This window comes from Pan troglodytes, chromosome 13 (assembly GCF_028858775.2).
Source record: "Pan troglodytes isolate AG18354 chromosome 13, NHGRI_mPanTro3-v2.0_pri, whole genome shotgun sequence".
Classification (NCBI taxonomy): Eukaryota; Metazoa; Chordata; class Mammalia; order Primates; family Hominidae; genus Pan; species Pan troglodytes.
The window spans coordinates 101660575-101891591 of NC_072411.2; the positions used below are offsets into that span (position 1 = coordinate 101660575).

Consider the following 231017-nt stretch of genomic DNA (forward strand, 5'->3'; position numbering starts at 1 on the left):
CTTAGGATTCTTTCCTCTGTCTTAACTTTAGATAACCTGAGGACAATGTGCCTAGGTGATGATCTTTTTGCGATGGATTTCCCAGGTATTTTTGTGCTTCTTGTATTTGGCTATCTAGGTCTCTAGCAAGGCTGGGGAAGTTTTCCTCAATTATTCCTCCAAATATGTTTTCCAAACTTTTAGATTTCTATTCTTCCTCAGGAACACAAATTATTCTTAGGTTTGGTTGTTTAACATAATCCCGTACTTCTTGGAAGCTTTGTTCATATTTTCTTATTCTTTTCTCTTTCTCTTTGTTAGATTGGGTTAATTTGAAGACCTTGTCTTCAACCTCTGAATTTCTTTATTCTACTTATTCAATTCTATTGCTGAGACTTTCCGGAGCATTTTGCATTTTTATAAGTGTGTCCATTATTTTCTGAAGTTTTGAATGTTTTTTATTTATTCCATCTATTTCCTTGAATATTTCTCCCTTCACTTCTTGTATCATTTTTTGGATTTCCTTGCATTGGGCTTAGCCTTTCTCTGGTCCCTCCCTGATTAGCTTAATAACTAACCTCCTAAATTCTTTTTCAGGTAAATCAGGGATTTCTTCGTGGTTTGGGTCCATTGCTGGTGAACTAGTGTGATTTTGGGGGAATGTTAAAGAACCTCATTTGTCGTATTACCAGAGTCGGTTTTCTGGTTTCTTCCCATTTGGGTGGTTTCTGTCAGATGAAAGGTCTAAGGCTAAAGGCTGTTGTTCAGATTATTTTGTCCCACAGGGTGTTCCCTTGATGTAGTAGTCTCCCCCTTTTCCTATGGATGTGTCTTTCTGAGAGCCAAGCTGTAGTGATTGTTTTCTTGCTTTTGGATCTAGCCACCCAGCAAGCTTACCAGACTCTAGGCTGGTACTGGGGGTTGTCTGCACAGAGTCCTGTGATGTGAACTGTCTGTGGGCCTCTCAGCCATGGATAACAGCACCTGTTCTGATGGAAGTGGCAGGGGGGTGAAATGGACTCTGTGAGGGTCCTTAGCTTTGGTTGTTTAATGCACTATTTTTGTGCTGGCTGGCCTCCTGCCAAGAGATGGCACTTTCCAGAGAGCATCAGCTGTGGTAGTAAGGGGAGGAACAGGTGTTGGGCAGGGCCTTAGAACTCCCAAGAGTATATGCCCTTTGTCTTTGGTGGGTAGGGAAGGACCACCGGGTGGGGGTGGGGCTAGGCATGTCTGAGCTCAGACTCTCCTTGGGTGGGTCTTGCTGCGGCTGCTCTTGGGGATGGGGGTGAGGTTCCCAGGTCAATGCAGTTATAGCCCTCGGAGGATTACGACTGTCTTTACTGTGTCATGAAGGTTGTTAGGGAAGTGGGGGAAAGCCAGCAGTCACGGGCCTCACCCAGCTCCCACACAATCTGAAAGGCCAGTCTCACTCCCACCATGCTCCCCCTAACAACATCAAGTCTGTTTCCAGGCAGTGGGTGAGCAGGGCCACATCCCCAGCTGCAGAAGCAAATATGGCTTTCCTTCTTCCTCTGCCTGTGGAATCTGCACACCGGATTCACGCCCTCCCCAAGTTCTGGCCAGGAGGCCTCTCAATCAGTTCAAAGTGTTACAAAGTTCTGCTGGAGATTTCCTTCTCCCTGTGGCCTTTTCCCATCACCTCTGGCCACCCTCCCAAAGGACCCCTGTGAGGCCAGGCAAAAACGGCTTGCTAGGGAACTCACAGAGCTGCCATGGCTTTTCCTGTTGTTTCCTCTACCCCTGTATTTCTCTCGACTCTCTAAATTGACTCAACTCCAGGTAAGGTCAAAATCTTCTGTAACCTAGGACTTCCATTTCCCCAGTGGGGGTGTGTGTTCAGAGGTGGATGATCTCCCTTTTCCAGTTCTACAGTTTGGACACTCACAGTATATGGGGTGTCTCCTGGGTCCTTCAGGAGTATTCTGATTCCTTCAGGGTGGGTCCTCTCAGGTTTTCTGATTTGTTCCTGCAGTTGTTTTGGAGCAAAAATTCAGTGTGAACCTCCAAACACTGCTCTGTCTGTCCAAGTGGGAGCTGTAATCTAGTCCTGCCTCCCATCTGCCATGATCCCCCCCTCCTATTCATCTATTTTATTAAGTATTGATCAAATATGTAACACTAAATTGGAGTTGAGAGAAAGCAAAAGAATGCTATATAGACTTTGACAGTTGTTGCAAGGGCTCAGTGGTTGACAGAAAGGTACTAGAAGGCACAAAGAACAAAGTTCCTTTAATATCGGTAAAAGCTACAAGAACATAACTATATTAAGATGACCAATCACTGCCAAATGAAATCAGCTAACAAGGGTATGAATCATTTTGGGTCCTTCTAGAAGCTCCTTTTGCCATGTTCAGGAAGGTTTTAACCTCCAGCGCCACCCAGTTGTTCTGTAGTCTCTGACTGTTGGACTGTCTGACTTACTAGGTGCAAGTGACTGACTGGTGAGCACTTAAGCACTTTGCCACTGAAAGTATGTTGTGATCCACAATCTGCATTTTAACATCTCCAGATTTATTTGCACATGAAAGTCTGAGAAGCATTTCCCTGATACACTTCTAAGTGCTTACCTGGGAAATGAGTGAATTTAAGGTCAGTTCTCATAGAGTCATTTCCCCAGGTGACCTCCACCTCCTCCCCAAGCAGGACTAGGCTGTAAAGTCTGCTGAGTGTCATCTTGGCAGTCCTTGTTCTTGAAGAGCACGAAATCTTTTTAAGGAGAAGAAACTTGCCTAAAATAACCCAGTGTCAAAGTTACTGATTTGGTAACAAACATATGATTATTAACATGAGAAATACAGAAAATAGTACCCTAGAAGTTCAAATAAAAGGTACAAGTTTATAGGTAAAAGCTGACACAGATTTTGTTTTTTAAAGTCCTTTCTGAAGAATAGAAACTCAATTCAGGCTCTAAAGCAGTGGTTCTAACTTGAGCATGCATCAGAATTATCTGGTGCCCCACCCCAGAGTTTTCTATGCAGTTAAGTCTGAGATGGGGGCTGAGAATTTGCGTTTCTAACAACTTCTCAACCTCACCTCCACCTGCTCTGCTGATGCTGCCAGTGCAGGGACCACACTCTGAGAACCCCTGTTCCAAAGCAGTGGTTTTCAAACGGGTGGGGCAAGCAACATTGCTCCCAGGGGACATTTGGCAGTGTCTGCAGATATTTTCGGTGGTCACAAAGTGTGGGTGGGGGAACTACTGGCATCTGGTGGATGAAAGACACATTCTACAATGTGCAGGACATCCCTCCACAACAAAAGATTATCTGGCCCAAAATGTCAGTCTGCTGAGATTGAGAAACACTGCTCTAAAGCTCAACCTTGGCTGCCCATCAGAAACACCTGGGAAGACTTTAGACATCCTGATATCCAAACTGTACACCAGATCATTTAAACCAGAATCTCCAGGATTAGAACCTAGGTGATAAAAGTTTTTAAAGCTCCCCAGATAATTCTAACATGTAGCTGAAGCTGATGAGAATTCTTCTAAAGAATGGAAAATGTGTAAACAGACAAAACAGCTGAAAATCGTGCTGGTTAAAATATTTGCTTCCAGATTCACTCTCCATTTTTCTTTATTCTCTTCCAGTCTCCACGAGGCTGTCCAGAAACCAGATTACCCAGGGGCTGGCTCCCTTGCCCTCTGGCTTCTGGTTGGACTCAGCCAATAATTGGTACCACCTGGACATTGAAGGTGGAAAGGGAGAGATAACAGGTTATTATTTTTCCCACTTCCTCTGTGTGTTGCCATAATTCTGGCAGTAGTTTTGTTTCTCTATAGCTACATCTATTTGGGGGTGGCTGTTTATTTATTGCTTTAGCTCTCAGTGAGGTTCTGGCCACTCCTTATTCTCCTGTGTCCCTTCAGGCCTAGGGTGGCAAAAGTTTGCTGCTGCTGCTAGCTAATGTCTTGGTACTTCAATATGCATTATTGATTTCTCAGCTCTGCACACATCTCTGCAAATTATCCCTTAACTTAAAAGTCACCTCAAAATTCCAGGTGAATGTGCTGTCTGTTTCCTGTGCAGTCACATGGGGCTCCATGCTCAGAAAGGTCCCGTGCTTGGTTTAATGCTCTTCTGCAACAGTCTTGGAATTCTTAATATATTTGAACAAGAGGCCCTGCATTTTCTTCTTTCAGTGGGCCCTGAAAATTATGTAGTGACCCTGTTGCCAGGATTCTGACTGATATAAAGCTATTCTTGATAGAGAGGAAATGGCATGAATGAGACTTGAAGCTAAAAATGCACTTGCTGTATTTGAAGAACATTAAGTGTGGCTGTTTGTGACCTGGCTGGAAAGGACAACCCATCATCACATCTACTGGTAAACTTATGGTATCCAGAAAAAGCCAAAGGACTCTATTGCAAGAGAGCATCACATCTACTGGTAAACTTATGGTATCCAGAAAAAGCCAAAGGACTCTATTGCAAGACAGCATCACCTGGCTGCAGAGGTACCTAATTTGCCCTAGATGAGGTCATGATGCTTGCTGGTTCACAAGTAATCCGTTTTTTTGGTTTTTGTTTTTTTTAACCTAGTTTATTGAGGTGTAATTGACAAATAAAATTGTATATGTTTAAGGTGTATAATGTGATGATTTGACATACACATACGATGTGAGATAATTACCACAATCAGGTTAATTAACACATCTATCACTTCACAGAATTATGATTTTGTGTAGTGACAACACTTGAAATCTACAACACTCAGAAATTTTCAAATATACAATACACTATTGTTAACTATAGTCACCTGTTGTAGATCAGATCTCCAAAATTTATTCATCTTATAACTGAACATTTGTATGCTTTGACCAACATCTTCTCATTTCCCCCAAATGATAGGATTTTATTCCTTTTTATGACTAAATAATATTTCATCATGTATGTATAAAATTCACTCATCTCTCAACAGACACTTCGGTTGTTTCCCTGTCTTGACTGTTGTGAATAATTCTGCAATGAACATGGGAGTGCAGATATCTATATTTGACATACAAATTTCATTTTCTTTGGATATATTTCCATGAGTGGGATTGCTTGATCAATGACAGTTCTATTATTAATTTTTTGAGAAACCTCTATACTGTTTTCATAATGGCTATACCAATTTACATTCCCACCAACAGTGCACAAGGTTCTCTTCTCTCCACATCTTCATCAACACTTGTATCTCTTGTCTTTTTTAATAGTAGCCATATTAATAGATGTGAGGTAGTACCTCATACCTCTATGTGGTTTTGATTTGCATTTCTCTGTTGATCAGTGATATTGAGCACCTTTTCATATACCTATTGGCCATTTGTATTGTTGTTATTTTGTTTTGTTTTGTTTTTTTTACTGAGTTGTATGAGTTCTTTATGTATCTTAGATATTAACCCCTTACTGGATATATGGTTTGCAGATATTTTCTTTTATTTTATAGGTGGCCTTTTACTTGTTTCCTTTGCTGTGCAGAAACTTTTAGTTTGATGTATTTCCACTTGTTTATTTTTACTTTTGTTGCCTATGCTTTTTGTATCATATCCAAAAAAATCACTGCCAAGATCATTTTCAAGAAGCTTTTCTGCTATGTTTTTGTCTATGAGTTTTATAGATGCAGGTCTTATGTTTAAGTCTTTAATCTATCTTGAGTTAATTTTTGTGAGTGTTATTAGATAGGGGTCCAATTTCATTTTTTTACATGTGGACATTACAGTTTTCTCAACACAACACCATTTGTTGAAAAGACCATCCTTTCCCCTTGTTATTCTTGATACCCTTATCAAATATTATTTGACCATATATGCATAAGTTTATTTCTGGGCTATTATTCCATTGGCATATGAACAGGATTTATTCCAGGATAAATATGGAGTAACTTTATTTTTGATTATTTTGAGTGTCTGATTTTATGCCAGTAAGATATTGCTTTTATTACTACAGCTTTGTAATACAGTTTGAAAGCAAGAAGTGTGATGATGCCTCCAGTTTTATTCCTTCTCGAGATTTCTTTGGCTATTCAGGGTCTTTCTTGATTCCATATGAACTTTAAAATTGTTTGTTCTATTTCTGCAAAAAAAATGCCATTGAAATTTTGATAGGGATTCTATTGAATCTATAGAAAACTTGGGATGGTATGGGCATTTTAACAGTACTAATTCTTCCAACCCATGAACATGGGATATCTTTCCATTTAATTGTGCCTTCATCAATTTCTTCCATCAATATATTATAGTTTTCAGTGCATATATCTCTCATTTCCTTAAATTTTTTCTTAAGTATTTTATGTTTTGATGCTATTATAAATGGAATTCTTTTCTTTATATCTTTTTCAGATATTTTTGTCATTAATGTGTAGAAATTCAACGATTTTGTATATTGATTTTGTATCCTGCAACTTTACTGAATTCATTTATTAATTTTAGTTTAGTTTTAGATACTAAAGTTGTTTGGTATGGTCTTTAGGATTTCCTATATATAAAATCATGTTATCTGTAAACAGAATAATTTTACTTCTTCCTTTCTGATTTGGATGCCTTTTATTTCTTTTCCTTGCCTAATTTCTCTGGCTAGGACTTCCAGTACTATGTTGAATAGAATTGATGAGAGTGAGCACTCTTGTCCTATTCCTGATCTTAAAGGAAAAGCTTTTAGTTTTTCATAGTTGAGTATATAATATTATCTGTGAGTTTTACACGTATGGCCTTTTTATGTTAAGGTGCATTATTTTTATATCAATTTGTCGAGAGGTTTTATCATAAAAAGATGTTGAATATTGTCAATGCTTTTTATGCATGTATTGAGATAATCATGCTTTTTATCCATCATTTTGTTAATATGGTGTATCACATTTATTGATTTGTGCATGTTGAAGCATCCTTGCTTATGGGGATAAATCTCACTTGATCATGGTGTATGATTCTTCTAATGTGCTGTTGAATTTGGTTGCTAGTATTTTGTCAAAATTTTTTGCATCTATGTTCATCAGGGATATTGACCTGTACTTTTCTTTTCTTGTAATGTCTTTATCTAGCTTTATTATGGGGATAATACTGGCCTCATAAAATGAGGTTGGAACTGTTTCTTCCTCTTCAATTTTTTAAGAGAAGTGAAGAACACTTAGCATCAACTATTCTTTAAATTTTGGTAGAAATCACCAGTGAAGACTTATGCTCCTGGGCTTTGGCCTGTTGGGAGGTTTTTGATTACCAATTCAATCTTATTTGTTACTGGTCTGTTCAGGCTTTCTATTTTTTTCATGATTCTGATTCAGTATCCATAGATCATATGTTTCTAATAATTTATCCATTTCTTCTAGGTTATACAATTCATTGGTATATAGTTGTCCATAGTGGTCTTTTTTGTATTTCTGTGGTATCATTTGTAATGTCTCCTCTTTGTTCTTTTTATTTATTTGAGTCATCCCTTTTTTTGGTTAGTCTAGCTAAAGGTGTATCAATTTTGTTTATTTTTGTTAAAACTAACTCTTCGTTTTATTCTTTTTCATTGTTTCTCTGTTTTTGTGTTATTTATTTTAGCACTAATCTTTATTATTTTCTTTCTTCTGCTAACTTTGGGCTTGGTTTGTTCTTGTTTTTCTAGTTCCTTAAAGTGTAAAGTTAGATTATTTATTTGATATCTTTCTTTTTAAATATAGGCATTTATAGCTATAAACTTTCCTTTTATTTTTTATTTATTAATTTTTTTGAGACAGAGTTTCACTCTTGTTGCCCAGGCTGGGATGCAATGGCATAATCTCGGCTCATCACCACCTCTTCCTCCCGGGTTCAAACAATTCTCCAGCCTCAGCCTCCCGAGTAGCTGGGATTACAGGCATGTGCCACCATGCCTGGCTAATTTTGTATTTTTAGTAGAGATGGGGTTTCACCATATTGGTCAGGCTGGTCTCAAACTCCCGACCTCAGGTGATCCACCCGCCTTGGTCTCCCAAAGTGCTGAGATTACAGGTGTGAGCTATCACGCCCAGCCTAAATTTTCCTTTTAGAACTGCTTTTGGTGCATCCATATCTTTTAGTTTGTTGTGTTTTCAATTTTGTTTATCTCATAATAGCTTTAATTTCCCTTTTGATTTCTTTTTGACCTGTTGGTCATTCAGGAGCATGTTGCTTCATTTCCATGGATTTGTGAATTTTCTAATTTTCCTCTTGTTACTGATTTCTAGTTTCCTACCTTTGTGGTCAGAAAAGATACTTGATATGATTTCAGTCTTCTTGAAACACATAATTTATCCTGGAGACTGTCCCATATGCACTTGAGAAAAAGGTATACTCTGTTGCTGTTGGATAAAATGTCCTATATGTGTCTGTTAGGTCCATTGATTATACAATGGTGTTCAAATCCACTGCTTGCTTATTGATTTTCCTATGTGGTTGATCTATCCATTGTTGAGAGTGGGGTATTAAAGTATTCTGCTGTTACTATATTGCTGTTTATTTCTCCTTTCCGTTATTTTAATATTTGTTTTATATAGTTAAGTGCTCTTACATTTAGTGCATATATAGTTATAATTGTTATATATTCTTGACGAGTTGACCCATTTAACATTCTGTGATGATCTATTGTCTCTGTTGACAGTTTTTTATTGAAAGGCTATTTTTTTCTAATGTAAGTATAGCCACCCTGCTTTCTTTTGGTTACCATTTGCATGGAATTTTTTTTCTATTTTTTTCACCTTTCAGCCTATGCATGTTCTTAAAGCTAAAGTGAGTCTCTTGCGGGCAGCATGTACTTGGATCTTGTTTTTTTTGTTGTTTTTTTCAATCCATCTAGCTACTCTATGTCTTTTGATTGAAGAATTTAATTCATTTATATTTAAAGTAATTATTGATAGGTAAGGATTTGCTATTGACATTTTGTTAATTGTTTTCTGACTCTTTTGTATTTCCTTTGTTCCTTTCATTCTCTCTTGCTGTCTTCCCTTACAATTTGATTACTTTCTGTGGTGACAGGCTCTGATTTCTTTCTCCGAATCTTTTGTGTATCTACTACAGGTTTTTTTATTGTGGTTACCATGAGGCTGCATAAAACATTATAGTTATAACAACCAATTTTAAGGTCATACAACTTCATTTGCATATACAAATTGTATACTTTACTTCCCCTCCACACACATTTCAACTTATTGATGTTACAATGTAAATTTTTAAATATTATGTATCCAATAACAAATTACTGTGGCTTCAAAAATACATTTGTCTTTCACTCTTTTACTAGAGTTGAAAGCAGTTTATGCACAATTACAATATTACAGAATTCTGAATTTAACTATACTTTTTTTGCTAATGAGCTTTGTACAGTCATGTTTTTACATTTTTAATTAGCATCCTTTTCTTTTCAGCTGGAAGAACTTCCTTTATTATTTTTTTCCTTTTTTTTTTTTTTTTTTTTTGAGACAGAGTCTCACTCTGTTGCCCAGACTGGGATGCAGTGGCATGATCTCGGCTCACTGCAATCTCCGCCTCCCAGGTTCAAGCAATTCTCTTGCCTCAATCTCCTGAGTAGCTGGAATTATAGACATCTGCCACCACCCCTGGCTAAAGTTTTTTGTATTTGTAGTAGAGACGGGGTTTCGCTATGTTGGCCAGGTTGGTCTCAAACTCCTGACCTCAAGTGATTCACCCACCTCAGCATCCCAAAGTGCTGAGATTACAGGCATGAGCCACCAAACCTGGTTGATTTTTTTCCTATTATTTTTGAGACAAAGTCTTTCTCTGTTGCCCATGTGAAGTGCAATGGCACAATCACAGCTCATCGTAGCCTCGACCTCCCAAGCTCAAGTGATCCTCCCACCTCAGACTCCCAATGTGCTGGGGCTACAGGCATGAACCACCGTACCTGGCATCTTTATTATTTCTTGTAAGTCAAGTCTAGTGGTATTGAATGCCTCTAGTTTTTGTTTGTTTGGTAAAGTCTTTATCTCTCTTTCATTTCTGAAGAACAACTTTGCCAGATAAAGCATTCTTGGTTGACAGTTTTCCCCCCTTTCAGCACTTTGAATATATCATCCCACTCTGTCCTGGCCTGCAAAGTTTCTGCTCAGAAATTGTCTGATAGTCTTATGGTACTTTACTTGTATGTGATGTGAGTCAATTTTTTCTTCCTGATTTCAAAATTTTCTCTCCCTTTGTCTTTTTGACAACTTAATTATACTGTGTCTCAGTGTATTCCTTTTCTGGTTCAAACTATTTGGGGATTTTTGCACCTTATAAATCTAGATGTCCATTTCTCTCCCCAAATTTGGGGAGTTTTCAGCCATTTCTGGACTCTCTGTTCTTGCCTATTGGTCTGTTTATCTGTTTTTTCAACACCACCACACTATCTGGAATACTATAGCTGTATAGTAAGTCTTGAAATTGGGTAGTGTCAGTCCTTTAACTTTGTTCTTCTCCTGCAATATTGAGTTGACTGGGTCTTTTGCCTCTGCATATAAACTTTAGAATTGGTTTGCTGATATTCATAAAATAACTTGCCGAGATTTTTATTGGGATTGCATTAAACCTATAGATCAAGTTGAAAAGAATTGATATATGTTTTTAATTTCAAATTCCTCTTGCTCATTGCTGGTATATAAGAAAGCAATTGACTTTTGTATATTAATTTTGTATTTTGCAAGCTTTCTATAATCATTTATAAGTTCCAGGAGTTTTTGTTGTTGACTCTCAGATTTTTTATGTAAAAAATCATGTTATCTTCAAACAAAGAAAATTTTACTTGTTTAATCTCAATCTCTATAACATTTATTTATTTCATTTTCTTGTTTAATTGCATTAGCAAGGACTACCAGTACAATGTTGAAAAGCACTGATGAAAGAGGACATGCTTGCCTTATTCCCAATCTTAGTCACCATTAAGTATAATGTTAGGTATAGGTTTTTGTAGCTATTCTTTACCAAGCTGAGGAAATTCCCACTCTTTTCCTAGTTTGCTGAGAATTTTTATAATGAATGGGGGTTAGATTTTTATCAAATGCTTTTTCTGCATCTATTAATATGATTATGTGATTTTTTTCTTTTGCTTTTTGATGTGATAAATTACATTAATTGGTTTTCAAATGTTAAATCAGCCTTGCATACATGGGATAAATTCCACTTGGTCATGTTGTATATTTCTTTTTTTAAATTATTGGATTCAATTTGCTAATATTTTGTTGAGGAGTTTTGCATTTATAAATTCATGAGAGGTATTGGTCTGCAGTTTTCCTTTCTTGTAATGTCTGTGTGATTTTTGTCTTAGGGTAATGCTGGTCTCATGGAAAGAGTATTCCCTCTGTTTCTCTCCTTAGGAAGAGATTGCAGAAAATTGATGTAATTTCCTTCTTAAATATTTGGTAGAATTCACCAGTGAACCCATCTGTCATGGTAGGTTCATGACAGATGAGTCATTTCTTTTTTAGAATATTATTATTGATTTAACTTCTTTAATAGCTATAGACTATTTAGATTGTCTATTTCTTCATGTTTGGGTTTTGAAAACTTGTGTCTTCCAAAAAATGGGTCTATTTCATCTAGGTTATCAATTTAGTGAGTATAGAGTTGATCATAATATTTATTTATTATCATTTTAATGTGTATGGGGTCTGTACTGATGTTTCGTCTTTCATTTTTGATACTATTTGTGTCTTCCTTCTTTTTTTCTTAGCCTGGCTAGAGGCTTATCAATTGTATTCATCTTTTTAAAAAAACCAGCTTCTGGCCTTTTGCTTCTGGTTTTGCTGGTTTTTCTCTGTTGATTTCCTGGTTTTAAATTTCACTGATTTCTGCACTTATTTTTTACTATTTCTGCTTACTTTGGATTTAATTTTTTATTCTTTTCCTAGTTTCCTAAGGTGGAGACTTAGATTATTGAATCTTTCCTTTTTCTAATATATGCTTTCAATGCTATAAATTTCCTTCTAAGCACTGCTTTCACTTCATTCCCCAAATTTTGATAAGTTGTATTTTCATTTCCATTTAGTTCAAAATATCTTTAAACTTCTCTTGAAATTTCTTCTTTGACCACGTGTTATTTAGAAACATCTTGTTTAATCTCCAAGTATTTGGGGATTTCCCAGCTACCTTTTTGTTATCAATTTCTAGTTTAATTCCACTGTGGTCTGAGGGCAGACATTTTTTAATTTCTGTAATTTTAAATTTCTAAAGGTGTGTTTTCAGCAGCCCAGAATTTGATCTATCTTCATAAATGTTCCGTGTGAATTTAAGAAAAATGTGTAAACTGTTGTTGTTGGATGTAGTAGTCTATAGATGTCAATTATATACAGTTGACTGATGGGGCTGTTGAGTTAAATTATGTCCTTATTGATTTTCTGCCTGCTGGATCTGTTCATTTCTGACAGAGTGTTAAAGTCTGTAAGTACAAGAGTGAATTCATCTATTTTTCCTTGCAGTTCTATCAGTTTTTGTCTCACATATTTTGACAATCTGTTGTCATATATGTTAAAGTTTTTATATCTCCTTGGAGAACTGACCTCTTCATCATTATATAATGCTCCTCTTTATCCCTGATAACTTTCCTTGCTCTGAAGTCTGCTCTGTCTGAAATTAATATAGCTACTTTTACTTTTTAAATTAGTATTAGCATGGTATATCTATCTTCCTTCTTTTACTTTTAATCTATATATGTCTTTGTATTTAAAGTGGAATTCTTGCAGACAACATGTAGTTGGGTCTTTTTTTTAATCTACTCGTCAATCTCTGCCATTCAATTGGTTTATTTAGACTATTGACACTTAAAGTGATTATTAATATAGTTGGATTAATATCTACTACATTTTTACTGTTTTCTATCTGTTGCCATTTTTCTTTGTTTTTATTTTTGTCTTCCATAGTTTTTCTGCCTTTTGTTGTTTTAATTTAGTATTTTATATAACTCCATCTTCTCTCCTTTCTTAGCGTATTAGTCACGCTTCATCATGCTTCTTTTTTTTCTCTTTTAGTGGTTGTCTTAAAGTGTGCAATATACATTCACAACAAATCCAAGCCCACTTTAAAAAAACACTACACAACTTCACCATAGTGCAATTTCTTTTTTTTCTTTTTGTTTTTTGAAACAGGGTCTTGCTCTGTCACAATTTATTGTCTGTTGTTCTTTGTAATAACAGGATATTTCCAATTCTTCCCTTCCCTCCCTTGCCTCATTGCTGTCATTCATTTTACTTATATGTAAACGTATCTATATTTATATCTATAAAATTGAATACATTGTTATTATTTTGAACAAATTGTTGTGTTAGATTAATTAAGAATAAGTAAAATAAGTTTTTATTTTACTTTCACTTACACATTCCCCCATGCTGTTCCTTTATGTTGATTTGAATTTCTGACCTATATAATTTTTCTTCTCTCTAAAGAACTTTTCTTAACATTTTTTGCAAGGCAGGTATATTTGCAGCAAATGTCCTCATTTTTGTTTTGCTGAGAAATTATTGATTTTTCTTTCAGTTTTGGGAATAATTTCATAGGGTACAAAATTCAGGGTTGATGGGTTTTTTTCTTTAACTCTTTAAATGTTTCACTCCACTCTCTTCTTGCTTGTATAGTTTTCGGGGAGATGGATACAATTCTTACCTTTGCTCCTCTCTAGGTAAGGTGTTTTTACTCTGGCTTCTTTCAAAAATTTTAAAAAATCTTTGATTCTCTGAAATTTGAATATAAAATGCCCAGATTTTGTTTGGCAATTATCCTGCTTAGTGTTCTCTGAGATTCCTGGATCTATGGTTTGGCATCTGACATTAATTTAAGGAAATTCTCAGTCATTATTGCTTCCAGTATTTCTTCTGTTCCTTTTCCCTTTCTTCTCCATCTGGTATTTGCATTAAACAAATGGTATACCTTTTTTTAGTTGTCCTACAGTCCTTGGATATTCTGTTCTGTTTTTTCAGTCTCTTTTCTCTTTGCTTTTCTGTTTTGGGAGTTTCTGTTGTCATATATCTTCAAGCTCACAGATTATTTCCTCAGGAATGTCCAGTCTACTGATAAGCCCATGAAAGGCATTTTTCATTTCTGCTACAGTATTTTTTATCTCTAGTACATCTGTTTACTCTTTTTTAGAATCTCCATCTCTCTGCTTACATTATTTACCTGTTCTTGCATGTTGTCTCCTTTATCCATTAAAGCTCTTAGCATACTAGTAATTATTTGTTTTAATTCCTGGTTAAATATCAACCTTTCTGATGTATCTAACTCTGGTTGTGATGCTTGTCAGTCTCTTCAAACCATACTTGTTGCTTTTTTGGATACCTTATAATTTTTCTGTTAAAAGGTAGACATGATCTGTGGGGTAAAATGATGTACAGGGTAAATAGGCCTTTAATAATATGGTAGTAAGGCAAAGTGGTTTTCTATATTCCCGTGATTAGTTCTCAGTCTTTTAGGGAGCCTGTGCCCCTGAACTATAAGCTTTACCAGTGCTTCTCAGTTTTCTGCCCTCTCCCTGTGAGACAGGATGGGTGGAAAAAGTTGGAGTTGGGTATTTCTCCTTTTCCATGTGGAAAACTGGAGTTGTGCATTTCTCTTCCCCTTGGTGGGTAAGGCTCTGTTTAAACCCCAGCAGATTCGGGTCTGATAAAATAGTTTCTCCTGAGGACAGGCCTTGTTAAGAAGAACAGAATATGGAGGTTTCTGTTTGTGGGTGTCTATTCTAGTAAATTGTGATTCTCTGTGTTCCCCTGCTGGTCTTTCCAATTTTGAAGTTTTCCCTGTGTCCTCACTCCTCTTACAGATACAAGAAGAGTTGTTGGTTTTTTAGATTCTTCAGCTTTTTACTTCTTTTGCTTATTTTAACAAGAGTAATAATACCAAGTGTCAGCAAGTGTCAGTGAGAGTAAAAAATGATGCAACCACTTTAGACAAACAATCTGACAGTTTCTTATAAAGTTGAATATATACTTATCATAGAACCCATCAATTTCACTTTTAGGTACTTACCCAAGAAAAATGAAACCTATGTTCTCACAAAGACCAGTACATAAATGTTCATAGTAGCTTTATTCATAATAACCAAAAGTTGTGAACAGCCTAAATGTAACCTACTGATACAGGCAATGCAAATCAATCTGAAAACATGATGTTGTGTGAAAGAAGTCAGACACAAAAGAGTACATATTTTGTCATTGAATTTATATCAAATTCTACAACAGACAAAACTAATCTATTGTGGCGTAAAGTACATCAGTGTTTTCCTAGGGTCTGTAGGGGAGGGGATTGAATGCAAAGGAACATGAAGAAACTTTCTGGGTGATGTAGATGTTTTTATATCCTGATTGTGGTGATGGTAGTTCCACAGATGTACAGATTTGTAAAACTCATCTAAATGTACGCTTAAAATGGGTGCATTTTATTCATGTAAATCATACCTTGATAAAGTTGATTTTTTAAAAAAAGTAAGTTCTCATGGTAACTGAGAAACTATGACGATAATCTAATTCTCCAAACCACTGTGATATACTCAAGTCTAACTTACCAATGATAAATTAACCCCTTACACTTGAAGGCATTTAAGTAACTAGCTTCCTTTATTAATGAACTGAAATAACTTCCTATAATACCATCAGTAAAATAATTACATTCATTTCTCTTTCAGACTTACTAAATAAATGCTACTACTTTCAAATAACCAAGGAATAAAAGAATTTATATTTAAAGGGTTTGGAGAGTAAACATTTTACAGTATTTATAACATTCCCTAAGTAAATAAAATAAAGCATTTAAAAATTACTTCCTTTATGTTTTAAATATGCTGTATTATGTTGAATGGCCTTTAAACACAAAACCCAGCACATGAGAAGTTCCAAGGTGTCATCTAGGTCTTCACTTCTGTGTCTGCTCTGAGTTGTTACAGAAAATTGCCTACACTTGGGGAGCGCGGCGCCCCGGCTGCCGCAGAACCGAGCCGAGCCAGACGAGCCCCCGCGGCGCCCAAGCGCGGGCCCGGGCCCCAGCCGCCGCCGGGCGCGGCATTTTTATTCAAGCGACGATAACGGAGCCCGGCCGCGCCCGGTGCATTGTGGGAACGGCCCGCGACCCGTTTTCGGGAGGAGGCGGAGGGCGCGAAGCGAGCTGGTGGATCCGTAAAGAACCCAGCCAACCCCCAGAGGGAGGGGAGCGGCTGAGCTGTGAGGAGAGCGGGGCACAAGAACCATGTGTACGCGGGAGTCCTTTTAACCCAGAAAGTTACGAATTGGACAGGAGCTTCTGGCTAACCAGATTCACTGAACTGAAGGGCACAGGTTGCAAAGTGCCCCAAGATGTCCTGCAAAAATTTCTGGAATCTTTACAGAAGAACCACTTCCAAGAAGATGAGCAGTTTCTGGGAGCCGTTATGCCAAGGCTTGGCACTGGAATGTATAATTGTGTCATTCCTTTGAGGCACGGTGGGCTTTCCTTGGTTCAAACCATAGATTACGTTTACCCGATCGTAGACGACCCTTACATGATGGGCAGGATAGCATGTGTCAGTCAATGTCCTCAGTGACCTCTACGCAACGAGGGTCATGGAATGCAACAATATGCTGATGCTCCTTGGAGTCAGTAATAAAATGACTGACAGGGAAAGGGATAAAGTGATGCCTCTGATTATCCAAGGTTTTAAAGACGCAGCTGAAGAAGCAGGAACGTCTGTAACAGGCGGCCAAACAGTTCTAAACCCCTGGATTGTCCTGGGAGGAGTTGCTACCACTGTCTGCCAGCCCAATGAATTTATCATGCAGACAATGCAGTGCCAGGAGACATGCTGGTGTAGACAAAACCCCTGGGGACACAGGTGGCAGTGGCTGTGCACCAGTGGCTGGATATTCCTGAGAAATGGAATAAGATTAAACTAGTGGTCACCCAAGAAGATGTAGAGCTGGCCTACCAGGAGGCGATGATGAACATGGCAAGGCTCAACGGGACAGCTGCCGGACTCATGCACACGTTCAATGCCCACGCGGCCACTGACATCAAGGGCTTTGGGATTTGGAGCCATGTGCAGAACCTGGCCAAGCAGCAGAGGAACGAGGTGTCATTTGTAATTCACAGCCTCCCGGCGCTGGCCAAGATGGCTGCAGCGAGCAAGGCGTGCGGAAACATGTTCGGCCTCATGCACAGGACCTGCCCAGAGACCTCAGGCGGCCTTCTGATCTGTTTACCACATCAGCAAGCAGCTCGGTTCTGTGCAGAGATAAAGTCCCCCAAATATGGTGAAGGCCACCAAGCATGGATTATTGGGATTGTAGAGAAGGGCAACTGCACAGCCAGAATCATAGACAAACCCTGGATCATCGAGGTCGCACCACAAGTGGCCACCCAAAATATGAATCCCACACCCGGGCCACCTCTTTTTTTTTTTTTTTTTTGAGACGGAGTCTCGCTCTGTCGCTTAGGCTGGAGTGCAGTGGCGCCATCTCGGCCCACTGCAAGCTCCGCCTCCCAGGTTCACGCCATTCTCCTGCCTCAGCCTCCGGAGTAGCTGGGACTACAGGCGTGCACCACCACGCCCGGCTAATATTTTTTTGTATTTTTAGTAGAGACGGGTTTTCACCGTGTTAGCCAGGATGGTCCCGATCTCCTGACCTTGTGACCCGCCCCCCTAGGCCTCCCAAAGTGCTGGGATTACATGCTTGACGGGGCCACCTCTTAATCTAGACAGAAATAGCTGTTTGGTTTTGTTTTTAAATAGATCTATTTCCTTTATCATCACTTCAATTAAAGACTATAAACAACAGAAATCTCATTGTGTCTACACATCGGGTGACCTTAGGTCGGTTTGTAAGTGGACACAATTAATAAAATAAAATCCGTCACCTTTTTTTCCTGTTACATTAACTGAGGATGCACCCAATCTTGAGGCAGCTTCTGAGTTGAGAATTATATTGTTATCCAATACTGTTGATTCATTTTGAATCTTTAGACACTTATCTCTTGCTGCATAGGCTCTTTTTAAAGGTGCTTTCACATAGCACAGACATTACCAGTAGTCTTGTCAAATAGCAGTTGGTGTCTTCATTTTATGTATATTTATCATAAGTCTGATTTTTTTTAAGCGTCTTGAATGGTTTTCTGGAGAGACAGCATTGATAAGTGGCACATGACGGTATCTCAGTCATAAGAGGGTTGCATGATTCCTTTGAATGTTTGATTTGGAAAAGCCTAGTCTTGTCTCTCAAGAGCATCTCGGACCCAGAACATTCTCTAGTAGTGCACTCAGTTAAACAGGGCAAGTGCTTCACTGCATGGAAAACACTTTGAAGAGACAAAAAAGAAATCTTATTTCTTTTTTTGTAGCCTTTCTGATATTTACAATAACACCACTAACTGTTTTCTTTATCGATAGCAAAGAAGGATACTTTTTGCAATGTAATTAGATGTTCTATAGTGCTACAAGGAAATGCCTTCCGAAAGGAGGCTCATGTATAATACTCATTTACAAAATATATAATTACGCAAATAATTTTTAAATATAATCAATAATAAAGACTGTTCTGTGGATGTTAGTGTTTAATACATTTTTTATTTTGTACAGTGATTTCAGGCCTTTTGTTTTCTTGAAATCAGCAGATATTTAGCCTAATTCTTAGCATTATTTTGTCCTTTGCACCAGTACTTTTTTGTGCATGCTTTTTGTGATCTGTGTTAAAAACCTGCATTGCCAACATTGCAGCTCCAACTTAAACTTGTTATTCAAATAAATATTTAATTTTTTAAATTGCTCTTGTATAATCAGTTGCCCCTTTTAGTATTATTTTAGAAGCATTGGGAGGGTTTTGCCTAAAGTACAATTTATCGGGAAAAACTAGATTTTAGTTTTATAAAACTTTTAAGTCTTTCATGGGACCTATATTTTCTTGAATTAAACTTTGTAGTTCTAGAATAAATAGGCAATCTCGAAAGGTGTTATCTGTGTTGCATAAAGTGGAGGCTTCCTTATATTTTAACCTACTAAGCAATTGAGGGATTCCTGTCATTAAGCACAAGAGCACTGGATCCTCAAGTGCCCATCTTCATCAGAGAAAAAATAGCACATCCTGCACGTTTTTGGTGCTTCCTGCTCACAGGCACCAAAGCCGCACACATAAACTGACTTACTGCCAAAGGAAATGACCCCCTGCGAAGATGGAGCTCCTGGAAGAGGCTTTAACTTGGATGCGCCCTCGTCCAGGAACCAGCGGGAAGGGCAGCCTTTACGCATGTGTAACTAGACCTTCAGCCATAAGCATGGTGCGCAGCATGGAAGAGCCTGCTATGGAACTGAAATTCATTGGACATTTTATAGGAATTGATACAGATGTTGGTCCTAAAAACCTACAAACCAGTGGTCTGCAAAATAAAATGTGTTGGAAACCTCTGAGTAAGAAAAAAGAAAAAAAAAGAAAAAGAAAATTGCCTACATTTTTTATTTCAGAGTTCATGAAACTGTACAAATTCTATTCACAATTTTGTGGGGGTAAAACATATGAGCCCAATAAGAATGATTTTTATTTAAATCATAAAGAATTCATTGAAAATTATTAACAATAACATATAATATTTTGATGCTATAGAAGAAAAAGGACAACCCAACAATTAACACATACTCTTGGGTTTTAAAGATTAGCCTCAAAAGATAAGATATTGTTACCATCTTATGCAAACAAATCTTATCATTTCCTTGGACATATCCTGAGTAGAATACAAACCCTTATGGTACCATCTAATAGGGTTTAAGATTTTAACACCAAAATAAATTCTTCATTTATTAAAATTTTATAACAAAACAACATTCTTTTCAAAAGGATTCAATCATAAAAAGGAAAGGAGACAGGCTGGGAAACATGGCGAAAACCCATCTCTACAAAAAATACAAAAATTAGCTGGGTGTAGTGGCACACACCTGTATTCCCAGCGACTTGGGAGGGAGGTGGGAGGATCACCTGAGCCCAGGAGGTCAAGACTGCAGTGAGTCGTGATTGTGCAACTACACTCCAGCCTGGGTGACAGAGAGAAACCCTGTCTCAAAAAAAAAAAAAAAAAGGAGAACCGAAGGAGGAGAAAAATCTCACAGAGAATGTCAGTTTCAGGATTATGTTCTAGTGACCTGAATCTGTACATTCATCGACAGAGACGTGACTCCCACAGTTTGTTTTGCAGATAGCTGTAAAGTAATTACACAAATTACACCAAGTTCTTTCCAGATGAACTGAACACTTAGAACTAGAGAGTGTTGCCAATTTGATCAGAAATTAGATGTGATTCTGAGATTGAGAAAATTGCAGAAATATGATTTTTGAGATTTTGAGAAAATAATTCTTCTCTTCTTCAAGTTGTACAATGGGATCTATAGACAAAGCAAACTCTTCTATCTATACGGAAGGATGTTATCTCTGAGACTTTTGAATATCTATGTTTGAATTATACATAATCAGGAAACTCAGGGCTTATCTTCCTTCAAAACTCCTCCACTAAAATAGAATGATTTACTGGAAAGTTACTTGCCATATTCTGCATCTTCAAAGACGAGATCTCCTTTATTTCTCTACCACGAAGTGTTCTTTAGAATTTTTCATTGTATCGATATAAATTGATGCCAGTCATTACTACACGAAAGATCAAACTGCAACCTCTACACAAGTCCAAGTAACAGGATTCACACAGGGAGAGATGGATACACTGACGTGCTCTTCAGTGACTGATGGACTGTGTTTTCTGTTTAAAAAAAAAAAAGTACTATAATTGAACAAGCCCCCAGAACATTAAAAAAAACTGTAAAAATAAATATAAGGCGAGTAACTAACAAATTTAAAAATATATAATCAATAAAGATCGGTGAATATGGTAGCATTTCAAGATAAAACTACATTTTCAACTATTTTTAAAATGTTTTCCATTTGGCAGAACCCCAAATGGGCTTTGCCAAGCACTTTTTCTTCTTAATTTTTAAATGCGTATGTATTTCAAGGAAAATTTAATCCATATGTTCTTCTCTCATTTACACAATTTATCAAAATGTTGCTTTGAATGAGCCATTTAATGTCTAAGAAAACTGAAGAACACTTCTTTTTCCCCCAATACAAGATTTTAGCTTTTTTCTTCCTGAATTAAATATGTGTTCAGTACTACCTACAGAGCTAATTGAAAAATATTCAATTCTGCTTTAATATCCAGAACCAAAAGTCTAATAAAATTCAAAATAACAGAAAAGCATAAAATCCATTATAATACTATACTTTTAAGCTTCAAAAGCCTCCATTATTCACACGGTTCCTATAAATCACAGAATACTGGAACTTAAAGATATCTTAGAAATGACAAGTTTTTTTCTCTCACTTTAAAAACTAGGAAACTGAGTCCCCAAAAAGCTAAAGAATATGCCAAAAATCACAAAACTAATTAATGGTGGAGCCAAGGCATGTGTCTTCCCATTGGAATTACTTCTTTGGTTTTTTTAAATTTTAATTATGATTTTATTCTATAGCATATAACAGTGTCAGCATAATACTAGATTATGAAAAAACAGTGGAGCTCATTTCTGCATAAAATTTACTCGCCTGCTTCCAATAGCCTGGACAACCAGTAGGCTAGGAATCAATGGTCCAATTCGCCATATAATCCTAGTCATATCTATCTTTACTATGCCCATAAAGGGAAGTGATGAATCTGTTTAAAAGAAAAATTAAGTCCAAGTACACTCTCAACCTTTACCAGCAAGATGCTACAGGAAAACACGCTGATTATGTGTTAACTGATAAGAATATTTCTTCTTCCCTTCCTTATCCTCTCCTTCCTTCTACTTCTCTTTCCAGAGGGGATCATTTTGGGATACACAGAAACCTGGGGATGGGCATACCATGGAGTCTGGAGGGGCTCAGTAATGACATGAGCCCATGGGATGGGATCAAGATACACCTTTGCTTCAGCCTCCGTCACCAGTGTCTTTAGACACCCCAGTTTCTTCAGGTAGGCAAAAAGGCACACAGGAATAAAAGACTGCTATCCCCAGGGAAATGAAAGTAGAGAACAAGCCAGGCATGGTGGCTCATGCTTGTAATACCAGCATTTTGACAGGCCGAGGCAGGCAGATTACCTGAGGTCAGGAGTTCGAGACCAGCCTGGCCAATGTGGTGAAACCCCGTCTCTACTAAAAATACAAAAAAATTAGCTGGGGTGATGGTGCACACTTGTAATCCCAACTATTCAGGAGGCTGAGGGAGGAGAATCACTTGAACCAGGGAGGCAGAAGTTGCAATGAGCCGAGATCGTGCCATTTGCATATCAGCCTGGGCAACAAGAGCAAAACTTCATCTTAAAAAAAAAAAAAAAGAATAAAGAAAGAAAGAAGAGAACAGAGAGGATTATGGCTTCTTTTTGTCAGGTCAGGAGGCAGTCAGTCATAAACTACAGACCACAAATCACAATCAAAAGAACTTTGTAAGGTCCTGTTACCTCATAACTAACTAATGTTTAGATTGTGTTACTCTGTTTTGTAGCAGTAATTACCAGCAAAACCCTATTTTTTTCTAATGTGATGGGAAAGGGCATATAGTATGTGCCTGCCTTTTAGGAGTAACAAAGGAGAAATCTGGGAGAAACCAAAATGACATAGTGCAGAGCAGCTCAGTCACTTCCTTGTGATTTAACCTGCTAAAGTTACTTAACCTGTATCTCAGTTTCCTCATCTATAAATATGGAATAATATAGGACCTACTTCACAAGGATTAGCAAAATAATGCATGTAAAGCACTAAAGACAGTGTTTGCATATAACAAGTGTTCAATAAAAATAATTGTGGTTGCTCCATCATCTTTTTAAACTAAAATAGGAAAACAAGCTGAATTTCTAGGACTTGTGGCAAATAAAGAAAAAACGCACACACAGGAAGATAATTTAGGACTGATAAGGAAGGACCCCTGAGTCTAAGCAATCAAAGAGCTATTACAGATTTGCTGAATTCTAGACCCAACTGTATACTCTAAACAAAAAACAAGGACTCAATTAATGGTACTATAGCACATGCCCATGTTACGCATACATGCGGCATTTGAAAAATGGTCACACTGCCTTTTTCTCTCTTGACATCCAACTGTCAAAAAGAACTTCATATATTCAATGATTGGACAGCCATTAGAATCCAATGCAAAACACTCACAACTCTCCTCAGAACTCTTGGTTTTAGAAATGGTAGCTTTGGCAATAACCTTAATGATGTGATACCTTGGTCCAGGGTGGTGGCTCACACCTGTCATCCCAGCACTTTGGGAGGCCGAGGTGGGCAGATCACGAGGTCAGGAGTTCGAGACCAGCCTGACCAACATGGTGAAGCCCCGTCTCTACTAAAAATACAAAAATTAGCCAGGCGTGGTGGTGCATGCCTGTAATCCCAGCTACTCAGGAGGCTGAGGCAGAATTTCTTGACCCCAGGAGGCGAGGTTGCAGTGAGTGGAGATTGCGCCACTGCACTCCAGGCTGGGCAACAGAGCAAGAGTCCATCTCAAAAAAAAAAAAAAAAAGTGATACCTTTGGGGATCTAGTGAAGTGGAGTTGCTTTTCCTTGGTGGAGTTTTTCTCTTTTGTCTATACTATGATTCGTCAGACCAGGTGTAAATACATCGGAAAGCACACTGGCTTGAGGAGTGGAGACTGTGATTGCAACCTAAGTGCCACTCTGAAGATGACATTCTATTCCTAGGAGGCTTTTTTCCATGTAAAAATGAGGTTAAATTTGGTGATCATAAATGCCCCTACCACTCTAACATTTTATGGACTTATAATGATACAGTTATAAAATAGTGAGTTGGTTTTCCTGTCCATTATTACTCTAACTTCAGAACTGGTTTTTATATAGCACCTTTCTTTGAAAGTTCTAGGCATTGTGTACAGACGACCAAGAAAATGGAGAGGAATGTTGAGATAAAATATACCTTAGAGTTGGATCTGGGGCTGGACATGGTAGCTCATCCCTGTAATCCCAGGACTTTGGGAGGCCAAGATGGGAGGCTCGCGAGACAGCAAGAATTAGAGACTAGCCAGGGCAACATAGTGAGACCTCGTCTCTACAAAAAACAAACAAACAAACAAAAAACAACAAAACATTAGCTGGGTGTGGTGGCATGCACGTAGTGGGAGGACTGCTTGAGCCTGGGAGGTCGAGGCTTCAGTAAGCTGAGATTGCACCACTGCACTCCAGCCTTGGCAACAGAGTGAGACCCTGTCTCAAGAAAACAAAACAAAATAAAAATAAATAAATCAATCAAAGAAAATAGAATTGGATCTGGGTTCAGATGTGGGCTCTTCCACTTTATTAGTGGCTTGGTATTGAGCCAATTAATGTGTCTGAGTCTAAATTTGTTCTGTCATGAAATATGATTATTTCACTTCTTCACAGGGTTGCTCAAGGATTAAATGAGGCATAAGCCTCATAGTAAGTGCTCTATAGAAGGGAGCTATGAGAGTGGCAAGAGACGAAACAATGAACTCAAGCATCTGAAAAGGTCTTGCATCACAAGAGAAAGACAATATGCACAAAAAATAGTAGTCACCGAACCCAAAATATTATTTTTATTTTACATCATGGGCTAAAATACTATTAGTAGAGATCCAGAGGAAGCAGTGTGATGGTGCTTGCTGACAGCATTAATGAAGAACTCCCCTTAGAACTCTTAGGCTTTGCTGAATGCTTTCACAGTTGTTGTTTTAAATTACACCACACGCTTGACCACATTGTATTCACAGTGCCAGACATTTTGGACCTACTGGAAACAAATATATATTATATTGATGACTAAGTGAAACATCTCATATTTAAGTGATAAAAATATTATTTTTAACTTTAAAGTTTAAAAATTGATGAGTCTGAAATACCTTAAAAATAGTTTTTCATAAATAGGAGGGAGTACATGAGAATATGCCCAAAGAGGTTGATTTTATACCGCACATAGCACTAGTGAACAAATGTCCTATAATCAGAAGGTCTTCAGAAATGGAAACTTCTCCCTTAATACAAGTAGACTTTAATGATGCAATCTGCATAGTGTCTCCAGGCATGGCCAATGAAGGACCCTCAGATGAGCAGGTCTGGGAGCTGAGATCTACCCTCAGAGATAAGAGGTAAGGCAGGACTGCTGTATTCAAGTTTTCAGTTGACAGAGGAAGTAAGGAACCAACAGATCAGGGATTACTCTGCCACTACTCTGAGACCTCCCCTTGGTTGTTATGTTTGTCGCCCCAGTCAGTTTCCTATTATTATTACTAATAAAATACCTAAAATAATATTTTTAAAAATATATGCTTTCTGAAGTAGTCGTGAGTAACTGCTTCACACTGCAGCCAGACTCAGATTTGGAGACAAAAATTGCAAAGAGTAGAGAGAAACAACTGTGGAAGAATTAAGGAAGCAGGCTGAGTTCCCAGGGGAACTCGGGAAGAAAGGAGAAAGAATCAGATCTGGGCCAGAGAAGAAATTCTGGGAATCCCAGATACAGTGTAGGATGAAGCAAAGAAACTGTTGTATCTCAGACTGTAATAATTCAAGCTTTTCTTTTTTTTTCCTCTAGGCTTACAATCTATTTTAAAATCTGTAGTCTAGTACGTAATAATTCTTTCTTACAACTTTTTCACAGTGCTTTCTGAAAGAATTTATTTCGTGGGTTTGGGGAATGCTGAGAAGTCCAACTCACTAGGAAATAAATTCAACTTAACTGAACTTCCTGGATAACCAATATATGAATTTATCTTTCAATTCAAGAATGAACAGAGCATTGTTTAACTAAATATCATGGTTTTCTGCCTTTGAGAAGAGACTAGAAAGACTTCAGCTGAACCAATTCAGAATATTTTAGATAGGTCTTCAGCTGAAATCTGGAAATCAAAGCAAAAGAGAAAAAAATAAGTAAATAAAAGCAAAGTTTGTGAGCTTTGGGAAACAAACAGCTTGGAGGAAAAGCTAATTTTCAAAGGTTTCCATCTGCCCCATGACCACTCCCTTCTCTTCTAGGACCCTCCCGCCTCTCCTCATTTTAGTTTTGAGTTAGAAATACTGGAACTGATCATTTTTCAGCCTCAATAAGTCCTTGCTAATTATTTTAACATTTCAGGTTCAGGAAACCCAAACCCAGTGTTTGTTAAGTGCTCTTTGCCTTGATTTGTGCGTCCTCTTATATTTCAAGGGAAGTCGAGTCCATGTGTTTCTGATTCGTTTTTATTTAACTCATCAAGACATTGTTTCATAAAGGCCATTTGATGTCCAAAGATTCTGCCGAACCTTTTGTTTGTGAAACCATAAAGCCAGTAAAATAATACACAGTTTATAACAAAAGAACAGAATTAGGAAATCCAGGAATGAACTATTCTTACCTCCGTCCTTGATTTGCTTTTATGCAATGCTGGGTCACTTTTCCAGATGTTATCTACATAAAGATAATATTTTATACAAGATTTGGGGAATTTTATAATAAAATATAATTTTTGGGAGTCTTAAGAGAAAGGCATGTTATAAACCAATACCAAAATAGCTCTCAAGTTGAAACAATGAGTTTTTTCCTAGTTTTGAGACTGATGTAGTGGCTCTCCTGGGCAAGTACCACAATTCAAAATTAAAATTTCAAATGGTGATTACATGAAACATAATGTTTCTACCTGCAAGCATAATCCTTACATGGATTTATACCCTGGGAAAGTTACTATATTCCTACTGTTTTCCTTTTTTGAGCCATCAATCCTTTTAATAATTTGCAGAAAGATAATGGGTAGATATTTGTGATAGAGAGAACTTTCTGTTTCTGGCTTAAAAGCAGAGATTCTCCTAATATTTAATTTTGGAATGCCAAATACTGGAAGTCACCTCTAAATGAAGTGGCAGCAAATTTAGCAGGTATCAACAATGAGATTTTTAAACTTAAATTTATTTCAGCTTTCCAGTAGGTGCATTTACCTGCTGTCACTTTCCAGTCTCTGGGTTTTTAAGTAGAAACCCTGATTATTTACCAAGGCAAAATAGGACTCAAGAATCAGTTTTGTCTAGGATCAATGGCAGAAATCAAGAGACTTTTCAATCAAAATAACAAGGAAGTTGCAGAAAACACGTTCAGGCAAAGTAATAAGGTCTTTCTTTCTTTTTTGTATCAGTAGAAGAGAAGAGAGTGACTGATGGGGGTTGATGGAGACCTTTAAACCTTAGCTTTTCCGCAAACCACTTGTTCCCCAAAACTCACAGACTCTGTATGTATGTATATATGTATGTATGTGTGTGTGTATACATCTTCTCTTGATCACTTTATCTCCAAGCAGTGGCCTAGTATCAGGCAAAGGGCGCAGTTGAACATGGCACAAGAGACACTAGAGCAGGCTGAGATGCACAGGCAGAGTCAGTAGACTCATAGCTCCCCTTTCATACTAAGAGGTTGGTTAGATAGGCCAGATACGGTACACAAGAGGGGCCCAGTCCCCTCTTCTTCTGTCCTTCTATAAGGCTCACATGACAGTAGCCTTGTGAAAAGAGGGCTAAATAACCTAAGTTTTACTACCAGCTTCTCGGAAGAAGTACACGCCAGTGTTGAGCATACAAGCTGCCCGGATGGCTCTTGCCAGGCAACCTAGAGAAGCTCAGTGGAAAACCCTGTCTGTGTTTCCATAAATGGCAAGTGTCAAGACCCATTAGGAGAGTACCTACTGCTTGGCTTGCCCGGGAAGTGGGAAGAGGAAACCAGGAAAGGCATAATATCTGTATTAAATCCATGGCAAAAAAAAAAAAAAGGTAGCCTTCTAGGAGCTCACAGCCTAGTGAATGAAGTCAGAAAATAAATAATGACCACACAACATGGAAAAGGGTCTTGTAGAGGCCTAAGCACCATCAGTGATATCACAAATGAGGTGGTGATCAACTCTGGTGGCAAAAGGGAGAGTTCTTGGAAGCCACCCCAAGAAGCATATGCTTATGATGGGAGGGCAGCCTATGGGAGTTCAGGTTGGGAGAAGGGCATTCCAGGCAGAGGGAACCACATGTAGGCAAGAGCCCTAATTACAAACAAGTCAAAGAAAGTTTGAAAGGAAAAAAAAACCTCCCAAACTCTCTTACATATCCTGGATGAGTCAAGTCATAAGAACCTGAAGTTTGACAATATGCAAAAGTTTTTCGAAATTCCACAGGCAACTAACAAATGCCAGGTTCTTTTCAAAATTGAAGATTCTTTTAGGAGCTCCTAAAATCATGCACTGATCCTCAAAGGTCTACTGTCCCCTGCTAGCTGAGTGGTCAATGTTCTCGTCCAGATTGACTGAGCTGGGACAATATTAGCCCAGCTGCCCTGCCAGCTGGCTTTCCTGACAATCTTTTGGCCAGGAATTGTTTTTGTCTCGCCCAGAGTACCTAAAGACCTGAGCACCATATATATCTTAAGAGGAACATAGACTTCTCTTCCTGTCAGATCAAAGAACACACTTCTTACAACAAAACTCAAAGCTCTAAAAATAAGAAATTCCTTCTTTTTAAGTTTTATTGTATCTGTTTATAATTGTTCCTGCTTCAGAACCTCAGATCTTAACATGGGGTGGGATCACAGTGTCATCGTCCAGATTCAGACTCTCCCATGTTCTGGGTCACAGAAAAGATGACATGCTATCTTCCTTTAAGAGTTACATGTTTTTTGCCCTAGAAGACTACACTCTGTTTGTACTGGGGATACCAGTGTGTGCCAATCACCTGCTGATTGACTTCCATAGCTACCTGGTACCCTTGCTCCTTCTCTATCCGTCTTCCTCCCAGGCAGCCCTAAATGTATTACATTCTTGGTAGCTCTGAAAGGCTGCAAGTTCTGAAGTTTCATATTCATAACTCTCAAACTGACATGAGAGGGTCTTTGCTTTAGCTAATCAGGGATATACACAAAAAAAATGGGAATAAAATTTAGAAGCATATAAATAGATTTACTACATGTAAGTTTTAACATGTTTTGAAAAGCATGATGCACTTAAATAGATGAATTTGGCTGATTTTAGAGATGATAATTTAGTGAGAGTGTGTATCTATGGCTGTATGGAAAATCACCCCAAAACTTAGCAGTGTAAAATAATAAAAATCGTTTATTACCTTTTAGATTTCTGTGGCTTAGGAATTTGGGAGCAGGGTAGCTGGGTGGTTTGGGGTCTATTGAGGTTACAGGAAGACAGTGGCTGGGATTGAGGTCATCTTGAAGACTTCTTCACTCACATACCTGACACCTGGTGCTCTGGCTGGAAAGATTCAGACAGCTGGCAACTGGAATAACTGGACCTTCTCTAAGTGGTCTCTCTGCTTATTCTCTGCATCAGGGCAGCTCTAGGATATCTGGACTTCTAACACAGCAGCCTGAGCCCCAAAAGGCACATCTCCTAAGAGATAGAGTCAGGCAGAAGCTGCATCTCTGCTCCTAACCCAGCCTCAGAACTGTTAGGAGGTTGCCTCCCCCTCATTCTGTTTGGTAGAATTGAGTCACAAAACCTGACCCATGTTCAAAGGAAGGGTAATTAGACTCAATCTTTTATTGCAGGAGTATCAAAGAATTTGCAGATTCTTTTTAGACAATCACAGAGAAAGTCAGGGAGACGTGAGTGTCAACTGCAAATGAAAGTCACAAAATTGGCTGGGCACAGTGGCTCACACCTGTAATCCCAGCCCTTTGGGAGGCCGAGGTGGGAAGATCACTTGAGGCCAGGAGTTTGAAATCAGCCTGGTCAACATGGTGAAACCCCGTCTCTACTAAAAATACAAAAATTATCTGGGTGTGGTGGCACGTGCCTGTAATCCCAGCTACTTGGGAGCCTGAGGCAGGAGAACTGCTTAGACCTGGGAGGTGGAGGTTGCAATGAGCTGAGATCACTCCATTGCACTCCAGCTTGGTTGATAGAGCAAGACTCTGTCTCAAAAAAAAAAAAAAAAAAAAAAAAGTCACAAAGAATAAAAGCTAAAAGTAATTTCCATTGACATTTCCTTAAAATTCATCATGAATAAGATTCAGACCTTCCAAATCTTCTCAACATAATTTCTACTCTTATTTAGCTTCTAATTTTTGCTATATAATTATATTTTTTCGTAATGACATCATTTTTTGTTTTAATTTAATTGGCAAATTTTGTTTTGCACCTACTATATGCTAGGCATGTACTAAAACAATTGGAATACAGAAACAAACTCATACAGTCCATGCGTTCACAGGAAATTCACAGTTGAATTTATAATTCCATGTGACAACTGCAAAATTAGACGCATAAACAAGACATGGAGATGAAATAGATATAAGAAAGAAAAATAACCTGATAAAATCATATCATAGAGTGTCATTCTTTTTTTCAGACTTGCAAAATGAGACTTTTGATTATGTCTAATTTAAATGTGCCATAAACCATATTGTTAATATTAATATGGAAAGTATTCCTTAATATAGTCCTTCAGGGTTAAAGTCAGACAAAGATTTTCCAAGTTAAAACACAAAAACATAAGCTTAGGATCCCAGTCTAGAAATAAATTACTGAGATGTCATTTGATTCACCCCCATGCATCCAGGTAGATTTCTCAGCCCAGCCCAAGTCTATGGAAATGTATCTGCTATTTTCAAGATAGTGCTAATAGAAACGGCTCTTACATTTTATATGGTGAAAGATATTTACTATGCTGCAGGAAGTCCCGATGTACCATCAGGTATGAAAACCCTAAGAGGGAGCAGGCGTCAGAGGAGGAGGTCACAGGGCAGCCACTGAGGGAAAGCTGCATTCTGAGGCTGGAAGAAGGAAGAATGTCACTGAGTAGACAAAATAATGGTCATCAGGGAATTGGTAAAGTAAAGAGGAAAAGAAGAATCAAGACAGTACAATGCCATGACAGCTCAAGTGAGAAGACTTTTCATAAGGAGAGGGGAGAGAACCCCATGAATGAGCTATGTAGGTCAAGAAGAATGAAGGCTGAGATCAGTGCTGCAGAAATCACAGGTAGCACAAGGTGGGTATTGGTGAACTTCACATAGCAGTTTCTGTTGAATAATAGTGAAGCAGCTCAGATCCTCCTGGATTACCCAGCACGCTATTTCCAAATAAGTAGCCCTACAATATTATCTGGATTGCATCACTCTTCAATGCAATTTAACAACTATGCATTTCAGTATTTTCTGTGTTTCTGGCCACTTTCAGTGGCTCCATACTCCCAACCAGAGATTAGATTCCTTAGCCCAGTATGCATTGCTTTCCAGTATCATTTAGCCTGTCTTAGCAACTATGTCCTCATATGCACACTTTATTTTGTCAAAATGTAATCAGGCCAATAAAAAAACCTTTTCTACAAATTTATTTACAAAGACATATCTAAGTTTTTCTTTCTCATGCTGCCGGGGAAGAAATCCAATGAAGCTAATTCAAAGATTCACTTTTAGTAGGGAGGTATTATGGAAAAGGAGAATATTTAGATAAAAATTTTAGACAAAATTCAGAAAAATAATCTGTCTGGTTAAAGAACATCAATAGAGGAGGTAAGGGGCTGACTTCCCAGAAAAGCTTTTAATTGCATTAAAGTTTCTCAGAAAATTGCTTAAGCATGTATCAGGAATGCTAATTTCGTTGCAGAAGAAAGTTGGTTGTGAAGTGTCTCACACACAAAGAGTTTTATTCCAGACCAAATTTGGAACAATTTTCCATCTATTGACCCCTTTTTGTCGACATTTCGTGCTTTCTCAATGTCATCAGAATGTACTTTGTGTCTGCATGATCATCCCTATCTACCAGTTTCTTCCACATTCCCTCCTCCTGATAATATTCTCTTCTCTTCTACAGTTCCTTTATTGTCCCACTCTTGCTTTTAATTGTTGTAGTTTGTGTCTACATCTCCTATTTTAACTATAAGTAATCACTATCTTTTCCTCTCTGTATATGCATTAGTGTTCAATAAAGGTTGGAATAAGTGTATATAATTAAATCATAGTATATAAGATATTATGATGCAATATTCAATATGCTGTACTTTTAAAATATTTCACAATTAAAATTAATAAATTTAATTTAATCTTGTTAATAAATTAATTAAAATTAATAACTACATTAGCCATATAAGATTCAGTAGTGAACAACAGAAAACTCAAAATTACAGTGCTTTAACAAGATAGAAATTGATTTTTTTTTTCTCTCATAAAGGCAATCTGGAGCTCAGCAGTCCAGAGCTGGTATAATGACTCCATCGTCCTTCTGTCTTGGTCCTTCTGAGTGTGGCTCCATCATCCTCAGTGAGTGGCTTCTTCCTCATGGTTCAAGATAGATGTCTGATGTTTAGTCTTATTCCTGCCAGCAGGAAGGAAGAGCAGAAGAATGGCATACTCACCCCCAACCTCCTTTTTTGAGACAGGGTCTCACTTTATTGTCCATGCTAGAGTATAGTGATCATAGCTCACTGCAGCTTCAACTTCCTGGGCTTGAGGGATCCTCCCACCTTAGCCTCCCAAGTAACTGTGTCTACAGAAGCACACCACCAAGTCCAGCTAATTTTTGTATTTTTTGTAGAGACAGGGGTCTCACTGTGTTGCCCAGACTTGTCTCCAGTTACTGAGCTCAAGTGATCCTCCTGCCTTAGCATCCCAACATGCTGGGACTACAGGAATGAGCCACCACAAGTGGCTTCCTTTCCTTTTAAGGACACATCTCAGAAGTTGCATACATCTGATTACATCCCATTAGCTATAACTCAGTCACATATAGCACCCAGTAGTAATAGAAACTGAGGAATGTGCATGGTTTAAAAATCATGGGTTCTGCTACTAAGGAGGAAGAGAGAACAGATATTGAGAGACAACCGGAAGTCTCCATTTCTATGGCCCATTCTAATGTTTGCCAGACCTTGCTGGTCAGTGAATTTCTATTTTCATTTGAATTGGTTTTTCATACTCCAGCATATTTGTTCCTATTGAGTTCTCAATAAATATCAATAGATTCCATTTTTAATGTAGCAAAATATAAGTTCCAAGCTCTGGGAGGTTTCATATATATTATATATAATCAAAAATGTTGGGGGCCATTTTTATATAAAACATAATGGTCTCCAACTTTTTTGATCATGAACCACAATCAATAAATTTTAATCCCCCAGTATATTTACACTTATTTATCAATATGCTTTATAAAATGTACCCCTATATTAATATATTATAACAAAACATGCACAAAAAATAAAATTGATGAGATAAGAAGTAAAAATCAAAGTTCAAATATTTTCTTCCTTCACACCAGTTGATGTTCTTAAGCAAATGCTGATCTAACAGATGGTGGATATCCTGACTTATGTTCTTTAGTGATCACATATATCATTATTGCAATTGAGAATTCAACCAAAACCTAACAAAGAAGGCTAGGACAAAATGCTAACAATATAAGTTGTTATGTTGTTATGTCCCACATGGAAAAGAAATAATGATTGTTGCAACTCCCACATTTTGGGTCCGACAAACAAAATTAAGCGTCTCGACAAAATGTCTGCATTGAAAAACCCATTTGGGTTTTTTCACAACATACTTGACTTTGCTAAAGAGTTCAATATCTTCTTGTTTATGAAGCTTTAATTTTACTACTATTGGGTTACGCAGATGGAATAAACAAGGAACACCGCTGCTCTGCTCATTGTGGTCATGAGTTACAGGGCCCTGGAGAAGCGTGTTGAGGTACTACGGAGTCTTGATTTCAATGTGCCATGTGTGTACTATGTGTGCTTCTATATAACATGTATGTAGACTTGGAAGCTTTTCAAACGAAGCTACAGCTGGACTAGTCATGTTGCATTTCCCTAAGGCCAAAACCTAAAATTGACAGCTTTCACTTTGTGTTACAGAATAAAACCAAGCAATCAGGACTAGGCAGACCCCTGCCACACAGCTACTTGCTGATATCAATTACTTAGCCTGATTATCTTGACAAAGTATACTATTCATTTAAATCTTTCATTTTCTGAGACCATAATAACAACAGAGACTACAGAAAAAAGTGATCATGCCATCTAGGAATAACTAATATATAAGATGTTGAGTTTTGGTCAGAGTCCAGCATATATCCAAGGCCTTAAGACTAAGAAGATTTGAAAAGTAGTTTAGAGGAAGTTGAAAATATAGCTTTATGAAGAGAGAGCATTGCCTAAGAGAGATGGTGGGCTCTAAAAATGAAATTCTGACCATGTTATGATAAATAAATGTGGAAATAAGGACATGAGTAAGACTGCCCAGAAATCCTCTGATGAGTTTAGATTTTGAAAGAATACATATATAAAGCAAGGAAGGTCATATAACCAAGGTCACAAATTGTGAAATGTCTAAGAAAATTGTCAGAATCGTTAATGTGTTCATAAGCCAAAGCTTACAACAGTGACAAAAGCAATAAAACCAATCGTTTCAACTCTGTTTATATCACTGATGTGAACAAGAAAGTAAAATGTACAATACTGGAGATGACAGTACAATGCTAATAGATGAGAGAAACAGTTCCATTGAGGAAAATTATTTTCAAAACTTAAACGTCAAGTATGGGTTAAAGGGGACACAAATTTCTAGAAAAGGGAGGGCTGCTTAAATGAATCCTACCCTCATTTCCAGAGGAATCTAAAGGAACTCCTAGGCATGATTGTGAGGTAACCATTGAATCGAGGACAAACAGAAATATGTCGAAAGACAAACAAAACAGAGTCGCTTTGGGTTTACAAAAGGTTGGAGATTGGGGGTTTGGAAGCAAATTCTAGAAACAGTAAATAAATAAGTAGACATGATGTTATTATATTGCAAAATTCCAGAGAGGACAATAAAAGAGGTGGCTTGTGGACCTCACAAAACAAAATGATGATCAGTAGGATCTAGTGAGTATTCATAATGAAAATCCATTCCAAATGGGCTTTCAGTAAAATAGATAGATTATCTTTTTAGTAAGGTAAATAGATGAGCAGATGTGGGCACATGCCATAACCATGGCACAGAAGAACTGTAAGATAGCCCCCTTAGAAACTTGAAATGCAGTTGTTAAAGGTATGCCATGCAGGACTTTCTTTCCTTTTTAAAGAATAATTTAATTTTTTATTATATAAGCCATATTTTTTAAGTACGTGGACACAGTATTTCCTTGACCGTAAGATGTAATTTATTGTAAGATAATCTATTAATTTAAATATAGCTTTTTGGGTTGTAAAAAATATTTATGTTAAGTGTATGATTTATCCTAATTTTGGAATCACTGAAATATAAAAAAAAAAACCTTAGAATTGAGGAAATACATACACATATACAAGAACACATTTACAGAGTTGAAATCATACATTTTGTTCAGTTGGCATTTTATTGTAGTTCTTGATCCCCATGTCATAAAAAACTCTATAAACATAATTTCTAGTAAATCAGTTACATATTATAACTCATTTAATTACTACTTTATTCTGAAATTTTTTATTGTTTTTCTTATAAAATTGCAATTTACTTTTCAAAAATATTTATCAGCATTTCTGATTATTTCCTTGGGGTACATTTCCAGAAGTGGAATTTTTGAATGAAACAATACATTATGTTTTAAAGATTCTTGATACACACAGTACCAAACTACTTCTCAGAAAGCTTGTACCAATTCACACTGCCGCTAGCACTTGCTTGAATGAGGACCCATCTTACTGGCATTCAAAATGTTCTTTCCTTTTCAAATTCTTTGTTGATTTAGCAGGGGGAAAAAAATCTAATTTTAATTTGGTTTGAATTTCATTAACTACATATTTAATATTGAATATTTTTATATGAACATTATTGTTTATGGTTCTTCTGTGAATTGTCTGTTCTTGCCTTTTATTCATTTTTCTAATGAAAATTTATTTTCCTTATCCATTGTTATGTCATCTTTATAATATAAAAGACAGTAACCATTTCTGCCTTATTTGTGGCAATTTTGGGGTTTTTAAAAATTAAACTTTTGTTATTTTGTTTTAATTCTGTCTGCCCTCTTATTTATCTTTTATTAAAAACTCATCCTAAGGAGTACATGCCTTTTCATTGGAAAGTTTACAAAATTTACTTCAATTCTTATATCTGATATTTGACCTTACCACTAGCATTTTGCTTTTTTCCTCGTTTTTGAGTAATGTCTTGCTGTTTATTTTGTGGGTGCCTGTGTTTTTCTCTATGATTGGTGTTTTGATTGCTTTTATCTCCCATGGTGATTTGGAACATAGACATCTTTTTTTTATTTTATTTTTCTGGTGGTTGCTGCTAAGTTTTTCAAATCATACGTGAACCTACATTTCATAAAATATCAAACTCATGGATGAAACAAAACCTTTGATTTTCATTGTGTGAGATTAGGAATTTGGTATGTTTTCATTCCCCTATCCTTTCCTGCATTTGATTTGTGGTCTTCATTGATATCATCTGGGATTTCAATCTAGATCATTACTACTAAATTATTACTTTTCTATTTATAACTTTTAGAGTAATTTGACATTAACTTTCAAAGAAATTATTTATTTTATATATGCATTCAGCTTTGTATGAATGTAACACCAATTATTTTAATTTAAATATATGTTAGTGTGGTTTTGTTCCTCACAGTCGCTAGCAGTCCTTTTATATTAGAGCTTTTCTTTCCTGGGTCCTTGAGTTTTTAATGTGATTCTCAGGCAGCTAGATTGTAAAAAGGCCAGAACAATAGATTGACCAGATGACATTTAACAATGAAGCTGGAAAAGTAATGCGCTTAGGTTAAAAGATTAAATAAATACAGGTTGGAGGAGTCTGTTGGCAATAATTGCAATGAAAATGACCAGGAGATTGGAGTTTGTAACCTCAATATAAGCAAACCATTGTAATGTGATAGTTTAAAAAGCAAATGCAAATACGGTGGTCATGTTAAAAAGCACAAATCATAGAAGAAAATGATAACAATTCCACTTGAGTAGGCACAAGCCATGGAATCTTTGGCTAGAATGTTCAAGTCAGTTTGAGCAACATTTAAAAACTAGCAAACATCAAAAAGGGCAACTAAGACAGAGAAGACTCTGAAAATCATATCATATACATTTTGACTGAGGGAACTGGGGGCTTGAAACCAGGAAAAAATTAGATTTAGGAGCTCTGACAGTATTTGTGTATTTGAAGAGCTATCACAGAGAATAAATTTAGACTCATTGCTCCTGGAGGCAGATGTAGGGGGATAAATAAAGTTTCAGAGTAAAAGACTGTGATGCAACAGGAGGAAATTTGTCATAGTTAGAGCAGTCCAAGATTGCCATGGGCCGCATCAGACACTCGCATGGTTTCCATCCTCAGAGAGTAGTTGGTATCTTTTGAAGATGACACATAGCCTATATGATATTGGCAAATAAATGGTTAATTAGAAATGTGTTTGGGACAAATATACTACTGTGTGTGATTTCCTAGACTTCTCCTTGCTACACAATGTTCCCCCTTGCCGCCATCCCTAATACCTCTAGTAAAGAGCATCTTGTTCTCACCTGCTCACTCTCTTTCCTACTTCATTTTTGAGGAGAGTTCTGCTTTTGCCGGGCAGGGTTCTGGGCTTCTTATATAGAGGTACAAGATCTGGAGAAGTGGAAGAAAAGTGGGAAATGCTCTCACCTGCTGGCTTAGCGTCCAGAATTGCTTTGTCATTGAGAATACAGGGAAAATGTGAATAGTATTATTTAAAGGGTTACTTGATAAGTTTAAAAAGTTAAAAGGATGGCATGGTGTGGGAAAAGAGAGATAGAAAAGCCAGGCTTTCGGCCAGGCATGGTGGCTCACACCTGTAATCCCAGCATTTTGGGAGGCTGAGGCGGGTGGATCACCTGAGGTCAGGAGTTGGAGACCAGCCTGGCCAACATTGTGAAACCCCATCTCTACTAATAATACAAAAAAATTACCCAGGTGTGGTGGCACACGCCTGTAATCCCAGCTACTCGGGAGGCTGAGGCAGGAGAATTACTTGAACTCGGGAGGCGGAGGTTGCAGTGAGCCAAGATTGCGCCATTGCACTCCAGCCTGGGCAACAAGAGTGAAACCCCATCTCCAAAAGAAAGAAAAGCCAGGCTTTCTGTCTGAATGTTTGCAGGCTTTGGAGGGTTGGGAGGCTCTGAAGCCTCTGCATAATATGGAAGAGCAAGAGAGACAAGAAAAGGGGATGAGAGCAAGTTCAGAAACAAAGTCAGTCTATTGTCCTGAAATAAAGAAGTATGCTCCCTGCAGTATGTTTCTCCCGTCGGAGAAACAAAAGAGGATCATGAGAACCTAGAAGAGTCTCTGGATATATTTCCACGGGCAAAAGTCACAAGACTCTTAGTGATGAGGAATCAGAATTTTACATCAGGTCTCTTTTCCCACTTTAAATAACATACAAATTGTTATATATACGGGTGCTAATATTAATCATGTAGCGTCGTCATTCCAAAGTGTGGATTCACTCCTTCTCTATTAACCATTCTCTGCTTTCATAAAGTCTAACTATGGACTGCTCCAAGGAGTGTGTGTGTGTGTGTGTGTGTGTGTTTGTGTGTGTGTGTGTGTGTTACTTTCCTATTACAATCAAAATATGGTTGCCCAAAGAGGACAGAAAGGGAAAAGCAACACTCTTTCCAAATGCTGTCTCATTTTTGTTGTTGTTGTTGGGTGTTGGGATGGTTAATTTTATGTGTCAATTTTGCTGGGCCACATTACCCAGAAATGTGGCCAAACACTATTCTGGATGTTTCTGTGAGGTTATTTTTAGATGAGATTAACATGTACATCAGTGGACTTAGAGCAAAGCAGATTGCCTCCATAATGTGGGTGGGCCTCATCCAACCAGTTGAAGGGCTGACAGAACAGCAGACTATACTCCTTGAGCAGGAGAGAATGCTGCCAGCAGGTAGCCTTTGGACATGAACTGCAATGTTGGCTCTTCTCTGGGTCTCCGGCCTGCCCACCCAGCCTGCAGGTTTTGGACTTTACAGCTGCCACAATCATGTCAGCCAATTCCTTAAATTAAATCTCTTTCTATGTTTATATACATCCTACCAGTTTTGTTTCCCTGGAGAACCCTGACTAATACAACTGTACTATATATTGTGGGAATAAAAAGACAGCCTGCATTTGAAAGGAAATCAGGCTATATGAACCCAAAAATATGACCCCACTCTCATATTTTACATACTGTTCTATCAGTCTCCAGATTCCATACAGAACCATAATATATTGTTTAACATACACAGTGTTTGTATGAGCAGGGTTGTAACTCACCAAAACTTTCAAAATATCTTAATCTCTTCAGAAATTTTGCAATTAGCAACAATATGCAGGAAGGTATTGTTTAATTGAGTGATGATAATAAAGACATATGTATTAAGTGCATTAGCAAAGAGTATGAATAAATGGATACAGAAAAATGTTTGGTAACATATAATAGATTTCTCATTATCCTGTGCAGATCTTTCATTAAGGGAATATCCACCTAAAATGGATTATTCATCATCGAATGATTAACAGTGAGAATTCTTCTGTAGGAAATATTTTGGAAGTTCTTTTTAGAATATAGAGAAGATGATCTGTCCCCAAGAATTCATATTCAAGACAGATTACTCAATGAATGTCATCATTTGGAGACCCCATTCTATAATTGTGAGGAGAGAACACAGTTTTTCAAAGACTGAAGTCCCTTTCTTCTCTTTCCCACTGTACAACTCCATTCAGGTCTAAAGTTTTGCACCCAAAATTGAATGAGCTTTTAAGCCTTAGATATGATTCATCATCATCTTTTACAAGAAGAATGATCTTCCAGTGTCTTCCAAATTAAATCAGCAATAGCGAGCCATTCCATGAAAAACCCAATTATATTATATAAATTGGGATTAATATATTAAAACGGAGTTTGTATTTGAATGAAATTGCCAAAATAAAGAGCAGAGAGGACAAATGACTATTATAAGCCATGATGCATATGAAAGGACCTACACTTACTGCTTACACATGCTACAAAGTGAATTAATGTTGAAGTTCTTTCTTGCTACTCAGTATTCATATTTCCAAGTAAATCCAATTTCAAATCCAGTGTATCATGTACAGGCACATTAAAATTTAAATTCCCTACAACTTTAATAGGCTTATTTTTAACACTACCAGTGATAATCCCAGCTGACTGAGATTTCCATATAGGTGGGAAGTTGGCTAAGTAGCCTACGAGATCTCTGCCAAATCTGATATTCTTGAGCTTTCTTCTAGGAGCCCATAGTTGGCTGCTGTAAAGATGGAGCAGCCCGTGCACATTCCTGACAGTATTTTCTTTTGATCCTAAATGTATTTTGCATTTACGAACTAATAAGATAATACCTGCGATGAGGCATTCAGGTGTTACCTTATGGGTTTGTGAATGCAAAATACCTTTAATTCCCTGTGGAAATCCTAATCCTACATCTTCTGTCCTAAAGCTCACCTTGTCTACGTCAGTTTAGCTAAAGGTATGTGGCAGCCAGCAAAGTCATGATGTTTGAAAACCAGGAGAATTAAGACATGCTCAGTTTGTGCATTCACTAATCGGCTGTCTGTTCTCTCTTGTAGGTGCCCAGAGGGCAAGGTCTGGGCCCACTTTAATTGTGGGTGCAATCCATAATATAGAGCCAGTGGCCTATGTGTGCTTAACAAATACCATCAGGTAATTAGGATGATGATGGGTAACTGTCTGTTGTTACCACTTGCCAAAGAATTAAACTACATTTACACTTTCAGTAATTATCTCCATGCCAAATTGTTCCCATGTGAACCCAAACGTTGCAATTTTAGATGGATTCACACTATAGCAGCAATTACTTAATTATTGTACTGTGAGGAGAGCCCAGTTTTCAAAAGAAACAACTTTCACAACTCATTAGACAAATCGTCTGTCTGCTGTAGGTATTATTACCCAAGTAAGTTGAGGATGGAGCTGGGAGTGGAATTCAAAAATTTTTACTGAAGACAGATGGCGCTATAAATACCCTACTTTCCAGAGTCATGGCACTTAAATTCCACTTTCTTTTAAATAAAGCAGTTAGATTGCTAATTTACCCCCAAGTATGTAAATAAATTATACACACATATGTATTACATCAATAACATTTTGGACTGAATTCTGTGCAATTTCAAAGAAAGGATCTATGGCATTGATTGGGATAAGACATACAACTGTATGGACTCAGGCAATGGGGTGGGCCACAGAAAACCCTACTTACTTCTCTTCACTTAACACTGGCCATCTCCAAATCCCCTGGATCAATTACACACAATATTGCATAAGAACATTTTTATTAATTCTCAGATTAAGTGTCAAATTAGATGGCAGAGGGGAATGTGTTACGGAAGGGCCGTTCTCATAGTATATCAAAGTCACCTATAATCTTCAAGGAGCACTTCACTTTTAAGCATGAGGATACATAAAGTCTCTTTCTAGAAATTATTAATTCAGTAAGGAATAACTTTTGATAAATGTATATTCTCAAAAAGTGTGGCAAGAAGACAGGTGGCCTAGAAATAGATCTAAACTGTACAGGATGGTTATACATAAACTTCTTCACAAACAGACTAAAGTGTCTGTGGTTTTCTTTTTTCCCTGAGTCTGTAATCTTTTATGATGATCATTTCGTTAAAATTTACCACTTGCTAATTTGCATTTTCTCTGTGGAGCTCGTACTTCCTCCATGTTAATGTAACTTTCCCTTTCTCTGGGCTAATCTTGGTTTGATTGAAACAATGTGGAGTCAAAATGGTGGCCTGAACATAGAAAACCTTTTATTCCAGAATGTGATATAATTGGCTTCAGGAATCTGCAACGGAACCTCTGAGACCAGGGGAAACAGCACCTAAGAGACCTGCAGGCGAAGGAAATACCCAGCCCACATGGATCACCCTTCTTGTGCCTTTGGCAAGAATATGACCCAGTGATAGGATTTTGGAAATAGAGCCTTAGAGTGGGCCTTAGAGTGGATAAAAGTGCCTTTACCAAAATACTGCACTACCTCCAGAGCCACCTAAGACCCTCCTCTCCACACGCATCCTCTTTCCATCTTTACTTCGGACCCCATGTTCATTTAACTGCACAGTTTTGTTTTTGTTTTTTTTCTAAACCAAGAGCCTCCCAGAATTGATAGGTAGCTCCATTCTTACTGTGTGACTGATCACGGTTAGAGTCTTGCTGTAACTGCAATGTGTTTTTATATGCAAATATAAGAAGAAAAATTAAGGAAGTTCTCTTAAGTTACCCAGACAAGTTGCAATCAATTCAAATCCATTAATAAGAGTTTTTAAAATCCTATGTTCCTAATCCAACACTATGGAAACACAGAATCTGGTTTATAAATCCAGGAGTTTTAAATAAACCAGGTGAAGAATATAACCCCACAAATGTGAAAGTGACAACAAAACAACTTACATTAGAATATGGTGTCACAGAAGTTCAGAGAAAGGAGATCTAGTACATGAGAGATCAAACCAATTGAAGAAACCACAGACTCCTTTTAACCTGATGTGTTCCTAGAAAGCCCTAGACTTCTGTTTACTTCATGTGTGAGAAATCTCTGACCTAGTCTGGAACATGAATAGTTACAGAACATAAATTCTACATTTTATTATTGAGAAATGAGTATACTCTTTGGGAAAATTTCATTTAATAACTGGAATCTAATGTGGGGCATGGAGGAATAGCTGGGAAAGTATTCCAAACTTACTTCAGACCCCAGAATGAAGCCAGTGGGCTATCTCTGCTGTTCAGCGTGGGTGTGAACAGAGATATGATCATAGTGGTAAAAACCAATTGGTTTTCTAAAAAGAAACCTTTGGTAGTCAAATTTATTTTTCTTTGTTATGCACTATGATTAAAATGATACTTACACCACTGCATAGTTTAAATTATTTCCTGGAGTGCAGTTGGGCTTTGGAACTTAGTGATCTCAATTTTAAACTAACTCTTGGGGGTGGGAAGGAATTGGCACTTCATAGTGAAGCATTTCATCACCTAAACTCCCTTGCCCAAAAATAACTCTTTGTATTTTAGATATAAAAATTCCATTACTTTAGCCTGAGATTGAGTTTCATCATTCCATAGGTTCAGTTAACACACTCCAAATGAAAGAATCCAAACAGACATTTGATAAGCTATCTACCATGTATCAAATTCATGCCAGTTGATTAGAAGAATATATTATGAAATGATTGACAGTTCTTTGAAAATAACAATTTATTACCTGTCACACTGCTAAAGTATGCTTTTGATATACAGAAGTGAAATAATATTGAAATGAAACTAACTCTAAGCTGAAACAGGAGTTACACTATTCCAAATAGATCCCAGATGACTATGAAAAACATATTTGTCTGGGTAATAACTAAATAAGCGATAGATGGTTATTACATAGATAACAAATTTCAATGCAATATACTATGCAAGTGCTCCTATCCTATTAACATAAAAACAACACTGAGCTCAGCAACTCAAATGGAATAGATATTTGGAATTCTAAATTTGGAGAGCAATATATGGCAAAAGTTTGGTAATTAGTATTAAGAATCTGACTTATTTCCTGTGAAGTCAGTGGATTTACCTCTAAGTTTTAGGCCCATCCATTACAGGAAATTTGTTATAATTGGTTCACTTTGGGTTAAATGGTTGATATTTTTAGCCTCTAAAACCTGTTATTTTGTAGCCGAGGTTTATCCTACTTTCCTGTGTCTTCACAAACTTTCCATTTTAAATTACAGAACCTCCATGCTAATTATAAACGTTTATCTTTAAAAGTGGTGCTGCCTTTTAATCATTTGCTGTAGTTGGAGGTTTTTCCTAAAACCTTAAAGAAGATGGCACTGTTCTTAATTTTGATCAGGGAAGTTTGTAGAATATAGCAAAAGTTCAAGGTCTTATTAATACTCTGGTAAGCCTTGGTCAAAGGCAGAATTTAATGCACAGCTAAATGTTTAGACATGAGAACCTACACTTGCAACATACCAATGTTTCTCTACAGTAGCAAAGGAAATGAAAGTTCCGATTTTGAACTTACCATGGAACATATTGAGTGCTATCTCTCCCTGTATTAAAATTAGTCACAGTCAGGTTGGCTCTGGCAATGAATAAAGCTATGGTTCAGCTCACAGGTGAGCCAGTTAATGTTATTCTTTTTGCCTCTTTGGTCATTGGCTGTGCTCTAAACTTGAAAGTCTTTGCACCTGGAGGTAGAAGTTGTAAGTGCAAACCCATCACTGGGAGGGGGCCAAACTGCTAAATATATATGGCCCAGGGATAGTTTTTCAGTAACCTTAACTCTGAGTGATTAAAAAAACACAGAAATGGGACTGACCATGGGAAATTACATTAACTCTGGTCATTAAAGTACCAGTAAGCATAAATAAGAATAATAGTAACAACTATAATTTAGTTAGTGCTTCTTAGAACCAGACATTGTCTATGTACTTCCTCCTTCTTTGTAATATATGTGTTTTTATCTCCATTTTACAGATGAGAAAACTGAGGCTCAAAGAGTTTATATCACTTGCCCAGTGTTACATAGTAACTAGTAATGGAACCACGATTTAAAGTGAGCATGTCTCTGGGTCGCGTATGGTGGCTCACGCCTGTAATCCCAGCACTTTGGGAGGCCAAAGTAGGTGGATCACTTGAGGCCAGAAGTTTGAGACCAGCCTGGGCAACATAGCAAAACCCCGTCTCTACTAAAAAATACAAAAATTAGCCAGGCATAATCTCAGCTACTCAGGAGGGTAAGGCAGGAGAATCGCTTCAACCTTGGATCAGAGTTTGCAGTGAACCAAGATCATGCCACTGCACTCCAGCCTGGATGACAGAGCAAGACTCTGTCTCAAAAAAAAAAAAATTAGAATTAGAAAATAAAAATAAATAAAAAATAAAAAATAAAATGGGTGTGCCTCATCCTAAAGCCCATACTGTAATCCAGGGGCTTTGGGAACTTGATCTGTAAACCAAGAACATCAGAATCACCTAAGAAGCTTCTTAGGCCCCAGGAGCCAAGATTTGATTCTGTAAACTTAGGGCAAGTCTAGGAATCTGGTGCCCTTTTTTGTTGTTTTTAAACAACTCCCCAAGTAATTCTGACCCTGATTCAGGCTTGGAAACTACTGCTTGAAGTGGTTTCCCAACCTCACTCACACCGATAATGGTACTATCTGTACAGTTCACAGGGAAAAGTGGACAAGGCTGTTCCCAGGCAGTGGAGACAGGCCTGGAGTCTCTGGTCATTCTGGTCTTCCCCTGGCCTTAGGGCTCAACATCCCAGCACATTCCTTGCTTTGAGAAAGACTCAGTTTTTTATTTATAAAACAGGAAGCTTTGGACAGGAAGACCTTTTCTAGCTCTAAAATTCTGTGGACTATCAGAAAAAGTGCATTCCAGACTTGGAGGCAATCTCAGTACAGTTCTGCCTCGGGTTGATAGTGAATTCCTTCATTTAAGGGCATTATGATAAGATGCCTGCTCTAGGCTTTCCTACATCCTCCATTATTTCTGTAGCACTTCTTCTGCCCTGCCTAGAAGGGCAGCTACTCAGCTACTCAGGAGGCTAAGGCAGGAGAATCACTTCAACCTTGGAGGCAGAGTTTGCAGTGAACCAAGATCATGCCACTGCACAATGATGTTTAATGGAGCATTATTTATAATACCAAAACATATGGAAATAATATAAATGTTCAACAATTGTTTCTCAATTGGTATATTTCCATATGATGAAATACTGCATAGTTATTAAAAATCATCTTGCAGAAAAGAATTGACATGACAATGTTCAAAACACCACATAAAGAGAAACTACTCAGTAAATGTTCTCTTATGAATAAAGCAAGGTCATTTTTATGTAGTTACCCTTAATGAAAGAGAATTTTTCTAATGGTTTGGGTCTAGGTATTTGGATCAAGAAAGTTAAAAAGTTGTTGATATGAGGAAGAGGGAATTAGCCAGAATACACATTCCTAACTAAGAGTCCATAATGACGGCCTTGAAAGGAATTGAGTTATTCCTTCTGCATGCTCTTTTTCTCTTAGGTATATCCATGGGTCTTATCACCCAACACAGGAAGCTGGGCATCATCCCAGATGCCTACCTGTTTTTGATCTACCACCTTTAGTGAGTCACCAATTATTCTCCATTGAACTACAGAAACAGCCTTCTCATGTGTCTCCTGGCCCATAACCTCACCCCTGTTCAGTACAATGCTCAGTTTTTTGGGGGGTAATTTGGCAATATGTTATCAAATTCATGATAAATTGCTTCTACTCCCTCAACCAACAATTAGGTTTTTAGGAATATTTGTAAGCTACTCAGGAGGCTGAGGCAGGAGAATCGCTTGAACCCAGGAGGCAGAGATTGCAGTGAGCCAAGATGGCACCACTGTACTCCAGCCTGGGCAACAAGAGAGAAACTCCGTCTAAAAAAAAAAAAAAAAAAAAGAATATAATTAGATATGGGCACAAAGATGTATGTGCACAATGATGTTTAATGGAGCATTATTTATAATACCAAAACATATGGAAATAATATAAATGTCCAACAATTGTTTCTCAACTGGTATATTTCCACATGATGAAATACTGCATAGTTATTAAAAATCATCTTGCAGAAAAGAATTGATATGACAATGTTCAAAACACACCTACTGCTAAGTAAAACAGCAGGTTATTGAGTAGCAAGTATGATATGTAACTATTTCTAAATACATATATGTGCATATAGATATTTACATATATCAGACACATAAATAGAAAAGTGATCAGAAGGATCTACATCAAAACGTTAACAGTACTTTTCTCTGAGTTGTTGGAGCGTAAGTACATTGGGGTTTCCACTGTATGCATCCAGTGTATTTTATCTTATAAAAGAAAGTGTATTATTAAAATACACCCACACAAATCTGATTTTGTAAGTTCCTCAGGAGATCCCCACTACATTAAAATCGAAGTCCTGAACATGACACCTGAGAGTAGAGCTTAGCTTCTGCCTAGCCCCTGCATCCTCAAGGCCTAGGCCCGTTCCATTCACTCCCCTCTATTGTACTCTCAGACCTGCTTCCTCTCTCACCGGCTGTCACTTTGCAATTGCTGAGCCCTCTCCTTGTAATGTCCTCTGCCTTTCTGTGATTAGCAAACTCTATCTGGCCTTTCAAAGACCACCTCAGAGAGGCTCCCCTGCCCCATTCCTCAGAGGTGGTCACTAGCTCCTTTGGGCTACCTACAAGTATCTCCATGTTTGCATGCACCCCACTCAACTATAGTTTTAGGTTGACTTTTCTGTTTTTACTCCAATTCCCTAAGAAATTGAGCCCCGAGAAAGCTAGGACCAGGTCTTGATCTCTCCTGCATCAAACACTGAAGCAGGAACATTGTAGAGGCTCAAAAAATATGTGTTGGAATGAAGCAAATGACAGAAATCTAAAGAAGGAATTTCTGTTTCCTATGCATTTTTGAGCTATGCTTCAGGTTCATAGACCACTTTGTCCACTTTTATTTACTCCATGGTCTAAACTTTTGGATCCAATGTAATTTGCATGCCCAAACTACAAGCTTAAGCACTTTGAATAACTAATTTTCATCAATCAGCTTATTAAAAATAGTAAAATGACCCACATATACAAATATAGGCCAAAAGCTAAGAAATAAAAAATAAAGAAGTTATTTCTATGAGTAAAATAGTTTTGAGGCCTAAATAAAAGTGTGGAATTTGCTATAGTGCATTTGTTTTTGGTTAAATATTTTGATAAGAAATAAAGGTGGCCAATTTTTACTTATTTATTTATTTTGATTTTGATTTTTTGAGACAGAGTTTTGCTCTTGTTGGTCAGGCTGGAGTGCAATGGCACAATCTTGGCTCACTGCAACCTCTGCCTCCCAGGTTCAAGTGATTCTCCTGCCTCAGCCTCCCAAGTAGCTGGGATTACAGGCATGCGCCACCACGCCCGGCTAATTTTTGTATTTTTAGTAGAGACAGGGTTTCTCCATGTTGGTCAGGCTGGTCTCGAACTACCGACCTCAGGTAATCTGCCCGAAAGGTGGCCAATTTTATCAGCACTAAATAATTACAGTTGACATAATAGCCACACATTTTAAGATTATATTTTTCTAGGTAAATATTTTCCTCCTAAATAATGAAAAATCACTTTAACCATGTCAATATTACAATGGTAAAGTAGGTCCAAGAATATCACAAAACTGGAAATAAAAATTGCTTGTAGTTTGCTCCCTTTCCCAGAATTTCTCAAAATTGGAATTGAAATATCATAAGCACTTACAAAACTGTTGTATACTCTACTTTTATCATAACAATGTGGGTAACTCTTCCTTATAACTACGGTCAATCATTATCATGGTAGCAAATATAGCTCTGTGCATTCTCAATGCTCTTCCTCTACACTACAGATGTGCATAACTTGATGAGATTGATATTTAATGAGCAATTGTCTAATAACTTAAAAAAACAAATTATTAACCAATCAGCAGCAGAGCAAGAGACACAAAAGATTTCACTAATAGGATTCATTTAAATGGAATACTGGGCTGACTCTCAAAAAAATTCTCAACTCATGTATTTGCATTATTAAAATAGCTTCTATTAAAATATAGCAACACTCATAAGGTACATTTTATACTGTTATCTTAAAATGCGGAACACACTAGGGAAAGTAGCAGAGGAGAACATACAAGACCAAGAATGGCAAAAGATGAAATCATCCAGATTTTTTTTCTTTTTTGAGGTATCATAGGTCAGACCGGCTTCATTCTTTTAAGGCCTCAATGATATTCTACCAGGCATTAATTTAAAGCCTCAAGCCACCTTGAGTCACTCAATAGAAACAAAAATCTAAGCAGGGGGCAGAGAAGACTAGTAATTTTTCAAGAAAGAGAGAAATGCAACTGGAGAGAATAAGATGTGTTTTGTTCCACTAGAAATATGACTCCACTCTCCCAATCTAACCAGGGCTCTTTTTTTGTAATATGAATAATATCACTATAACTCATTAGAATTGTCTACATTTTAATTTGAAAAATAGTTGGTATGTTAATCTTAAATAGCCTGTCTTCTGGACCAACAGAAGGAGTTACAAAAGAAGTCATTTACAGTGGCGTAATTAAGGCTTGTGAGAAGCATATTTAGTAATGCGTTGCTGTTCTCCTTTCCATCCAATGGCCTTGTTGGTATATAGATCTACCATTTGATCAGTGCTTCTGCCCCAGGGGCTTCACGGTCTGCAAGCCACAACCTACTAATAAGCACCCTCCAGCTTGTTTGCTAAACAGATCAGTCCTGGCAGGCACCCAAAAACTCCAGTCCTTGAAACTTGGAGCTCTTTAACTTGCATGGCCCATTGTGTGGCAAGCAAGAGAATAAACTATGTACCTCATAAATGCAGAGCAATTATAGATGAGTTAGTAATACAGCTGTGGCTCAAAAGATTGCTTACCTAAACCAAATCGAGGCTTAATTTATTTTTGTATTGTCTTTGTTAAAAACCAAACAAACAGCTCTGCAGTGCTTGTATACACAATAAAGAAAATGGCTGTGTTTTCCTTACAAACAAGATGGCAACTCTGGCTACAAGAAATCATCCTCAGTAGCTGGAGGTTTTTGTATTAGGGTCTGAACCAAGCCATTTCTTGCTGTATTTATTAGGTTGTTTGAGGAAATAGGATAGAATACTTTCTCTGGTAGAAGTGCAATGTGTTGGGGGCTGGGCATTGTACAGTACATTCTGTTTTCTGTTATAGATACCAGATTAGATACTGTCAACTTCAAGTACAAGAATGTAAAAATGAAGTAGACTGAAATGACAAAGTAGCTTGCATTTGTGTACATTAATCTGCCAATGATTATGACGTATAGAAGTAGGCTTCTTTTAGAAAACACTGTTATATGCATATTAATACTTGCCAATTTGTAAATTCTCACAATACAAAAATGAAACAAAACAAAAAAGCAAAATCATTAGGTTTGTGGCAGTATCAGTTACCTGGAAGTGGCTTAGTAAAGCAATAGCGTATACTTTTTACTCCATGACTAAGGTTTTTCATACTCTTTTAGCATCTATCCTGTGATAAGTGCATTGAGTGACAAATCTTATATTCTTGAGAAAGTGCTGTGAGAGACTTGGTATCTTAATTTTAGGAAGTCTATAATAATTTTGAAAATGTCTACACGGATAATTATAGGTAATAAAAACATTACAAGATTGGTTCAAAGGAGATAGCACCTAGACCTGGTTCTATTGTTTATTAACCATATGACCTTACTGAACCTCAGTATCCTCATCTGTAAAATGGAGTAATTTCTGCCTATCTCAGAGGGATGCTGAGCAGAGGAAATAAATTATCAGAGCATTAGTACTTAGTAATGTGCAGACATCTACACATGCAAACTCTTGTTGCTAAACAGAACAAACTTAGAGAATGATCAGGTACATATTTGTATGGCTGTGAACCACTGGACAGATTTCTTTGAAACCAACCGTTAATAATCCTAATCGGCTTCATCTGGGGATTGGAATATGGGTTTAGGATGTGTAGAGAATTTGTATCATCTCCTCTTAGCTTCTGATGTGGGAAATGACCCCAACAACTGGTGCTTTGTAGATTGGCCTGACAGCAGAGAGAGGTAAGGATTGGGTATTTAATTCCAAAGTCTGTGGCCACCTCTGGGACTGCAGCCAAAAGGAAAGAAATGTGAGAAAAAAGGTTTAAAATTACACTAAGAATGCAAGTTGCCCTTGCCCCCTGAGCAGTCTTAGGAAAGCTCAGCCTGGGACACTGCACTGGAGCTGGAAGGATGTGAGACTCCTGCCTTGGCCTGTTCAGGGCAGCTGTTCTACTTATATTCAGACCTACCAGGTGTTTTGTCGTTGCAGTTATTTTGTTTTATTTTTCAAATCCCTGATTTTGTTCTACAAGTGCAGATATTTCAGATGAAGAGATGACTAGATGCTCCAGTTATTAGCTACAATTTTTGAGGTACCCAATCTGATGTGCACAACCAGGTTTCAAGTGGATGAATACTTTGGGCTTTTCCCTGACATGTGGTCAGTGTTTGCCTTCCTGCTTCTAATCTTAGGTAGTACATTAATCAGCTATTGCTTCAATAATGCTACATAATAAACCTGTCCCAAAATTCATTGACTAGCCATGCACAGAGACTCACACCTGTAATCCAAGCACTTTGGAAGGCTGAGGCAAGAGGATTGCATGAGTCCAGGAGTCTGAGATCAGCCTGGGCAACATAGTGAGACCCCATCTCTGCAAAAAAATAAAAAATTAAAAAACTAGCTGGGCATTGTGGCATGTGCTTGTAGTCCCAGTTACTCAGGAGGTTGAGGCAGGAGGATTGCTTGAACCCAGGAGGTTGAGGCTGCAGTGAGCTGTGATTGCACCACTACACTCCAGCCTGGGTGACAGAGTAAGACTCTGTCTCAAAAAAAATTAATTAATTAAAAAATATTCATTGACTTAAAACAGCAAGCATTTATTTCTCAGTAAGGTCTACAGCCAGCTGCAACTTGGCCAGACGAGGCTGAACTTCAGTCTCTGGGATCTAGCTGCAGGTTTGGTATAGATCTGTTTCACATATCTTCTATCTTGCTTGGATTTGTGACTACCCAGGAAATGCCCTTTTCATATAAAATGGCAGAGGCTTACGGCACTGGCCCAGAATGCACACACTAACATTTCCACCCATATTCCATTGGCCAAAGCAAGTCAAGCGACTAATCCCAACATCCATCAAGCAATAAAATATGTTTCATTTCTAGTAGAAAGAACTTCAAAATCACAAGACAAAGGGAGTTGGTGAATAATTCTAATAGAGGGAAGGCATGACAAATTGGAACAATAATATAATCTACCACACATGTTTTATCAAAGGGAGCTTTTATTTTATATATCTAATTTTTAAACATCACTAATAACTTTTACTTACACTCTGAAATCACCATAATTTAAATAATCCATGTGGCTATTGGGCACTTGGAACATGGCTAGCCCAAACTGAGATGTATTATAAGTTTAAAATGCACACCAGATTTTGATGACTTTGTATGTAAGAAAATATTGTAAAATATCTCTTAATAATAAAAATAGGGGAGAAAGTCATTGAAAGTGGATGGAGAGAGGACAGAGACCCTGGGCTGAAGGGAGAGGAAGCTGGGAACCCTGCATGGGGTTGCCGAGCACCAGGACTCATTCCTGGCCCCAAGCAGCTCCTGGGGAAGGGGTGACTTGAATGAGTGTAGAGTGACCCACTATCACCACAGACATCCAGAATCCTAGCTCCAGGAGACCCCACGACCACCACAGACATTTGAGCTGGCAGGGAGAGCTGCTTGGAGAGTTGACAGGAACAGGACTCCAGCCTGTGCAGAGTGCAGAAGGTTTGGTGCAGGAACGGCTGTATTGGAGCAAGGGCAGGGATGCCCATCCCCAAGGATCACCATACTCCTCTAGGTTGCTTTTGCCTTTGTTGACTGTCAGAACTGGACAGAACAGGGCTATCTTGCCCATGGGACCGAGGCAGTCTAATCTGAGCACCCTCCTGTCTGCTGGCCTGTCCTGGGGTTCTGCCTGGCTGCACCTGCTTACAACACAGCCTCAGGTGCCTAACTGGGGCACTTCCCAGCAGCCATTGCCACAGCTCCTTCACCAGCAGACCCTGCCTAGCCATTGGAGAGTTTCCACAGATAGGCCCCCCTCAGTAGGCACTCTCCCGCAGCTTCCCACACCACTTTTCCAGGGCACACACATGCACATGCCGCCACCCTGCCACTAGGGCAAGCGTGCATGGGCAGCCCCCACCACCCTGCCATTGTTGGCTCAAGCACGCATACATGGACCCCACAGCACCACCACCCTGCTGCCACTGGCACACATGCATGCAGACCCTGCTGCACTGTTGCTCTGCTGCAGCCAGTGCACATGAACATGGACCCTGCTGCCACCACCTCGATGAAGAGTTTTTGCCAGCAACCTCCCTCCCCCTGCCATTGAAGTGTTGTTGCCGGCAGACTGGGGACACCTAGGCCTCTTCAACACAGCAGGGCCTTAACCTTCAGGGGCCAGAGAAGAATGCCATGAGCCTGGTCCCAGTGCCCCAGGATGACAGCACACTTCCCAGGAGTGCTGAGCTGAGCCTTGGCCACCTGAAATTGTGCAGAAACAAAGCCAGTCAACTGAATCCAACTTATAACACCAACCCTCAAGGGCATCAAAGAATATAAAAGCAAAAAAAAAAAAAAATCCATCCAAAGGACAGCAACTTCAAAGATTAAAAGAACATCAGTTTACACAGATGAGAATGAACTAGTGCAAAAACTCTGGCAACTCAAAAAGCCAGAGTGCCTTCTTCCCTCCAAATGACTGCACTAGCTCCCCAGCAATGGTTTTTGGCCAGGCTGAAAAGGATGAAATGTTAGATGTAGAATTCAGAATCTGGATAGCAATGAAGATTATTGAGATTCAGGAGAAAGTTGAAACCCAATCCAAGAAACCTAAAGAATCCAGTAAAATAATTCCAGAGCTGAAAGCCAAAATAGCCATTTGAAGAAAGAACCAAACTAATCTGATACAGCTGAAAAATTCACTACAAGAATTTCATAATACACTTGTAATCCCAGCACTTTGGGAGGCCAAGGGGGGTGGATCATGAGGCCAAGAGATCGAGACCATCCTGGCTAACACGGTGAAACCCCGTCTCTACTAAAAATACAAAAAATTAGCCGGGCATGGTGGTGGGTGCCTGTAGTCCCAGCTACTCGGGAGGCTGAGACAGGAGAATGGCGTGAACCTGGGAGGCAGAGCTTGCAATGAGCAGAGATCACGCCACTGCGCTCCAGCCTGGGCGACAGAGAGGGACTCCGTCTCAAAAAATAAATAAATAAAAAAAGATTCTATATGACTATCCCCAAGACACATAGTGATCAGATTTTCCAAGGTCAGTGCAAAAGAAAAAATATTAAAGGCAGCTAGAGGGAAAGAGTAGGTCACCTAAAAAGGGAACCCCATGAGGCTAATAGTGAACCTTTAGGCACAAGCCAGAAGAGGTTGGGGGTCCACATTCAACATTCTTAAAGAAAAGAAATTCCAGCCAAGAATTTCATATCCAGCCAAACTAAGTTTCATAAGCAAAGAAAAAGCAAAATCCTTTCCAGACAAGCAAATGCTAAGGGAATTCATTACCACCAGACCTGCTTTAAAAGAGATCCTTAAGGGAGTGCTAAACATAAAAATAAAAGACTGTTACCAACCACCATAAAAACACACTTAAGTACATAGAACATTGACACTATAAAGTAATTACACAATCAACTCTACATAACAACCAGCTAACAACATGATGACAGGATCAAATAAGCACATATCAATATTAACCTTAAATGTACCTGGCCTAAATGCCCCCACTTAAAAGGCAAAGAGTGTCAAGTTGGATAAGAAGCAAGACCCAACTGTATGCTGTCTTCATTAGGTTAATCTCACATTCAATGACACCCAAAGGCTCACGGTAAAGAGATGAAGAAAAATCTATCAAGCAAATGGAAAACAAACAAACAAAAGCAGGGGTTGCTATTCTTATTTTAGACAAAATAGACTTTAAATCAACAATGATCAAAAAGGACAAAGAAGGGCATTACATAGTGATAAAGGGTTCAATTCAACCAGAAGACTCAACTGTCCTAAATATATATGCATCCAACACTGCAGCACACAGATTCATAAAACAACTTCTTAGAGACCTACAAAGAGACTTAGATGACCACACAACAATAATGAGAGACTTCAACACCCTACTGACAGTATTGGACATATCATTGAAGCAGAATACTAACAGAGCTATTCAGGACCTAAACTTGACACTTGACCAAATGGATCTAACAGACATCTACAGAACACTTCACCCAACAACAACAGAATATAAATTCTTCTCAGCTGCACATGGCACATACTCTAAAATCGACCACACAGTTGGCCATAAAGCAATTCTTGAAAATTTTTAAAAAATGAAATCATACGAAGTACACTCTCAGACCACAGCACAACAAAAATATGTCAAGAGGATCTCTCAAAACCATACAATTACATGGACATTAAACAACCTGCTCCTGAACGACTTTTGGGTAAGCAGTAAAATTAAGGTAGAAATCAAGAAATTCTTTGTAACTAGTAAAAACAAAGATGCAACATACCAGAATCTCTGGGACACAGCTAAAGCAGTGTTGAGAAGGAAATTTATAGTGCTAAATGCCCACATCAAAAAGTTAGAAAGATCTTAAATTAACAACCTAACATCATACCCAGAGGAATTAGAACAAGAACAACCAGTCCCAAAGCTAGCGGAAGAAAAAAATAACCAAAATGAGAGCTGAACTGAATAAAATGGGGCAAGAAAAACCCATACAAAAGAGAGCAAAGGCAAAAATTGGTTCTTTGAAAGAATAAATGAGATTGATAGACTGCTAGCTAGACAAAGAAAGAAAGAAAGATGATCCAAATAAACACAATGAGAAATGGCAAAGGGGATATTACCACCGACCTCACAGAAATAGAAAAAATCCTCGGAGACTATTAAGAACAATTCTATGTACACAAACTAGAATACCTAGAAGACATGGATATATTTCTGAAAACATACAACTTTTCAAGATTGAATCAGGAAGAAATTGAAACTCTGAACAAACCAATAACAAGTTCCAAAATTAAATCTGTAATAACTCAACCAACCAGAAAGAGCCCAGGACCCAGTGGATCCACAGATGTATAAAGAAGAGCTGGGCCAGGTGTGGTGGCTCACACCTATAATCCCAAAACTTTGGGAGGTCAAGGCAAGCAGATCACTTGAGCTCAGGAGTTTGAGACCAGCCTGGGCAACATGATGAAACTCCCTCTCTACAAAAAATACTAAAATTATCCAGGTGTAGTGGTGTATACCTATAGTCCCAGCTACCTGGGGGGCTCACCTATGCCTGGGAGTTTGAGGCTGAAGTGAGCTGTGATTGCACCACTGCACTCCAGCGTGGGTGATAGAGTGAGACCCTGTCTCAAAAAAAAAAGAAGAAGAAGAAGAGTTTGTACCAATACTACTGAAACTATTCCAAAACATCAAGGAGGAGGGACTCCTCCCTAACTCATTCTATGAGGCAGCATCATTCTGATACCAAAACCTGGAAGACATAATAAACAAAGAAAATTTCAGGCCAATATCCCTGATGAACATAGACACCAAAATCCTCAACAAAATACTAACAAACCAAATCCAGTAGCACACCAAAAAGCTAGTCCACCATGATCAAGCAGGCTTTATTTTTGGGATGCAAGGTTGGTTCAACATATTCAAATCAATAAATGTGATTCATCACAGAAACAGAATTAAAAACAAAAATCAAATGATCATCTCAATAGATGCAGAAAATGTTTTCACTAAAATTCCATATCGCTTCATGTTAAAAAACCTCAGCAAACTAGGCACTGAAGAAATGTACCTCAAAATAATGAGAGCCACATATGATAAACCCACAGCCAACACCATACTGAATGAGCAAAAGCTGAAAGCATTCCTCTTGAGAACTGGGACAAGACAAGGATGCCCTCTCTCACCACTCCTATTCAACATAGTACTGGAAGTCCTGGCCAGAGAAGTCAGGCAAGAGAAACAAATAAAAGGCATACAAATAGGAAGAGAGAAAGTCAAATTATCTCTCTTCATAGACAATATGATTCTATACCTAGAAACCCCCATAGTCTCTGCCCAAAGGCTCCTAGATCTGATAAACAATTTCAGCAAAGTTTCAGGATACAAAATCAATGTACTAAAATCAGTAGCATCGCTATATACCAATAATGTCCAAACTGAGAGCTAAATCAAGAATATAATCCCATTTACAATGCTACAAAAAGAATAAAACACTTAGGAATACACCTAACAGGGAGGTGAAAGATCTCTACAAAGAGAATTACAAAACACTGCTCAAAGAAATCAGAGACAACACAAACAAACAAACAAACAAACAAAAAGCACTCCATGTTCATGGATAGGAAGAATGAGTAGTGTAAAAATGGCCATACTGCCAAAGCAATTTACAGATTCAATGCTATTCAATGCTATCAAACTGCCAACAACATTTTTCACAGAATTAGAAAAAACTATTCTAAAATTAATATGGAATCAAAAAAGAGCCCAAATAGACAAAGTGATTCTAAGCAAAAAGAACAAAACCAGAGGCATAACACTATTCAACTTCAACCTATACTACAAGGCTACAGTAACCAAAACAGCATGGTATTGATACAAAAACAGACACATAGAACAAGTTAAAGGACTCAGAAATAAAGCCGCACACCTGCAACTATCTGATCTTTGACAAATTGACAATAAACAAGCAATGGGCAAAGGACTCCCTATTCAGTAAGTGGTGCTGGGATAACTGGCTAGCCAAATGCAGAAGACTGAAACTGGAACCCTTCCTTTCACCATATACAAAAATCAACTCAAGATGGATTAAAGACTTAACCCTTTCTCAACTAGAAAAAAAAAAAGGTCAGTTCGCTGCCAGTGCTCATTTAATTTTACATAAACACACTCTTTGAGGCTGAAGCAAATCTGACTGATTTTCAATGTGAAAATAAAATATAAAAACTGTCCTTGGAGTTATTTCTAAACAGAACTAACATCAGAATCATGTGAATCATCAGAATTATCTATTTCAGAAAAATCAGATTCATCAAATGAAACTTTGGCCAACAATTATTTAAGAACAATGTTAAACTCATGTATAGGAATGCTACGTTTTCTAGCATTCCATCTAAAAATGCTCAACGTCGCTAATCATTAAAGAAATGCAAATCAAAACTACAATGAGATACCATCTTACACCAGTCAGAATGGCTGTTACTTGAAAGTTTAAAAAAAAAAAAACCACCGCATGCTGGCAAGGTTGCAGAGAAAATGGAATGCTTATAAACTGCTGGTGGGAATGTAAATTAGTTCAGCCACTAACTACCATTAGACCCAGCAATCCCATTATTGGAATTAAAGGAATATAAATTGCTCTACCATAAAGACATATGCACGCATATGTTCATCACAGCACTGTTCACAATAGCAAAGATATGGAATCAACCTAGATGTCCATCAGTGGTGGACTGGATAAAGGAAATGTTGTATATATACACCATGGAATACTATGCAGCCATAAAAATATAAAATCACATCCTTCACAGCAACATGGTTGCAGCTGGAAGTCATTATCCTAAGTGAATTACTGCAGAAACAGAAAACCAAATACTGCATGTTCTCACTTATAAGCGGGAGCTAGGCTGAGCTAGGCTGAGCTCATGCCTGTAATCCCAACACTTTGGGAGGCCAAGGTAGGCAGATCACTCGAGGCCAGGAATTTGAGACCAGCCTGACCAACATGGCGAAACCCAGACTCTACTAAAAATACAAAAGTTAGCCTGGCGTGGTGGTGCACACTGGTAATCCCAGCTACTCAGGAGGCTGAGGCATGAGAATCACTTGAATCTGGAGGGTGGAGGTTGCAATGAGCTGAGATTGCACCACTGCACTCCAGACTGGGTGACAGAGTAAGACTGTCTCAAAAAAATTAAAATAAAATCATATAATATTAAAAAATAAGTGGGAGCTAAACATTGAGTACATATGGATACAGAGAAGGGAACAACAGACACTGGGGCCTGCTCGAAGGTGGCGGTGAGAAGAGGGTGAGGATTGAACACTACTGAGTACTATGTTTATTACCTTGGAGATGAAATAATCTGTACATCAAACCCCCGTGACATTCAATTTACCCATGTAACAAACCTGCACATGTACCCTTGAACCTAAAATAAAAGTTGGAAAGAAAACAATAATAATATTTCCACCAAAGTCTTAAACCAGAATTTGAGTCATCACATGGTAACAAAGGTGGGAAAAAAGAAACCCCAGAAGACCCTCGCCTCCCTATGCAACTCTTGCGACCTTTGTAGGAATAATTCAACTTTATTCCAAACCAGTGCCTAAGAATAAAAAATACCAGAGTGGCAGACCCTCAGCATACTCAATAAATAGTCTCCCAAATGTGCATCTCAGTTTTTGGTAAATGAATATTAGCAGATCAATACAATCCTAATCTAAAAATACAGTTCCTTCTTCCATTCAACAAATATTTATCAAGCTGCCTCTATGCATCAGTTATTATTCTAGGTTCCAGAGATAGAATGGTAAATAGCACAGATCTGTGCCCTTGTGGAGTTTACAATAAACAAATGCATAAAAACATGTATAATATAGTGGCAAATAGTGATAAAACACTGTAAAGAAAAATAAAACAGGCAATAGAACATAGCCAGGGAAGGCCTTTCTGAGGTGGTGACATTTAAGGAGAAAGTAAAACGAAGTGAGGACGGGAGCCCTGAAAAGGCATCAGCCATCGAAGAAATAGCAGATGGAACGACCCCGAGGTGAGAACAACAAGAAAGTCAGTGTCAAATCCAGAAATTAAGGAGGGTGATTGAGTGGGAGGTGGAAAGAAGCCAGATTATGTAAGGCCCTAGAGGCCTGGCAAGGACTCTGGGTTTGTTTGTTTGTTTGTTTGTTTTTTATTTTATTTTATTTTATTATTATTATACTGTAAGTTTTAGGGTACATGTGCACAATGTGCAGGTTAGTTACATATGTATACATGTGCCATGCTGGTGTGCTGCACCCATTAACTCATCATTTAGCATTAGGTATATCTCCTAATGCTATCCCTCCCCCCTCCCCCCACCCCACAACAGTCCCCAGAGTGTGATGTTCCGACTCTGGGTTTTATTCTAAGAGTAATAGGAAGGTATTAGGACTGTGCTGTCCAGTAAGGTAGGCACCAGCTCATGTGGCTGTTGAGCACCTGAAAAATGGCTAAACTGAGATGTGCTGCAAGTAACAAATACATCCAAGATTTTGATGAGTCAGCATGAAAAGAGGAATGTTAGATACTTCAGTGATAATTTTGTTATATTGATTGACATTGAAATCGCATTTTAGATATATTTATTAGGTAAACTATATTGATCAAATTGGTTTCCCTTGTTTCTCTTTACTTTTTAAAGCCATATGTCTTGTAGGAAGTTTAAAATTATGTTTGTGGCTCACATTATATTTCTACTGGACAGCACTGCATTAGAGGGTTTGAGCAAGAGGTGTGAAGGTTAAAAAATTGCCTACAGGGTACTATGCTCATTACCTGGGTGGCAAAATAATTTGTACATTCAACCTGTGCAACTGGTAACTTACCCATGTAACAAACCTGCACATGTACCCCCTTAAAAGTTATTATTGGGTGCATGGAGCTTATTAAATTATTTTCTTATTATTGTATGTATTTAAATTTTTCTATAACACAAAGTTAAATTTTTCTATAGAATAAACCTTTTAAAAACATATAAAAATGAGCTAAAATGATAGAATTACCCTCCCCTTCCCATACCCATTTTTAGGTATGGGTGAAGGTCTACGGAGTAGGCTTTACTCTTCCCTTCTCCTAAGAACACTGCAGCCTGGATTCAGAAATTGTCCTGAATCAGTCTTGATTTCAGAGGACTGTTTTTCTGACAGCCCCTCAGAGGACAATTGAATCTTGCCTCTAGAAATATAGCTCTTCCTGGAAATAACCTTTTATATCCAGTGTTGCCCAAATCCTAAGAGGTCAGGAACTAAGGAATTCCGTAACTGGGGTAATAGTTGCTGCGTCAGTTTGTATTTTCCAACACATTCTCCAAAAAACAACTCAATAAAGAACAGCAATAACAAAGAAAGCAACATAAAAATCTGTCCTTGGCATGAATAAAAGACAGAGAAAATCCAAATTCCCAATTACTGTAAGTTAAAAAGACAAAAACAAAAACCAAGGAGCATGAGATCCTAGCATACTACCCTACATGGTCCTGCTGCCCCAAGCCTTGGGGTTGGGGGTCGAGGGGCAAGTACTGTCCAGGGAACACTGGGGGGAAGAGGGAAGAGAAGCAAAGGCCATAGAGTGATCTAAAATCACAGAAGGAGAAAGTCCTTCCTACATGCAAAATGCTGAAAAGTGTGGTGGTTGATCAGAGTGAAATGAGAAGAGACTTGTAAGTGTGTGCAGGACTCAAGGTGGCACCTTGGAAAAGTAACTCTTCCAAGAAGAGCTGGGTAAATGGGAAGGGAGAAGCACCTTTAGAAAACTGTACAGTGCAGAAAGAAAAGGCAAGAATGGGAAAGTTAGGACCCTTAAAAACAAAAGAATGCACAACTCTTCCTCCTATCAGTGCCCCCACCCCTCACACACAGCCAATCAGCAAAGAAAGCAGCCACACTTTGCTACACTGACAGCAGAGGGAGCTCTTGAACTAGGAATCTTGTAAACCACCCCAAATTGTAAACCAGCCCTATCCACAGACATAGAGATCCAAGCAATCTTTAGGCAAAATGTGCTATAAAACAAGGATTGAAACAATTCTGCAGATGAAAATTTCTCCCCACTAAGAGGACTGAAGTTCTGTGGAAGCCTTCATTCAGGAGTCAGGACCATTCTGCTAGGACATCCTGCTCAGATACATGTTTGCCTGTGAGCTCATGGGGCCACAGAAACAACAAATGACAGCCCAGAGGCCAGTCAGAAGGTCGCACAAGGGAGATGGACATGGATTGCTCTAGGAAAGGTGGTGAAAATAGGATTCAAGATATATTTTAAAGATGCACTAGACTTGTTGATAGACTAGATATGTGGTAAGAGGGGGAAAGTAAGGAATATATCCTACAGTTTTGGTCTGGACAACTAAAAGAACATAAGTACTATGGGCTGAGATAGTACTGGAACCTTAACCCCAGGAGGTGGTGAGAATCCAGAATTTGGTTATGTTCAGTTTCAGATAGCTTCTAAATGTATCCCTATAAATTTCATCATTTTTATCCTATTGTAAATTATATTTTTCTTCAATTTCAATTTCTAATGTTTTAGTTCTGATGTTTTGAATTACACTTTATTTTTGTATGCTGATTTTGTATACTGCAACCTTACTACACTTAGTTCTAGTAAGTTTTTTATAAACACCTTAGGATTTTCTTTATAATCATCTGTAAATAAATTATATTTTGTCCTACCTAATCCATATGCTTTTTATTTCTTTTTCTTGCCTTACTGCTCTCACTACAATATTGAATTGGAGTACTGACAGTGTACTTACTGCCTTGTTTCCTACCTTAAAGAGAAAACAGTCATCGTAATGCTAGCTGTAGATTGTGTGTAGATGCACTTTATCAAGTTGAGCAAGTTTCATTCTGTGTCATTTTGGCTCCTCAAAGAAGCAGATGCCAAGATGAGATTAGATGCACAAAAGATGTACTTGGGGAAATACCTGTGAAGGATAAAGGAGGAGGCAGTGGAGTAGCCAGCAGAGACTTCATATCTGTTGCAGGTTGGACAGCTATGAAAGGAGGGCAGGAAGTCTCACTGGCTAACCAGGTGGTATGAACCAAGCCTTCATTCTTGAGGGCTCTGGGCCCTTGCTAACAATCCCTGTCTTGGGCTAGGATTGCTAACCATGTCTATTCACAGTTATAACAGGGGAAAGTGCATCATCTGATCTCCATGTTTTCTGTCCTGTCCCCATTTTATAAAGGCAGCCTTAAGTCTTCCTGCTGATTAGTGTCCATTATCCCTGCCAAAAGAGTGATACCTCCTTTTTGCTGCTATTCCCTGAATACAGGAAGTCTAGAGTGTCCTGGGGACAACTGTTAAGACTTAGTTTGATGTGACCTTTGCTATGTCATCTGGTAAAAATGCACCCTCTTTAGGTGTTAGAATCCTGAGGAACCCAGAGGGATGGAAACCACAACATCCCAGTAGGTAAATTGGGTTCAACATTCAAATATAGGAATAATTGGACTGGCCTTGGAAGTAGGAGGTTATGCTCATGAGACCATGCATAACCTCTATCTCTGTCACCTTGGGCACTCTGTTAATGCTCCAATTATGCTGGTTCAAGGTAGGCCAATAGTAAAAACTGCTTAATGCCAACCGGTTAAACCATTTTAACTACAGATGGAGGCTTTTTATTAATGTACAATACAAAAACCTTCACACTTCATGTCCACTCCCATATGTTCATCCACATGCCTTTATCCTAGACGTCTTATCTTCCAAACTTTCCTTTTCAGGCCCCTGACCAGATGGCAAGGCCATTGGTTACTGTTTATGAATATGGATATATTATCACTTTGGGCCATGTCTCCTTCCATAAAGTGAATGGCCAGCTGCACGACTCACAGCTCTGTCCGCTGAAGTTTCTTCTTTTCATTGACCTTCAAGGCCACCCCTGAATGTGGCTACAATGCAGCTTTCAACCATGTTTAGTTGTTCCCCATAATTAGCTGACCCATCTGTAATCCAAGCTCAGGCTTTTCCCTCCTTCAGCCGATTATATGGGACATCCCCCATAGGGCTATAGTTGCAAGCTGGGGAAGGGGCTGTGTGCGGGTTGACATAGGGATCTGGGCTATCTGCTCCTGGTCAGCTTATTTAGGCCCTCTGGCCATATTTGAGCTTTCTCAGATATACTATTTTCATCTTATGATGAACTACTGCTAGGCATGTCAGACATTATCACTTATATATATCCCAGATGATAATGGACGCTTAGTTACTTAATGCCCCATGGTAAAGTGTTTCTGGCATGTTATTCGACTCCTAGATTTAGAGACAAAACACTTGGCCATGGGGCATAGAGTTGGAATGTCCTCCCCACTCTTCAATTTTCTGAAAGAATTTGTATGTTATTAGTAGTTCTTCCTTGAATATTTGAGAAAATTCACCAGTGAAGCCAACTGGGCCTGAAGATTACATTGTTACAAATTTTTTCTTATAAATTCAATATCTTATATACATATAAATATTACTATTAATATTTTCTATTACTTCTTGAATAAGTCTTTACAATTTGTGTCTTTCAAGAAATTTGCCCATTTCATCCAAGGCATTGGATTTATTATCATAAAGTTGGGCATAATATTTCATTATTTTCTTTTTAATGAATGTTGGTTCTGTAATGATGCTTCCTCTTTCATTCCTTATATTGATAATTTGGTTTTTCTCTCTTTTCCTTTAGCATATATGTATGTCTCCATTTGGTAAAGTTTTCTTTCCTCTTTAACATATCTTGTAGAGCAGGTCTACTGATAACAAACCATCTCAGCTTTTGTTTAATTCAAACTTGTTTTTTCTCCATTAAAAAAATGCCCAAAAATAAGTATAGAATTCTAAGTTGACAAGTTCTTTCAGGACTTTAAAGATAGTATCCCATTGTCTTTTGACTTACATAATTTGTGAACAGAAGTCTGCAGTAATTTATGTCTTTGTTCATCTATACGCAATGCACTATTTTTTTCTCCTCAATGCTTTAAAATTTTCTGTGTTTTGGCTTTATAGGAGTTTGATTCTGATGTGTCTTGATGTGTTTTTCTTTACATTTGTACTGTATCCTGGATCTATAGATTGATAATTTTTATCAAATTTTAGAAATATTTGACTGTAATTTCTACAAATATTATTTTCTGTGCTTCTCTCCTTTTCCTCTTAGATTCAACTACATTTATGTTAGATTGTTTAATATTGTCATATCACTGAGATTCTGAGTTTTTTTCCTGAATTTTTTTTTAAATGTCTGCATGTCATTTTGGATAAGTCTACTGCTATGTCTTCAAATGTACCACTTTTTTATTCTACATTGTCTAATCTGCCAATAATGCCATCCAGAGAATTTTTCATTTCAGATATTGTGATTTTTTCATGACTAGAAGTTCCACATGATTACTCTTATATCATCAATTCCTTTCCTCACCATGTATATTTTTTAAATAGCTGTTTTAATGTTCATGTCTGCTAATATCATCCCCACTATCATTTCTGAGTCAGTTTCTATTGACAGTTTTTTGTCCTGGTTATGAATCAGATTTTCCTGCTTCTTGAAATATGTAATATTTTTATTAATACTAGACATTGTGGATTTTATCTTGTTTAGTACCTGAATTTCATTATCTATCTTTAAAAAGTATTGGGCTGTGTTTGTGTTAGACAGTTAAGTTACCTATGAATAAAGCAAATTATTTCAAGGTTTGTTCTCAGTCTTTGATATGCAGGCCTATAGCAGCCTTTTCTCCAGGGAAAATTTCACCTTCACTATGAAGACATAACCTTCTGGTATCTCAATTACTACATTCTTGGTGCCTTCAACAAGGGTTTTCCACTCTGACTGCTGAAAGCATGACTATTTCTTGGAAGATTCTATGAGCTTAGAAACCATTCAGTTCCCTGTTTGGTCTTTGACCAAATGAGTTTAACCTTATTTGTGCATGCCTTAGTATTTAGTAAAAACTCAATGGTATCCATAAGTACATTTCTGGAGCTCTTTTTCTTTGTAGCTCCTTTCTTTCTGAAACTCTGCTTTATAAATTCTAGATCCCTCAGATACCCTGAACACTGGTTTCTGTTTGCCAAAACTCAGAGAAATCAAAGCCATCACACTCTACTTGGGATCTCCTCCCTGTTCCCCAAGTGAAAATCTAGGGCAATTAGAGGGTAGATGCAATTATTTCTCTTCTCTTTGGAATCCCGATACTATACTCCCTGTTTTCAAAAACTTAAAAAACATCTGTTCCATATCTTTCTCCAGTTCTCCTGTTGTTTAAGGTAGAAAGTAAATTTATGCATGTTACTCCATCATGACCAGATGCAAAAATCTATTGGCTGGGCAGTTGAATATTTCAGTCTGACTCTGACTCTGAGCTCAGAGAAGCCTAATCTGAAGCTATAAATTTGAAAGTCATATAGTACAAGTGTTTCTCCCGAACTTATTACATTGTATGGGGATAATGCTCCTTTTAACCCAGGGCAGCCAGTCCTAGCCAATAACAGCCCCCCTCATTTTCCACAGTATGAATTGTTTAAATCTATTTCCATCCATGCTACTAGAAAGAGAGGATAGAGAATAAAGCAAAAAACTGAGCCTTGAGGAATTTTAATATTTAGAGATAGATTGCAGGGAGGGGAAACTGACAAAGGAGACTGAGAATTGCGTATGGAGTAGGAGAAAACTAGGAGAGCATATTGTATTGAAAACCAAGTGAGGAAGATGTTTCAGAGGGCTGGGGTGATTAAATGGTTTTAGAGGTTAAGTAAGATGAAAAATGAAAATCTGCCACTGGTTTAGGCAAGACAGATCTAGCAAGAATATTTTCAGTGAAATGGAGAGGAAAGGGAGGTGAGAAAGCAGAGACAAGTTCAAGTTTTGCTGACGAGGGAGCAAAGAAGATACCTGGAGAAGAATATAAGAAGTAGAAAAGGTTTTTGTAAAAATAGGCATTCTTTAGAGAAAAATCTTATTTATTTCTCTAGTAAGAGGTGCCAATATTGTCACAATACCTCTTTTGTAGCCATAATTTGTCCCATTCATATATTTGTTAATCTCTTTTTCTATATTCAGTTGATCATCATTATTCTCAGCTTCCATATTTGCACATTTGCCTATTTGCTAAAATTTATTTGAAACCCCAAAATTAAACCTCATGAAACTTTTGCCATCATTCATAGACATATACAGAGTGGCAAAAAAATTGAGTTGCCCGAAGTGCATGTTCCTAGCTGAGGTGAACAAGGCTACACTCTGCCTTCTTGTTTCAGCTCTGATACCATAAAGAAGTGTCTTTTTCACAATCTACTTAGTGCCACATTTTTGTGCTTTTTTGATGATTTCACTAGTTAAAATGTGCTTCAAGTAACGCTGAAGTGCTATCTAATGTTCCTAAGAACAAGAAAGCTAGGAAACACCTTATGGAGAGAATATATGAGTTCAAGAAGTTTTTTTCAGGTGTGAGTTATGGTGCTGTTGGTCATGAGTTCAGTGTTAATGAATCAACAATATATGTTAAATAAATGTCTTTAAACAGAAACACACATATAACAAGGTAATGTGTCAACTGGTTGACAAAAATATTTTGACTGGAGGGCTCGCAAGACTCTAAGCTTGGGAGCAATAAGTCAGTAGTTTGGTAACTCAGTGTTCCCAGCGACTTTATAGAACATAATTATCACAAATTAATGAGATTCAACTGTATAATATTTTTCTTTAAAAGAATGTATGGTGCAGTAGAAAAGCCACTAGACCAACAATTTTGAGATCTTGGTTTTAGTTCTAACTCCTTCACTATCTAGCTGTGCATCTTTCAGCAAGTCTTTGGGCCTCACTTGGCTTCTTTATCTATGACTGTAGCTCTTTAAATTAGATTATTGCAAAGGCCCCTGAAGTCGTAGCATTCTATGAACTTGAATCATCAGTAAGGAAAATTCTCAAAAATAGTCTCTTCCCGAGAAAGTCTTCTCTTTGCTTTAGTGCAAACCCTCCTGCTCCATATGAGGAATTAGGGTGGCAATAATGACCTTACAATAAGACAAGAAGTGAGTGCTATGTTCTACAGAGTGCCACAGAGATTAAATAAAATGCACTGATTTTTTTTTAATCTGGGAATTTTTCCCAGGAAAAGAGTTGCTCATGACTTTGAAAGTGATATCAAAATAACAGTACATGTCACATTAAGAAATAGATATTAATAAGGAATTTTACAAGAAAACAGCCACAGTAGGCTTCAATAGGGTGCAGCCTTCTGATGACAGCTCTGAATACAGAGTGCCAAAATGCAGCCAGACTGAGCGAGGTATGGGCACATTACTAAAAATACAGGAAGAGTACAGTCAGGTGGCAACCTGAATTCACACCCACAGTTTTTCATATAAGAAGCAAAAGTAACTTACAACTCTTTGCTAAAGGATGAGGCTCTGCTAAGTGTAAAGAATACAGACCCATATGTGTAATGACAGAAGGTGACTATCTAATGGGGGTTGTGAGGGGGCGGGGGGGGATTGAAAAATGAAATGAATTCTCTGCATAATTTGGCTTTTCTGCTTTATTAGAAAAACATGTATTAATACTCCCTTGAAAATGAGAAGTAAAATTTTTTCAATCGTTTTTCCCTCAGGAGTCTTTGTTATGGGCTTTGATATTGGGTTGTTATGGACCTACCTTATTCTATTATGGTATTTGGTTCTACAGGGCTATACCATTTTGCAACACTGAGAGTGTGATTTACCAACTGGTCTGTATCAGTCATAGTCCTAACAGGAATAGATGGAAAAATGAAATTAAGATTACTCCAGAAGGGCTTTTAAAGGGACTGTTGAAAAAAGGCTATAGAAAACTAGAAGGGACATTGCAGTCCTCTAGGACAAGTAGCAATGGAGCTGTCACCACACCTGGCTGGAAGCAACCAAAGGGATGGGCTTCCAATTCCCGGGTTTCCACATCCTGGAATTAGAGAGTCATGATGAGAAGGTCACATTGAGAGGAGCAGTGATGTTTAGTCAATCCTCAGCCAGCCCAAGAAAAGTCTAGGAAGAGAACTAAAGGAAAATACCTCAACCATCTGATGGCTTGCCTGTGTTCCCCACTGCCCAACCAGAAGCCAGACAGTAAGATGCCCAATGATGTAGACCAGATAGGAGAATCCAAAAAGCTTCTATGCAGATTTAGAGGTAAAAGTACCCCTACCTTCAAGGTAGAGGTACTCTGAATGCACATATTGGTCAAAAAAACAAATGGCCAAGAGTAAAAATCAATACCCAGCCAAAGCTAAAAATCATCCTCATGGAATAAACTTCAGGGATATAAGAACAAATATAAAATTTTATTCAAAATTGATTAATTTTCAAATTCAGTGTTAGTCAAATTTTAATAGGGCAAGACAGACAATTTTTTCAGAACTGTCAGCTGCTAACTTGCTCCTGCTGTCACTGCACCATTTGGGATATTAAATAGACATTAACTTCAACTGGCACTTTTAATAATATCACTAATCTTTTGATGTGCAAAAATATATAGTTCAGAAAAATATTTTGAGTAGCATGTTTGCTAGAAGAAGCCTTCTACCTAGAATGTACTGTTCAATTCTCCAGCTTTGAAAACCAAAAATGGCTAGCAAACTATAAGAATCATTTTAATAACTTTAAAAAAGGTGTAATCTCTGAATGAGACTCCCAGGGCTACCATAACAAAGTACCATAAACTAGGTGGCTTCAGTCAACACAAATGTAATCTCTCCTGGCTCTGGCAGCCAGAAGCCTTACATCAAGGGGGCAAGAGGGCCCTGCTCTCTCTGATTCTCTCAGGAGGATCCATCCTTACCTCTTCCCAGCTGCTGGTGGCCACTGCCAAGCCTTGGCATTTCTTGGCTTGCAGCTGTGTCACTCCAACCCCTGCCCCTGTCATCACATGGCATTCTCCCCTCCATGTCTCTGTGTGTTCACATTGTCTTCTTATAAGGACAACAAGTCATACCATATAAAGAGCTCACCCTACTGCAGTATGACCTCACCTTCACTTCTTCCAACTGCCAAGACATGACATCCAAATAAGGTCACATTCTGAGGCACTGAGGGTTAGGACTTCAAAGTATCTTTTATGGGGGCACAATTCAACCTACAACAGTTTCCATAGATTCAAAATAATAGAAAACTGCTTCTGAAATAATTCTGTAATGTAGTTTTGCAGTATAGTGAGAACAAATGTGTTTAGAATTCTTCATTTTTCTTCTTTTCATCACATTCTTTTTTCTTCTGTATTAGGTCTGGGTCTTAAAGTTAATTTGTCATGAGTGCTATTCTACTTTATTTAGGAAATTTTCCTTCATATAAATGTTTAAATTTATAAGACTGTCACCGCTAGTCAAGATGGAATAATAGAGACCATATTTATCCTACTGCATGAAAACCTAAAACACCAGACAAAACAAATGAAACATTTTTTTTTGAAGACATTGGACATCAAGGAACAAAGGACAATGATCCTTGAGAAATTGGAAACGAATAAGGTGAGCCTGCAACCAAGCCCCACAGCTTACAACTTGGGAGAGCTTCCCAGACATTGCACAGGGAATGAGAAGCCAGGCAGGGCAAACCAAAGAGTTGCCTGAGTTGAGGAGAAAGACCTGGGGATTTCCCAGCTGAAACACCATTTCTAATAGTCATATTAACTCTCAACTTAGTTTCTTGTTTGTGTATTTTAAAGTTCTTAATAATTATTTTTAATCCATAAAACTGATATTCTGACAATCATTGTCAATTGTTAGTGTGCCGTGTTAGTCTTATAATATTTGCACAGTTTTACTATGATAGAATTTCAGAATGTAAAGAATTTTTTTCTTGCTAAAAGTTATACCTAAGGTACTTAGCTATATTTGAAAGTAAGGATCTAAATAGTAACAATAATCTGAACAATATGCCTTTCTTCTAATTCCATTATTGGACTAATTTTATATTAAGAAACTTATTCAAGAACATAATTGATCATGCACAAGTTCAGTGATGCCAGAAATGACATCAAAGTCTCACTTATTTTGACTTACAGTGGCTGAAACCAAAACCTAATGGCAAAACTGGGTCAAATACCAAGATAAAAGCCAAAGTATAGTGTGTCCTGTAAAAAGAGAATGCAAATCAGATTGGCTTTGGACATCAGAATAACTTGATTCTAGAAGTCAATAGAGCCACGCTTTCAAAAGTCTGAAGGAAAACTATTTTGAATTTAGAATTCTATGAAATTCAGACTAGTGATTTTGAGGACAAAATACTGATATGTTTATGTATGCAATGATGCAGACGATTTATGTCTCATGCCTACTTTCTGAAAACAATGAGCATAGGCTCCAGCAATGCAGAAAGAATCCAAAAAAGGTAAAGACATGAGAGTCAAAAGACAGTGAAAAACTCAAGGGATCAATAGAAAAATCATTCCAAGATGACAGCTGAGAATCTGACTAAAAAAAAAAATATGTCCAAAATTAACCATCAATAATGTTTATCTCTTATTAACATCAGTCATGAATAAAATATTAAAGATACATGTGGTGACAGAATAAGATGTAAATGTTACAAATTACAACAGGGTAAAAGTAATGGCATAACTAAGAGAAGTTGGGGGAAGAAAGCAGAGGTGGCAGAGGAGAGATGAAGGCAAGTATGGGAGGTTAATTTCTTAAAGATGGTCTAGCCACCATCATTGCCTACGTGTAAATTATATTCTCCTTCTTTCCAAATGGATGTTCCCAAGTTGACAGTGAAAAGAAACTCCCCAGGTGAAACAAAGCTTGGCTGAGGAGCACTGAGCAGCCAGCTGTGGCACAGGAATGCTGGGGGGTTTCAGAGGATGTGACCACCAGAGGAAAGGGAGGGTCACAGGTATGGGATGGGCAGGCTTTGCTTGTACAGGGACGGCAGAGGAGAAACACAGACACTGCAGTCCTGTTAAAGCTGCCAGCAAACTACCGCAAGGAAAAAAACCAAACACCGCATGTTCTCACTCATAGGTGGGAAATGAACAATGAGAACACATGGACACAGGAAAGGGAACATCACACACCGGGGCCTGTTGTGGGGTGGGGGGAGGGGAGAGGGATAGCTTTAGGAGATATACCTAATGTTAAATGACGAGTTACTGGATGCAGCACACCAACATGGCACATGTATACATATGTAACTAACCTGCACATTGTGCACATGTACCCTAAAACTTAAAGTATAATAAAAAATAATAATAATTAAAAAACAAAAAAAAGCTGCCACAGCAGCCCTGGGTGGCTGCCTTCAAACTTTTTGTAATTCAAGCAAGAAATACATTTCTACTTTGTTTGAGCCACTGTTATTTTGTCTTATATATATATGCTATATATATGCAACCAAATCTAATTCCATATGTGATATGGTTTGGCTGTGTCCCCACCCAAATCTCATCTTGAACTGTAGCTCCCATAATCCCCATGTGTCATGGGAGGGACCCAGTGGGAGGTAATTCAATCATGGGGGTGGGTTTTTCCCGTGCTGTTCTAGTGATAGTGAATACGTCTCATGAGATTTGATGGTTCTATAAAAGGGCAGTTCCCCTGCACATGCTCTCTTGCCTGCCACCACGTAAGATGTGCCTTTGGTCCTCCTTTACTTTCTGCCATGATTGTGAGGCCTTCCCAGCCATGGGGAACTGTAAGTCCATTAAACTTCTTTTTCTTTATAAATTACCCAGTCTCGGGTATTTCTTTACAGCAGTATGAAAATGGACTAATACAGCATAACACACAATAAATTATCCATTTAAACATCCCTACAAGGGATAGCAACCCTATGAGGTGCAGAGCATCATTACCTTTACAGATGAGGAAACTGAGACACAGAGAGGTTAAGTTACTTGTCCAAGAAAACATAGCTTGTAAGAGGGAGAGCCAATGGGGCAAGAATAATGGAGGAGAGGAGAAAAGGGTTGGTAAAATGGCTATTAGAATAAGGGCACAGGAACAGGCCCCTAGAGCAGCAGATTAATCCTCAGATTAATCCTGCTCTGAAAAATGTGCCGTCTTTACATTTTCTTTACATTTCATCCAATGAGAATATTAGTCCTGAATTACCCGGTAAGTTCTTTAGAAATATATCCCGCATGTGAAAACAGGATCCTGAACTCTACTGCCTCTAGTTTAAAAAAAAAAAAAAAAAAAAGGAACACAAATAGCAGATTTTAGAGAGCAAAAAAGTAGCAGCTTTAGCATATTCTGAATAATTGGCAGTTCTCTTTAAGATTGAGCAGCACTCTCTCTGTTTTCACTGTCCTTTCAAAAATGTATTAATTTTCTTGCTTTACTAAGTATAAGGAAGTGAAAATTTTATTTGGCAAATGATAATCTAGAAACTGCTTCAGGCCATTACACCAAATAAAACAGTCAGCTTGGGAATGAAGAGGTCTGTGTTCTAGGTCCAGCTCAGCCCTGATGAGCCCGAAGCTTTAGACATTACAATTTATATCCAGCTCCCTGTATCCTCATTTATTTAAAAAGATGGTTGGACTTTAGGTAATGTTTGGATGACATTTTCCAAAGCCTTTTTTTAGCCCCAGTTCTCAATGACTCTGAGAGTAATTATATCGTCTACACATGAAGAAAACGTGGAAGGCATATCCTGAAAGGTGTTTTACGCCTTTTTAACTCCCTGTGATGAAGTTGTTTAATTGATTCTGTTACCCTGCCCCACTCCCCCACAAAACAATGGAGCATAGTAAAAACACTGCAGATTAATGGAGGCTTCTGATTATTTAGGAGCTGCTTAAATAGGACCTTACTATAACGCTATTTACAATGAGGCCTGGGAAAATTGGTGGGCTTACGGTTACAGCCTTAATAATTTGCCTTAATAGATTTAACCTAAAATAACAGGCTGAAAGGACAAATAAAATTAGCAGTTTCCTGGATAATTCCTGGATAAATGTAAGTGTTAAATCCTTTTGAAAAAAGATACAAGTTAGTAGCTATGGTTCAAAAGAGACATAGATGGGAAATGGCTAAGGTTACTCTGCCCCTAATTAAGGGCTTGGCAAAGTTCTGACTCCTGTAGCCTGCCTCACTCTGGGCTGTTCTGCTTCATTTCTCGGAGTGTTAGGTGTCAGAGTGACTAATGTCTTTCTTTGTGGGCAATCTCTCCCAGATGGAACTTTGCCAAGAATCCAGAAATAGGCAAAAAGGGGAAAAAAAATTCTCTCAGGAGCCCAAAGAGCAATAGAGAATATGAACATGGCTTGTGTCCTTAATACAATCTCATTCATTCATGCAAGTGCCTCCTTTTTTGCTGACTGTGGAACACAAAAAGAATTAGAAGCTACAGAAGATATTGCCATGTCGGGCATCAGAGAAATGACTGTCCGTGTAGTCTGTATTGCTGACACTTCAGCTTCCCATCAACACAAGGGTGTCTTTTTATAAAGTTGTCTTTACTTTGTACATTGGTTCAGTACTTATTTCAGTAATTTTCATGTTCATCCTTATTCTGTACCTTTGCCTCCAAAACTTCCCTCCTTATGTTTCTTTGTTGTTAACTTCCCACAATGTTTGTTTAGAATTGCTCAGCAGCAGGAGACACTCCCAGCAGCAAATGCCCACATTACAAGGCAGAGATTTTTTTTTTTTTTTTTTTTTTTTTTTGCTTCCTCACATCTGGCAAGGAAGGCCTCTGCTGCTTTCATTTCACAGAATAATGTACAACCAACAAGGACTATTTCCAACTCTTCATAAAAGCCCCTCTCCATCAAGAGGGAACTTAAGGCTTAGTGGTCATGGAGGCCACAACTGGTCAGCATTGGCTCCTTCCTATGAGACAATGAGGGAGAGTAGGGCAAGGCTTGACTTAGTGCTATTCCAGGAGGCATGTTCACTTCCAGGGCTTGACAGATTAAACTCATATTACTACTTCAAGCACTTGTCATCAACCTTGCATAAACATCCTTGCCCAGTTATTTTCAAAGAACAAGATCCCAATTGCAAAGGCAGCCAGAAGATCCACAATGGACTCTCCAACATGCTACTTATGGAATAACAAAGGCAGGAGCAATGCCATCATCTCTGGATTCACTGCTTAAAAAAAAAACAAAAAAAAACAAAAAAAAAAACAAATCACTTAATTCTCCCGCAAAATGGCCCAAAAATGTTTCCAATGAGTTTAAAAAATTTTTTTATTTGTATAGATTTAGGGGTACAAGTGCAGATTTCTTACATGCATATATTGTGTAGTGGTAAAGTCTGGGTTTCTAGTGTGCCCATTGCCCAAATAGTGTACATTGTACCAAACAGGCAATTTTTCAACCTCATCCCCCTCCCCACCTTCCCATCTTTTGTAGTGTCCAATGTCCAACATTCCGCTCTGAATGTCCCTGTGTTCCCACTGTTTACCTTCTACTATTTGACTTTCTGTTTCTGAGTTATTTCACTTAGAATAGTGGCCTCCAGTTCCATCCATGTTGCTGCAAAAGACATGACTTTATTCTTTTTAAAGGCTGAGTAGTAGTCCATGGTATAAATACACCACATATTAAATTTGTCCTATTCCTCACTGATGGACACGTAGGTTGATTCCATGTCTTCACTCTTGTAAATAGTGATGCAATTAACATAGAAGTGGAGATATCTTTTTAGTATAATGATTTTTTTCCCTTTGTGTAGATACTCAGTAGTAGGATTGCTGAATCTAATGGTAGTTTTATTTTTAGTTATTTAAGGAATCTCCATATTGTTTGCTGTAAAGGTTATACTCATTTACAATCCCCACTAACAGTGTATAAGCATTCCCTTTACTCTGCATCGTTACCAACATCTGTTATTTTTTGACCTTTTAACAATAGCCATCCAGACTGGTGTAAGACGCTATCTCGTTGTGATTTCAATTAGCATTTCTCTGAAGATTACTGATGTTAAGCATTTTTTTCATGTTTCTTGGCCAAGTGGATGTCTTGTTTTCAAAAATGTCTGTTCATGTACTTTGCCTTTTTAATGTTTTTTTTTATTATTTTTTTCTTCTTCTTGAGTTGTTTAAGTTCTTTGTAGGTTCTGGACATTAGCCCTTTGTCAGATGCATAGTTTGCAAATATTTTTTTCCCATTCTGTAGGTTGTTTACTCTGTTGACTATTTCTTTCACTGTGCAGAAACATTTTAGTTTAATTAAGTCCCATTTGTCTATTTTTGTTTTTGTTGCATTTGTCTTTGAAGACTTAGTCATAAATTGTCTAGATCAGTGTGCAGAAGAGTTTTTCCTAGGTTTTCTTCTAGTGTTTTAAGAGTTTCAGGTCTTATGTTTAAGTCTTTACTCCATCTTGAGTAAATCATTGTATATGGTAAGAGGTATGGGTCCAGTTTCATTCTTCTGCATATGGCAATCCAATTTTCCCAGCACCACTTATTGAATAAAGTGTTCTTTCCCCAGTGTATATGCTTGTTGACTTTGTGAAAGATAAGTTGGTTGTAGGTATGTGGCCTTATTTTTGGGTTCCTATTTATCTGTCTATTTTTATATCAGTACCATGCTGTTTTGGTTACTATAGCATTGTAGTATAATTTGAAGTCAGGTAAATGCGATACCTTAAACTTTGTTCTTTTTGCTTAGAATTGCCTTGGCTATTCAGGCTATTTTTTATTTTATATGAATTTTAGGGTTGTTTTTTCTAATTCTGTGAAAAATGATGGTAATTTGATAGGGGCTGCATCGAGTCTGTAGATTATTTCAGGTAGTATGTTTGTTTTTTTGTTTTGTTTGTTGTTGTTGTTGTTTTTAGACAGGGTCTTACTCTGTTACCCAGGCTGGAGTGCTGTGGCACGATCTCAGCTCACTGCAACCTCTGCCTCCTGGGCTCAAGCGATTCTCCCACCTTAACCTCCCAAGTAGCTGGGACTACAGCTATGCACCACCACACCTGGCTAATTTTTTAATATTTTTTGTAGATAGGGGGGTCGCCATCTTGCCCAGGCTGGAGTATGTTTATTTTAATAACATTGATTCTTCCAATCCATGAGCATGAAATGTTTTTCTATTTGTTCGTGTCATCTATGATTTCTTTCATCAGTATTTTGTGGTTCTCCTTGTAGAGATTTTTCACCTCCTAGGTTAAACTTATTTTTATGTATTTCATTTTCTGGTAGCTATTATAAATGCAATTGCCTTCTTGATTTGATCCTCAGCTAGACTGTTATTGGTGTATAGAAATGCTATTGATTTCTGTACAAATCTAAGAGGTTTTTGGTGAAGTCTTTAGGGTTTTCTAGGCATAAGATCATACCATCCACAAACAGGGATAATGCGATTTCCTCTTCTCCAATTTGGATGCCTCTTATGTTTTTCTCTTGCCAGGTTGCTCTGGTGAGGACTTCCCTCAAAGAATTTTGAATTGTATGACCCTATTGAAGCTGTTCTTTAGTTCTTGACTCCCTACAAAAATTAAGCAAGATTGATAAAGAGAGAGCACCACAGATTAATATTAACTTGGATTTGGCTAGTGGGTTACTATCTGTATTAGTTTCCTAGGGCTGCCATAGCAAATTACCACAAACTAGGCAGCTTAAAACATCAGAAATGTATACTCTTCTTGTCTGGAGACCTTGAAATCAAGGTGTTGGCAAGGTCACGATCCCTCTAAAGCAATAAGAGATCATCCTTCCTTGCCTCTGCCAGTTTCTGTGGCTCCAGGTAACCCTGGCCTGTGACAGCATAACTCCAATCACTGCTTTTATCTTCACATGGTCTTTTTCTCTGTGTACTCTACCCTTCTCTTTTTATATAAGGACACTTGCCATTGGATTTAGGGCCCAACATAATCCAGGATGATCTCATCTCAAGATGCCTAACTTAATTACATCTGCAAAGACCTTTTTTCAAGTAAGGTCACATTCACAGGTTCCAAGTAGACATATCTTTTTTTTTTCAAGGAGAAATGGGGGTAAGCCCCATTCAATCCACTACATTATGTAATTTCTCGAATTAGATTGCATCCATTTCAGAAAGCTTTGTACTACACGGTATAACAGCAGTAACCTGGATGTCAGTTGAGGTCTTCCTTCTCTTTAAGATACAAATGTGATTTTCTAGAATCCTGATTCTATGCCTAGAAAAGTCTAATCTATCTCCAGGTTTTCTGCAAATTTCAGAGTGGGGCAAGAGAAAAGGAGAACAAACTCTACTGAATAAATACAGTTTATAAATTATCTGCCGCTTGTCTCTTTCTTTTGTCTTATGTTTTAAATTTTATTTTATTTAAGTTCCAGGGTACATATGCAGGATGTGCAGCTCTGTTACACAGGTAAACATGTGCCATAGTGGTTTGCTGCACCTATCAACCCATTACCTAAATATTAAGCCCAGTATGCCTTAGCTATTTTTCCTGATGCTCTCCCTTCCCCCTACTCCCAACAGGCTCCAGTATGTGTTGTTCCCTCCCTGTGTCCATGTATTCTCATTATTCAGCTCCTACTTATGGTTGAGAACATGCAGTGTTTGGTTTTCTGTTCCTGTGTTAGTTTGTTGAGGATAATGGCTTCCAGGTCCATCCATGTCCCTTCAAAGGACATAATCTCATTCCTTTTTATGGCTGAATAGTATTCCATGGTACACAGTATACGTGCCACATTTTCTTCATCCAGTCTATCATTAATGGGCATTTGGGTCAATTTCATGTCTTTGCGATTGTGAATAGTACTACAGTGAATATACCCATGTATGTATCTTTATAATAGAATGATTTATATTCCTGTAGGTATATACCCAATAATGGGATTGCTGGGTCAAATGGTATTTCCAGTTCTAGCTCTTTAAAGAATCACCACACTGTCTGCCACAATAGTTGAGCTAATTTACATTCCCACCAACAGTGTAAAAGCATTCCTATCTCTCTGCAGCCTCACCAGCATCTGTTGTTTCTTGACTATTTAATAATTGTCATTCTGACTGGTGTGAGATGGTATCTCATTGTGGTTTTGATTTGCATTTCTCTAGTGATCAGTGATATTGAGCTTTTTTATATGTTTGTTGGCTGCATAAATGTCTTCTTTTGAGAAGTGTCTGTTCATGTCCTTTGCCCACTTTTTAATGGAGTCATTTGTCTTTTTCTTATAAATATGTTTAAGTTCCTTGTAGATTCTGGATATTAGACCTTTGTCAGATGGATAGACTGCAAGAATTTTCTCCCATTCTGTAGGTTGCCTGTTCACTTTGATGACAGTTTATTTTGCTGTGCAGAAGCTCTTTAGCTTAATTAGATCTCATTTGTCAATTTTTGCTTTTGTTGCAATTGCTTTTGGTGTTTTCATCATGAAATCTTTGCCTGTGCCTATGTCCTGAATGGTATTGCCTAGATTTTCCTCTAGGGTTTTTATAGTTTTGGGTTTTACATTTAAGTCTTTGGTGCATCTTGAGTTAATTTTTGTATAAGGTGTAAAGAAGGGCTCCAGTGTCAGTTTTCTGCATATGGCTGGCCAGTTCTCCCAGCACCATTTATTAAATAGGCAATCCTTTCCCCATTGCTTGTTTTTGTCAGGTTTGTTGAAGATCAGATGGTTGTAGATGTGCGGTCTAATCTCTGAGTTCTCTATTATGTTCCATTGGTCTGTTTTTGTACCAGTACCATGCTGTTTTGTTTACTGTAGCCTTGTAGTATAGTTTGAAGTTGGGTAGCATGATGCCTCCAGCTTTGTTCTTTTTGCTTAGGATTGTCTTGGTTATAGGGGCTCTTTTTTGGTTCCACATGAATTTTAAAATAGTTTTTTCTAATTCTGAGAAGAATGTCAATGGTAGCTTGATGGGACTAGCATTGAATCTATAAATTACTTTGGGGAGTATGGCCATTTTCACAATATTGAGTCTTCCTATCCATGAGCATGGAATGTTTTTCCATTTGTTAGTGTCCTCTCTGATTTCCTCGAGCAGTGTTTTGTAGTTCTCCTTGAAGAGGTCCTTCACTTCCCTTGTTAGTTGTATTCCTGGGTATTTTATTCCCTTTGTAGCAATTGTGAATGGGAGTTCATTCATGATTTGGCTCTCTGCTTGTCTATTGTTGGTGTATAGGAATACTTGTGATTTTTTTTTCAATTTTAGTTCTGGGGTGCATGTGCAGAATGTGCAGGTTTGTTACATAGGTAAATGTGTGTCATGGTGGTTTGCTGCACCTATAAACCCATCACCTAAATATTAAGCCCAGCATGCATTAGCTATTTTTTCTGATACTCTCCCTCCCCCTGCCCCCACCAATAGGCCCCAATGTTTGTTAATCCCCTCTCTGTGTCCATGTGTTCTCATTGTTCAGCTCCCACTTATGAGTGAGAACATAATGCTTGTGATTTTTGCACATAGATTTTGTATCCTGAGACTTTGCTAAAGTTGCTTATCAGCTTAAGAAGTTTTTGGGCTGAGATGATGGGGTTTTCTAGTTACAGGATCATGTCATCTGCAAACAGAGACAATTTGACTTCCTCTCTTCCTATTTGAATACCCTTTATTTCTTTCTCTTGCCTAATTGCCCTGGCCAGAACTTCCAATACTATGTTGAATAGGCGTGGCAAGAGAGGGCCACCTTATCTAGTGCCAGTTTTCAAGAGGAATGCTTCCAGCTTTTGCCCATTCAGTATGATATTGGCTGTGGGTTTGTCAAAAATGGCTCTTATTGTTTTGAAATATGTTCCTTCAATACCTAGTTTATTGAGAGTTTTTAACATGAGGGGACGTTCATTTTTACTGAAGGCCTTTTCTGTATCTATTAAGATAATCAAGTGATTTTTGTCTTCAGTTCTATTTATATGATGAATTACATTTGTTAGTGTGTATATGTTGAATCAGCCTTGCATCCCAGGGATAAAGCCAACTTGATTGCTGTGGATAAGCTTTTTGATGTGCTGCTGGATTCAGTTTGCCAGTATTTTACTAAGGATTTTTGCATCAATGTTCATCAGGGATATTGACGTGAAGTTTTCTTTTTTTTGTTTATCTCTGCCAGGTTTTGGTATCAGGATGATGCTGGCCCCATAAAATGAGTTAGGGAGGAGTCCCTCCTTTTCAATTGTTTGGAATAGTTTCAGAAGAAATGGTACCAGCTCCTCTTTGCACCTCTGGCGGAATTTAGCTGTGAGTCCATCTGGTCCTGGGCTTTTTTTGGTTGGTAGGCTATTTATTATTGCCTCAATTTCAGAACTCGTTATTGGTCTATTCAGGGATTCAACTTCTTCCTGGTTCAGTCTTGGGAGGGTGTATGTGTCCAGGAATATATCCATTTCTTTTAGATTTTCTAATGCATTTGCATAGAGGTGTTTATAGTATTCTCTGATGGTTGTATGTATTTCTGTGGGGTCAGTGGTGATATCCCCTTTATCATTTTTTTTTGTGTCCATTTGATTCTTCTCTCTTTTCTTTTTTATTAATCTAGTTAGTGGTCTATATATTTTATTAATGTTTTCAAAAAACCCAGCTCCTGGATTCATTGATTTTTTTAAGGGTTTTTCATGTCTATCTCCTTCAGTTTCACTCTGATCTTAGTTATTTCTTGTTTTCTGCTAGCTTTGGGGTTTGTTTGCTCTTGGTTCTCTAGTTCTTTTAGTTGTGACATTAGGATGTTGATTTGAGATCTTTCTAGTTTTTTGATGTGGTCATTTAGCGCTCTAAATTTCCCTCTTAACACTGCTTTAGCTACGTCCCAGAGATTCTGGTATGTTGTCTCCTTGTTCTCACTAGTTTCAAAGAACTTCTTGTTTTATGCCTTAATTTCATTATTTACCCAGGAGTCATTCAGGAGCAGTTTGTTCAATTTCCATGTAGTTGTGTGGTTTTGTGTGAGTTTTTAAATCTTGAGTTCTAATTTAATTGCGCTGTTTTCTGAGAGATAGTTTGTTATGATTTCAGTTCTTTTGCATTTGCTGAGGAGTGTTTTACTTCCAATTATGTGATCAAGTTTAGAGTAAGTGCCATGTAGCACCAAGAAGAATGTATATTCTGTTGTTTTTGGGTACAGAGTTCTGCAGATTTCCATCAGATTCACTTGATCCACAGCTGAGTTCAAGTCCTGAATATCTTTAAAAAATTTTTTTTCTTGATGATCTAATATTGACAACAAGGTGTTAAAGTCTTTCACTATTATTATGCGGGTGTCTAAGTCTCTTTGTAGGTCTCTAAGAACTTGTTTTAACGAACCTGGGTCTCCTGTATTGGATGCATATATATATAGGATAGTTAGCTCTTCTTGTTGAATTGAATCCTTTACCACTAATGTAACGCCCTTCTTTGTCTTTTTTGATCTTTGTTGGTTTAAAGTCTGTTTTGTCAGAAACTAGGATTGCAACCCCTGGTTTTTTCTGCTTTCCATTTGCTTGATAAATTTTCCTTCATCCTTTTCTTTTGAGCCTATGTGTGTCTTTGCAAGTGAGATGGGTCTCTTGAATACAGTTCACCAATGGGTCTTGACTCTAATTTATCCAGCTTGCCATTCTGTGTCTTTTAATTGGGACATTTAGCCCATTTACATTGAAGGTTAATATTGCTATGTGTGAATTTAATACTGTCATCATGATGCTGGCTAGTTATTTTTCAGACTTGTTAATGTAGTTTTTTCATAGGGTCATTGGTCTGTGTACTTCAGTGTGTTTTTGTAGAGGCTGGTAACAGTTTTTTCTTTCCATATTCAATGCTTCCTGAGGAGCTCTTGCAAGGCAGGCCTGGTGGTGATGAATTCCCTCAGCATTTGCTTGTCTGAAAATGATTTTGTTTATCTTTTGCTTATGAAGCTTAGTTTGGCCAGATATGAAATTCTGGGTTGGAAATTCTTTTCTTTAAGAATGTTGAATATTGTCCTCCAATCTCTTCTGGTTTGTAGGGTTTCTGCTGAGAGGTCCACTGTTAGTTTGATGGGATTCCCTTTGTAGGTGACCTGGCCTTTCTCTCTGGCTGCTCTTGACATTTTTTCCTTCATTCTGACCTTGGAAAATCTGATGATTATGTGTCTTTGGGTTGATCTTCTCATAGAGTATCTTACTGGGGTTCTCTGGATTTCCTGAATTTGAATGTTGGCCTGTCTTGCTAGGCTGGGGAAGTGCTCCTGGATGATATCCTGAAGTATGTTTTCCAACTTGGTTCCATTCTCCCAATCTCTTTTAGGTACCCCAATCATTCATAGGTTAGGTCTTTTTATATAATCCCATAATTCTCGGAGGTTTTGTTTGTTCCTTTTTATTCATTGTTGTCTAATTTTGTCTGCCTGTCGTATTTCAGCAAGATAATCTTCAAGCTCTGAGATTCTCTCCTCTGCTTGGTCTATTCAGCTATTGATACTTGTGGTTGCATTGTGACGTTCTCGTGTTGTGCTTTTTAGCTCCATCAGGTCATTTATGTTCCTCTCTAAAATGGTTATTCTGGTTAACAGCTCATGTAATGTTTTATCATCATTCTTAGCTTCTTTGCATTGGGTTAGAATATACCCCTTTAACTCAGTGAAGTTCACTATTACCCACCTTGTGAAGTCTACTTCTGTCAATTTATCCATCTCAGCCTCAGCCCAGTTCTGTGCCCTTGCTGGAGAGGTGTTGCAATCATTTGGAGGAAAAGAGGCAGTCTGACTTTTTTATTTGTCCGTGTTTTTGCGCTGATTTTTTCTCATCTTCATAGGTTTATCTACCTTTGATCTTTGAGGCTGCTGACATTTTGTTGGGATTTTTGTGGGTTCTTTTTTGTTGATATTGTTGTTGTTGTTGTTGCTTTCTGTTTGTTTGTTTTTCTTTTAAAAGTCAGGCTCCTCTTCCATAGGGCTGCTGTGGTCTGCTGGTGGTCCACTGCAGACCCTATTCACCTGGGCCCCTCCTGCACCTGGAGGTATCACCAATGGAGGCTTCAGAACAGCAAAGATGGCTTCCTTGTCCTTCCTCTGGGATCTCTGTCCCAGAGGGGCACCAAGCTGATGCTGGTGGGAACACTCCTGTATAAGGTGTTTGACAACCTCTATTGGGAGGTCTCACCCAGTAAGGAGGCATGGGATCCAGAACCCACTTAATGAAGCATTCTGGCTGCCCCTTGACAGATGGGATGCACTGTGCTGGGGGAATCCCACTTGTCCAGACTGCCTGGATTCCTCAGAGCCAGCAGAGGAAAAGACTAAGTCTTCTGAACCAGAAACCATGGCCACCCCTCCCCACAGGGGCTCTGTCCAAGGGAAATCAGAGTTCTGTCTGTAAACCCCTGGTTGGAGTGGCTGAAATTCCCAAAGGAAAGCCCCACTGGTGAGGAGGAATGGATCCAGGTCCCACCTAAAGAAGCAGTCTGGTCACAATCTGCCACAGCCGCTGTGCTGCACTGTAGGGAATTCCCCCCAGCACCAGCAGGGGAAAATAGCCCACTGGAGCTGCAGTGATGGCAGCCTCCCCTCCCTCAGAGAACTTGATCATCTTAGGCAGTCTCCAGCATATGTGAGAGGCCACCAAGAGTCTGCACAGCTCTGTGCTTGGGACCCAAGGCCCTGGTGGTGTGGACTCACAAGGGGATCTCCTGATCCATGGGTTGCACAGATCTGTGGCAAAAGTGTGGCTTCCCTAACAGGGTAGCACAGTCACCCACCACCTCCTTTAGCTGGGGATGGGAGTTCCCCTTACCCTGTGAGGCTCCCAGCTGGGTAGTTGTTCACCCTACTTTTCCTCACTCTCCGTGGGTTGTGCTAACTGCCTAGTCAGTCCCAGTGAGAGAACCTGGATACATCAGCTGAAGGTGTAGGATTCACTTGCCGTTTTTGTTCTCAGTGGGAGCCACAGACTGGAGCTGCTTCTAATCAGCCATCTCAGATCCTTCCCATCCCTTGCCTTATCAATCCAGAAACAGAATTTGGCCTCAATTAAAAATAATCACTCTTAAAGGGCTTTTACATAAATAATAGATTTTATTGAATTATCAATAATGAAGGGGTTGAACATATAAAGGCAACCCATTTAAATCAAATATAAGAAATTCCTGTTCTTAAATTCTTCACCCACATACCCATGTGACTTGGCCGTCATCTCTCTCATTTCCCTTTAACTGCCACACTCCCATTCCTATTTATTTCTTGGCAGAACAAGTTCATTGTCTATTTTCTTCCCTCCTTCAGCAAGCCCTGCCCTCAGGGGCTCACTTTTTATCCTGGGATCTTATTAACTGATTTAAACTGACTTCCTTTTAGGGACAGTTCTCAGTTGAAGAAGAATTCTAGTATCAGCTATCAAGATTCTAATTCTGCCTTCCCCCATGCTCTACTATAAATCACTTACAATCTATTAGAAAGAGTTTTTAAGGTGATTTTTTAAAGTTGTGCATCAACTACAAATCAAAACTTCCATGGTAACTTTTTTTTTTTTTTTTTTTGAGACGGGGTCTTGCTCTGTCGCCCAGACTGGAGTGCAGTGGTGCAATCTTGGCTCACTGCAACCTCTGCTCCCGGGTTCACACCATTCTCCTGCCTCAGCCTCCTGAGTAGCTGGGACTATAGGCTCCCACCACCATGCCTGGCTAATTTTTTTTGTATTTTTGGTAGAGACGGGGTTTCACCGTGTTGGTCAGGATGGTCTCGATCTCCTGACCTTGTGACCCGCCCACCTCAGCCTCCCAAAGTGCTGGGATTACAGGCGTGAGCCACCATGCCCAGCCTGGTAACATTGTTTCTAAGGGAAAACTCAGAATGAAATTTACCACTTTTACTTTATAAAACTTATACCAGGGTTGCTCTTTAGACAATGCAAAGTGGGAGAGAGGGAAATGAGCGCAAGGAAGAGTGGGTATTATAGATAGGAGGAGTTGCTACCATGAATGCAATGGAACTTGAGCTATCATTTGATCACATTGAGCATGTACTGATTCCTCCTCGGAGCCACAAGTCATTTGCTTCCTTAAAAGAATATTTGAGCCTAAATCAAAGCCTATGAGCTGCAAATACAGAATGACAATAAATGAACATCAGGGCATGATTGATTAATATGTGCTAATTTCCCAGGTTTCCAACAGCTTTAGGCTAAGGGCTAAAAGTGCCAACCCCAGGATGAAGTTTGTCCTGCCAGATAATCAGGGAAGGACTCAGAGGAAAAAGCATGAAGCAGCAGCTGTTGTCAAAAATATGGGTCGACTATACAATACTAAGTGCTGAGGCAAAGAGCCAGGGCCACTGAGGGAATGAGCTTCACTTCCTCCTGGTAAGCTACTCTGCGATGAGATGATGGAATACATGACATTTGGAAAATAAAACGTTGAATATATAGAGAACATAACATGTACAATCTTTTAAAAGACATGGGTTCGACATGTGAGTATGTATTTCTAAAGTCCATTCCTTACTCAAGCCACTGATGCTGATGGCATTGTAGCTTAAATAAAGATGGAAGAATAAATGGCAAACTTCCAACAAGGATGCCCTCTCTCACCACTCCTATTCAACATAGTATTGGAAGTTCTGGCCAGGGCAATCAGGCAAGAGAAAGAAATAAAAGGTATTCAAATAGGAAGAGGAAGTCAAATTGTCTCTGTTTGCAGATGACATGATTGCATATTTAGAAAACCCCAACATCTCAGCCCAAAAATTCTTCAAGCTGATAAGCAACTTCAGCAAAGTCTCAGGATTCAAAATCAATGTGCAATAATCACAAGCATTTCTATACACCAATAACAGACAAACAGAGAGCCAAATCATGAGTGACCTCCCATTCACAATTGCTACAGAGAGAATAAAATACCTAGGAATACAACTTACAAGCGATGTGAAGGACCTCTTCAAGGAGAACTACAAACCACTGCTCAAGGAAATATTATAGGATGCAAACAAACGGAAAAAAAATTCCACGCTCATGGATAGGAAGAATCAAGAGTGAAAATGGCCATACTGCCCAAAGTAATTTATAGATTCAATGCTAGTCCCATCAAGCTACCTTTGACTTTCTTCACAGAATTGGAAAAAACTACTTTAAATTTTATACAGAACCAAAAGAGAGCCCGTATAGCCAAGACAATCCTAAGCAAAAAGAACAAAGCTAGAGACATCATGCTACCTGACCTCAAACTATACTACCAGGCTACAGTAACCAAAGCAGCATGGTACTGGTACCAAAACAGATATATAGACCAATGGAACAGAACAGAGGCCTCAGAAATAACACCACACATCTACAACCATCTGATCTTCAACAAACCTGACAAGAACAACAATGGGGAAAGGATTCCCTATTTAATAAATGGTGCTGGGAAAACTGGCTAGACATATGCAGAAAACTGAAACTGGACCCCTTCCTTATACCTTATACAAAAATTAACTTAAGATGCACTAAAGACTTAAATGTAAAACAAAAAACCATAAAAACCCTAGAAGAAAACCTGGGTAATACATTGGAATGGGCAAAGATTTCATGATGAAAACACCAAAAGCAACTGCAACGAAAGCAAAAATTGACAAATGAGATCTAATTAAACTATAGAGCTTCTGCACAGCAAAAGAAATTATAATCAGGGTTAATAGGCAATCTACAGAATAGGAGAAAATTTTTGCAATCTATCCACCTGACAAAGGTCTAATATCCAGAATCTACAAGGAACTTAAACAAATTTACAAGAAAAAAACAAACAACCCCATCAAACAGTGGGCAAAGGATATGAACAGACATTTCTCAAAAGAAGACATTTATGCAGCCAACAAACATGTGGGAAAAAAAGCTCATCTTCACTGGTCATTAGAGAAATGCAAATCAAAACCACAATGAGATGCCATCTCACGCCAGTTAGAATGGCAATCATTAAAAAGTCAGGAAACAACAGATGCTGGCAAGGATGTGGAGAAATAGGAACACTTTTACACTGTTGGTGGGTGTGTAAATTAGCTCAACCATTGTGGAAGACAGAGTGGAGATTCCTCAAGAATCTAGAACCAGGAATACCATTTGACCCAGCAATCCCATTACTGGGTATATACCCAAAGGATTATAAATCATTCTGCTATAAAGACACATGCACATATATGTTTATTGCAGCACTATTTATAATAGCAAAGACTTGGAACTAACCTAAATGCCCATCAGTGACAGACTGGATAAAGAAAATGTGGCACATATACACCATGGAATACTATGCAGCCATAACAAAGAATGAGTTCATATCCTTTGCAGGGACATGGATGAAGCTGGATACTATCATTCTCAGCAAACTAACACAAGAACAGAAAACCAAACACTGCATGTTCTCACTCACAAGTGGGAGTTGAACAATGAGATCACATGGACACACGGAGGGGAACATCACACACCAGGGCCTGTCGAGGGGTTGGGGTAAAGGGAAGAAAGAGCATTAGGACAAACACCTAACCCATGTGGGGCTTAAAACCTAGATGATGGGTTGATAGGCGTAGCAAACCACCATGGCACATGTATACCAATGTAACAAACCTGTACATTCTACACATGTATCCCAGAACTTAAAGGAAAATAATTTTTTTTAAAATGGCATACTTCAATGACCAACCTAATTGAGAGAATTTATTTCCAAGGAAAGACAGTTAAAAGGTGAAGAAATTGAGGTTAGGAACAATGTAATTAGACAGATGACTTGCACCCTCACATTTCACTCATCATTAACAGTTGTGCCCCCTAGGAATTTTGAGTTCACTGAAAAGATTACAATAGGTAAGGGTTTAAAGAGAGAATTAAGAGCTAATAAATTATCCACCAGGAAAAATCCCCTAGGAGAAGTCACCTATTCCAGCTCTGTGCTATCAGATAAGACTACTGTTACACTGTTTCTTAAAGAGGAGAAACAATTTTTGTTTTTTCAAAGTCTCCAGGAGGGAAATCCACAATTATCCTAGGTCTAATAATCCTCACACCAAATCCAATTTAACAAGTTCACTGTTCTCTCCTGCTTCTGTCTCTGTACAGAGAGAACATTGATCTTCATATGGAAAGAATATTATCAAGTTCACTCTCAGCCTCCTTTTGGCCTTTTTTCCTAGACCTTCTTTTCTACTTCTCCAATCTTCATTCACCTCCTTGAAACTCTCTTTCATGTTCTTCACATTTTACTCTAACTGTGAAGTCCAAATATGAGTTGTCCTCCAGGAAATTTCTATAGACCACCTCAAGGGACTATCACTCCTAATCCCTTAAACAAAAAGTTAACAAGTCTTGGGAACTCCCCGGTTTGTTCAATTCCACAAGTATTTATCAAGCATTCATATGGGTGAGGCATTGTACTAAATTCTAGAAAAGACAGACATTGGCATAAAAAAGTAGGAATAATTCTGATATTGTAATAACAAAAAAGTAGAAATGATTTTGATGTCCATCAATAGGCAAAATGAACTCAGTTACATCTCTTCCTGGAATGTTACGGGGCAGTCATAAAATGAGGTAGATCTATGGGTATTGACATAAAAAGATCTCCAGGACATATCACTGAATGAAAAAAAAAAAAGTTGCAGAATAAAAGTGCTAAAAGCCAACACATAGACTTCCTGACATGTATACACAAAATAAACATATTTCAGTAGTTACATGTGAAAATATATGAAAAAAGGAAAAGGTCTCAAATAATGCACCCTAACCCATCAAACCCATGGTCATTGGTTACCCAAGAGATTGAAATTAGAATAAGTGATCAAGGGACAATTAACTCTCTCCATACTACTTGAACATTCTTTTTATGGCAAAGGGAATGTATGTTCTATTCCATAACTAATAATAACTCTTTTTTTATTTAAAAGACTAGCATGACTCCTAACTTCAATTTGTTCACAATTGAGTTGGGGTGGGGTGGAGAAGAAGACAGGGAAATTATTAATTCTAACCTACAAAGCACCATAGAGCTGGACAGAAGAGCATCTGTGTCAGCTGACAGGTACAGACTATTAGAGGGAAGAACAGAATATATCCCCCAAAGAGGCTTCATGGAGAAGGTGGTGTTTGGCATAAGCACAGAATGATGGAAAGGATGCAAATGCCAGGATACTGAGGCTGGGAGATAGTTTAAGCTGGGAGGATAGCGTGAGAAGAGGCCAATCAGCAGGAAAGCGTAAGGCAGGCACTGCTCATTTGCTACGCCATAGAAGATTTGTGAGAAAAGGAATTATATATTTAGGCATGTAGCTAAAGAATGTCAATTCAACCACAGTATGAAGAGTACCATAGACTGGACAGAGGCTGGTAATGGTGCAAGCAAGAAGACCTGCCCAGAAGGGTAGAAATAGGAATAGAGAGAAGAGAGATGCCTGAGAAGTTAAGTTATGGTTATTAGGTAAGGGAGCTGGCAGAATCAAATATTGCCAAGGCGTAAGGCCCAAAAGAGCATCACTGGAAATCTAAATGTCAAGTATTCAGAAAGATGTCTCATCAGTGGAGCTACTTTATCTAGGAAAGCAGGAAGAGAGATGGCAGTTCAAACCACATGACATGGAATTAGAAAACATCAATGTCAGGTGCTGAAAGAATGCCCTTAGGACAGTAACAACAGGCAAGTTCTTCCTGCTCCGTATGCAGAAGCACAGCAACGCACAATGTGGTCCGCAGATCTGTGCCAGTCCACAAGCTTTATGTTACACATACATGACGAGATGGAAATTAAATTTAAGCAAAGCATTTAGAAATCTTTATATAAAAATTTCCTCCCTCTCCCGTCTCCCTCTCCCGTCTCCCTCTCCCTCTCCCTCTCCCTCTCCCGTCTCCCTCTCCCTCTCCTTTCCACGGTCTCCCTCTCATGCCGGGCCAAAGGTGGACTGTACTGCTGCCATCTCGGCTCGCTGCAGCCTCCCTGCCTGATTCTCCTGCCTCAGCCTGCCGAGTGCCTGCGATTGCAGGCGCGTGCCGCCACGCCTGACTGGTTTTCGTGTTTTTTTGGTGGGGACGGGGTTTCGCTGTGTTGGCCGGACTGGTCTCCAGCTCCTAGCCGTGAGTGATCCGCCAGCCTCAGCCTCCCGAGGTGCCGGGATTGCAGACGGAGTCTCATTCACTCAGTGCTCAATGGTGCCCAGGCTGGAGTGCAGTGGCGTGATCTCGGCTCGCTACGGCCTCCACCTCCCAGCCACCTGCCTTGGCCTCCCAAAGTGCCGAGATTGCAGCCTCTGCCCGGCTGCCACCCCGTCTGGGAAGTGAGGAGTGTCTCTGCCTGGCTGCCCATCGTCTGGGATGTGAGGAGCCCCTCTGCCTGGCTGCCCAGTCTGGAAAGTGAGGAGCGTCTCTGCCCCGCCGCCATCCCACCTGGGAAGTGAGGAGCGCCTCATCCCGGCCGCCATCCCATCTAGGAAGTGAGGAGCGTCTCTGCCCGGCCGCCCATCATCTGAGATGTGGGGAGCGCCTCTGCCCCGCCACCCCGTCTGGGATGTGAGGAGCGCCTCGGCCCGGCCGCGACCCCATCTGGGAGGTGAGGAGCGTCTCTGCCCGGCCGCCCCGTCTGAGAAGTGAGGAGGCCCTCCGCCTGGCAACCGCCCCGTCTGAGAAGTGAGGAGCCCCTCCGCCTGGCTGCCACCCCGTCTGGGAAGTGAGGAGTGTCTCCGCCCGGCAGCCACCCCGTCCGGGAGGGAGGTGGGGGTCAGCCCCCCACCCGGCCAGCCGCCCCATCTGGGAGGGAGGTGGGGGGCTCAGCCCCCCACCCGGCCAGCCGTCCCGTCCGGGAGGGAGGTGGGGGGATCAGCCCCCCACCCGGCCAGCCGGCCCGTCCGGGAGGGAGGTGGGGGGATCAGCCCCCCACCCGGCCAGCCGGCCCGTCCGGGAGGGAGGTGGGGGGGTCAGCCCCCCACCCGGCCAGCCGGCCCGTCCGGGAGGGAGGTGGGGGGGTCAGCCCCCCGCCCGGCCAGCCGTCCCGTCCGGGAGGGAGGTGGGGGGGTCAGCCCCCCGCCCGGCCAGCCGCCCCGTCCGGGAGGGAGGTGGGGGCTCAGCCCCCCGCCCGGCCAGCCGCCCCGTCCGGGAGGGAGGTGGGGGGCTCAGTCCCCCGCCCGGCCAGCCGCCCCGTCCGGGAGGTGGGGGCGCCTCTGCCCGGCCGCCCCTACTGTGAAGTGAGGAGCCCCTCTGCCCGGCCAGCCGCCCCATCCGGGAGGGAGGCGGGGGGCTCAGCCCCCCGCCCGGCCAGCCGCTCCGTCCGGGAGGGAGGTGGGGGGGGTCAGCGCCCCCTCCCGGCCAGCCGCCCCGTCCGGGAGGGAGGTGGGGGGGTCAGCCCCCCGCCCGGCCAGCCATCCCGTCCGGGAGGGAGGTGGGGGGGTCAGCCCCCCGCCCGGCCAGCCGCCCCGTCCGGGAGGGAGGTGGGGGACTGAGCCCCCCGCCCGGCCAGCCGCCCCGTCCGGGAGGTGAGGGGCTCCTCTGCCCGGCCGCCCCTACTGGGAAGTGAGGAGCCCCTCTGCCCGGCCAGCCGCCCCGTCCGGGAGGGAGGTGGGGGGCTCAGCCCCCCGCCCGGCCAGCCGCCCCGTCCGGGAGGGAGGTGGGGGGCTCAGTCCCCCGCCCGGCCAGCCGCCCCGTCCGGGAGGTGGGGGCGCCTCTGCCCGGCCGCCCCTACTGTGAAGTGAGGAGCCCCTCTGCCTGGCCAGCCGCCCCGTCCGGGAGGGAGGCGGGGGGCTCAGCCCCCCGCCCGGCCAGCCGCTCCGTCCGGGAGGGAGGTGGGGGGGGTCAGCGCCCCCTCCCGGCCAGCCGCCCCGTCCGGGAGGGAGGTGGGGGGGTCAGCCCCCCGCCCGGCCAGCCGTCCCGTCCGGGAGGGAGGTGGGGGGGTCAGCCCCCCGCCCGGCCAGCCGTCCCGTCCGGGAGGGAGGTGGGGGGGTCAGCCCCCCGCCCGGCCAGCCGCCCCGTCCGGGAGGGAGGTGGGGGGGTCAGTCCCCCGCCCGGCCAGCCGCCCCGTCTGGGAGGGAGGTGGGGGGCTCAGCCCCCCGCGCGGCCAGCCGCCCCGTCCGGGAGGGAGGTGGGGGGCTCAGCCCCCCGCCTGGCCAGCCACCCCGTCCGGGAGGTGAGGGGCTCCTCTGCCCGGCCGCCCCTACTGGGAAGTGAGGAGCCCCTCTGCCCGGCCAGCTGCCCCGTCTGGGAGGGAGGTGGGGGGCTCAGCCCCCCGCCCGGCCAGCCGCTCCGTCTGGGAGGGAGGTGGGGGGGGTCAGCACCCCCTCCCGGCCAGCCGCCCCGTCCGGGAGGGAGGTGGGGGGGTCAGCCCCCCGCCCAGCCAGCTGCCCCGTCAGGGAAGTGAGGGGCGCCTCTGCCCGGCCGCCCCTACTGGGAAGTGAGGAGCCCCTCTGCCCGGCCAGCCGCCCCGTCCGGGAGGGAGGTGGGGGGGGTCAGCGCCCCCTCCCGGCCAGCCGCCCCGTCCGGGAGGGAGGTGGGGGGGTCAGCCCCCCGCCCGGCCAGCCGCCCCGTCCGGCAGGGAGATGGGGGTGTCAGCCCCCTGCCTGGCCAGCCACCCGGTCCGGGAGCTGAGGGGCGCCTCTGCCCGGCCGCCCCTACTGGGAAGTGAGGAGCCCCTCTGCCCAGCCAGGAGCCCCTCTGCCCAGCCAGCCGCCCCGTCCGGGAGGGAGGTGGGGGGGTCAGCCCCCCACCCAGCCAGCCGTCCTGTCCGGGAAGGAGGTGGGGGGATCAGCCCCCCGCCCGGCCAGCCACTCCGTCCGGGAGGGAGGTGGGGGGGGTCAGCCCCCCCGCCCGGCCAGCTGCCCCGTCTGGGAGGGAGGTGGGGGGCTCAGCCCCCCGCCTGGCCAGCCGCCCCGTCCGGGAGGGAGGTGGGGGGCTCAGCCCCCCGCCCGGCCAGCCGCCCCATCCAGGAGGGAGGTGAGGGGGTCAGCCGCCCGCCCGGCCAGCCACCCGGTCCGGGAGCTGAGGGGCGCCTCTGCCCGGCCGCCCCTACTGGGAAGTGAGGAGCCCCTCTGCCCGGCCACCACCCCGTCTGGGAGGTGTACCCAACAGCTCATTGAGAATGGGCCACGATGACGATGGCGGTTTTCTGGAGTAGAAAGGGGGGCAAGGTGGGGAAAAGATTGAGAAATCGGATGGTTGCCGTGTCTGTGTAGAAAGAAGTAGACATGGGAGACTTTTCATTTTGTTCTGTACTAAGAAAAATTCTTCTGCCTTGGGATCCTGTTGATCTATGACCTTACCCCCAACCCTGTGCTCTCTGAAACATGTGCTGTGTCCACTCAGGGTTAAATGGATTAAGGGCGGTGCAAGATGTGCTTTGTTAAACAGATGCTTGAAGGCAGCATGCTCGTTAAGAGTCATCACCACTCCCTAATCTCAAGTACCCAGGGACACAAACACTCTGCCTAAGAAAACCAGAGACCTTTGTTCACTTGTTTATCTGCTGACCTTCCCTCCACTAGTGTCCTATGACCCTGCCAAATCCCCCTCTGTGAGAAACACCCAAGAATGATCAATAAAAATAAAATTAAATTAAAAAAAAAAAATTTAACATTTTATGTTTATTGGGTCTAATTTTTTTCATTGCACTTATATTTTTGTCTTTTTAATTTCTTTTCTTGGCAATTCATTTTTATTGCATTTTATAAAGATTTCAACCCACAATGGATTGAAGGGGAAAAAAAAATTGTCTTCCACCAAAAATACTTTGAGAGGTGCCATTGGGAAGTATGCTTCAAACATAAAGATTATAAAGTTCTGTTAATTTATTATTTCATTTTATCCTGAAAAAATCTTCGAATAAGTAGGGCAAGCCTGGTTTCCTGAATTTTACATGAGGTAAGATCTAGAGGGTGTTTACAAATGATCTTCCATTCACACAAAAACGTAGGCAGTGGAAGGCAGGTCTGGAAAGCAGAATTTCTGACTCTGAGCCAAAGAGTCTCTAGCAGCTCATACAGCATTGCGGGTGGATGCTGAAACTGCTTTTTAAGAGACAGATTAACCATTTTGCTTTATAAAACATACAATGTGTACTGCAGTGATTCTTAGAAGCAAATTTAAGGTACCATTAGACAGAGAAGAAAAGCTTCCAACTTTTTTACTTTCTTTAACTCTAGGATTTCAAATGAATCAATTTCAAGTGGATTCAAACAATATTTTGAATCAATTACTAATGATTTTATTGTAGGCAGGATATTTGGAGATTATCAAAATTATCTAAATATCCCATTTTTCAGAAACTTTTCCTTTAGAGTCAATAAGTTATCTTTAAATATCTTTAAATCAATAAGTCTCAAAAGTTATCTTTAAATCAAATTTTTAAATTATTATTATTCTGGACCCAACAAATTTAAATGACACATGATCACCAAAGGCAGTGAACATGCTGGTATTTCAAATAGCACCCAGAATGACTGGTTCCTGAGAATACAGAATTATAAAGTTCAGATTTTGCTTATACTCAGAAATTGTGAAAGAAAAAGGATAGAGTTTGCTAAGGGGATTCACTGATCTCCCAGACAATGAAAGAACTCCAGCAAAATAACATTCTGATGAGCTAAGTGTAAATGAATCAGAGACATGTAGATTAAATTTCTCTTGAAACATACATGGGTTTAAAAAATTATGGGGAAAGTGCCTGGCAAAATGTGCTAAAGGGATTTGCCAAACCCCACATGTCTGACAGAGCTGGAGAAAAGAGACCAAGACAAAAACTCTGTTTGGTCATTTATTCTTCCAGGTACTAACCACAAAGGTGTCTTAAAACGCATATCAAGGCTTCAGAAGACGAGAATGTTCTTAAGCCCCCCTGATAGTCAAACAAACAAAGCCACTACCTTTAGAAAAAAAAAAAAAAACCACATTATTTCTCAGGGAAATCAGTCCTAAATATGAGATTATCCTAGTGGCTACCAACACAGAACTCTATGAAAGGCTCAATTTGTAAAAGATAATCAGCTCTAGGGTTGAAGAACATGGTCCTGACTTTGACCATTCAATTTCCCACATGTTGGAGAAGGAAGAAGAAACTCTTTCCGTGCCACATCATTTATGCTGTGCTTTGGTACAAGCGCAGCAACCTTAGTGAAATAGACTCTGTGTTCTGCTTTATGAGATCCATTGTGCATAAAAATATTTTACAGGGTAAACGGTTGGTTTGATTTATACAATAGTGAATATTACCCTGCTTTTTTTTAACATGTGTATAACAAATTAAAGTTTACAGCTTAAATTAATACGGGGTCCTATTCCATGCTTCCTTGGTTTTTCCCTAGACATATCTTTAGTGGTGGGCAAGAAGAATTTCCATCTGTCCTCAGGTGAAAAAACTTCTTTTATAGAAATGGGCAAAGAAATCAGAAAATGCCCAAGTGGAAGAGTTCTTGCTCGTCTTTTCATGTTTGGTGGTGAGCAAGCACACGGTATGCAGACGCCATAGCTGTGTTCTTCTCGCACTAAGGCTGTGTCTTAGTGAAGGCAGTGCTCTTGTCTGCCATATTCACAGCTCTATCATAATTTCCAGCATGACACCAGGCAACAAGGCACTTGATAAATATCTGTTGCATATTTGTGAATGAATACAGCAGAGCCAGAATAACTACCATCTATTTTTCCCTCAATCAAAGACTCACATACGACAGCAGACAAATCTATCATTTGTCTATGTACACTACCCTCTAATAGCCTTTCCTTTTATAGCTATGAATTCTTTGAAAATGTTTCAAGATTTTCTTCCCAGCAAAGTCAGAATAGCCTATGCCAACCCCAATTAGCTTTGTGACTATTGGGAAGTAAATGGGACAGAGGGCATTTTCACCAGCCCACCAACTCCGGCATTAAGTGCCTTTTAAAACTGGCTTTCTGATAAGCAAAGCTCTCCAAGCTTCCAGGCACTTAAACATTTATCTGTAAATATTTGACAGTGATAAAAAGATGGGTGCAGGTTAAGTGGACGCATCTTCAGATCTTTACAGAGCAAAGAGGCTATCAACCTGACTCTTAAAAACATGCCTCAGGTTTTCAATTGTCTGCCCTTCAATGTTTCCATGAGCTTCCTTGGATCATTTACCTGCCTTAGTCAACCTTAAACAAATACCAGTTTGCACTCTGGCCTCCAACCTGTACTTCCAGAGTTATGGGGGATGCCTGACTTGCTTGTTAGAACTCACAATGTGGATGCTAACCTTGACTTTCTAGATAGAAGAAAATCTTCTCAAACGCTACCTGCAGCATTCTCCCTTAAAGGTAGAAATAACAGTATGCCTTCTGTCTCATATTTTGTCTTTACCTCTGTATTGCTAATTCAATCCATTAAGCTGCCTTCACTGAGGAAAAACAATATTTTAACATGCTTAGATTCAATTAGAGAAGAAGCAAATCCCCTTCCCACAGAGTCAAGCCTGGTGATGTTGGTTTTTACAGGAAGAACTTGACTAGTGTCATTCGGCATCACAGTAGTGATATCACTTCAATCTACAACTGTGAGTGTCTACACAGCCTCAAAAGACGCAGCTACCCATACACTGAGTTCAGGCACCAACCAACCCAGTCAAAGCAATAGTCAGTTGAACTGGTAATTTGACTGGGTTGAAGGGTTGTTTGATTGAACTGATTAATTCAGTTCAAAGCAGTTATCCTGGGGACCCCCTGTTGCCCAGACTGTCCCATTGTGGAATGAATGTGGACCACAGTGGACACAGGGAAACAGGAGAGATTGGCAGAAAGCCATTGGCTGCCAGACTGCTGAGCCACAGTGCCTGAAGTATCATGGAATAAATTTCCAAAACAGCAACTTTACTTTCTGTGTTCTCCACCTTGTCTGAGAGCTGTGATGTTGTTAAGAGCAAGAACTCTGGAAACAATTACCTTGGACCAAATCTCATGTCTGTCACTTACCATCTTTGTGACTTTGAGTGACTTAACTAATCACTCTCTGCCTCCAGTCTATAATTTGGGCATAATACTACCCAACTTACCGGGTTGTTTAGTGAATCAACAGATTAATACATATAAAGCACTTAATAAACAATGAATGTTAGCCATTATTTTTGTTATTATCTATCAAAAGGAAATTTCAGATAGGAGCCTTCATAGTATGAATAGAATTTCCCAGATTGCCTTGGATACTTTTGAATTTGAAATAATATATTTCCTAGTAAAGACATTTTCATTTGTCAATAAATATTTTATTTTTCCAGAGTTCTCCAAATACTCATAGGTATACTAAATATATCAACAGAAAGGTTACCTGGAATTATGCTTTTGAAAACTTTCATAGTGGTGCTAAAATGACCAGAACTCTTCCTGTGTTGACTAAAACAATCTTTTAGAGAGATGAAATGTGTAGAAAAAAATTAATTTTGTGTGTCAGGCCTGGGGCCACTGTGTCTCCTGGGCACAGAGCTGGCTGGCTTCATAGGCTCATAGGCCCCACACTTAGAAGGCCCGACACTTGGTTTAATGCTCTGCTGTCATCATTTTGAAAGGCTGAATAACGTGAATAAAGAACTCCGCATTTCATTTTGCAGTGGTCCCTGCGTGTCACATAGCTGGTCCTGCCTGGGTGTGACCTATTACTGAGAGCTAGAGTAATGCAAATTCCACAATTAGGAGCGTTTCAGTTAGAAGATATTTGTACGATACTTGGAGCTGAGACATAAGGTTCCCTGCTTCTTCCTGTCTGTTGGGGAAGCTGCCTCAATGACCACAGCTGCCTCACGGCACAGGCTCACGGAGCCTCTCCATTAACTGCTTCACTGGGTTCTCACAGGTTGGGGGAGTTGATAAGAAACGGGATTCTCAGTCATTTCCCTCACCTGCAATTCCATAGATGTCTGCTCATTATTCAAAAACATATTTTGAATCATTTTAAGAGCCTAAAAGGTTCTCGATACCATACACTGAAAGAAAGATTTGGGTTTCTCTCCCCCATCCCAGCCTTCTCTAGTTCATGGCTCATTCAGAAGCTCTTGACGTGGTCTCTGTATTGCATGAGATAAAAACTACTGTTTTAGTTGTTTGATTTTTACTGTGTGATTAGTCTAGGCATGATAGACAGGAAAGCACATAAAGCATTATTTTATTTGAAAGCCAGAAGCACATCATGTTTATTAATAAAGAGCCTGGTTTACATAGATTTTATTATTATTGAGCATAAAATGGTTTATATTACAAGCAAGGGTGAAATTACTAACTAATTAGCCTGTGAAGATCACGTTTAATGGAATATATAAATCTAGGCCATTGCTTTTTTTTTTTCCCTTGCAAACCTTAAGGGTCTTTTTCATTAAACATGTACATATGCAGTCTTCATGCTGAAACAGAGGATTGTGATACACAATTCAAGGTCAAATGATTCACTTTGTGTTTCCCAAAGTCTAAAATCTCAGTGCTTTAAATTCCTTAACTCTTAAGAAAGCTCGTTTCAATACACAGCTGCTTTGGTGTGAATGCTGAATTCAACTATCAATGATGGTAAAGAGAAAAGCAAATAATGATGGAGTGAAGCAAAGGTGAAGACTGTAAGGGCTAAATTTCCTCCTCTCTCTCTGTATCCCTCTCTCAGTACTATAGCTTAAGACCCACTTAACTCTTCCAAAGGAACTTTGTTTCTATTAACTCAGAGGATTGCACAACCTTTGTAAACACACCATTCTCATGTATTTCAGTTAAATTTCGTAATAGCACCATAAAATGTGACAGGCGTTGCAATAAATTCTCAGTCACAGGAAGCCCAAATTGTATGGGGAAATTACTAGAAACCATGTCTCAGAAGGAAGGAAGAAATGCAAAATTCTTCAAGAACCTGGAAAAATAATGTTAAATGTTTCCTTAAAGTGTGTGTCTCTCATTGAAATAAAATGAAGACTGTGTTTTAAGTAAGATTTCAAAGTTTGAAGCAGTGTGGCTATTTTAATCATCCGACTTCACTCACATTCTTGAATGCTGGTTCCTGCCTCAAGGCCACTGGAAAGGAGATAGCCCTTCCTCTTTCCCTACCCTCTACCACTTCGGAATCGGGGTGCTTTTATCAACAGGGGGCTAAAACTGCAAGGATGCACACAAATGTGTGCTGCGAATTTTTTATTTTCAGAAGGAGCTTTACGGGTAAAACTTAGAGTATATTGGGCTTATCATCTATTCATTGGTTAAAAGTTGACTTGCAACATAGTGTGATTCTAGTTTTTACATTCAAAATCCAAGTCACCACACTGTGGACAACACACTTCTGTTTTGGAAAGCTAGAGTATGCTTATGTGAAAGAACAGAGGCCTCCGTACAGGAGTTTGGCTAATTGGGAGAAAGTTGTTTCATTCCTCCCTTGCTTATTCGAACAGCCTCAGGGTGACTACAACAATCAAAACCAAACCAAAACAAAAAACCCAGTTTAGCAGCTATGATAATACTAGAGTGATTTTCAGTTACTCTGTGACCATCCCAACACCCCGAAATGCTTAAAACATTATTCACAATGAAAATAACGCTGCATGCTGCCATAAAGTCCCCGTCATTCCGTTTTATGGAAGTGCTTTTGTTTAATGTCAGAACTCAGAGCAAATCTAGACTTACCAGTCCATAAGATTTGCATTCAGGAGTCGTTGTGTGTAGAAGAACTTCAGTATGGGCTCTGGAGAGGGCCTAGGATCCTGGGACACGGGGGGTTTGCGAGCTCTGGGAGCCGGGCCTGCCAGGCTCACGTCATTTAAAGATGAACACTGCCCCCTCCTGGCGAGAGTACGCATTGCCGCCAGAAGAACTTCGAGGGTGGAAAACAACCACTGTTTAAAGGGGAAATTAATTTCAATTACCGCACCTTTTTTCAGTTCTTAGCTGTCAGTTCAGAAGAATTATAACTGCAAAGAATCACTATTGCATGGAAAAACAACTCGGTTCATTTTATGACTGTTAGTCATCTTTATGAGCTACCATCACTGGCAAAGAGCCACCTAAATGAAAGGACAAGAGAAACAAAGGCAGCCACGGTGGTGACGGAAACTTGAGATGGAGCAGGGCCTGGAGAAGAGAAAACTCTGCAGGTGTTAATAGTTCAGAGTTTGACGTAGCCAGTCGCACCACCAAAAGGTAGAGTGAGAACTCAAGCCAAGCTGTAGTTCTGAGAGCTCTCCAGAGCCTCTGAATCGCCTTATTTTCTGCCCCATTCCCTCTTGCCCCCTAATCTGAGCATCATGGGAGCTGCCCGGAGGAGTGGAGCATAGGGCTGGAGCCCCATTCTAAGGACGTGTTAGAACACCACAAGGACATTCCATAGGTGCCCTCCCTTCCCCAGCTTCGTGGGGTGAGCTGAGATCAAGGTGATCTCCAAGAGCAAGGCTGCAGGGGAGAAAGGCCCATCCAATGGATTCATTAGAAACAAAGAGTTGCCTGCTCTGGCAACCTCAAAGGCAATTGTCATTGCATCTCCTGTAGCCTCTTTGAGTTAGGAAAACTCGGAGGGAGGTTGTTGAGGGGAGTCTGGAAACGCAACTCACATTCACACGAAAGGGAGGTGGCAGTCCTGGGGAGAGCTAACAGGTAGCAACTCTCGATTTGAAAATTTGGATTACACAAATTGAGCACATGCCCCTTTTCATGCTGTTAGAAGACAGGGCTAGGATCTACTTTCATGAAATGGTTCGGCAAATGTTATAGAGGGTCCACTGTGTGCCAGCTTCCTGCAGTGTCTCACAAGTCTTCATTCAGGCAGTCCTTCACAGATCACAAAGAACGGTCATGCCACCCTATCAACACAACTCCCTGAGGCAGGAATTATGACCTCCCCTCGATATGTTAGAAAATTTGCAATTAGAAAGATTAAATAACTTGCTCATGTTCGTGCAGTTAATAAGTAGAAGACAGCCTGTGTTCATCCTGCCTTGGGTATTTTAGAGTTGGCATTAGCAGGAGGATCGCTTGAGGCCAGGAGTTCGACGCTGCCGTGAGCTATGATCGCGCCACTGCACGCTAGCCTGGGCGATAGAGTGAGACCCTGTCTCTCAAATAAAACAAAAGAAAAAACAAAACTCAAAGTCTCCATATCAACCTATGAAAATACAAATGCAAAACTGGGTAACCAAAGAAGTCTATTAAATATGTACCTAATAAATTGATGAACTCCTTGTAGGAAGTAGCACTGGCCCACAAAGCACCACCATGCTTTTTAAATAAGAACTAATTCAACATTTTATTTTTTAATTAGCAGTCCCTTTCGATTAGGTGACATATTTATATTACTCATTTCAGAATAATTATTATACTTACGGAACAAATAATATATTCCTTCAAAAACACCTCTCCCTCATTAACATTCTCTAGCTCATCTCCACTTTGCTTCCAGAATTGTCTTTGTAATCCTAAATAAAATATTTTCAAATGTTACTTCCCTCCTCAAAATTCTTTATTGTCCTCTGGAACTAGATGTTAACAAGCGCACTATAAGAAGTATTTCAAAACCAAATCAAAGGTTTTAAGAAAGCTTCATTTTATATCTTCCTCTTGACATATTAATGCTCTGAAAATCCTACAGTAAAAAAAAAATTAACTTTTTTGTACTAAACATTTCTCAAATATATTGGACCACAGAATGTTTTTAAATTAATGGAACAGCTATTAACATATCGAGGAATCTGGGGAATACAGTTTATGTAATATTGGCTGCCTTGATAAAATCTGGACTCTTTAGCATGGCACATGGGCTTTTCATAAACCAGTACTTGCCTACCGTCTCCAGCTTCACTTCCTACCCTCCGCCCTCATGTGCCCCACAGCAGACCCAACTATTTGCTATTTCCAGAATGTATCTTGTTCTCTCTTTCTCAATTTTTTTTTAAATACACTGGTCCTTCTGCCTAGAGCATCCTGGGGCTTCTGTGTTCATCTGATCCCCTCCTAACCATTCTTTCAAATTCAAGTCAAGTCTTCCTTCTCTGTGAAGACTCCCCCACTACCCCCAACACTTCCCTAAGCCTCCCACGAAGACTTACACCCTGCTCCTTCTTTCCCCTGGCCCTGTGGGTACCTCCCTCCATTTACTATACCAATGTGGGGGGGGGGGTTCCTCTGTTTCCCCATTAACTGCTCAAAGGCTCCAAAGTAACTCTGTTTCTTAGGATTTATCATAATGCCTAGAACGTTCGGGGATCAACGCCTGGAGAATTTTGCACTGAGATTCTCTTCCTTATTTTAATTTCTTCTTTATTCAAAGTAGTCCTACACAAAGCAATTTTACCTCTTCTTAAAAGTCTTGATGATACTACTACTAATAGCTCATGGTTATTGTGTGTTAACTATGTGCCAGGCTCCATACTAAGTGTTTTTTATGGAATACATCGTTTAATGATCTCAACCGCCATATGATATGAATATATGATTATCTCCATCTTACAGATGAGGAAATCAGGCACATAGAAATGAAGTCATTTGCTCAAGGTTACACAACAGGTGGAAGCAGAGTTGGGATTTGTACCCAAAGAGTCTCTCGGTTTCTAGTCAAACAAGGAAAAAGTTCCCTACAATAGAAGTAGAAAAATAAGGTATGAGTTTTCCTCCAATTCACAAAGGAGGAGGAAGAATTATGCTTGGATATTTATGGTGCAGTGTAGGAGGACCACAAAGGAACTACAAATGGGTCTCGCAAAAACCCACCTGTTAGGTTCTTGGGGAAAATAAGCGAGCATTATAAAGAAGACTGGAAATGTTATTTATCTGTAAGAATGAAGCAGCCTTCAGGGGTTACCTGGAGGGCCAGCTGGAGGCTAATCTCCAACTAAGCTCCTGCTGTTTTATCCCTAGGGCAACGGGAATATCAGTGGCAGCTGTTTTAACAGCAGCTGGGGCTACAGTGGTGTGGTTACCATAACCACCATGATCACCTCAACAGCCCATGTGGATCTGTCCCCAGCCCTGTAGTCTCCTCTCTACAGATGGGGAAACTGAGGCTCAGTGGGCCCAGTGACTGCTTAAGGTCACTCAGTTAACAACAAAGTTGAGCTCAAATCCAGATCTGACTTCAAAGCCCCTCGAAAGACTCTCAGGAAACCAAGCAGTCTTTAGAAGCCCACTAGGATTTTAGCTGCTTATGTGAAATTGTATATTCCCTTGTACTCTTTTCTTGAATGTTAGCCTGAACATCCAAAACCAGACTGTTTACCTCTTGAGACAGAATGTTATGCTTTTGTCTATCACTGTTGAGTGGAGAGTACATATTCATTGAACGTTTCTGCACTGATTAAATGAGGACCAAAAGCAAAGGTGTAGATGGAGTGGTGGAGACTCTCCCTGACTTGCAGGCAAAGACAGCCTGTCAGAGGCTCTGGGCGTTTCTCCTGAGACTACATGCTGTGTGGAACCTATGCACGTCCCTTGCCTCTGCCTCTGACTGGCTGCAAGATGGTAATTAAGCCTCTTAGTGTCTCAGGGTCTGCAGGCCATCGTTAATAAAATGAGGTTATAGGTTCCTCTGAGGGTTCTTCTAACACTACATTTCCAGAGTGATATTTTCAGAATTGAAGGGAATAGAAATTTCCCCCAGGAATTCCAACATGACTGGTAAACAATTTGCATTTTCAGTGGTTTGCATAAGAATCTGAAAACCTAAGTATTATATTTCCAGTATATAGCTTGCTTTTAAAAATAAATGAATAAAGAAATAGGCTGGCTCTCTTCCTACTGAACATGCCTATTGCCTAAGCTTCTCAACCATAAAGAAGGCCTTAGGCTTTATATGTATCTTGTATCATGATTAATGTCACAATCCAATAGTAATAATGGTGCTCTAAATAGGAGCCAGAGATCACAGAGCATGCTACCCCCTTAATACCTGAGAAAGTCTTTCATTTTTAATGACTATGACTGCTTTAGGAAAAGGGCTGGCGAGGCCTCAGAGATGCCCCCTCCGTGCTGACACCTCCAACCTGAGATGGACTCTTTAAGCCCCTGCTATGGACTGAATTGTGTCTCTGTCAAAAGTTACATGTTGAAACCTGAACCCTCAATGTGACTATATTTAAAGATACGGCCTTTAGGCAGGTAATTAAGATTAAATAAAGTCAGAAGAGTGGGGCCCTAATCTGATAGGACTAGTGTTGTTATAAGAAGAGGAAGAGACACGTGCTCTCGTGTGCTCTCTCTCTCTCTCTCTCTGTTTCTCTCTCTCTCTCTCTACACAAACACACACACACACCGAGAGAGAGAGAGAGAGAGAGAGAGAGAGAGAGAGAGAGAAAAGGCCATGTGAGGATACAGCAAGAAGGTAGCTGTCTGCAAGCCAGGAAGAGAGGCCTCAGGAGAAACCAAACCTGCCAACACCTTGATCTCAGGCTTCCAGCCTCCAGAACTGTAAGAAAATAAATTTCTGTCGTTGAAGCCACCCAGTCTGTGGTATTCTGTTATGGCAGCCAGAGCCGGCTAACACACTCCCTAGGGCTGACATTGTGATATCCTCAAAGTAACTTTCATATTTTTTCAGTGACTTAATCACGACTACTTGTTTTCCTTACGTCGGAGTTTAAGAATTGAAGCAGGATTTCTAATTTCTCCTCATGTTAGCTCATTTCTTTATCTCCCAACCTTCGTAGGTGTAAAAGGCTGATTTCCTAGAGCTAAGCCTGCTCTCCCAGCCTCTGGAATTTGGCCACAGGCAAGAGACAGGAAAACGCCCGTTCCTCGCAAAGGCCTCTCCATTTTTCCTAAGAGAACTCCTGGAGACTTTGTGCACGCCTCTCAGCTGGCAGCCCTCCCAGACGCATCATCCTGTGTCCACCGGGGAAACCAGGCCCTACAGCTCTGTACTGTCCAGTGGGTGCCCGCCTGCCTACCTGCCATTTTCCCCACATGTCAGTCTATGGCTTTGCCTGAGGAGGAAAGACAAATGCAGATTGCCACTTCACTGCAGTGTCCAGTTTTACTGATATTTATCGATTCACCCTTATATTCAACAAATGGTTACTAATGCCTATTACTTGCTGGACTCTGTTCCAGGAACTTGGGATATTGCAGTGAACAAAACAAGCAAAAATCCCTATCTTCATGGAGTTTACATTTTATTGTAAGCCCTAATTAAATAACCTTTAATCAAGTAAGATTCTGTTTTATTTTATCTTATTCTAACGTGGCTCTCTATTTGTCACAAGATGCCTTTTCCTACTCTATGACAGGTTTCTGTTTTTAACCATTTTTTTAATCTGCTTTCCCATTTCTTGGAAAGTGAATAACATTATCATTAGTCCATTTTCCCAATAGAGATGTTGAAGGACAAAGGATAATTGAATCTGTCTTTTCCCATAGCACTCGTACACATCATCTCAATGCCAGGGAGAAGAACTAGGATTTCTAAAGTCTGGAGTACAGATTAACCATCAGAAAGCAAAGCACAGTGCTTCACATTCTTACTTTCCACTTAAGCTCTGCACTGGCAGTAAAAATACAAACAAAATTTCCTATAACTTCTCCACAAGGACCCTTCTTGGCTGATTTCTTATAACTCCATTGTACTGGTTCAGACAAAAGCAACCAGGGTCGTGACAGTGAAATGCATATTGCACGCAGATCAGAGACCTTGGGTAGGAGTTACAAGCATGAACTCCTATCCAAGTAACACTGAGTTTACCCCGTAATTATTTTATTTTTGACTATAGCAAGTCTCAATCAAATTGCTATCCTGGGTTCAAAGCATTGCTTTTTGAAAAGACCTAAAAGCCAACTTATACTTAAGTGTAAAATGTACATATTAAATATAAATGATTCCACAACATGGATCAGATTTTACGTGACATTAAAATTGCTTCTTCAAGGTCAACCAACCCAGAAATGACCTTTATCATATTCATAAATGTGTTTGAAGATAATTTATTTTTTTACTCTACCAAAATCAGTAATCATCAGTGTCCCAAGGTTTTATGTTAAAGCAGGAGAATTTCTCAAGGCTGTGGTTAATCATCCCTTTGCATCTTGCATTCTTTCTTAATTCCTCTGACAGTTGTGTCGTACTAGAAACTCACCCTCTCCAAATCTCTAACAGTGGCAACAGGGCTAGTGGGGGATGGGTCAAATGTGTTTGGGTCAAAATAGAATAGGATTTAATTCCAAGAAACTCATCTTAGTGAAGTTGTGTCGACTTAGCCTTCTGTCATGGAGTGACAAGTTAGAATCCACTCTTAGACTTGTTGTATAGAGTCAAACCAATCTGATCATCAAGGCAAAGCTTAATGTCTATGCCATGGTGCCAGCTAGGCAGAGAGGTCCAAGCCCTTGCCCTTGAGCCCTATGAGGAGGTCGGCATCTAGTATATAGACGGAGCCAGACTGAGAGGCATTAAAAGCAATAGGCTTTGTTAAAAATCACTGATGTTTGGCCACCAAATGTCAAGCTGGTTTTGAAAATCGATGATAATATTTCTGCTCAGGGCTCAGGTCTATTGAAGACTAGCAAGAGGCCCTGAACCCTCATGAATGAGACAATGGAAAACCACCTCCACCGAGAATCACAAGCAGATGGCTAAGACCACTCATGGTCAGGGTGCCCTTTGCATTTATTTTTCTTTGAAAAATTAAACGAAAAGCCTCCATCCCCAGCATTATAATTAAAGATGAGAGAATGTTCCTTGTGTTCTGCCAAACAATGATCCTTCTTAACTCCTCTTCCCTCCCTCACGCCTCCCACTACCTTAAACGTCTTGGGTTGCGAGTTCAGATTCAGAGTGAGGTTCTCGTGAATTTTGTTCAGCCAGCGTTGACATGAACAATATCCTGTTTCAGAGAAGAGGGTTTATTTAAAACACACACACACACACACACACACACATACACACACAAAACAAAATCCCTCATAAAGATCCTTGAACATCAGATGACTCTTACAAAACAATTTGATGAATTAAGTGTAAATGAATCAGGAACATGTGGATTAAATTTCCCTCAAAATACACTTGGGTTTGAATATTCAGAGAGAAAGTGCTTGGGAAATATATTCTGGATTTTCCTGAGCTCAAATGTTCGAAAATTCATCTCAAACTTTACTTGACAGCTTCCCCACCCCAGGTCAGATCGCATTATAAATACATGGATATACGTCTATCGCATGGTCGTAGGGGTGCACACATTTTTGCGGCCTGGAGTAATAACTATGGTATATGGAGTGTGCTGTGAAGAAGGGCTGCAAGGCCTCGAGCCTGTCTGTGTTCACACTCACAGAGGGTTTGTTTTTGTTTGGTTTTTCATATGAGAGAAGAACGTTGTAATGATTTCCACTACCACTCACCCACCCCCCTCCCAATCATTTTATTCCCATCGCTAAAACCCTCGGGGAGAATCTACTGTGTGTGACAAAGAAATATGTCTTTTCTCTGTGTTACAGACCTTGGATCACATCCAGGACCCCTTTTCCCCGGAGGCCAGCTCGCATCGTTTATGATTTGCATTTCATTGCCGTACACTGAACCCAGTGAGAAGTCGTCTGAACCAGCAGAATGGTGAGAGCTAAAAGTAGCAAGCAAGAAGTCTCCATTTTCCAGCTCATTCTGCACAGTCTGCATTGCCAGAAACCCTAAGCCAAATTTGATTTAAAATTTATACAAGAAAAGAACATCAACATGAGTACACTCAGTCTCTTCTCTTCCCCTTTCCCAAGACCCTTCTTGGCCTGGGAACCACTGTTTTAGGTTTCATTTGATGTTGGATGGCTAATTATTAGATTTTTCTCTTTTCCCTCCCTATTTAATCCTGCCACTTACTTTTACAATGTCCTTATTTTCCTCAGTCCTCTTTATCCCTCAATCTTTAACCTGCAAAACAGAACAAAGTCAACTTTTGAAATGTAAACAAGAATTTTAAAGAAGAAAAAGTAGGGTCAACGAGAGCAGTGTAATAGTTGAAAAAATATAATAATTCAATGAAAGTATGAAAGTATATAGAATATACTCCATATAAGAAAAGGAAACTCATTCGTCCTGTCCTGCACATGATCATCCTTATACATACTATGGAAAGAATTTGAGAAAAAAATTCTGATGAAGTCATCTCCCGTATTCATATAGATCAGCTAGGACTTTTAAACAAAGCTACTGATTTTAAGACAAATCTCTCTCCTAAACTACATAGCTATTTTTTTTGAAAACTATGTTACCAAAGTATGTCCATGGGGAAGTCTTACCAGTCCCTCAAATAAAAGGTAAACTGCTTCTTCTCCTGTATTCCTGCCTTAGTTAATGATACCAGATGAAGCCGCCTCTTTCCTTATCTTTGTGTTCAAGGTGCCACAAAGACAGGTCGCTTTCTAAATGGTTCCTACTTAGTTTACACCTGAGCCCCTCTGCCTGAGTTTGCACCATCAATCCCATCCTAATCAGCCCCTGATCTGTGAGACAGTCCATTATCTATACTATTAGCGATAGTTCTAACATGCACCTCTGAGTGTGTCCTGCCCTGCCTAAATCCTTCCATGACTTCCATTACCAAGGAAGGTAGTCAAAAGGATCAAGGAGTGGAGGGAAGGGAATTTACTAGAATCTCTCCAGGGAAGTTTTATACTTTGCACCAATTCTACAGGAACTGCCCTTCATCCCTCTGGATTCTGACATGATGTGAGAGAGGGGAGCTGGAAAGTTCTCTGGTTCATTCTGAGGAGTTCCCCTGCCCCCTTCCTGCTCACCTCTCCTGCTCCCCATTGCCTCCCAAACCCTCTGGCCCACAAGGTGCAGTCCAAACTCCCCAGGGCACAGGAGGCCTTGCAGAAGTTGGACTCTCTCAGCCCCTCCACCCAAACACCTGCCAATCCAGACTCACCTGTTCTATATGGGGAGCGCCTGCTTTTCCTCCGTCTGAAGGGCTCTTTCTTTCCTGGCTAACTCCCACTTCTCTATCAAGCCTCACCTTAGACATTGTCTCCTAACGGAAGGGGCCTCTTCCTCACCTGGGGCACATACCTGGCCCTTCTCACAATGACAACATGTGTGACCTGCCTGTCTCTTCTCTCCAGCCTAGGACTTCCTGAGGGGGGAGACAGCAGATGCTTAATGGTTTTTGAATGAATAGATGTGTGGGAATAAATACATGGCTAAAGGAAATCATGGTAGTGAGGTCTCTATGAACTGACTAAATTGACTGTTTTGCAAAAAGTTGGTAGCAATATCTTTTTACCATACAATCAACTCAATTGGACCACTGACCCACCAGCCAATAACCAGAGTATGACACAACTGAAATCACTGTTTTGATCATCTTTGCAAATGAGACTAGTCATTTGTTAATTAAATCACATATGAAATAAATTCTCCATCTCCCCCTAAAAAAAAAAAAAAAGAGTATTTGCCAGCTATTATGAATGGAAAGTATTAACATTTATTTGAGTGTTTAGTATGTACCAGGCACTATCTTATTCATTTTGCATGGACTGATTCATTGAGTCCTCACAAAAACTCTAGAAGGTGCATGTTTTCGTAGTACTCACTTTACAGATGAGAGAGCTGCCTACGGGCACCCAGCAGGCACGGCTGAGGTGGGCTCACAATACAGCCACGCAGCCCAAGTTCTCCCTCACTAGGTTCTACTGTCTCTGAGGACATGAATGAGCATTGTGTGGTTTCCACCAGAAACAGCACATGATATTTTCCAGTGTAGATCCATAATTCAGTTATCTACAGCTTCCATCTTACATTCACATCAAAAAGACATCACAGCAATGGACACCCCATTTACCCTGATGTGATTATTACCCATTGCAGGCCTGTATCAAAATATTTCAGGCAACCGACATACACACCTAGTATGTACCCCCCAAAATTAAAAATTTAAAAATTTAAATTTAAATTAAAAAATAGGCTGAGTGCAGTGGCTCACATCTGTGATCCCAACACTTTGGGAGGCCGAGGCAGGTGGAACTCTTGAGCCCAGGAGTTCGAGACCAGCCTGGGCAACATGGCAAGATCCCCTCTCTATAAAAAATACAAAAATTAGCCAAGCTTGGTGGTATGTGCCTTGTAGTCCCAGCTACTCAGGAGGCTGAGGTGGGAGGATTGCTAGAGCCTGAGAGGTGGAGGGTGCAATGAGCTATTATCTCACCACTATGCTCCAGCCTGGGTGACAGAAAGAAACCTTGTCTAAATAAATAAATATAAAAAGAAATTGCAAATCTCAGTTGCTCTATAGGTCAATCCTATAATTCTCATTGGTCAATTTATTCCTAATATCCAACACACCAAGTCAGGGGGGAAAAGGTTGTTTCCAACTTGACTGAACTTATTTTTGCCCCCTTCCCGCACCTAACTGGTTCTGAGAAGACCTTAACTTAATCATTGCCTGAAGAGAAAGAAATATGGATGCTCTGCAGCTTTGAGGACACCAGGTTCTAGAAAACACCAAGAAAATGAAAATCTGGGGAGGAAGCGTAGAAGCCAAAGTGAATCAGAGAGCCAGGTAGGGGCCCTGAAGACTCCGCCATGGATGGCTTTCCACCGGGCGGACTCTGTCCACACATCCTGCTCTCCCCTCAAATTCTGAACTTTTGAATAAAAGTAGCTACCTTACTTGTCTGTTGATATTCTGTTTATCTAAGATGGGAAGCCAGGCTTAAAGGAGATGAAAAACATAATTTTGCCATGCCATCCTTTGCTTTTTCCTTTTATAATCCTGTGTCATATTATAATTGCTACAGCTAAGAATGAATCTTAAAGCAATAATTGTTCCTTTTTCATAAGAGCGGGGGCTTTGACTTGCCATCCTTATCTTCGCAGCTCCTACCTGCTTTCCAAAGACCCTCAGTTGGACCTCCCCCATCTATCGAGAGACCCTATAACCTTGCGGACCTGAGACTGGATTATATTCCCAGCTCATCAGTGGAAAGTGGACGTAACACTTAACCTCCCTTCGCCTCTGTCTCTCCATCTGCAAAATAGCAAAATAATGCAGGCCACCTGCTTCCCTCACAGGAGTGTGGTGATAATTAATGATATTAGGCTAATGCTGTCAGCTTTCTGAAGAGCTCAATGAATTTGGAATGAGAGACCTTGTATGGATATCAAATATGGTTCCCTAATCAAAGGACTTTGAGGCTGTCCATATATCTTCAGAACCAGGGACACGGGAACACCAGCTTTTCTATTTGTTATTTGAAATGATGCCCAAAAGAGAAGAGGACAAGACATGACTGAAGGCTATGATCGAGTCAACCCTTCTGGTGACTGTCCATTCAACATCTGTACGAGGGGAGGTGATTACAGAGCCTCAGATTGCCTGAGTCTATTATCATTAGTGCATTATTTGGTGGGGAATGGATTGGAAGGACAGGTCAGGCACAGCCGTCTTTGTTAAAGTCAGAGCACCCCCACTCCTCAAAAGCCCATTCCAGAACATTGTAAAGTGAGCTGTAGGGCGCCTTTCTCCCCTTCTCTCTGCCCGACTGTATGCTAACATCCCCCCACCCCCACCCTTCATTTAAGAGTTCACAAAATGTTCCTGCCAGTTTAAGCAAAAAATGTTCCGCGAGGTAACAGGGCCATGCTAATTAATTTTGCTCCTTGACTAGAAGGTGAAAAGCTTTTTATTATGTAAATTATAAATGTCCTGAAGGGAAACTTTATCTCCCTCTCACCAATGAGCCCATCAGGCTGCCTGAATCAGGATTTTTTTTTATGTTTATTAGTCTTGGGGGGCCAGTTAGGACATTTCATAGCTTCTAAGTGCTGACATTTATCTACTGCTTCCAAATAAACCTAGTGGCAGGGAGCCACGGGTGGATCACTAAATACGGAGGAAGGGAGGGGGCAGACGGACTGTCCACAGACAGTCAGAGAATGATGCACCCAAAGGCAGTATGGAAACCCAGAGAGCTTCTCTCTCTCCTTCTTATTTCCCCCAGCTTCCTCCCCTGTGATTCCTTCTCACCTGTCTCCTTCTGCCTTCTTCAATGCTGCCTCGACTTCCAGGCACAGCCAACCCTCCCTGGATCTGAGGCTGCCTCCCCTTTCCCTCCCCACCCCACAGCATTCCCAGATACTACTTAGGTTCTTTGTGTGGGGACCATCCTTGTTTTCAAAAGAACATTGAAACTTTTTCTTCCCTGAGTGGACAAATTTACACCCTGTGGTGGTCAATTTTATGAGTCCACTTGGCTTGGCTGCAGTGCCCAGATATGTGGTCAAACATTAGTTGGGATGTTTCTATGAGGGTGTTTTTGGATGGGATTTACATTTAAATCAGTGGACTTTGAGTAAAGCAGATTGCATCCATAATGTAGGTGAGCCTCAGCCAATCAGTCAAAGGCCTGAATAGAACACTAGACTGTCTTCCTCAAAGCAGGAGGGAATTTGGCCAGCAGATGGCCTTGGACTTGAACTGAAGCATCGGCTCTCCCCCAACCTGCAGAATTTGGACTTGCCAGCCCCCATAATCACATAAGCCAATTCCTTAAAATTAATGTCTCTGTCTCTGTGTCTCTCTCTTGCTTTCAGTATATACATATATACTATCTCTCTCTCTGTGTGTGTGTGTGTGTGTGTGTGTGTGTGTGTGTGTGTATTCAGGTCTTCAACTAAATTGGAGATATATAGATAGAGAGAGAGAGAGAGACAGAGAATGAGAGAGAGAGAGAGAGAAGTATATGAGATATGAAAGTGATTGGGGCTTAGCAAGCCTTGAGAAAGGGTGAGCTTAGTTTTTCTCATCTGACACAGCAGTGTATCTAATTGGTCTGTCTCATTGACGATAAGTGCCACAAGTAAATAAGAAGCTTATAGGGAGACTTTCATCCTCCAGCAGTGCTTAAGCCATGGGCACATGGTGGGGAGTGAAACGGGGCCTTGCCTTCTTGAAGCTTCCACTGTAGTGACATAATTCAGCAATTAAATAAAGACACATATATAAAGGTATGTGGTGATAGCTGCTGTGTCCCATTAGAGGAAATAACCCTGTATAAGATTATAAGAGGTATAAGAGGTGGTATAAGAGGTCATGAAAGGCATCTCCAAAAAGCCAACATTTTAGAGAAACTGAAAAACAAATAGGAGTTTCCCAAGCTGCAGGACAGCATTTCAGGTGAGGCAGCAGCAGGTGTGAGGCTGGAGGCAGGAAGATCGAGAGGTGGTGCAGCAGGGGAGAGCGGGCGGGCACAGGACAGGGCCACGCTGTACAGGAGCCTGGCTGCCCTGCCGAGGATGGTGCTGAGGACAGTGCATCTTCCCCAGTTATAGTGAGAAGCCAACGAAGAACTTTAAGCAGAGAAATGACATTATCCTGATTTATATATATTTTTAATTATGTTGGCTACCTCCATGTGGGACACGATCGGAGAATACACATGGGGAGCCCAATCTGATGGAACAAGTGTGGTCACTGTCACTGGGAATTCATGGCAGCATTCGCTTCTACTCCCATCCCCAGCTGGAAAAGGGACACCTGCATTTACCCTCTCCCCTTCGGTTTGTTGCCTCTCAAGAGGAGAGATGCTTCCTTACAGGGAGAGAGCTTTAGTTAAAATACATAACTGAAAAATGAAGAGGTAGGTCAGAGAGAAAGCCATTTGAGGGTGAATATTCAGAGATTATTTGTGGGGAGAGGAGTAGCTGGTGAGAAGCTCCTCCAAGGATCTGAGGATACAAAACCAGGGAGAATGGAAAAGGGAATTTAACACTCTTACTGTGGATTATGATTGGATCTTTCTACAGTTAACAAGAAAACTACATTAATGAGTTATTTATTAATGAATATTGTGTTTCCTTGGAGATATTGCCCCTCCAAGACTCCCTGGGCCTTTATCTAGAGGCAAACGTGCCAGTGACTTGGGCGGGCTATGATAGAGCAGGGCCTCAGGGCCTTCTCATGCAAGTGGAGAGAGAACGCAGCAGAGAGAGCAGAAGTGTGGCACAGCCTGAAAATTGTCCCCCACAATTCATTCTTCCCTTCCTCTCTAAATAATACAATTCGTAGCTGGGCACTCGGACACCCAGAACACAGCCTCTATTTTCCAGCCTCTTTTGGAGCTGAGTGTGGTCATGGGGCCAAGTTGTGGGTCATGGAAGGAGCGGAAGGAATGTGTGAAGCTTCCAGATCATGCCCCAGAGGGAAGTGGCATGCCCCCTCCTAGTGCCTTTTTCCACGTCCATGGGCTGAACTGTGGAAGTGATGGTAAAGACTTTGGAGGATGGGTTAGAGGCAGCATATCAGGGCTGGTGGCCCTGCAGATGGGAGGAGTCTAGTCTTTAACACCAGGAGGCCACCACACCAGACCAGGAACACTGATGCCTGGACTAGCACACAAGAAAGGGAGAACTTCCATCTTATTTAAGTCGTTATTTTAAGCCATATCCTAACTGATACAAGTTGTTTCCTAGAGAGTCTCCAGGGCTTTAAACTTTTTCTACCCACTCCCATCCTAGAGGTGTGGGGGTCAAAACAAGGGCAGACTCTTCCCACAAGAGTGAATCCTGTGAACGTTGTTCACAGATTGGGGGCTTCGGAACCTCATGACTGCGCCTTGCAGTTTAGTTATGCAGTGATTTACCAAGTGAGTCCTTATCCTTCTGTAGCTGCTTCCTTAGTTGCCGTTAATTAAAAAGTAAAACACACACATAATTTTAAACTATATATATGTTTCTAACATTTCTTTTGAATAACAGTTTAAACACTTTTAGCGGTAGAAAATTCCAGTCAAGCTTTGGAAATCTCTGCAAACGACTTTAGCAGATGGTCAAAACTGTGAAATCCATCATATAGAGTGTAATCTCTGAGTTAAAGGACCCAAGTTTTACTACAAGCCCCACAACTAACTTCAGAGTTAAGCAGCCTGAAGCGCTCTGCTGCTCTGAACCTCAATTTCACATCTCCAAAAGAGGAGAAATGATTGCAACTCTTCCAGAGAAAGGCAGTAAGGATTGTAGCCTTAAGGCAAGAGTGGACATTACTGGGTACTTGGTTCATATGCCCATCTGATGCCTGTATCCCCTTCATCACTGGCTTGATAAGTAGGTATCTATCTGTTCTGTTTAGAGTCTACATTTCCATTGACAGGGACCTCACTATTAAGCTACCCAGTGTATTTGATACATAAAGCAATACAAATTTGCTCAGCTAAAAGCAGCTCCTTCAGTCTGTCTCACTGCATTCTTGTGGAGAAGACATGAAAGGCAGAATGGCAAGGTGAGGGAAGGCCAGACTTGGAGAGCAGATGCATCTAGCCTTGAACTCTAGGTTCACCATTTATGTGATCTTGGGCAAGTCATTTTATGTCTTTAAGCCTCAGTTTTCTAAATTAATAAAACACATAGTTTAGGGATTACAAATGATGAACACAAAATGGTACACATTCCCTATACACAGCAGTATCTTAATACGTGCATGGTGGTTGCTGCTGCTATTGTTACTTTTATTATTATCATCGTTACGGTCATTCCAGGAGCAGTATACCTATGCTGCCCAGGTTCAAATCCCAGCTTTGCCACTCCCTAATGGTGTGAACTTGGGTAAATTACTGAACTTTTCTGTGCCACCATTTCCTCATCTATAAATAAGGGATGATAATACATGTTTGCTGCGAGGATTAAGCATTTAAAGAGATGTAAAGCATTTGAACAGCACTTTGCTAATGGTAAGTATGATATAAATATTAGCTTCTGTTATTATGAAGCAGTAATAATATACAGAATAAGAGGGCTCTCTGGGAAGTGACCTGACCACTTTACATGTTCTAAAATAAAATTAGGCTTAACTGATTTGGAAAAATAATTACATAGAGTCAACTCTCAACTGTGTGGTAAAATGAAGAGGATTATGAATATGGGTATGTTGGAACAGTGACTAAAAGAAAAGTCTTATACTTGTCTTTTATAGTAAATTTACTTCTCTAAATATGCATTTCATTGGGGTAATATGAGGTGTCCTCAACATGAACAGTAGTGCAGGTAATGAGAGACAATCTGGATTTTAAAGTGGATAGGTGAAAATATTATTAAGCTTGTGAGACATACTTTAAATAAAGTGATAGAACAATTTTATTTAAGAATCTTCTCAATTTATTTATGAATCTTTTCTTCAACGCTAACTAAGCTAACACTTCAGGAGAAGGTGTGGGTGAAAGGGCGTGGGGGTGGGAGCCTGGCATCCTCCTCTCTGGGCCATTTTCTTCCACCAGCCAGCGGGCTGACTGAAGAGTTTCACTTCACATTTTGAGCCTCAATTTCCTCAACTGCAAAACACAGTGACTTAATTAGAAGAGCTCAAAGATCCCTATAATTTTTCACACTCTAAAGTCCTATGTTAACCTGGCCAAATACACATTAGCAGGCAAGCAGCACTGCCTAGTTTTCAGGATAACTTTCCTAAATCTCCCATTTCATGTTCTACTATGTAGTCTCAATATGTTGATTAGAATATTTTATGTAGATGTACAAAGGAAAGGAGGTTGTATCAGTCACAATAGGTTAGGTTATGCTACAGTAACAAATACTTCCAAATATCCCCCTGGCTTTCAACAACTCAGTTTTATTTTTATCCATGTTGCACATGCATCCAGGTTCAGCTGCAGCCCTGTCCCATGTCCTCTTCATTCCAGAGCCCAGACTGATGGAGCAGTCTCCATCTGGACATGGCTGTTCTTCTGGCACAGGGAAAGAGGAATTTCAAACCATAAGCTGGCTCTCAAAGCTACTGCATGAAAGTCACACACATCACTTCTGCCCACATTATATTGGCCAAAGTGAATCACATGGTTTCTCCTGACTTCAACAAGCAGGGCATGAATAATCTAACCTCCCACAAAGAACATGACTAGGAAAGAAAATAGAATAATTGGCAAACACTAATGCAATCTACTATAGAAGTCAATGGAGAATTTATCTCCTAAACAGGAAAATGATTTGTGCCTAAAAGGAAGGAAGAAGAACCTCCTCTTTGTTGAGGGGAAAAGTCCATAACACAGGAATGCTTGGACCCAAGTACACAAATATAAGAACCCTTCTAGGAAAACACGAGCTGGGGAAGCAGTTTCTCTTTGCTATTTTGTGAGAAAATAAATGCCAAACAAATAGGAAAAAAAATCCAAGGAAAGGGGTGCCACTAGAGATGGGGAGAGAGATTAGGAGCTGGGGAAACCCAGTCTTGGAGAGATGACACCATTTTCTGCAGCTCCAGGCGGTTCCAGCTAATGATGGCGTGTAAGCAGAATGTGAATGCAAAGGATGCCAGAAAGTACATAAAAGGCAGAGGAAGAAGGATCAACATGTTTTGCTGCCATTTCCAGGAAAGGGATGGTGTCCCCAGCAGCCTCCCACAGTAGATGACCAGAAAAAAAAGCAAACACAAATAACACTCATTGAAAATCCTAGTCCTGACTACTGTGTTTCACTGCACATCCTCCCTCAAATCCTGGCTGCAAACCAGCCCAGCCACTTGAAGCAGTGTTGGCAGCTTGCTCTCTCTTGGCATGGAGTATGCATGGCAGCTGGATGGCTTGTAGTCAGTGTAGTTTTGCAGCTGGTGGTGGTAGCAATTGGCAAAAACTAACTGTCCAGATGGGCGTTAAATTTTCTTTAATGTTTATAATATGTCAAAAGAGAATAATCCTATGTCAAAGTGGCTTAGAAGAACTTTTACTCAGGAGCTTACAGAAATTCCTTTTTGACAAAATGGAGGTTGCTTTATTTCAATTCCATATGTGAGTCTTATTCCTTAATTCATTTGGGGTGCTCCTCCACAGTGGAATATCCTTGGCTAAAGGGGGCTGGGGAAGTCTCCAACCTATTCCCTTTCTTGAGTTCCTCACAATTCGTTGATCACTAGCCAACATTCAGCAAAACAGGCACAGGTTGTGAGCTGAGGGTCCAAAAGGAAAATAATGTTTTATTCTGGAATTTTTATGATCCTCAGAGGGACCAGTACCATTCAGGTAACATTATAAAATTAGGAGGGAAGTAATAACTACGTTGTATAGAGGAAAGAGAACTGGAAAAAAAAACATTTTCAGACATATAAAACAGGCAAGGGTTTAACATATGAAATATTTATTTTAAAATTGCTATAAATAAATGAGAAAACAAACAAACAAATAACTTATTTTTAAAACACACTCAGGGTATGAATATGCAATTCACAGAATTGGAGATTCAGGTGTCCTGTATAGTTAAGAAATTATGATAAAACTCATTAGTGGTCAGGGAAAAGCAAGAGGCCATTCCCACCAAAAAAAAAAAAAAAAAAGAACCAGGGAAACAAAGACCCTCATACTTCATACACTGCTGGGGTGATTGTAATCAGTATAGCCACTTTGGAGGATAATTTCTTAGTATCCATAAATTTAAAATGCACACACCCCATCTCCCAGCAAATCCTTCCCTCCCACTGGCTCCCATGCAAAACCATTCACAAGTATACAAGAAGTCTATGCACTGATACCCATAACAGCTGCACAACTCAAAGTAAGGTTCTTGGACCACTAGCATACGCATCCCCTGAAAGCTTGTAGGAAATGGGGTAGGGGTTTCATCTCAGAACAAATTAATCAGAGTATGTGGAGATGGGCCCCAAAAATCTATTTTAACAAGCCCCTCAGGGGATTCTGATGCTCACAAAATTTTGAGAAGCACTGTGTCAAAACATTGTTTGTACTGGAGGGAAAATGAAAACAAGCTAACTGTCCATCATCTACCATGGCTTACCATATTACAAAAAATTAACCTAGAGTTTAAAAGAATGGGGTAGATATGTGTGGATCCAGAAAAACACTGAAGAACAAAATGTACAGTGTAATATTTGTTTTTAAAAAAGAAACTACAAAACAAAGCCATACATTTCTAAACGTACATTTCTACATGTAAATCTGTGTATGTGTGTAATATATATGTATTATATGTGTATATATATTTGTGTGTATATATATATACACATATGTATGTGTGTGTGCAGCACTCATCAAAAAGTCCAGAGTAGATACACCAATTAATAAATGTGCTTAATTCTGGTGAAAATACTGGGATTAGGATGGTGGTCAAGGAAAACTATGGCTTTTTCCTTATCATTTGTTGTTTTTTTTTTTGTAACAAAAATTCATATAGGTATTATTTGTGAAAACATTTGTCTTCCTTTTTTTTAATTTTAAGAAAGAGCACTCCCTGCGAGTTAGGAGATTTGGATTCTAGACCACCTAGCTGTGTTACCTTGGGAGTCCCAGCCTCCATGACTTCAGATTCCTAGCCTGCCAAACAGAGGAATTAGGCCAGTTAACCCCGAAGTCCTTTTATTCAGCTGTATCATACTATGATTCTTCCAAGAGTCTTGGTGTGAAAATCAGGTCACTTAAACCTAACCAAAGCAATAAACAGAAACATATATGTGTATATCTAAATCTATGTCTGTATTTGTCCTTTGAAGAAACAGTTAATAATGATAATACTTCCACATGTCATCATAGGACAAATGACTTGCATGAGATACCCTGCCTTTAAATATTGCTGTGGCTGTGAGAAGCTCATTTTTAAAATAAACATTAGAAACCTGATAAAACCAATTGTTTCTCAAAGTTTTCTAGGGATCTGAATTTAAATGGATCTTTAGGTCCCTAGTTTCAGTAGCATCAGTATGTGAACATAAACAACATGGCCACCCCATCCTAGCAGAATGCACTGGTCCAGACAATAATCATGCATGTGGACAGCTCGTAATTGTATTGGGCATATAGATGGTGTCAGGCCAAAGCGCTATAATGATCGTATCATGTTTTGATTCTAACAGGAAAAGTGGGGATTTAAGTCAATCACTCTGTATATCTTCAATATCGTATATCACCTTTGAACATTAAAAAAGATTAGGAACTTGTTTCATGTGTGAATCTGGATTTGTTTTGACCAAGATATAGAGAAATCTGAATAAACCAGAATTCTGGGGGTGGAGCGGGGGAGTTGTAAGGAAGAATCTTGATTAAATCAGAACTAAAAAAAAAAAAAAAAAACTCTACTAAAAACCAAACAGTAAGGCAAAGCTAATTACAAAGTTCAGCCAACCCAACTTTCCCATAACAGAGAGAAAGTTCTGCTTTCTTGATCATATGCAGTATTCAAACATAGCAGTTAACTGGAAAGAGGTTCAGAGATTATTGACAACCCTGTCATTTACAACCAGTTAATGACAAATTTGGGACTGGAATCTACTTTTCCTGTCCCTTAGGCCAGGGCTCCTTCCTGAGTGTAAACCAAACAAACACAAATGCTTTTAACACCTTGTATATAAGAGGGTGAGTCAGTCCAATTTTATAAACAAATTATTTTTGAAAAACAGAGTTAAACACTTTTTATTGTATATCTTTAAAATGAATTTTTAAAAGATACATGGGGAAACATTCTTTTACAAATGTAAATGCAATATACCCTCTATTTAGAATTTAGTAATTCTGGGTATGGTATAATTTTCCATCTTTTTAAAAAGAATTAAATGGTACTGTGTGTTGGTTTTCCTCCATGAGTCACCCCAGATCCATTCTGTGGATTGCTCTGCCCTGCTCTGGTTCCTGGATGTCGACCTCGCAACAGCACTTGCCTTTAGGCTTGGTTGCGTTTGTCCACTGGGAATAAGGGAAGGAGAGATTAGTATTTGGAAGAGAAAGAGTGGTTGAGGCCTTACCCCTCTCCACTCAACCCCCATTCCTTTCCTTGCTTCACTGTCTGGCTGACAGTAGCTACCTGGCAGCTGTATTCCAAGGCTTCACGTTCTCCGGGTTCTGGTGACAGTGATCCCTAAGTCACTTGCTCTCACTTATTGGTGCTTTTGACCCAGCCCACGCCTCTGTAAGTAGTCCCTTCACTACTCTTTCAGTTAATCATTTGAATGTTCCATCAGTTTCTTGCCAGGATCCTGACTGCTCCCTGCACAGAGTAAGAAGCCTGCAGGTATCCATGAATATTCTGGTGTAATGACAGCAACTGGTAAATGAAGGCTCATGCCACTCCTGAATAAATCCCAGCCAGGGCCACATCAGGTCCTGCACAACCCACATCTGCCTCTCTGCATGCTCTGTCCCTGTTGGCAGAGGCGATCTGCCATGGACCTGAGCATGCTGCCTGTTCTCACTGTGTACGTCGAAAATGCAAGACTCTGGCCACCCTTGACCCAGGCTGGTTGGATGAGATTACGTCTCTCTCCAAGACAAAAAGAACAATCTTGCTTACCACTTGCCATAAATAGAGCAGTAGATTCCTGATCTCGATGTTTCTCAGCTGGACACATCTCACTGAGTACATGCCTCCCACCTGGCCCATCTGTTGCCCTCCTGGCACTTTGGAGACAAAGGAAACTGAGGAAAACCTGATGCTCAATATTGCTGGCTGTGCTATGAGCCTAACCCAGGAGTCTCATGTCATCTTCTGGTATCTATGAAATAGTAACAGGCTAATTTATGAGCTTGTAAGTAGGGTAAAATCCCAAACCCCAACATCTTCATCCACTACACCCCAGCCATGCTGTCTTCCTGGGTCCTGTCTTCAGGATTTTGCACTTTCTGTGACTTTCGTGTGGGGTGCTCAGTCCCAAGTCTTCACATGTCTGTTCTGACTTTTCTCAAGCCTCAGGTCACTTACCTCCTCAGAAGCCGCCCTCAGAACCTGATCAAAAGTTGTTCTATTTTATTTTCTTCTTAACATTGTTTACTATCTCATATTATCTTTCAGTTATTTGTTTAATGCAGGGGTGTCCAATCTTTTGGCTTCCCTAGGCCACATTGGAAGAAGAAGAATTGTCTTGGGCCACACATAAAATACACTAACACTAACGATTGCCAATGAGAAAAAAAAAAAATCTTGTAATGTTTTAAGAAAGTTTACAAATTTATGGCTGGGTGTGGTGGCTCACGCCTATAATCCCAGCACTTTGGGAGGCCGAGGTGGGTGGATCATGAGGTCAGGAGTTCGAGACCAGCCTGCCCAATATAGTGAAACCCCATCTCTACTAAAAATACAAAAATTAGCCGAGCATGGTGGTGGGCACCTGTAGTCCCAGCTACTCAGGAGGCTGAGGCAGGAGAATCACTTGAACCTGGGAGGTAGAGGTTGCGGTGAGCCAAGATCTCACCATTGCACTCCAGCCTGGGCAACAAGAGTGAAACTCTGTCTCAAAAAAAAAACAGAAAGAAAGTTTACAAATTTGTATTGGGCCGCATTCAAAGCAATTTTGGAACACATGCATCCCACAGGCCACGGGTTGGACAAGCTTGGTTTAATGCTTATCTTTCCTCTACTGAAAAATAAGTTCCAGGAAAACTGGGGTCTCTTCTGTCTTGTTCTCTGCTGTCTCTCCAGAACTTAGATAGTGTTGGCCCAGTAAAATAGCACAAATGGATATTTAACAAGTAAATGAATAATTCATTTATGAATAAATGAATAATTCATTTATGAATAAATGAATGAGTTTTTGCAATGTTACCCTTTATTGTGTGATAGTATACACTCTGACTTTCAGGTGCCTTATCTGTACGACGGCAATAAGAAACTAATCTGCCTATGTCATATATATTATATCACATATACAGTTATATCTATCATATAATTGTACCTTTATATATAGTAGCATATTTCACCTTATAGGTTATATATAACAATCAAGTGAGATAAGGTAATAGCATCCTGAAAACTGCAAGGACAACATCATTCCTGTAAAATGCAAGGTTCAGTGTTAACATAAAAGCACACATTTGGGGTCAATCTTAACATTTTCTGCTTTGTAATATCACTTAGAGAAATCACATACTTGTCATGAGATGCATGTTCAATGCAGTCAATTAAACAGGGAGTTATAAAAAAGTGAAGGAGTGAAAGAGACATTTCTCAATACATCTAGTTCTAAGTAACAACACATTACTATCTTCTGACCAAAAAGCACTGCTCAGGGCCCATCCGGTTCTAAGTCACTATAATTATAGAGACGTCATGCAGAGATGACAATGCTCCAGTGGTTTCCAGGGCTTCACCCTTACTAATGAGGTAGATTCCACAGACCATGCAGGAAAACCAGGCTCCTTGCTGGATGCCCCAGGGGCTCTGAGCGTTCACACTGTCCTCTCCCCCAGCATGACTTGTAGTGTGCACCAAGTTTTGCAGAGCCTTTTACAATGTGGGTGATTTGCATTCTCCCAAAACACATCTGATATAGTATTACAAGGGTGGGAGGGGACAGGGGATTCCCTGCCTTAAATATTTTTATGTAGCCCCCACCACCTGGAGGTTCACTGGGGATCTTCATAGAAGAAATAATGAAGCCTTCCTCAGCCTCCTCCCAGCTCCCAACTCACCTTTCCCCAAGCTCCCACTTACCCACCTGTGTTTCCTGCCTGGATCTGCCAGAGCTCTTACTTGTTTCTGGTAGTCCTGTCCAGGGATGAGACAACTTGGGGATTTGAATGCCGAGACCATTTCATAGGAAAGAACCTCTACCCCTATTCAATGCCAAGAAGAAAAATCTCAAAATTTCTGGCATCAGAGACTTTATAAACTTTAAGGATTTACAGTTAGACTGGTGAAATCCCTGTGAAAATTTGAAGTAAATTATGTCTAAGAGAAGTTTCCTCATCTGTCAAATGACAATGTTGGAATATTTATTTTTTATTTTTATTTTATTTATTTGAGATGGAGTCTTGCTCCGTCACACAGGCTGGAGTGAAATGGCACGATCTTGGCTCACTGCAACTTCCACCTCCCGGGTTCAATCAATTCTCCTGCCTCAGCCACCTGAGTTGCTGGGATTACAGATGCCTGCCACGACACCTGGCTAATTTTTATATTTTTAGTAGATACGGGGTTTCACCATGTTGGCCAGGCTGGTCTCGAACTCCTGACCTCAAGTGATCCATCCGCTTCAGCCTCCCAAAGTGTTGGGATAACAGGCATGAGCCACTGCACCTGGCCTGGAATATTTATTTAACAAATATTGTCATGGCACGTACTGTGCACTAGACAATCTCCAAAGGGATACACATTACTAAAACATGGCTAAGTTACTAAAACACTACCAAATTACTAAAACATTACTTTGTTTAATACTCACAAGGCAAGCACTATTATTACCCCCATTCTGCCTATGAAAAAAACTTGAGGCAGAGAAAAGTGAAGTAACCTGCCCAAAATCATGCAGATGACAAAGCAGCAGACCTGGACTCTAGACCCAGGAAGCCCGGCTCTGGGGCCTTCTGTTAGCGTTTGTACCATGCTGCCACTTAGACTATCACCAAAGTCATATGCTGTGCTAATATTCATGATTCAGCTCCCCCAAAGCCTTCATTTTTGTCACATTGGAACATGAATACTCATAAAGTACAGTGGTTATTTGGCCAGATTCTCTCTACTTCCTACCTTATAAGTTGCTTTCTGAGTAAGTGCAGGAGTCAGGACTCTTCTGTGAAATGCCTGGAGAGGTATTAAAAGCTGCCTCTTCCCCGAGTCCAGCGAAATCGGAGGACTCTGGCCTTTTACCGGAGCAGAATTACTAGAATGCTGTAAAGAAAATGTCCACAGTGCCCCTAGGCATGTGAAACCTGGAATCCAGATGAGCTTTCTGTTGTGACTACTCTGCACAAATAGGACCTTCCAAGACCCTGTGTCATGTGCCCCAGCTCTCCTCCTGCACCCTCTTCCCTACTCCCCCTGACCCAGGCATTCAGACCTGCCTAGGCCCAGCCCCAAAGACTTCTCTGACCTTCGCACACAGCCATTGTGAAGCTTTCTCAAGTCATCTAAGTACAGACTTAGTGGTCTGAGTGCCTCATAGTAAACCTCAGTGCCACTCATGGGTAAACAGCCCACAACTAGGACCTGAGCATGTGGGCCTTCTTTCTCCCATCTCAAGATCAGCAAGGGGGAATTCAATCCCAAAATATTCAACATCAAAAAATAACATGAGGAGGAATGAATAGGCAGTGCACAGATGATTTTTAGGTCAGTAAAACTATTATGTAAGATACTATATTGGTGGCTGCATACCATTATGCATTTGTCAAAACCCATGGACTGTACAACACCAAGAGTGGACCCGAATGTTAACGATGAACTTGACATGATAATGTGTCAATGTAGGTTCATCAATTGTAACAAATGTACCACTCTGTGGGGGGAATGTTGATAATGGGGTAGGCTGGGAGCAGGGGAGCAAGAAGTATATGGGAACTCTGTACTTAGTGCTCAATTTTGCTGCAAACCTACAACTGCTCTAAAAATAAAGTCTATTACAAAATAGTAGTAATAATATGGACCTTTACTTCAGCCTCGTAAAAGGAGGCAAACAGGAAATCCTAGCCTGAAACTACTACCACGTGGCATCTCTTTTTTGTCATATATATATATATATATATATATATATATATATATATTTTTTTTTTTTTTTTTTTTTTTTTTTTTTTTTTTGGAGACGTCGTCTCACTAGGTTGGAGTGCAGGGGCGTGATCTCAGCTCACAGCAACCTATCAGGTTCAAGCGATCCTCCCACCTCAATCTCCTGAGTAGCTGGGACCACAGGCGTACACTACCATGCCTGGCTTATTTTTTGTATTTTTGGTAGAGACTGGGTTTCACCGTGTTGCCCAGGCTGGTCTCAAATTCCTGAGCTCAGGCAATCCACCTGCTTCACTTTCCCAAAGTACTGGGATTACAGGTGTGAGCCACTGTGTCTGGCCTTCATTCTTTTTTGACTCCAGCCCACCTGCTGTGGTTGTGGTTCTCCTGCCTTGACACCCTGCTTTCTCTCTGGGTCTCTTTCTCCTTCTCTGTCCCTCTGTCACTGTTTGTTCTAACTACAGGTCCACACACATAGGCACACCTCACTCTTAGTGGCAATAAGTCTTTTCTTAAATAAGTCAATCAAGCTTCACTATCTTTGCTGCTTTCCTCATTCCCCTCACCCCCATCAGTTCAACAGTGTACAGACAACCTGGGCAGGCCAGTGTGAAACCCTCCTTAAAATGTCAAGCTGGAAGTGCTGTCAATGCAATAAAGTGGCATTATAAGTGCAAATATAAATTTGAATTGCACACAGTATTAAATTGTGTGGTTTGAGAACAGTGCAATTTTAATAATATTAACACAGCTTCCCATTAAGCACAAATTTTGAAATAATGTAGCCACCACAAATAAACACTTGTAAAGATTATCTAACTTAAAGCTGACAGGATATATAAATTGTAAACTGAACTGAGACATCATCATAGCCTTCCCATATTGGCCTTTGAACAGACACCCACTGTCCTTCAGCATGGTTTCCCTTAAGCTATGGCAGATTTGAATTCCATAAGGAACACATTTTTAGGCCTATATCTTCTGATTAAATGAGCAGAGTAGTTATACTTTGATAATTTTGTTTCTACCATATAATTTAGGAATCAGAAATATGTAGATAATCACAACATACTATATTAATTGTGGCTTTAATATAGAATGTAATATTTCATTTTCTAAGTAAAGGGTCAAGTATTTTCCAAAGACAGATCAGGTAGCTATGTACAAAACAGTGCTTTTTTGGTTTATGTGGCCTTGAACTTAAACATCAGCTTGATGGTTAATGATGTGACTGCTACGTATGCAGATAGTAAAGAAAGTACTCTCTATTGATCAATAATATGTCCGATTTAATTGCCCTAGTATTGAATGAAAATCCCTAAAGAATTTTCACTTCCAGCAATGTTTTCTGACTTCCTCTTGGTGTCTAGACAATAATGATTTACTGAAATGTGTGGGGAGCAACATACAAAAAGGCCTTAAAAATATACAATATTTCTGATTATTGAGGTAGGGGAAGTAAGAAAAAACAAAGCAATATTTTGGATTAGTACTAAATATCGAGATCAAGCCATTCTGATGCAAATAGGATTTAATAATAAAAAGACCCCAATATAAAAAAGTTATATTTGATCAAGATGACAATGCCAGGGTGAGAAGTAAGAAGTTTATAAAATCAAAATGATTTTCTATAAAAATTTCTAAGTAAAGTGCCAAATAATCTTTTAGAAAACAAAAAGATTCTTGAAAAAACATTCTTTTCCATACCAGGTACCATGTTTCTCTGAGTATTTGTGAGTGAGCTTATCAGTTTCAGTTTTCAGGTAGTCTGAGAACTCAGGGCTTAGGAGCCCTTGAAGCCAGATCTTTTCATAAATAGCTGAATCCTCTCATTTCACAACAGCCAAGAACAGTCAGCTTCTACTTGAATCCCTCCAGTTATCATCTTACTTTATTTGAGACAGCTTCATTTGAATTAACTTTCATCTATTGGTATTAACTCAATCTTTTAGGACAATAAAAGAACTGCATTAATTAATGCCGTGGTTTAAATGTATGCGTCCCCTCCAAGGTTCATATGTTGGAATGTAAACCCCAAGGTGCTGGTATTAAGAGGTAGGGACTTCAGGAGGTGATTAGGCCATGGGGGATCTGCATTCGTGAATGGGATAAATATCCTTATAAAACAGGCTTCAGAGAGCTGCTTGGTCCTTGCACCTCTTCCTTCTCTTCTACCACGTGAGAACATAGCATCTGTCACCTCCAGAAGAAGCAGGAACAGACATGGTCTTGGAAGCAGAGAGCAAGTCCTCACCAGACACCAAATCTGTCAGAACCTTAATCTTGGACTTCCCAGCCTCAAAAACTGTGAGAAGTAGGTTTCTGTTATTTATATATCACCCAGTCTCAAGTATTTTGCAATAGCAACAAGAATAGATTAAGACAATGAGTTTTGCACAATCTAACTTTTAAAACCTCCAGATAAGCACAGCATGAGTTTTATTTCAATGAATTAAAAGGACAAAGTAAGAAATTTCTCAATTAACTGACATTATTGAGTTCTGTATAACCTGAAACATACATATTTAACATTTAGCCCATTTTCTAGGCTTGATAAGTAGAGTACGATACAGACAGTGAAGAGTATTGTGCCTCATTATACATATTCTCAAGAAAGTATAGACTTTTAGAAATATGAAAAGAGATGTAAGACATGGGAATTAATTATACTGATTCCAAAATATATTCTGGAAGTTGTAAATTCTTAACAAAAACCAAAATCAATCCTGTGTAAAAGATTGCATTGGGTTCTTATATTTGCATGCAGAAAAATTCTTAATATGAGGTTCTTATGCTTAAGACGAGGTTCTTATATTCATAAGAACACCACATATTCCACCATGAGTTATTACTAGATTAAAGGGGCAACAAGGAGTAAAGAAGTCTTCTACATCACTTTATGTTTTTATATACTACTACATTTACTACTTTCCAGACAAATGAGCCATTTTACAGTCATCTCAATGCCTTTCTGAAGAAAGGATCTACAACCCCACTTAGTTTTAATGGCCCAGAGCAAAATCATGAAGAAGGTAAACTTTGTATTTGACATTTCCCCTTTTCCCATAGTTGAGATTAGTTTTTTTTTTAATTAGGAAATCAGAAAGAAGAATAAGGAAGGAAAGGCAGACCAATTAAAGAGTAATGGCAGGTACCTAGTGTGCCAGGACAAGCCAAGAGAAGGCAAGTTCTAGATGGATGACAGCAAGGTGTGAAATGGAGCATTGGAGGCCTACCAGGGTGAGTTCTCATGTGAAAAGCAAGAGTTCTACTTGTATCATTATTTGCTGAGGCTCCAGTATTCCCTCCCTCTTTAACACGTACTTGGCTGCTGAGATTGGAGGTAAGAATGAGAAGAGAGGAGCTATTTAAGTTTGTCTCTCCACAAAGGAAAAGTTTGGATGGGTGGGCATCGTGGGCACCCTCACCATGGCCAGGAATGTTAGGGGGTGTTCTGCAAGCTCTTTCACACACACCCACACTCCTGCAGCAATCTAATACGGTGCTGCAATCAAGGGGACACTGCTCAGGGGCGGAACATGTGTGATTCCTCTTCCCAACTTGCAAGACTCTACCAAGAGACTTCCACCATTCATGCTGGTCTCTAGCTGTATCTCTGTGAGCATTCACATCTCCTGCTCTGCTGAGTTCTTCCATTTGCTTCTTCAGACCCATTTTTCATCCTTTCCCACAGGTGCTGACCTTCACTATCCACCAGAAAAAAATTGAAGGAGTGATGTGGTTTGGCTGTGTTCCCACCCAAATCTCACCTTGAACTGTAATTATCCCCACATGTCAGGGGTGAGGCCAGGCAGAGATAATTGAATCATGGAGGCAGTTTCCCCCTTACTGTTCTACTAGTCAATAAGTCTCATGAGCTCTGATAGTTTGATAAAATGGGAGTTCCCCTGCACAAGTCCTCTTGCCTGCCACCATGTAAGACATGACTTTGCTCCTCCTCTGCCTTCCACCATGATTTTGAGGCCCCCCCAGCCATGTGGAATTGTGAGTCAATTAAATCTCTTTCCTTGATAAATTACTCAGTCTCAAGTATGTCTTTAGTAGCAGTGTGAGAACAGACTAATACAAGGAGAGGGAAGAAAGAGATTTGGGTATTTTTTTCCCCGATTCCTGCTTGCCAGTGTGCAATCTGTTGGTCTCCAACAATCCTTCTACTGAAGGCTTCTCCTCCCTTCAGACAGTCAGGTCTGGTTGTGGTCCCCACGCCTACCCCTTGCTATTTCAGGGTGGTCATGGCTCACCACTGTCACTAACCCAGGGTACAGCACCATCTGTGTTGGTTTCCCTCAGCCCTGGCAACACCTGTGTAAATGATCTCTTTACTAAACTCTTCTCAGTACCCAGTTTGATTGAATCATCTGTTTCCTACAAGGAACCTGACTGATTCAGCCTCCAACCAGGAATGATCTATTCTTTTTTTTTTTTTAACCTACCCAAATCCTATCTATCCTCTAAAGCTCAGCTCACATTTTCGTTCAAATCTCATCCTCATGCTTGTGCAACTACACTGACGTCTCCCATCTGATGTTCTCTAAGCTCGTACTCTACAGCTCCCAATTTGTCCTCTGTTTCAGGCCTCTTCTTCATCTCAGCACCACCAGTACAGTTGATAACTTTTTTTGCTTATACCCTTACTGCTTGATCCTGTGTTGGCTCAATATTAGGCACTCAACAAAAGTCTTTCTTGAGCTGTAGCAGTCACTCCTTAGCGATCACACCTTGAAAAGAGGTGTGAGTGCACATTTATCTTAAGAGAGCATGTCACAGGATCACAGATAAGTCGACTAAGAAGAAACTAGGGAGATAATCTGGCCTAATCTCCCTATTGTGGTGATGAGAAAACTGAGGCTTGGAGAGATGACCTAAAGTCCAACATCGCATAGTCAGTGAGTGGCACATCTGGGGCTCAAAGCCAGAATATTTTTATTACATTCCTTGCTGCCTCTGATACCAGTTTTATGTATCTCAATATCTTCTTATCAAAAATCTACTTCTTCATATCTGAATCCTTAGTATAGCCCTTCCATTTCATAAACAGCATATATTTGTTCCTCCTGGTGAAATACAATTTTCCTGAGCCCCCCAGGGCTGTTAGTTATTCATGCATTATCCTTCACATATCATTTTAAAAATTAACCACCCAGACAAAGACTGCATTCTGTTCTTCCCTGCGTATCTGGGAAGGGGAGAACAGAGCCCTTTGGCTCTTTACTTCAGTATTCTCAGATAAATTCAGGCAAACACAAAGAGTATTCTGGCCATTGTCTGCCGCTTCACTCACAGCTACATGCTGAATAGAAAAGGGATCAACTACCCACATTTAAAATATTCATAATTACATACTCTGTCCTACAAGGAGCACCTGGCTGCCAGCAGATGCACAGAGAGAGCAGCACAGAGCCGTAAGCTCTTACTCTGCTAAGGAATCCAGCCCTGTTAGAGGCTGAGCCCTGGTGTCCTGAATACTCAGACCAAATGCAAGCTCACAGTACATGTATACAGCACTGAAGGCAAGTTCCTTGTAATGCTTTTACTGGCTTATGTTAGGGATTCTGAGCATGCAATAATGAATTTTATTTCCTATTCTGATAGAGAATGACAGGCATGTGCATTCATGGATTAGCCACCTTAGTTTTGCAACATATGAATGTAAAAATTAGCAACTGATGACACCATTCCATTGTCACTACGAGTCAACTGTAAGACAATAGAGAACATGAAGCCAACGGAGTGCTACCTATGGCTCACGACATGACCCAGAACATCGCCATGTGGGTTTCAGACAATAAGTATTCTACCCCTTCCCATATCAGACACCATTTAGTGCCATACTTTTTATTACATTAAAGGAGGCTCCATATAAAAATGTCAGCAGTATCCAGTTGACTCATGGAATTGAGAACTGTGCATTAGCTGCTGATTTAAATTAATTTTGCTTCTTGAACCATAAAAAATAGTTCTTTGAACAAGAATTCATGATAAATACACTTGTGTAAAAGACCCTTAATCATAATTATTTTAAATACATAAAACACAGTTTAAGACTCTCAGCCTCATTAATTTCTTATGGTATAAAAGAACAAAAGCAAATGGTAAATGGGAAAAGTATGTCATAATTTAAATGTATTATTCATGGTCATTTAGCTCATTAAGTAAAAGATTCTTTATAAATTCTAGGCAAAAGATCATTTCCATACCACCCAATGACAGCAAGCAATGTTATGATTTTCTTGTAGAGAACTGGTGTTGTATATCATTTAGATTTTAAGAGAATACTACCTACAATTAAAGCAGTAGAATTAGAATATACTAGTTCCCCCCTTATCCATGGGAGATATGTTCCAAGACTCCAGTGGATGCCTGAATCTTCTAATAGTACCAAGCTCTGTATACACTATGTTTTATCCTATATATACATACCCATGATAAAGTTTAATTTATAAATTAGATACAGTGAGAGATCAACAGCACTGGCTAATAATAAAACTGGACAATTATAACAATATGCCAGCATCACTACTCTTACACTTTGGGGCCATTATTAAGCAGAATAAGGGTTTCTTAAACACAAACACTGCGATACTGTGAGAGTCAATCTGATAACCAAGGTGTCTTCTAAGTGACTAATGAGCATGTGGCATAGACAGTGTGGATATGCTAGACAAAGGGATGATTCACATCTGGAGCAGGACAAAGCAGGATGGCAGTAGATTTTATCACACTACTTAGAGTAGCATACAACTTAAAACTTATAAATTGTTTATCTCTGGAACTTTCCATCTAATGTTTTTGTGCCACCATTGACTAACAGTAACCAAAACTTCGGAAAGCGAAATTGCAGATAAGGGAGACAACTGCTGTAATTGAAATCATCTTGTGACACGTTGGGCTTCCTCTTTCTGGGCACTTAACTCTAGTTTTCTCTGTCAGGGTCCCAAAGAGCAGGGGACACATTTCCAAGGTATGACATATAGTAGGGGTTAAGTAAATGTCAGTATGCTCTATATCTACACAGGAGCCCTAATCCTCCCCATGACCCCACACTCTGAATCATCGTGGGGTTTATCTCTCACCCTCTGAAGCACATGTGTCTTACTTACCAAGGCCTCCAATACATCTGCCCCTTCTTGGTCATCCAGTCTAATGAACACAATGCCATCAATATAGTGGATCAATGTGATGATGTTCAGGACATTCAGATGATTTGGGTCCCTTCAGATTATATTATCACAGAAAAGGAAGAGTTAACATAGCCTCAAGATAAGACCTTAAATGTATTCTGTCGTCTGTTCCATGTGAACGTAAACCACTTCCGCTCCTCCTTTCTGAGAAAGATGGGAAAGAGCACATTTGCCAGATCTGTAGCCACATGCCCTGTATTAATAATTAGCTGTGTTCATTGGCTGGGTAAGATACTACTCTGGCGCAGTAATTGCAAGTGGAGCTACTACCTGGTTGAGTTGGCAGAAGTCAACTGTTAACCTGTTTTGTTTGTTTGTGGTTTTCTTGTCCTTTTTGTTTGGCCAGAAACTGATTAATTTAATGGGGATATGATGAGGCTCACTACCCCTGTAAGGCTGGTATTAATTGCTGCCATTTCCCCTAGACAAAACATTGCCTTTTATTTATTATCTTGTTGTAATAGGGGTGGGGACAGTTTCAAATTCTTCCCCACTATGACAACTCTTCACTCTCAAGCCAAAGGATCAATGTGGAGGGTTTCACTAGCTATCAGCATATATATCCCAACTATACATATATGCATATACACAAACATACACTAAGAGTCTGGCCTAGGCTTGGACTCCATTTTATTACCAGTCCCCATCTACCCCCATTCTTAGGAGAGGGCCACAATAACCCTTTACCTCCCTAGGTATCAGTGCTACCTTGACCCTGTATCCAGAAGTACTCACAAGTGTCTGAGTACTACTCTTTCCCCATTGTAAGGCTACCTGAATAAATGGCCATAGGTCCCTTTGGGGAAAATCTGTAGGAGTCATTGTCATATATATTTGCCATGATTTTGCAGGTCCTTCCTCCTGGAGATCTGGCCTCTCCCTCAGTCAGTGGCATCCAGTCTGAGAAGTGGCTCATGTCCAGACACTGATAAGCGACTGTGACTCTTTAGAGGGACGCCTGCACTTAGCCTCCTTGATTTCTTTTAATTGTATAGACTGAGTGATTCCCTTGATGACTGTCCATCTATCTTGCTATGTCCAATAAACCATCTCCATGGCTCTGTGTGGGTCACATCCCCCCCAACTACTATTATGACATTGCTGTTCATTATGATAATTGCATTGCATCTCGCTTCTGATATTAAGCACCACCACCTGGCCTTTATGATTTCAGGATCCCATCATCCCTGTTGTAGTGAGGGAGCCCAGTTCTCTAGCAGCAGGTCCCTGGCTTACAGAGAAAGCCTCCACTGAACTTCTCAGTGATGCTGGTCCCTGTCTGAGTGATGCATTACATATCACTTTAGTCAATAGAGTGTCCTCTGTCCTGTCCCTGGAATGTAGTCAGCTGGGAGTATTTGCAATGTTTTGTAATACATCCATTCTTGAATGTACTCATCCTTGGGGCCTTTTGGTCCTTTTCTACCATCTTCCACACAAAAGTTCTGGCTTTTCTATTTGTTGTGGGTCATAACCTTCTCCAGTCTTCCAAGAGCCATCCTAGCCGTGTGTTAGAAGGTGCAAATGCAACCAGCATTTTTGTCAGGGCATTAAATACTGTAGACTAGGACAGTGGTCCACTATCAATATGCTCTCCCTTACCCAACCTCATGCTCTGCCCTACAAATTCAGCATCTTCAGGATCCAGTCCCATATGCATTATGTGGCCAGGTGTCACAGCTGATTTATTACATTGTCCCTTTCCTCCCTTAGCAGGCTCCATCTTTCCCGGACAGATTATGTTGGAATTGACTCTATTTGTCTCATACTAGGCCAGGACGGGTGGTGGAGGTAATTCCTGAGGGGTACATGTTGTCTTACAAAGCACGGGCCTCTGCAGTTTTTAATGGTGGGGGCTTTAGGGGGTGGGCATGCTAGCCTTGAACATTTACCAGCTCAGAGAGTTCCAGGCAAAACGGGTTTTAAGGGGTTTTTTTTAGTGCACCCACCCAGGTATCCCCTTTCTAAGACTCCCAACCAGGGCATGGCCTTGACATGATAGACTTTCTGCATCTGAGACTTCAACCTTCTATGGAGCTTTGCCATCCTGAAAATTATGGCCTAGAACTGACCCTCAGGTTTTTCTGTCCTTGATCACAGAGATAAGAATCTCTTTATATGTTCCTAAAGAGTTCCTCTGACATTCACAGTATCTCTCAAATTACTGATTACTGACTCAAAGTCATTCACTGTCTTTCTCCAGGGCATGAGATTGCAGTCCACAACAGCCATTCAATTCCATCATCCTCATAAGTACCAGTCCTCTCAGAATCTAACAAACCCTGAGATATTTAAGTGCATTCCTTCTACTGCTATCCCATCCCTGTTCACCACTGATCAAGTCATAATAGTTTCAGTGCTATAGAATGCCAGGGATCTTCCATGTTTCACCTGACACCAGCAATAGTTTCCATATTGCCAGCTGGCCAGCAAGTAATGCAGCTCCAAAATCACATTCATTGTCTGCATTCTCCAACCACTCCTGACACCAAACGCTTTGGTGATTAGATTCTAAGCCTGCAACCCCTGTTTTGGAGAACGTTTATTAGAGAATGCTCAGGAGTGATACATGTGAGGGAGTGAAGCCAGTAATATTAAGCAGAAGGAAAAGTTGAAAACAACGTTGTTGTAGCAGACTCAGCCAATCCCCCACAGACTTCTTGAGATGTCTTCAGATGTAACGGCCCATCAGAGTTGGCCCAAATTGAGGCAAGGAGGCTGGCCTTTGTTTCCTTACACTGACCAGTCATTTCCCTGGGAACTGATGAAAACTTGAGGGAAGCAACTCCGTTAAGGCCAGGAGCAATTTCCTGTGGGGACTCAGCTGCACAGTTTCAGTCTCCAACATTCCTGCAGCTTGGGAAATCAGTGGCTTAGATCTGAGTCAGTGACTCCAGTCTTCCTTTTTCTGCTCCAGATATCCACGCTCATGTGCCTAGCTGCTGCTAATAATGGCAGCACTGAGTAATATCTACTCATTCTCCACTGTTCCCCCTCTTCCCACAACCTAGTTTAGAACATAAAGAAAGGAACTTAAGAAGGAAAAAAGAAAGAGAAAGCCAATGAAATGAGTACCTCTTGAGGACCTTATAGGTACCAGGCTCGGTACTAATCTCTTACATATGTTTCTTCATTTGTCCCTCACAACCACTCAATGAAATAAGGATCATGTCTAGTTTATAAAGAAACTGGGGCTCAGAGCAGGCTGGTACAGTAGCAGGATCTCCTTTTTTTTTTTGAGACAGAGTCTCGCTCTGTTGCCCAGGCTGGAGTGCAGTGGTGCAATCTCAGCTCACTGCAAGCTCCACCTCCCAGGTTCACGCCATTCTCCTGCCTCAGCCTCCTGAGTAGCTGGGACTACAGGCGCCCGCCACCATGCCTGGCTAATTTTTGTATTTTTAGTAGAGATGGGGTTTCACCTTGTTAGCCAGGATGGTCTCACTCTCCTGACTTCGTAATCCACCCACCTTGGCCAGGATCTCCTTTAAAGTGGCCATGGCCTCTTGGAATCCTGAGATAAGATACGAAAGCCAGAAACTGATATTGCCCAAAGAACCTTAGGTTTCAGGGCCATATCTGTCATATAATGAGAACAAGGGAACAGATGTCTGACATCTAGCTCCAACAAGAACAATTCAGCTAAGGCTTACATACATCCCCAAAACAACACCTCACAACATCCATCTCAGTTTTAATCGCACTACTTTAATGCACTCATGTTGCCAATTAATCATTCTAACAGCTTATGTCCCATGAAAAATGGCAGAGATGCTGCCTTTTATCCAATGGCATATCCAGTCCAGCACTGAAAGTGGCCTGCACAAGTATGGGATTTAACTAAACATCTTGGCATTAAAGGTACCACTCGGGTCCTCCTCTGCATCTCACATTACCAAAACTGCACACAACCCCTAAGTCAACTGTGCAAGGGAAGGTTGGCAGATGAAAGCAAAATATGCTAAAACTAAAGGTGTGGTAGACACTCTGTAGATAGAGGGTGGACCCCACCCAAACTGGGGTTCAGATATTAAGACTGATGATTCCACACACAACACTAAAAAGGTACAGGAAAGTTTGTTAATCACTGTATTAGTATACTCCAGAGAAACAGAATGAATAGGATGTGTGTGTATGATTACATATTCCCTATATATACACACACACATATATGTGTCTATGTATACGTATGTATAGACACATATACATGTGTAATATATGTGTACGTATATATATATACATACACACACACACAGATGTGTGTATATGTGTGTGTGTGTGTGTGTGTGTGTGTATTGAGGCCAGGTACAGTGGCTCACCCCTGTAATCCCAGCACTTTGGGAGGCCGAGGCAGGTGGATCACCAGAGGTCAGGAGTTCGAGACTAGCCTGGCCAACATGGTGAAACCCCGTCTCCACTAAAAATACAAAAATTAGCCAGGTGCAGTGGCATGCCCCTGTAATCCCAGCTATGTGGGAGGCTGAGGCAGGAGAATCTCTTGAACCTGGGAGGCGGAGATTGTAGCAAGCCGAGATCGCGTTGCTGTACTCCAGCCTGGGTGACAGAGCAAGACTCTGTCTCCAAAAAAAAAAAAAAAGAAAGAAAGAAAGAAAAGAAATTAGCTTGCAGAATTGTGGAAGCTAGAAAATCCAAACTCTGCAGGGTCAACCAGTAGGCTGGAGACCCAGTGAAGAGTTGATGCTGCAGCTCAAATCTGAAAGTGGTTTGTTAGCAGAATTTTCTTTTCTCTAAGGGAAGTCAGTCTTTTTCTATTAAAGTCTTCAACTGACTGGATGAGGCCCACGCAAACTATGGAGGGTCCTCTGCTTTACTTAAAGTTGGCCGATGTAAATATTAATCTCATCATAAGAATACCTTCACAGAAACAATTAGAAGAATGTTTGACCAAATATCTGGATATTATGGCCAAGCCGACACATAAAATTAACCATCACATTCACATAATGAGGCTTTCTGTGGGGAAAAGGGTGACTCTAAAGCACGCCCAAAAATGGTTTGAGAGAGCTTGGGAAAGAGGCTGCTTAGGGATTTTTGGCTGACAAGGGGGTGGAACGTTCCCACTCAGGGCAGAGGTTCATGTGGCCTGAACCTCCCTCCAGCGCCAAAGGAGGGAGCATGCAGGCTTTCTTATCCTGCATGTCTAAATGTGGGGCACAAGGGCAAGAAGAAGGGGTGCAGCTTAAAAGATATCAAAAAATAGAATCAGGCTCTGTTTCAAAAGAAAATGTAGATTTCACTCCATTTAATGAATTAAAAAATATAATGATAGAAGTAGAGAACCAAGAGGAAGAAACATTAACCAAAGTAGGTTTGACCACAGACACCTGCCACTTAAACAGGCGGTCCAAAACATTCAATCTGTAATCCAAAACAGGAAGTCTGGTCCCAGTTGAAGCTATCACCATACACAAAGAATAATAATTTAGGAGATCACAACCAGCAAGCAAAATGTGGCCAGCTGATACATATTTAGGTCTGGAGAGGAACTAGGCATTATCTCACTAACACCTCAATGATTCTTGTTCTCTCCCTCCTGAAAGCACGTTTGAAGGAGCAAACACCTAAAAGCCAGTATATTTCTAGGTACTGAGGAATAAAAAACTGGGAACATGGTAGAAACACAGAAAAATGGTGACAATCTCTACTCAGTGGGATTACGCAGAAATCCCTGAAGTCATCTATTTTGCAGAGAACACATTCCTTAAGGTAAAATACAAATGCTGAAATTCAGTGCCCACCATTCCAAGGGTCTAAGGGCACCTGCGAGCACTTTCGGCCCCTTTAAGCCATTAGGAGACTTTAATTCCTCCTTCTAGGGAGCCAGCAGGGTGGTGAGCTCAACAAGTCTATAAATTAAGCCATGAGTCCTATTTTCCCAGCAAAGCAAGTTTAGAATGTACCATATAATTCTGCAGACTTGACATACCTCCATTAAAGGGTATGCCCACTGAGTGTGGGATTACAAAAAGAAATTACAGATTTTCTAATAAATGCCTCAAACTGCCAAGAGAATGTGGTTCTCAGGATATTTTTTCCCTTTGTGGCTGAAAATAAACATGTTCATTGCTTTATAGTTTCCTGAAATGATGACATTCTAGTATAATTGCAAATTCTTGTGACAGGCAAAGGATATTTACTGACTGTAATGCTCTATAAAGCGCATGAGTAATAAATAGCTCAGGGAAGCCTTTCTCAGTAGACATGAGTACCAAATAAGTAATCACAAGAACTTTCTTGGTAAGGAGGAACACTCAGTCGTATCTTTTTCCATCAGATTATAATTGATAGATTTGCTCGGTCTTAAAATGTACCTCTCCAAGTTCTGAAATGCAAAAATTGGAGGTAAAATAAAGGCTTAAAAGTCCTGTTTTCCTTATTATGTAAGTAAAGAGAAATCCAAATGAAATATCCACTACTATATTCAAACTATACACAGACAATATTTCCTATAAATTGGCTCTATCAGCTGGGCAAAAGACTATTGATATTTGCTCAAGTAAAATTTTAATTAGAACTATAAAGTTGAAGTGAAACATATTCTAGAAGAGTTATTCACTGTACCAAGGAAGCTAAACTTCCCAAATTTACTGGACCAATTGTGTAAGTGTCCTTGCCAGTTACCTAGACCTGACAATTATTTCATACAGAAGATCAGCACACAAACTAATCAGGACACAAACAAGTTATCTCAAGAGCAAATGGGGAAACAGAAAGCAAAATGGAAGACTGAAAATAGGAGAGGATTCTGGGAACACAGTGACCTGAATGCAGCTCCCCCTCCACCTTCCACATGTGCACTCATGATTTCAATCCATCTGCCTCTCTTGAACCAAAGGGCTCCCCTACACTCTTAGAGGAGAGAACCCCTGCAAAAAAGCGATGTGCCTCCAGGGATTGCACCAATCTTGGAGAGCAATGTCAGGGGTTCTGGAGCAAGGACATAAGGACAATCAAACCTGGAAAACCATGGCCCAGTGTGGTTTGTGTACCCCAGGTAGGGGCAGGGAACTGTGGTGATAAGGGTGACATCAGCCTCCAGCAAATGTGCTTGAGATGGAGATGGTGACGTCAGTCCTAAGTGTATGGGGTTGTCCTCACTCCTAGGAGGAGCTCAACAGCCAGACTGTATCCTCCTTGACTCTGAAAGAACAAACATGCAAGACAACTGAGGGCTTCTTCCAGGGGGCTCAGCAGAGGACCACAGCCTGCAAAATGAGACACTTTGCTTTCACTACCTGCAAAAGTACCACCTCTTATCACGTGCCGACAGCTAGCCCTGATGAAATAAAAAGCAAGAAACATAGCAATCCATGGAGTTCCCTGGAGAATAGACTGGTTAAGATTGGTGTGCAGGAGGTGCTCTCCGGAGTGCCTGTCAAGTGAAGGAAGCGGGACTGGACAGAGAAACTGAACTAGGATGCAGCCACAGCAAAGACCTTATCCAGCTCTACAGGGACCTCTGGAGCCTGGATGGCCCACCTCGCTAGGATAGGGCAGGGGGCTGCTGGGCCCTTATATCCCTGAGTCCACCATTAGATGCTGCCTTCCTCACAGAAGAAATTGACCAAGGGCAAATCCTGAGGAGGGACTCTGTTAAGAGCTGTGTTCTGCCAGCACTCCCAGCAGACTGTGGAATGACTCCTGCTGATGGGAATCTGGCAGCACCCCACACCTCAGTCCACTCTTAGGCCATTCACCCCCATGTGCTTCATGTAACAAGTTCTGGGATCAGTTTCTTCAGGATTCTCACTGGTCTCTTCCTGAAAAAAAATTAAAGATGAAAACTAGAGGGATGAATTGCCACGCTTCTCTTCCTGCTTCTGCAGCTGGTCTCAAAACCAGCCCATCTCTTCCTCTATTACCTAATCCAGGTTCCCTTTGTCCCTAGGTAGCACTTCCGCTGATCTAGACAGCTTGGCAAAGTAGCGCACACCCTCATTTTTGGGGTTCTGAGCCCTAGCTTAGGGCATGGCTGCTGCACTTGTCTATTTGATATCACAAGCGGGCAGGGGAATACCAAGAGATGCCACAGCAAATTGTCTTGTTGCCAAATACATTCTCCACTGTCACCATTAAGTACCAGCTCCTCTGCCCTTTCCTGGTGTGACCAGGATCAAATGTGCCTGCCAGAAGAGTCACTTCTTTCTGTGCCTGCTGTTCTCTTGTGTCCCCTCATGGAAGTGCTCTTCCTCTAGGGAACCAAGGTGTCTAACCCATACTGCCTAGAATTATAGAGACAGGAAGCACACAATCTCTGCCACAATGTACTCTATTCACATGCCCATTGTGCCAGCACCGAGTGACTGATGTCAGAGGCTGGTTGATGACTTTCTCCTTCCACACAGATGTTCATATGATATTCAAGGCTCTCTTACTTCACGTCCGCTCCCACAGGTCCATCATGTCTCTTACTCAGACCTCCTTGTCTTTGGTTATCCAGTATTTCTCCCTCCAGGCATTTGACCAAACAGCCAGGATATAAACCATTACCTATATGTACATATTTATTCTTCTCTAAGGCGAAATTCTCAAGCATGGAATATGCTACCACCAAAATATGAAGCAGCTCCTCAGGCTCTGTGCTTCCTTCCTACTGACAGGAGGTATATGATGTAATAACATTTCCTTTACCTTGGAGGTCATCTTCCAGACCACAGAAGCCCTATAAAACTTACTAATTTAATGGGCTCCTGAATCATCTATAGGCATTATTTCCACTTTCTGGAGCCTTGAACCTACTTGGTGCTTCTCTTTCATCCAATCCAATTAGCACAATGTCATAATAGACTGACACAATAGACCAGTAAGACATTCTGTAGAATATCTAGGCAGTTCATATCTCTTTAGAACTACAGAATGGCAGGGGGTGGGAAAGTTAATATAGCCCTAGGGAAAAACCATACATTCTCTTGTTCACTCCAGAGCATGTGAGCTATGTCTGATTCTCTTTCCTGTGGAAGGAGATAGAATAGAATACATATTTGGCAGACAAAATGTCACATACCATGTTTGTGAGGTATTGTTTTTTTTTCTTGTTTTTTGTTTGTTTGTTTGTTTTGAGAAGGAGTCTCACTCTGTCGCCCAGGCTAGCATGCAGTGGCACCATCTCAGCTCACTGCAAGCTCCGCCTCCCAGGTTCACACCATTCTCCTGCCTCAGCCTCCCGAGTAGCTGGGACTACAGGTGCCCGCCACTACACCCGGCTAATTTCTTTTTTGTATTTTTAGTAGAGACGGGGTTCCACCATGTTAGCCAGGATGGTCTCGATCTCCTGACCTCATGATCCTGCTGCCTCAGCCTCCCAAAGTGCTGGAATTACAGGCATGAGCCACTGTGCCAGGCCTTTGTGAGGTGTCATTAATTTGCTCTACCAAAGACAGCACAACTGGCACAAGAGCTACAACTGGGGCCACTATTTGTGAATTTGTGATAGTTCACTCTCATGCTCCAGGATCCATTTGGATTTTTCAGGAGGCTGACTACTGAATTAGAGATATGATTTCCTTACTTCTTCAATGTCTGTCACACTTGGGCAAAATGGTATTTTTAATCTACTTTACTGAGGAATAATTTACATACAATAAAATGCACTCATTTTGAGTGCATAGTTTGATGACTTTTTGACAAACGTATGAATCAATGTAATCAGTACCACCGCAATCAAAATATAGAACATTTCCATCACCCCACTATGTTCTTTTGTGACCCTTTTCAATTTACTATTTTGATTGAGGGGGAAAGTTTCAAAGGATTCCACATAGCTTCTCTACTGGGAAGGTTCTTAACCTACAGTCCTGAGATTCAATGTGGGAGTTCTACTAACTGGCAGTTATGTCCACTGCAATAATATACTGAGGGACTAGAGAGATGCTCACCCAGTGGGTTTGTGGGACTGGTGGACCTGAACCAGAACTCTTCCATTTCTCACCTGGTCTCCACGTATCCTCCTAAGAGGGGGCCATGTTAAAACAGCAAGTTTCAATCTCAGTTTCTAGCTCATTACTTCTATTCAATAGTCTTCAAAATGTCTGGGACTTCCTCTTCCATCATTGTTTCATAACTGTATACTATAGTCATTCACGATTTTGCAGGGTCCTTCATCCTTCAGATCCAGCCACTCCTTCAGTTAGTGGCTTCCATGTCTAAAAACTTGGTTCTATAAATTAAACAAAGGACTATGATTTTTTGGGGGTGGTCATCCTTAACATATTGTCAACCATTCTTGACTTCTTTTGATTGTATAAAATAAGCAACCCTCTTGCTGACTGCCCATCTCTACAGATTTCTGTAGGTTTGGCACTCTTGGATATCACTTTGACTTGCTACTCATGATGATAATGGTGCCTGCTCTGCATTCTATCATACAGGGCCATCGGGGAGCCTGGTTCTGAAGCAGCATTGCCTACTGTCAGCCCTAGACAATAGAAGACGCCACTAAGCTTTACTGCAAGGCCATGGCCTGTTACCAGTACTTTTCTCATTATACAATAAACAAGTATTCTTCAAGCCCACATAACATAGTTGGCTGGTGAGTTTTCTGGCCCTATGTAGAATATCTACTTTAGTATGCCTACATCTCTGAGTCTTTTTTGTTGTTGTTAAAGCCAGTCAAATTTAGCAGTGGGGGGTTGTATACCTACTCTAATGACACCAATGTTAATAAGTTCTCGTATACATCTTTGGGTCTTTTGATCCACCCTTCAATTATTGGCCATCATAATTCTAATATTTCAATGTTACATGGTATGGGCCATCATTATCTCCAAGCTTCCTAGAGCTTAGGTATTAGCACCATCTTCTGGGACCCTGTCAGGGTTTTAAATCCTTTATATCAGAACAGTGCTCATATCAATAAATTCTCCCTTATCCAGATTTATGTTCCACCTTCATCACACCAGCACTTTCAGGCTCCTGTCCCATACAGCCTCTCCTGGCTCCTGCCTACCCATGTTAGGTGGGTCCAGCAGCACCTTCAGGACACAATTCTCCTCCTCCCTCAGCAAGCCCAGCACTTCTCTAGACACATTACATTGTTCATCATGTGAGTTACTGGTCTAAAGCCATGCAGCCAGGTGTGGTACCTTCTGAGTGGGGTCTTTCTGTGCTGAAAAAAAAAAAACAAAAAGGATTTTGTATCATGTTCAACCATGCTACAATGCTAGCTTTTGATGGGGAGGAGTGATCCCAGAGACTTCAGAGGAATTTGGGGATTCAAGATTCAAGATGATAAGTGCATCATTCCACATGTCCCTACTTCAAGTCTCAGGTTCCCATTCCCAAATGAGGCCCTAACCTCAGGGTAGCCAACCTCTTAGGGTTGAAAATTTAATCTTCCTTCATGGCTCACTACCCTTATAATTAAGTTTGGGACCTGAACCTCAGCTTTTTCTACCCTCCATTTACAGGAGATGAAAGAGTCTTTATATGCTACCAAGTAGGACTTCTTGGTGATTATCCCCAAACTTGTCTCGCTCCAATGTATTAAAGACTCCCAGCAACAGCAATCTGATTCCAAAGTCCTTGTAATTACTACACTCAAATGCCTGAGATACTCCTCCAGCAGGGCATTCTGGTCTACCTATGTGTAATCCCTCCTCAGCACCAGGTAAAGATTAGGAATTGCACCAAGACTGTATGACAGGGGCTCTCAGTGCTCTATCTCACACCAATGATGGGGGTCCTTGCTGCCAACCTGTGCCATGGGATTCAGCTCTAAAATCCCTGTTGTAGATCGTGTTCCTTGGAAAACAGACTCTGAGGCTCTGAGATTTGCATGCCAGAGGTTTATTGGGGAGGACTCTCAAAAACAATACCTGTCGGGGTGAGGGAAGCAGGATTGGGCAGAGGGAGAACTTTCAGTGCCATGTATTTGCTATGAAGGCCTCAGTCATCTCACTGGGAGCTGTTGGAGCTGGGACTCTCCCTCAGACTTGCCCCAATTGAGGCGGGACTTTGTACCATACATCAGCCAGTCATTGATGTGGGCTCTCCCCAGGGAGGAAGTGTGGCCTGGGTAAGGCAACTCTCCGGCTGGCGACAGTTCCTGGGGAGAAACTCATCTGTGAGTTATCAGCAACTAACTCTTCCAGGAGTTGGGGAAACAGGGGCTTCTAGAAAAGTGGCCTAAGGATAGCCTACAGCATTCAAGACTCCATCAAAGTGGGATTTGTAGACTGAGAACACTTAAAACACACAGAACACATGCCCAGTTAACTCAAATTGCTGGGGAAGTTTGAGATTCATTTGAACAAAAATAGTAAGAGTATTTAATTCTATTCCCCTGAAACTAAAAATTAGGATTTCCCAACTATATAATGAAGTTAACAAGGTTTGTTGCTCACCCCGTTTGCTCTTTCATCTTCCCTAACTTGAGTTATCTGTTCTGCTTTATTGACTGTTTGGTTAGACATATTCTTGAGTGTTTTCATGATCTCATACATGGGGGATATGAAATGTCATATATCATCATATACCTTTCTTTCTGTCAGGGTCTCTAAACTCTTCCAAATTCCTTTTTTTTTTTTTTTTTTTTGAGACAGAATCTCACTCTGTCGCCCAGGCCAGAGTGCAGTGGTGCGATCTCAGCTCACTGTGAGCTCCACCTCCCAGGTTCACGCCATTCTCCTGCCTCAGCCTCTCCGAGTAGCTGGGACTACAGGTGCCCGCCACCACTCCCAGCTAATTTTTTGTATTTTTTGTAGAGACGGGGTTTCACCATGGTCTCGATCTCCTGACCTCATGATCCTCCTGCCTCGGCCTCCCAAAGTTCTGGGATTACAAGCGTGAGCCACCGCGCCCGGCCAACTCTTCCAAATTCTTAAGTTGTAGTCCTTTTTACTTGTAACCTGTAGATATTATTTCAAAATACATTTTTATTAAGTTTTAGTTATTATTGGCAGCAATTCACATGATTGAATTTTTTTGTCTTTTAGAGACAGGGTCTCTGTTGCCCAGGTTAGTCTCAAACTCCAGAGCTCAAGTGATCCTCTCACCTCAGCCTCCCAAGTACAGGTCCTCCCTGAGGCTACAGGTGTGCACCACCATGCCTGGCTCACTTGACTGAGTTTAATGTTGTTTAGTCACCAACAGAACAATGATGTCCTAAACCAGTGGTCCCCAAATTTTTGGCACCAGGGACCAGTTTCGTGGAAGACAATTTTTCCATGGATGGCAGATGGCAGGGGGGATGGTTTCAGGATGAAACTGTTAGTTAGATTCTCATAGGAGCACACAGCCTATATCCCCTACATGTGCAGTTCACAATAGAGTTCGTGCTCCTATTAGAACCTAATGCTGCCGCTGCTCTAACAGAAAGTGGAGCTCAGGCGGTAATGCTCGGCTTGCCCTCCTGCTGCTCACCTCCTGCTGTGCGGCCCAGTTCCTAACAGGCCACGGACCAGTACCTGTCTGTGGTCTGGCAATTGAGGACCCCCGTCCTAAACAACTTTGTGTTCACCCTGATTGTGGAGTTGTGTAGTGACCACAGGCATGAACACTGTCTGGGCTACCTCCAGCCCTGTTTATATATATATATATATATATACATACATACACACACATAATGGGGACTTCAGAACTTTAAAAAGGGGTGTCACTTAGCCCAGGTTGCCACATCACTTGACTGAGGTTTACATTTCTTTGGCTTTTAAGGTATTTGCATGTTTTTCCTGCCTAGCCCTTACTAAAAACCTTTGAACTTGATCGAATTCCACTTTCTTTTCATATTTTTTCTTATTTAGGAGTGACACAATTACTTCAGATATTAAAATGATGTCTAACTGGATTCTGAGTATCACACAAGACTGAGTCCACTGTTACAATTTCTAAATGGTCCTTCCTATGACACCTATTTAACATACATTTACCATATTTCATCAAATTTACAGTACATATTTTTTCATATTTTAGTGTCTTGAGATCAGGGTGAGTCTTCAAATTGCTGTTAGCCGGCGGTCAGTGTTGAAACACTAGCACTGCCTGCACATTGTATTAATTTTCTATGGCAACTTGCTGTGACAAGTTGCTACCAACATAATGCCTGGAACCACACAAATTTGTTATCTTACAATTCTGGGATTCAAAAGTCTGAAGTGGGTATCACTGGGTGAAAATCAAGGTGTCACCTGGGCTCCATTCCTCTATGGTTCTAGGGGAGTTCTAGGGAAGAATCTGTTTCCTTGCCTTTTTCAGCTTTTAGAGGCTGCCCTCTTTCCCTGGCTTATGGCCTCTGCTAGCTTCAAAGTCGGCAGCAGCATCTGGATTCTTCTCACATTGCATCACTCTGACCTCCTTTACTGTCTCCCTCTTCTGCATTTAAGGACCTTGTGATTCCTTTGGCCCACTCAGATATCAAGGATAATCTTAATATTTTAAGGTTGGCCGATTGGCAACCTTAATTTTCTTTCCTTTTTTTTTTTTTTTGAGATAGAATCTCGCTCTGTCACCCAGGCTGGAGTGCAAATGGCATGATCTTGGCTCACTGCAACCTTCACCTTCCAGGTTCAAGCGATTCTCCTGACTCAGCTTCCTGAGTAGCTGGGATAACAGGCGCACACCACCATGCCCAGCTAATTTCTTGTATTTTTAGTAGAGATGGGGTTTCACCATGATGGCCAGGCTGGTCTCGAACTCCTGGGCTCAAGTTATCCACTTGCCTTGACCTCCCAAAATGCTGGGATTACAGGCATGAGCCACCACTCCAAGCCTTGGCAACCTTAATTTTCTATCCCACGTAGCCTAATATATTCACAGGTTCTCGGGATTAAGACATTGAGACTTTTTGGGGAGGGACAATATTCTACCTACCACATACATGCAATATAAAAACTTGCAGAACTCGTGTCAGAGGTTTGAAAGAAAATCTCAGAGACAAGAGAGAAGCATTCTTTGAAAATATTCTACATTGCCACAGCTCTTTGTGTCACAGACGATGACATTATATGGGGGAAAAAAATACAAATGTCAACTATATGACTTGCAATATTTTGACTGTAATTCTAGAGTCCATGGCATCTTAGATTGAAGGAAACAGAGTATAAATTCACAGATAGTCAATTTTAATATTTTATATTTAAGTAAAAATATAAAATACATAAATGTATATGAACACGTACTTTTCCGAGGACATAATTTTGTTCTGCATCCCTGTGGTGATGGTGTCATTAGCACTAAATGCAAAATTGGAATTGTAAGCACTGCAGATTTGTATTCCATGCAGAAACTGGATTTCTGCATTTAAAATAATAACCAAAACATGAAAAGGCAATGTGAATATGAGCTTGCAGATAAGGCTTATAAGAGTAGAATTAAGGGCTAAGATGCTATAAGAAAAAGAACATAAACAATATTAGAAGATGAAAGCTTATTTTTCTTTCACAAAGTAGTGCTTAAGTGAGCAGTCCTGATAAAGATGCCGTTTTTTCCATATGGCTATTCAGGGACCAGGTCCTTTCTATCTTGTTGGTCTGCCCTCCCCAAAGGCATCTGTGCCCTTGGCATGAAGCAGGGGCTGGCATATCTGCATTCTAGCTGAAAGAGAGGGAAGAAGACAAATTCTAGGGGAATATTTTTTAGTAGATATTTTAGCACAGCATATTCTATGATCACAGCAGAATAAAATTACAAGTAAATAATAAAAGGGTCGCCAAAATGATCTCAACAACTTGGAAATTTAAAAGCACTCTCTTAAATAAGCCTGAAGTAAATCCTGAGAATAAAATAGAAAGAGAAATTAGGAACTGTTTGGATAATAAATCCTATAAGATATAGCAAGATCTTTGCAGAGAAAAATTTATTGTTTGCTATTACAAAAAAAGGGCTAAAAATTAAAGAATTAAATATTCCCTCTTTAAAATTAGGATAATAAACACAAAATAAACTTAAAGAAACTAGGAAGAATTAATAATAATAAAAGGTGAAATTAATAAAATAGACCCCCAAGTCTGAAAGAATAAACAAATTATAAACAGTTCCTCCTTTGAAAAGATTATAAAATGATGTTTAAAAAAAAAAGACTCACAAGCCTGATTAAAGATAAAGGAGAGATCCTAAAAATAAGAGCAATAGGATGTATAACAGATACAGACAGAGAAGAGATTAAAAATTATGAGAATTCTCTGTGTAACTCTATGGAAAACAAATTTGAAAATCTAGAATAAATGGATAATTTCATAGCTGAATATAAGTCACCAAAATTACCCAAATGAAAACTTGAATATGGAAATTACCATAGAAGAAAGCTATCATTACGAAAAAAAAAAAGAAGTCACTAGGGCAATTTTATCCAATCTTCAAACTGTTATGGTTGTAAACTTACTTAAATTATTCCAGACTCTAGAAAAAAAGTGAAAGTTCTTGAATTTATTTTATATTACAGCAATTACACCAAAACCTATGAAAGATGGTAACACAAAAATGAAAAAACAAGCCACAGATTAATCTTACAGTGAATATACTACAAATACTAAGCAAAACATCAGCAAAATCCCAAAGGAGTAATATGATATAACCAAGAGTAGTTTATTTCGGGAATGCAAGACGGTTTAATGGTAACAAATACCTCAACATAATCCCTTACATCAATACATTAAGGGAGAAGAATTATTGAAAATGTTAATAAATGCCAAGATGTTATTTGATATAATTCAGTAGTCATCTCTATTTTAAAAACTTTAAAAATAATAGTAACAGAAGAACACAACTTATAACACAGAATATTTATGAAAAAGCAAGCACATGTATTTTCCTAAATGGTAAACCATCACAACCATCTTAATTAAAATTAGGAACTTAGCAAGTAGGCCCAGTATCTTCATTACTATTTAATATTATCTCTGATTTTTGGAGAAAATTAAATAGCTTGCATAAGAATTGGAAATGAAGATACAAAATTACTTCTTTTCATTGGTAACATGAATCCATGCCCAGGAAGCCCACAAGAAATTCAAGTTTAAAAAATAAAAACCTTTAGAATAAATAAAATTGACAAGGTAGCTGGATATAAGATAAATATCTAAATATCAATATATTTTCTGCACAGAAGTACTTAGAGATAGAAAACAGGAAAATATTATATTTACAGTAGCAACAAATAAAATACTTGGAATAAAGTTTCCAAGAAAGATACAGGACCTACATAAAGAGGATGGTAACTCTACTGAAGACATAAAATAAGGTCTGGCAAGTGGAAGGATATACCAGGTTGTTGGCTGGAATACTTAATTTTATTTAAAAATATCAGTTATATAAATGTAATGTCATTTTGATTAGAATTTTGACAAGGTTTCTGCTTTTATGAAAGCAACGAGGGTGGGAAGAGAAAGAATTAGATAATTTTATACTAAAACACTTTTGAAAGACTATGTAAAAAATTAAAATTTCTATATAGCATAAGACACTTGAAAGGCGAAAGAGACACAGTGGCTATAAGAAAAAAAAATGCGGCTGGGCGTGGTGACTCATGCCTGTAATCCCAGCACTTTGGAAGGTCAAGGTGGGCAGATCACCTGAGGTCGGGAGTTCGAGAACAGCCTGGCCAACATGGTGAAACCCTGTGTCTACTGAAAATACAAAAATTAGCTGGGCATAGTGGTGTGTGCCTATAGTCCCAGCTACTCGGGAGGCTGAGGCAGGAGAATCGCTTGAACCTGGGAGGCGGAGGTTGCAGTGAGCCAAGATCGTGCCACTGCACTCCAGCTTGGGTGACAGAGCGAGACTCTGTCTCAAAAAAAAAAAAAAAGTGTCAGAGTTGATATACAAAGGGGTATCTTTGTAATATACAAACAGATCTCACAATTTGATAAGAAAAGGATAAAAATCAAATAAAAATCAAATAAATGCCTATTCAAATATATGAATAGGCAATTCTTAAATAAATACATTTTTTTTGACAAACATATTCTTTAAACATATCCACATTGTCAACCAGCAAATTCACTAATAGTTAGGAAACTGCAAATTAAAGTAACAATGAAATTTTACTTTACACTTAATTGAGTGGCAAAAATTAGAGAATCATATTTAATTACTACTGCTGGCAGACACATGGGATAAAGATACAAATACTGCTAGGTATAAATTTGATGTGTTACAGCTCTTTCAAAAGGTAATTTCAATTTCTGTGAAAATTTAAAATATATAATATACTCTTTAACGCTGCAATCTCAACTTCTTAAAACCTATCCCAGAGACATAAAAACACCACTGGCAAGTGTGGGCATAGGTATTGTGATATTTATTAAAGCATTATTCATAGAACAAAAAATGGAAGCAAAGTGATTAAATTATGACGCATTTACAACATGAAACATTAAGAAGCCATTAAAAGGAATAAACAGGAACTATTACGTATCAGTTAATTCAGAACTATTTCCATGAAATCCTGCTTATAAAAATTCTGCTTTATTTTTGTACATGCATATATAGGTCTGTATATAATTGTATGAAAATAGAGGAAAAAATTTAAAAGATATCATTTGTCAACATGGGTCACTGAGAGGGGGAAGAAAAGGGAGAAAAAAGAGATCTGGGAACCCAGCAAAAAGAGAAAGGAAAAAGTAACATTTTACTTGAAGAATGTGTAATATAATCAAATTATACATTTAAGTAAAGTTATAAACCTGTATGTGTGTATACAGTTTTTTAAAAATAGAAAAATTTTAACGTCAACTATTAGATTATGATTTAAAAAGCACGCAACTGAATTAAGACCCAGGGGAAAGACAACATCATAAAGCACTACAATTTAGTCACTATGGTAACTTGCAAAGTATTTTTGCAGAGCTGTTCTCACAGCTCCCACATGTACAATCAAAACAAATATGCTAAACACTAAAATTTAAAGAGAATTGGTCATTTTATGTGTTGTATTAACACATTTAATAGTGTCATTGTACATAATATAAAATTTATGTTAAATCCATATAATGTTATGCAGTCAAGGCCATCTATTTTTGTTTACTTTGATAACTGTGTTTCCAAAGGACTAATAGTATAAAGAAAAATTTTTGATGGTGCAGTACAAAGTGATGAGAGAGACTACAAGCAAATATAATGTGCCCCATTCAAATATATATATATGCATATGTGTATATACCTATTTGTATATACTACCGCTATAGTATATACATTTGTATATAGTATCACCTTTTATAAATTATTTACATGAGCTAATTTCCATAACAGTACTAAAAGAATTAGCTACGTTACCCCCTTCAGAAGAAAATAATATGTAAATAAATAATATAGCATATTTACCACTATGAATTTTGCCTTTTCCTCCGTTTTGCCTTATCCATTCAATTTTACGTGTAAAAAAAAAAAATCACAGTAAATTTTGCTGAAAAGAAAAAGCAAATGGTGGGAGATGAAATTTTGAAAAAATTATTTTTCTATCACTCTTAATGATTCAAATTTCACAAATATTTGAAATACGAAGCCCCAAAGCAATTGTGCAATCAAGTCTCCTAAAGTAGTAGGTGTTTTGGTAAATTTAGAAATAATTGATACTAGATTTTAAAGTACATTGAACGTTACTTCTCACCAGAGATCTCACTTCTATCCAACCAAATCTGCTATACCCTTCCAAAGTCCCTGCCTCATCCTGCTAATATTACATCCTCCTTTGAGGATCCTTCCCTGACTCTGTCCAGCAGAGGACTTTTTGGCTCTTCCCTTCTGTCCTTACCACTGGTACTATACTTAGGGGGTTGTATATTCTTCTCCCTGCTTGGTTGTGAGCAAACAGGGCAAAACCAAAGTCCAGTCATTTCTGTACCTTTCGTGCCTGACTACATACATGCCTACCAACTACCCACTCACACATCACTTATTTCCCATTCTGTGCTCTTGCCCATGTTACCTCAATCTTTAATATTCTCACCCGTCTCGCTAATCTGTGTTTCCTGCAAACCTGACAGTATTTCCCTCTGATGACTTCTTATCTCTACAGTCCACTTATTCCCAGCATAGAGATTTATCTCCTCGTGTCTCTGCACTGCTTCCAATTGCTTTCTAATGACTCCATATGTGCAACCTTTGTATCCAAAGCAAGATCCTAAACAGAAACCGTGGGTGCTATTTTTTTAATTTCCAAATATGCTAGTACCAAACATAAGTAATTTAACCATCAATACTGGTTAAATTAAGGAACATATTTTTCCCCTCTAGATTCTCATTGTATTGTCAAATATGTTATTAATGTATAATTTTCTGATTTCTATTTAATGGATAGATTAGGGAGCATACACACAAAAACAATGACCTCAAAATACTTCTGGGAAAGTGGTGAAATGAGTCTCTCTTCATCTCCCCACAAGGACCCAAGTTCCTTCCTCCTACTAGAAACAGCTCTTGATGCTAATTGCTGCTCTTATACATATGGAATTAACATCTCTAACTGCCTGCAAGTATCTTTATACCCAAAGTTCCCTTAGAAACATAATGAGATGAGTGGAAATGGAAATAATACATGAGATCAGAAAAATAATAAAGTAGGTGAGCTGTGAATAAAGGATAAATAATCCAAGGCATAATTCTTGTCTAGTCCTCAACAGAAACCCTCTGAGAGTTAGTTTCATATTTCCTGAGAATAGATGGAGGAGGGGGGGCATTACTTGAGAAGCAAGTGAAAGAAACATAAAATATATATGACTACCCATCATCAATAAAGAGTCATAATAAGGCTACCAAAACCAAACTGGAGAAAAACAAAGGAATAAAAGCATTTTGAAGTTTGGTGCAGTCCATTTATATAGACATTTTTCCCTTATGAATTTTCACCACAAAATCATCCATTCTTCAAAGCTAACCATGATTTGATCAAGACAATGAAAAATCTAAGATTATTTTTTGACATAGACATTTACATTTTTAAAAAAAGCTGAGTCCCAGTGTAACAATAAATGCATAGCACACATGAGTAAAGAAAATGGCTATCGGATTGATATTCCCCCTTAAACATATGGCATTGACATCAAGAACTCACAACCACCCAGGCCACGACCTAAGACCAGCTGTAATGTGAATCCGCTAAAAAGTAGGGAAAATTCCTGCGTTGCATTAAACTTTAGTTTCTTTCCAGAGCTATTATTTTAACAGATACTCATTATATGTGTACTTCACTTCATTATCATTTTTTTCTCCGCAAGGTTAGTTCAAAGTGTAGGACCAAAACGTTATAGAAAGAGGTGGCATAAAGAGTAAAAGCTGCATTTCTAATTATCCCAGCTGAAGATCACTTTTCCATATGTTGATGTTCAAATGAGTCAGCACCCTAGTGGACTCTGATGTGTCTTAGATGGATAGAAATACTCTAAATTTCATCATTGAAAATACAGATACCTTGAAATTTTATAATTCTGGATGAATAGTAATGGATATTAATCTTATTAATCCTATCTATTTGAGTATAGACTGGTGGAAAATTTAAGAGCCAGAAAATTTTTAATATATTTCCAATGCTCCTGAAAGGAACTGGGTGGTTTTTATTCAAAATAGTAGGCTGGCAATATTTGCATAGAAGAACCAGCATTCCTACACAAAAGTTTAAAAATATAAAAGCATTGTGGCCAAAGCAAATATTTCTCACTTGAAGGAATAATGGAGTGATGGATTATGCGGATCAGTGGCCCAAAGATTCCAAATGTACTAGCTAATAACCACGTTTCTACTTCTCTATGGTACAAAACCTTGCATCTTTCAGTGAATCCAATCAGAGGCTGGTAGCCATTTGTTATTCTGACTTTTCCTGGAGAACAACTCAGCCATTCTCATTAAATTAAGAACATTAACATTTGTCACATTCTGAGGATATTTTAATAATAATGCATCCATGGCCAGGTGCAGTGGCTCATGCCTGTAATCCCAACACTTTGGGAGGCTAAGGCAAGTGGATCACTTGAGTCCAGGAGTTTGAGACCAGCCTGAGCAACATAGTGAAACCTCATGTCTACAAAAAATACAAAAAATTAGCTGGGCATGGTGGCACGCAACTATAGTCCCAGCTACTTGGGAGGGTGAGATGGGAGAATTGCTTGAGCCAGTGAGGCAGAGGTTGCAGTGACCCAAGATCATGCCACTGCACTCCAGTCCAGCCTGGGTGACAGAGTGAGACCCTGTCTCAAGTACTACTATTACTACTACTACTAATAACAATGCATTCACGTTGTTGTCCTCCCAGGCACCTTACCCTCTTGAAGAGGCAACAACATGTAGGGACTTTGGAGTCACACTGACCCAAGGTCAGATTCTGGCTCCATCATTCAAAGCCATGTGGGCCTGAGAAAGTCACTTAACTTCAGTTAAGCATTCGTTTCCCTATTAGAGAAAAGGAAATAATAAAAATTCGACTTGGACTGCTGCAAAATGCCCAACCCAATGCCTGACATACAAGGCACTCAATAAGTGGTAGCTGATAAAATTACTTTTCCAGTATGGCACTGACTGGAGAATAAGAGACCCTTTGACCTGAGTAATCTTGTAATTTGTCTTTTACCCACTTGTTAGGCTAGATCAGACGTGATGGCTGAATACGGGGTGGCTAGAGAGAGGAGTTATTGCAGGTTTCTTCCAGCTGAGCCTCGATATCTCACTTTCCTCCCAATACAAACATGTGGTTCTTTCTTTCTCTCTGCTCAGAGGGCATCTTATTAACGAGGGCTTTCCTGAACACCTTACAAAAACGTCCTCCTTATTCTTCTTTATATTTCTACATGGTACTTACATCATATGAACATTTTTCCATTTCTTTTTATTTGTAAACTGCCTGTCTCCTGCCACTAGAAAGCAAGCTCCCTAAGGGCAGGGGACTTCGTCTTATTCACAGCTCTGTTTCTTATAACCTGAGTGGCACACAGTAGATCAACAAATATTTATTAAATAAGTAATTTTCTCAAAATAATAAACTGTTTCCTGCCAGGCAGTGATCTGGAAACACCAGAAGGCTGGCACTTCTTCCAAAACTCCTAGTGGATCTCATTCAAGGAGCAGGGGGCCCTCTGTGCTGACCTCCAAGCTGAAAATGACAATGGAGATTTTGAGAAATGTTTGTCTTTCTGATCTGTCAATGTACTGTTTATAGCTCATTATCATCCATATTTCCTTTTCTTGTCTCGGTAAATGCTATTATCTCTCTTAATTTCAAGCTCTTAGGTAAAAGCACTATGTCTATAACATTTTCTGCCACCACCAAGTTTTAGATACTTAGTACATGCTGAGGGGTGATGATTTTTGCTATGTGGAAAGGATAGCATGCTCTTAATTTTGGCCTCAGAGACAATCTTTACATTCTATAAATGATATAAAACAGATTGGGAGATACCAACTATGTCTTCTAGAGATATATGTTATTGAAAAAAATACAATAGAACATGCAGAAGTGATTCTGATTTTAAAATTTTAAACAGAATTAAAAACAAGGTTTTACTTTTTTGTTACTGTTGCTTAAAAATTTTGTGCAAGTTTATCACGGTGACAATAAAACAATGAATAATGCCAGAATAGTTCAAGAAAAAGCAGAATTTTACCTGAGTTATTTAGAATAGTTGCTCCAAATTGTTATCTTCCTATGTATCATATTAAGTAATGAACTTTAAAATATTGATAGCCATCAAAATACACACATCCAATGGACTTATCCTCAACTGAAGCATATTTCTCTAGCAAACAGTACCGTCACTGAAGTCAAAAATATGTGAACTGTAATTATAACACTCACAAATTGTATACCACTTTAAATTAACTTTATTGAATTACAATTAAGAGACTATTGACCTTTCAGATGTTGAGTGCACTTGGTTTTAACTTTAAACAATCAACTGTAGGCCAGTCATTTCTTCAAGTCGATGTCCAGATTTTAAAGGATAATTAAAGATTCTGAATCACATACTCATAAGCTGATTAATTGTGACTGACACAGTCCCTGCTGCTAAAGTCTGGATCAATGGCAAATTTACTCATATTACAAAATTTGCTCATGCAGTGGTTTCCTTTTGTTAAGTAGTATCCTTAAAAAAAAAATTCCCATACAATCTACACCAAAATGTCCTTTCTGGCTCAGAAAACAAGTAGTAAATATTCAATAGTCTTTTAAATATGTGTAACCCTTTACAAAGTAAACTGTATTAAGTTGTAGGACTATATGCCTTAAGCCCTCATTGACCAACTCTAAACTGTGAGATCCAAATGTTGGCAGTCAAAAATCTCTCCTTTGCAGCTTCTCAAGGAACTGACCACTAAATAACCCAGAAAAAAAGTAAAACATAAAAGAATCCCACCTTTTATATGATCAAATAGTAGAAACACCACCATAATTACAGCAATAGAGCATTATTGACATGTAGTATGGATGCTTATAAGCGATAGCAATCATTTCTAATGAGAAATACAGTATAATATTGAATAGTTATAAAGATACACTTTCAATTTCATTTTCAATCTATGTTCATTAGCAACAGTGGAGGCTAAATCTTATTTAAGTAGAAATGAATTTCAATATGCAGAATGAATGAATCCATTTATGCAGCAGGTGAAATTCCACGAGATAAACATATATTTATTCTAAGTAAGCAGAAAGCTACATATTACACTGTCTGGGTAGAAATACCTGAAATTTCATGCGTTTGAGTGCCTTAATTCTTTTTTTATTTACAAAAAAGTCACACACCCAAAATGCTATTTTAAAATCAAAGAAATCTGTTCTGAATCTCATTTTACTATTTAATAGAGCAGCTGAAAAATGACTTAAAGATGTGGCCATATGGTGTGAAAATCCAGAATCAAGGAAAGAATGAGATACTGTAAACATGTAAAAAGCAATAAAAGGAGGCAACTCTAAGCTCGGTTAATGAAAAGCTGATGATGGAGACTGTCTTTTATTGATTACATTTGAGGACACTGACTCACTGGTGTTTTCCAAAACATAAATTCTGCATTTCAAGTGTTTGAGAGATTCAGCTAAGTCTCTTTCCCTCAGCCTGGAATTGTTTGCACAGAAAGACTCCATAGAATAAATTACTGAACCTTCCAGCACAGCTCAATTAACTGAATGAAGCTGGGAGAGAAAAGCTCCAATCTGGTAGCCACAGAACAGAACCTGGCATCGTTTTTGCTTAAAGAGTTTACAAGTAGATCATGGGGCATTTAAAAGACAGCCTGAATTTAAGAGTAAAGACAACAGGAAGAGGCATGAGGAGCTCCAACTCACACTTTTTCCCACTGGCGTTTCTGCAGGAAGTAAGTCAGGTGTTTGCATTCTCGAGTCATTTGATGTCTGTCTTTATGAGGAATTCTGGTGTCTCTACCCTCTTTCCCCAGCCTCACACATAAGTTGAGCCAGACTTTCTGTTCCCTAGAAGTTCAGAACAGCATTTTCCTTTAACTGTCCCTTATACATGTAACTCAACTTGATGCAACAGAACCTGAAGTCACTTGATAAATGATTAAACCATCTATACCTAGAGAGTTATCTAGTTCTGACTCAACACCAGGGCTTGGAATTCAGCTATTGGTACATTAATTTATTTAGCAAAGGTATTCTGAGACCAGGTATTGGAATTACCAAGTGGAATAAAACAGCCCTGTTCTCAAAGATCTCAGTCTAGTGAGAAAAACACCCTGGCAAACAAAAGTTATAATAAATGAGTTAAATACCCCAGCCAAAGTGCATAAAGTTTTCAGAAGGAGCTTCCAAATTGGGAAAGTGCTACAGGTTCTGTGGAGGTACAGTTCACCTACGTCCTCAGAGCAATTTTAGATTTCACTTCATGGGACACATGAGGATGAGCTCAAGGCATCTGAGACATTTCCCTCACTTCCTTGAAAGAGTAGCATGACCCTTCTTCTCATCCATCCCTTCCTCTTCATTCCACCACATGAGCGGCAGAGAGAGATCAGAAGGGCCCTGAGGTTGACTTTCAGAACAAGAAAGTTAGACTCTCTCTCCCCTTGGTTCTCCCAAACCACTTGGTGACAAGACAACAATGAGCAGGAATCATGCTAACAATCTTACGGATTGCTTACACATCAACTACTGACTGTTGCCCTCAACCATACATGATCCCACAGCCAAATAAGTCAATAGCTGTGGAAGTCGGGAAAACCACAATGTAAATGCTGAAAGCCCCACATTGTACCAATGGCGTTTTCTTACAAATAGATGACATCCTCATCAGTAGCAAGTGTTGAAAACACAAGGAATGCCTGAAGAATGGGAGGGGGGTGAGTCTGTGAGGAAATCTTGTGGAAAGAAGAGAGATATTTGTAACAGCTGAGAGGAAATCCTGACACACCAGCCTCCAAAATCACTAGGCCGCCTTTCAGCCCAGGGTTCCCTCCTGCCTGGGGAATTTGGCCCCTTTCCAATGGCAGTGCCCTCATGTGCTATGCTGAAAATAAAACAAAGGATGCCATTCATCATATTTTTCAACAACTGGTTTCTTTTCTTAGTTTGAAAGAAAAACTTGGCAATCGTAAAGCTGAGTTTTTTATTTTTATATATTTTCTTCTTCGTGTCAAAATAAACTGGAAAAGAAAAAAAATAGCCCAATGGTAAGAAAAGGAAAATACACAAAATCCTTCAGAGCTTAGTTGGCCACACACTGCCACTCGACTGACACCAAACCGTGGAACGCATCTCTCTCAAGTTCTCCCAGCCCAAAGAGCCGGCTGCCTTCTGCTTCTGTAGATGTGGCTACTTAGAGAAATTCAAATAGGCTCCCAGTGTTAACTATGCTGCATATTTACTTTAATCAAAGTGACATTTCCCAGATGGTGTCATCCAGAAAACCTCATCCGAAGTGAAGAGTACAAGAGAATTTAGCAGCTCATTCCAGGGAAAATTGAACACAGGTGCTCTCCCATTTTAAGATGACTCAGTTTACAAAAATATAAAACTATGTAACAGATACCCTTTTGGCATGAATATCCCACCCCCATAGATATCTGGTACCTGAAATTGGTACCAGGCAATCCATATGAAGGTGTGAATGTATAAATGATAACATCTCTACATTATCAGCTGCACAACCCTAATACTCTTGGGTGTTAATTCTGAGCCTGAATGTTTTGCCATTCCCAGACCCTTCCTTTGCTGAGCAGAAGGAAAGGTGAGAAAGAAAGTACTTGAGGCAAGAAGCTGCTCTAAGGTGCCTCTGAAAATTAGTAGATCTAAATGCATTATTCACTGAATACCCAGAGTTTCCACGCTGTAGGTAAAACAGACAGCTTCCTCCACGGAGGTTACAGGATAATCACTTTCTAATCACAGTATAATAAAACACTGTGATTATATAATAATCACAGTATAATCACTTTAGTAATTAGTTAATTGTGACGTGAGCTAGGAAAGAAAGGACAGGCATAACGGAGCATGTAACCTACCCTGATGATCTCAGGAGAGTTTTCTGAGGAAATGACATTGTCACTCTAGGAACTGGAGAGCAAAGAGTAAAAGAATAGACTTCAGAAAGGACAAACCTATACAGAAACCTGGTCCTGCAACTTACAAGATATATGACCTCAAGGAAGTTACTTAACTTCTCTGAGCCTCCGTTTCTGTACCTGTAGAGTGGGGATAATATTGCTCTCAGAGGGCTGTTGTGAGAATTAAATAAAGTAATAGATGTGCCAAATGCTTGGCATGTATTCAGCACACGGCCAGGTCCAGGTCCTGTGAAGCCGGAAGCTTACACCATTTTGAGTACCATCATTAAAAAATAACCCAAAAATAGGTTTGTAAGTGAATTTAGAATGAGAAAATAAATTACAACAAACTATACATTTTTAAACTATAATTATTGTGAATTCCAGAAAAATAACATATTCTTATTATCTGTATAGTGCTATACATGTTTTCCACATTTTTAAACTATAATTATTGTGAATTCCAGAAAAATAACATATTCTTATTATCTGTATAGTGCTATACATGTTTTCCACATTTTTATGGCTACTCTTTTGTCACCTATGCAAATGATAGTAATCTGTCATTTTATATAAACAGAATATAAAATAACTCATTCCTTTATTTAGAATGGTTGACAGAAATGTGTTTTTAATCATTAAAGTTTGGGATACAACTTTCCCAACAGGCAAATTCCCATGGGACATACTTGTTCTTGATAGCTATATCACAGATTTGTTCCTCTAGAAACAGAAATTCTGATCAATTCTGTTTCGTATGATTATCACAAAAAATGAAATAATCTGGTGTCCTTATAATTGTATATACTACATCAACATATACATAAGTGCAGCTACAGCTTCTGTATTGGATGGACATTATTAAAAACCACATCCTTCGCTTACAACCTTGTGCTGCCAATAACTAGAAAGATTTTGCACAGATTAGCTTCTGACTCCATAGCTTTTGATCCTCGTTTTCCCTCCACTTCTTACATACTTCTGATGCTGGGCACCAGAGGACACACTCACCTGTGATGGTCCTCTGGCCCTGCTTTGTGAGTCACAGCACTGAGTGAGCCATCACAGAGGGCAAGAGGAGTACTCCTGGGAGCCATTCCTACACTGGAAGAGCTGGTAATGACTTCACTACACACGGATGTGACTATGAACCACATAAATATTCACAACTCAACTTCTCCTTTATCTGAGTCCAAAAATGTCCAGAGCCACTCCCAGAACCAGCCATATAACTCACGGGGCCCAGTGCAAAATGAAAATATGGGTCCCTGCTGGGGGCAGTGGCTCACGCCTCTAATCTCAGCACTTTGGGAGGCCCAAGCAGGTAGATTTCTTGAGCTCAGGACTTCGAGACCAGCCTGGGCAACATGGTGAGACTCCGTCTCTATCAAAAATAAAAAGTAAAAAAAATGGCCAGGTGTGTGGTGGTACTTGCCTGTGGTCCCACCTACTCTGGAGGCTGAGGTGGGAGGATCACTTGAGCCTGGGGATGGAGGTTGCAGTGAGCCAAGATCACGCCACTGCACTCCAGCCTGGGTAACAGAGTGACAATGTGTCTCAAAAAAAAGGAATAGGCCGGGCACAGTGGCTCATGCCTGCAATCCCAGCACTTTGGGAGGCTGAGGCGGGCGGATCACAAGGTCAGGAGACTGAGACCACCGTGAAACCCCGTCTGTATTAAAAATACAAAATATTAGCCAGGCGTGGTGGCGGGTGCCTGTAGTCCCAGCTATTCGGGAGGCTGAGGCAGGAGAATGGCATGAACCCGGAAGGCGGAGCTTGCAGTGAGCCGAGATCGCGCCACTGCACTCCAGCCTGGGCGACACAGCGAGACTCCATCTCAAAAAAAAAAAAAAAAAAGGAATAAGAAAAAAATTATTCAGAATTTCCTGACAGTAACAGCAGAACATTGAACCAAGCATAGGACCCTGTGCTACTGCACAGGTTGCAAGCTCATGAAGCCAATACTAGCTGCTCTGCTGCCACTCATCATGAAAGGACATATAACAAAGAAATAGAGGTGGGAAGAGACAGCAGTTTCAACAGATTGTGCCTAAAATATCTAACTTGTGTACATTTTTCAAAATCATACAACCATGTAAGCATATTACTAGGGCCTGTGAACATATTACCCAGGCCTTACTAGGTCTCCATACAAGTGAGGGCACCTACATCTTATGTATCACTAGGATAATGATAAATCTGCTCCTGCTGAAATGCAGTAGGAGCTCAATAAATATTTATGAATGAAGCTTCATCCTCAGGGACTTTACAGTCTAGCCAGCAAAACAAACAACATCAATAAAACCCTGTAACAAGTCAATGTGTCAAGTCCATAAACTAAAATTGCATAAAATGTAGGGATGTGAATTAAAAGTAAAAGAAATGACCAGGTGACTCTGCATGGTTAGCCAGCCAGGAGTTCTGGAGCACTGGCTGCAAGATCCACATCCATCCTGGTTCTAGCAGCAGTGTTGGCCTCGCCTGGTGGCAATTTTCCTCCCTGATTTAAATACTGATGGGGACTACTCTGGGTCCTATGGCTGACTTGGCTATTTCAAGATAGTGGGAGTGATTTCAGGCATCTTCCAATGAGTTGGAGCAAGTTTGTGGCCCAACTCAGAGAAATTCATCTGGGAGAAATCTGGCGATGTGCAGTTCATCCTCCACTTCCCCACCTAATGAGAGAGGGTTGTGCCTAGCAGCACAAAATGCACAGTCCTACAGAGGAGGCGCTGACAGTCCAGGGGAGGAAGTCACAAAACTAGAAGCTAATAGTTCTTTCAGGTACAAAAAGGAATAAATGGGCAAGAACTCAGAATATGATAATAGAGTAAAAGACAGAGTTTGGGAGGCTGAGGTAGGAAGATCACTTGAGCTCAGGAATTCAAGACCAGCCTGGGCAACAGAGTGAGAATTCATCCCTACTAAAAATAAAAAGAAATTAAAAAATTAGCCAGCTGTGGTGGTATGCACCTGTAACCCCAGCTACTCGGGAGGCTGAGGTGCAAGGATTATTTGAGCCTGGGAGATTGAGGCTGCAGTGAGCCATGATCATGCCACTGCACTCCAGCCTGGGTGATGGAGGAAGACCGTCTCAAAAAAAAAAGATCTAGAAGAAATTTTAAATGAAGAAAGAGTACAGAAGTATTGGAGAGAGGCCTAAGATCTGGAAGAAGTCTCAGGATCCTGAGTGGACCATCCTATAAAACTGCCATAGAGGGGTGAGTCAACTAACTGGATGTACAATTTCGAACTGGAACACAACAAACTAGAGGTGAAGGCCCATCAGGCCTAGGAAGAGAGGCCTGGAGATCTGAGAATGTAGGTCCAAGGTTATTGTTGTTTTGTTTTGTTTTGGTTTGGTTTGGTTTGTTGAGACAGGGTCTCACTCTGTCACCGAGGATAGAATGGCAAAATTACGTCTCACTGCAGCCTTGATCTCTCAGGCTCAAACCATCCTCGCTTCTCAGCCTCCTGAGTAGCTGGGACTACAAGCGTGTATCACCACGCCTGGCTAATTTTTTATTTTTAGTAGAGACAAAGGCTCACTATGTTGCCCAGGCTGGTCTTGAACTCCTGAGCTCAAGTGATCTTCCTGCCTGGGCCTCCTGAATTGCTGGGATTACAGGCATGAGCCACCATGCCCAGCCCAAGGGGTACTGTTTAGGGTTAGGGCAGTGGTATAAACCTACAGGTATGGGATACGGTAGGAGGAGGTTCCTGGTTGACCCAATAGGCTAAGAGCACTTAGGGAATTGTATTACTTTAGTCACCTGCTCCAGAGGGTTGTTGTGAAAATCATGTAATAACTAATACTTAGTTGGTACTCAGTAAAAGATAGCTACAAATAATGATGCCAAAAGGGTTCACTCAAGACTTCTTTTCCCATATCTTGCTATTTTATCTTCCTTTTATCTTTGTGAAATAACAAAGTGGATATCATGAAGATGAACGACTAAAAAGAATTTTGGGATAGACACAGATTAATATTAATCAGTTACCGAAAATCCTTTATACGTACTAGAAACAATATAGTTTTGTAACAATGGATCCTAGCTAAACTACATCCATATAATTACTTTTTTCAAAGCAGTTAGTCTTCATGGAGATACAGGTACCTAAGAAGTTAGGAAACTGACTGGCTTCAGACGGGGCTTCCTGAGAAAAAGTTGATAGCGTGGTACCCAGAGGTTTGGGAAAGGCGTTTGGCTGGGGGCCTACCACCAGATAAAAAGCATTATCTACATGGCAGGTAAAGATGGCTATACAAGGAAAGACAAGTAACTATTATAAGATTCAAAAGACTTTACTTTTTTAAATTATATAATTACATTAGTTTACATTTTAAATGATGGAATATGCTACTACGCAAAAGACATCCTTTGGAAAACCTGGCCCAATGCTTTCCATGGCATTTCCCACCCTCACCTCAAGTCAACACTCAGACTCCCTACTGGTGGAAAAAATAGCACGAATTCCAAAAGGAAACCGCGAATTTGACAAGAAGAAGACAGTGAGATAAGAGAATAATGTGCGAATGAGAAGAAAAGGAGAGTAACCATGCGTGGGCTGTTTGTGTTAGGAGCTATGTTCACAAAGAATATTTTCTGCCTTCTCCTTTCCCTCTCCATTTCCCCCAGTCCCACTGGGTCTGCTGATGTTTGTTTCTGACAGAAGCCAGTCCGAACCCAATCAGGAAAACAGAAACTACACTAAGCATTTCAAAAGAGATCACAAAAAAAAATTGTCAACAGTTGTTGAACTTAAAAAGCAAAACAGAGAACAAGGGATCACAGAGCTGTAACTGCAGGCAGCACCACTCACTACGGCAGGGGTCCTCAGAGCCTAGAAGCTGAAAGGAGAGGCCCTGCAGAGCTGGGGCTCAGACGTCTGAGGAAGGTGGCACTGCCCAGCTGATGCTGGGGCTTCTGAGGAGTGCAACAAGGCAAGCTCTGAAAAGTGTTGGGGGGTGGGGAGAAAGAACAGCTGGAGCCTGGAACTAAGAGCCACTGTCAAGGTGAGGAGTCACTGCTGAAGTGGGGCTTCTAGAAACAGGAGGTCAAAAGGAAGGAGCAATCCCTCACCATCCTCCACCCCTGCAGCCTCCCCAGTCCAGGACCCCATATTGGCAGAGCCTAATAGGGAACTGGCTGGCAAAGAAGAAATGTGGTTTGCAGAGTCCCAGGATCAGAAAGTAGAGTATGGGGCCAGGTGCAGTGACTCATGACTGTAATCCCAGAACTTTGGGAGGCCAAGGCGGGAGGACTGCTTGAGCTCAGTTTAAGACCAGCCTGGGCAACATAGCAAGGTCCTGTGTCTACTAAACATAAAAATGAAACAAACTGGCTGGGCGCAGTAGCTCATACCTGTAATCCCAGTACTTTGGGAGGCCGGGGCAGGCGGATCACTTGAGGTCAGGAGTTCGAGACCAGCCTGACCAACATAGTGAAACCCCGTCTCTACCAAAAATACAAAAAATTAGCTGGGTGTGGCAGTGTGCACCTGTAATCCCAGCTACTCCAGAGGCTGAGGCAGCAGAATCGCTTGAACCCAAGAGACGAAGGTTGCAGTGAGCTGAGATCATGCCACTGCACTCCATCCTGGGCAACAGAGTAAGACTCTGTCTCAAAAAATAAAATAAAATAAAATAAAATAAAAAGTTATTAGCCAGGTGTAGTGGTGTGCACCTGTAGTCCCAGCTACTTGGGTGGCTGAGGTGGGAGGATCACTTCAGCCTGGGATGTCAAGGCTGCAGAGAGCCATGATCATGCCACTGCACTCCAGCCTGGGTAACAAAGCAAGACCTTGTCTTGAAAAAAAAAAAAAGTATATGGAAGGATGAATGCGGAGCTGAGAGATAATAGGTTAACACCCACACTAAAAATGTAGAAAGAAATTAGTCCCATGTTTAGGTCTGTATCTCACATCTTAATTCACAATACGCTAATTTGCCTCACAATACTGCAAATAGGAACAAAAGAAGTGGCACAGTAATCCAAAGGCAGTCTGAGTTCATCCAGAGCCCTGCTCACCAGGACATTTTATTACACATTGGAGAAGCATTCTAAGAGATTGCTGAGGGTGTTCTAATTGTTTTATCTATGAAAAATGGGCTCCTTGGAGGCCATGTGCAGGCTCGCTTAAAACAATAAGCTTTCCTAACCCCCCAAGCACAACATACTTCGGGAGCATGGTCTGGATGCTTATCAAACAAGTTCCTGGGCTGTTCTCTGAAGTTTCTGGGCAAGTACAAACAACAGAGTCAAATAAATGCCTTTAAAAGCAAGGCAGTGGAGCACGTACCCTGTCAGTGAGATCCTCATATTCCCACAGAATAAACAGTAACATGAGAATATTTATACGAAACAAAACTGTATATCAAGCCTGCTTTGGCTCAGCCAGGGGGAATGATAAATTCCTTGCAGATCTCTCACAGAGTGGTCCTTTGTTGACCACGGACGCCACTTCCAAGACAGTACAAACCAATTACAGAGCAAGGCTTTTCATTATGTCAAGAAATGAAAATATTACCTCCCTTTTGTTTTATTTCAGTTATATTTTACTTACTCCCCTCTCCCAATGTTTAAATACTTTTAATTTATCGTGAGTCAAGCCCCAATTTAGGCTGGAAACCAATGACAACTCCCCCTCTGCCCCGCACCCCACACACAAAACCTTATCACCTCATAGCCTAGCTTATTGCTTTCCTTATCCCTCTTTTAAGAAACTAAAAGTTAAAGTTTAAAGTTGGGTAGAATAAAAACACAAAGGGGCTGATAGAAAGTAAAGTCTATTTGTTCACATCAATTTTGGCCTCTTCACAGTTGGTGAAAGGAGGGAGGGTAAATATGAACTATGAAGCACATATTCCATACATTGTCCACCTTGTAGTAAGATTTAAAAAACAAATACTGATGAAACATTGGCACAAACTGTGGGGCTGCTTCTAAGAGGCCAATCTGAGAAAAGGTGCGTATGAGTCGGGGTATTTGCTTGCTCATTTTGTCAGGTTTTCTCAAGCCAATGGGATCGTCCTTCTTAGTTATTATAGATGCATCCCAGTGACTTATGCCAGTTCCTGCAGAGGAAGAGCTGGTGATAGTGTACCCATCCACCAGAACACCTTCCACAATTTACAGCTGGTTCAGATTTTCTAAAAGGCAGAAGGGGAACAGAGAAAGAAAAGACAAATTCAAATATGAACGAGAAGTAAGAGGTGTGTCTGTGCTTGTTTTAAAAATTATTTATTGGCCAGGCATGGTGGCTTACACCTGTAATCCCAGTACTTTGGGAGCCCGAGGTGGGCAGATCACCTGAACTCAGGAGTTCAAGACCAGCCTGGGCAAGATGGCGAAACCCTGTTTCTACTGGAAAAAAAAAAAAAATAGCTGAGTGTGATGATGTGCACCTGTAATCCCAGCTACTCAGGAGGCTGAGGTAGGAGAGTCCCTTGAACCTGGGAGGTGGAGGTTGAAGTGAGCCAAGATTGTGCCACTGCACTCCAACCTGGGTAACAGAATGAGACTCTATCTCAGAAAAAGAAAATTATTTATTTATAATAAAAATGTAAATTTTTGCTTTTTAATGGATAGCTGGATCAAAGGCCACATTTAATCAACTTTATTTTAAACCATTAACTAAACCTCATCTGGAGCATTACAGTCCATCATAATAGATTTTAAAAGGGAAAAATAGGTCATACATATTTGTGTCTATTAGTAGATAACAGAAGTTTCCCAACATTTTATTTAGAACATATGGATGATCTGGTTTGGATCAATGTCTCCACCCAAATCTCATGTTCAATCGTAATACCCAGTGTTGGAGGTGGGGCCTGGTGAAAGGTGACTGAATCATCGGGGGTGCATTTCTCATGAATGGTTTAGTACCATCCTCTTGGTACTCTTCTCATGACAGTGAGTGAGTTCTTGTGAGATCTGGTCATTTAGAAGTAGGTAGCACCTCCCCACCAGCTCTCTTGCTCCTTTTCTGGCCATGTGACATAACTGCTCCCCCTTCCCCTTCCACCATGACTGTAAGTTTCCTGAGGCATCCCCAGAAGCCAAGCAGATGTCAGCATCATGCTTCTTGTACAGCCTGCAGAACCATGAGCCAATTACATCTCTTTTCTTTATAAATTGCCTAGTCTCAGGTATTTCTTTATAGCAATACAAGAATGGACTAAGACAATGGACTTAGTAAAGTTATCTTATTCAGATATGAGGGGATTTTTGTATTTTTTTCTAAACTTTTGTGGGATAAATACATACTTTTTGTTCTTTTTAAATTATAAAACACAATGTGCATAACATACAATTTACCACTTTAGCCATTTTTAAGTATATAGTTCAGTGGAATTAAGTACATTCACACTGTTGTGCAACCAAGCACCATCATCCATCTCCAGAACATTTTTCATCTTCCCAAATGACACACTGTACCCGTTAAAAGGATGTTTGGTTTTAAATAGGCCTTGCTCAAAGCCAGCAGCCTGTAATGCTGTGACAGGAACCTGGAGAGGTTAATTCAGGTAACCGGCAAATGAATCAACCCCTACAACCCAATATGAATCAGTGGCACCATGTGCTTTTATCCCCTCTCATCTGTTTAATACTGATGCTCAAAACTAAAGCAAAGCTCTAGAATAGACCTAGAAAAACTATTAATAATACATTTCATTTTTACATTACAGCTTATAGACATTTATTCCCCTAGTTGGGGAGGGAACTATTTTTCCTATTTCATAGTTAATGAAATTATGGCTACATGAAAAATAAGAGCAAGGACTGAACTCAAGCCCTCCAAACCACTGTCTGCTGTTCTTTCTATCGGGCCACACAGCCTCCGCCAAAGCAAGGCAAGACCTGGGCACTGCTGCTTCTCACCTCTCAGAGACTGAGAGACAGACCTATCAGATCTAACTGGACAGCATTTTCTCTCTTCACCAGAGCAACTAAAATTCCTCACGTCTAAAAACCATACCTAGTCCATCATCTTTTCCATCTTCGTTGTAATCATATTGACAGAGAAAACACACACAGAATTGGAATTCCAGAATAATATAAATGCAATCAGATTCAAGAATCAAATGTAAGTAAAAAAAATTAGATCACTGGATCCTATAAAAAGATTGAGTTCAGCCTTTTTTTTTTTAACTTTTTTTTTTCTAATAGAGATAGTCTCACTACATTGACCAAGCTGGTATCAAACTCCTGGGTTCAAGTGATCCTCCCACCTTGGCCTCCCAAAGTGCTGGGATTACAGGAATGAGCCACCACACCCAGCCAAACTCTTTATTTTTAATTCCTTAAAATAAATTCACATTTTGCGCTCTTATTAAAGAAGATCACAGTATTTCTTGCTAAACTCAATTTGTGGAAAAATTCATTTCTCTGTGCTTTATGGGAAGCATCTGATACTAGAACAATATAAATACTAAGGATTTAATTAAAATTGCCATCATTGACAAATAGCTTCTTTTAGTATACAAAAAGGCTACAAATTTTATTTTCTTTCAAATAAAATTTCTTCTGCCAATACCCTTCTCTTTGCTCAAAAACAGTATGTTCTCTAAACCTTTAGACTTTCCATCTAAATTCCAAAAGAATAAGTACTTCCTTGAAGTCATGCCCAACACCATCATGCCATCTCCCCATATAAACATTTCAAAATTCTATATCTGGTTTATGAGCAGCAGATCATCCTAAAAGTAGTAAGGCAAGAATGAACAATCATGCTTTGAAAGAGAGATTATATTTGGTAACCCTCTCATTTTTTAGTCACTTAGTACCTGATTTTTTTTTTTTTTTGGTAACCCTCCCATTTTTTAGTCACTTAGTATCTGATTTTATTTTGCTGATAATACTTTTTTCCATAACAAAAGTATTTAGGCTATAATCAGGTAACTTTATCTACTCTAAACTATCTGAAGGAATTTTTTTTTTCCTAAAAGAGCTCGAACTTTCCAAAATACCAACAGAGAAAGAAAAGCACGGTTAAGAGCTAAGTGTCATCAGCAGCAACAGGCCTTGGACCTTCATTCATTTCCAAGGCCATCTCCATGGGGGCTTGAATTCAATGACAGGCCTAAGAGTCTCAGAGACAGAAGTAAATCACACCTCTGTACCTACCACTCCCTCTCTCCGAAACAAACTCCTGTCATTATTGAATTAGGTTAATATCAGACTAAAATGAATCTCAAAACCAGTCTTAATTAGAGAAAGAGGTCACTAAAAACTAACAAACAGCCTTGGAACTGGGAAGAGCAAAGGGACTCACGTGTTTTGTGATGATGTGAGTTTGGCAGGGTTTGGAGCCAAACAAGACAAAAGAGTCCCCTCACACAGACTTATAAACCTCGTGCCTTTCTCTTTGTGAAACCTGTTGGAGGCACCTCTTTCTTCCATCCCCAGCTTTACAAGAGGCTGAGATGGCCATTGACACTCTAGAGCCCTGTTACTCTAGAGCTCAGGGGCAAATGTCCCGCCTTTCCCTGTCTCAGGGATGGTGCGGCTCACATTACATAAATAGCGTGGCTCTAATTATAGTTTACACTATAAGATGGACAACTTGGTTAAATTAGCATTGGTATAAAAAGCTTACATTTGCAGTTTCCTCATTTTTGGGGAACCTTACATTTCTAAAAGCAAAGTTAAGCAGGGATTGATGAGGAATAAAGGACTGACCTCATCTTCAGCATGTGATCATTCCTTAGCTACTATTTCAACATTATTTTACTGTCATTACTTTTTCTTGCTACTTTCAAACTTATTGCTCCTGATGTCAGCATCCATCAGAGAAATGCCTTCTGGGTTCACTTTTCCCTACACTACGATGGTTTGGGGGCTTTGTTGCCTAGCCTGACTACTCTCATACTAATAGATGTTTTACAGAAAATCAGCACACGGAAACCACATTTCATCTTTTTCCCACACATGTACATAATGAAACATTTCAACTCCCGAGGCTGGGCCTCTTCCTCCTGGGAATTCTGCAGGAATGAATCAGATTACAGTATTTCCCCATAATGCTGATTTCATAAAAATTAAATTTCCTAACAGTCAATACATCTCTCTCTCATCATCTCATGTCCCAATCACTTACCCTAAATATCTTTAAGAATTATATCAGTTTTAACATTGCACAGAGTATAACTGGAATTTTTGTCAATCTTAATGTTGCCACTCTTTAACAGAAAACTTCCAAACATTTTTCTCTCATTTACCCCCCAATAAGTCATGTTACAAATAGCCTTATGTCCTAAAATCTAATGTACATATCCTATTTTGACTCAAGGAATGGTAATATCTTTACCATCGTTCCAACAAATAGTTGGATCACACTCAGGTTTTGCTGAAGAGTATATAACACTGGGGGTTACATCAGCATGACCATTCAAAATCCTTACCAGGCCTGTAGTGCTTCACCATTACACGTTGCTGTCCCATAGCTTTGATATGCCCAGTCACATTCAGTTATTCACATGCAATTCATCAGCCTGAGGGAGCAAGTCACTTTCAAAGGAAGTTCCTGCATGTGGACCTGGGGCTTTCCCCATGACATGGGTCATTCCATCCCTGTAGCCCTGGGACTTTTCCTGAATCCCTCACCCAGCAAATTCCAAGACATCCTCTTCCATTGCATGTCTAATAACTTCCCCTTGTTAGTAGAATTTCCAAAGTTGATCATTCTTGCTATAAATGAACTCATTGCCTAAGACAAATTATTAAAGATAAAGTAAGTTTAGACATAAGCTGTAAGGACAAGAGTTCAATAAAGAACATGACACATACACTGTTCAGTGTCCCAACAGCGACTTACTTGATTGAAATGAAACTCTTATTTTTAAAATTCCTTCAAAAGCATAAAGTTCATTTTTTTAAGCAAAATAAAACGTCAGAAATAACTTTCATATGCTTTTAAATAAAATAAGAGGTAATCACTTAACACAGAATAATCATTTTTCAAACAGACCCTTGTTGTATGTATTTTAAATTCTTCTAGTAAGCTTTAGTTACACAATATTTTTGTTTTATTACTATTTCTTATTCAAGTAGTGATAAAACGGAGACAATTAATGAATCTGAGATGTTTCTGACCTAATCAGGGTAGTAGTTTCCTCTCCAAGGTGGGGAAACTTCTCTCCCTTGGAAGGTGAAAGAAGAAAGAAAGAAAAAGAAGAGAAAATTTCTCTTTCTGCCCAAATTCACGCTTTTCCAATTTCCTCCATTTAATCCTTCCAAGTCAAAACCAATACGGTGATCCAATTATACTGAATCAAATTCTGTGTTTAAATCCAGCAGTCCCATTGACCTTATTTAAATGCTGAATTTGATTTTTATGTTAATTTAAACCTACTAAGAAGGTATTTTAAATGAGAGAGATAATTAATCCCAGCAAATCGTATTTCTAGTTAAATGTCATATCATTAAAGTAATTCCACTTTTTGCTCTAAAATTAGAAACCTGATGTGAAAGTTTGTTTCTCAGTTTGCAGTTTCGCTCCACTCCCGCCTCCCGCAGATTGGCACTCGGCTGCTCTGGTGGCAGCACGGATCCCCTCACTGCAAGGCTGAAATTCCAATTTTCTTCCAACACAACTGTCACAACGCCCTGAAGCAAGCTAAAAACAAGGAAAAAAATCTTTGGTATGATTTTGCTTTCCATGTGTGCTTTAATGAAAAATTTATCATTCTAAATATTGGTGTTTACTCCTAGTTAAATACTTTTTTATCAAAAAGAAAAAGAAACTGAGATTCAGTCGCTATTATTTCACAGAGAAATATAACAGGCCTGATGTTTTCCTGACAATTCTGTTATTTTCTTGTGTGGAAACACTGTATTTATCATATACTGTATGGCTGGTGATTTAGATATTGTTGAGACCTTATGGTGAACTGATATGGATGTAAACTCTTTATGCCAGATTGTTTAAGCAGAAAAAAACCAAATGCACTTAATTAACATCTGATGTGTAGCTTTTGCAAACACAAATGCAATATTTGTGTTTGAGCACTGGCAGTAATGACTGCGAACTATGCTATTAATGTCTGGTTTAAAGATGCTTGTGGTAGGACCATGTCTGGAATAACACAAATAAAAAACTGCATTCAGACAAAACAATAGTGAAGAGCCCATTAGGAAAATGGAAAAGCAGCACTCAGAAGAAACACATGTATTTTTTTTCCCTTTAGATCAAAATTATTCTCAAAAATAGTTCCAGGCACCATCATTTTCAATCAATTAAAGGTGAAAGGATTCTATATATTTTAACTCTACAGAAAAGTGTTTCACTTTAGGAGTGCCAAAGTTGTTTAGGGGTGTCTTCAGAAGTTCCATTCATTATATTATACTCCTCTTTGGTGGCCAGTATTAAAGCATACATGAGGAGAGAGCTGGGATGGTGTTTTAGGATATTTAGCACTTTTATATCTAAAGAGAAAACTTCAAATTTGTGGACTGCATTACAGTTTGAATAAATAGATTCTTTTCAACCAATTCAACTCCCTCATTAAATACTTTGTTGCCGGGCTGGGCGCGGTGGATCATACCTATAATCCCAGCACTTTGGGAGGTCAAGGCAGGCGGATCACAAGGTAAGAAGTTCGAGACCAGTCTGGCCAATATTGTGAAACCCCGTCTCTACTGAAAATACAAAAATTAGTTGGGCATGGTGGCGCATGCCTGTAGTCCCAGCTACTCAGGAGGCTGAGGCAGGAGAATCACTTGAATCCAGGAGGCAGAGGTTGCAGTGAGCAGAGATCGCCTTGCCACTGCACTCCAGCCTGGTGACAGAGCGAGACTCTGTCTCAAAAAAAAAAAAAAAAAAAAAAACTTTTTTACTGAAAACCTGGTGAGTGCCAGGAACCCTGCAGGTTGCTCAGTATAAAAACAGGAAGAAAGTTAAAATAAGGTAAAACCCTAGCCTAAATGTGGACTTTGCTTCAGAGTAACAAACAGAGCAAGGCAACCAGACTCAGAACTCAGGTTCAAAAACATAAACAGTTATTATACCAAAAACAATTAGTTATCATTATATATTGGTATTTTAAATTTTTTAGACCATGCACTAAAGGGAAACCACAGCTGAAACAGGACATTTGATGACTAAAGCCATAAAACTCAAACATAATTGCTAAGTCCAATGCTCCCATGGCGGGAAGAATGCAGGACTTGTGTCCGTGTGGCTGAATCCACAGAAAAGAAAGCTAAGTGAGAACCACGTGCCACAGGGCTAGGAAGTACTCCCGTGGGTCCAAATTCAAGTTCCACCTCAACAGGACACTGCCTCTGCTCAGCATTCTTTCTGTAAAATGGTTATGACGTTTCCTTGCTCTGTGAGGCATTGTGAACCTCATTCTATTGCCTTTAAATCTTTCAGAGTAGAAATAATTCAGAAGAGATTACAAACATAGGTACAAATTTACCTCCTATAATTAAGCCAGTCCAGATAAGAGGGAAACTCAAGTAACTTGCCTGCTGTCAGGTTTTTCAATAATAGAACAGTGCCCTCCCTGAGTTCAGGCAAAGTCTTAAGTCCTTCATGCTCCAATTATAGGTTACATGCTTAGTGACACATTGAGACTTTCATTTTTCATCATCCCAACTAGGCTTCCTAGCCAGCATCAGCAAATAATTTTTAAAAATAGGCTCCTTAAAACGAGACTCATTCTAAAACTAGAAATTATTTTTCAAATACCAGATAAAGTTTTGGTGTGGAGTAAATTGGAGTATTCAATGTCAAGAAAAGTGCCTGATGATGCATTTCTTATTTATAGTAGAAAGAAGTAAGCAGGAAAGTGCTCAGTAACCCATTTAAATAACTAAACAGAAGCCCCTGATTCCAAGATGTACCAATTACCTCCATCTCTGACTCCTAGGGCATCATATGAAACTACAGTTCAAAGAATTTTCCCTGCATTTTTAAACAATGATGCATACATGCAGGCCATTCATACAACATATCAGACAGCAGTGTTTAAATTACCCCATAAATGTTTAGGGTTTTAAATATATATGTATAAAGTATTTATTTATAGATCTAAAAGTATCAACTATTACTGCTTTGCCCTTATTTATGTTCCCCACAAGCTGGCCAACTACAAACTTTTAAAAGGAATTTGGCTTAAAAGAGTTTGTGTGTTTGGCACTGACTATGGGTGTTAATCATTTCTGAGCTCACTTCTTTTTCTCTTCTGTTTATAATATTCTTTGGGAACTTCAAAACAGAAACCTGTTTCCTTATAGATTCTGCTTCCTCTCTGGTACTGTGCAAATTAATTTGTCCTGGATTGTTGACTGTACTGTACAGTTGATAGCGCCAATCATTTCTATTTCATTTTTGTAGGGAAAAACATAAACATAGCAACAATGTGTTGAGGTTTTTCTGTTTTGGTGGGAGGGAAAAATATGTTAGGAAACACTGACATAACCAAAAAAAAAGTTAGAAAAATATATAAAGCCAATTAAATTTAAACAAGTGGGAAATCGCTATTGTTGGGAACCAAATTCATTGAAAAATTAGATGAATAACATTTCTACCCTAAAGAAAGAGGTGTTATAAATTCTACTTCAGTAGATATTGCTTCAAAAAATGAAAGCGATTTATGGCCAGGCACAGTGGCTCATGCCTGTAATCCCAGCACTTTGGGAGGCCGAGGTGGGCAGATCACGAGGTCAGGAGTTCGAGACCATCCTGGCCAACATGGTGAAACCCCGTCTCTACTAAAATACAAAAAATTATCCATGCATGGTGGCACGTGCCTGTAGTCCCAGCCACTCGGGAGGCTGAGGCAGGGGAATCGCTTGAACCCAGGAGGTGGAAGTTGCAGTGAGTTGAGATCATACCACTGCACTCCAGCCTGGGTGACAGAGCGAGACTCCATCTCAAAAAAAAAAAAAAAAAAAGAAAGAAAGCAATTTACTTCTTTCTGGATTATTTTTTAAGGAAGAATATGTGCAATTAAGGTAACCTAATATTTTAGTAGAAAGTCTTAAACTCTACTATCTGGTGTGAGGAATATTAGAAACTAATTGTTTATTCACATCCCTTATTCACTGATCCTCCTTGAAATACTTTATTTTTCTGCTATTAGCACCTGCTTTGAGCCTACTAAATGATGGACAAACAGACTGCCCAAACTTGGCAAACTGTAATTTTCTTGTTTCTTCCACAAGCTAAGGTTTCTACCCTTGGTCATGGGTACCAGTGAAAAAAGGCATATAGGGGAAAAGCTGTGCTCCTTTTCCCTTCTTATCATGAGTATGCCATCAAATATAATCTGAATACAGGCACTGAAACTTAACTTTTATAAAATTGACCACTAATAAATCTTACTAATTACCCTTCAGGGAAGATGATGGAAATAATCACAGGATTGATTTAGAGATATTATGAAAATATGGTGGAAGCTTTAAGAATATAAAAATGTTTTTCTTACATATAATATAAACAAAATATGTACATATATATTTTACAATATTGAGATCATGCTGCCTATACTACCTGGTATCCCTTGCACTGGCTATTCCCTCTGCCTAAAACTCTCCTCCACATCTCCACGTGGCTAGTGGCCTCACTCCTTCAAGTCTTTGCTCTAATATTGCCTTTACAATGAGGCCTAATTTGGATTATTCCACTTATAATCACAATACGGCCCCATTCTAGAACTCTTAATGTCCTTGTCCTGTTCAATATTTATTTTGGCTGTAGCACTTGTTATTTTCTAATGTACTATATAATTCATTTGTTTATTAAGGCTTTTATTTATCATCTGTCTCTTTGCCCCTCCCCAACTACAATGTAGTTCTTTGAGGACAGATAAGTTCTATTTTGCCCGCTGGTGATACTGCTTAGCACATAGTAGGTACTTAATATCTGTTTCATTAACTAATTTAACTGCAAATTCTCTCTACATTAGATTGCATTTTCTATGTCTCTGAAAGTTCTTCTAAAACATCATGCTTGAGTATGCCATAGTTTACATAAACATACCCAAATAGCAAACATTTCCATTATTTTCAGTATTTGCTATTATAAATAATGCTTTGATAAACATACTTGTACATATACCTTTTACTATTTCCTTAGGATTTATCTCTAGATCTAGAATTCCTGAAAGGCAGTTATATACATTTTTAGAGCTCTTCGCACATATCACAAGCTCACTTCTAAAAAGTTTATACCAATTTATACTATCATTAACAGTGTAAATGTCTCTAACTACATCTTCCCCAGTATTAAATATTACCTTTTAAATATCCTCTTTAAACATTCGTTGTGCCAATTTTGGCATCTTAATGTTTTAACTTGGGATTTGCAGATTTTTATGAAATTTTTTATGTAAATTACAGATCTCCATGTGAGTAAAAACAGAGAATAAAATCATGGGCCAGGCACAGGGGCTCACGCCTATAATCCCAGGACTTTGGGAAGCCAAGGTGGGTAGATGGCCTGAGTCCAAGAGTTTTGAGACCAGCCTGGGCAACATGGTGAAACCCTGTCTCTACAAAATATACTTGGAAGGATGAGGTGGGGGAATCACCTGAGCCCATGAGGTTGTGGCTGCAGTGAGCCGAGATCGCACCACTGTACTCCAGCCTAGGCAAATGCCATGAGACCCTGTCTCAAAAAAAAAAAAAAAAGTAAGAAAAAGAAAAAATCAGAAATCCCAGTGTGTTGACCATTTCAAATCAAACAATATAAAATAGATAATGATGAGGCAGAGACACAGATTATCCAACCACAGGCAGGTGATAGATCAGATTGGGAAGCAATCCTCCCTTTAGTTTAAACAACTACATATCAAGTTTGTTCTTAGGAAACTAAACATAATTAGTGATAATATTAGCATTTGGTCTTTAACTCACATATGCTTTTTATATCAGGTTAAAGTTTTTCCCAAATATAGACCCATTTATTCTAACAGCACTGCAAAAATGAGAATTAAGTTATTCAAGTGTTTGCTTAACCTAATGATCTCACAGCAGTATACCTATGTCTAATTCCCGTCCACCTGACTGCAATACCAGTCCACCTGGCACTGAAGTGACTACATCTGCGGTATAATCTCTTCAGTCTTTAGGGAGGCTCAAATTAGAAACCAGGAAATGGATTTCTGAAAATTTAGTCATAAAACTTTACACTTCTCCATTTGTGAGACAAATCATGGGAAAATATGTGAGGTTCAAATTGGCAGAGAGCAATCAGTCTCTTCCTTTTTTCTATGACAAAATGTTGAATGAAATACATTTATAATATCACTTTTATTAAATCTCATCTTCATAGGGAAGAAAAAAATAGCCCTTTAGTACTGTGTTGGGCACTTTACAGACATCATTTCAACTTCACAATAATGAGAGGGAGACATTATTACGTCCGTTTTATAGATATGGGAACCAAAGCATAATGAGACCAAGGAACCACGGTCACACAGCCAGCAAATAGCAAGGCTGGGATTTCAGCATGGCCCCAAAACCTGTGCTTTTTTTTTTTTTAATTGCATTGCTCTACTTGATTATAGACAATATTTGTTTAAGATCAGAATTCTGTGCCAGGGGCTACTAACCAAAGACCTATGTGTAAATGATTCTGCAGGGCTTTGGCAGAGCTGTGCCATGAGAAATGTGTTTCTTATGCTCGCCCACCTCTCGCTCCTTGGATATCTAGTATTTTGGTAACTGCTTAAGTTATTGACTGACCATCAAAATGTGACCTTACATGGTTTAATTTGTGGCCCCAACAGAGTCTGAAAATGAAACAATTAAGACTCAAATAAGTGACACTAGGATGGCGGAAGTACAGACAACAGAGAGGAGTTCCACCTTTTCCTGACACATCCCTTAGGGTGGGGCAGGGAGTGAGGGCAGGAGCAGCAGAGAGAGGCAAAAGTTGATGAGAGCCAGGGGAAGGAATAGTTTCTTTTTCCAGTCTTTGGTCTCTGCATTCTAGAAGTCCGTTATCTAGAACAGCTTTTTTCCAGGGTTCCTCTAGAACTGATTTCCAGCTGTAAGCACCAACTTGGCTACACTGATGTTTAAGTATTGAAAGACCTTCCTACCAGCTAGAAGTGATCTCTCCCTAAGTCCTCTCTCTCCCTAAGTCCTCCCTCTCCAGGTGTCTCCATCACACCCGAGGACACACCCCACACCATTCACAGACAGGGGCCTCCAGGACCCTGCCCCAGTGCCAGGAGCTATGAGCATTCTTTTCATCAGTGATCACGTTGCAGGGCTAATGATATATCTTGAATATCACTTCTGGGGGCCCTCATCAAATACTTGACGAGAGCTTCTAGGCTCACAGGTTAGCTTAAAAGGGCCTGGGTGAGAGTAACAGCAGAAAGGAGAGCCTCACCCATTTCAAGAAGCAGCCACCCCTATAACTCTTCCTGCATTAACAGGGTGTGACTCATAAAGGGGACCTCAAGTTTAAAAAAAAAAAAAAAAGAGCAAAGCAAAAACCATGCTCAGAACCTGTTAAACCACATCTTTGGGAAGGGGCAGCTCCCAGGTCAGGCTGAAGAGCACTGAAATCCCTCCTCGTGAACCAGCCCAGCTGCTTCCTTCTCTGGACAAGACTGCGCTTCTCAGGCAGGTCAGCTTCGCCAAAGAGAAACACACTGCAGCCAGGAACATGCAGCACCAGATCCTCAGCAAGGCCTGTGGCAGAGGGAATTTTAACCAAAGAAAATCACAATCAAGCCAAATTTTAAAAACCAAAGCATATAATTTTTTTGCTGTGGTAAAACATATTTAACATAGAACTCATCATTTTAGTCATTTCTAAGTGTCCAGATCAGTGGCATGAAGTTGCACACTGTTGTGCAACCATCACCACTAAAGCACATGATTTATACAAATTTTAAACATCAAAGCTTAAACATAATGAATGCTCCATTGAAGTTAGTCTCACAATAAAATCTTGCCTTGATACAAGGAGGCTTGAATTTCTAACCCATTACAAATCTAATTTCACAGTGGAAATGTATATGTAGGATTAATGAAACCGGTGCCTTCAATTTTTGAACAATGTTATAATAGCCCCAACTTGTAAATATTGTTAGAAAGTATAAAAAGTTAGGAGGGCAAGGGCCAGTAACCACACTGTCTAATACAGTAGCCCCTAGCTATGTATGCTATTAAAATTTAATTCTAATCAATTAAAATTTTAATTAGGATTTATCTCTAGAACTAAAGTTTTAATCGACTAAAATTAAATAAAATGGGCCAGGGCAGTGGCTCACACCTATAATTCCAGTACTTTGGGAAGCTGACACAGGAGGATAGCGTGAAGCCAGGAGTTTGAGAACAGCCTGGGCAACATAGTTAGACTCTTATCTCTACAAAAACTAAAAAAAAGAAAAGAAAAAAATGAAAAATGAAGTTTTTTAGTTGCACTTGTCACATTTCAAGTACTTAACAACCACACATGGCTAGTGGTCTCCATACTGGACAGCACAGATAAAGAACATTTCCATCACCACAGAAAGTTCTATTGGACAGCTCTGGGCCAGATGCTACATAAGGAAGCCTAATATTTAAACACAATTGGAGATTACTCTAAATGACAGAACATTTTTCATCTTCCTCTGCCATTCTTCATATCTGGATTCTCTGGATATGATTTTATCTTCTCAAGGCAAAATATAGAATTGCTGGGCTTTTCTAGATTACTCCTTCACCGGACCTCTGCTTGTTTTCTAGGAGCTAATTATAGTCCCCTGTAAGCAAACACAGAGATGGCATACATTTTTGTCTGATATACGAAATGTAGGTGCTCAGGGAATTCTGGGGCTGGCCTGGGATAGCGGGAGTGCAGGCCTTCTTTATTTGTTCCGTGTCACGGATCATCAAAATCAGGGCTGAGATGAGATCTCTGGCCACAATAAGCATAGGAGACCTTCCCAACTGCAATTTCAGGGTGTATTATTTGTTTAATTCTCATTCAGGCTGCCATGTTAATGGAGGAAATGAAATGTAGAAGACACCAAAAAAAGACTGGGTACCACTGGGGTGTAAAAAGTCTTGGGAAATGTTTTGGTTTTGGTGGTTTTTTGTTTGTTTGTTTTTTGAGATCGAGTTTCGCTCTGTCGCCCTGGCTGGAGTGTAGTGGTGCGATCTTGGCTCACTGCAAACTCCACTTCCTGGGTTCAAGCAATTCTCCTGCCTCAGCCCACCATGTAGCTTGGATTACAGGCACGTGCCACCATGCCTGGCTAAATTTTTGTTGTTGTTGTTGTATTTTTAGTAGAGACAGGGTTTCACCATGCTGGCCAGGCTGGTCTTGAACTCCTGACCTCGTGATCTGCCCTCCTCAGCCTCCCAAAGTGCTGGGATTACAGGCATAAGCCATGTGCCCAGCCTGGTTTTTTGTTTGTTTTTTGAGATGGAGTTTCACACTGTCGCCCAGGCTGCAGTGCAGTGGCATGATCTTGGCTCAGTGCAACCTCAGCCTCCTGAGTTCAAAGGATTCTCCTGCCTCAGCCTCCAGAGTAGCTGGGATTACAGGAACCCGCTACCACACCTGGTTAATTTTTGTATTTTTAGTAAACGGAGTTTCACCATATTGGCCAGGCTGGTCTCAAACTTCTCACCTCAAGTGATCTGCCTGCCTCAGCCTCCCAAAGTGCTGGGATTAGAGGCATAAGCCACCACACCCAGCCTGGGAAATGTTCTTTCTCTGAGTCAGGTAGGGACTCCAACATTAGAAGTTCCTGGTATCGTAGATACCATAAAGCCAAGAAAATCTCCTAAGTTTATTTTAGCCCTAAGTGATTTCTGTTTCATTAACACTACTTTAAGGTACAGGCATACCTCAGAGATATTGTGGATTTGATTCCAGACCAGAGCAATAAAGCAAATATCGCTGGCAAATATCACAATAAAGCAAGTCACATAAATTTTTTGGTTTCCCAGTGCATATAAAAGTTATGTTTATATTATACTGTAATCTCTTAAGTGTTTAATAGCATTATGTCTGCAGAAACCAATATATATACCTTAACTTAAAAATACTTTAATGGCCAGGTGCAGTGCCTCACCCCTGTAATCCTAACACTTAGGGAGGCTGAGGAGGGAGGATTGCTTGAGATCAGGAGTTTGAGACCAGCCTGGGCAACATAGTGAGACATCAACTCTACAAAAAATAAACAAAATTACTTGGGTGTGGTGGCGTATGCCTGTAGTCCCAGCTACTGAACAGGGTGAGGTGGGAGGATCACTTGAGCCTGGAAGGTCAAGGCTGCAATGAGCTGAGATCATGCCACTGTACTCCAGCCTTGGTGACAGAGCTAGACCCTGTCTCAAAAAAAATCAAAAACTTTATTGCTAAAAAATGCTAAGGCTTCAGCAAGTCATCATCTTTTTGCTGGTGGACATTCTTGCCTTCATCTTGATTGCTGCTGACTGATCAGGCTGATGGCTGCCGAAGGCTGGAGTGGCTGTGGTAATTTGTTAAAATAAGACCACAGTGAAGTTTACTGCATCAATTGGCTTTTCCTTTCACGAAAATTTCTCTGTAGCATGTGATGCTGTTTGATAGTATTTCACCCGCAGTAAAACTTCAATATTGGAAACAATACTCTCAAACTCTGATGCTGCTTTATCAATTCAGTTTATGTAATATTCTAAATCTTGTGTTGTCATTTCAACAGTGTCCACAGCATCATCACCAGGAGTAGATTCCACATCAAGAAACTTCTTTTATTGCTTCATCCATAAGAAGTAACTCCTCATCCGTTCTAGTTGTTGGGTTTTTTGTTTGTTTTGGAGACAGCATCTTGCTCTGTCACCCAGGCTGGAGTGCACTGGCATGATGTAGGCTCACTGCAACATCTGCCTCCCGGGTTCAAGTGATTCTCATGCCTCAGCCTCCCAAGTAGCTGGGATTACAGGTGTGTTCCACCACTCCTAGCTAATTTTTGTATTTTTAGCAGAGATGGGTTTCACTATGTTGGCCAGGTTGGTCTTGAACTCCTGGCCTCAAGTGATCCGCCAGCTGCAGCCTCCCAAAGTGCTGGGATTACAGGCATGAACCACCTTGCTGGGCTCCATTCAAGTTTTATCATGAGATTTCAGCAATTCAGTCACATCTTCAGGTTCCACTTCTAATTTTAGTTTTCTTGCTATTTCCACCACATCTGCAGTGACTTCCTCCACTAAAGTCTTAAAGTCACCCATGAGGGCTGGAATCAACTTCTTCCAAACTCCTCTTAATGTTGATACTTTGACTTCCCCCCAAGAATCATGAATGTTCTTAATGGCATCTAGAATGGCAAATCCTTTCCACAAGGTTTTCAATTTACTTTTTCCAGATCCATCAGAGGAATCACTATCTATGGCAGCTATAGCCTTACAAAATGTATTTCTTAAATAATAAGATGTGAAAGCCAAAATTACTCCTTGATCCATGGGCTGCAGAATGGATGTTGTGTTAGCAGGCATGAAAACAACATTAACCTCCTTGTACATCTCCATCAGAGCTCTTGGGTGGCAAGGTGCATTGTCAATGGGCAGGAATATTTTGAAAGGAATATTTTCTTCTGAGCAGTAGGTATCAACAGTGGGCTTAAGATATTCAGTAAACCATGCTGTAAACAGATGTGCTGTCATCCAGGCTTTGTTGTTGCATTTATAGAGCACAGACAGAGTAGATTTAGTACAATTCCTAAAGGCCCTTGGATTTTCAGAATGGTAAATAAGCATTTGACTTCAACTTAAGGTCATCAGTTGCATTTGCCCCTAACAAGAGAATCAGCTTGTTCTTTGAAGCCAGGCATTGACTTCTCTCTAGCTATGAAACTCCTAGATGGCCTCTTCTTCCAACAGAATGCTGTTTCATCAACACTGAAAATCTGTTTAGTGTAGCCACCTTCATCCTTTTCTTTAAATTTTTTGTAGAGACAGAGTCTTACTATATTGCCCAGGATGGTCTCAAACTCCTGGGCTCAAGCAATCCTCCCACCTCGGTCTCCCAAAGTGCTGGAATTACAGGAATGGCCACCGTGGCCAGCCTACCTTCATCCTTGCTCTTAGCTAGAGATGCCAGGCTCCTGAGTAACTTGTTGCAGCTTCTACATCAGCATTTGCTGCTTTACCTTGCACTTTTATGTTATGGAGGGAGCTTCTTTCCTTCAATCTCATGAACCAACCTCTGCTAGATTCCAACTTTTCTTCTGTAGCATCATCAGCTCTCTCATCCTTCACAGAATAGAGGAAGAGTTACAGCCTTTCTTTGGATTAGGCTTTGGCTTAAGGAAATGTATGGCTGGTTTGATCTTCTATCCAGACCACTAAAACTTTCTTCATATCAGCAATAAAGCTGTGTTGCTTTCATATCATTCATGTGTTCACTGTAGTAGCACTCTTATTTTCCTTCAAGAACTTATCCTTTGCATTCACAACTTGGCCAACTGGCACAAGAGGCCTAGCTATTGACCTATCTCAGCTTTCAACATGCCTTCTTCACTAAGTTTAATCATTTCTAGCTTTTTATTTAAAATAAAAGATGTGAGACTCTTCCTTTCACTCGGACACTTAAAAGCCATTATTGGGTTATTAATTAGCCTAATTTCAATACTATTGTGTCTCAGTAAATAGAGAAACCCAAGGAAAGGAAGAGAGATGGGGGAACAGCCAGTCGATGAAGCAGCTGGAATAGACAACATTTATCAGTTATCTCTTATGTGGTTGTGGTTTGTGGCACCCGAAACATCAAAGATCACTGATCGCAGATCACCATAAGAGACATAATAGTGGCTGGGCATGATGGCTCATGCCTGTAATCCCAGCACTCTGGGAGGCTGAGGCAGGCAGATTGCCTGAGCTCGGGAGTTAGAGACCAACCTGGGCATCATGGTGAAACCCCATCTTTACAAGAAATACAAAAATTAGCCTGGCATGGTGGCACACACTTGTGGTGCCAGCTACTTGGGAGGCTCAGATCAGAGGATTGCTTCAGCCTGGAAGACCAAGGCTGCAGTGAGACATGATTATGCCACTGCACTCCAGCCTGGGAGACAGAGCAAGACCCTGTCTCAAAAAAAAAAAAGAAAGAGAAAAAGAAAAAAAAGATATAATAGTAATGAAAAGGTTTGAAATATTGTGAAAATTACCAAAATGTGATAGAGACACAAAGTGAACACACGCTATTGGAAACATGGCACCAATGGACTCACTTGATGCAGGGTTGCCACAAACCTTTAATTTGTAAAAAATGCAATAAAGTCACAATGAGCAAGGTAAGCCAGTACTAAAGGGTCACAGCTCCTGGAATGAGGTGGGGCTAGAGGTCAGGGATACAGTCAACTGAAGTTTAGGAATTGCAAGATAATGTTTAGGTAGTGATATAGTTGGGATGTTTGTCCCCTCCGAATCTCATGTTGAAATGTGATCCCCAGTGTTGGAGGTGGGGCCTAATGGGAGGAGTTTAAGTCATAGTAGCAGATCCTTCATGAGTGGCTTGGTGCCCTCCCATGGTAATGAGTGAGTTCTTACTTTATGAGTTCACACAAGAGCTGGTTGTTTAAGGAGCCAGCATCTCTCTTGCTCCCTCACTCACCATGTGACACACCTGTTTCCCCTTTGCCTTACAGCTATGAGTAAGAGCTTCCTAAGCCTTTACCAGAAGTCCAGTAGATGCTGGTGTCATGCTTGTACAGCCTGCAGAACCATGAGCCAAATAAACCTCTTTTCTTTATAGATTACCAGGTCTGGAGTATTCATTCATAGCAATGCAAATGGACTAACACAGGCAGTGAGCTAAATTCTCCCCTCAAATCTACAATGGTTGAGGAGGTGGCATGAGAAATGGGAGAATATTTAGGAAAGGTTAGAACTAAATTCTGACAACTCTCCAAATTGTTCTGGTCACATGTATGTGCTCCAGCCATAACTTAGTGTAACTCACATTTGGGCTGCTGCAGTAGCCTAAAAGCACAAACTGTGATGCCCAAAAACCTGTCCTACTAAATACATGTTTCCTGGCCCTGCCCAGCTCTTTGCCTACCCAGGCCAGCACCTCCATTTGGAGCTACAGTTCTGTAGCACTGCCTAAGTTTATATAGGCAGAATGCTTACAAAGGAGATTCTTTAATCTGGTTCCTAAAGGGCAAAGCACTGGGAGATATTTGTGGTAGCAACCCCCAGCTGTCTGCAATTGGAGATTCAAGGGCAGGGGTGCATTTTAATTTAGTGGAAACTAAATACTTTTAAGTCCAGAAAGTATAGGATTGAATACCATTTCTGCTCCTTAATAGCTATTTGGGAGATCTTGAACAATTTACTTTACATTTCTGAGTCTTAACCTCTCTATCTGTAAAATGGAAAAGAAAGAAAAAAAAAAACCTTTCTCTAAATCACCAATTCCTTATCTAGAAATTTCTCAGTCAAAAAAAAAAAAAAAGAATAGGTTGGGCGCGGTGGCTTACGCCCATAATCCCAGCACTTTGGGAGGCTGAAGCAGGTGGATCACTTGAGGTCGACAGGTCAAGACCAGCCTGGCCAACATGGTGAAACCCCATTTCTACTAAAAATACAAAAATTAGCTAGGTGTGGTGGTGGGCACCTGTAATCCCAGCTACTTGGAGGCTGAGGCAGGAGAATCACTTGAACACAGGAGGTGGAGGTTGCAGTGAGCCGAGACTGCGCCATTGCAATTCAGCCTGGGTGACAGAGCAAGACTCCGTCTCAAAAAACAATAAATAATAATAAGTGTTTATCCTGTCCTTCCTACATGAACAGTATTTTAGGGTAGCTAGATAGTCCAAACCGATGAGAAAAAAATTTTAATAGAAAAAAATCCAACTAATAAATGTGGAAGTGATGATAGAATTAGAAAATCACAATTTTTCAGCACCTAAAAATATGATTGTATTAGGCAAAGATTATGAATGGATGAAACCCTCCTGAAAAGTCAATTAGGAACTTCACAACATCAAAGGCAGCTGATGTTTGTATCACCAGAAGTGAGACACCCAGGCACTGCAGCCTCCTGGTGTGATGCAGTGTGAAGCACACAGCCCACCTGTGAAGAATTCCTGCCAAAAAAATTAAACTTCAACTAATCAGACCTCTGGAGCTAACAGAGTTTACAGGAAATGTGAGGGATAAAGACACAAATTAAATGACACCATAAGGAAGCAAACAGATCCAGAATGTGGAAATTCTATAGGATAACTGACCCAGATTCTGCTACAAGTAAATGGCAGGGAAAAAACTGGGGGATTTGGGGGGACAGGGAGACTGGTGTAGATCAAAACAGACTCAGAGATACAAGAATCAGTGTGATGTATGAGCCATGTTAGATCTAGATTCAAACAGGCCCCTATAAAGAGATATTTGCCTGGATTATACACTGGGTATTAGATGGTATCATCAAATTATCATTTTGTTGGGTGTGATGGTGGCATTACAGTTATATAAGAAAATATTCGAATTGCTTAGAGATGTATATTAATTATGAAGGAGTGAAATAACATGATCTTTGGAATTTGCTTTAAAATTATTTACTAAAAACAAAAGGAAAATGAAGGAGATGCAAGGAGAGAAAAATAACAGAAAGTAAAGGAAAAAAAAAGAAAAAGAAACTACCCCATTGGATGGATAGAGATTGGATAAATTAAGAAAACCATGTAGCCCAATGTCTGGTACAGAGTATAACTCAATAAATAGCTCCCTTTCCCTTTTGCAAGCCTAAGCCACTGTTTTGAATTCTGAGTTCTGAATACCCTCCTAGGCTGGCATGTTCCTACTTACTAGGAATGCTCCTATATTTTAACAATTCCTCTTCCATTCTGTCATCTACATAAATTCATCATGGAAGAAATCAAGCTTGATTTTTGTTCTCTAATGAAGCAAGAAAATGAAATATTACATTATTCTTGTTACAATGAAGAGACAACCAAGGCCAAAATAATATTTAGCAATAAAGACAATACAATACCTCTTCATACTCAAGGAAATAACATTTGTGTTTCTAATGACTGCAATCCAAGGGCCTATAGTAAGTAGGTATTTGTAATTTTGTTGGAAAACAAATTTAGACGGCCTGTGTTTCAAAAAAAATCTCATATTTAGTCATAGAATTACTTACTACCAAGCTATTTTATTTGTGATATGAATTGTATATTCAAAAAAGCTAATTTTGATTTTATATTTTGATTTTCTCAATTAATCTGCATAAAAATCATCCCCTGTAACTTCAAATGTCCACATCAAGCAAATCATATTGGCCTCTTAAAGAAGATAATAATTCTGAATACTTCAAGCTCAAGCCTGTGGAAAACTGTCTCATCAGTTTTCAAGTAAGTGGCATTATCATTTAAAGCAATAGTTTTGTTCAGATTTGTTGTAAAGCCACTGCTCACTGTAGCTCTCTTAGCTGTTTGTTCCACTTCCCTCTACAGTGGAACCAAACTTAAGCTTGTGAAAGAGTCCCAGGAAACCCAAACTCCTGAATTAACTCCTGCTTCATATTTGTGTCCTCCCTCTCCTGGAATTCATTTCTCCCATTCTTGTGTTAGAATATTCTACAGCTTTTGTTTGTTTTTATTGATAGTATCAAATCTAATAGACTTGTATTAAATAATCTTGAGCTTTTGTTTTCCATTCTGAGTTTCAAAATCCCAGAAGGCAGTGCCTTCTAGTTACTCAATAAAGGTTTATCAAATTGAATGAACTGACTTTGCTTCCTAAGCAGTTTGTTGATGTTGGTGCTGCAAACCTGGAATATCAGTGTCCATTCTAAACTAACGAATGGGAGTAAGGAGTCACTCTGCTAACAAAACGAGAAGAGAGTTCAACACCAGTGAGAACATATTGTATTCCTAGTAAGAAACCATGGGATCAATTTTCCACAGTCGTGTTAACGTTTTATGCTCTGTCCTTAGAGTACTGGTCATATTCACAGCAGTCAAAACCACATGTACCTGTGGGATATCCATGCTGATCAGCTTTGTTAGACAAGGCATATATATGAATCACCTGTTCAGAAAGAATATAATGCCAACATGCAGTTCTGAAACAGGCAAAACAAAACTGCAGCTTCCTAAATCACTCTTTATTAAAAGACCAATTTTTTTTTAGGTTATTTTTTCCCCCAATTTAAGAAGCTTTTCCCACCGCTATGGTCAGTGGTTCTGCCCTTTCCAATTTCTCTGGTCATATTCTAAAAGGGTTGATTTAAGGAAACACTGAAATGCTTTTTAAAAATATATATTTTTTAACCTTCGTGTTTGGCTGACCTTATTTGCTATAAAATAATTTTTAGTCGTTTCTAAATATGAATATCTAGCACTTTCTTTTCAGGCTTAACTTTAGAGACTTCTGTGAGTTTGGTTATATTCCTCTTTGCAGGAGAATCGATGCAATTAGATGTTTCTCAGTGCAATGAGAAGTTTAGGCTTCATATTCGTAACACAAATGTCTTTTCTAAGCCTATAACAGACATAATTGTGGCTAAAATGTAGTATTTTATTAAGAATATACAACAGTAAAAGTAGTACATGAATTCAGGACTTAAGAATCTGCTTAATTAAATGTATCTGTCTACAGTGGTATTTAATATCATTCTTTTCCCTTCTGTTTTTCTTTCTTTCAGGAGCAATTTAGGACTACTGATATAAATGGACTTGAAATTGAATTGTTAAACAGAACTGCATTTCAGCAGCTCAAGGAATATAACTCATTCGTTTTGTTATATTTCTGATGCCAGCCAAAATGCAGAACTTAGAAAAAAGACCTCAAGTCTGTCATTCCCTTTCCTCTAGGAAAAGTTAAATTCTCTTTTCTGTGACCTACTGCATAAATGCATGGTTCATTATTATTCTTAAACCTGGATTCAAATGATACTCAAAAAAGTATCAAACCTTTCCCTAAGCACAAACCAATCAAAAAGAGCATTTCCCAACCCATATCACCTGAGACTCAAATCAAGCAGGAAAAAAAAAATAGGAAAAAAAAAAGCTCAAAATCTAAAAATTAAACTGGGTGCTAGACTTCAAATCTTACAAGCATCCTCTAGTTTTAGTATAGCTGTCAATATAGCCAAGTTTTTTTTATTTAGTTGATTTTTTACTTTCATATTTTTTAATGAGAAGAAGGTAAAATTCTCTACCGGAAGTAATAAAAATTTCAGATGATAAGACAGATAGCCCTAAAAGTTTTTGCCTGAACTCATGCACATAAACTAAAACTGGCCGATTAATCTCGCTACAGTATGTTTAAAAAGAGTGGCATTTGAAAATACAGTATAGCAGTGTGATGCTGCACTGCCTCTAATTAAGTGCAGACTAGGAAAAATTATTCTTAGTTTAGTCTATGAAAGGGGGGTGGTGGAAATTTCTCTCTTTGCAATTCAAAATTATTTTAAAGATAGAACATTTCTTTTCCAATGTCTTCATTAAACAGAGCTGTTAAGAATTGTCTCCCAACCATCCCCAAAGAGTACAAAGCTAACCAGTATTCGTCCCATATGCTCTGCTTTGAAGTGTGAAGCTGTGACCATCCCACTAGACTCTTACACCACCATCAAAGCCGTCTCATTACGCCCAGTGCTGAGAGTTAAAGCGCGGGGCCCTAACCGCTCCAACACAAACACTGCATTAACAAAGCGACCGCAATATTCCTCCCCCACATGGCTAGAACTTGAAGAAATTTTTACCATATGTACACATGCATGAGATACAGAAATTTATTGTGCTAGAACATCATTGAGAAGCACATTAAACATGCTGACTAGAACTGGATGTTGTTCTAAGGGACTGAAAAAAATAAAATGCAGCTGATCTTTATGATGAAAGAGCAGAAACATCAGGCTGAAAAATGAGATCAAGTGCAATTCCTAAATTGCATTTCGACTGACACGTTCTGTTGCCTGTTTTTTCTTGAGGTAGCAGAAAACAATTTAAGGGAAGAAACAAAACTCTACTGCACATCACTGGATGCTACTGTTTACTCCATCATGTTTCATTTCAAAAGGACGAACTTAAAAACCACGATAGGCTGATAACAACACCTATGCCTCCAAATGAACAGGCCTTGCTAAGAAAAATTTCACTTGCATCTCTGAGTTGTCAGTTTATTATTGGCATGACAGTAAAAAATAAAATGCAAAGAAAAAACTTATTTATTATGGAAATGAGGTCAGGATAAGCACTTAATTAATTTTCATATAAAATTAATCTGGAAAAAACATTTTTAAATGTTTCAACCTAACATTTCCATTCCTTTGTATTTGCTCTAGGAAAAGCCTTGCATTTGTGCACAAGAGGGACTATTCAAGAATGTTCATCATTGCATTACTTGATCTAGGAAAAACAAGAAACAATCTGAATGTCCACAAACAGGAGAACAGACAAAATGTGTTACATTCATATTATGATAATTATAAAGCAGGTAGAATGAAATAGAACTATATGTAATACCATGGATATATTTCTAAGCTATCTTGCTGAATGAAAAAATTATAGTATAAGAGCATTTCTAATACAAACATACACAAGCAATACTATATTGGATTTATTGGTTTATACATGTACGTAAGTAAAGCATGTAGAAAATTCTGGATTTGGGGCATGCTATACTCTTACCATAACTTGGCAGGGGGACATTCAGAGAACCAGGAATGAGAGTAGTGATCAGAGGTGAATTTTAACCTTAACTGTAGTACTCGAAATTTTGAAACAGAGAATTAATTTTAAAAAATCAGGCAAGGTCTAATAAATAAACGGTTGTGAGGATTCTTTGTTCTATTACTGTCTTGATAGAAAAAACTACAAGTGAGTTTCTTAATGTGTCGAGGTCTGCTTTCCAGCTATGGAATGAAAAAATTGGACCTATCTACTCTCCTCTCTATAAACAGAAAAATAATGTGCCCTCAAACTCTTAAAATACCATACAATTTCATGGAGATACAGATATAAGTATTTACGAAAGTATATAGTATATCAGGAGTTTGGGGTATATTTTACATATATATTTCATAACCAATAATCCAAGAAGGTTGTTATTTCCTTGCATATAACATATAGTTTCATAGAGACATGTATACAGAAGCTTATTATTCCTTTGTAGGGCATATGCTGATATATTTACCACTTTGTGCAGATGTGATATAATTCATTTAAAGAATTATACTTTCCTGAGTGGCCTAATATATTTAACTTATACTGTACTCCATAACTCATTTTATTGTGTCCTCTGGTGCTTTCTAATAGCTTCACACACAGTTATTTCATGGCCTCAGTTTTGTTGGTGGAAGGTACTTTGTTATACTTCTCTAAAAGTCACAATAGCATTTACTATAGGAAATGGAAACATAACAGGCACTCCAAGACTGTCTGGATGTTCACAAACACGTCTCCATTTATTTTCATAATATTTCTCTGAAATAGGTACTGAATATCATTTTGCAAATGAAGAACTGATAAAGGAGAAGCTGTCTGCTATAGAACTTAAATTTCAGAGCTGAAAGCACTTCAGACATCTCTTGCTCAAGTGATTTTCTAACATCTTGCTGTGCAATCCCTTTTCTCAGAAGGTACCTTATTTGGAATCTTGATACATAAAACAGAAAAGGGGGATCCACTCTCTTTATGGTGAAAGGGACTCTCCTGGGCTCCAACTGCTCTGTACCCCCTCCAGAAGGCAATGGAGAATCACTAAAAATAATGACAGCTGGTAGGAGGCAGAGGACCTGGGGCTTTACACAGTCATCAATTATCATAACCATCCTGATAGGATGATATTATTCTCCCATTTTACAGATACAAAAACTCTTAGAGACTGAAAAAGAAGAGACTAAAAAATTTTCTCAAGCCAGTTGGCAAACAAGTAGCAGACGTGGGATTTGAACTCAGATTGGTCAGCTCCTTAATTTTTTTTTTTTTTTTTAAGACAGGGTCTTGCTCTGTTTCCCAGGCTGGAGTCCAGTGGCACCATCACAGCTCACTGCAGCCTTGCCTTCCAGACTCAAGCAATCCTCCCACCTCAGCCTACCAAGTAGCTGAGATTAGAGGTACACAGCACCACACCTGGCTAATTTTTTAAAAATTCTTTGCAAAGATGAAGTCTCACAGTGTTGCCCAAGCTGGTCTGGAACTCCTGAGCTCAAGCAATCCACCTGCCTCGACCTCCCAAAGTGCTGGGATTACAGGCATGAGCCAGTGTGTCCAGTTTCAAATTCTTATCCTGCCCACTTCCCATCTTGCTTCCCTGTCTAACCACAGTGGAATGTGATGTTATTGGTTAGTTCATGCTGATCAGAGACTGACAGGCAGATCTACACATATACATCCTGAGTGGGTGGAATTGGTATTGACCTTTCACTTGCATATATTGCTCCTCGCTTGTTAAGGACCTCTCACTCTCTTTCAGAGAAGCTATAGAGATGCTAAAGGTTCCCCAAAGAGTAGTTCAGATGGGTCATGGCAAAGCCTTGGGGATGGCCAGGAATCCTTCTGCTGGATAACATATCAGCAATGTATAAATAGCCTTCAGCATTAAGCCTACTCCCCACAGCAACAAAGAGTTAACTTGGCTCTTCCACCTATTTGGTGCTCCTCAGAAGGACACACAAATGCTTTGCACGAGTTACTTTGCTTTCCTTGTGTGTGTTCAGCTCTCAAGCCTCTTCTTGGCTGCTGGCCACAGACAACACACAATAATCTCTCAGTGGTCTCAAAGCTGGCACTACCTCTCACCATTTGCCCGCCAAAGGAGTCAAGTCCTGCCCTCCCCCTTTTCATATCCCCACCTTTCAGATAACGACCATTTTCACACACCCTTCTCCAACCTCTTTCAACTATGTTTTGGAGAAAAATGCTTTCCGCCCATTACTGATGTTTTCTTCCACATGGAGAGAGCTCTGCTCATCTTGCTGTCTGTTACAGGCTGAATTGCATTCTCCAAAAATGCATATGTTGAAGTCCTGGCTCCCAGTACCTCAGAATATGACCTTATTCTGGAATAGGGTCATTGCAGATGTAATGAGTTAAGATGAGGTCATACTACAGTAGGTTGGGTCCCTAATCCAATATGACTGGGGTCCTCATAAAAAGGGGAAATTGGGACACAGACAATATACAGAAAGAATGCCACGTGACCATGAGGAAGGTCAAGTGCAAGCCAAGATGGGACAGGTTCTCCCTCACACCTCTCAGAAGGAACCAACCCTGCTGCCACCCTGATCGCGGACTTCTAGCCTCCAGGATTGTGAGACAATAAATCTCTGTGGTTTAAGCCACCCAGACTGTGGTACTTTGTTACTACAGCCCTAGTAAACTAAAACACCAGCCTCGCTCCCTCCTAACTTTCATTCTCTGATGGGAAGTTTGGGAGAGAAACTGGATGTGCACAGGCCCACCCTGCCTCCCTCTTCCTTCTTAGGAGCTGGTTTTCAGCAGGAAACACACATTACAGGCCACTCCTCCTCGCCATAAAGCTGTCCAGCCTCAGGCCTTGGCTGCCTGGTACTGCCTGTGACTGGCTGGGTTAGTCTAATTCTCTGGTAGGGTAGTCCCAGCCGCCAATACTAGTTTTATCAGTAATAAAGTTATTGTAGTCTCCATTTCTCATCTGCCTTTCTCTTCTGTGGGACTGGTTCCAAATGTGGGAAAGGAAGACATGTATTATTTGTCACGCTCTCCTCTTAAACCCACCCCAATACTCTTATTTCCCTGAGGGGAGGGAGTGAAGTGACCTTCTTCTTTCTCTACTCTCTTTCTAATTTCGTTGCTACACTATATAAACTTTGTGCACTGCTTTCCCAAAGCCTCTGCTTTCGATTGGCAGAAATTCTAGCTGTGTGGTGGCTCATGCCTATAATCCCAGAGCTTTAGGAAGCCAAGGCAGGAGGATAACTTGAGGCCAGGAGTTCCAGACCAGCCTGGGCAACATAGCAAGACCCTGTCTCTACAAAAAAAAAATTTAAAGATTAGCTGGACATGGTGATACATGCCTGTAGTCCTAGCTATTCAGGAGTCTGAAGCAGGAGAATCACTTGAGCCCAGGAGGTCAAGGCTGCAGTGAGCTAGGATTGCACTACTGCACTCCAGCCTGGGCAACAGGCAAGTTCCTGTCTCTAAAATAAATAAATAAATCAAACATGAACACTGTTACTTCTGCATTGTCACTATAACAATCCTATAATCCCCTCAAGGTAGGTAACTCAGACAGTCCTGCACAGGCTACGGGGAAAAGAAAAGCACAACAATTAGTATCGGAAAATATTATCTTACTACATATGTTTGGGTAATTGAAATTGGAGAATGAATTATTCAACCTATGTAACTTTAATAGTCACATAATAAATGATAATGATGTTATAATTATTGTAATATCATAATACATTGTTGTCATTATTATTGCAGGCTGTGAGTCTCCCGAGAAGCACACTCTTACTCTACCAATAGAAAACAGGTGGATGGGTTGGTGGGTGCATGACGGTGTGGAGAGACTTGCACTTAATCTACAAGCCCATCAATGTCATTAACATCATTATATCATTTCTTCAGAGTTTTCTAATCCTAGTGGCCTTGACACTAGAAGCCACTATAAAAGCTAGGAAGGAAAGATAAAAGGAAAAGGGATTCAGGAAAAACATCTCCACAGTTATGGGGCCTGAGCTCAAAAATACCAGGGCCTAGTATTCAGTCAGTTGCTATAAACCCCTACTAGATCCACAATCTCTAAAACACTATCAGCAATCATATAAAATACCAAACTCTGAGTGTTGTAGATATCTACTGAAAATCAGAAAACCTAAAACTCCTCAACTTTGAGGCCCCCCGGGGCTCCCTTTGTTAGTAAGGGGTGAATGTTTGATGTCTCCCACAATGACTCCTGGTTTAACACTGAGTGTCTTAAGAGACCTTTTACCTAGGTGAAGTGGTTGGCTGGGGAGGGGGCTCCTAATTTTTAACTGTAAATCTCAACTGTGTCTTCTAGATTGGGAAACAATTACAAGAAGTGTATAGTCAGGCAGCATGGATTTCATGTATCCCCCCATCTGTTCCAATTAGGAGATTCTTATAAGATATTTATTCTTGTTGATATTTCTTTTTCTGTTTGTTTGTTTTGTGTTTGAGATAGGGTCTCGCTCTGTTGCCCAGGCTGGAGTACAAGTAGCACATCATGGCTCACTGCAGCCTCAAACTCCTGGGCTCAAGGGATCCTCCCATCTCAGCTTCCCAAGTAACTAAGACTACAGGCACACACTACCACACCCAGCTAATGTTTTTTATTTTTATTCTTTGTAGAGACGAGGTCTCCCTATGTTGCCCAGGCTGGTCTTGAACTCCTGGGCTCAAACAATCCTCCCACCTTGGCCTCCCAAAGTGCTGGGATTATAGGCATGAGCCACCAGTCCCAGCCACTTGTCAATATTTCAATAAACCCTATTGCTTTTATATCAAGAGTGAGACAGGGGGCCAGCCATGGTGGGCAGATCCCTTGAGCCCAGGAGTTTGAAACCAGCCTGGGCAACACAGGGAGACCCCATCCTACAAAAAATACAAAAATTAACCAGGCATGGTGGTACATGCTGTAGTTCCAGATATTCGGGAGGTGGAGGTGGCAGGATCACTTGAGTCTGGAAGGTCAAGGCTACAGTGAGCCGCAATCATGCCACTGCACTCAGCCTGGGTGACAAAGCAAACCCTGTTTCAAAAAAAAAGGAAGAGTGATACAGGGAAGAAGTAAAAGTCCATAGCAGGGTATGGTAACAAGCTGTGAGCAACTGGGACTCAATCCTGCTGAGATGGGCCTCAGAATTGTCCATCTCAGGGACAAAAGAGGCAAGCATTTATCCACCAGCTCTGGTCCCCCACAGGCCAAGTATTGCCCGATGGGGTTAACTTGCTTGCTCACTCACACTGCAGGTTGTAGCAGAGCCACAGTAAGAGAAAAGAGTGCAGCTTTTTCAAGTATGGCTGAGTTCATCCATAACTGCTGGTCATGGAAGATTAAGTTTGTTTATCCCAGTTCTCCCATTTGGCCTTTCCTTCTTCATTAGTACCTCTGTTTTACAGTAGTTGGTAGACTCCTCTTGCATTTATTCAGCCTGTGGCAATATGCATTTATGAGCAACCCGGTAACTCTCCTTCATAGTTAAAATGTACTAAAGTCACTGGAAATCAATCTTAATATTTTAAGTACTTTCCCAATGCACAATCCCTTGTTTTCTAAGATTTTTCTGTGGTGGCAGTATTCCTGTAATTCTTCAACTAAATGCTATGCCCTAAATATGTTTACACACATTTGTAAAATCAACTATTGTTTTTATGCTATGGCAATGAGGGTAGTGTTGATGGTGGTTAGAACTATATCAGAACCCAGCATCTAAACTGACTGATCTCAACCAAATCCAACACTGTTTTATGAGACAATCTCCATAGCAACTGGAGAATCAGAGTAGAAATTCTCAAAGTGAAAAGTTGTTCCTGATTTGCCAGATCAGCCCATGTTTTGACAATCTGTAATAAGGTAATCAAAGGGTCTCAAGACTACCATGGGAGTGTTGACGCTGTGTGAATGTGTCATGGCACACATCCTCCAAGTCATAAGAATAATTGAAAAAAATCTACAAGGCTGATCATTCTGATCAAAGTCCTTAATGTTTTATATTTTTTTTTAAAAATCAAAACAATAAGTATCAATCATGCCAGCACTATTTCTTTATTCATGTAGCTTACATGGCTAGCATTTATCTTTCCAGTTCTCTAAATAATGACCTTAGTTGATATGGCATTGTGCAAACATTCATTTGATCAATGACATGAAACAAAAAGCAAGTTTCCGTATCATTTATAAAATTCATTAACTATGGTCTAGACTCTTGCAGCTGAATATTATGAGCCTACATGTTAGGTAAGCCTATTTTCACCGTCAAGGCATTGGGAGAATTTGCCTAAGAATCTTCTGCGCTGACCCCTCCCCTCTCTCATCACTCAATCCTTCTCATGAAAATTTGTGTGTCAACAGGCAACAGGGTCATGTTACAGAGACACTGGGTCCAGCATGTGAAAGCACAGAGTGAGGAAGATGTGGAACACATACAAGAAGCATCAGGGTCCACAGTATCCTGCAGAGAAATTGTCTATAGAAACTTGATAGAAGTCCAGAAAATCAGACTAAATATCTTCAATACTGAGTAGAAGTCAGACAAAAGAAGAATGCTCCTGAAAATTTACCAATGATTCCAAGTGAGGTGAATGCATTGTTCCTGAAAGATCCAAGATGATTTAAAATTGCCAAAAGAAGTAGGGACTTCCAGGAAAACATGAAAATGTGGATCCATATGTTTACTTTCATTTCTTCCCAAAAACACCAAGGAAAAAAATGGTAAAGAAATTTTTTTCCCAAGCATTAACTCAAACCAACAGAAATAAAGAGGAGGCAATCGCACTGGAAGCTGCAGAGAAAACGTGTGAGGGGGATGTGATTCGGCAGACTCAAGGCAGCAAGTGGAGCAGCAGAGAAGCACCTGAGGCATCCCACAGACGCCTGATAGAGGGCAGAACCAGCAGCCCCACTTTGGGAGGGAAGGCAAAGGGGAAGCTCAAAACCAGAAGATGGGTGGGAAGTCGGCTTCAGCAGTGGTCAGAGCCCATCCCTGATCCACACAGACAGGCACCTGCCCTGCCACACCCTGGCAGAATATGTAAGAGGTAAAACACAAGGTGTCTGGGCTGGGGAATATGGACACAGCTGAGGGCTGGGGTGAGTAATGAAAAGAGAGGAATTAAAAGAACATTTATATTGACAATCTAAACGTTGAGATTTTTTCAGCCCTTTTGTGCAACTCAGCTTCTAAAACACTGGCAGTGGTGTCTCCACTCAAGGCTGGACACTGGAAGATCCTCCTCTGGGGAACTTGAACAGCTCAAGAGGAAAGACCAAAAAAATACTGAAGTATGAGTTCCCCAAAGAAATGACCCAGCCATGTCAGCCTACAGTTGACAAACCCCACCTGCACACCTGGAGTGTCCGTTCAGCCTTCCAGCATCCACTCAGAATAAGCAGCCAACACGGCATTATCAAACATTTAAGGAAAGCCTTTAAAAAAAAAAAACAGGCAAAAGCAACAGGGTGAAAGGGACAAGGTGAGGGGAGACTATACAGGAAGAAGAAACCGAAATGATCCATTAATGATACGTTCATGAAATAAAACCAGGATGTTCTCTTGAAAAGTAAAATAAAAGGAACATTTACAGAGTAAATGAAAGCACTTGGAAATTAATATAGAAGCCATAAAAACTTATGGAAGGCTGGGACAGCAAGTAGACGAAATTTGCCAGAAAGTGTTATAAAAATAGAGTGATGGAAAATAAGAAAGAAAGTAAATGTAGAGGACCAGTAAAAGAGTTCTAATCTCCAAATAATGGCGCTTTTAGAAAGAACTGAGAAAATGGAAGAAATCATCAATGGAATAATTCAAAAGAATTGTCCAGCACTGATGGCAACAGTTGCAAAGAATAAAAGGACTCACCAAGTATCCAGGATAATGGATGGAAACAGACCCATACAAAAGCACTTCAGGGAAATTTCAGAACACTGGGAACCAAGCAAAGACCTCACAAGCCTCCAGAGAGAAATGAAAGATCACATACAAAAAATAAGGAGTCATAATGGTTTCAGAAGTCTCAATAGCAATGTGGAAACAAGAACTCAGTGACACAACATCTTTAAATTAAAGAAAAGTTATTTCTAACCTGGAATTCTATAGCAAGACAAACTAACAATTCAGTGTGAAGGTAGAATAATGGCACTTTCTGACAGGCAAAGGGTCACCAATGTACTTCATTTTTTTTCAGAAAGCTACTAAAGGATGTGTTCCACCAAAACGACACCATAAACCAAGAAAGTAAAAAAAGAGAAAGAGAAGACATGGGATTCAGGTTGAGGACCAGGGCATCCAACATGGAGAAAGATGAAAGTCATGATGATGGCTGAGGGAGATCCTATGAAGACAGTTATCCTCAACACACTGAGGGCAGCTAGTCCTAACTGGAACAGGTCAGAGTATTCTAGAAGATACTTCTTTAAGAAGATGGAATTGATAGAACCCTCAATGAATGCATGAAGTGTTCTATCTGAATGCATGGAGAGATGCAACTATTGACAGAGAATTTGGAGCTAAACCAGTGGTAAGTATATAAAACACTAAGCAAACAAATGATCAAAAAGATAATGACCAACTCCAGCAAAAGTATAAAGTTATGCAGAAAAGGTAAAATAATAATAATGTTCTAAATGATTCATTGTGAACAATGTTTACACAGTTATAATAATGTAACCACTAACTATTGACCCAAATTTTGATATAAATATGTTGAGAGGTTGGAAGATTGGGAAGTGTGAGTGGTGTGTATCTGTGTTTGTGTGAGTGTGTGTGTGTGTTAGAGATGAGAGGTGGGGTAAGGGGAAGCTAAATTTTCATATTCCACAGTAAGAAGTCAATAGATAATGCCTAAAACTGAAAGACCAGGACGTACCAGTGTAAGTGTGGTATTTTGATATCTAGAGTTAAATCAATAAGGTAAAAGAGTAGAAAGTACTCGGCTGGCTCTGAGGAGAAGGAAATTGAAGTGTGTGTATGGTAGGAGGTAAAGGGGGTTAGATAGGTACTTAGAATTTTTAGAATAAACCCCCCTACAGTATGCGATTTTTAGCTACATGCCTGTATCATTTTGACAAAAACAAATAGAAAGAAAGAGAGGGAAGGAAGGAAGAAAAAAGAAAGAGAGAGGAGGAGGAAAGGAAATAATTTTAGAGACCTGGCTAGGGGCAGTAGCTCATGCCTGTAATCCCAGCACTTTGAGAGGCTGAGGTGGGGATTGCTTAAGCCTAGGAATTCAAGACCCACCTGGGCAACATGACAAGAACCTGTCTCTATAAAAAATACAAAAATGAGCCAGGTGTGGTGGCATGCACCTGTGATCACAGCTACTCAGCAGGCTGAGGTGGGAAGATTGTTTGAACCAGAGAGGCAGAGGTTGCAGTGAGCCGGGATCGTGCCACTGCACTCCAGCCTGGCCAACCCAGCGAGATCCTGTCTTAAAAAAAAAAAAAAAAACTTAGAGACCTAATAGTGATAATAATGGGATGTAGCCTAATAGATCAATTGTGAGTTTTTATAGAAAATGAAAACCAGCCAGATGCAGTGGCTCACACCTGTAATCCCAGCTACTGGGAAGGCTGAGACAGGAGAATGGCTTGAACACAGGAGGCGGGGTTTGCAGTGAGCCGAGATAGTGCACTGCACTCCAGCCTGGGTGACACAGCGAGACTGTCTCAATAAATAAATAAATAAATACCAATGTCCAAAATATTGGGAAAAAAACCTGTAAGCTTTAAATAAATATAGACTAGATCTACATCTCACCTGAGCTCTAAACTGTATAACCAACCATCCTCTCAATATATTTATATCAAAATTTGGACCAATAGTTAGTGGTTACATTATTATACCTATGTAAACATTGTTCACGATGAATCATTCAGAACATTATTATTATTTTACCTCTGCCAACCTTTTACATGCTGTCAAATGACAGCATGTAAAAAAAAATCTATTCATGCTCTTTCCCTCAAACCTCCTTTCTTCTGTCATTTTAAGTTATAACATTATCACACCACTGCTCTGTCCCTCACCAGCAACAGCCCATGGAATCTGTCCATTGTCTATTCTCTTAGGCCAATATCATCCTTCCAAACTGGTCAGCCTGCTTCCTGTCCATTCTCTATCATGCAGGCAGAGTGATCTTTCTAAAACTGAAAGCCAATCATATAATTTTCTTGCTTAAAACACTTCAGTGGTTACCACTGCCTTTAGCATAAGATTTGAACCCTTCAACCTAACATCTAAAACTTCATAATCTAGCCAAGCGCGGTGGCTCATGCCTGTAATCCCAGCACTTTGGGAGGCCGAGGCCGGCAGATTGCTTGAGGTCAGGAGTTCAAGACTAGCCTGGCTAACATGGCAAAACCCCATATCTACTAAAAATACAAAAAAAAAAAAAAAATTAGCTGGGTATGGCAGTGCACACCTGTAGTCCCAGCTACTTGGGAGGCTGAGGCATGAGAATCACTTGAGTCTGGGAGACGGAGGTTGTAGTGAGCCGAGATTGCACCACTGTACTCCAGCCTGGGCGACAGAGCAAGACTCCATCTCAAAAAATTTTTAAAAAGTAAAACTTCATAATCTGGCCGCTGATTACCTCTTGAGCCTCATTTCATAACATTCCCAGGAATGTCTTTCCCATTCCACACCTCTAAGTTCCATGCAGCCATACTGAAGTCCTTTGCAGGTGCTCAAGTTCAGGCTGCCCTCACCTCTGGGCCTCTGCATCACTGTTCCCTTTATTCTAAAAGTCCTCAAACTAAAATGATATGCAAAATTATGTGTGAGTGTATGTCTCTATGTATATATACACAATGCACATGCGTAAAAACTTGCAAAAATTGTTGACAGTTATTTATAAATCCTCTGAATACCAACTTTGGACCCACCTTAACAACCTCATCCTGGACCCACCTTAAGAACCTCTTCCTGAAGCTATAAGCAAACTTATAGCTGATATTAAAAAGTTCTGAAATACGTTATTCAGCATTTTTGCATACAAAGTATACATAAATTACACATATCAGTATCAACTCTTTTATGTCACTGGGATGCTATTTATTGCCCTTTGTCCAGAGAAAGTTAGCTGATTATTATGTTAAAGCTGGTTTCTCTGGGAAAGCCTTATTCTACGGAAAAACATCCTTTCACTGTTCTAAGAACAGCGGGATCCTAGAATGCGAATACTTCTGCCTCATAAGAATGCCTGAGCATGCTGTTACAAAAAAAAAAAAAACTTAAAAAAAATTTGGATGATATTAGATGAACAGCTGTGTAGAAAAGGGAATGTAAAAATAAAAACTGCATGTTAGAGCATCAAAATAGTAACCATGTACAGTATAGGACTGTTTTTAATCAGATGAAGATTGAAGCTATTACATTTCAAATCAAATGTTATAAATTAGTTCAAGAATGCAGCTGAGCTCTCATTTAATTACAAATGTCCATGTTTAAATCATGAGGTACAGTAGCTGCCAATGAAGCAAAGGGCAAGGGAAGGGAGAAATCTTGTGTCCAGACTCACTGATTCTCAACTGTCTCCTACACAAGATGAACATCTGGGGTGGACCAGTCCTGATGTAATGAAGAACTTCATGTACTAGCTAATTTGAGATTTAATGTAATTGTCCATAATTGTTTTGAAGACAATTAAAATCATTATTCTGGTCTGGACAATTCTGAACTCTTCATTTTTGTGTGGAACATATTTCCCCACCCCCCCATGCTGAATTTTAACTCTTTCTTGGATAAAACGTAAAGCAAGTCTGGGGCCAAGATTTCCCTTGGATAACCCTTCAACTGTCAGGTCACATAAAATGCAGCATAAGTAGTGAGGTACTCCTTTGGAAGCAAGTCTCATTTCCTATTTCTGGTGCTTAATGTAGCTCAGCTAAAGTCCAAATCTACATCCCAAATGTTAGACAATTCACCATTAATTAAAAATGAGGCAACATCATAGAGGGATTTCTGAGGTCATACAGAAAAGAATGCAATTATCCTAAGGCGGCTTTTTTTCCCCGAAGATTATAAGCCTCTGCATCTTGTAATTAACCATGGTACAGTTAGACAGTCCAGGCAAAAGGTCTTTCTTTTCTCCCAATTTGCCTAATTCAAAAACACCTCAAGTGACATAGCTCAAATTTTTCCAAATTAACCTTACCCCTGGGGCTGAAATCATTCAAGTGGCAGTTCAGCTCTAAAGAAAATCTTAGAGAGAGTTGTGCACAGGGAAAAAAGGAAAAAAAAAAAAGTCAGAGGAAAAAGGGGTAAGAGTTAACGTTTAAGTGGATTTTCAACCTCATCATTACCCCTGCTCAAGAAAATAGGACACAGATAGATAGGCAAAACACACCATCGTTCTGCCCTGAAGAGCCTAAAAGACTTACTAGAAACTACTATTGTTTCCTCAAGATCTACTGTGAATTTGTAAGGGATAAAATTATTGATTTTTTTTCTTTTTGCCATATCCCACAACATTTAGTGTTCCATAATGTCATGGGGTAGGAAGTGGAGGGGTGTGTCACAAACACACAGTGTATTGTTGATACAGTTCTTCAAGATCAACTTTTCCCGGGGGCTGAGGAGTGATTTGATTCTCACAAGCTATTTCATTTGTAAAAATGGTTTCCAGTAAGAAAGAACACATAACCCCAAACTTTCTCTTACTTCTGGCCACCACTCCACACTCTTCCACTGTGACACCAGAGAGAGGGTAAATCGGAATCAAGACCACTGCTCCCAGGCAAGGGTGGATTCCCTCTTGAACTTCCATATCGATAGCCTGGAAGGCCTCTAGGCAGGCAGCCAGAACAGAACTGCCTAAAAATGCAAAATTGTGAAAAACAATCATTCAGCTTTCAACTACATCTAAAGAAAAAGCTACGATTTTGTTGGTCCACTAGTTGCTTTTCTTCTGTAATCTGTATAGAAGATTTTTTGTCCAAATAATGAAAAATACAAAATCTAACCTTTCCCCTCATCCCACCTCCCAATAGTCATAAAACTTGACATGTCTTCCAGCTTTTTCCTCCCCAAAGTGGGAGAATTATACAAGATTTATTGGTCTTATACTATTTGATTTTTTTTACAATTGTTTACTTTAAATTTTTTCAATTGTCTCCAATTAATCTAATCAAATTCCTTATTTTCAGAATGCCTTATGAGTAATTACATTAAAATAGATACACAAACATAATTTTTTTTTATTTTTTATTTTTTAGAGACTGAGTCTTGCTATGTTGCCCAGGCTGGTCTCAAACTCCTGGCATCAGGCAATCCTCCCACCTTGGCCTCCCAAAGTGCTGAAACTATAGGCATGAGCCACTGTGCCCAAACACATAAATTTTTTTTTCGCATAAATTTTTTAAAGCTTACTTATTTTAGTTTTGCTCTTATCCACTAATTATATTTTTCATTGAATTATTATAACTAAATGCATATTATAGACACCTAAGAGTTTTGTGATATTACTCTGAGTTTTCATTAGTAATACAGTATGACCATTTTAGCAATAGAGGAAAAAGCAGATTTTTATCCTGTATTAAGACAACATTCAAGATAATCTGTCCAGGCCGGGCTCAGTGGCTCAATCCTATAATCCCAGCACTTTGGGAGGCTGAGGCAGGCAAATCACTTGAGGTCAGGGGTTTGAGACCAGCCTGGCCAACACGGCAAATCCCCATCTCTACTGAAAACAATATAAAAAGTTAGCCAGGTATGGTGGTGTGTGCCTGTAATTCCAGCTACAAAGGAGACTGAAGCATGAGAATTGCTTGAACCCGGGAGGCAGAGGTTGCAGTGAGTCGAGATCGGGCCACTGCACTCCAGTCTGGGTGATGGAGTGAGACTCTTGTCTCGAAAAAAAAAAAGATAATCTGTCCTATGCTTGCTGAAGTTATCTGTAAGCTCTCTACTAAACCTTACAATGTCCCTATAAGACATGTCAACTCATGGCCCAACTCCAGATCTCAAGCTCCCAACCCAGAATGCACTGCTTAGCATGTTTCATTCCATGCCAGCTTAGCAGTGAAATGAAAGCTGACTTCAACACTATTACTTCACAGGCTAAAACCTGAAGATGTCTTTTCTTAACCCCAAAGGATATGTGATCACCTTCAGCAAAAAAAAAAAAAAAAAAAAAAAAAAAAAAAAAAGTTATGAAATCTTGGACCCCAAGGTTCACTGTAACAAAGAGGAAATGGAGACTGTTTGAGATTTACATGTTCAGAAAAATGATTAAATGTAGTTTTGTGGTAGACTCTTTACTTAATAGAGGGGAGTATTCAGGTTTACAGAGGAAATCAATGATTAGAGAATGTTCAGGTCTACCTGAAGCCTACCCCTCACCAAAAAAAAAGACATATATGTAAAGAAAGAAACTGAAATCTTACCCAACTTATCAACAGAAGTTGCTATTGTAATGACTGATCTGTTGTAGTCTTGATCAGAAAATATATTGAGCACTGAAACTTGAAGATGTTTCTTTCCTGTAAAAAAAACAAGACAGAAGTGCAAGAATTTTTTTTCTGTGATAAAACCTTAATAGTTAATTTCTTCTGGTATATTTAAATTTAGCTTAGTGGAAAAATTCTGGGATGTGACTTTTGGAAGTGACATTGAATAAACATGAAATTCATGAGAGGCAATGTCCACTTTTCTTACAGCATCTTATTGTATAACCAGATGGCTCAGCTCAGACACAAGCTTTTGATGTCTATAAGAGATGCTCTTTTGGACTTGCTACTGAATTTGCCAAAATTCCCTTAACTCAGTCTAAGATGGTAGCTCCTTTCTTCAATAGCCAAATCATATGGCTCTAAATCCTGCTCCTTATCAATCTCATCACCTAGGCCTTGTCAATATTTCCTTCCAAAATCCAGAAAGTAAACTGTTTGGGTCAAGATCCGACATCTGGTAAAACTAGAATAGACCAATTAGTGCCCAGAGCAGAGGTTTTTGAGACGCATGCACCTGTCCATTAGAAACTGTTCTGAGTCCACCATCTCCTTTTCGGAGGCCACCAACAGCCTTCAGATGTTAACAACTTCCAGCTTTTGGTGGTTTGTGACTCTCTTGAATATGTGTAACCTGGAGGAGAAAGCTGACATTCCCTTGTGTGGCAGCCATACATAACCCTAGAGTTATTTTTGAAGTTTACAAGCATGGCCCAGGCTCCTTAAAAGTCCCCCTTAAGCCTACAAAAGCAAATTCAAAGTGAAGGACAAAAGTTTTCAGGCGGTAATTAAACCTTTGGTTATGCTATTATACCTTGTCTCCTTGTCCCCTGGCAGCTTAACAATTAATCTTTTCAGAGGAAAGGAAAAACAAGTTACACCCAGGAACTACAGAGCTTAGAACAGCCCTACGCTATTAATTTTAATAATGTGAGAAGATAAACATATGTCACTCACTCATGGCCAAACGAGCATCTGTAGAGTCCTGCCCTGGTGTAGGTCTAAAATTTATTACTCAGATTCCTTTACCTAAGACCTTTCTAGGCCATTTAAATGTGCTCACATTGCTTAATTAGAAAAAAAAATACAGTTTATATGGTTTTATTCCACTCACTTAAAAATAAATGCCTTTAAAATATTTGTAAAAAAAAAAAAGGTTCATTTTCTTAACTAGTGCTACCTTCCTTGCATTTTGAAAACTATAAAAGATGAAGTAAGAAGAAGATCATGCAACTTCCTATTTTATATAGTTTTTCAACATACTCTAACTCCTGGAAGAAAAGAGATATGATGTAATTTTTTTTCATCCTAAATCTTCTCCTGAAAAGCTTTTATTCTCAGTTTCATATGATTCAATTGAATCAAATGCTGAAAGAATAAAACACTCTCCTGCAATTTCTTAAGCATGCATATAGAAAAAAAATTACTGCTGGCAAGAGGAGCTGTCAGTGTGAATCTCAGCAGAAGTAAATTGTTTGGTATTTGTAATGGAGTATAATAGCTATAATTCCATTTGAGCTGCTGCCACTAATAAGCTGATAAAAACTGTGAGTTGAGACCCAGGCATCCATCAGTGTGTGTCTTCCACAAATGTCTCTGCACATTCACTTAATCACAGAGACAGGCAACCCAATCCCATTAAATGTGCTGTTTCTGACAATGAAGAGCCCGAGCTGGCTCTTTCCACAAAAAGCATGCAAAATCACAGCTGCATACCAACTTCAAAGAAGTTTTCTTATCATCAATTATCAGGAATTTTCATAGACATTTCTAGCTCCTGCAAAGTTGCAAGACAGTAACTTAAATGTGCTCACAGTTAAAATGGGTTGGGGGAAAACACTTCTTTCTTATGAAAAGCAGTAACCACATTAAAAATGACAATCGGAAATTAAAATTTACTGTCTGAAATGCTTTAGGGCTGGTTTCACCTGTTGCCAAAAAGTTATTGATTTAATAACAGCATTCTATTTAAATGATTGTATACACTGTTGTGTGTATTAGTGTGTGTGTCAAAGTAAAGACAAATAATACCTAACCATGTGTCACCACAGGAACATTTTAAAAAATGAAATGTTTTTTTAAAGAGCAGTATCTTTCATAGTAATACTAGCCGAGGGAATAAGGAGGCATGAGTTCCAGTCTTCCGTCACCAAATTGCTGAGTGATCTTACGCGCATCATTTAAGTGCACTTGCCTAACAGTGTCTATACAGAGAAAACAGGGTAGAAATAATAATACTGTAATGATTGCATGGGCTTTGCTGGCAGGAGTGCTGGGAAAAGTAGTTGGTATTTGGCAAGTTTATTTTTCATTTAACCTGCTCAATAAAAAGCATAAGGTACGATTATGCTCATTCTATTAATGATCAAATAAACGACCCATGAGGGAAACATTATACTTTTATGTAAATACATCCTCCCCAGGAGCCTGTCAATATCCTGAACAACACGCATCTCAGAGATTCACACGCAAATGTTAAGAGCTGCGCTGCTGAGCGTATGCAGACATTTGGAAAAGAGCATATGTGCACATCTGAGTAACTGAGCTATCTCAGTATCCTGGAGTTGCGCAGAGCTGCAACAGCTCAAGAGCAAGGAGGAAAATTCAGGAAGAAAGAAAGAAAAGTGTTCTGTAGATACAGTGTGCACAGTATAAAAATTACTAAATTATCAAAACACTATAATATTCAGCTTCAATTGTCTGTTTTTCCTACCATTTTTGTCAAGAAGAGCTGCTTTTGCTATGTTCTCAACAATGTATTTTCTTCCGGCTTCTGAAACGTTTAGTAAACAGGCAGCCAAACGGAGCCCCACTCTGGAAGAAGACATGATTTTTCTGGAATAGGAGAAAAAATTTTATGTGTCTCTAGAGTTGATTCATATTTTCATGTTTTAACTATAAAAAAATCATAACTTTTTGGAAACGAAGCAGTCATAATATGAGCACTTTACTATTTCATTCCTAGAAAAATTCTAAAGCATAAAATCTCCAGATTGACTAAAATAAGAAACCATGTGTACATGGTCACATACATATAAACCTTGTAACGACACTGGAAAATACCTGGCAGGGTCCTCAGCGTGAATTTCATCATGTAAGTGAAAGTTTTTCATTAAAGTATGTTATCCCATTTTAAGCATCGTTTTCCTTAGCCTTATCCCTGTTTTCAAGGTCTGTACTATTTTACAAACGGGTATGTTTTTTTTTGTTGTTAAACTAGACTTAGTGGGGAAATGCAGAAAAAGGAAATGAGGAAGATTATTTAATATGTGGATTCTTATAAAAGAAATTCTTGCAGCAAAAATGAAAGTGTCTACAGGCCATGCCATGGACATTATACAAATAAATAAGGAAGCCATTTGGATGGTTTACATGACAATTGTCTAAGTTCCTCCTTGTTCCACCAAAGTTTCTAAATCAGTTTAAAGTCTTTTTACAAAATTCTGTAACTTGAAAGATGATACATATTCTGATACATATTATTCAATAATATCAAAAATGTGATTTTTGTTGAAAATTAATTATACAGGTTTTGGAGGTTGCTTTGATACTTTTTAGTACTCTAGAATAGCATTTTTGACACATCTTTCCATACTTCAAATGATATTCATGATCTAAAGGAATTAAAACATCTTAAAATAATAAGAAAATAATTTCCCTCTTCAAGTTCAGGACCTCATAACTTTGGTCTCTTTTAAATACCATAACTAAAAACAGATGAGGCCCTCATGAATTCATTCAACAAATATTTAATGAGGGTCTTTTTCTGACAGGTAATGTTCCCTGTGTGAGGGATACCAACCACAGTGGTCTAACTCTGAGACACGCGTTAAACTTTAGAGTTTAAGCTAAAAGTGCTCTGGTGCAAATAATGGTGCTCTCCCTCAATAAATCCACTGGCTTGTTCGCCAGGATCATTCGTTGGCCTAATCATCTTAACCTAGAGAGAGCTCAGGCTTCGTAGCTAGCTCAGGTTTGCAGGCAGGTTTTCATATCATGTCCATCATCTCATCACTGAAAATTCATAAAAATTCTGTCATTAGGTTTTTCTAGATATTAATAACATTGTTGTAATAAAGCAACCCAGACCTCTCGTTTCTATGTAAACAAAAAATTGCTTTACACAAGGGGTGTGGGCGTCTTCTGGTTTTCATTTGTTTTCAGTGTGTTTATGCAGCTTAATTGTCTCATCAGGCACTTTCCCAACATAATTATGCTTTTTAACAAATGGTGTTTATGGCAACCCCTAACAGTGCAAAAGAAAGGATTAGTTTCATCCTCTCATTCCACATTTTGATTCCCTGTGGACAGCTAAATCACACAAAGATGGTGTTAGAAAAATTCACCTTCACAGCGAAGCTGAAATGAGCGGCAGTACCAGGCTCAGAAAGTGACCCAAACGCAAGCCCCCCAAAACACCCTGTGTTTGGGACAGGGAGATCCTAGTCCTCCCAGCTCATCCTTCAATTACCATTGGATGACCTCTGGTGATAGATTAAACACGCGGCCGTCCCCCGCCCCCGCGCCTCCCCACCCGCGGAGAACCTAGCCCAGCAAGTGCAAAGTGCAGCAGTTCACCTGCCCCCTGCGCACGCACCCCACCGGCACTTGGAGGCCGCAAGGACGCTCGCCAGGCTGCCGCAACGCGTGCTGGGGCCAGAACCCCGCTGCTGGGATTCCCTGCGCGGTGCCGACTAGGTTCCTGGGTGGAGTGTCCCAGGACCACGTGGGCTGAAAGGGAACCCGAAATGACTCCCGGCCTCCCCACAGGTCTCGCGGGACGCAGCAGCGGCGAGGGCGCGGGGTTGTGGCGCCTGGGAGCGAGGGGCGGCCGGCGGCTGCGCTGCCCCGGCCGAGCTCTCGAACCAGCGGCCGCGCCTGCCGCTCTGCGGTTTGGGAGGGGAGCGGACCTGCGAGCGCCGAAGGGCGGTGGGGCAGGGCGGCCGCCCAGCCCGAGTCGCCGCCGCGCGTGGCCCGCGCGCAGCCTCCGCCGCCGGCTCCGCCTCCCGGACGCCCGGAGCGCGCCCCACCCCAGCCGCACACCGCCCGGGCTGGCTCTGCCTCTCCCTTCCTGACCCGGCACCACGTGCCTGGCGTCCTTGAACGCTTCAGATTTTTCTCAGTGTTGCCTTTTCGTTTGCTCTTCCGTATCGCCAGACCCTCCACAATTCTCTAGTCAATTAATGACTTTAAAGGGGCATTGGAATCTAATGATCAGGTCTTTGCCTATTGATCATGCACCAGCAGGGGGCTCTTCTCTGGTTTCCTTGGAAGGGACACACGCACTCACACACACCCTTCTGGTAAATCCCCTCCTGGAGGATTAGTGCCCCCCGTGACTGTGAACTGGACCCACCCCGGCACAAAAACAGTCCTTGCGCATACCCATTTAGTCAAAGTTACAACGAATATGGATCAGGCTTCCGCATTTCCTTTTTTTCTAGGCCACTCAACCTTGAAAACACATTTCGCTTCCAAAAAATCAGGACCTGCTTTTTTTTTTTTTTCGTGTAGCAAGGATTAAATGTCACCATTTTGATCCAATTTTGTTCCTGTAGTGAAATAATCACTAAATAACTACTTTGACGGAATAAATTAATTTTTAAATCTATTTTTTATTTTCTAATTATAATTTTTAAACACAGATTTGAGGAAATTAACATTTATGTGGACATTTGGTTTCTAGCCTAATGTGGCATAAAAATAAGTAACATAATGAGTGTTAAAAAAAATCAGGTTCATGATGCTTCTCACATCATCATCATTGTACTTAGATGTCACAACAGTATTATGTGCGATTATGTCAGATCCAGCCTTCTCCATCTCGGAGTGTTGGCAGGTAGGAGGGTTGTTGGCAAGAGGAGGGGTGTTAACCTCAGGATCCTGGATCCATTCCAAGGCTGGTAATTACATTCTGCCAGCCAAAATTCATCCCATAATTTTAATTGGATAAATCCTTTCTGGCCTAAGCTACTGCTATGCCTGTCAAACTGTTGCCACATTTCACCCCAGAGGTGTCTGTGTTTTAGTTGCAAGAATCAGTCCCTTTGAGGTTGGCTTATCTGTTTAAATCCTCAAAATGCACTGGGATCCTATGGAATTAAATATATATTTAGGTATTTTTTTCTACTAAATCTGCATAGAAGTGCATAAAGTAGATACATACCCATGTTATTACCTAAAGACCAATACCTATCTAATGTCAGCATTCACTAGATAATTTTGAGAGCTTTTTAATCAGACCAATATTCCTAACTTTCTTCATCTTCTCTTTTGAGAGCTTTTTTGGCCTCTAGCTTTAGCTTCCGTTTTCCAAAAAAAGTAATGTGGTGTCCAAATGTTCCTTCCATGGTAGGGCAAAGAACCAGAATCCCCTGTATTTCACCTTTCCAAACAATCGGATAATGATACTACTTGCTAAATGAGACAGCGTAATAACATTACATCTAATCTTATAATATTCCTCCAGAGAAAACAGTGTGACACCTGGGGGCTTCATGGTTCTAGCTGTAGAAACTGCCAGAAGGAAAGCTTTTCCCCCCACAGCTCCTAATCCTCTCTTTCTCCCGTGAGACTGTTCCTTACGGAGCTACAGGCTATGGGGGCATTAAGTAAGATAACATTTCTGAAAGCATCCCTTTCTCCACTCTACTCACTTCAAACCCAAATGGAGAGAAAGCAGGGCCCCAGTGTTCTTTGTGGGGGGCAGCATCCGGCCCCTGCCTGAGGACGGTAAGCATGTATTTTTGGAAAATACAAGGAGACACATACCAACCTGTCCCATGAGAAGTTTAGCGATACGATTGAAAGTATTATTTTGTTCTCTTCAAGAATGGAAAGTTACCATCGGTTACTTTAGGTGTACCGCATGTACTCCTGCCCATTTCACTACATAAAAGAGCTTTATGTCACATTTGTGTGTGCATCTTAAGTCTCTCATTTTTATTTAACTTAGCATTCTTTGGAGGGAGTCTTCCTACTTTTTGAATTAATGTATTATTCTGACTCCTTGATTCTTCTGCTAAATTCACCTTGTGGGCATTAGTTCTTTTGCTCATTATGGTTCCTGTCCAGAAAGATATAAGCCCTGGAATAGAGCAACTGAAACTCCCATGGGTCAGTTCTATCTACGACAACTGCTGTTCTGTAACACTCCCATTGGCTTCCTGTTAGACAAAGAGGACACTTTTCTTTACCCTTTGTTTTCGTTTTTGCAAGCAGGGAGAACTTAGTTCTTGTAGGAGACTTTCCTGACCCAACTGAGCTGAAGAGGGTAAAAGGGAGAGGCTGTGCTCGCTGTGGCCTCACAGATCTACCTGAGCCCACAGCCCAGGTGTTGGTTGAGCAGGGCCAGGATGAGGGTAAGGTCAGTGAGGCGTTCACCCTGGGCACAAAATGTAAGTAGGTGCCAAAAAACTCAGGGATGCGACATTTTTTAAAATAAAAATTAATGCAGAAAAGAAATGTGGTGAACAAAATATCAAAATCTTAAGTAAAGACAGGATCCGACCCTGCACTTGCCTCTCGACTCAGCCTCACTGACCTCACCCTGATCCTGGCCCTGGGATTGTCCGCTTGTGCCAACCTGTTTCTGATTGTAGGCCTGAGAGGAAACTGTGCCACTCCGCCCTGCCTGCATCCTCTCTTCTGCCCCACAAAATGGGCAACAAAACCAACAATGTCAAGGATAGAAATTTCCAGGCCAGTGGAGACATATAATTCATACTCTGTTCAAGAGTTTCAGGAGACAGCCAATTTATTTCAAAAGAAGGCAAGCCAGGTGCAGTGGCTCACACCTGTAATCCCAGCACTTTAAGGAGGCCAAGGCAGGCAGATCACTTGAGGTCAGGAGTTTGAGCCCAGCCTGGCCACCATGGTGAAACCCTGTCTCTACTAAAAATACAAAACTTGGCCAGGTATGGTGCTGCATGCCTGTGATCCCAGCTACTCAGGAGGCTGAAGCATGAGAATCACTTGAACCTGGGAGGTGGAGGTTGCAGTGAGCCAAGATTGTGCCACTGCCCTCCAGCCTGGGTGACAGAGCAAGACTCTGTCTCAAAAAAGAAGAGCTGGGCGCAGTGGCTCACGCCTGTAATCCCAGCACTTTGGGAGGCCGAGGTAAGCAGATCACAAGGTCAGGAGATCGAGACCATCCTGGCTAACACAGTGAAACCCTGTCTCTACTAAATATACAAAAAATTAGCCAGGCGTGGTAGCGGGCGCCTGTAGTCCCAGCTACTCAGGAGGCTGAGGCAGGAGAATGGCGTGAACCCAGGAGGCGGAGCTTTGCAGTGAGCCGAGATTGCACCACTGTACTCCAGCCTGGGCAACAGAGCGAGACTCCATCTCAAAAAAAAAAAAAAGAAAAGAAAAGAAAAAGAAAAAGAAGGCAAAACCTTCTTGGAACTAGGAAAAGAATCAACTTTACGTACCTGATACATTTCAGAGTATGAAAATTAGGTTTCCTATTGTGCAGCAGAATTTTGAAATGTTTTTAAAGAACCTCCTAATTAATAATATCTATATTATGGGTTGTTTTTTTTTTGGTATAGCATTTGTTTGTGTTCAGGAAAACATGAATAGAGAATTATCCTTAGAAAGACAGAAGTCTAATTCTTATTGCAACTTGTTTCACTTTAATCACATTTTTGCACTACGTCAGACTTCATTCTATCTTCTTCCCTCATGGAACGTGAAAAGATTTTATTTCTCCTTTCATATAAATGTAGTCTGATAAATGAGGGATTTTTTAAAGTGATCTTAGTTGTCACTATAGGACAGTGAAGTGTTTTTAATTACCTGTGAATTTTAAATTGTTTTATCATGTGATATTATGAAATATGTGTTCTACTAGTCATTTTTCTAAAATAGCAAATAGGTTTCACTGCTGCCATTATTAGTTTGGAGTGACAGAAGCTGTGCTATTAATTTAAGCGAAGAAAAGGAGCTTGATGTCCAGAAAAAAGTGACAGCAACTAACAGAAACACCTCCAGTCCCCACACACCTGTGTATTAATTACATAAAATGATCACTAGCCATTTTTGTCTGGATGAAGGAGGGGTGTGGGGAACCATAGAATTTTGAAAATTAACAATTTATTTTTCACCTTAATATTTTTGAAATCACTTTCTCTTTACACAATATGGATTGGGTTCTTTCTCTTTAGTCTGCCAATGTCTCTTTCAAGAAAGACCAGTAGGCTAAAATGTAAGCATAGTTATTAGCTTAAAATGGAATCACTTGCTATGCATTCACAGCTGGAGTATCTCATGTAACTAGCCAAAAGTTAAAAGTCTATGATCCACCTGCCCCTTAATTCATTCTTTGCCTTTTTATACCTTCCATGTGGTCATTCAGTTGTGCTTTCCTTTATTAAGGAACCTGGGCATAATGCAGATGAAATGAAGTGTTTCCTAGAGCCTCTCTCCAAAGCTGCTTCTTCATAACTCTTAGTTATATTGCAGATGAAAAACAATTCCTAAAACAGACTTTGAATTTCTGCTGAAAATTTGTTTTAACTTTTGGGACAACATTAAGGTTATTTCCAAAGCTACTAAAATTCACAAAATGTATCATTACATTCAAAAAATGCTGGGAATGCTTAGACACATTTTCCCCTAAGTAACATGAATTTTTGTTGTTTTATGAGGTTTTTATCAATAAATATTTACTTAAAAATGCCAACCAGTGAACAGTAACTGCCAACATCTTGTGTCAGTCCAGCAATGGCCAGTCATGCTCTCCACACCTTCACAGGGCTGTTGTTGTTTAATGTCCCTATGTATATGCAAAAACGGACACCAAGAAGGGAAGGTCCTATATGCACAGAAATCAGAGACCCAAAACAAAAGCCTGCATGTCGTGTTTGCCACATCCTAATTCAGGTGGGTGTTCAGAGGCACCCCTTGTTTTTGAAAAGGAGCTCCTTGTGGAGAGAACCAGTTCTGCATTTGGGTAGATCTCCAAGCCCTGTCTCTGTAGGACACTCAAACTGAGGGTTTCATGCTAGTTTGTTTGGTTTTTACTATATAGCTCAGCGTTGGAAGGAATTTAACTTTTATGAATGTATCTTTTCATTACATTTAAATAGAAAATTTTTGATTTCTTAGGAAGAAGGGGAAAAGATTAATTTGTTGGTGCTTTTTCTTTTTTTTTTAAATTTTATTTTGGTGCCTTTTTTTTTACCATGGTTTTTTGTGTTTATTTTTGTTCTGAGACAGACTCTCACTCTTGCCCAGGACAGAATGCAGTGGTTGATCATGGGTCACTGCAGCCTCTACTTCCCAGGCTCAGGTGATTCTCCCACCTAGGCCTCCTGAGTAGCTGAGGCTAAGGCACGTGCCACCACACCTGGCTAATAGCTGGGGCTACAGGCATGTGCTCCCACACCTTGCTAATTTTTGTATTTTTTGTAGACACGGGGTTTGCTATGATGCCCAGGCTGGTCTTGAACTCCAGAACTCAAGCAGTCTGCCTGCCTCAGCCTCCCAAAGTGCTGTGATTACAGGAATGAGCCACCGTGCCCAGCCTACAAGTTTTCTTTATCCTATCCTGTGTCTCTCAGTTATTATTCAACTCTTTTAGCTTAAAGGTCTATGCTCATGTCAAAGATTTGAAAACAAAAATTCCCTGCCCCTACAGGGCAGAAGGGACCTTAGAGATCATCTGGCATCTCCTCATAACCCTTTGTTCAAATTCTGCCTCCACCTGGTACAGTGGCTTACATCTGTAACCTCAGAGCTTTGGAGAGGCTGAGGCAGGAGGATGGCTTCAGGCCAGGAGGTCAAGGTTGCAGTGAGCTGTGATCACGCTACTGCACTCCAGCCTGGGAGAGCGAGACCCTGTCTCAAAAAAAATTACACCTCACCTGAAATAAGACAATAGAGACGAAAGCAGAGTGGCTGATGGAAGCAGGGGGTTGGGGTGGAGAGTTGGGTGTCCCACTGTCCTGCACTTTTCACCCCCCACCCACCCTGTATCTACTTCTTCCACAGCCTGTGCCTGAACCCTAAGGTCCCTTCAAAACCACGAACTAGTTCAAACACTTTTCTTGGGCTTGAACCCCTTTTTTATAACATCATACAATGTTCTTATCTTTTGAAAATTAGCCCTCTCTCGAAAAGAGATCTATGATGTGGTCTCAAAATGCGAGTGCTGCTGGGCACGGTGACTCACGCCTGTAACCCCAGCACTTCGGGAGGCCAAGGCGGGCAAATTGCTTGAGCTCAGGAGTTCAAGACCAGCCTGGGCAACATACGGAGACCCTCATCTCTACCAAAAAAAAAAAAAAAAATCCAAAAATTAGCCAGGCATGGTCATGCTCACCTGTAGTCCCAGCTACTCGGGAGGTGAAGTGGGAGGATAGTTTGAGCCCAGGAGTGAGACCCTGTCTAAGAAAAGCAAGTGCTGTGGAAAATCCACATTGCTTTGTAAATTATTGGATGGGTCTTAATTTCTGCAGAGGAAATAAATATGGATGAATATTCAAATCTGAAATGTTCCATCAAAGACTTGAATTAATACTGGAGGAAATGTGGTATAGAAACCATAACGATCAAGATTTGGGGGAAGGAGGAAGGAGGATTCCAAAAGATGCAATCAAATAGGGCAGGTAATTATAGTTCAAACAACAGGCAAGAATGAAAGTGGCTCAGTTACTGTATCATTAACCAGTTCTGAAGACTGTAATACAGCCCTGCCCTTCCCAATACCTCTGTGACTTTAAACATCAGTATTTTCATTTCTCTATTTCGGGCAAAAGGATGGACGTGTTCCTTATAGGAGATTTCTGGGTTTTCTGTATTTTATTTAGATACGGGGGCCATTTTTGTTCTCTGCACCCTCACCTTTTTGTTTTGTTTTGTTTTTTTAATTATATCTCATGTTACTCCATTTGATCTATTCTGTGACCTCAAGTTCTGAATGACTACAGAACTGTGTGCAGCAGTGGCTTCAGCCACCCATATTTTAAAGCCAAATTTAAATTACAAATATAAAAACATATAATCAAAAATATATAATGAAAATATATTTTGTAAATCAGAATCAAATTATATCAAATATTCATCTTATCGCTACTGATTTTACTCAAAAAAAATTCACGCAACTTTTCTTTTTTTTTTTTTGAGACTGAGTCTCACTCTGTCGCCCAGGCTGGAGTGCAGTGGCGCAATCTCGGCTCACTGCAAGCTCCACCTCCCAGGTTCACACCATTCTCCTGCCTCAGCCTCCTGAGTAGCTGGGACTACTGGCGCCCGCCACCACGCCCGGCTAATTTTTTTGGGTATTTTTGTAGTAGAGACGGGGTTTCACCGTGTTAGCCAGGATGGTCTTGATCTCCTGACCTCGTGATCCACCCACCTCGGCCTCCCAGAGTGCTGGCATTACAGGCGTGAGCCACCGCGCCTGGCCCACACAACTTTTCATATCAGGTTTTCTTTATTTATTAATGTAAGACACAAAGGACTCGCCACAGTTTTATTTCTGTAAAACACTAATACTTTTGAAGTAATTTTTCAAACTATAAAACTTGCTAAACTAGTTGTATCTAATTAGACTGTCTAAAATGTATTGATAAAAGTACAAGAGTAGAGAAGTTGGAGGGGAAAATATTTTTAAAATTTATTCTGGGTGCAACCTCAATTAGTTATTGACGTAGTAATAAACCAACTGGAAGACTGTATTCTTTTTTTTTTTTTCTTTTCTTTTTTGAGACAGAGTCTCATTCTGTTGCCAGGCTGGAGTGCAGTGGCATGATCTTGGCTCACTGCAACCTCCACCTCCCTTGTTCAAGTGCTTCTCCTGCCTCAGCCTCCCAAGTAGCTGGGACTACAGGTGCGCACCACCACGCCCAGCAAATTTTTGTATTTTTAGTAGAGATGGGGTTTCACCATGTTGGCCAGGATGGTCTTGATCTCTTGACCTCGTGATCCGCCTACCTCGGCCTCCCAAAGTGCTGGGATTACAGGCGTGAGCCACAGTGCCTGGCCTGGAAGACTCTATTCTGCAGAATAACTTGATCTACTCAAGTATGTCCAGCCTTAAAACAAACACCAAACATTTTAATAGGAATATATAATATTTTGCTCATCATAATGAAAGTAAATGTCTGTGACAACACAGTTTTTATATATTAAAAAATGTTCTTTATAGATGTGATTTTATTGCAAGTTGTAATATAAATCTAATAGTATACAGTATGTAATATATCTAATGGATTGACTGTCTAATTATAAAACATGGTTTAAAAGCTAGAGGAAACCTGACATGTTTCTCACATTAAGGGTATGAAACCCAGGCCTAAAGAGGGTAATTATTACATGTCTAATATCACTCTTCTATTTTATTTTATTTATTTATTTATTTTTGAGACAGAGTCTCGACCTGTTGCCCAGGATGGAGTGCAGTGGAAGAATCTCTGCTCACTGCAACCTCGCCTCCCTGCAAATGCTGCCTCCAGGCTCAAGGGATTCTCATGCCTCAGCCTCCCAAGTAGCTGGGATTATGGGCTTGTGCCACCACACCCAGCTAATTTTTGTATTTTTAGTAGAGATGAATTTCGCCATGTTGGTCAGGCAGGTCTCAAATTCCTGGCCTCAAGTGATCCACCCGCCTCAGCCTCCCAAAGTGTTGGGATTACAGACATGAGCCACTGCCCCCCGATCCTATTTTAAACTTTACATACCTGGAGGATGAAGTCCAGGGCCCTTCCCAGAGTGGCCCTGCTCAATTGTTTAAGTATTTTCTCCATTCCTTTTCCCAACCCTCCTCATTCTAATTTCATACCCTAAGAGTACCTGCTCACCAAACACTTTAAACTATTACATGTCTCTGGCTTTGCTTGTGCTTTGCTCAAAATTTCATTCCATGGCCTCACCCACCCATCCAATAAACAACCCCCATCTCTGTGAAGACTTCCTGAATTCTATCCTCTTTCCTAGGATTCATTAAATAATTTCTTTGTTCCTAGAACATCTTACACTTAGAAATGAAACACTAATCACATCATATTATTGTTTAGATTATTTCATAAGCATCTCTCTCTCCTGTCAGATTAAATAGAAACAGGATAGTCCTTATCTTTGTATCTTTTTTTTTTTTTTTTTTTTTTTTTTTTTTTAGATACAGGGTTGCTCCTGCTCAGGATGAAGTACAGTGGTGTGATTATGGCTCACTGCAGCCTTGCCCTTCTTGGCTCAAGCAATCCTCCCTCCTCAGCCACCTAAGTAGCTGGGACTACAGTCTTATGCCACCACACACAGCTAATTTTTAAAATTTTGTTAGAGACACAGTCTCACTGCGTTGCCCAGACTGATCTCAAACTCCTGGCCTCAAGAAATCCTCTTGCCTTGCCCTCCCAAGTTCTGCAGTTGCAGGCATGAGCCATTACAGCCCTTAGTCCAGTCTTGAATCATGGCAGGCACATTGTAAAAAATGTGTTGAAGGAATGAATTCATGGACTGATGGTGGATAAGTATATGCATCAGTGAATGAATGCGTGGACGAATTAATGAATAAACAAACAAACCAACAACAAGGAAGTGAATGAATAGGTCAATTTCTCAACCTTGGCACTGTTATATTTTGAGCAGTATAATTCTTTGTTGTGGGGGGCTGTCCTGTGCACTAAAGGACGCTTAGCAGCATCCCCGGCCTCTACCCACTAGATGCCAGTAGCAGTTCCCTCCACCCCCACCCACGCAGCTGGAAAAACCAAAAATGTCTCCAGACATTGCCAAAGACCTGCCAAGGGCAAAATTGCCCTTGGTTGAGAACCACTGGAAGAGATGGAAAGAAGACTGGTTACAGCAATTCAGGTGGAGAGCAGGGATTGGTCTCCAATTCAGTTCAGTACTTTCTCTAATATGATTTAGCCTTGTTGAGATCCAAATCAATTCTTAATCTTCTCACAAAATATTCTTAAAACCCGAGATTGAAAACAGAGTCAACAAAAATATAACTTATGAGACAGAATATTTAAAAACAACATTAAGAGTAAAGGTATACTTCCTTTATTTTAACGAATTTAGTTTACTATTGCCTTTTAAAAATACCATTTATCTGTAGCTGATATTGTTAAATTATAATTATTTGACTGTGCCTAATAAGTATTTGCTCCTGGAAGTCATATGGTTTGTCAAAATTTTCTAAATGCCACTTTATAGCACCATCTTGTGGATCTCAGAGGAATTCGTGGATTTCAGTTTAAAATGTCTAGTTATTTCTTCAGAAAAGGATGAAAAGAATAAACTATAAAGAAAAAATAAGTTGTGTTTATTGAAATGTTCCACCAAACTCTGAATTAGAGATGTAGTGAAGTTTGACTTCAATTTTTATATTCGGCCAAGATTTACTGTTTGGTTTCAACTACAGCTTCCTCTTTGGCCTTTGGAAAGTCAAATAGCCACAAACCTACATCACTGTCATCATCATGTGTGTCTTTTATAGGTTACTACCATGTACAATCAGCAAAGAAGGGATGTGCCAACAAGAAAGGTCATCCTAATGTACTGTTTAATATTTGAATATTCATTTTGAATGTACAGATATAACTTAGAATTAAAATTTCCTTATGTGCTGTAAGTATTGGAAGAGCAGTGTTGCAAAATTAGGGAAGATTGTGAAAGCTGGTAAGCTTACACAGAAAACAAATAAGAATCTTTAAGCTGTTAAATTGAGAAATAGGGATATAGATTGACAATAATATGAATATTCATTCCTGTACCATGATGTCAAACTTTTAAAATCTGATTACTAAGTTTTTTATTATATAAGCATAATTGCAGTTACAGTTCACATTTTGTATTATATCTAAGGAGTTCATTCTATGATGGTGTCTAGCATCAGCCTCCAAAAAATGTTAATCCAATACTTAGCCATTGGGAATTTGGCCTAAAAATGTATTCGATATACACTTATTCTAAACCTAAAAGAAGAATTAAATAGAAAGAAAATGATGTAAAACATAATGGATTTGAAGTACCTTCCTCTTTTTTTAAATATGTGAGTTTTTTCTTTCTAACTTGAAAGTAAATATTTATCACGAAATACCAGGAGCATTAAAGGCTAAGGACCATACGAGTACCCTGCATGGGATTACTGTATGGAAAAAAGCATTTCTATTAATGGATGTGTCAATAATTACAGTCCAATTTTATAGGCAAAATGTTTAATTGATTAACATTCTCATTTGTTATTTTCCATCCTGATAGACAATCTCCTTCTCTTCTTCATGACATAAACTAAGCATAGCCATATACTAGAAGATTCTATTCCTTGATTATCTCCTCATCTTTCCACATGGAAACATCAAGAATGGCCAACTGAGTTCAGCCCAGCGTATGTGGCTATCTAAGCTCCATTTTTCTCTAAGATAAGGTACCATTATTTAGGGAAATGGTAAGAATACAAGGGTGTCTAAAAGATAACTTTTCTTGCAAGAACTTTCACATAATTGTTTTGACCCCAAAGTAACAATATTACGTTACAGGACAGTGGACTCCTTTGCAGGTCTTTGTGGTTGAAGATAGATCCCCAGCAGGTAGATCAAGTCAGCCAGCTCGAATAATCACAATAGTTGTAATGGCATTTAGCTCTATTTAACCCACTTACCTGTGTAAGAAGGCAATCCACATTATGAATAACATAGTTTTTGGCTTTGAGTAAGCGTAGAGATGCCCCCGATTAGTCAATATTCCATAGTGGAAAAAACTTCAGACCAGGGATTAAGAAACCATATTTCTATTCCAGCCTGTCACCAAGTGCATAACATTGGACAAATGACTCAGCCCCTCTGCATCTCAGTTCCCGTATCTGTCAAATGAGGCGGCTGGACTGGGTGTTCTTTAATGTCCTTTCCAGCTTAACAGATTAAGATTCTATGAATTGTTCTGCTGGGTAGGAGCCTAGCCCAACTTTAATATTCTCTTTCTGCTAGTGGCCCTAGGGAATGATTTGAGTAGTGTCACCCTGCACATTTAAGGACTTAACAAAACCATCTCTAACTTTCCCTCCTAGTGATCAAAGGTAGAAGTACCCTTTATGTTTTTAAACTTTTCTTTATACCATTTATTTTCAATATATACCACATCAGAAAGACTTCCATTTTATTTGTGAATATTTTCTTCAAATTTCAGAGAATATTCACCTAATCTTACTTCTCTAAAATCAGCTTCTAATTCTCTGAAACGTTTGTATCTTACATATTTTACAGACTGTAATCATACATCTTTTATCTTTTCCTGAAGAGAGCCTGCAGAACATTTACCCTGTTAAGGGTTCCACAATCAAAATAACTTTCGGTCTCACTTCATGGTATATGTCTTATTGGATATTCACAATGGCTGTTATAACTTCAACAATTCTGAAACATTACCTTTGTTTTCTGATTGTTTTTGTTTTGAGTTTGTTTTATTTTGTCTTGGTTAGTCAATTTATTTTTGGCAGGATTTTTTGGGGCTATCACTTCAGAAATTGGCTTTACCATTCTAAGCCTATTGTTTTAGCCTGTCCTGACACAAAGTTACTTCTCAGAAAATTTTATGCTTCTCTGAATATTTTTTCCAGCTCCTTTGAAAAAATGTATTTAATTATTTCCTTCTAGAAATGAAAAAGAACCTCTGAACTTAACATTAGGATGGCCATTTAAAAGACAAATGAACTTTCAGTCCAATATCTGAGATACCTCAAAGATTCAGATGTCTCCAGTTTCCATTTCTGTATTTGATATATTTAATTCAAAGGTAAACTCAAAATATATTGAGACTAATTCAGTGTGTTCCCTTGTGCTACCTCAGTCAAATATGATTTTGGTGATGAAAGTCCATGTTCAATAATCCCTGGAATCAAAAGTAGGTGTGAGAACGTTAAAAAAAAAAACTATGTATATATACGCAATGCAAAGAAAAGAGTTATGTGTTTACAAGGAGTGAGAAAATTAAAGTTTGGAACCTGCTGTGATGAGGAGTAAGAAGCAATGACATTTCCACTGAATGCGCTACCCTAACCTCTCATCTACTGAAATATTATACTAACTTTGTAAAACTGGATACCTAACATGTCTTATGTTGAATGTTAGCCAATAGTTGCAGCAAAGGTGATTAGTCAGTTAATCTCAAAGTTAGTTAGGATTTTAAGTTTAACCTATACATACACCATAATAACAGGATTGGGGCAACTAACATAATTTATTTGTTGAAATTAAAGTTATTATGAAGTTATAATATCAAATATTCTGACAAAAATAGTCAAAAATACTTTTGGTCACTAAATTTCATACCATTACTACATTTGTATTAATTATATGATATGGACCCTTATATTTCAGTATTTCATGGCATTTACTGATAACTTTGTTTCTCCTTAATATTTAGAGAAAGGATTTTATATTACTGTTTTTCTCTTAAAGTTATCTTATACACGTTTTTGCTATTTTTATCTTATTTACAAATTAAGCACATTTAAGTTACTAATCTACTTTAAATTTTAAATGAGAAATGCTTTAAAAAATAGGAATTAGACATCTTGTGCCCAAAATATTGAAAACATAATCCCTTTAAAAATATCCACCATCAAAAAAAAAAAAAATCCACCATCTCTCTCCTCCCTTTCCTTTTAATTCAAACTAGTTAGTTTCCTTTGAAGATGTCTTTTGCCAATGTTTCTGAAAACTATTTTTGTTTGAAAATTTCAGGGTGGAATGGTTTTTTAGATGAAGGAAACTGTATTTGCAATTACAGCTTATAAAGTAGAGAAAACCATAAACTCCCTTTGGCATCAGTTTGACTCAAGGTCAAAATTAGATTTCCTCCTTCTATAGCATTTGAATCATACACCCCTCTTTTTGTAAGTAGATAGATTTGGGGTGGAGGGTCAGCTAGGTTCTACAAAATATACTGTATGAATATGAGTCAAAGTATAATTTTAAGTAAACAGCTCACTTAATTTTGACCTTTTCTATTAAAGGGTTTTTTTGGCCTTAGTATTGATGTCATTTTATATTTTCTTAATTCAATAACAACTTAGCTTTTAAAATTTCAGATTTACACTATTAAAGGTTAGAACCGTGTATTTTCATATCAGAATGTCTGGTGGTAGTGATGGTAATTATTACAGAGAAAGGCATTGAGGCCTGCTATGCTACAGAACTATTAGGTGTTGTGAGAAAATGAAAAAGGTACTTACAGAGAAATAATTCCTGGCCTTTAGGACCCTATAATATGTAGCTGTCTTTTTTAAGCTTTCATGCCAAACATTCACAAATCAATCTTGAAGTTATCATTTGGGTGGGAAAGTGTGGGGATTGGACTAGAAAAATCACCTCCTTTACTCTGTTTGATCAACTCTTATTTGAATGCATCACCACACTAATGATTGTGCCTAAAGATAGTTGACAATTCAAAGTCAAACTCATTTTACACTAATTATCTAATATTCATTTAACTAGTATTTATTTATGAGGTCACAAATCACCGAGCTAAAGGAGTCCCAAAAATGTTTCTAAAGAGGCAGGAAAATACACAATCCCATGTTAAGGAACAAGACTTTAAGAGAACTAGAAAATCATTAAAAGGTTGTTAAGCCAGGATCCAAGATTAATTTTAGATGATAAATAAATCTGACTTGTGATCAAGCAATGAGAATCACATAAAAACATTATGAAATGATAAATTCTACCACCTGACAAGAGGACGGCACTTAAGTCTTTTTGGCAGATGGTTGGCGGCAGGTGAGTTACTGAGATACATGGTGGTTATTTGGTCTCTTTTTCAGTAACTTTCCTTGACTTACTCAGCCCTTGTCCAAGTGAGTACAAAAATGTGCTGAGAATCATGCAGACTTTGCGTAAAGATAAGTAATATGCATAGCTCCTTAGTTTCCCCCAAGATCATTAAAAACCTGATATTAATGATGTATAGTGACGTCAGTTTCTTTTGTTGTTGTTGTTGTTTGTGGGTTTTTTGTTTGTTTGTTTGTTTTTTGGTTTTTGGAGGTTTTCTTTGAGACAGGATCTCACGCTGTCTCCCAGGCTGGAGTACAGTGGTGATCACAGCTTACTGCAGCCTCAACCTCCTGGGCTCAGGTCCTCCCACCTCAGCCTCCTGAGTAGCTGGGACTACAGACACCTGCCACCATGCCTGGCTTATTGTGTGTGTGTGTGTGTGTGTGTGTGTGTGTCTGTGTGTGTGTGTGTATTTTTTGTAGAAACAGGTTTTTGCCATGTTGCCCAGCCTGGTCTTGAACTCCTAGGCTCCAAGCAGTGCACCCACCTTGGCCTCCCAAAGTGCTAGGATTTCTGGCATGAGGCACGGCACCCAGCCTAGTACCAATTTCTATCATGATTTGTTGCATCTAGAGCTGAAAGCAATTTTTTTTGTCATGAAGAAAAACTTTTTTTAAATTTTCTTAATCTATGTAAGAAGTGCTTTCTAAGATTAGACTATATTTACACATTAAGCAGTGTAAATGTTTATTATGTCAGGCTCTTAAGTGGAGATGTGTATGTTTGTTGACTTTTTATTATAGAAAATTTCAAACACCAAAGTGAATCCCACATGCCTAATCTCAACAATTATTAACACAAAGCCAATTTCATTGCATCTCTAATTCATCTAATTTTCCTGTCCTCTCTACCTTGCTCTTCAAAGTATAATTTTAAAGGGAGCCCAGCTATCATATTTCACGCACATTCAAGGGGAGGTTTCTGAAGTGAATAGAGCACTGTTCTTTCCATGACTTATGTCCATTTTGGAAAAGTTCAGATTACCCAAGTGGCCACTGTCAGAGAGCCATTTCCCCAGCCATGACTTTGTTCTCTCAAGTATTATACCTTCCATGTGTAGACTTCCTACGTCACTCACTGATCCGTGACAACACTTTCAGTCTATCTATGAGTATTAATGTTAACTTGGTAACATGATTTAAAAGGTATCCAAAGGAATCATTATTCTTTATTATTCATCCATTCCTTCATTTCCTGCTCTAGATGATAGAGGTACAGTGTTGAGCAAATTAGACAAAGGGCCTGCCTTCCAGTGTGTTTGCTAGAGTTGAGATCAAGAGGCAGGGGCTTACTACTTGGAAGACTCCTCCTTTGTATGTGGGCAGTGTTGTTCCTGATTCTACCTTAGTTTCCCTCTGGGAAACCCCAACAAAAAGCCCATAGTAGTGAACTAAATAAATATGTAAAACAATGATAAACTGGTTTTGTGATTGTTTATTGTCATTTTTAAAGCACATGCTTCTTGTATAGCAATTAACAAGTTTTGTGTGTGTCTATTACCACCTCCCCTCTACTCCCAAATCTCACCCCCACCCTGCAGATTGCTCCACGCAGGTCTGTGAAAATGTGAATGACCACATTTTCATCTCAAAATAAAGTACAATATTTTTTAAAGCTCTATGTCCAAAATCCAAGATTCTGAAAATGAAATTTCTAAATAATTAGATGATGTGATGATGGCAATCAGAAAATATGTATAAATCTCTACACAAAACTACTATATAATTTAGTACCTATCATATATTATTATCTTAAAATGAATAATGATTATGCAAACTTAGCTCCTTTATAGATCAATCTCTAATTTAAAAACTGATGTTTAGAGCTATAAAAGATGTCATTGTTTTTTGCAACATCAAATGATGTCTAATTCAAATTCCTTTGAAAGCCATCTGTAGAACTTTGAGCTTCTGCTGTTTCAGAATTGACTTTCTTTCTTGACAGGTATTTGATAAAAATAAACTCAATATTTAAGTCACACAGTACATACCTGTAATGAAAAAACATAAAACAATGAGCAGACACATAAAAGCTTTCTTTTTTAATTTAAATTTAACTAGTTTTAACTGTTTATTTTTATTTCCCCAATCAAAAATATTGTAATTTACATGCTCTGATACAAAGCACTTTCTGTCATTTCTCCTTTGGGAACTGAGAATATAAATGGTTTCTAATTTTGAATAGCCGGATGAATTATAACTTAAAATTCCCATTAATTTATTTTCAAATGAGGAAAACCCACAACTTTGAGAAACTGATTATTATGGGGAAAAAAAGCCTTGATTTGTAATTGCACCCAAATATGAAAGCCTACATTTTGTAAGCATAAAGATTACATTCTCTTCAAAAGATTTGCAAATTCTCATAGGCACATAACTTAGAGAATGAGAGAATTGTAATTTGAAAAATTACAGATTTCATTGTTTTTGATGTGTGAAACCTATAAACAAATATCAGGAGATTGTATTGCAAAACTGAAAATCCCTTGTTTAGTTTTGTAAAGGACAGTGCCCTATGTGGCTTACAACCCTGACTTAAAAGAAAAATGCAGAGTAATGCAAAAGACACTCTAATCACTGCATCTAATTACAAAGAAGAATAGCTCAGTAAAAATTTTAAGTATCTTTGGGCAGGCGTGTGGTCTCGTGGTCAGAGCATGGGATTTCAAGTCAGTAGTCTAAATTTCTATTTTAAACACCACTTCTAAATTTCTCCATGACTTTGGGCATGACATTAACTTTATTTTTAAATGAGAACTTGAGATCTGTTCTCGATAATTACAAAGCAGTTTTGAAATCCTTTAATAGAGGTATAAATCTAATACTGTAAAAAAATTAACAGAGGGACAGGTGCTTTCTTGACTTCTTGATGAAAAAAATGAAAAACTTACTTGACAAAAAAAGAAAAGGTAAGGTAAATTAAAACGAATTCAGAAGGTGTTTCTTTACCATTTGCCCTACATAGTAACATTGCTATACCCATGTGTTATTTCAAAGTCAGTTCAGGACATTATTTAACAATCAACTCACTGATACGGTGACTAATTTTGATAGCTTTCCTCTAAATTGCTCCTTTGCTTTTAAAGAAATGGTAGTCCTCAGTGGAGCCAACGCTGCTCTTTTCATACTAATTGTTATTGTCACTCTAAGGAACTTGTACTCCACAGTGATGTGCCTGCTTTGTTTTTGTTTATGTGTAGTGTTTTTTAAGTGTTCCTCCAAGTGCAATAAGTACAGACAAATTACCATGTAAGTTTTCTTTAAACTATTGCTAGATTTCTAGGGATAAATGTAGGTGATTCAAATTCTAACATACCTCTATAAATCAATTACCACAGTAATTGTCATTGGGAATAATTAACATTTGAATTCAAGGAATGTGACCTGACTTATAGAACTCTTCCCTCCCTCCCTCCCTCCCTCCCTTCCTTTTTCTCTTTCTTCTTTCTTTCAACAGAGTTTCCGTACTCTACAGATTTTTTTGGAGTATGATAATCTTGTATGATTTTTAGTACTAGTTTAGCTACTGAATATGCCTTATTGTTGGAAGAATCCACCCAGTCAAATTTGCTAAAATATACAGTATACAAACTAGAAACAAAGAGGAAATTCAGGAATAGCATGGTATATTAATACAGCAGGCAATGGGGTTATACAAAATTTGACCAAAATCTCAGCCTCCACACAGACCCTCATCATGCCTGATCTATTGCACACTTTCCAGGCAAAAGGTGATCTTTAAAAACAGCAATTCATCAAGATAATGCTGCATGAAAGGAAATGGAGACCATTATAAGGCAAAGTAAAACAGCTTAAGGACAGATCTTGTTGTATGTTTTCCTGATTAGAAACACAGTGTATGAATGCCTTGCTAAAGTACTTAAAGCACTATTTAATGGTCCAAAGCTCAGGTGAGAAATCACTGAGTTAAAGGATCGAATTCAGACAGAGTCAGTTTGGTCTTCTGGCATTATTCAGGAGGCAAATTATAAACTGAACTTTCACTAAATTTGTCCTCTAGGGAAGATTTTTAAATGGAATCTTTGTGAGGTGGTTTGCAGTAGCCCTAATAACTTCAGAGACTGCCTTTAGATTCCCTGGTGAATTTATGTGAAATAAAAAAGGCAGGAAATCCAACTTATTAAGTTCATAAAATTAAAGTTATACCTATATATTTTTAGAAACCTGAACATTTAGGAAAATGTAGATAGTATTTTTTTCTGTATGCAGCAGTTTAATCCTGCATTTATTTCACTAAATTACACCACTCAATTTCCTGTTTAGGTCTGTTCAATGCATCTTACATTAAAACGTAGTGACAAGAAAGAGAGGAACACTTTAAAACTGGTTATCTAGTTATGAAACACTAAATTTTCCTTTTTTTTTTTTTTTAACAAAACCCTGTGTGATTCTTCATTGTCTTTTTGGGTTCCCAAATCTAACCCTTCTTTACTTCCCCCACCCCCTAAACATATAATGGAAATAGATTAAAGACAACAGCAGCTCCTACACCTGTGATGCTGTCCCTCTGAGAAGGAAAAGAAGGAAAAAACATTTAAAACCTGGGAATACATTCTGTCACAATAGAACTAGGTACAGTAGTTCAACTTCTAGAATAGGGAATGTAGGATTTTTCACCTTCATTCTTCAGAAGACATTTTTTTCTAAGTATCTATTATAATAACAAACTGCAATTCCATGACTACTTTCGTTGATGCTTGAACTTCCTCCAAGAGTTCATATTTCCTCACATTAGCCCCAGTTTTATTCAGTATTACAATGTAATTTTTGCATTCCAATCCTAAATCTGCTGGAGTACTTTATACAGACATGGGACATTTAACTTGCTGCAATAGAGTCAGAGACTTGGTTGGAAATGTTGGAAAAAAAAAGTCCCTCTGTTGTCTCAATGTATTATTCATCCTGTAAAGCTCTAATTTTATTTTTGACATAGCAAAGCTGTCTCTAAAATGTTACCATGGAACCAGAAATAATTATTTTAGTAATGGACCTATGTCCTTTTCATCTTCTTTAGTTTATTTTAAATTTAAA

At 39.7% G+C, this 231017-nt stretch overlaps 1 protein-coding gene and 1 pseudogene across 20 annotated transcripts; one reads left to right on the top strand and one right to left on the bottom strand.

The window, feature by feature from the left end:
- Positions 1-3050: 3050 nt before the first annotated feature.
- Positions 3051-17298, top strand: LOC460109 (selenide, water dikinase 1-like; annotated as a pseudogene).
- Positions 17299-23880: 6582 nt separating this feature from the next.
- Positions 23881-211199, bottom strand: FTCDNL1 (formiminotransferase cyclodeaminase N-terminal like). Of its 20 annotated transcripts, XR_010149828.1 has the most exons (7): positions 210783-211199; positions 208899-209020; positions 206123-206218; positions 204399-204551; positions 123505-123587; positions 122708-122805; positions 120440-120725 (listed from the first exon to the last, which is right to left on the bottom strand). XR_010149828.1 is itself a non-coding variant. In XM_063790647.1 (6 exons), exons 2-6 carry the CDS (start codon positions 209011-209013, stop codon positions 23969-23971), a joined length of 588 nt encoding a protein of 195 aa, XP_063646717.1. In that variant the 5' UTR covers positions 209014-209020; positions 210764-211189; the 3' UTR covers positions 23881-23968. The 20 variants fall into 20 exon arrangements, 17 of the variants coding, with proteins under 17 accessions (XP_063646717.1, XP_024210785.1, XP_024210782.1 ...); XM_063790647.1 differs by lacking the exons at positions 120440-120725; positions 122708-122805; positions 123505-123587 and adding exons at positions 23881-24006; positions 179588-179773 and having other exon boundaries at positions 210764-211189; XM_024355014.2 differs by lacking the exons at positions 122708-122805; positions 123505-123587 and adding an exon at positions 179588-179773 and having other exon boundaries at positions 120604-120725; positions 210764-211189.
- Between the last annotated feature and the right edge of the window lie 19818 nt (positions 211200-231017).

What these genes read in the sequence shown, in the direction of transcription:
- FTCDNL1 (XM_024355012.2), bottom strand. Translation starts at nt 209,013, where the DNA reads ATGTCTTCTTCCAGAGTGGGGCTCCGTTTGGCTGCCTGTTTACTAAAC. An exon ending in AGCTCTTCTTGACAAAAATG is followed by an intron (nt 206,219 to 208,898) that starts GTAGGAAAAACA and finishes TTTTTTTTACAG; the next exon opens with GAAAGAAACATCTTCAAGTT. An exon ending in AACTTCTGTTGATAAGTTGG is followed by an intron (nt 204,552 to 206,122) that starts GTAAGATTTCAG and finishes TTGCATTTTTAG; the next exon opens with GCAGTTCTGTTCTGGCTGCC.